General features: G+C 37.8%; 4 protein-coding genes and 1 pseudogene across 33 annotated transcripts; 2 read left to right on the top strand and 3 right to left on the bottom strand.

The window, feature by feature from the left end:
* Nucleotides 1–1911: 1911 nt before the first annotated feature.
* Nucleotides 1912–42755, bottom strand: LOC103890529 (torsin-1A-interacting protein 2). 6 transcript variants are annotated; one of them, XM_063716835.1, is made up of 8 exons: nucleotides 37564–37681; nucleotides 37110–37244; nucleotides 25279–25697; nucleotides 15950–16062; nucleotides 12529–12708; nucleotides 10751–11269; nucleotides 8521–8622; nucleotides 1912–7814 (listed from the first exon to the last, which is right to left on the bottom strand). In XM_063716835.1, the coding sequence occupies exons 5-8, from the start codon at nucleotides 12560–12562 to the stop codon at nucleotides 7057–7059; spliced, it is 1413 nt and encodes a 470-aa protein (XP_063572905.1). In that variant the 5' UTR covers nucleotides 12563–12708; nucleotides 15950–16062; nucleotides 25279–25697; nucleotides 37110–37244; nucleotides 37564–37681; the 3' UTR covers nucleotides 1912–7056. The 6 variants fall into 6 exon arrangements, with proteins under 6 accessions (XP_063572905.1, XP_009238689.1, XP_009238685.1 ...); XM_009240414.4 differs by lacking the exon at nucleotides 37110–37244 and having other exon boundaries at nucleotides 37564–37673; XM_009240410.4 differs by lacking the exons at nucleotides 15950–16062; nucleotides 25279–25697 and having other exon boundaries at nucleotides 37564–37698.
* IFRG15 (interferon responsive gene 15) lies at nucleotides 22305–37648 on the bottom strand. The gene is given in 2 exon segments (NM_001132059.1): nucleotides 22305–25697; nucleotides 37564–37648. A coding segment is annotated over 1 exon segment (396 nt). The 5' UTR covers nucleotides 25023–25697; nucleotides 37564–37648; the 3' UTR covers nucleotides 22305–24626.
* TOR1AIP1 (torsin 1A interacting protein 1) lies at nucleotides 40995–79343 on the top strand. Of its 14 annotated transcripts, XM_054534476.1 has the most exons (13): nucleotides 41862–41989; nucleotides 42152–42828; nucleotides 44543–44620; nucleotides 48601–48660; nucleotides 49128–49172; nucleotides 59454–59495; nucleotides 60626–60709; nucleotides 63294–63350; nucleotides 67144–67185; nucleotides 67920–67988; nucleotides 72839–72883; nucleotides 73245–73301; nucleotides 76709–79343. In XM_054534476.1, the coding sequence occupies exons 2-13, from the start codon at nucleotides 42354–42356 to the stop codon at nucleotides 77494–77496; spliced, it is 1842 nt and encodes a 613-aa protein (XP_054390451.1). In that variant the 5' UTR covers nucleotides 41862–41989; nucleotides 42152–42353; the 3' UTR covers nucleotides 77497–79343.
* A 32658-nt stretch (nucleotides 79344–112001) lies between these two features.
* CEP350 (centrosomal protein 350) lies at nucleotides 112002–273098 on the top strand. Of its 12 annotated transcripts, none has more exons than XM_024251622.3 (38): nucleotides 112002–113990; nucleotides 145142–145227; nucleotides 147373–147419; nucleotides 150658–150772; nucleotides 152286–152445; nucleotides 156800–157422; nucleotides 163743–163856; nucleotides 166959–167072; nucleotides 172443–172589; nucleotides 174357–175015; nucleotides 176138–176259; nucleotides 180273–181333; nucleotides 183022–183172; nucleotides 184746–184909; nucleotides 191643–191817; nucleotides 194180–194400; nucleotides 197234–197397; nucleotides 201487–201597; nucleotides 202008–202148; nucleotides 203378–203514; nucleotides 204351–204473; nucleotides 208423–208592; nucleotides 212861–213057; nucleotides 213641–213825; nucleotides 214297–214384; nucleotides 222113–222259; nucleotides 225003–225160; nucleotides 234827–235026; nucleotides 238296–238507; nucleotides 240361–240505; nucleotides 243861–244021; nucleotides 247393–247532; nucleotides 250202–250284; nucleotides 252235–254237; nucleotides 255150–255557; nucleotides 255660–255806; nucleotides 257225–257347; nucleotides 269212–273098. In XM_024251622.3, exons 2-38 carry the CDS (start codon nucleotides 145155–145157, stop codon nucleotides 269374–269376), a joined length of 9354 nt encoding a protein of 3117 aa, XP_024107390.2. In that variant the 5' UTR covers nucleotides 112002–113990; nucleotides 145142–145154; the 3' UTR covers nucleotides 269377–273098. The 12 variants fall into 12 exon arrangements, with proteins under 12 accessions (XP_024107390.2, XP_063572883.1, XP_054406433.1 ...); XM_063716813.1 differs by lacking the exon at nucleotides 150658–150772 and having other exon boundaries at nucleotides 112002–114272; nucleotides 147376–147419; nucleotides 269212–269410; nucleotides 270652–273098; XM_054550458.2 differs by lacking the exon at nucleotides 269212–273098 and adding an exon at nucleotides 267849–268058 and having other exon boundaries at nucleotides 147376–147419.
* Nucleotides 160635–161065, bottom strand: LOC112135735 (small ribosomal subunit protein eS24-like; annotated as a pseudogene).
* Nucleotides 273099–276395: the final 3297 nt, after the last annotated feature.

Raw genomic sequence — 276395 nt, 5'->3', positions numbered from 1 at the left:
GGTAAGGGATACTCACACTTAAAAAACACATTCGGCCGGGCGCGGTGGCTCACGCCTGTAATCCCAGCACTTTGGGAGGCCGAGGCGGGTGGATCACGAGGTCGGGAGATGGAGACCATCCTGGCTAACACGGTGAAACCCCGTCTCTACTAAAAATACAAAAAAATTAGCCGGGCATGGTGGTGGGCACCTGTAGTCCCAGCTGCTCGGGAGGCTGAGGCAGGAGAATGGCATGAACCCGGGAGGTGGAGGTTGCAGTGAGCCGAGATCGCGCCACTGCACTCCAGCCTGGGCGACAGAGCAAGACTCCGTCTCGAAAAAAAAAAAAAAAAAACACATTCACAGGCTGGGCGTGGTGGTTCACGCCTGTAATCCCAGCACTTTGGGAGGCCGAGGCAGGCAGATCACCTGAGCTCAGGGGTTTGAGACCAGCCTGGACAACATGGTGAAACCCCTTCTCTACTAAAAATACAAAAATTTAGCCCAGCACAGTGGCGTGCGCCTGTAGTCCCAGCTACTTAGGAGGCTGAGACAGGAGAATTGCTTGAGCCTGGGAGGCGGAGGTTGCAGTCAGGGTGATTGCACCACTGCACTCCAGCCTGGGCAACAGAGCAAGACTTTGTCTCAACACACACACACACACACACACACACTCACAACAGCACACCCTGGGGTAGCAGCAATTCCCAGGGATCTACTTACAACCCCAATGTTTCTCCCATACTCAGGAAAGCCTCGTTAAGTAGGAATAGCACTCGAAGAACGCTACCCAAGAGCTGCAACAGATTCTCGGCAGGGTCTGCCCTGTACCATTTCACTGATGGCCACAAAATGCCACCTGACAACCCTCACAGGATTCTCCAGCTCCTCAGCTTACTGCCATATGTGGGCAGTTTCCTTTCCCACCATTAATCACCACATGCCCATTTCTATAAACCTGCTATTTTGGAAAATTTAATCAAGAATCACTCCGCTGAAAAAAACTCAGATTTATTCTTTATTCTGGTAATGGCCATCTAATCTGAATAAGGCACATTCATCAGCATCCCTAAGAAACAAATACAAAAGCCATCCCTGTTATACAGAAAGGGAGTGCCGAGAAGTGGGACGTTAATATTGGCAAAGCCCACGTTATTTTTTGTTAAGCACAAATAAGCAAAATGCAATTGGTTTTGAAAGTGAATGTGCTCTTTTATGACAGGAAAGGCAAATAGGTTTAAATGTCCTGTGCTCTCTGATGAACCAGGAGCAACTGCCTGGAGCTTTGTGTTGATGTGTCCTCAGGCCTAGAAGGAACACAGAGAGTAGGGCTGTGACTGCCAGGGGCCTGGCCAACTCTGCCCCATGCAATGTGACTCAGCCTGTTGCTTCCCAAGTCTAAAATGTTCTTTTTGGTTCATGTAACTGCTCTTAGCCAAAGGCAAATTTAGTTTATAAGCCTCAATGAGGAAAAGCAGGAGACCATTTGCCAAAATAAGAACCAATTTATGGGCTTTTCAAGACATCAAAGCAAGCCGGCACAGATAATGCAGATAATACTGGAAGGAAAGGTACTGAAGACTAAGGTATTTACCTCTTTGCAGATTAGGGGATACTGATTATGTTCTCAGGCCATTTGGATTGGCCTATAGAGATACAGAAGTTATAGCACAGTTTACCAAATATCGCATGTTCTCACTCGTAGGTGGGAATTGAACAAAGAAAACACTTGGACACAGGGCAGGGAACATCACACACTGGGGCCTATCAGGGAGTAGGGGGCTGGGGGAGGGATAGCATTAGGAGAAATACCTAATGTAGATGACGGGTTGATGGGTGCAGCAAACCACCATGGCATGTGTATACCTATGTAACAAACCTGCATGTTCTCCACATGTATCCCAGAACTTAAACTATAATAATAATAATAAAGAAGTTATAGCACAGTTTATTAGCTAGAAATGAATTTTAACAGCCCCGTCTCAGTCTGAATGAGGCAAATTTAGGCCCAAATCATTAGGTATTTCACAAGTTAACACCTAAAATTTAACATAAATTTACAAAAATAAGGCTTATTTTAAAGTCATCTGGAGAAACTGTTTTACATGTATCTTAACTTTATTTAGCTCTCTCTAGAATTAACATCTTTGCAAATGTATTATTCAACCAAGCATTTGCCATAAAGATAAGCATCAACTTTCCCATTGGACAAGTGATAGTGTTCAAGATACTTGACTTGTGAAAAACAAAAAACCACCATGACTTCTCAACAAATACATTTTAAAATGAAATATGCTCAGACTGATAAACAAGATATTAAAATGGAGATTGACATTGAACTACATAGTCAACTTGAAAAACACAAGAAGACAATGCTCCTATAAAATGATATATTATTGGCTTTACAAAGACATACTGGTTTATGTTTACAACTATGTTTTACTTTCAAACGATAAAGGAAAGGCTTCATGTTGCTATTTGAAAGTACTTCTCAACTAGCCGGGCATGGTGGCGTAAACCCTGAAGCAGGAGGATCATCCCCTTAAGGCCAGGAGGTCCAGGCTGCAGTGAGCTGTGATTGTGCCACTGCACCATAGCTTGGGTGACAGAGTGAGACCCTGTCTTTAAAACAAAAAGAAAGTACTTCTCTGCAAGTAAATTTTATGGATATAATCTTTATTCCGATTAAATAAATGATTACCCTAATCAGCTATTATTTATTGTTTTCTATTTAACATTCATTTTTGAAGTGCCAGAGACCTGCCTATGTCGCATAAAGTTTGGTCAGATATATGCAAATGCAGTGCTGGTGAAGATCATCTGAATAATGATCACTTTCACATGCTATATTTGTTATATTTTAATATCACTGCTCATTGTGCTTCCTGTCTTTAATAAAGTATAAATCAAGCAATTAAAAGCTGTTTAGGCCAGTCACGGTGGATCACGCCTGTAATCCCAGCACTTTGGGAGGCCGAGGCGGGTGGATCACTTGAGGTCAGGAGTTCGAGACCAGCCTGGTCAACGTGGGGAAACCCCGTCTCTACCAAAAATACAAAAATTAGCTGGGTGTGATGGCACGTGCCTGTAATCCAGCTACTTGGCAGGCTGAGGCAGGAGAATCGCTTGAACATGGGAGGCAGTGGTTGCAGTGAGCCGAGATATCGCACCATTGCACTCCAGCCTGGATAACAAGAGCGAAACTCTGTCTCAAAAAAAAAAAAAAAGGCTGTTAAAGGGTCAAAACCATCTCAGCGGCTAGCACTATTTAGTGGAGTCATTAGCTGAGAGAATGGTGGGTTACCAGCATGCTGAGCCTCACTAACCACCATAAACTTGGGGGCTTCCAAATGAAATGTATTGAAATTTCTTTATTGATTGCTTTTTAAAATAGAAATATGAAACAAATTAGCATTACTATTTTAGTGATATGAACACCTTTAGTGATATGAACTTCTCTGCCAACTCCTGGAAACTAACCAGAAAACCTAAAATTTACCCTAAGGGAAGAAAAACCTCAAGTCCAAAGACAGTTTCTGATTCCACCAATTGGTTCTACAATTCTGGGATTACTCAAGAAGTAATGTATATTAATATACAGCGTAATGAAAGTTGTTCTGTAAGAGTAACTAAATGGCAATGTTTAGGTATCATGTACAATATCGTATGCTCACAAATCATTTTTCTAAGTCAAATAAGCAAATTATCTTTGACAATAAAAGATGAATTACTAGACACACAAAAGAAAATCTGAAACCTTAAAAAACGTAAATAGGCCGGGCGCGGTGGCTCACACCTGTAATCCCAGCACTCTGGGAGGCCGAAGCAGGCGGATCATGAGGTCAGGAGATCAAGACCATCCTGACTAACACGGTGAAACCCTGTCTCTACTAAAAATATTTTTTAAAAAATTAGCCAGTCGTCGTGGCAGGCACCTGTAGTCCCAGCTACTTGGAAGGCCGAGGCAGGAGAATGGCATGAACCCAGGAGGCGGAGCTTGCAGTGAGCCGAGATTGCACCACTGCACTCCAGCCTGGGTGGCAGAGCAAGAATCCATCTCAAAAAAAAAAAAAAAAGTATAGAACAAATAGAAATTAACCTAATACATTAGATAATAGATTTGAATTATCTGTACATTTATAAAATATAGTCTTATGTTTAAAATAGTCATTTTAGTCATGAGAAGACCCAGAGCTAATATATCGCTTCTTTTAAAAATGATTTTTGAGGCCAGGTGCGGTGGCTCATGCCTATAATCCTAGCACTTTGAAAGACCAAGGCGGGCAGATCAATTGAGGCCAGGAGTTCAAGACCAACCTGGACAACATAGCAAAACCTCGTCTCTCTTAAAAATACAAAAATTAGCTGGGCATTGTGGTGCATGCCTGTAATCCCAGCTACTTGGGAGGCTGAGGCACAAGAATCACTTGAACCCAGGAGGTGTGGGTTACAGTGAGGTGAGATTGCGCCACTGCACTGTATTCCAGCCTGGGTGACAGAGCAAGACCTTCTCTCAAAAAAAAAAAAAAAAAAAAGTTTGGTTGGGTGCATTGGGTCACATCTGTAATCCAAACACTTTGGGAGGCTGAGGTGGGAGGATCACTTGAGACCAGGAGTTCAAGACCAGCCTGGGCAACACAGTAAGACCCTGTCACTATACAAAATAGTGTGGTAGAGTGGTGTGGTAGTCTGCACTTGTAGTCCCAGCTACTCAGGAGGCTAAGGTCAGAGGATTGCCTGAGCCCAGGAGTTTAAAGCTACAGTGAGCTATGATCAAGCCACTGCACTCCAGCCTGGGAGTCAGAATGAGACTCCATCTCAAAAAAAAAAAAAAAAAAAAAAAAAAGACTTTTGAAATAGTGGACAGAAAACTGACAACACTCTCAATTGATTGCACTATACATGGAAGGAAAAATGTTTTTAAAAAGGCTAAATTAAAAAATTATGACTTTAGAAATTTATTTTTCTAAATTATTTTGAAGGGAAATGATGAAAACTATATTCAACTGAATGAAGAAACAAGAATATGCGTCATACTGGTTCCTTTACAGATCTGAGGTAGCACAGGTCAGCAGGCCAATATAATAGTTATACAAGGCAACACTGGTTTTGTGGATGTAACGCTAGCATCTGAGCTCTAAAAAGACAGAAAAAATGTGCATATGGTATACAAATTTTCCTTCAATTTCCTCTGCTTTTATACTGGATTGATAGTGATATTACATTCACCATGCTTTAACTTTTTGTTCAGGTCTTTTCCCAAATCTCTTGGAAGATTCCTTCGAAGTTCCAAATTGCAAATTCTTCCTTCAGGTATGCCCCTACACTCAATTGAGCAATTACTCAATTGTCATCTTTTTAGGTATCAATAAAGATCCCTGTATCTTCTTAGTGTTTCCTAAAATCTTTCCATACTTTAATCAGACTTCTTAGATATATACATATGATCTCATATAACGGAGAGGCCAAAACCCAGTTGAAACAATCCAGGATTATGGTAATAGTCTATATAATGGAACAGACCCTTTGTTAGGTCAAGATCATTTTACTAGAGTTCTGCTTTCAGAGCTCAAATGCTAATCAACTACTATCTCCATACAAACTGTTTTCAATCTTTCTTACAATCACAGAACATGGTCCAACAGTCAGTACTGAACATCAAAACCTCTGAGAATCTACCCACCATTTCTGCTTCCTCTCACTAAGTATAACATCTCTTAGATTTCTCTAATTTTTAACCTAATGGTACTTCTATAACTAGTTGGTCACGAAATGAGCTGCATTACATAATGTTCCATCACTGCATAGAAATAAACTGTTTGGTAAAGTTATGCCAAATGTTCATATAAAATTTACTATTAAATGGGTTATTCAAAAATAAATTTTTAAAATAAAACAAATAAATTGGTTATTCAAATCTGTTCTGCTGAAAGAGTCTACAAACTCTTACCCTAGACAAGTATAAAATCCCATGCAGAGGGGACAGAAATGACGATTAACAGAAATGAACAAAAGCATCAGAGACATGCTAGTAAATGCTAGCTTATACATTCTGCTGTTCATGTATAGATCTTTATCCTTCATAAATAATGTATCTATACAATAAACCTGTATTTCATCTTCCTACTCATAAGATTTAATATTCATTTTTTAAACATATTTCCTATCTTCTAAGATGTTTTTTCACTTAATTAATGGTTTTCAAACTCGAATATCAGTGAAACTCTTTGTTCCAATGAAATCTCATAGAGAACCCCAACATATAAAACAGTTAAAAGCAGAACTGCTCCGATACAAAGGGGAAGGGTGCCAGTAGACACAGTTTGAAAACCACTGCTGTAAATCGTTCAAGAAAAGCTGAAGATACAGCCAATTGGAATTTCTTCATTTCCAATGATTATAAACAATTTCCCCATTGGTTCTCATTTTTAAGAACGTTTGAGTACAGCTGCTTATACCTCAGCTGAATGGAATAAAAGCACAGTGCCTTACATGTAGTATTTAGGTAGGTAGTTAATGGTTTGAATTCTTATTTCTTTTATCATACTACTCAAAACTGCAAAATTAATATAAGATATAATCCCATAACTTTAGATTATTAAAGTGAGGTTTGAAAATATTCAACATGTGATAGAAAAATTTTCTAAAGGTTATCATTGCTTCATAATTCTAATTGCTTTAGTCCAAGTCCAAACACTATAGAAAAGGCTCTGCAGAGTCTCACTCAAGAAAAAAAAAAAATCACTCTGTAGTTACTCTAAGAAGTAAGAGTATCTTCCTGTGCAATGTTGCTATATTTTAGAATTTAAAAAAAATTCTCATATATATCATCCATATTTCAAACCTGATTTGGTCCAAAGAAAAAAAGTCAGGTTAATTTTTAGCTTTGTCAAGGCTTAGATTAGAAAGATTTTACAAGGAATAAAAAATAAAAACTTGTTTCTAAAATAAGCTCATCTTTGTTTTTCAGGCTATTTCCTCAACCTATTTTATCAATCTCCTTCCATATAAATGGAAGACCTTTAAACAAACTTTTTCATAAACATATATCTTCTGTAACCAACTCTGTGCTTAGCTTTAGAAAAGGCACCCCTGTTCTTCTATGCTCCTCACTGGCTGGACTGGCAGTACCAGATGTGAAATTCGGCTCCACAGCCCACTCAATTTGTCTGAGTCCATGTGGTTGAAGGAGCTGGGAGTGTGAGAGTTGGTAAACTTGGCCCAGAGTAAGTCTCTCACTTTTTCTTCAGTTTCCCTCGGGCCTACACTTGCTTCTAATGTTTCCTCCTCTAGCAGAACAGTCAGGACCAGGGCCACATCTTTAAAGGCAGCATTCTCATGATCACAATACTTGTAGAAGATCAAAGTGGAGCCGGCAGGGAAGGATTCGAAGTGGTGTACCACAGCAGCCTTCTGGCCATTCTCAAACCCATAGCTCAGCTCCAGGTCAACCAACAGCTTGACCGTGTCACTGTCCTGCCAGGTCCTTCCAGCCCCATCAATCTGAATGGGAGGGACTTTCTGGGAAGAGGTGTAGGCATCTGCAACATGGTGGCTCAGGCACTTCAGGGTCTCTCTCCCCTCCCGAGCTGCTGTAAATATGATGGTGGCTGGCTCAGTGGGGTTGGAAGCATTGAGGTGCTTCTGGAGAAACTTCCGTCCTCTCTGCCATAGGAAGGAACTCTGGCCTGGAAATTTATCTTCCAATTGGCTAAACTGGGCCAAAAAGGCCTCCAAAGCTGGATTTTTGGGCACTTGCTGGGCTGGAGAGGAATAGTAGCTATTCACAGAACTTGCCACAACAGCCACAACCAGGATAGCAAGAAACATACGGCCTGTCAAAAGAATGAAAAAGGAATAGAAAATTACAGAGAACAAGAGCCAGAAACAAAGCCTGTGGTAAACTGAAATGAGGCAGAGATACTGGCAGGTTTTACTAGGAGCAGTAAGTTTCTTTTGCATAAATTGTTTAAACTTTCAATCCACCAGAAGTACCTTTTCTCTAATCTCTTCTCAGATTTAATTATTTGAAGATATATCTGTTAAAAGATAAAAGCTACGTGGAAGAGTTAAGTACTCAGTAAAAAATTTTTAAAAATAAAAGGTAAAAGCTGAGTCTATGTATTTGTTATTATAACTAATGATGCAATTTAGACATGAGTGATCAAGATTTTTTTTCATCTTCTCAATGCACCTACTACCTATAGCCGACCATTTTTTTAGGAGTCATAACTTTAAAGTGCACTTGAAAAATTAATATTCTCTAATTAGAAAGGCAGTTTTTGTTTCTTGTTTAGGAAAAGCCTTTCCTATTGTGAGAAATTCCATTCTGCTAAGCACAGCAAAATATCAGCCAGCACCCGTAAGGGAAAAATCCCTGAAACTCTACTGTACTATTTTACTATGTCTCACTACCAATCATTAAATAAGTATATATAAACACAATGTTAAAACTGTTTAAATCTGCTAGTTTTCTAGGCATTTTCACTGAGGATTTCTGAATGTGAATCAACACTGCAATAAAACCAGGTTTGTTCTCACCATAGCTCCAAAAACCCTTTTTATTAATCTGTCTCATGGTGTCCTGTGCATTCTCTTTAATTTCTTCCAATTTTTGTGTTTGTTGTGGATAACTTCCAGCCTCTGGAGAGGAAAAGAATCAATATTATTTTTAGGCAGTACACTAATGACAGTATGTATACCTTTATATCTCTCACCAAACCAAAGAATGATTCGACTAAAAGGCTTTCTATACCTTGGCCAGGTACGGTGGCTCACGCCTGTAATCCCAGCACTTTAGGAGGCTGAAACAGGTGACTCACTTGGGGTCAGGAGTTTGAGACCAGCATGGCCAACAAGGTGAAACCCTGACTCTACTAAAAATACAAAAATTATCTGGGCATGATGGCGGGCGCCTGGAATCCCAGCTACGTGGGAGGCTGAGGCAGGAGAATGGCGTGAACCCGGGAGGCGGAGCTCGCAGTGAGCCAAGACAGCGCCACTGCAGTCCGGCCTGGGCGAAAGAGCGAGACTCCGTCTCAAAAAAACAAAAAAAACAAAAACAAAACAACAAAAAAAGAGATGTAGCTAAGTTGAGATGAAAACAAGGTTTCTTATCTCTTAGAGTATAGATAACCTCATTCAACTATATTAAATTGCTTTCCATACATAAACTGCTTTTTTTTTTTTTTTTAAGACAGGGTCTCACTCTGTCAACAAGGCTGGAGTGCAGTGGTGAAATTTCGGCTCACCACAGCTTCGACCTCCCGGACTCAAGCAATCCTCCCACCTCAGCCTCCTGAGGACTACAGGTGCATGCAGCTGTTTTTGTGTTTTCTGTAGAGGTGGGTTTTTGCCATGTTGCCCAGGCTGGTCTTCCTGGCCTCAAGTGATCCACCAGCCTTGGCCTCCCAAAGTGCTAGGATCACAGGAGTCAGCCACCACCCTTGGCCTAAACTAGATTTTTTTAAACAATATTTTTTCTACTCACAGTGAACCTGCCTAACAGTGAATTTTTTTTAAGAGATGGGGTCTCACTACATTGCCCAGGCTAGCTAGAATGCAGTGGCTATTCACAGGGGTGATCATAGCACACTGCAGGCTTGAACTCCTGGGCTCAAGCAATCCTCCCAACTCAGCTTCCCAAGTAACTGGGACTAGAGGTGTAAGTAATTGCACCTAGCTCATAACAGTGAAATTCTGATGCAGGTCATGGTCCTTACAGATCACATTCATTCATTTGACAAAATTCATAAAGGTGTTTCTATTTGCCAGGTGCCAGAGATACACAATGAATGAGAGGACATAGTCCTTGCCTTCACTGAAGTTACAGATTATTCTAATGATTAATAAATAAAACATATATTTGAGATTAGTCATTGATTTGCAGTGAAACATGAATTACTAGCCCTTGCTGAAGTCCCCGATGAACAGAACATCTTATATTTTATATTCTTTTGCACTGGCAAATGGGCTCTTCAGACTGAGCTCTTCAGAGTGCTTATAAAATACAAACCCACACAGACAATCACAGAAGGTGAAAGCTAGAAGAATCTTTGGATATCATCTTGTCCAACTTCTTCATTTTACAAATAGGAAATGGAAGCACCAGGAAGGGAAGATTTTCCCAAGGTCACCCAAGTCAGCAAGTGGTAGGGCCACAACTAGAATTCACACCTCCAGTTCCAGTTAAGGATTTAGCACACTGCAACGCTTACCTTCACAAGGGAAGACATGCTTGTTCCTCTTAACACATAGGCAGAAAAAACCAGGTATAGAGAAACTAACTGACTTACTCAAAGTCCTATAAAACTGAAACGTGACTGAGTTAAGGATACTGTCCCATTAATGCTCATTTTTAAATATACCCATCTCTTGATTTATGTAACATTTAGTTTCCCAAAAAGTAAAAGATTTTAAAAATTATAAGTCAAAATATTCTCATAAGAAATAAAAAACCAGAAGCAAATTTTTTAAAAGTCATGCCCCTTTTTGTCATATCACATTAATATAAAGTTAATAAAAACATGCTTAGAAATGTAGTTTATGTGTAGGAAGCAACTTAATATAGTGGAATGAGCTAGCTTAGATGAGAAACCTCATTCTAAAATCAACTCAGTCATGGCTTGGTGTGAGCTTGGGCAAGGCCCAAAGGCCTTAATCCTACGAAAGATAGACAAAAGTTCTCTGGAAAGAAGGCCTCTGACTTCTGCTGTGTTCTCAGTTAACAGAGCAATACAAAACAGGAGAGTAGTTCAGGGGGTTCTCTTACCTGGGGCCAGCAGTCGCCTCCTCAGTGTATCCTCACCCTCTTGCCCTGCACTGGAATGACCAGGACCCTGGGCCTCCTGGTAGTCTGTAGTAGGTGGTTCCTGAGATGCTCCAGTTCCGTCACTCGCTTCCTTAGGGAGGGCCACAGAGCTGCTCCCTAAGTGTGCATCTGCTCTTCCTACCTTGTCACTCGGAGAATGGCTGGGATCGGGATCCAAGGGTTCTTCACCCAGATTTTCTGAAGGGAGGTGATGCCCTTTTCCGCCATCCAGAAAACTCTGCTTGTTCTCATCTTCTATTTTATCCTTTGGATGGTTCCCCACATTTGCTTCATCTGGACTTTCTGATTTATCACCTGTATCTGCACTTTCTGGACCTATTGTCTCTACCCCTTGGTGGTCTTTGCTAAGACCACAGGCAGAGTATAGGATCTGAGCTTCTTCGGCATTACTTGCTATGACTGTGGTCTCCTGCGCCTGAGAATTTACTGATGGATCATTTTCCAAATCCTTTTGAGAGTCTATTGAGATAAAAGTTTATAATTTTTATTGGAAAGAATTCCCCATAAATTTATATTTTAACAAGGTCCCTGTTTAATAATAATATTTACATAGATTTTCATGGTTTACAAAACACTTCCTAAACATTATTTCTCTTGGCTCCCACTAAAGGCAATTAAAACAACAACAACAAAAAACCTTATCATGTTAATAAATATAAAATGACACTAATATAAAACAAATTATATGACAGAACCAACTTTTGGCTATATTAAATATATCCTCTTCCCTAATGAAAGGCAATGCTCATCAATGGTAGCAAAACCTTATGCAAAAGGCTGATAGGGACTTTTATAGTGGATGAGCCAGACTGACAACTGCTGAACCTAGTGACCATCTTCACATCATGAAAACAGGGAAACCCAAACAGATATCATTTACCTTCTAATACAATGCAGTAAGAAGTACTCTAGACCACTTGGGAAGTATTTTTGCCAAACAACTAAACTTAAATCTGGTAAGCTTCTAGAGCAACCAGTTTCCAAGAAATATAGGGATAGAGGAATACATTCAATTATGCCTCAAGAATATAATCAGCAAAACCCTGCAAGTGGGAAATTCCAAAAGACTTTGTTTCTTTAATAAAAGTAAGAATGGCCAGACGTGGTGGCTCATGCATGTAATCCCAGCACTTTGGGAGGCCAAGGCAGGTGAATCACCTGAGGTCAGGAGTTCACGACCAGCCTGGCAACATGGTGAAACCCCGTCTCTACTAAAAATACAAAAATTAGCTGGGCGTGGTGGCAGGCGCCTGTAATCCCAGCTACTCTGGAGGCTGAAGCATGAGAATCGCTTGAGCCCGAGAGGCGGAGGTTGCAGTGAGCTGAGATCACGCCACTGCACTCCAGCCTGGGTAAAATAAAAAAAAAAAAAAGAAGAAGAAGAAAGATCCCTTCTAAATACAGCACATCACGGGATATATATAACTCTAAAGATTTGTCTACCATCATTTTTTAAAGAAGCATTGTATTTTTCCATTACTGTAAGTCCTTACTATTGGAGTCTCTAAAACATTTATCTTCCTTATATTATAATTAGGGTTTCGCATTATAGTAAAATTCAGTAAATTTGAAGGAATAAGTGTAATCAAAATAAATGAACCCACTGAATTAGCTTTTTTACTTCAAAACCTCAGATTTTAGTCATCAGAGATTTTCTCTCTCTGCACAGCCCTGGTTTCCTACAGCAGCACCCTCAGTGCTAGACAAATCAGTCTTACCCTCTTGAGGTTCCCTAAGTCCACTGTCAGCCATGTTTGTGTTCTATCTCTTCAGAGTTGGGAGGATACTTTTTTTAGTACTTGGTTTTCCTTGTGAAGATGTCTTGTTTTCTTCTTGTCCCAAGTCCCAACAGACTCATGCTTCCCATGGACCCAGGAAATAAGGCATATATACAGTAACTAAAACAAAATGAAAAAAAATTAAATGACTTTTTATCCATACAAGGGAGAAATGCAAGTATCAGCTTTATTTATTAAATATGTGTAGCTTGAGTAGTATTTCCTCTCTGAAACTTTTTTCGTGAAGAAAATTTCCTTTCATGAGAATCATATTCCAAATCCTAGACTACTGAAAAAAGCTCCAGATTATTAATCTTTCATGAATTTCATAATCTAATACATTCCAGCATAGTTGAAAGAGTACAAAAAGTAAGATCAAGTGACCAGAATCTTCAACAGAATAGCTTGAATTAAAATAAGAAATTAAGAGTGGAAATTTAAGTCATTGCTGAAACAATCACTGCAGATTTCCTGGATGTCTTCAATTTCTGTCCCAGATAATTTTCTCATAGTCTGCCTATCAGGAGCTTTCACTTATATTAAAAAGTAACAATGCACAGGAGGTTCCCATAAACTGAGATGGCTGCTTTGAGGTGTACCACTACACATTTGGACTGACTTTGAAGTGGTTTTCTCGAAGTATTCTTTTGTAAAATATGGAGACAGATATTCCTTTATACAATGCCTTTTTATGCAATGCTCAAAGACAGACAAAGAAAATTATTAAGGTTTACACAAAAGGAATCAAAATCAAAGGCACTTTATAAGCAATAAAAACAATCATATTTTATAGTTAATTCTTATTTTTTTGTCAAAAACAAATTGATCAATAAAGTTACTTAACATTCATTCCCTATAAAAATGAGAATAATTACATCTACGAGGCTTAAATACAAAAATATATAAGAAAAACCTTTGTGAAGTGTTACAGTTTTTTGACAGCCTAGCTGGAAGGCTAGCCAACTGGCCGTCTTTATGTTTTTCTCAGTACTCTTTTGTAAAATTTAATTTTACACATTAAAAACTTTGATCCCCAATGCCTACACGGTGCCTAGTGTATAGTAAGAACTCCATATTTTAACTTAAAAGCTTATGAAAAAATAAATGAATGTGTAAATAAAGAGTGATGCCATAGATAAATTGGAAGGGAAGAGAAGAGTTAGGGACAGACCCTTCTTTCTGCCGCTGTGAACACTTAGCAAAGTGTTCGGAGGGTTCCTTGTCACCTCTTTTATCTTCTTCAAGCTCCTGGGATTGGGCTTTCAAGCCATCATATGTTGGAATGAAGTTTTCTCTCCTATCCTAGCTCATGAGAGAAAATAAAAAGTCCCCAGTCCTTTTTAAGTTTTGTTAAAAAAATTTTTCCTGCCAGCCAAAACCAAGAAAATAGGCTAAAAGTTTCCTATGTACCAATAACAAAAATTTTCAAAAGCAAAGATGCTACTCACAATAACCATAAGGAACCTGGAATAAAAACTAAAAGATACCTAGTAATAAATCCAACAAGAGATATGCAAGATCTTTAGACAGCGGTGAATTTTATGGTATGTAAATTATACCTCAATAAAGCTGTTTCTTTAAAACACAACTTTAGAGAGAAAAACATAGACCTTTATTGAAGTATATAAAAAAGAGATAAGTAAACAGAAAAAATATATCATGCATAGACAATAAGACTCAAAACCATTGATGCCAATTTTCTCCAAATTAATCTACAAATTAAATGCAATTTGAAACAAAATCTCAAGTTTTTTGATTATTGTTGGTTTCTAGTGAAATGGAAAAGTGGGTCCTAAAATTCACAAAGAGCAGCAAAGGATCAAGAAGAGTCAGCATAATTCTGAAGAAGAAGGGGGGCAATCTACCAGATATCAAACCTTCTTTAAACTTAAAAGTAGGCTGGGCACGGTGGCTCATGCCTGTAATCCCTGCACTTTGGGAGGCTGAGGCGGGCAGATCACCCAAGGGTCAGGAGTTTGAGACCAGCCTGACCAACATGGTGAAACCCCATCTCTACTAAAAATACAAAAATTAGCCGGGCATGGTGGCGCATGCCTGTAATCCCAGCTACTCAGGAGGTTGAGGCAAGAGAATCGTTTGAACCCGGGAGGCAGAGGTTGCAGTGAGCCCAGATTGCACCACTGTATTCCAGCCTGGGTGACAGAGCAAGACTCCATCAAAAACAAACAAACAAACAAAAAACTTAAAGTAATAAAAGCAATGGAACACTAGCACACGAATAGACAAACAGTATACAGAATAGAGTCAAGAAATATATGCATACATACATAAGGAAATTGGCCAATTCACAAAAGGGAAATAATAGTGAATAAATAGTTTGGGGACAACTGACTATTCAAATAGGGGGAAAAATTAGATTTCTGTCTCCGACTTCATATAAAAATCAAGTCCAGATTAAAGACCTAAATGTAAAAAGTAAAACTTTTAAACTTTGAGAATATCAAATATCTTTATAACTGCAAGGGTTTCTTAAATAAGATATACAATACACAAACCAGAAAGGAAAATTTGACAAACGTGACCCCATTAAAAAATTTTAATTTCTACACAAGATATCAAAATTAAAAGATAAGTCTCTGACTAGAAAAACATCTGCAACACATAAAACCAGTAAGGAATTAATATTGAGAACACATAAAGAATTCCACAAATCAGTAAAAGACAAATCATGCTATGAAAAGTGGGTAAAGGGATGAATAAGCAGTTCAACAAAGAGGAAATATGAAAACCTAACGAATATGAAAAAAGAGTAGTCAAAGAAATACAAAAAATAAATTAATGGTGAGATAACATTTCACACCAGCAGACTGGTAAAAAGTCAGGCAATATCAAATGTTGATGAGGATTTAGAGATACAGAGAGCTCTTAAACCCCTAATGGTAATGAAGTAAACAGTTACTACAACTTTAGAGAGAAATATGGCAAGGAAAATTAAGGCACACATACTCTACAAATCAGCAACTCCATTTTTAGACGTATAATAGAGAATCTCATTAATATGCCCCAAAATGTCCATTGCTGTATTGTTTAAAATGAGGAAAAAATGAGAAAATCTAAATGTTCATTAATAAGAAAGTGGGTTTAAAAAATTGTCATATTCTTACAATGTAATATTATGCATAGCAATTAAAATAAGTTAGGTTATCTTTAAAAGTTGTAAAATTATAGCAGTGAAGTACTGATGACCAGGCACAGTGGCTCACACCTGTAATACCAGCACTTTCAGAGGCCAAGGCAGACAGGTTGAGCTTAGGAGTTTAAGACCAGCCTGGACAACATGGTGAAACCCCATCTCTACCAAAAAAAAATACAAAAACTAGCCAGTCGTGGTGGTGCATACCTGTAGTCCCAGCTGCTGAGGTGGGAGGATCACTTGAGCCCGGGAGGCAGAGGTTGCAGTGAGGCAAGATCACGCCACTGCACTCCAGCCTGGGCGACAGAGCGAAACTCCGTCTCAAAAAAGAAAAAAAAAATGTTTAATATCTTTACTGAGGTGGTGGTTCCATTGGTTATCAAACTTAAAATCTGTACATTAATTGTATGTGACATAGATTATCCTCAATAAACTTTATTGCAAACAAACAGAACTGAAGCCTTTCAAAAATGTATTACTTGGTTACTAGGTTGCAGTCCAAAAGAATCTGCAAAGGTGCCATCACAGATATTTCTATAATCTTACAAATGCTTGACATACACCTTTCCTGTCACAAAGCACACATAGATCCGACAGCCCGCTTCATTCAGACCTTTTGTAACATGTCATCACTGTTCATAGTTGAAATGGCATTTCCCTTACAGTACAAGAAGTGGGACAAACAAGGAAGTTGTTGACAAATCCTCAGAAAAGGTCACATGGCAGGGTATCTGAGAGATCTGGAGGCCACTGTTACAGAGGCAGGTCACTCTTTTTTTCTCCCCCCCAAGATAGAATCTCATTCTATCGCATAGGCTGGAGTGCAGTGGTGTAATCTTGGCTCACCGCAACCTCCAACTTCCAGGTTCAAGCGATTCTCGTGCCTCAGCTTTTGTAGCTGGGACTACAGCTGTGCACCACCATGCCCAGCTAATTTTTGTATTTTTAGTACACACAGCATCTCACCATGTTGCCCAGGTTGGTCTCAAACTCCTGGCCTCAAGTGATCTGCCCGCCTCAGCCTCACAAAGTGCTGGGGATTACAGGCGTGAGCCACTGTGCCCAGCCAGGTAGGTCAATCTTTTGAACAGTGTCTGATCCCTATCAGGGTATGTGTTCATTAGGAACCCCTAGACTGCATAATGGAAGTGAGGCAGAGCTTCATCCTGAAGGAAAATGCAGTAGCTGGAGACTTTCTACAGCTGTAGGGAAAACCACTCCATAAGCATGCCCCAAAATAGATGCTTTTGGTAGTATCTTCTACAAGGAATCGATGAGACCTGTGTGCTTCACATGGCAAAGAAAGACATTCACTCTGAGTGAATCCCTTGCAAGTTCAATTACGAAATGTTGGTGTTCAGTGCTCTATACATGACGGTTATAATGATTCATATTTCTACTTAAATAAAATGTAGCCTCATTGCTGACAGTCATTTCCACTTCCTTGTGACCCTGAAATCTGCAGCAAAACTTGTATCATTTTGCTTTAGTTGTCTCCATCAAGGCTTGTAACAGGTTAAGGCTGTAAGGTTTTATTCTCCATTTATGGAGAACCTACTAGACGGCCGGCTGAGGGATGCCTTGCTTAATTTCTATTTCCTGGGACTTTTCTAAGAGGGACACAGATTTGCCTCAACTGCTTCCTCTGTAAATGTGGCTGCCTTGTGCTCTGTCTTCTAAGATGTACCCTTTCTACTTCATCTCACTGTAAAATGGTAAATGCATTGACTACCTGGTAGGTGACATTGTGTGGTATATCAAATGACTTTTTACATAACCAAGTTTAGAAGATTCCAACATACAATATTAAGTGCTATAAGGCTAACTACAATTCAATACATATTACGTTCATAAATTTGGGCCAGGTATGATGGCTCATGCATGTAAGCCAGGATGTTACAATTCTGCTATGAAACAGAAAACAAGTAGTAACATATAAAGCATACACAACTATAAAAGTTACTATTTATTGAGTGCTTTCTTTGTGTCAGGCAGCATTCAAATCACTTTATGTATTAACTCATTTAATCTTCACAACACTTCAAGAGGCCAAGGCGGGAGGATTGCTTGAGTCCAGAAGTTCAAGATCAGCCTGGGCAACATAATGAGATGATGTCTCTACAAAAAATATTTAAAAATTAGCCAGGCATGGTGTCACATGCCTGTAATCCCAGCTACTCAGGAGGCTAAGGAGGACGATCCCTTGAGCCCAGGAGTTCAAGGCTGCAGGGAGCTAAGATCACACCACTGCAATCCAGCCTGAGTGACCCTGTCTCGGGGGAAAAAAATAAACAAAATAAATATATGTACATACATATATATGTTTATGTATATATATTTGATACTGAAGGTTTGAAAGTATTCCATTTTTTGTCACTACAGTGATATGTACAGCATTTACATGTACAGAGAATAATGTACAGCATTATTAACATATAAATTTATAACAAAACATGAATACATAAATGGAAAGGATACATATCAACTTCCATTTAGTGCTTGCTTCTGCAAGGAATAAGAGAGGGTGTCAACTGTACACACAAAGTTTCCTTAAAAAATAAAAACATCTGAGGTAAATGTGATAAAATGTTCATATATTTTACATCTGGGCACAGGTCTTACTATATTATTCTCTGCACTTTTCTGTATGTTTGATGTAGTTACTGCCTTTTTAAATGAGTAATAAAATAAATTAGTCTCTGTAAAAAAAATTAAGTATCAAAAGGAAAGACCTGTAATGGAAACTCTTTGAGCCTACATGCAATGACCTTACATTACAGAGTATGCTTCCACCATGGCCTCCTAGACATTTTGTCACAACCAGCTGGGAAGAGACAGGACATGGAAAAGCTGCCTGTGAGAACAAAATCAGAGCTGGGAGAGCAAAAGGACCTTACCCATCCTCCACTCCATCCTGCAAACTGTTAGCATTGCCATGGGGACCAGTGAAAAAGAGGGGAAGGGATGGCGACCTGGGGAAAACCTGGGGAGGGGAGGCAGGGTAGGTATCAGGAAGTACTAAGACCATTTTTTAAATGGAGAAGGAAATTAGAAGTTTAGCAGCCAAAAAGAGCACAAAAGAATCAGCCATTCCAGGATGGTAGTTTAGATATAAATGCCATCATGACAAATGTATGACAGTTGGGGATGAACTAAGTATATATCTGTATTTTTAAACACAATTTTATTTTAGTGAATGATGCCATTTTAGGCTCTAGGGATAAAAAGAAACCGGTATCTTGGCCCTGAAACAAATAGTTACAATCCTGCTATGAAAACGAGTAACACATAAAGCATATACAACAACTATAAGAACTACTATTTATTGAGTGCCTTCTTTGTGCCAGGCATCATTCACAGCACTTTATTAACTCATTTAATCTTCACAACACTCTTATGAGGTGTAGACTATTAATATTCCTACTATTTTAGAGATGAGGAAACCGAGATACAGAAAAGTTAAGAACATTACCCAAGAACATGTGACTGACTACTAAGGGCAGTTAGGATTTGAACTCAGGTAGTCTAGCTGTGGGACCTAACCATGACACTTTAAAAAGCTTGTATTAAGCATACCACAAGCACCCTGACTCTGGAACCCTTAAATCTAGGTTTGAATTGTGACTCTAGCACATATGACCTGAGTGAATTTGTACATATCCTTCAATTTTTCTCTATTTCTTTTCTTTTTCCTTTTCAGGGACCTGCCACTTCAGGAATTTCTTTATTTCAGTGTTATGGAAAGTCTCAGGTGATATAAGTCATACAGCAATTATATCTACCATAATTAAGATTATAAAATGAGCCTAAACATTGTGACAAAAATCTGCCTTGGGTCATCCATCCCTCCAGGCCTTTTAATCTTTACACCTAAGACCATTTGACTTATACTACAGGCTCAACCTCATCCCCAAACCAATCTTGTCCTTCATCAGGAGAGATTTAAGAAGTTTTTTGTTTTTGTTTTTAGATAAAGGGCCTCACTCTGTTGCCCAGGCTGGAGGGCAGTGGTACCATCATAGCTCACTGCAGCCTCAAGCTCATAGTTCACTGAGGCTCAAGTGATCCTCCCACCTCAGCCTCCTGAGTAGCTGGGACTACAGGCACATATCACCACATCCAGCTAATTTTTTTCTTTTTAAAACTTTTTTGTAGAGTTGGGGGTCTCACTATGTTGCTCAGGCTTGTTTTGAACTCCTGGGCTCAAGCCATCCTCCTGCCTCAGCCTCCCAAAGTGCTGGAATTACAGTGAGCTACCAGACAATAAGTTTATAATAATTCAGCCATCAGTTCAAACAATTGGCTTTAATCCCTGTTCTAAAACTAAGACTCGGTGGACACGACGGCTCATGCCTATAATCCCAGCACTTTGGGAGGCCCAGGTGAGCGGATCGCTTGAGGCCAGGAGCTCAAGACCAGCTTGGGCAACATGGTGATACTCCATCTCTACAAAAATAAAAAAATTAGCTGGGCATGGTGGTGCAATCCTGTAGTCGCAGCTACTTAGGGGGCTGAAGTGGGAGGATCACTTGAGCCCAGAAGGTCAAGGCTGCATTGAGCCATGATGGCGCCACTGCACTCCAGCCTAGGTGACAGACCGAGACTCTGTCTCAAAAAAACAAAACAAAACAAGTAAGACTCTACCTTATTCCCCAGTTCTAATTTCTGCTTTTGCTTTCTTGCCCTACATCTTTCCTCATCCTAAAGATTTAGTATGTGCCATATGTTTGGTATATGTTACTGCACTTAAACCTCACAACAGTATGAGGTAGGTATTATTACACAACCTTTTTCACAGATGAAGAAACTAGACACAGAGAGGTTAAAATGCCTAAAGTCATTTAATAGTGTCAGAATTAGAATACAAACCCAGCTGGCTGCAAGGCCATTATTTTGCCTCTATAAAAAGCAATTTTCAAGCTGTGTCCCCAAAATTCCATGGAGACTCAGGGTTGCCAAGGAGACGGGAGAGACGAAAGGGCTGCGGCTCATCTCACTTTTACAGACAGCTATGATATGTGGACTGCCACATATTCTTTGGATGCCATGGACTCATTTCTGCCTTCCTGTTTGCCTGGGCTTCCTTCACCTGTAACTCAGAGATGAATCTTACCTCACTCACTCACATCCCCCAACAGCCACCTCTTTGGTGGATGTATTTTCTTTCCAGTCTGCCCTTGCATGTTTCCATTAATCTTTTCACTGCCTGGTCTGCCATAAAATAACAGGAAGTAGTTATAATGGTCATTTTAGAAATGCTACCACAACATATAAGCAATATTACCAACTCTTCCACACTATAAAAATAGAGACGAGTGTAGCTCACACTATTTAAAACACTGGATAACTCTCCAGATCATTTGTCATTACAATTAATTTTACCAACACAGCATTTGTATTTTAATAAAATTCATTATTCATATCAACTATGGAGTATTCTAGAATAACCTGCAATATTTTAAGCCATATGAAGACATACTAGAAAGACCTAAGGTGAAAAGCTTTGTTCAAAGGCTTCCTCAATTTTCTCCTTTGCTCAATTTTATGAGCTCTACTACATGATGTTGATTTCTGACACCTTATCATATAACAGGTATGTGATGTTTGAAGGCAAAGTAACCCTCTTAATATTAAAATTAATATTTTTGATTCATTTTTCTTGCCCATATATTCACATAGTTTATAATGACACTGAACAAAACTGTTTGTGAAGAAGACTGAAACATTCCTGATTAGTTTAATTGATGAGAAAAATGTGGCTGAGTTATGACCTAAATTATCAACAGTGATCTTCAGTCTGACATGAACTCTCTTTTTACATAGCCAGTATTACCAAATAAATGGTACTATCTTGCAGTATTATGAGTACTCTGCTCCCATCCTTTTAAGCCAGATAAGTAAACACTATGGACATATTACTACAGCATTTCTCAAAGTATAGTCTAGAGAGCACCTGCATCAGAATCTCCAAAGGTACTATTTATATCTTTTTCGTTGTTTTTTTTTTTTTTGAAAGAGACAGTGGTCTCACTATCTTGCCCAGGCTGGTCTTGAACTCCTGGGGCTCAAGTGATCCTGCTGCCTCAACCTCTGAAGTAGCTGTGATAACAGGTACATGCCACGGCACCCGGCATGAGGTGTTATTTATAATATGCAGATTCCTGGGCCCTACAAGCAACCTGAGGAATCAAAATTTCTAAAGCAGACCAAGAAATCTCCATTTTTAAACAACCTCTCACAGGTACTGCTTAGGTATTGATTTGAGAAATCAATAAGTCCTTTTAATCTGATCTTACTATTTAATGGAGATATTTAAAACAAAAACAAAAACCTTTTCTCTATTCTGCTGATATTTAAATTTTCACATTTGTAGAATGTTTCTTAGTATATGTCCTTGTAACATAAGCATTCTCTAATAATTAAAAAATTTAGGGGCAATAATACTGATCATAATACTACTCTCAAAAACACTCAAAGTAAATTTTCACTTTTTAGGAAGAGTTGTAGGATAGTGAAATTCTTCATTAAAGAGTTAGTGATAAACTAACTAGTCTTCAGTCAATTTAGCAGTTCACATAGTTTATTCAGCAATATAACAGGCGAGAACCTCCATTGTAAGAGACATAAGGCAGATACAGGGTGCATCTCTGGGGTACATTATTCATACAGACTAACAAATAACTTCAGGTTTCACAACACGTAGCAAGTATGATTTGTTGCACACCAATAGCCAGTCATTCCTCACGTTTTCCTTGCTAAAAGAGCCCTGGTCGGGCACGGTGGCTACGCCTGTAATCCCAGCACTGTCGGAGGTCAGGGCAGGTGGATCATCTGAGGTCAGGAGTTCAAGACCAGCCTGGCCAACATGGTGAAACCCCGTCTCTACTAAAAACACAAAGATTAGCCAGGCATGGTGGCGGGCACCTGTAATCCCCACTACTCGGGAGGCTGAGGCAGGAGAATTGCTTGAACCTAGGAGGTGGAGGTTACAGTAAGCCGAGATCGTGCCACTGCACTCCATCCTGGGCAAGAGAGCGAGACTCCATTAAAAAAAAAAAAAAAAAAAAGCCGGGCGCGGTGGCTCATGCCTGTAATCCCAGCACTTTGGGAGGCCAAGGCGGGCGGATCACGAGATCAAGAGATCAAGACCATCCTGGCCAACAATGGTGAAACCAAGTCTCTACTAAAAATACAAAAATTAGCCAAGTGTGGTGGCGCACACCTGTAGTCTACAGGGAGCTACTCGGGAGGCTGAGGCAGGAGAATTGCTTGAACCCGGAAGGCAGAGGTTCCAGTGAGCCAAGATTGCCACTGCACTCCAGCCTGGGCGACAGAGTGAGACTCTGTCTCAAAAAAAAAAAAAAAAAAAAAGCCCTGATTTCTTCAATGGAGGCAATGTGCCCTACCCAGGCAATGCTAACCCTATTCCCCTTTGCCAAGCTTTCCCAGGCTCCCTTGTAAACTGGTACTTTCTAATGAGATGTAAGAAGAAATCTGCTAGGGATTTTTGGGAAAGACCTGATTCCCAAATAAAAGACTGACTTGAAAGAAAGCCTTTTGCTCTCTACTTCCAGCCTTTCCTAGGGATTAAAATGTCTGTTACGACAAGAAGTCATATTGTACTCATTGAGAAAAAAAAACCTAACGATAAAAAGCAAACATGGATCCTAGGCCGGGTAGGGTGGCTCACGCCTGTAATCCCAGCACCTTGGGAGACCGAGGTGGGAGGATGGCTTGAGCCTAGGAGTTGGAGACCAGCCTGGGCCATACAGCAAGACTCTTGTCACTATTTTTTAAAAAGCAAAAAAAAAAAAAAAAAAGAGGCTCGCAAGGGGGAAGGATACAAAGAAGCTGGAACCTTGATAATATTGATAATATTGCTAAAAGCACTAGATACCTAGATACCTGGCATGTTAAGTGTAATTTAAAAATTGTTCAGTGGCCTTTGAGATGTTTTCAACAGCTTTTTCTAAGTGGCTTAACCCCAACTCTGGGTCCATGATTTTCATGAAAGTCCAGAATGTGGCCAATGTTCAGCAGACCTCCTTAGTTCTAAGAAAGATGCTTCCCCTAGACTGTTCGTAATATATATGAAGTCAGGCTTGATAATTTCTTTTGTCATACCTCTCCTGATAGGTACTTTTCCATTTCCAGGGGAGGACGTTGTAAATTCAGTCACCACAAAGACAAGACAGTCTTTTGTTTATGTAAAGCCACGTAAGTATGGACAGGTAGCATTTCTGCATGTTTCTGCATAACCTATGTAGGTGTTTCCTAATAGAATGTGATTTATCTGACAGTGACCAGTTAACAATAATCTCACAGCCACACTGAGGATGGGCCAAACAGGGCCAATGATGAATAAATGGCTATATATGGACAAATTTTATCTATCTATCTATCTATCTATCTATATATATATATCTCATTACTGACCAATGCATAAGGTGAGTTTACAAGAGTAATTTCTTATTAAAATTCACTGGACTAATCTAGGATCCAGCTATAACAAGGCTGCTTTCCCACAAAAGTTATCATTAGAAATACCACTATGAAGCACACAGTATAGGACTTCCCCTCTAGGACTACTTTGTCATATGACGCTCATTAGGCTGCAGAAATTTTTTTAGGAGTGGTAAGTTAGTTCCAAAACAGTTTATAGGAAATACGGATTAGCCTCAGTCTAGATGAACAGTCTGGCTGGAATACTAACTAAATTCATGTGAATAAAATATGTATAGGCCACGGAAGCAGATCCAACAATTTAAGCAGTTCCCAAAGTAGTGACAATCTGGATCAGATTTAGAAATGAATTATTTTTCCATCTTCCTTGGGCTACCTACACAAAAGCCTCTAGACTTCACAATTTTGACAATTATAAAAGCTATTTGTTTTGGCCCAGTTTTTTGTTTAAGGTTTTATCTGTTCTGGTCAAGATTAACTGTAATGCAGGGTTAAAACCAGCTACTCGAGAGTCATGTATTCTTTTTCTAACCAGTGGAGGACCCAGAAGAAATGGATGGCAAGCTTTCTCAAAGGTCCACCTGGTGAGATTCTGGGGAGCCCACTCAAGTGGGAAAGACCAAGGAAGAACAAGGCTTCTATTAGCAGGATTATCAGGATAACACTCAGGACAATAATCAGCTCTGTTAATACGGTCTAAGAATACCTGGTAACATTCATTTTCAACAAGTTCAGTTTGGTACAACCAGTGGCCTAGTTCTAAACTAGGGAACCACTGTTGTCCACAATCAGGGCAATGTGAATTATCTGAAAACATCTGGACCTAGAAAGACAACACAGACAGCAATGTGACAGCAAGAGACAATGACAGAGAGAGACACCCAAACACCAGTCCTATTACAGGTTTCGTTTACCAATTTCTTAGTTCAACCAATATTATTTGGAGAGCCAAATAAACTTGGCTTGCACCTCCGTGCAATTCTTCAAGATTTCGTTGTCTATTTTTCACTCAATTGCAACTCAGTCTCTGAATTCAGGGACCGATCCAGTTTATAATGTTATCAGTCACTTACTAGCAGTACAGATCTCAGGATAGCTCCTCCAAATCCCAGCTTCTCAAGAAGAGATAGGGCTCTAGTCTAAATTAGTTATATTTTTCTTATGCGTTATCAGCTGCTGGTGGTGTCACACAGAGGCACTTGGCTTACTCTGCTTTGTTGGTAAGGTTATTGTGTCTGCTTGGTGAAACAGAGGAGCTGACAGGTCCAATGGGTCTTTTGTTGGCGCTGGCACTCTTGCCGTTGTAACACACGTACCCAAGTCTTAAGGCCTTGGCACTTTATAGCAATGTAGAGGGGTCAGAAAAACCTGGCAGAGTCCTCTTGAGCGTGGATCCAATGAAGTCTGTCTTGGGAGGACATTAATCAGGACCCAGTTGCCGTGAAGGAGCTGATGCTCAGTTGGCTGGAGAGTCTGGGAATGCGTCACATACCTGTAAATGATAAAACTTCAGACGACTCATGGGTTTTGCAGTTGTTCACATTATTATTAGAAACATGCATTTGGAAATTATTCAGGTTAGTTAAGGCAGATAAGAAATGTCTCATGGGTTTTCCCATGACTATTTAACATGGGTTCAAACCAATTGATACGTTGGCACTAGGAAGAATTCTGGATCATTTATACTAGGAATAGCTTAATTTTTTAGGACTATATTTCTTCTTTACTCCACGTGTACCTTGGGAATAATAAGGTCTGTATAATCACGTCTAACCTGGTAAAACTGAGCGATCTCTTGTACATCTCTTCTGTGAAATGGGTGCCACATATGGTATCCCCATAATGTATGGGATAACATTAATGATGACAGCCTTTCCATAATAGGTTTCAATCCATCCAAAAAAAAAAAGCTTACATAGTTTTTAGATAATATTCTTAAAAGCTAACCACAGGAAGTTGGATGAAATCCTTTTGAAGGCTAAAAAAAAAAAAAAGTCAAAAATCAAGAGGGGCAAGTCTCATTGCTCACCATCTAGTTGTTTTTTTGTTGTTGTTGTTTGTTTGTTTTTCTTTTTGAGACAGAGTTTCATTCTTGTTGCCCAGGCTGGAGTGCAATGGCACAATCTTGGCTTACCGCAATCTCCGCCTCCCGAGTTCAAGCGATTCTCCTGCTTCAGCCTCCCAAGTAGCTGGGATTACAGGTATATGCCACCATGCCCCGCTAATTTTGTATTTTTAGTAGAGACGGGGTTTCTCCATGTTGGTCAGGCTGGTCTCGAACTCCCAACCTCAGGTGATCCGCCCACCTTGGCTTCCCAAAGTGCTGGGATTACAGGAGTGAGCCACCATGCCCGGGTGCCCGCCACCTAGTTTTATTAGTTTACACACAGTGTCAGTCTGAGAAGGCAAGTAAGGCACAGCCCTGAGCAATAGTCCTGAGCTATTCTTGGAAAATGCATAGTAAATCAGTTGGAATTTGCAGATGTTATCATCATCTTTGCATTCCTTCATGACACTGGATGTAGCATGTAAATAAGGTCGGACAATAGGATGTATGGAGCAACTAGAAGGCCACCTAGAGAGTATCACAGAATCAGAGTACTATATATACCATGCCTTTCTCCAATGTTCTTTTTGTAAATTCTGAGACTTGATCCTGTGAGAGTAATGAGAGACACTGGGGAGGGCATGAGTTAAAATATAAAGATCTGGCCTGAAAAATAGAAGGAATTATAGCCTTAGTTGTGGTCAGCCAAAGCACTTTCCTTACAGAAATAATAGCTGTGATTCTCAGATTTTAAAATGGTAAATTTAAAAGGCGAATGAAGAGCCTCTGATAGTGCTACGACAACATGGGGCCCTTATTTTGATGGAAGTCCCAGAGCGGGTGAAATAGAGTCAATGTAGACATACCGATGTGTATGTGTTTTCTGAGGTTAGGTAACAACGTACGGATGAGGGCTACTAATTCAGTTCCTCAGGCAGAGTGGACAAAAAGTTCAGTTTCCGACTCAATGACTAGATACTTGGTGCTGATAGCACGGGGCATAATAGATTTCCCTGAGGGTCTGCTGACAAGAGCTACCAGTGAAAGCCTCAGCTACTGAATTAAATCTTGGGTCTCTAGTCATGGTACAGAGAGATGACGAATAAAACTCCCACAATGGTGGAGCCCAATAAACACAGAAGATAAAAAATAAAAAGTCTGACATTTAATTGATCAGATTTTAGATTTTTAGAGTGAAATCAAGTAAATGCAACAAGATACTATTGTAGTGTCAGCAAGATGCTATTTCATATTTACCACACTACAAAAACTAACTGACAAAGGGGGTTCCACATACTATAGCAAAAACCACTCCTCCCAGAGGACTCTATTGGTAGGAGTCAAGAGAAAGCCCTAAAGCTCCAAGTGCTCTGAATAATTCCATCCATTCCCCAACCTTCAGTTTTACAACTTCAAGAATCAAACAAGCACCAGAATTCCAAGTATTCCTGCATCAAGAGAACTCCACTGTTCCATATTTTCCAGACAAGTCTTCCCTCCTCTCCTGGTCCTTTAAACCTCTGTAGGCAAGAGCCAACAGGGGGCCCCAGAACTCCAAATGCTCAGAATAATACCACCCATTATCAGCTTCCTCACTCATTCTTTAGCCTTAGAGCTACTGGATGAGTAGGAGTGAAGAGAGGGGCCTGGGAAAATGCTCCTGGCAAGATTCCTAACCCCCATCCCCACCCCAACACTCACAGCTTCAATACCATTATCTGCTTGAAAGCATCAGGACCAATCTCATACCTACATCTCTGTTCATGTCAATCACCACCTGAAACACAGGATGGTTATATCCCATCCCCTTAGCCTCAAATCCCCCCATATGGCTCTATCAGCAATGCAATGACAAGTACTATGCTTGCTTTATTTTTTTCACATAAAACAGGTACCATTTTGCTATATTATTTATTTTGGCTATTTTTCTCCACTAAAATATAAACTCCCTGAGAGCAGGACATTTTACCTTTCTGTTTACGGCTATAGTGTCCAATAAATATTTCTGGAATGAATAAATGACAAAAATAAAATGTAACTTGAATTCTTATACTCTAATGACAAGACTATAAATCTGTACAATCACTTTTGGAATTGGCATTACCTAGTAAAACTGAAGATGTGCATTTCCTATAACTCAGCAGTTGCACTCTCTTAGGCACATACCCTAGAGAAACTGCACCTGTACATTTAAAAACATGAATAAAAATATTCATGGTAGCACTGTGTAATAGCAAAATAACAGCTACAATGGCCACGAACAGGAGAATGAATAAATCAAGATATTGCTGTACAATAGGATACTGTCATTATAAACATAGATGAAACTCAAAAATGTTGAGCTTAAAAAAAAATGCAAGTAGCACAAGGAAAAAAATAAACACATGCACACATTCTTATATAAACTTTCCACTTACATAAAGTTTCAAAAGGATATAAAATTAATGTATTGTTCAGGGATAGTTTTTTTGAGATGGAGTTTCGCTCTTTTTGCTCAGGCTGGAGGGCAATGGCGCAATCTTGGCTCACCGCAACCTCCGCCTCCTGAGTTCAAGTGATTCTCTTGCCTCAACCTCCCAAGTAGCTGGCATTAGAGGTATGTACCACCATGCCCGGCTAATTTTGTATTTGTATTTTTAGTAGAGACGAGGTTTCGCCATGTTGGTCAGGTTGGTCTTGAACTCCCAACCTCAGGTGATCTGCCTGCCTCAGCCTCCCAAAGTATTATAGGCATGAGCCACCACCCCAGCCCAATTGTGTATTTTTAGTAGAAACAGGGTTTCTCCATGTTGGTCAGGCTGGTCTCGAACTCCCAACCTCAGGTGATCCGCCCGCCTCAGCCTCCCAAAGTGCTGGGATTACAGGCATAAGCCACCGTGCCCGGCTGCAATAAAGCTTTAAACAAACAAACAAAAAAGAAGTATTAAGTCCAAACCTGAGGATAATTATTACCTCTGATGGGAGAGGGAAGGGTGGGGGATGGAGGGCATTCAAAGAATTTCAAAGATAATTGTAATTTTGTTTTCTTTAACTGGGTGAAGGTACGAGAATACCCACTGTATCATAAATCCTAATAGCTTACAGCATCTCTATTCAACATTTTATAATGTTTAAAAGAGAAAGAGGTTAATAAGCAAAACCAAACTTTCACACTGTGGACAAGACCAGTAGCGGTTAATCTGCTCAGAGGCAAAGCAGGCAACTTACATTGGGATAAAGAAGAGCAATATAGAAGGATATGGATCTTTGTTTTCCTCACAAAATTTTAAGCAACCATCTCTTCATAGAAATAAGGTAAAAGAAGCCTACCTAATGGTTGTACAAAAGAGGGTTTATCTCAGCATATACTCTCTGAAGGCATGCATTTCTGTGTAGGGAAGTTGCTATTTCACATGACGCCTTTGTACAAATTAGAAAAAGGCACAGTTCCTCCAAGCAATATACAACTCAGAAAACTTTATTTGGCAGGATATTAAACAGTATACAGTAACCCTCTGTCTGTTAGATAATAACACTTAGTAGCTAACACTTATGGAGTGCTATTTTCTGTTCTAAATACTTTATTTCTATTAACTCATTTAATCTGCCCACAAAGCCAAAGGATACTCTTCCACTATGAATAAATATTGGCGGTGGGAGAAATCACCCCTCATAATTTTTCACTTCCACACCAAAAAATACAGGATAAACTTCCTGGAGTCCCGAATCCTCTGAAATTACATGTAAAAATCTTTACGGCTGGGCACGGTGGCTTACGCCTGTAATCCCAGCACTTTGGGAGGCCAAGGCGGGTGGATCACGAGGTCAGGAGATGGAGACCATCCTGGCTAACACATGGTGAAACCCTGTTTCTACTAAAAATACAAAAAAATTAGCCAGCCGTGGTGGCGGGCGCCTGTAGTCCCAGCTACTCAGGAGGCTGAGGCAGGAGAATGGCGTGAACCCAGGAGGTGGAGCTTGCAGTAAGCTGAGATCGCGCCACTGCACTCCAGCCTGGGGGACAGAGTGAGACTCCATTTCAAAAAAAAAAAATTTTTTTTTACATACACATGTGCATTTTTTTCCAAAAAGATGATACATCCTTTTAAACTCCCAGAGGAATCTGAAATGATTCAGGACCATTAGGCACTATGGTTCCTAACCATTTTGCTATCAAAGGTAACTTTTTTCCAATCCCACCCCTCCTCCCCCATTTTGGAAAGATGTCCAAACAATCTGCAGTCTTGTAATAATTTCATTTTCTCATTTTTAATAATCAGATATGTAGATCTGCCAAACAGAAGTTCTAATAAAACAAAAAACTAATGCTACTAGCCTTGGTTTAAAAACTTCCATTATTTTAAATTAGACAAAATACGTTATGTCCCTATAACACAGAGCTGGAAAGATCTGGATATCCTAAAACTGGCTTCCTTTCTCAACTTCATTAGCTTAAGTCCAAAGCAACTGATTTAAGGTAAGTATATGACTATCATTAGGTTTTTAGAAATGCTAAATAAAAATACCTTGAGAACTACCATTACTTTATGATCGTTAAACATAATTTTTCACTTATTTGAGGAGTGCACCATGTGCTAGGCCCAATGCCAAGTACTATGGATACAGAAAAAACAATCATTCAGGACTTCTAGATGTCCAGGGCATCCAGACTGGAAGCAGTGATTTAGGTGAAGGCTAAGGGCTCCTAGAGGGATATAAAAAGATCCCCTGTAGAGATCACAGGAAATTTAGGGAGGCCCACAGCAGAAGCTGGGATGCCTGTATTTTCAAACCTCCTTCACTAAAAACAGTGGGCAAAAAAACAAAATTTGAGGAGCTTCTCTACTACACAAATGCTATACAAAAGAAAATACAAATCAGGGGTTTTGTGTATGTAAACTAAAATAAATTTAAGATCCTTCCTGAAACTTTATTAAAAGAAAATTTAGAAAAGAAAATAGTACTTTCACACTATTAAATAGAAAATGTAGTTCTATTTAATCCACTGAAATTTACATCAACTAACCATGGCAACTTTTTAATTAACTTCTCTCAATAGTCTATCTTGTTCTTTGCTATTTCCTGAATGTATGTTAGTAAGTTCAAATCTGCCTTCAATACATAAAAATTCCCTTATTCTTTTTTGTGGTAGCATAATAATTAAGTTTCAGACTGAGTCTGGACTGGAATGACTTTTCCAGGCAATTTATCCCTTAGACTTCAGCCTCAACCAATTCCTCATATGATACATAAAATCAAGATAGGCACATAGAAAAAGTATAAATGCTTTAAACTCTCTTGAATTCCCATTTTAAATATTTTCTTCTAGGGGGTACTACAGTCAAGGCTGATCAATAATCATAACTTTTTTTGTATGAGATGGTTTCTCCAATAAGTTTTATACACAAAGTGAAATCTTAAGAGTTTCCTATTTCACAACTACCTTAGATAATGAGAGATTAAGGAGTATGAAAAAAGGAATCATTCTTCTTTTTGAATTCATATAATCTAAAATAATTTTTTGTTGAAAATAAAATGCTCCTGAAAAAAAGTCAACTTGTTTTGTGAGAAACTACTTTTAATTTGGCTATCTTGAGATCACTGAGAGAAGGCATATGGATGACAATCTTCAGTACTATTTAGTACACACACTGTTCCCTCTTTAGAACAGAGAAGCCAAATAAAAAATATGATCCAAGGTTAGAAAATAGCTGCAGAATGTTCTCCTCTCTCTTGCCCCAGGAACTGACAAACAAAACAGGTGTGTATGCATTGCTACCATACTTTTTGAGGGGGATGGCCATAAAGGAGAACAACTCGTTTGGAAACTTACTGGTACATTTCTATCTATGCTGCTCTAATGCTCCAAAAGCCCATGGTCCAAATTCTGTCTACAATTTCACTTCAAAACACCAGCAGCCAAACCTTTAAGGCTAATACACAACTTTCAACAGTCAGATCTGGTGCCAAGCTTAGGTATTTCTATAACTTGTGCTAGTTATTTATTGTCTGTCTAAAACTAAATTTCTAAGTCTTGCCCACTCCTCTGTACCATATCCACTGTCATAATATCCCAGCATTGTTATTTTCACAATTTTTCGTTTCTCTTTATTTTCACTAACTGGTGACTTATTCTAGATTTTTGAAAGGAAGTTTGAAAAAGTACTAGCCTAGGAACAAAAAGCACCCTACTTCCTTAGGGAACTGTTTTTTTACACAGGAACTGAATGCCTGGCGCAGATCAAATTCTATAGATATTTTCTGAGTACAGAAAGCCTTCCTTTCCTACTTACCCTTCTTCGTACTCCCTCCCAACTCCTCTGACTTGTATCTCTAGTTTCGGTTGACCACGTAGAGGTACTAAGCTATGCACAAAGGATCTAAGAGTTTGCTAAGATTTCTGATAGTGGGTGGCACAACTGACTGCCAGGTTTAGTTCAACTTCCCTAATCACTTTTAGTATCTACTTCAAGTCAACATATTTTTATTAAACTTTTTATTTTGAACTAATTTTAGACTTACAGAAAAGTTGCAAAAATAGCACACAGTTCCGTTATATCCTTCATCTAGCATCTTATATAATTAAAGCATAGTTATCAAAAACAAGAAATCAACATTGGTACAAGTCAATTAACTAAACCAGAGGCCATATTCAGATTTCACGATTTCTTTTAGTTGTTATTTTTCCTTAGTGTCCAGTCTATGACAGTTCCTCAGTCTTTACCTGTCATTTGTGACCCTTTCTTGTCTTTGTGACCTTGACACTTTTGAAGAATACTGGTCAGTTATTTTGGGTTTGATGGTTTTTGTTTTTAATTTTTAAAAATAGACATGTGGTCTTGCTATGTTGCTAGGCTGGTCTCGAACTCCTGGGCTCAAGAGATCCTCTTGCCTTGGCTTCCCAAAGTGCTGGGATTATAGACATGAGCCTCTGCACCTGGCCTGGCCAGTTATTTTGTAGAATGTTCCTCAGTTTAGATTTTTACAGTATTTTATCATGATTAGAAAGATAAAAAGATTATGCATTTTTGGCAAGAATAACAAATGCCACAGAAATGCCGCTGTGTCCTTCTCACTGCCTCTTTGGGTTCATGGTGTCCTTGTCTCATTACTGGTGATGTTAACCTTGATCACTTTGTTAACATAGTATCTCCACTGTCAGATTACTATTTTTTCTTTGTAGTTAATAATTATCCTGGGAGAGATACTTTGAGACTATGTAAATATTCTGATTGTCCTCTAACTGGATTTTGTCTGCAACAACTACTATGGTACTGTTTCCCTAATGGTGGTTTTGTATTTCCTTCTTTCCTTCTATGTTTATTAAACGGAATTCTTCTGTTAGAAAGAGTTGTCCCTTCTCCTCTACTTATTTATTCACTCAGCAATATCAGTATGAACTCATTTTATTTTATGGGTTAAAGTCCAATACTATCATTATTCATTTTATTGCTCAAATTGTTCCAACCTGGATACCAGGAACTCCTTCAAGTTGGCTCTTGGGTCCTTTTGACAAGGTCCCTAACTTTTTCTAGCATTTCCTTACTTTTAAGCACCACAAGATGTTTCAGGCTCATCTTGTATTTTCTCTGCCCCCGCACTGAAATCAGCCACTTCTCTAAAAAGTCCTAGTTCCTTTAAAAACCAAGATCTGAATGCTCAGTGCTACTGGGGTATAACTATCAAGCCAACGATATGGACAACAAGTGTTTGTTTCCTTACTATATTAAACTCATTAGCTGGGAATCATTAGCATTACCTGGGAGCTTGCTAAAAGTACAAATTCAGGCTCCAACCTAGACCCACTAGACCAGAATCTCTGAAAGCCTCCTGCAGGAATTTATGTTTTAACAGATTTGCCAGATGACTCTGGTGTTCACTATAAAGTAGCTGGGTGTGGCAGTGTGTGCCTGCAGTCTCAGTTATCTGGGAGACTGAGGTGGGAGGATCGCTTGAGCCCAGGAGTTCAAGTTTGCAGTAAGCCATGATAGTGCCACTATACTCCAGCCTGGGCAACACAGCAAGTCCCTGTCTCAAAAAAAAAAAAAAAAAGATAAAAACAAAATAAAAGAAAAAAATAGTTATAAAGTACCTTTATACAGTACTTCAAAATACACTGTAGTCAGGTATGGTGGCTCATGCCTATAATCCCAGCCCTTCAGGAGGTTCAGGCAGGAGAGGACTGCTTGAGCCCAACGGTTCAGAGACCAGCCTAGGCAACATATCGAGACCTTGTTCATACAAAAAATACAAAAATTAGTTAGGTATGGTGATGTGTGCCTATAGTCTCAGCTACTTGGAAGGCTGAGGTGGGAGGATCACTTGAGACTGGGAGGTCAAGGATGCAGTGAGCCGTGATTGTGCCACTGCACTCCAGCCTGGATAAGAGAGAGATCCTATCTCAAAAAACAAACAAACAAAAAACTGTAAATATTGTTACTTTTATACAAAGAAAGTTATAAGTCAGCCTCCAGGATCAACTCCAATCTACAAATACGACCTAACATTCATAAAGCAAATCTACAAATATAGAACCCAATATAGCACTATCCTCTAAGGTCAGACTGCCTAGACCTGAATGACTGCTCCAGCTTCTGACTTGGTGTTTCTCTCTCTCTATGCCCTTGGTTTTCTTTGTTTTTTTGTTTTGTTTCTGAGATGGAGTCTCACTCTGTCGCCCAGGCTGGAGTGCAATGGCGCGAACTCAGCTCACTGTAACCTCCGCCTCCCAGGTTCAAATGATTCTCCTGCCTCAAGCCTCCCGAGAAGCTGGGATTACAGGTGCCCGCCACCACGCCCAGCTAATTTCTTTGTATTTTTTAGTAGAGACGGGGTTTCACCATGTTGGCCAGGTTGGTCTCAAACTCCTGACCTCAAGTGATCCACCCCCCTTGGCCTCCCAAAGTGCTGGGACTATAGGCGTGAGCCACTGCACCCAGCCCCCGGCTAATTTTTTCCTTGGTTTTCTTAATTACAAAATGGAATAATAGTACTTAGATGAAAGAGGCAGTGTGAAGATCAAATGAGATAATGTGCAGTACTGGCAACCACAGGGGCACAAAAGAAGTCCTCAAAAACTGTAAATAATTATTATTTGAACTATTAAAGGCAAAACCAGACAGCTTCATTTATATAATCAAAACCCCGGAAGACACCAATGTTTTAAAATTGGACTTTTTCCAAAAATGTCATTACATTTACATGATAGATACTCATGGTCAAGGGCTGAAGGAAAATCTCTAAAAACCAAACAATTTGATTTGTTGAGGTAGTGGAGTTATAGGTGAATTTTCTTCCCAGAAATTTCGATTACCAAAATTATGTGCACAGTTCATACCAGAGCCATGGCACCAAAAAAAAAAAAAAAATCATGTGCCAGCTCCTTTAAATATTAGTAAAGAGGAAAACAGCCCATACAGTGACAAAATAGGAATTCAAACCCAGCCATGACTCCAAAGTCTATGCTCATTACCAATGTTAGGGACACCCTTCCTTATTCCCAAGTGCTTGATTTCTGTGCAAAATTTATGATAATATATGATCGCCCTATGAATTCCTTCTTGTGGGACACAGTTTAATCCAGTAGTTCATATGATGTAGAAATATTAATGAAATTTTAACACAATCAAAATTCTAAATGGTAAATAAAACAGCCAATTCTTCATTCTTTAAATTTTTTTGGAAGTTGTCGAATCTCCAAGTTTATGGGCCTTTGCAGTTGACTTAGTGAACAACCTCAAAGTGATAAAGCAGACAAGGCTTCTTGAAGCAAACATTCCTTCAGGAAATTCAAGTGGCACTTCAAAGAAGTGTGGACTTTCCTGGAATAGAGTTTTGACTTCTGTGTTCCATGGAAATGAACGGAATACAGAAATTACTTCTTAGGCAAAAATAAGTTATATACAAAATACAATGCATTATTAAAACACCCAATAATCCTCAAATAATTAGCTACATTTTGAAGTTAATTTATTTATGAATTATTGAAGCTCTCAAGCTAGCATTACCTCTACATTAGGAAAGAAACTAGATAAAATAGTTCTTAAATGAGTCACGCAAGGTTGCGTAACAAACCAGCAGAAAAACAGGTAATCAAGTTGTGGACTGCACGTTCAGCATAATAAACATTACTGAAGACAGGCACTCAGTTTTCCTAGCAAATGTTAGTTTTTCAAACTATTCTAATCCACACAAAGTCTTCCAAGAACATCTGTAGTTACTCTACCACGAAGTTCCTTTTTTTATTAAATGTTTCCACCAGCCCTTTATATACTCATCTTGTGCTCAAAATATAAAGCTCAAAAAACATGGATAACTGCCACAGCTTAAAACAAAGAAAGGATCTCTCATACAGATCCAAAATAAAATGTGTTAAAACCTAAAGACAGGTAAAACAAAGCCAGTATGTTTAATCTATGTAACTCATTTCTGGATCTGTGTAACAGTATAAAGTCTGATAATTAAGCATTACTCATAAAGTAGAGAATACTATGAACTTTGTTAAAAGAAGGAAAAGGCACAAACTTTTTCATCAGGTATTAAATACAATTGGGAGAATGGTACATATATAATATGTAAGCAAAATGGTAGGAGGTCTTACTAAAACTTCAACTTTGCCCTTTTTAGCACCATTTTTTTTTTTAAGTATTATCTTTTCAGGATTAAGATTATGAATGTCGAGAACCTAGGCATCTTGGGCATGGAATAATCGCCGCCTACACTAGTAGGCAAATTTCCCACTTACATTTCGAACCCTAAAATAATTCTGCTTCTCACCTTAAAGTCTAAACCCAAAAATTTACTCACATCTTAACCCATTTAATATTTATAAGATTCAGTTTCTTTTTATCCCAAAACAAAAATATACCCCCAACCTACCTCGTCTACTGTTTGAGTGAGGCCAGGCGTGGTGGCTCACGCCTGTAATCCCAGCACTTTGGGAGGCTGAAGTGGGAGGATCGCTTGAAGCCAGGAGTTCGAGACCAACCTGGGCAATACAGTGAGACCCTGTCGCTACAAAAATAAAAAATAAAGTAATTAGTGGGGCATGGTGGTGCGGGCCTGTAGTTCCAGCTACCTGGGAGACTGAGGCGGGAGGATCCCTTGAGCGCAGAAGTATGAGGCTGTGGTGAGCTATGATCACGCCACTGTACTCTCGCCTTGGTGACAGGGCAAGTACCTGTCTCAAAAACAATAAAAATAAAAATACCGTTTGTGCGGTACGAAGGTGGGGGTGGGGAGGGACCGTTTCTGAAAGTCCTTTTGAAAAATTCAAGATATCAGTTTCAATACTAAAACATGGAAAAGTTGCATAGTCATTTTGTTTACTTACAAATTCTGGCGAGGTTTTAAATGGTAAAACTGTTAGTATCAGGAGAGCCCTCCGAGTGTTCTCTCCGCTCCACACCGCTCGGCTGCACCCAGCGGCCGCCGCGGCCCGAACGTCGTTCAGGGTCCCCGCCCATATGACAAACACTTTCCGCCGGAAGGCGCCCGTGGAATCCTGGGACTAGTAGTCTCCGTGCCCTGCCTTCTGCCTTCTCCATCCTTCACCCTCTACTGCCAGGTCGTCTGACCCAGCGACAGGCGCGGTAAATGCGCGACCAAACCGCAGAGGTCCCATGCAATCTCATGCTATCTGACAGGATTACAGGCATCTCTGTTAAGATGTCGACCACCCTGACCTGAAATTGATAGACTGAAGAAACTCATAGGACCAACACAGTGAGCAGCAGTACCAAATGATAATGGCAAGCACCATGTCCTGGAACACATCCTCTGTGCCATTAAGAGGAACATGTAATCCAACGAGTTGCCTAATCTAAACCTCAGTTTGCTCGTGTGTCAAATGGGGACAACGTTACTTACCTCATAAGTTTGTTATTAGTAAATTAGATGACATATGCAGCATGTCTGCTAAATGACAGTAGTGACAAAAAATAGCTATTGTTTTGATCTACTAATTTTATAAATGTGAAAATTAAGAGATGGCGAGCAATTTACCCAAGAACATGCAATTTGTTGGGGGCAAAATCGAGTAAGTCTAAAATTCCTGTTCTTGACCTACACCAGTTCAGGACAAACCTAAACAAATTTCAAGAAGAAATCTACTCATGTAAAACTCCCTTCCCCTTTCCTCTTTTTTTTTTCCGTAACAGTCCTGACCAACACACTATTTTACTTATTTTGATTTTTGTCTGACTCCTCCCATAGAATATAATCTCCAAGAAGGCAGGAAACATTTTTTGTCTTTTAGTCTATTTTGTTCACTGCTGTATCCCCAGCATGGAGAAGAGGGACTGCCTACTACATAGTAGCTCGAGTATTTATTGAATTAATAATTCCTCATTTAATGTGATTTTTGGTGCCTTCACTTCTCAATCCCTCTTTTGGCAGAAGTGACAGGATTTGGTAACACTCTTGGATGGTGTTTAATAATTAACTGCAATTCCTAATTCAACAAAAAGTAGAATACTATATTCCATTCACTTTATTGTGTTTAATTAATTTCAGTATAACATTTGCAGCTATTTTCATTTGTATTGTCATTAAAATATTTTTCTATCATTTGTAAGACTGGGGAATAAATGAAGCCAGCTACTATGTCTTTAATTAACTTCCTGTTTAATATTTTAATCTTTTCCTTATTAAAATTAACAGTGTTTGCCTACTTCATTTCTACTACTAAGTCACAACGGATAAATGATTTATCTCTTTAAATAAATGAATTTCTGCTTACCCTAAAGCAAAAAGTTCCTGTACAAAAAATTTATTGTTCTAAAATGTTTCATTTAAAATAATTATTTTGGCCGGGCATGGTGGCTCACGCCTGTAATCCCAGCACTTTGGGAGGCCAAGGCGGGTGGATCACCTGAGGTCAGGAGTTCAAGACCAGCCTTGCCAACATGGCAAAATCCATCTCTACTAAAAATACAAAAATTAGCTGGGCGCGGTGGCAGGCACCTGTAATCCCAGCTACTCGGGAGGCTGAGGCAGGAGAATCACTTGAACCCGGGGTCAGGGGAGGCTGCAGTAAGCTGAGATTGCACCACTGCACTCCAGCCTAGGCGAAAGAGCGAGACTCTGTCTCTAAATTAATTAATTAATTAATTAAAAATGAAATAAAATAACTGATTTAGGAACCGAGTCTCAAGAGCACAGGATTTCCAGACCTAGCCCTAATGGTTGTGTGAATCAATGCCATTTAATCTGAATTGTAATTTTTCGTGTTTCTGTCGTTCCCAATAAATGGCAAATTCCCTAAAGGTAAAGCAGTCTTCCTCATTGCTGGCACACGTTTGATAAGTAAATGAATTATTAAGTGTATTCTTTGTTTTAATCATTTTTTTCTTACCGGTCTTCTTTTTTGTGTCACTGAATTCCTCCAGATTTCTCAAATTCCCAAAGTAACTTTAATAACGAGAGCTGAGGCCTCCATTTTTAGTGGCCCAGTGCATCCCTTATAATATTGGCTATGAGTCTACTGTCACTGTAATGTCACCTCTTTTCAGCCACTCTTATAGTCTCAATAATAGCTACAGCAGAGTATCTAGTTTCATAACAGTTTAGCTTTGCCTCAGAGCTGGTGATGAAAGTTTCGTATCTGTAAGGTTTCTAGGTGAAGGAGGCAGTCACAGTAGAGGTAGGTTTCCGTATGATTACAAGCTAGACGAGAGGGAAAATCCTATGCACATATATATATATATATATATATGTGTGTGTGTGTTAGCATTAAAGTTACCATACCTCTAATTTTACAGTAAGTGTCTCATTAATTTAGTTGAAAGGCCATTCCTAAGCCTTTACAAGCAGGTTTAATTACAAAATATGCATATTCTGATTATTCAATAATATGTAGAACCTCTCCTCTGATTGTTCAATATGCAGAATCTCTTGTCTCTTTTTTAATTTGTCCCTCAAACCTAAGTTTTACAAGCCTGTACCCAAGTTTTATAAGCTAGTAGCCCAGTTTCTATATAGTCACCTGTCTTGGTAAAATGTTTCAAGGAGGCTTTAATGTTCATAATATGAACTCAATATATTACTATAAAATTTATATTTAATAATTAAATCTATTAAGGAACTTATACTATTGTGTTACTGAGTAATGTAATAGCCACTTTAAAAAGAAAGCCCTACTTAAAACATAAATAAAAGCCACGTATTACCATATCAATACTTTTGAGCATTTTGTTGGAAGAGTAAATCTAGCTAATTTCCGAAATATACCATCTAATCCAGGCTGACAAGGGAGAGTATCCTTTTCATTTTTCCTTAAAAGACAAGAAGAAAGAAGAGAGAACAGAAGGAAGTCTCTCTTTTGTTACTGTTCCTGCAGTTTTTAAAAGCTATATTGTATATAAAGCTACAGTAAACTAAGCTCCTAACAGGCCAAACCTTATCTCACTCTAAAACTGTAATTCGTCCTGCCTGTGGCCAAATTTATGGACAATATTAGTAAAAACATAGTACACAGTCGGGCAGGGTGGCTCACGCCTGTAATCCCAGCACTTTGGGAGGCCGAGGGGCGGATCACGAGGTCAGGAATTCGAGACCATCCTGGCTAACACGGTGAAACCCTGTCTCTACTAAAAATACAAAAAAATTAGCCAGGCGTGGCGGCATGCGCCTGTAGTCCCAGCTGCTGGGGAGGCTGAAGCAGGAGAATGGCGTAAACCCGTGAGGCGGAGGTTGCAGTGAGCCGAGATCGCGCCACTGGACTCCAGCCTGGGTGACAGAGCAAGACTCCGTCTCAAAAAAAATAAAATAAAAATATAGTACACATTACGACTTAAGTAGTTGAAATTTGTGCCAAGTTTGAGCAACAAATGAGTTGCTCAGAAACATTTTAAGGTGATTACTTGGAATAAACAAACACCTTCAAACTTTTCAGAATCGCTCATTGTAACTGGTATCCAAATTACAATTTTTTAAATCTATTCACTCCAATCATATAAAGCCCTACAAGAAGTTGTATATTTGAAGGCAATTTAAGCTTTCTTTCACTAATTATTCAGACTTTACACGAACTTAATCGACCTTCTCTGAGTGTGTCTAAATTTGGTTAGGTATTTGCAGATTAGCCACATCTGTAAACATGGTATACGGAGGTGAAACAAATAGATTTTACCATGCTTTCTTATTCCATAAAGTCCATAAAGCATTCTAAATCAAATGTGGAGTATCACGTCACATCCAGAATAAAAGTAAAAATAATGGATCACAACTTAAAATTACAGTGCTGTCTTTAATCAAAACACTTGTTCATTTCTCACTGTGCACAATGTAGCACTAACATGGTCTTCCGAACAGTGCTGCTTGGTATAAAACCGAGAAATATTAAAGACCAGGAATAAGGTTATGCGTCCTATGGGTACATTTCGGAAAAGAAAATACATCCAACGAGTATGACTCTAGATAGGATTTTGTACACCCTCAACAAGTGACAAAACTTAAAACTAGGTAACCGCCCTCATAAGGTACTCGAAACCAAAATTTTTGCCACTAAAACATGGCATGTGCAAAAGTTCTCTCTCTGCCCATCACTCCTGCTAAGGACACTGGGAAGGACATGGTCAACGTAGCAGTCGATCAAAAAGATTCCAGGGAAACTGCGCAACAGCCTGGGGCCGAGAAGCGAAACTTGGTCTTCTCCACCCTCGTCTCACTCGTTTTCCCCGAGACTTGGTACTGGGAGATAGGACGGGAGTCTCCTACACGCAGGCAACACTTGCCACGAGCGGCTAGACTTGGGACAGGCAAGTTGCCCTGCCACCCTTCTATCGCCCCCACTCCTCCTTTACTTAAGGGCGATGGCAGAGACGTCCTCCTCCCCCTTCTCCTCCTCTTTGGTGCCTCCAGCCAGGAGGCGGGAGCGATCCACAGCAGCTGACCCAGCTCAGGCACTGCCTCTCTCACAGCCCTCAAGACACACCATGGGCCCAGAGGCAGGTTTGCTACACAGCAGCGACGACGCAGGCGGCGGCCCCGGCGACTCGCAACTGCCTCCCTGACCACAGCGACCACCGCCTAACACCCCCGAGAAGCCATCGCCACCACCGGCAGGAGAACCTAGGGTCCATAAAGCCATCTTCGCGATCGACTAAAGCTACGTCAACAACTATGGCGGGCGAGGGACGGCGGGCGGAGGCGGTGCGGGAAGGATGGGGTGTGTACGTCACCCCCAGGGCCCCCATCCGAGAGGGAAGGGGCCGGCTCGCCCCTCAAAATGGCGGCAGCAGCGATGCGCCTGCGTACAGAACTTCTCTGTCGCGCCAGGGCCGGCGGGAAGTGAGGTTCTCGGACGAGCCGCCAGAAGTGTACGGCGACTTCGAGCCCCTGGTGGACAAAGAAAGGTCCCCGGTGGGAAAACGAACCCGGCTAGAAGAGTTCCGGTCCGATTCTGCGAAAGAGGAAGTGAGAGAAAGCGCGTACTACCTTCGGTCTAGGCAGCGGAGGCAGCCGCGACCCCAGGAAGCCGAGGAGATGAAGACGCGAAGGACTACCCGCCTTCAGCAGCAGCACTCACAGCAGCCTCCGCTACAGCCGTCTCCCGTTATGACCAGGAGAGGGCTGCGGGACTCTCATTCCTCTGAAGGTGAGGACCGCGGAGGTAACAGTCCCAGCCGCGAGCCAGGGAACGCGCGGGGGCGGGCGCGCGCCTCGGTGGAGCTCATGCCCGCCTGGGTACTAAGTACTGGGATTGGCTAATGGGTATTCCTCAGCCCCCCTCTGGACTTGCGCCGCCGTGCAAGGGCCACCCTGACCCGCAGCGGGGAAGGAAGCGCCGACCCGAGGAGTGGAAAGATGGTCGTTTGGAGCGACCCGGGCAGGGCTGGGGCGCTCTGCCCAACATCGAGCATCAATTTAGGGGAGTCAGAGCTGCCTTCTTCTGCAGGCCTTCACGAGGGGACAGCGAATTACTCCAGGTTCGGTTTCATTTCGGTTCCCTCTACCCTGCGGATGTTTCTACGGAAACCACTTCCATTTCCTTCTTTAACGCTCGCAGGCCAGAGTCCCCAGCTGAGGATCTAACCTTTCAGTCTTTCTCCCTCCCCACCCAGGTGGGCAGAGACGAAGGAGAAATTTTGTGAGTGGGCATGTCGAGGGATTGCTGAGTTTAGTGAATTGATTTGAGACCTCACCCAATACTTTCACCGAAATGGGGTAACTCATTTTTCCTGAACTGATGTTCCCCAGTGTCTGATAAACTTGAGCTGATTGCTGTTTCTCCAGTGTGGTGGTCCCTGCCAAAAATCTGCCACTTTGGTGGCCGTCACTGTAACCTCAAGTAGTCTGGCAAATCAGACTGACAAAGTAACCTGAAAAACAAGACTATTAATTAGAGTTTTCGTCTAAATGGACAAAAGGGATGCTGACAAACTGAGTGTATAGTGTTAGGTAAGTCATAGGTGAATCAGTTTCCTTAATCTATCGTCTCCCACCCTGCCCCCCCATTTTAGGACCTAACACTGAGTCACAGGTGAAGTTTCATGTTAATCCCATGTAAGGCACCTGTGAGGTAAAAATCAGCAGACCTGAGTCACAATGGGATGACATAGTTTGTGGTAGACTATTGATACGCGGAGGAGTGGGTTTTCAGCTTAGAGCACGGTGATAGGCTGCAAGTTTACCTGCTGACTCGTGAAGGTACTGACAGATTTGAAGACTTGATTTTGGAAACTTTATGTTAAAGTTATGTCAGTTACTTTTGGGTGTAGCAACTCAAGGCAGTTTAGCCCATATATGGGTTAGTTTTATCTCTTTTAAGATTACAAAGTTTTTGCAGACAAGGAGCCTATCATATATATTTGATAGTAATTTAAGTACTTGGTTTAATTCAGTATCTTTCAGTACCTGGAAGAATGCTTTGCACATGGTAGGCAATAAATATGTTACATTGTATTGAGTCCCACAGAGCCTAGTGCAGTTATATAGGCTAACTTTTTTTTAACAAGTAAAGAATTTACCCCTATTTTATTAAATCTTTAAGGATCTAAACATTTTTCACACTTCTGCCTTCTTCCACATCACTTGTGACTCTCTACCCCATCTTTTTGATTTTCTGAAGTAATATATTTTTGTAAAACAACAATGGCAAATATTATTGTATTCTGATGACTTCATTGTATTCTGTCTCAAGAGTTCTGACGAGTATATTTCCTAAGTTTTGGTAAACCTAACCACCTGTTTCTAAAGAAACGATTTTCTTGCATTTTTGCTTATGTATTGTTACAAAAATGCATAATCTGTGCCATGATCTCCCAGGTCATATATTCTGAATTTTAACTCTTGTTACGTCTGTTTTTTAGAGGATGAACCATCTTCCCCAACTGATTTAAGCCAAACGATCTCAAAGAAAACTGTCAGGAGCATACAAGAGGCTCCAGGTAAGAATAGTTAACTTTTTGTTTTTCTCCTTACCTACCAAATTTTTAAACGTTCATTGAATTAAGCAATGTAAGTATGTGTAAAGAAAAGACAAGGGCAGACACGTGAGTACTCAAGAGTACCAGCCACCCATATAACCTTGTAAGATAGATACTATACCAATTTCGTAGAAGAGGAAACTGAAACACAGAGAAGCTAAGACAATTCTGTAAGATCACATATGTGACTGAGCCAAAATTCAAACCCAGGTTTGTCTTCTCCAGAGCCCTTTCATTTTCCCCCAAGTGCCTCACTATCATTCTCTCATGTCATTAACTAGCTACTCAGTAAAGTTTGTTAAATGTCAAATGAATGAATATGTTATACTGCCTTCTGTTTAAAATGGATTAAGTTTTCTTCATGGTAAAATCTTGACACAGTGTGATCAGTCTTTTCAGTTTAATACTGTGGTTTATCAAATCTTAAGATGCTATCGACTATAAGAAACACCATCATTGTTTTATATACCACCTAGCAAGGGAAAATGCTGCCAATTTTTTGGTAATATGTAGTAATATACCATAATTATATGATTCATCCCAATTTCAAAGATGTTAAAGTGTTTAGAAAAATTGTCTTAGGATCAATGTAACGTGGAAGTAGGCTACATTTAGTAGTTCACTTAAGTTTTAAAATCTGATTAAAATATTTTAAAAAGCTGGAGAAAGGATCAAGTCCAGTTATTAATGCTTTGGGTTTTAGTTCCATTTAATTTTCAATTTGCTTTTTTTGATATTAGGAAAGTCTCACAATAATAAACGATCATAGCTATTAAAACTGATAATCCTTGGTTTTTAGTACCCAGATCCTGACTTATGTACCTGTTTCTAATAAGATTATGCTTTATAATGTGAACTATTGTATTCGAAACTTAGAATAAGTATGTCTGGTTCAAGTTCAGTTTCAAATAAAAACACCTTTATGCTAATTTTTTTTTCTTTTTTCTTTTTTGAGACAAAGTCTCGCTCTGTTGCCCAGGCTGGAATGCAGTGGTGCCATCTCCACTCACTGCAACCTCCACCTCCCAGGTTCAAACAATTCTCCTGCCTTAGCCTCCCGAGTAGCTGGGATTACAGGCGCCTGACACCACACTTGGCTAATTTTTGTGTTTTTAGTAGGCATAGGGTTTCACCATGTTGGCCAAGCTGGTCTCGAACTCCTGACCTCAGGTGATCCACCTGCCTTGGCCTCTCAAAGTGCTGGGATTATAGGCATCAGCCACCATGCCTGGCCTATCCTATATTCCTATAAATGGAAATTGAAAATGTTTACCAATATAAATGACAGATTAAATGGAATCTGTACATAGATTACCTGGACTGTATCGATAGCATACTGTGCATTCATTATTACTAGAAATAAGAGTATGTCTGTCTTTGAGAGGTTTGAGATACTCAGGGTTTTCTTCCTCTAAAAGGTGCTTTTATACTACATCTAATACTTGGCATATTCCCATCCCATGCCTCTTAATGAAAGGAGAGTTTAGGGAATTATTAAATGCTTATGAAGTCTAAGATAAATTATTTAAATGGAGTCACTCTTTGATGGAGGACTGCTTTAAGTACAAGTTTAAGGTAAAGATAAGCCCTTCTTCCTCATAGAATGATAGACATTCAGTTTAACTTTGATATTCGAAATAGTGCTATAATTGTATATAAGGCTACCGGTGTGGTCTGAGAGAAAATTATGCAAAGATACACTTAAGAATAAAGACCTAGGCCCGGCGCGGTGGCTCACGCCTGTAATCCCAGCACTTTGGGAGGCCAAGGTGGGCAGATCATGAGGTCAGGAGTTCGAGACCAGCCTGGCCAATATGGTGAAAACCCCATCTCTACTAAAAATACAAAAACTAGCCAGGCGTGGTGGTGGGCACCTGTAATCCTAGCTACTCAGGAGGCTGAGGCAGGAGAATTGCTTGAACCCAGGAGGCGGAGGTTGCATTGAGCCGAGATCATGCCACTGCACTCCAGCCTGGGTGATGGAGCCAGAGTCCGTCTAAAAAAAAAAAAAAAAATACCTAAACCAAAGGACCACCTTATAAAACAACATAGTAAAAATATCTACATCATTTGGTCATCTTGTTATTGGAAGACTTGAAAAATGTTGATTAATTCAGAACAGGAATATAGTTTGAAATCTTCTCATTGTTTGAAATTCCATAATTGAGTTGTTTTCACTTAAAATAGCCGTTAGGTTGTTTAATCAATTCAGGTTATATATACCTACATAACAGTTATTCTCCTATGGCCAGATTCATTCCTTTCTGGAAATTATGACTCTAATTTTATAATCCAAAAATATATTAGGACAAATTCTATTTACTTTTCCAAAAGTTAAATGGGTATTTTTGTTCTACTAGTGTGGTTTCTAGCTAAATAATCAGATAGTTGTTCTTAAATACTTACTATTTTATCATGAACATTTGCTTCTCTAGCTGCTGTAGTTAGAGCATTCATTCTCCAGATACTTACTGAGCACCTACTTTGTGCCAGTCTCCATGCTTTGATTTGAGGGTGCAGTGGTGAACAAAAGCAGACAAGTGAGGGAGCCTCCTACCAAAGAAGGGTACTTGATATTTTATTCTCTCATACCTCTCTCTGGTACCCTGTGTCTTTCAAGTACTTTACTTGGCTATGGGCTATGTATTTAGTAGCACATACAGGAAATGCTTCTTAAGTGAAAAGATGGGAACTGAAGTAGTGATTGATGTCTGTAGAGTAAGTTTGATTAAACATAGCTTAGTAAAAGCAGACAAACCAAAAACAGATTTTAGGTTTTAATTAAACCTGAAAAGGCTAGAAGTATAGAGAAGAAAAAGAGGAAGGTAGTTGTAATATGTGGAGTAACAGGAACTAAAATTTGCCTTTATTATCACGTGTGCAGGGTTTTTGTTTTTGTTTTAAAGAGACAGGGTCTCACTGTCACCCAGGCTGGAGTGCAGTGCAGTTGTACTGCAGCCACAAACTCCTGGACTCAAGCTGTCATCCTCCTGCCTTCGCCTCCCAAATAGCTGGGATTATAGGCACACACCACTATACCCAGTTAATTTTTTAATTTTATGTGGAGACAGGGTCTCAGTATGTTGCCCAGGCTGGCAAGATTTATTTTTAAAGATATCGATATAAGTTCTAAATACTTGATGTGTGAAATACTGAGATAGATATTTCATAGAATTTTAGAGCTGGAATATTTAAGGGGATCGTCAAAGTTCCAGAATGTGGTTTTTGCAACTCAGAGCTAAGACATAATGCTTTTTTATACAGATGAATGAAACAAAACATTAATAGAATCCAAATTTTGATAAATATTTGGTTTTAGAATATGTTATGTGAGGTACTTGGGGAAAACATACTTTTATAGGTGGTTTTCTAGACTAAAATTAACATTTTAATAGGATCGGCTTCTCCGCTATCCCTATGCTATTGAACTATAGACGGTCTAAAATAAACCCTGGCCCACATTAATGTTTTTATTTAAAATTAATTTGCATTTCTTCAACACAAGATTAAATAGAATGAGTGTATTGAATCTCAGGATGTTAACCCTAAAATTAAAATATTCCATAAATAATCCACAATGAGGGGTCAGTCACAAATATAATAGATAATTGAGTTGGTACCATAATACAGATTTTGGTTCTTAATTGAGCAATTTAGAAGAATTTTATTTAGTATTTCTTTCCTTCCTACAGCTACGATTTGCTGAGAAAAAATGCAAATTTCTCCATCAAGGCTATAAATTTTATATATGGCAGGAAACTTGTCTCTAGTTCACTATCATCACTAGTTCACAACAGTTGTCACTTAGAAAACTTCTCTACTTCTCTAGCATAAATAAAATGTCTGTAAACCTTTGTTGAATAAATAAGGGATGATCATGTAATAAAGCTAGTATGTTTCACATTTTATATATTTTTAAATGTTTTCGCTTCCTATATTAGCAGAGAGTGAAGATCTTGTAATCAGCTTACGTCGACCCCCTCTAAGATACCCAAGATCTGGTAAGAGATTGTTTTGTCTGTTGGTTTACCTTTGCTATAAATACAGTTTTATTTTTAAATATGGTTGTACATGTATTCATATGATTCAGAACTTAAAAGTTACTGTAAATATACATTAAAAAGTCTCCCTGTCCCCTCTGTCCTTCAGCCAGCCAGTCTCTCTTCATCAAAAGCAACCAATGTTGTCAGTTTATATTTTTTGGAGATTTACAGAAATTCATGGACAAAATTATCTTGTCCTTTTTATAATACAAATTTTGGCTTTATAAACTCTCATTTCTGTCTTTTTTTTTTTTTAATTTGAGACAAGGTCTCACTCTCTCATCCAGGCTGGAGTGCAGTGGCACAACCAGGGCTGACTGCAGTCTCAATCTCTCCGGCTCAAGCAGTCCTCCTGCCTTAGCCCGCCAAGTAGCTGAGACTATGCATCCACCACCATGCCTGGCTAATTTTTGTATCTTTTGTAGAGATGGGATTTTGCCATGTTACCCAGGCTGATCTCAAACGCTTGGGTAAGTGATCCACTCACCTCAGCCTCCCAAAGTGCTGGGATTACAGGCATGAGCCACGGCACCTGGCTTACTTTTCGGCACTTTCTTGTTTATTTTTACTTAACATATATACAGAGATATTTCTATATTCATATATAAAAAGCTTCCTTTTTTAAGAGATTGTTTCTTATATATTCCTGTGATTCTTTATGATGATTTTAAACTATGGTCAGGGACTTTATTCTTCCAGTATACTGCTAACAAAAAATTCAAGCTGGAGCTCTGTGGTACAGGACGACAAAATGTCCCTCCCTCAGTTATCTTTTTGACTAAAACGATTAAAAGTATTGCCCTGAAATTGATTTCATGACTATGAAGAAAACTAGTAAATCCACTCCAAGCAGTCTACTTTTACTTCATTTTCATTGTTTTTTTGGCTCTTAAAGATGCTTTATCATGGGAACTAAAAAGGAAATGTATTTATCTTTACATTAGGCTTCTGTAGCTTCCCATTCTCTTTATCAAAGAATTATGTTGATTTATTTCGATAGATAGTTGACTATCCTTTTAAGTATTCCAGTGGTAAAGATCTACTAAGGCTTTGTTAATGAACCTATGGTAAAGAACCATATGATGCATTTCCTTTTCAACCCCAATCATTCTCTTGCTATGTCTCTTGCAGATTCGACATACAAAACAAGTAGAAATACTAAAATGAGTGAATTATGTTCGTTTATTTCTATTCTTTTTTTTTTCCAAGCAGGGTCTCACTCTCACCCAGGCTGGAGTGCGGTGGCGTGATCTTGGCTCACTGCAACCTCCTCCCCCTATTGTAGTCCCAGCTACTCTGGAGGCTCAACTGAGCGTCCTACCTCAGCCTCTGGAGTAGCTGGGACTACAGTCATGCATCACCATGCCTGGCTGATTCCTGTGTTTTTTTTAGAGACGGGGTTTCACCATGTTGCCCAGGCTAGTCTTGAATTCCTGGGCTCTAGCAATCCACCCGCTTTGGCCTCCCAAAGTGCTGGGATTATTGGCATGCACCACTGCGCCCAACCCTATCTCTGATTCTTACAGGGTCTCTTTGAGGGTCCAGATTAATAGAATACAAGAGTATATATATCTAGTCATTGGCTTGAGAATACTAATTTATTATGTCAGCTTGTGGGGACATAGTCCCTATGACTAGGACCTCCCATAAATAGCCTTGGTTTTTGTTGTCTGTAATTATGCCTATATTATTGCTTAAATCATATAAAAACATGTAATAAATCAATTTAGTCCTGTTAGTCTTCATTAAATTCACACTATTAGGAAAAAGGAGATATCAACTTAACCAAATAAGGTTTTTCTCTTGATTTATTTTTTGTTTTTGTTTTTCTGAGACAGTCTTGCTCTGTCACCCAGGCTGGAGTACAATGGTGCGATCTCAGCTCACTTTAACCTCTGCCTCCCAGGTTCAAGCAATTCTCCTGCCTCAGCCTCCCAAGTAGCTGGGATTACAGGTGCCCACCACCACGCCCAGCTACTTGTTTTGTATTTTTAGTAGAGACAGGGTTTCACCATGTTGGCCAGGCTGGTTTCAAACTCCCTGACCTTGTGATCACCCCACTGGGCCTCCTAAAGTGCAGGGATTACAGGCATGAGCCACCACGCCCGGCCTTTCCCCTTGATTTTTATTTTTATTTTTTATTTTTATTTATTTATTTATTTTTATTTTCTCGAGACAGGGTCTTGCTCTATCACCCAGGCTGGAATGCAATGGTGTGATCTTGGCCCACTGCAACTTCTGCGTCCCTGGTTCAAGTGATTCTCCTGCCTCAGCCTTTCGAGCAGCTGGGATTACAGATGACCACCATGACACCCAGCTAATTTTTGTATATTTAGTAGAGATGGGGTTTCACCATGTTGGTCAGGCTGGTCTTGAACTCCTGACCTCAAGTGATCCACCTGCCTCGGCCTCCCAAAGTTTTGGGATTATAGGCGTGAGCCACCACACCCGGCCCTTTCTTCATTTAGAAAGTGAATTCGATACGTTGTTCACAGTTAAGTTCAGTGTCCTTTGCTGTAATATGTTCGTAGAACTGGTTTTAATTCATTTCAGTGTCTGCCTGGCTGTAGAACATGACATACCATGATTTGTGGTTTTGAATGAATCTACGTTGAATGTTGTTAGACTTAGTTTTTTTTACATTTTAATTATTTTCTAAATTTGAAGATGAGCCAAAAGGGAAACGCTTCATTTTTCCTTATAAATCATTGCACCTTCCTCTAATTCATCTTTCACTTAAGTTCAGGCCACTTCTTTAGAGACTTAAAAAAGCTTTTTAGGCTGGGTGTGGTGGCTCACGCCTATAGTCCCAGCACTTTGGGAGGCTGAGGTGGGCAGATCACCTGAGGTCAGGAGTTCAAAACCAACCCGGCTGGTATGGCGAAACCCCGTCTCTACTAAAAATACAAAATTAGCCAGGCGTGGTGGTGCTGCGCACCTGTAACCCCAGCTGCTTGAGAGGCTGAGGCAGGAGAATCACTTATACCCAGGAGGCAGAGGTTGCAGTGAGCCGCGATCACGCCATTGCACTCCAGCCTGGGCAAAAAGAGTAAAACTCTGTCTCAAACAAAAAAAAAATTTTTTGGGAGGCCAAGGCGAGTGGATCACAAGGTCAGGAGATCGAGACCATCCTGGCTAACACGGTGAAACCCCGTCTCTACTAAAAAATACAAAAAATTAGCCAGGCATGGTGGCGGGCGCCTGTAGTCCCAGCTACTTGGGAGGCTGAGGCAGGAGAATGGCGTGAACTCGGGAGGCGGAGCTTGCAGTGAGCCAGGATTGCGCCACTGTACTCCAGCCTGGGGGATAGAGTGAGACTCCGTCTCAAAAAAAAAAAAAAAAAAAAAAAAGCTTTTTAGAAAAGAGAACTTGGAACTGAAATAACCTAACACTCTTTGCTAGATCATTTTTATAAGCACCTTGTAATAAAAACTTTGTTTTTTATTGTCTGAAATTATGTCATATTATTTAAATTCTTTTTTTGTGTGTGATTGTACATTTAAAAAAGAGATTTTCATTTTAAAGTAATTTTCTGTGGGTTTAATAGAAAGAAAGAAGCTGGGCGCAGTGGCCCATGCCTATAATCCCAGCACTTTGGGAGGCCGAGGCAGGTGTATCACCTGAGGTCAGGAGTTTGAGACCAGCCTGGCCAACATAGTGAAACCCTGTCTCTACTAAAAATACAAAAAATTAGTCGGGCATGGTGGTGGTCACCTGTAATCCCAGCTACTTGGGAGGCTGAGGCAGGGAGAATTACCTGAACCGGGGAGGTGGAGGTTGCAGTGAGCCGAGATTGCGCCATTGCACTCCAGCCTGGGCGACAGAGCGAGATTTGGTCTCAAAAAAAAAAAAAAAATGACATTTTTCAATTCCTTTATAGTAATGTTAGTACACCTTGGAGTATATGAAATAGCCATTCATGGAGCTTGAATACTAGCGATATCACCAGACTCTTCTTTGCTCTCTCCTCCTGCTGCCCCACTTTTGACTCTGTTCTCAAAAGTGTGATTGGCATCGAATAGTTTTTTTTTTTTTTTTTTTTTTTTGAGACAGAGTCTCAATCTGTCACCCACACTGGACTGTAGTGGCGCAATCTCAGCTCACTGCAACCTCCACCTCCCGGGCTTAAGCGATTCTCCCGCCTCAGCCTCCCATGTAGCTGGGATTACAGGCACATGACACCATGCCTGGCTAATTTTTGTATTTTTAGCAGAGGCAGCATTTCACCATGTTTGCCAGGTTGGTCCTGAACTCCTGACCTCAAATGATCCGCCTTCCTTGGCCTCCCAAAGTGCTGGGATTTACAGGCATGAGCCACCATGCCCAGCAGATAGTCTTAAAACTATCTGTACCAGGGGATCAGCAAGCTACCGCTTCTGGGTGAAACTGGCCTACAGTCTTTTTAATCAGCCCATGAACTAAGAAGGAATTTTTACACTGCTGAAAGAAACAAAGCATGTAACAGAGACCTTATGTGACTCAAAAAGCTTAAAATATCTACTATTTAGTCCTTTATAAAAAAAGTTTGCTGACCCCTGATTTATACTGATGGCAAGAATAAAGACAACAAGGCCGGGCACGGTGGCTCACGCCTGTAATCCCAGCACTTTGGGAGGCAGAGGCAGGCGGATCACGAGGTCAGGAGATCGAGACCACGGTGAAACCCCATCTCTACTAAAAATACAAAAAATTAGCTGGGCGCAGTGGCAGGCGCCTGTAGTCCCAGCTACTCGGGAGGCTGAGGCAGGAGAATGGCGTGAACCCGGAAGGCGGAGCTTGCAGTGAGCCGAGATCCCACCACTGCACTCCAGCCTGGGCGACAGAGCGAGACTCCATCTCAAAAAAAAAAAAAAATAATAAAGACAACAAATCACGCAAATGGTCATTTGTTTGTTGTCAGAGTAAATTCAGGAGTTATATACTTGCTCGAACATATATTTATTACAACACTCCATACTAGGTTGTACCCAGAGCACAAGAAGAAAGGAAACAAGCTGGGCCTGGTGGCTCATGCCTGTAATCCCAGCACTTTGGGAGGCTGAGGTGGACAGATCACCTGAGGTCAGGAGTTCGAGACTAGCCTGGTCAACATGGTGAAACCCCATCTCTACTAAAATTACAAAAATTAGCCAGTTGTGGTGGCGGGCACCTGTAATCCCAGCTACTCGGGAGGCTGAGGCAGGAGAATCACTTGAACCCGGGAGGTGGAGGTTGTAGTGAGCCGAGATCGTGCCATCCCGCTCCACTGTGGGCAACAAGAGCAAGACACCATCTCAAAAAAAAAAAAAGGAAGGAAGGAAACAATGACTCCTGTGTTCTATCCAGTATTCCTTTGAGAAAGCACAGTAGTCTTATTTATATTTTCACGTCTTTGTTCCCAGACAAAACACAAAGTAAGCCAAGTTTATGTTTTCTTGAGTGGCCTTTGCTCCTCACACCAAGTACCTCCCACAAATTTCTAGGAATAGCAAAATCTACAGGAGAAATGTAGATGCTTTGGCACCTGGGCTTTCAAAATAACTAGGGAATTTTATAAGTTGTAAAAGGCCGGGTTATACCTAAGGTTTGAATTCCTTAAAAACTATGGCCAAGTAAAAGAAAGTAAACAGAAAGTGGCACAATTAGTGCTTCGTTTTCACTAGAGGGGATGACTGTTAAGTGACCTATCTTAAACATAAAGACCTCGGACTTCTGAAAGTAGCTTTTCCTAATTGGTTGAGGTTATTGGAAAATATAACACCTTCTTAAACAGCATGGTTTAATTATTAACATTTGTCTATATATTTGCTAAAGCCACAGCCTTTATGATTTCCTCAATAATGTTTTAATATTAAGGATTTTTTGCTCAAAATATGATTTTAATTCTCAAAGCTTCTGTATGAACATTGGGAAGAGTAATACCTTTTTTAAAAAAGTATTTTTTTGAGGCCAGGCATGGTGGCTCATGCTTGTAATCCTAGCTCTTTGGGAGGCCAAGGCAGGTGGATCACTTGAACCCAGGAATTTAGCCTGGGCAACGTGGTGAAACCTCGTCTCTACAAAAAAAATGCAACTGTTAGCTGGGTGTGGTGGCACGTGCCTATAGTCCCAGTTACTTGAGAGGCTGAGTCTGGAGGATTACTTGAACCCAGGACGCAGAGGTTTCAGTGAGCCGAGATTGTGCCACTGCACTCCAGCCTAGGCGACAAAAAGAGACCTTGTCTCAAAAGAAAAAAGAGGCTGGGCGCAGTATCTCATGCCTGTAATCCCAGCACTTTGGGAGGCCGAAGCAGGTGGATCACCTGAGGTCAGGAGTTCAAGACCATCCTGGCCAACATGGCGAAGCCCCGTCTCTACTAAAAATAGAAAAATTCGCCGGGCGTGGTGGCACACGCCTGTAGTCCCAGCTACTCGGAAAACTGAGGCAGGAGAATCACTTGAACCCGGGAGGCGGAGGTTGCAGTGAGCCGACATTGCACCACTGCACTCCAGCCTGGGTGACAGAATGAGACTCTGTCTCAAAAAAAAAAACAAAAACAAAAAACAAAATCTAATGCTTTAACTTTCTACATGTAGCAGCCAAGTTTAAAATAAAGGTAGCTGAAAAACAAAAGAGGGAAATGAAATTAAAGCTTATGTAGTCATGGCTACTGATTCATCATCAGATCGCACTTAAATATTTCCATTCTTTGCAGCTTGGGTAAAAAGGGGAAAACAAGGCTTGGGTAAAAAGGTAGAATGTTTAAAACCTTGCAGGTATCTAATTATTGAGCACTAATTTCAGACTTTTTCTTAAGTTGCTAAGTAACGTTAATCATAGTATGAGAAATATTAGCAAAAGTCTGGACTTAGCAGACTTTATTCTATAATCATAAAATCTATTTTATTCATGGAACAAACTTTTTTTATTTTTATTTTTTTTGAAACAGGGTTTCACTCTGTCACCCAGGCTGGAGTGCAGTAGCGTGATCTCGGTTCACTGCAACCTCCGCCTCAAAGTGCTGGGATTACAAGGCATGAGCCACCATGCCCAGCCAAACATTTTTAAACACCGTCTTTATGTCAGTGACCGACCTAAATGCTAGGATCATAAATAGCCATTCAGTTATTTTTTTTTTCCTACCTCTTAGATGTACATGATATAATGGAAAAGAAAAACAAGTTTACAAATCATTTTTTTTTTTAAGTGCTGAAATAGTGATATATGTCTATGGGAGCCTAGACGAGAAGCACCCTACTCAGTGGAAGAGGTTGAGGCGGTTTTATGAGTTGGAAATGACATTTGGATTGAATTTTGAGGGATGAATAGCAGGCAGAATGAGGACGGAGACTTGCAAATACTACAGTTTGCTTTATAATAGACATTATTTTACCTTTAGAGAGCATGCAATATGAGAAATTAGTCTTTTATATTACAGACAATACTCTCACACTAGCCATGGGTCTTTATCTGAGACATTAAATAATGTTTAGAATGACATTCTAAATCATAGCAGGCTTGGGTTTCTTGAGCTTTGTTTACCAGAATGAAAACCTTGTTTTAAAACGTATCTGTAGCCAAGACAGTGGATAACCTGATTCAGTAATGATTGATTGTCAAATCTACAGGGATTATTATTATTTAAGATATCTAATTCATAGATATTATTGGATTATAAAACACAAAATAGTACTTTTTTTGTTTTTAGTGATGGGATCAAGATAGCATTGCATAACTAGTTATTCTTGTTTTGAATACTATTGATAAATATTTATTGTTAGGAACATAGAATTCTAAAAAAGGATCTTTAGTCACTAGATTAAATCCAAACGTCAGAAAAGTGTTGAAAAATGGATAGAATCCATGATTTATTAAATACTTCAAATATAATAACATGTTAGAAGTATTAAAATCAAATGGGGAGCTCCCTTATGTAAGCTGGCTAAAAACTAATTATTAAACCATCTCTTCATGCTAATTAGATAACAGATAAGCAGAAAAAAGGAGATTGAATTTTAGGCAACTTGGTATATGGAGAATTGACTATTAAATGAATTGGCTCTAGACAAATTGACCTGGAACTTCAAATGTGTACAGAAATAAAGCATATCTTCAAATGTATACAGATAAAACATACCTATCAAATGAAAAAAGGAGGGATTACTGTATTAGTCATACTACTGTACTGTGTACTGTACTGTACTATTCTGATAGCTCAACAAATGAATGTAAATCTCCAACATATCCTTTCCATTATTATAGATTCTAAAATCGATTCAGCCCTAGTTAAAGAGGTTTTGTCTACCATATAATTTTTAGAGTAACTATGTAAAACATAACACTAAAATATAAATGGGACCTTAGTAAAGCCTACTGTATTACATGAATTACACTTAGAAGTTTGTTGGAACCTCTCATATTAGGAAAAGTTCAGCCGTCAGCCGTTTCTTTAATCAACTGTTCAAAAAATTGGCCAAGTGCAGTGGCTCATACGTGTAATGCCAGCACTTTGGGAGTCTGAGGCAGGCAGATTACTTGAGCTCAAGAGTTCGAGACCAGCTTGGGCAACATGGCAAACAAAACCCTGTCTCTACAAAAAGTGCAAATATTAGCAGGGTGTGGTGACATGTGCATGTAGTCCCAGCTACTCAGGAGGCTGAGGTGGAAGGATGGCTTGAGCCTGGGAGGGAGGGGTTGCAGTGAGCCAAGATCACACCACTGCACTCCAGCCTGGACGACAGAACCAAACCATGTCTCAAAAAAAAATTATTGAGTGTTAATATGTGCTATTATGGACAAGACTGATGAGGTGGTAGGATTGTAATAGACTGGAAGTCAGAAGAGCCTGCGGTCTTCTGGCTTTTTTTATTATTAAATTAGACCTATACCCTTAGACAAGTCACTTGATATCTATGAACCTTACTTACGAAAATCTTCCCTTATGATGAGATGGGAATCAGATGACATTCACGAAGGGTTTTTTGAAAACCAAATAGCATCATGCAAATATTAAGGACTTAGCATTTTAAGATAATAACAAAAATATGATTATTGATTCTTAAGAAAGCATCTTGTATTTGCATGCTATGTGAATAGTTACATAAATGAATAAAGTAAAACTGCTATACAAAAATATGAAGTACTATAATAATTATGCATTTAGATAATAAAACTTCAAAAAGAGAACAATACCTTTTTGTAGGAATGGAAATATTAATTAAAAATTTTTGGCCAGCTGTGGAGCTCATGCCTGTATTACAATCTCAGCACTGTAAGAGACCAAAGTGCTGGGATTACAGGCTAGGAGATGGGAGGATTGCTTGAGGCCAGGAGTTTGAGACCAGCCTGGTCATGATGTAAAACCCCATTTCTTGTTTTAAATTAAAATCTTAAAAAAAATTTTTTTTGTTTGACTTTCCTTTTTCTCCCTCAAACAAGAGAAAAAGAAAGGACAGTGTTCCTAAGAAACCTAGAGCAAAATAGTACCTAATACGCCAGAGTCTGGCTCTTTAAGAGTAACATGGTGTTATCAGCAGTTTTCTCTGGGTTAGTTTTTTTTTTAAATAAAAAAATGTTGGCAAATATATTTCAGATACTGATTTGCACTTGCCACTGTCAAGAGGAAGTATTTTCAGTGGAACTCAAAGCTTGACTAGTATTATACTAATCTAATTAAGTGGATTTAAAAGAAATATTTTCAAATTCACCATATAATGTGTTAGCAGTTGCTTTCTATAATACTATTGTCCCTTTTAATAAGCAAATTGAGGTTAAAATCAGTAGAGATAAAAGCTGAAATTTTCTCAGCTTTGTTGAAGAAGTCTAAATCATGCTACTTCTGTACATATGATCCTTCAGTGATATTTTAACCCAATTGTGAAATACCTGCATTTGGGTACATCGCAGTATTTTTTTTTTTTTGAGTTTCAGAATAGCCCATGTAAAAATACTATGTTCCAAGTTTATTTGATGTGTTTTGCTTATTTATTTTTGTTCAAATTCTCTTTTGCACTGGAAAACAGTGACATACATGGACCCGCCGGAACTAGAAGTTTCTTTACCTTTCTTCCTCTTTGGATACACCAGTGCCCTAAAGAACTGGGTCATCAGTCCAGTTAGTGTAGTTGGTTTTTAAAGGGAGTATAGGGGATTTGGCAAATAAGAGAATGAGAATATAGCAAACCTATACACACTAGAATTTAATGTAGTAGAATTTAATGTCAATGTAGAATTTAATGTTTTTTTTTTGCATACAAAGGTTACATTTTAGAGTAAAAATAGACCTGTGACTGAAGGAAAATTAAACACTTCATTTCCTTTTTTTGTTTGAGACAGAGTCTTGCTCTGTCGCCCAGGCTGGTGTACAGTGGTGCGATCTCGGCTCACTGCAACCTCTGCTTCCCAGGTTCAAACTATTCTCCTGCCTCAGCCTCCCGAGTAGCTGGGATTACAGGCACGCACCACCACTCCTGGCTGATTTTTGTGTTTTTAGTAGAGACAGGGTTTCACCATGTTGACCAGGCTGGTCTCAAACTCCTGACCTCAAGTGATCCACCCACCTCGGCCTCCCAAAGTGCCGGGATTATAGGCGTGAGCCACTGCACCCAGCCAATTCTTAGTGATTTAACAGAAAAAGAATTTATTTAATGTGTCCTTATGTTCATTTTCCTAAACGAGATGCTCTTTTATTTATTCCTAAGCTTTAACTTTTTTTCCTAAGCTTTTGTTTATTCCTAAGCTTTAACTTTTGATGTTATATGTTTAATATTTGATGTATGCTTTTTTCTTCTAGAAGCCACCAGTGTCCAACAGAAGGTCAATTTCTCTGAAGAAGGTATTTTACTTGTAAATATCATACAATATATACTTTAAGTCTTTTTCTTTACATTAGAATCCATTCTGATAGATATTTAAGAAGTGGGAACAGAGCCGGGGACTGTGGCACATGCCTGTAGTCTCAGCTACTCGGGAGGCTGAGGCAGGAGGATCACTTGAGTCCAGGAGTTCTGGGCTGTCTGTAGTGCACTACGCCGATCAGGCGCCTGCACTAAATTTGGCTTCAATATGGTGACCTCCCGGGAGCGGGGGATCACCATGTTGCCTAAAGAGGGGTGAATCCATTCAGTTCAGAAACGGACCAGGTCAAAACTCCCGTGCTGATCAGTAGTGGGATTGCACCTGTGAATAGCCACTGCACTCCAGCCTGGGCAACCTAGTGAGAGCCCATCTCTTAAAAAAAAACAAAAAGAAGTTAGAACAGAAAATAATGTATTTTTCTTCAAGAAAAAAAATTCATGCTTATCTGAACTGTTAACTGGGCAGAAATGATAGGAGAGATAGAATGAGGGATGACAGCCTTACATTTTAAGCATCTTTTGTCTATTTGGGTTCATTTTAAGCAAAGATAATATTTTCTATTATGGTATTAAAATAATCAGTTTTCCAAATTCTCATAACCAGTTTATGTTTGAAAAGTACAGGAGTAAAATTTAGTTTTTGTTGAAGCTCAGCATAATCTGAGGGTGGTCACCTGCATAATAGAATGTTTGTGTGCAGGTGTGTTTACACTACCCCTCCACCACCAACACACACACACAAACACACATCTGAATTTAACTACACACTAATTATATGTAGTTTTCCTCCCCATAAACTTTTTCCACTGTTTAACGCTCATCTGTTCATTTTTGGCACTACATTAAAGCCTTATAGTTTTTTAGATATTACTCTGAATATTTGTTTAGGAAAGTATTGTGTGCCCCAGAGAACACAAATTGAGCTAAATTTTAGTTCCTTTGGAACTTTGGGATTCAAAATAATAAGCATGATAAACAAACAGCAGATCTATATCTGATAACTTAAAAGCCTTCTTTTAATGTTAAATTATTTGCTTGGTTTTTTTAAATTCAGATCTTTTGAGCATTAAAATAAGACTATATTAGTATATTGTTTACTTCTCTTTAGGAGAAACTGAAGATGATCAAGACAGCTCTCACAGCAGTGTCACTACTGTTAAGTCCAGATCCAGGGATTCTGATGAATCTGGAGGTAATGTTGCTTTATATACATATGACTCTTCTCATAGAACTATCTTTGGTATTCCACGAATTTGCTTTTTAAAAAAAACTTTCAAATTTTTATTAATACTTTATAAAAAGTCGTGAATTTTTCTTTTAATATTTATTAAAATTACTGATTTCGTGTGTACATCCGATTAATACTATGTCATAATATCTAAACACTTTTAGCTTTTTTTGATATTTGTGGAAAATAAGATATTTTTGTGCTCAAAAGAAGAGTTATTTGTTGTTTTTGAATTTTATAGAGAAACTAATCACATTGCCATTGGGACTGACAACACTATCTGGAGTGTTACTTTCAGGAAGTTTTCATTTAATTAGATAACTACCTTTATCTCTGGATTTTCAAATTCAAACCAAGTTATTAATTAACAAGTTCTGATTGTTTATGTGAATTTAAGTTTATTCAACGAAAGAGTTGACTAAAGAGAGAAAAATACCAGTTTGAGGCTTAAGATAATGTTGAACAAGACCCCCCCCCCAAAAAAGATAATGCTAAACAAATTTGTAAACTCTGTAAATAATGAGTAATTTTATACTTTAGTCCTGCACTTTCCGCTCACCACCTCCTTAAAATATCTGTAATTCCGATTCTTTTTTTTTTTTTTTTTTTTTGAGGCGGAGTCTCACTCTGTCACCCATGCTGGAGTGCAGTGCCGCAATGTCGGCTTACTGCAGCCTCTGCCTCCTGGGGTCAGGTGATTCTCCTGCCTCAGCCCCCCAAGCAGGTGGGATTACAGGTGCGCACCACATCTGGCTAATTTTTGTATTTTTAGTAGAGATGAGATTTCACCATGTTGGCCAGGCTGGTCTTAAACTCCTGACCTCAGGTAATCCACCTTCCTCTGCCTCCCAAAGTGCTGGGATTACAGGCCTGAGCCACCAAGCCCGACCTGTAATTCCTATTCTTTACTTCATCATTTCACCTTAAAAATAAGTACATAAGCTGGTTTGGCTTTTGTTTTTATTTTTTTGAGACAGGATCTCACTCTGTCACCCAGGTTTGAGTGCAGTGATGCGATCATGGCTCACTGCAGCCTCGACTTCCAGGCTTAAGCAATTCTCCTGCCTCAGCCTCCCAAAGTGCTGAGATTATAGGTGTGGGCGACCGTGCCTGGCATTATACGCAGGTTGCTGGGCATTTGGTATTCTGTGTATTTCCCACCCTACTCATTTTTCCTATGTATTCTTGATATAGAAATGGAGATTTGTAACATGCTAGTAGTGTCTAGCTAGAATTCCTAGGTTCCATTCCTTCACTTTTTAGCTGTTTGCCCTTAGAGAGTTATTTAACTTCTGTGTTCCTCAGTCTTGTCATCTGGATTGTTGTGAGGGTTAAATTAATTCATATATGCAAAGCACTTACCTGGCACATAGTAAACACTCACTAAGTGCTGTTATTAGTGTTCATACATATTACATGAAGCTCTAAAAATTAGAGATTAATTAAGCCATTTATATAGCCAATAGTTTGCTGCCATTGCTACCAGCATAACTATTTGGAAGTACATAAACCCCAGGTCCTGTGATCGCGCGATCGCAATTCAGCCTGGGCAACAGAGCGAGACTCCGTCTCAAAAAAAAAAATATATGGCCACTTCACCTTTTTGTATCAATGTGTCTGTTTCCAAAACAGCAACCTGATCACTTTTAAACTAATTTAGTTATAAATTCTGCTTTTATATGGGAAAAAATGTTTTTAAGAAGAGTAGACTGAAAGCAAGGCATTGTGATAGGTACCTATAGTCCCAGATACTGAGGAGGCTGAGGCAGGAGGATCCCTTCAGTTCAAGACCAGCCTGGGCAATAACGTGAGACTCCATCTCTTAAAAAAAAAAAAAAAAAAAAGAAGAAGAAAGAAAGAAAGAAAAAGAGCATACAAAAATATTGCCCACTTGGAATAAAAATTTAAAGCAAAAATGGATATTAATGATTTCAATATGATCCACTGTTGTAAACTTTGAAAATTTTCCGTAACTCAAAGGTTTTATTATGTCATTACCTTTGGGCATGTTCTGTATCATAACAATTTTTTAAGTGGTTATTAGCTAATATTTTAGATGTGACATGACTCTTTAGAAACTTTTTTAACCTTTTTTTTTTTTTTTTTTGAGACAGAGTCTCACTCTCTTGTTCAGGCTGGAGTACAGTGGTGCGACCTCGGCTCTCTGCACCTCTGCCTCCCTGGTTCAAGCAGTTCTCCTGCCCTAAGGCCTCCCGAGTAGCTTGGATTACAGGCACGCGCCACCACGCTCAGATAATTTTTGTATTTTTAGTGGAGACGGGGTTTCACCACGTTGGCCAGGATGGTCTCAAACTCCTGACCTCAGGTGATCCGCTTGCCTCATCCTCCCAATGTGCTGGGATTATAGGCAAGAGCCACTGCACCCAGCCTAGAAACTTTTTAAAATAAATTATGCATCCATGTTTTTAACCACCTGGGAGTTATCTGAATATTTTTGCTCTTTTTATTAATTTCTCACTGTTGTCTTATAAAATGTGCAGTTTAAAAGTTGAATATTATTTATAGTGTACTGGTTTTTATTTTTTAGATAAAACCACCAGATCATCTAGTCAATATATAGAATCATTTTGGCAGTCATCACAAAGTAAGTAAAGCTGTGTTTACAGGTCTTCCTGTGAGCTTGGTCAAATGCTGTTCCTGTTTTTGAAGATCCTCTTTTGAAATTTAATGTAAATATTGAACAAGAGGAATAATGAATGCTAAAAAAAAAACTTATCTGATATCTCTCTACCACTTGACCTTGCTTATTGAGTTATTACTCTCTATATCCAAACCTGAATTTGAACTTAGAAAACAAACAAAAAACTACTACTTCCTGTGATTTGTTGAATGTCTTTGCTAGCAGTATAAATGGGTTGATTGCTTTTATTTTAACAGACTAATGTAGTAGTTTGAGCCTATGTATATGCACTTATTCTAATAAGGACATAAAATTTTATATTAGTACAATTTCAACTCTGTTGTAAAAGTTTGGAAGGATGAATAAATAAGTGATAAAGCACATGTAATAAAAAGTTAATGGCAAGCTTGGTAATGGGTATATAAATATTCATTTCAGTCTTACAACTGAAAATTTTTGTGATCAAATATTGAGAAAATATAACAAAAAAAGATTGGAAAGTAATATACCAAAATGCTAATAATGATTTGCTTAAGAATCATTGGTGACATTTTTTTAACTTTATTATTTTCTTTTCTTTTTTCTTTTTTTGAGACAGGTTCTCGCTCTGTTGCTCAGGCAAGTGTAGTGGTGCGATCATGGTTCACTGCAGCCTGGAACTCCTCGGCTCAAGGGATCCTCCTGCCTCAGTTTCCTGAGTAGCTAAGACTAGAGGCACGTGCTACCATGCCCAGCTAATTTTTAAATTTTTTGTAGAGACAGAGTCTCACTATCTTGCTCAGGCTGTTCTCAAACTTTTGGGCGCAAGCATTCCTCCCACATCAGCCTCCTAAAATGCTGGGATTGCAGATGTGAACCATTGCACCCAGCCACCTTTATTATTTTGTTACTACCGTTTTTTTCTTTTGACATTTTTAAATCAAGTCTCCCAAAATCTGAGTTAATTATTAATCAACCAAAAATATCTTTGTATGTAAAAATCTTCAAGAACTTTTTTTTTTCTTCCACATTACTTTCTTTTCTTAAGAAAAAACTTTTGGAAGGCCAGGCATGGTGGCTCACACCTGTAATCCCAGCACTTTGGGAGGCCAAGGTGGGCGGATCACTAGGTCAAGAGACTGAGACCATCCTGGCCAACATGGTGAAACCCCATCTCTACTAAAAATATAAAAATTAGCTGGGCGTGGTGGCGCGTGCCTGTAGTCCCAGCTACTCGGGAGGCTGAGGCAGAAGAATGGCGTGAACCTGGGGGTGCGGTGCAGAGCTTGCCGTGAGCCGAGATCGTGTCACTGCACTCCAGCCTGGGCAACAGAGTGAGACTCCATCTCAAGAAAAAAGAAAAAAAGAAAAAGCCTTTGGAAATCTGTTTTATAATCATTGTATTTATAGAATTCAATTTTATATTTTTTATTTTAATTTTTAGTAGGTTCTGGGTTTGTGACTATAAAATGAGACATAAAATGAATTAGCTGCTGGAAAAAAAATCAGTTGTGGAAAATTACTCTTCGAATTATTTTATGTATTTGCCCTATTTTACTCCAAATCTTTGATCTTTGGAAACTCTTCAATGTATCTACCTGTATAAATGATATTATACCCATGCAGTGAGATACTATTTAGGCCGGGGGCGGTGGCTCACACCTGTAATCCCAGCACTGTGGGAGGCCAAGGCAGGTGGATCACTTGAGGCCAGGAGTTCGAGACCAGTCTGGCCAACATGGTGAAGGCCAGGAGTTTGAGACCAGCCTGGCCAACATGGTGAAACCCCGTCTCTGCTAAAAATGCAAAAATTAACCAGACGTGGTGGTAGGTGCCTGTAATCCCAGCTGCTTGTAAGGCTGAGGCAGGAGAATCACTTGAACCCAATAGGCAATGGCTGCAGTGAACTGGGATTGCACCACTGCACTCCAGCCTGGGTGACAGGGCAAGACTCCATCTCAAAAAAAAAAGAGATACTATTTAGAAATGAAAAATGAGTTAGTTCATTGTATCCTAATGAAAAAGTGATCAAGATATATTTCATTGATTTTAAGATACTATTGATTTTATGTATTAATGAGAAAGAAAAACCATCCAGTTAAACTATGCCATACCATTAATCAAAAGATCAAGGGGCATTTTTTAAAAAGTATGTCTTAGAATTTGATGAAAGTATTAAAATGTATGTGTCCACTTTTTTAAAAGTATATTTTTAGTATAGGCTGAAAACAAAGCTGAGAGAATATCTGTCTTATTTACCATAATATTTCTGCGTTCGATGTTTTGCACACAATAGATACTTAACAGATAGATATTCATGAATTTTTAAATTATGCATTTCTAGAATGGCCCCTTTTTTTAAACAGCTAGCACATGTTTGTATTCAGAAAAAGTTGAAAATAAATAAATGTAAATCGATACTTGTATTTATCATCAAAGAGTAACTCATTTCCTCAGGGCAGATTTGAAAATTTACCTTGTTATAATTGTAATGTCATTTTTTAGTCATCTCATTGTGTCATTTTACAGTTATCCTTAAATACCGCCTCTAAACCTGAAGTAGCATGTTTTACTTCATAGCTACTTTGCAATGTCCATAAATCTGCATAGATAGTACATACCATTTCTCTATAGTATGGTATGTGATATATGATATGGACTGCCTGGATTTGTATCTCGGCCCAACTACTTTTAGATATATAATTTTGGAAAAATTACCAATTTTGGTTTTCCTTTTTTTTTTTTTTTTTTTTGAGATAGAGTCTCGCTCTGTCGCCCAGGCTGGAATGCAGTGGTGTGATCTCAGCTCACTGCAAGCTCTGCCTCCCAGGTTCATGCCCTTCTCCTGCCTCAGCCTCCCGAGTAGCTGGGACTACAGGTGCCCACCACCACGCCTGGCTAATTTTTTATATATTTAGTAGAGACGGGGTTTCACCGTGTTAGTCAGGATGGTCTCAATCTCCTGACCTCATGATCTGCCTGCCTCGGCCTCCCAAAGTGCTAGGATTACAGGCATGAGCCACCGCATCCAGCTGGTTTTCCCTTATTTATAAAATAGGAACAATAATAGCATCTACCACATAAGAATTAAGCAAAATTGGCTGGGCATGGTGGCTCATGCCTGTGATCCCAGCACTTTGGAAGGGCGAGGCAGGCAGAGCATTTGAGGTCAGGAGTTTGAGACCAGCCTGGCCAACACGGTGAAACCCTGGTCAGGAGTTTGAGACCAGCCTGGCCAACATGGTGAAACCCTGCCTCTACTAAAAAGACAAAAAATTTAGTCAGGCATGGTGGTGCACACCTGTAATCCCAAGTACTTGGGAGGCTGAGGCAGGAGAATATCTTGAACCTGGGAAGCAGAGGTTGCAGTGAGCTGAGATTGTGCCACTGCATTCCAGCCTGGGTGACAGTCAGACCCTGTCTCAAAAAAAAGAATTAAACAAAATTATACTTTATATATACAACTATATGTAGTTGTTATTTTGATGGTACTGATCCTAAAACTGACTCCTTGTTGTTGCCCAATTCCTAAACATTTTGAAGTTTAGAAATGAGGGGGAAAGAAATACACACACACTTTTTATATATATATATAGTATATGTATGTTTTTTATATATATATACTTCATATACTTATATGCTTGGAATTGATGAGAGAATGTTTTTTGTTTGTTGTTTGTTTTTAGTATCCACGGTAAACAAGCAAAATGTCTGTGCAACATCTTTTTTGTTGTTATTTTCAAGTATTCTATGACCTTATCCCTGTTTTCTGTTTCAGGTCAAAACTTCACAGCTCATGATAAGCAACCTTCAGTGCTGAGTAAGTAGTTGGTTGTCTGCTCTTTTTTCAGTCAGTCAATTCTTTTCTTTTTTTTTTTTTTTTGAGATGATGTCTCACTCTGTCGTCCAGGTTGGAGTGCCATCTGGGCTCATTGCAAGCTCCGCCTCTTGGGTTCACGCCATTCTTCTGCCTCAGCCTCCCAAGTAGCTGGGACTACAGGCGCCCGCCACCACCCCTGGCTAATTTTTTTGTATTTTTAGTAGAGATGGTGTTTCACCGTGTTAGTCAGGATAGTCTCAATCTCCTGACCTCATGATCCACCTGCCTCGGCCTCCCAAAGTGCTGGAATTACAGGTGTGAGCCACCGTGCCCAGCCTCAATCAATCAATTCTAACCTTGCCTTATTCTCCCAACAAAAGTTGTAATAAGATTTTAAGTCATTTTACCCCTCTTTACCTTTTTAATTCACCACGGATTGGTACTACCTGTAATAATTACTCTGTGATATGGAAATGTGTTCAGGGCTATTTTACCACAAGTAATTTGTATTATGTGATAATATATTTATTTGCTACCTGCTTTGCTGTAGGAAGTAGTTCATCCTCACTGATATGATCCTTTGAAATTATCTTTTACTTATAAAACTATCGCTTTTATTGTTTTCTTCCCCTAGTTTATTTTGTCTTTCTGATAGATTAATTTTATAACACTGGAATATGGTATGAACTTTCAAAGTATGGGAAATTATCTTTTGATATATGTATTTGCTTCAGGCTCAGGATATCAAAAAACTCCCCAGGAATGGGCCCCACAAACTGCAAGAATGAGGACCAGGATGCAAAGTAAGTAGATAAATCTCTGTTATTGAAATAATCTTAAGTGTATTTGCTGTGTTTTTCTTGACAAAAATATTTAGTTCTTCAGATAAACATTTAGGTTGTTTGTGATTTCACTAATAAAGTACAGCTATGATTACTAGTTTAGTAATTTCTTGGACTGGCAGCACATGGGCTGGGTGTAGAATGTAAATAGTGGCGTGAGAAAACCAGAGATTGGCCAGGTGCGGTGGCTCACGCCTGTAATCCCAGCACTTTGGGAGGCCGAGGCGGGTGGATCCCGAGGTCAGGAGATCGAGACCATCCTGGCTAACACGGTGAAACCCCGTCTCTACTAAAAATACAAAAAAAAAAAAAAAATTAGCTGGGCGTGGCGGCGGGAGGCTACTCAGAAGGCTGAGGCAGGAGAATGGCGTGAACCCAGGAGGCGGAGCTTGCAGTGAGCGGAGATTGCGCCACTGCACTCCAGCCTGGGTGACAGAGCGAGACTCCATCTGAAAAAAAAAAACAAAAAAAAACCAGAGATTGATGGATTTTAACAAGCTGTCAGTTCTAGCAGCAATACAGTCTGTATACAATAATGAAATTCTACTCTTTTGACAATACTTATTTTTTGCTTTTAGCAGATTTTGGAACAGCTTTGTATACTCATAATTTTACATAATAAAGGCTGAAATGCACAAGTTATATTTTCATGTTTAGGGTTTTTTTCCTGTTTTTTTGTTTTGTTTTGTTTTGTTTTGTTTTGTTTTGTTTTTGAGATGGAGTCTCGCTGTGTTGCCCAGGCTGGAGTACAGTGGCACAATCTCGGTTCACTGCAACCTCTGCCTCCCGGGTTCAAGCAATTCTCCTGCCTCAGCCTCCCAAGTAGCTAGGACTAAAGGCGTGCACCACCACACCCAGCTAATTTTTGTATTTTTACACGCCTGGCTAATTTTTGTATTTTTAGTAGAGACAGGGTTTCACCATATTGGTCAGGCTGGTCTTGAACTCCTGACCTCATGATCCGCCTGCCTTGGCCTCCCTGAGTGCTGGGATTACAGGCTTGAGCCACCGCGCCCAGCCTTTCTGGGTTTTTGGAGGTGTTTTGTTTTGGGTTTTTTTTGAGATGGAGTCTCCCTCTGTCGCCCAGGTTGGAGTGCGGTGGCACAATCTCAGCTCACTGCAGCCTCCGCCTCCTACATTCAGGTCTTTCTTGTGCCTTAGCCTCCTAAGTAGCTGGGACTTGCATGCATGCGCCACCATGCCCAGCTAATATTTGTACTTTTAGTAGAGACAGGGTTTCGCCATGTTGGCCAGGTTGGTCTTGAACTGCTGACCTCAAGTGATCCGCCTGCTTCAGCCTCCCAAAGTGTTGGGATTACAGGCATGAGCTACCACACCCAGCCTCAGGTTTAGGTTTTGGATGGATTAAATGTCACAGAATTTAAGGAATACTATAAATCGATGTGATAAAACCATCATACTTTGAACTCACTTTCTATAATTTCTATGGAAATGCGTCCACATTAAATCTCAACCATATTTTTTTAAAGTCCATGCATATTCTCTGCCTTAAGTGACCTTTAACCTCCCTACTTTACTCATCTAACCACAATAGGTCTTGAGGTCGTCAGGTATTCTCTTACTTTTATTTAGGTAATGTAAAAATCCACATCTTATATCTCTTGCTCATGGGATGATTAACTCTAATTGGACCAGATGACATGTGTGGCTCTGCTTTTCCATCAGTAAAGTAGGAGTGCTCATAATTCATTTTTTCTCAGCAGTGACGTTTTTAGCCCACATATAAGTGAGTTCTTCAGCAGTCTAGAACCGAAATAACTTTTTGCCGTTGTCTTATTGTTGGTTGTCATTTCTTATTGCTGTGATTATGTGCCTGCTATTAGAAAACCATTTCCTCTTATAATTTGCTCTTCCTGACCTATTATAGTTAGGAAACCAAACGTTAATTATTCAGCTTATTAGAATTATGTTTATAACCAGAATCAAACATTAAAATTAAATTTGAAGACCTAAGAGATACTCTTGGATGTAAAAATGCATGAGTTTTAGTGTATATAATGTGAAAAGCTCAGAGGCATCTTGTGTCATTTCTTAGTTCTTAACTATACATTCTGAGTAATTAATATCAGATAAATGACTTCCAGATAAGTGAAGTTAGTACATACTTATCAGAAAATCCTTGCATAATTTTTTCCTCTAATAAGACACTGTAATACAGAAGGAAAAATAATTATATTGAACATCTAATAGAAATGCAGAAATAGATCTTTTTAGTTGCTAAATTGATAGCTGATTTTTAGTATTTTATGTGTTTGCATTTCTTTGTCTTGTTACTATATTTATTATGGCTTACAGAATTATACATTGGTTGCTAACCACCTACCATATATAGATACCACATTGAGCTTTCAGAGTTATGTAACAGTAACATACCAGAAGTGTGCATGTAATAGGATCTTTTAGACTTTCAACCACATGAGGACTTTAAGATAGAACGATGAGCAAGAAGAAAATATTTTCAATGGAAGTGGAAGACTACAGTGATTTTTCAAACACTGTTATATAATAGATTCCTCTTCAAGACTATTAAAAAAATGTTTTCCTAGCATTCCACATTTTATCTCATTCTTTAACTATATATTTCTGCCTGCTTTGGTGAGGAAAAAAAGTCATTTTTAGACCTGAGTGTTCAAGAACCTTAGGCTATAGATTCTACCCCATGGAACATTGTCACCCGATGTTAGCAACAGTTTCCTGTAGACAGGTCCCAGTTCAGGCTTCTGCCTGCATCCAAACCTTTTAGGAAAGATGGAACCACTGTCTTTACTTTTTCCTGTTTGCCAGGTGATAAAACAATGATTATAGAGAAGAATATATGTGCATGGAGAGGTCAGAGAATTAATATAAATGTTTTGGAACCTGTCTCAGAAATTTAGATAGAGAAAAGACAATTTGGAGTTAAAGCTCTTGAGCTCCAGTCCTAGCTCTTCCACTTACTAATTGAGTAATCTTGGTAAAATCACTTAACCTTTGTGAACCTCAATTTTCTTGCCTTTAGAGACAATAGTGCCTATAACTAGATTATTGTAATGAGCTTATATGTGCAAACACAATTTTTTAAAGTCTAAAATCTCATAATTATCAGGGCTTATTTATTGTTAATATTTTCTGTAGAATTAATAGCAACTATGGAGGATTTGTGCCCTCTACTCTTGATGGTTATAGAGTGATTGATTATCGCCATACTCTTTAGACTAGAAAAGCTTGAGTTTTTTCTTTTTCTTTTTTTTCTTTCTTTTTTTTTTTTTTGAGACAGGGTCTTGCTCTGTTGCCTAGGCTAGAGTGCAGTGGCGTTATCTCAGCTCACTGCAACCTTTGCCTCCTGGGTTCAAGCGATTCTCGTGCCTCAGCTTCCCAAGTAGCTGGTGGCGCACCAATACACCCAGCTAATTTTTGTATTTTAGTAGAGACAGGGTTTCACCATGTTGGCCAGGCTGGTCTCAAACTCCTGACCTCAGGTGATCCACCCACCTCGACCTCCCAAAGTGTTGGGATTACAGGCTTGAGCCACCGCGCCCAGCTGAGTTTTTTCTTTTAAAAAGATGTTTTTTAGAATTGTTGTTAGCATCTCTAGTAATGTTGATAAAAAGGATAGCAGTTACCCTTTGGACAATGTCCTGCCTTGGCAGTATACACCCTGCTGTGTATGTGTTTGTGTTATATGAATTATATAAATATTATATATAGTACATAATTATTATTTAGCTGTCCTTCATCATTAACATCATAGAATTGCACTTCACAGCATTTTTGTATATATTATCTCATTTGATCTTTGCAGCCATGGAGTGAAGTATTCAAAATAAACATTATCTGATGGATTTGGGTTTCATGTGGTTAGGTATTTTTATTGTTATTTTAGTTGTAACTTTGATAACCTAACTTAGAAGCTTCTAAATAATGAAATATCCTAAGCTAAACTAGTAATTGAAAAACAGTATTCCTCTTAGAGTTGCTGTCATTTTGTCTTACTACATCATTATGGAGTTTTTTGTCATATGATCAAAAATAAGGCTATTTCTGAATCTTAGCAGGGCTAATATTATTCCTCCAGTTATTCCAGTGTTTCTCAAATGAAAGTTGTTGATATAACACTAAGAAGATCCACCAGGAAGTTCATTTATATATACAGAAGTTATAAAAGTCCAGGCAAGTGATAGATGGCAATACTGGTAATGTAGGTCATACAAATGAGATAACTCGGCCTCTCCAACTTCTGAAGCCTGTCCTTCCATTTCCTCTCTTAGATTTTAAAACCTGCTGGTATGCTAAGAAAGATGGAAGGGAAAGGGAAAGGTTAGGATCATTTTTAATTTCTTTTCTTGTTTTTAATTTTTTTTTTTTTCTTTTTAGAGATAGGGTCTCACAGTGTTGCCCAGGCTGGCCTTAAACTCCTGTGCTCAAGCTGTCCTTTCACCTCAGCCTCTTGATTTGTCGGAATTACAGGCATGAACCACTGTACCCGGCTTAATTTATTTTCTAAATAAATTTAGATGGAAGTAGAAATTTGACAGAGTTGTGAGAAAATTATTTTTGAGCTCTATTGTTTAACCACAAGCCTAAAACGGAATTACTTTATTACTTGTCTATTAACAGAAATGATGAGAAGTTTTTAAATGTGATTTTAAGATACTACTAGTATTTGAAATGGTCAGAATCCCCAGAGGAAATATTGAATCAGTTTGAGGTAGAAAATAGTGAGGATTCAGATTTTTATATTAAAACACCTTATCCAGACAGCTCAGTAGTCTATAATCCACATTTTGTCCTTATTTTCCCCCTCTTTACAGCATCTTCACCAGGCAAGAGTTCAATATATGGCAGTTTTTCAGATGGTATGTTTCATTTTATTATGGTGTGCTTATTTTCTTTGTCCTTTTTATCCCGGAAGTTTCACCAATCCCATTAGATACTTACGGGTCAAATACTTCCAAACTTTCTCTCAAAACTAATTATTGTGTGCTTTGTACTAGACCCCACCATATGCTGTGAAAAGCTATGAAAGAAATAGGTCATGTGTTTCAAGGAGCTCTCAGTCTAATCGGCACTCAGATATTCTACTTTTTCTTCTGCTTCTGGCTGATCTCTGTCTTCTTTTTTTCCTGGTGGAATTTGTATCTTCTTTGTCTACTAGAAATAAATACTCAAATTATGAAGCATAAGTTGATAGTCTTATTTTATTACTCTCACCATTAGATGACAGCATTCTGAAATCAGAGCTTGGAAACCAGTCACCATCAACCTCCAGCCAACGTAAGTTTGTGTATTCAGTTTTTATTCAATATTTCTGTAAAATTGGTATTCCATAATTGTTTAAAAATGTTTTTTCACAGCAGTATGACTCGATGCTATTTGAAGAATCACATTTTAAGCACTTGAGAGGAAAAAGTATATATTCTACTAGCAGTGAAATTCTTTATAGACAAACTATATGAGACAACATCTGGTATTGCCCTTCACTTAACTGTCCATAAGACCAAAAATAATAGCGAATAATAAGTAAAGCTATTAATACTGTTAACTGAGAAAACCATGCTGAATTGAAAGAAAGGTAGCCAGAGCATGACTTTATGGGATTACAGTGGCTTTCAGAGTCTGCACACCTGTATTTGAACTAGATTGGACCACTTACCTCCTTTACAGCCTTGTGGCAAGTTTCTTTAGTTCTCCAAGTCTTATTATCCTGAAAGAGTACTAAGAAAATAAATTAATGGTCTGAGCGTGGTGGCTCATGCCTGTAATCTCAGCATTTTGAGAGGCCAAGGCAGGCAGATCACGAGATCAAGAGATCGAAACCATCCTGGCCAACATGGTGAAACCCCATCTCTACTAAAAATACAAAAATTAGCTGGACATGGTGGCACACACCTGTTGTCCCAGCTACTCAGGAGGCTGAAGCAGGAGAATCACTTGAACCCAGGAAGCGGAGGTTGCAGTGAGCCGAGATCGTGCCACTGCACTCCAGCCTGGCAACAGAGCGAGACTCTGTCTCAAAAAAAAAAAAAAGAAAGAAAATAGATTAATGATGATTCTCAAATTTTTTGTTCTTGGTACCGCTTTACACTAGTAAAGTTATTAAGAACCTCAAAGAGCTTTTTGTTGAAAATATGGGTTATATCTATCCATATGTACCAGGAAATTAAAGTTGAAACATTTTTTAAAATATGTATTAATTTATTTTAAAATAATTTAGCAAGAAGAGTGACAGATCAGATTGCTTTGCATTTTTTCTAATCTCTTTAATGCCTAGCTTTAAAAAATGGATTTGGATTATCATATATGCTTCTGTATGCAGTCTGTTACAATATATTATTTTTGTTGAAGTATCTACAAAAAATCCAGCTTTTATACAGATATGAAAAATTTTAATAGCCTCTTCAGATAATTGTGGCTATTCTTTTTTGAACTCTCCAAAACTCAACAAGTGGTAGTTTCTTAAATGTTACTTGAAATAGGATGTCTAAAACCATCTTACTGAGCTTTTAGTACTCTATTACATTAAAAGTCATTGGTCTTTCTTATACTTTGAATGGAGTATCGTGCACTGGTCATTTGGAAAACATTGGTTCACTGAGAAATGCAGATTTTCCAAACATTGACACATTAGGAATGTAATAAAAAATATCACATTTGTTAATATCACTGCCAATCTCAAGACTTTAAAAAAGTGTTAAAGGGTGGGGTGCATGGCCCATGCCTGTAATCCCAACATTTTGGGAGGCCTAGGTGGATGGATCACCTGAGGTCAGGAGTTCAAGACCAGCCTGGCCAACATGGCAAAACCCTGTCTCTACTAGAAATACAAAAACATTAGCTGGGTATGGTGGCACACACCTGTAATCCCAGCTACTTAGGAGGCTGAGGCAGGAGAATCACTTGAACCTGAGAGGCAGAGGTTGCAGTGAGCCAAGATCGCACCACTTCATGCCATCCTGGGCCACACAGCGAGACTCCATCTCAGAAAAAAAAAGAAAGTGTTAAAGTACAATATTGGGAGTTGTCAAGCTCATGGTGGCAGATTTAGGATTCTAAAATCCTAATTTTCACTTGAAAGCAAATATCTGCCAAATACACAAGTCTGACTAGTTTGTTACTTGTTCTTTCAAGTAAAAAATAGTATTCCATGAAAAATGTGCTAATTCGCCTTGTAATTCATTTGCACAAAATTATTTTCCTTGAGACAACCATGGTACTGTATGATGCAGCAGAAGTGCTTTGTGCATACTTTCCATTTCTTCAGAAAGAATATTGACATATGTACTCAAGGATTCAGATTTAATAAGATAAATAATTAACTGCTTCATAAAGGACATTCTTAAGTAAAAGAATGTCCCTTTGTTAAACCTTGAATGCATGGCAGTGAAAAATAACAATGACTATACTCGTACAGTTTAGTGCCACTGCCCTGTAACTCATGCTAAGGCATCAGAAGTTTTTCCCACCATTGCTTTTGTGTCATCAGTGCAAATGTCAACACAAGGTGAAAGTCAAATAACATCTTAGTGTTAGAAGAATAGCTTTAACTTCATGGACCCCCCTCCCCCCAAAATAGGGTCTTGAAGTACCCCACAGACCACACCTTGAGAATTGCTGCTCTAAAAGGTCCCTACTAAAATTAATAGCCTGAAACAGTCAATAAGTAAAAGATGTAAAAGTGTTATTGTTACTATCAACGGAATAAATGAAGTAGAATATGAGAAAGTACTTTATAAACCGAAAAGCACTAGATAAATATAAATTAATACTATTATTATTGCCAATAGTAACTAGGGATGAGTCACAAACTAAATTTTACCAGTGTTAACTTGCATACCACAAAAGGCATCGGTGAAATTAATCTAAAGGGACAGCTAGCTATTATAACACATAGAAGATGTTCATTTATATTGCATCCTTTTCTTTTCTTTTTTTTTTTTTTTTTTGAGATGGAATCTCGCTCTGTCACCCAGGCTGGAGTGCTGGAGTGCAGTGGCGCGATTTCGGCTCACTGCAACCTCCGCCTCCCGTTTTCAAGTGATTCTCCTGCCTCAGCCTCCCAAGTATCTGGGACTACAGGTGTGTGCCACCACACCCAGCTAGTTTTTTGTATTTTCAGTAGAGACGAGGTTTCACAGTCTCAATCTCCTGACCTCGTGATCTTCCCACCTCGGCCTCCCAAAGTGCTGGGATTACAGGCATAAGCCACCACTTCCAGCCTGCATCCTTTTCTTTATCGCTTTATGTACTTCAGAAATATTTCACCTTGAATAATTAGCCATGTGAATGCTGAGTTACTAAATTAAAAAATATTTTATAAATTGTATTTTAATAGTCTATTCTCCCAACTAGTAGCAGTGGAAATAATAGCTTCGCTTTATAAACTGTTATTTTTCTGACTTGTTTATGCCATTTCATATGTTTAAAAACTTTTTTCCTCAAAGACTTATTTTTATATTGAAGAGACATATGCATATTTGTGCACATAATTCAAAGCCTATGCATGTAAGATTTTCTTGAGAATGTGATAAATTATTTTATTAAAAAAATTATCAGCTTTCTTCTTTAAAGTCCTTCCTCTTTTACCTAATGTTTATAAAGATTGATACTGATTTTAAAAGTCACTTGCCCCTGAATCTAAGAAAATGGTATTTATGTCTGTCATTTCTTTTTTTTCTGAGAAGAGGTGACTGGACAACCCCAAAATGCATCTTTTGTCAAGAGGAACTGGTGGTGGCTACTTCCTCTGATAGCTGCTCTTGCCTCTGGGAGTTTTTGGTTCTTTAGTACTCCTGAGGTAGAAACCACTGCTGTTCAAGAGTTCCAGAACCAGATGAATCAACTTAAGAATAAGTACCAAGGTCAAGATGAGAAGCTGTGGAAAAGGAGCCAAACATTCCTGGAAAAACATCTTAATAGCTCCCATCCTCGGTCTCAGCCTGCTATCTTACTGCTCACTGCTGCCCGAGATGCTGAAGAAGCACTTAGGTGTCTGAGTGAACAAATTGCTGATGCCTATTCTTCTTTTCATAGTGTCCGTGCCATCCGGATTGATGGGACAGATAAAGCTACTCAAGACAGTGATACTGTCAAACTAGAGGTAGACCAAGAACTGAGCAATGGATTTAAGAATGGCCAGAATGCAGCTGTGGTACACCGCTTTGAGTCATTTCCCGCAGGCTCTACTTTGATCTTCTACAAATATTGTGACCATGAAAACGCAGCCTTCAAAGATGTAGCCTTAGTCCTGACTGTCTTATTGGAGGAAGAGACACTTGGAACAAGTCTAGGCCTAAAGGAAGTTGAAGAAAAAGTAAGAGATTTTCTTAAAGTCAAGTTCACCAATTCTAACACACCCAACTCCTACAATCATATGGACCCAGACAAACTGAATGGCCTCTGGAGCCGTATTTCTCACTTAGTTCTGCCTGTGCAACCTGAAAATGCCCTGAAAAGGGGCATCTGCTTATAAGAAGTGAGAGAGAAGAAAAATCATGTCCCAAGTTCTGAGAATTGTTCACACTTTCTAACCAGAGACAGAATTCAGAGCTCTTTTTGAAAGAACTAGTTTCTTTTTAAAGGAAGTTAAGTTCTTACATAAACATGGAACATATAAATCATTCATTCAACCTATCTGTGATATGAGAGAATCATTTCAGTTTCCATTGAGAGCTGTGTTAAAGGTATCTTAGGAGTGCAGATTATATGCAGTTCCTTAGAGAATCTGTTTTGATTCTGGGCTGAGTTATTACAGTTATGGTATGACCAGTGAGAGGGATTTGTCTCCTTTCTTATGAACCTTCCTGATTTTTTAACTTAGATTTCTCACTAAGTTTCCTGAGTTATTAGTAAGATTGCTCCCTAAATGTAACCATGGATTTTCCCATTATGTTCCCTTTTATACCATTTAGGTGTGAGTTCCTTAGCTTCTGCCTATAGGAACGTAAGTAATGAAAGGTCATCTAGGTGTGTGTTTGGAATTTTTTTCTTTTGTTTTTTGGAAGATGGAAAGAACAAGGCAAGGAAGGAGAAATTAATGGGGAAGCTGAAGGAAGGAAATGTTACAGTAATCCACTGAGATGTAGTTTAGTCAAACATAGTTATATGAACTGTTAATCTTGGTGGATTCTGTTGGGATTTGTTTTTTACATCTCCTTTTTCCTTCCTTGAAGAAAAATTCTTGGCCCTCCCAAGGATTCTTCATGTATATTGCAAAATTTAATATATTTGTTCACTTGAGTCTTAAGAGTAGGTCAGGCCAAGGCAGGTGGATCACCTGAGGTCAGAAATTCAAGACCAGCCTGGCCAACATGGTGAAACCCCGTCTCTACTAAAAATACAAAAATTAGCCGGGCGTGGTGGCACATGCCTGTAATCCCAGCTACTTGGGAGGCTGAGGCAGGAGAATCGCTTGAACCCAGGAGGTGGAGGTTGCAATAAGCCGAGACCATGCTTATTGCCCTCCAGCCTGGGCAACAAAAATGAAACTCTGTCTCAAAAAAAAAAAAAAAAAAGAGTAGGTCAATTCGTAACAGTTTATTTTGGACACATCCTGAAGCTTTTGTTTTGAATTAAGAAATGAGTTTCAGGAATTGACAAGCCATTTGTTAACCAGCTGTCCTGGGCTATTGAAGAAGATTTCATTTTCCGCACATCCACTTGTTGCAGTCCAAGTCCTCTAGTACAACGCCATAGCAAATATAAAGATTTACTATGCACGTGATACATTTTATGGAGTGCCTCAAGCCAAGATAGTGAACTTACATGAAGGGTGTGAAATGTATTTCTTTACTACTATAGTAGTTTAGTTATAACTTTGCATCTATAATTGAGCTTTCTCATCTGCCAAATGCTATGGTTTTCTTAAAATGTTACAATTCTAGATCTATCCACCTTGTTTTTTTATTGTCTACAAACCATTAAATGTAAATATTATTTTTAGAGAGAGTCAGTCATTGGCTTTGTCATTTACCCTTTGAGAGTTCCACAAGTGGTAGTAGAGTGGTCTAACGTCTTTCCTCTAGTACTACCAGTATTCATAAATGTATACCCCTTACTGTAATTTGTTCCTCTTAGAAGTCAGATCATCTGATTTATAGAGGATTATGAAAACCAGAGTTTTTGAAAAGGCTTATTTTATACATACATATTATATAGAGAAACAAATGTTTTTATTAAATGTTTCATTGACCCAAGTAATTTAAAAGTAATATGTTACCTATGTCTTTCAAGAAAAATAATTATAGCAGCTGATCTGTAAATGACTTTAAAAGCTATTTTAGTAATTTAAATAAATTTACTTTCCTGGTTTGTACTCTCTATGTGTTATAAACTTAATGATTTATCATCTTTAAAAAAAGAAATCCAAGTATTTTCCTTGAACAATTTTAGCAACTCTGGCTAGGGGAAACAAAAAACCAAAGAACTGGAGCCATTTGCAAGTACATTGGTTAGAAGTGGAATAGCCATAACTTTCCATTTTATCTCGGCACTTAGGGTTTTTAAAAATACAGTTAAGTTAGGTATTCCTGACTTGGCAAAAGAATCTCCACAGCAGCTTTTCTTTTTTTTTTTTTAAGTAGACATGGGATCTCGCTATATTGCCCAGGCTGTTTTTGAACTCTTGGCCTCAAGCAGTCCTGCCTAAGCCTCCTAAGTAGTTGGGATTACAGGCATAAGTCACTACACCTGGCTTCTTAACCTTTTCTTTATCACCTCCCTGAAGAACTTTTTTAGATTTTTTCCTAGTCACCCCTTCCCCATGATATTTCAACACCAGATATATACTATGTATCTGTTTATGGACTGTAAATGTTTTTTGCTTTATACAAAATAGAATTTTTTTTTGTCCCCAATGAACCAATTTTCACCCCCATTGAGAATGCATGCTCAAGAGCATCCACGTTTTAGATAATTGCTGCCTAAAACGTTCTATTTGCTATTCATGTTATTGTGATCCTTTTAGAAGGGAAAATTTATTTTTTATTTATTTATTTATTTATTTATTTTTTTTGAGACAATCTCACTCTTGCCCAGGCTGGAGTGCAGTGGCGCAATCTCGGCTCACTGCAACCTCCGCCTCCCATGTTCGAGCAATTCTCTTGCCTCAGCCTCCCGAGTAGCTGGGATTACAGGTTCACGCCACCATGCCCGGCTAATTTTTTGTATTTTTAGTAGAGATGGGGTTTCACCATGTTGGCCAGGCTGGTCTTGAACTCCTGACCTCAGGTGATCCACCTGCCTTGGCCTCCCAAAGTGCTGGGATTACAGGCATGAGCCGCGGAGCCTGGCCTAGAAAGGAAAATTTAAGTAAGATATCAGCTTCAAAATAGGAGCTAGGGTCTAGAGAAATGGAGCACATTGTAACTGGCTGACAACAGTGGCCCAGGAAAACCACAGTAACTTAATTTGAAATTTAATTTGCTTCCCTTCTTTTAATGACTTTTTAATGTTTAAAGATGTTTTCTAAACCTCTAATCCTCAAAACAAAAATTGGAAGCAAACTCGTTCATTCAGTGAACTGCCATTTAGAAGTGATAGGGGTTTACATACTTTGTACCATTAGTTAACGCCTAAGCTAAAAGTATAATATCCAGTTTCCCTATGATCTCAGGTTTATGGAAAGTAGCCTTTCTTTTGGCAGTGTAAACAAGCAGTTCTATTAAATACGTAAAGAAAATGCACTATTCTGTTATTTTGTCCTTATCAAGATCATGGAGTAAAATTTTGTGGTATAAGAGGATAGGGTTTTTCCCTAAGGAAGAGGATTTTATTGGCATTAACCACCAAAGATGTGGTTCCTGAGCCTGGAAAACCAAGCTGAGAAGGCTGCCATTGACTGGAAGAGGAGGAAATTCCTCCCTTGAATGCCCCTTTCTGGCCTGGATTCTGAGAATTCCTTGTGTGTTTAAGGACCCTTGTGGGTGGTAGAGAAACTAGTTCCTGTCACCTGAGCCTAAACAGGAGAACCCCTTTGTACTCTACACCCCAGACATAATTAACTACTTGTAATTTCCTAAACACATCATTCACTTGTCTTTTGCACATTCTTAGACTCTTGGAATACTTCATTTCCTGCCCTCTCGCTTTCTCCAATCTCATGTTCTGCTAATTTTTATTTGTCCTTAAAGTCTTCGTTTTCTTAGGGCAGCACTTCAGTGAAATCTTTCATAATTCCCTTCCCCCAAATACTATTTTTAGGTGCCTCCTGTTTTTTTTCTTTTTTTGGTAGCTTAATAAGACCTTTATTGTTACAAAACCCAGCAGCGTGAGGAGTTCCCGGGTTGGGTGACTTAGAGGCTGGAAAAATTCATCCCAAGCATTACAAGATAACCAATGATACCCCCGATGAAAGAAAACCTCTGCAAGCTGCTAGCTGAAGCCAGCCTCTCTGCTTTTATCCAAAACCGGGTAGTGTCCAGCCAAACAATTTTGGGGGTTGAATGAGTCACTTCAAAGGGCTCAAATGACTGGTGAATCTTCCAGATAAAAGGAGAGAACACAGACTTTCCTGCACATTTTAAAGTGGCTGAGGTGCTCCGCACTCTGATTTATCCTTTATTACCCTGTGGCAGCATTAGCATACCCCTGCTACCACATGCATCTTGCAAGCAGTGACGTGTCGTCAATATATGCACCGTGGCAATCACAGAATGCTCAAATATTTATTGAATAAAAAGAGCAAGCCGTACCTAATTATAGCTAGGTAAGTTGCATCTTAGTGTTTTCTTTGCTTCCCCCACCCCCATCCCCCATTACTCCTAAGCCCTATCTAAAAGTTGCATCTTAGTGTTTTATTTGCTTCCCCCACCCCCGTCCCCCATTACTCCTAAGCCCTATCTAAAAGCTGTATATAACTCATCTGGGTTTAGCAATGCTATGAATAAGGAAAAACAAAGAGGACCAATCTACGCCGTGGAAGGGAAATGCACTTCTCTGATAGAGACAGTGACCATTACATGTCCTCAAGGGAAAGGTGAATATCAAGGGAAAAGACTGGGAAGCTGTGAGGTCTTTCCACAGTGATATTTGGCATTTGCATTTTCTTAAAATAGCAAGTATTCGTCCATCTTTTTCTGTTGCCTAAGAGGGTATTATAATTCAGATAAAAGATGGCTATGGATGTACGAACAAGATGGATAAGAAAAATATTTGAGAAGTAGAACTGACCAGATTTGATTGACTGTAGAAGTGCTGAAAATTTCTCTTTGTTCTGTTTTTTAACTCATATATCTTCTCCCCAGATACTAAGCACAAAGTGATAGACTAAATTCCTATCTCTGCATGTCAATATGTTGACTTTTAGTTTGAAGTAGAGCCACACATATTTGGTCAGAAATTGATTGTAGAGAATAAAAACCCTGTCCAACCAGGAAATGAGCAAAAGAGGGCTGGGGTGAAGATTGCAAGAATATACATCTCAGACTCCAAGAAAAGGAAAATATGGGAACTGTGAAGACTGTTTTCATTTGGAGACCAGCAGCCATTCCCTCTGTCTCTCTATTGCTGCACCCAATTAGCAACTTCCCCTTTGTGACTTAAATGCCAAAAAGATGACATTAATGGCTCAATTCAGTGTATGAAGGATTCCTGAGAAGAATATATGATAAAGCATAGCTTCCTAGGTCACCCTTTTAACAGGGACCAGGAGTTTGGGTTGTGGTAGGGCTGTGTCCTGAGGTCAGGCCAAGAAGTGGGCAGATATGTTAAAGGACAACTGAATACTTCTTCAACTATGTAAAGACCTTTTATATGTAATGCCATGCTATGTGATTAATGCATTTCATTTTAGCTTTTTAAAAAACCCAGCGAAGGGAAATTCAAGGTAATGGAAACATTTTAAGTTTTAAAATCTGAGTCCTGGTCATGGGTCTACTACAAATGTGATTTCTTCCCATTGCTTCTGTTTCTCCAGGTTAAACCAGGAAGATAGTTGTCAAAACTTCAGGTACTATTTTAACATACATCAGCACTTGTTAATTTGTTGTAAGTCCCTCAATAGAACACCAAGCTTTAGTTTTCAGTATGTTTCTTGGGCAAGTGAGGTGGTAGGTGGCCATGTACTAGATTCAAACTTGATTTTCTAGGGATTGTTTTCCCACTTTTAGAGAATACCATTCTTGGGCTAAACTCAGTTACAGAATCTACTGCATGCTATACAGCCCTCTATAGAAATATTCACCCTGAGTAGTTAATTATGTTTCTTAATGGGTAAATGTTTTATCTACTCTCTCTTTTTTTTAAATTTCATAAAATCCAGATCTCTCAGAGCTTAAATACACTTCCTCTTATTTTCCCTACAACAAATATGGAAAAGATCTATAATATATATTTGAATATGTATTAAGTTGTTCCTCACCCTTTTCTATTTTTTATTAGCTATTGAGTGTTTATTAATGCTCCAAACACTTCCAAGTGCTTTATGTATATTAACTGATTTAATTCTTAAGTTACTCTATGAGATGGTATTATTATCCCAACTTAATAGGAAACTGAAACACAGTGAGCTAAAGTAACACTCGAAGTGGTAGAGCAGAGAGATGAACCCAGGCAGTCTGGCTTTAGAATGTCTATGCTTACCACTATGATGTTCTCAAGGACCCCATTCTGAATATTGGAATAAACAAATTCAGTTTCTCCCACTTTTCTCTCACAACACCCTTCTGACTCCAGATGTGTGTGGAGGGGGGTTCCCCACACATTAAGCAAATAAGCAATTTTGCAGCAGACACCAGCTGGGCGTCCTCTAATTCAATTCACTTCTTACACTACCTGGAGATAGCATCAGATACCATAGGTTGAAGGCTCAGTGCCACAAGATGGCCCCCACTTCAGATGCCAATCAGAAACCCCAGATGGTGACCAAGGGTCCTAACCAACTAGCTATAAGTTAGGGTTCCCATAACCCCTTCTTGGGCTCCATTAGTTTGCTAGAGAGGCTCACAGAACTCGGAAACACTATACAGTCATGCCGTACATAATGACATTTCAATGTCAGACCGCAGAGACAACGGTGATCCCATAAGATTATAATACTGTATTTTTACTGTACCTTTTCTATGTTTAGGTATGTTTAGATAGACAAATACAGTCAATCCTTGAACAACATGGGTTTGAACTGTGTGGGTCCACTTATACATGGATTTTTTTTTCAATAAATATATTGGAAAATTTTTTGGAGATTTGCAACAATTTGAAAAACCAAATGAACCTCGTAGACTAGAAATATCAAAAAAAATTAAAGGTATGTGAAGAGTACATAAAATACATGTAGATACTAGTCTATCATTTACTACCATACATAAATCTATTATAAAAGGTTAAAATTTATCAAAACCTATACACACAAACAGACCATACATTGTACCATTTGCAGTCTAGATAAATATTTAAAAATCTAAAAATGCAGTGTTAAACCGTAGCTGATGAAAAATTAGCTAGTGGGTACAATGTGTGCTCTTCAGGTGATGGGTATACTAAAAGTCCAGGGATAAAATTCTTCCATGTAACAAAAAACCCCTTGTACCACTAAAGCTATGGAAAGAACAAAAATTGTCTAATTAACTAATTAAAACAAACAACTGCATAAAATTAACTGTAGTACCTGCTGTTCCACTGAAATAATTTTGTAACCATTCCCTGTTGCTATTACAGCAGGACGCAAGGGTTGAGAGTATCCACATAAAACACCCTGTGAGCTAATCATCTCCACACAAGCAGTTCTTTGCTCTAGTAAATTGTGTATTGCAGTAAAAAGTGATCTCTCACACTTCTCGCGTTTTTCATCGTGTTTAATGCAATACCCTAAACCTTGAATAACACCATGAGCCCCATACAAAGTGCCACCAGTGATGCTAGAAATGCTCCCAAGAAGCAGAGAAAAAAAATGACATTACAAGAAAAAGCTGAATTGCTTGATAGGTACTTTGATTGAGGTCTGTAGCTGCAGTTGCCTGCCATTTCGGACAGCTGACTCATTTTGGAAATGGAGGGGCATTTAACCAACCCTAAACTTACAGTATTGATAATTACAGTACAGTATGGTAAATATGTTTTCTCTTAGGATTTTCTTAATATTTGATTTTCTCTAGCTTTATTATAAGAAGACAGTATATAATACATGTGTTAATCAACTGTTTATGTTACTGGTAAGTCTTCCAGTTAGCAGTAGGCAATTAGTAAAGTTTTGGGGAAGTCAAAAGTTATACATGGATTTTTGACTGTGTGGGTGTCAAACCCCTAATCCCCTAGTTGTTCCATTGTTAACTGCACTTGCCATTGTGTTACAATTCCCTACCGTATTTAGTACAGGAACATGCTGTACAGGTTTGCAGCCTAGACAATAGGATATACCATATAGCCTAGGTGTGTAGTAGGCTATACCCTCTAGCTGTGTGGAAGGACACTCTTAAGATGTTTGCACAATAACAAAATTGCCTAACAATGCAATCGTCTTTTTTATTTTTATTTATTTATTATAGAGATGGAGTCTCACTATTTTGCCTAGGCTGGTCTCAAACTCCTGGGATCAAGCAAGTCTCTCACCACAGCCTGCCAAAGTGTTGAGATTACGGGCATGAGCCACCACGCCTGGTGACAACACAGTTCTCAAAATGTATCTCCTTCATTAAGTGACACATGACTGTACTCACATTTACTAGTTTATTATAAAGGCTATTACAAAGGATACCGATGAACACCAGATGAAGAGATGCATAGGACAGTGCATGTGGGAAGGAGTGTGAAGCCTCCATCTATTCCATTCCAATCTATTCAGGCTCTATAAAGTTTATATTCAACCTATATATTCTTATTTGTGGCTCTCCTTTAAACACTTTTCTTCCCTTGCTCAGCATTGTAGAATCCAATATTGCACAAACCGAGTCTAGAGAATTTTGAGTAGGATGAGTCATCACACAGTCCTACCTGTTGACTCATATTTGCATACATAATCATGATTTTATAACTAAATTTACTGCAATGTTGACTCACAGTTAATCTTTTTCAAAATGCTTACATGTACCCCAGGGGTTGGTTAACTGCCCCTGCTTACCACACAGCCTCTCTTTTTGGCCTCTTTCAGTCTTGATGCAAAACTCAGCAACTCTAAATTCCTAAGAAAAAATCAATTTGCATCCAGAGCATTGACAATTTCCTACAGAGGAAAAATTGTTGATAGTACACAAAAAACACATCCCACAGAAAAGAGAAGCATCCTTATCCTTACTGTAATGAGGGAGAATATGATGAAGAGTACAGGCCCTACAGTCTGGAGTTTGACTGCCTAGGGCCAAATCCCAGCTCCATGCCTTTCTCACTGAATGACACTAGCAACTTATGCTCTTTATGCTTCAGTTTTCTTGTCTAAAAATGGGGAAAATAATGTAACTACTATCTTTTTTTTTTGAGACAGAGTCTTGCTCTGTCGCCCAGGCTGGAGTGCAACAGTGCGATCTCAGCTCACTGCAACCTCCACCGCCCAGGTTCAAGCAAGTCTCCTGCCTCAGCCTCCCAAGTAGCTGGGATTACAGGCCTGGGCCACCACACTGGCTGATTTTTGTATCTCTGGTAGAGACAGGGTTTCACCATTTGGGCCAGGCTGGTCTCAAACTCCTGACCTCAGGTGATCCACCCGCCTCGGCTTCCCAAAGTGCTGGGATTACAGGTGTGAGCCACTGCACCCGGCCTCATTTACCAAAACTCTTAACCACCAACAGTTCTCTCCCCTTTTCCTGTGTGGCATCAACTGTGATGGCTCCTACTTCCAGCCTCTTAGGTGACCCTTGTTATACGAAGAACGTGGGCTTTCTTCCCATGTTATACCTCCATTACAAACCTCAACCCATCACAAAGTTTACTAAACAAAAGGCCTTACAGTTATCAGAATCAACCCTTGCCCCAAATCAGGAGTACTATAAAGAATAAGAAAGATTTCCTGTCTGGGTACAGTGGCTCATGCCTGTAATCCCAGCACATTGGTAGGATGAGGTGGGAGGATCACTTGAGCCCAGGAGTTTAAGACCAGCCTGCGCAACATAGTGGGACCCCATCTCTAGTTATAGAATTTAAAAAGTTTTTTTTAATTTTTTAAGTAAGAATTTTTTTTTCAAGAAAGCTTTTTGATCACATGCAAATAGCTCTTTCTCTCCATGGTTTATTCTTCCCATTCATCTTCACCATCCTACTCTCATCCTTAATCAACCTCACTTTCTTTTCTTGAAGTAACTATAATTTGTTGATATTTTCCAAGTGCTGCACAGACTACCCTGTGTTGAACATGGAGATGTGCAACCTGGATCTCCTTTCAAGGAATAATTTGTTTTGCCGTCTGCTGGGAGTGTGTTCAGTGGACAGCCTTCACTCTCAACCACTTCACAGCTTGCCTCAGCTGCAGAAAACCACCTTGCTCAAGACTACGTCTGGGGAGGGGGAGAGTGGTGCACTCCAATGACAGGGGATACAAAGGCTTGGCCTTCTCAGCCCCACACAGTGCAACTGTGGTGGGCCATTTGCACTCCAGAGCTTCCCTATGGGGTTGGCTGAAGCTATGGGGGCCTGTATTATAGCATGACTTTTTCCTCTCCCCTCTCCTTCCTTTTCCTCCTTTTCATGGGTGTTGATACCAAGACACTCCCTACTAAATACCTTGTACTCTGAGTCTGCTTCTCAGAGAACCCAACCTATGTCACACTGTAAGCTTAGTGTAGTCTGTAAATAATTAAGTCAGTAATGTTTATTGACCATTTAATATGTGCCAGGCACCATGCTAGGCACCATACATATACTATATCATTTAATTTTCATAATATTTGAAGTAGGTACTATTACTATCTTTCTGTTACCAATGAGGAAACACAGACCCAGAACTACTGTTAATAACTGGTGGAGCTAGGATTTGAACTCAGTCTGACTCCAGAATCTGCATTCTTAACCATCATTCTACAATTCTACATTGTATTCCATCATAATGTCCACTTCTTTTTTTTTTTTTTTTTTTTTTTTTTTTTTTTTTTTTTTTTGAGATGGGATCTTGCTCTGTTACTGAGGCTGGAGTGCAGTGGCATGATCTCGGCTCACTGCAACCTCCGCCTCCCGGGCTCAAGCAGTCCTCCCACCTCAACCTTCTGACTAGCTGGGACTACAGGCATACACCACCACACCCAGATAATCTTTGTAGAGATGGGTTCGCTATGTCACCCAGGCTGGTCTAGAACTCCTGGACTCAAGTGATCCACCCTCCTCAGCCTCCCAAAGTGCTAGAATTACAGGCGTGAGCCACCATACTCAGGCAGTATCCACTTCTTAAGGAGCAAAAATGGCATTAAATAATATAAGCATATAATGCTTGGGGAGGGGGGAATGTAGCCATTTTTTTTATGGAAAGACTTTGTGTTAAAAGTGAACATTTTGAAGGTTTTTAACTGGTGAAAGAAACTAGCCTGGAATAATGCCACCAGAGACTGAGTGGAAGTCATCCCTTTTGAAGGTGCCATTCTTATGAGCCAAAAGTTTGTCGTTTAAAAGTTCATTTTGAGGGAATAACATGTAACATAATTTGAAATAAAGGTATAGTAACCTTTAAAAGAACATTATAGCTGAATATTGTGAATGGGGTGAATTTGTTAAATGAGTAACTTTGATAAAGTTTTCATGCACAGGCAAAATGTATTCACTAGATTTCTATGTAGTGATCTGCTTTTACTTTGTAATTTGTAGTCCTCAAAAGACTTTAAAAAAAATAAAGTCCATACTTACACTAACAAAAAAAACACATAATGTTGAGGAAACATACTGCCTGGCCCATAGAATCACTGGATTATCTAGTGAAATGTACACCTCTTTATAGAGATAAAAACCTGACAATAATGTTTGGAACTCTGTTAGGTAGAATGCTCTCTAATAACAAAGGCCTATTATGGTTCTGATGTCCTAATTTGAAAGTAAGTTGGGCAGGACGCGGTGGCTCACGCCTGTAATCCCAGCACTTTGGGAGGCTGAGGCGGGCGGATCACGAGGTCAGGAGTTCGAGACCAGCCTGGCCAACATGGTGAAGCCCCATATCTACTAAAGATAAAAAAATTAGCCAGGCGTGGTGGCACGCACCTGCAGTCCCAGCTACTCAGGAGGCTGAGGCAGGAGAATCACTTGAACCCAGGAGGCGGAGGTTGCAGTGAGCCAAGATCGCGACACTGCACTCCAGCCTGGCAACAGAGCAAGACTCTGTCTCAAAAAAAAAAAAAAAGTAAATTGAACTAGATGATATTTAAAGTCTCTGTCAATGCTGATTCTATAAAATTGGCAAAGTTTGTAATAGCTTAATATAATGTAAAGCCCAGAATATTTTGCTTGATATAGCCTCTGAAAGAGAATCACTTATAGTCCATGATCTGTCCAACATTCAACAGGCATCTCAAACTGTGTTGGAGTGGTGTAATACTTGCTGCTTGAAATATAAGATCTGAGTGAGCAAACTCCAATGAAATCTTTTCCTTTGGAAATAGTTCCAAAGAATTAAGCTTTCTATTGTTAACAGGCAAGTTCCAAAGACCAAAGGTTTGCTCCTCTGAAATATTTTCATTAGCCTTGAATAAGCAGGTTAGCAGACAGAGGGAAGGAAGTACTTTTGTGTTCAGAAAATGCAGCCAACTTCCTATCTCTGGCTTTACCTCTAAGTTTTGTTATTGAATCAGCAGTTCTGTTTTTTTAAGTCATCTGGTTATTCCCAAGGTGGCCCTTTGACCTTTGCAGTTTGCCCAAAGGAGATCGACATGTATTAGCTGGTTGGACTATAGGTTAAGCTTAGATTTAGCTCTAAGCAACGAATCCTTTGCCCTTATATCACCTGTTATCTCGTTCCTGCAGAAAAGGAACACAAACATCCAAATTTATAGCAGTCTCAACATCTGCCTTAAATCATTTGTAAAGTGTACAGGGAGTAATGTAAATATGTGCATGCTAACATTAATGTGAAATAAACTCTAAGTAAACAAGAGGAATGAATGGATAAGGCTAATATAACTCTCATAGCTATAGCCATCTCCCATAATTAGTAAGTTAAGTGCTTTAAAAAATTTGTTTCACATTTTAAACATAAAAATTTAAACAAAAAAATTAAAGTTTTAGTTTCATGGTTTCTTCAAAGTATCAATTCTCCTCAAAACAATAAAAACAGCCAATAAAATTAAAATACATAAAGAGTACCCGGTAAATAGAAATGAATAAAGTAAAAAAGTAAGTTGAACAGGAAAAGTTTGGAAGTAAGGTGCTGGGATAATCAACAAGCCTGGTAAGGTCCATTTCTCAGACAGTATGAGATTATGCTGCAGATAGCAAAATATTTCTGGCGCCTTCCATCCGAGGTTCCTCAAGTGCATAGCTGACGTTATCTTATAGCAAATATTATTACCTCCATTTTATAGGTGCAGAAGCTAAGATACCAGGAGATTAGATAACTTGCTTAAGCATGCACAATGAGTCAGTGATAGAATCAGAAATGTATTTCAGGAATCTAATCTTTTCTGTTTGAATCACTAGGTCAGCTTTCTAGATACCAAAAGACATGTATGAATTTTTATTAAAATTAATAAATTGTAAATTTTGTTAATATATAGAAAATGGATTATCTTCTGTAAACAATTCATTGAAATATTTTTGTTGTAAGCCATTGTTGCTTTTTGGGGGGAAATATTTAAGAGGTGATTTAAAAGTAAATTCTCCCAGGTTTGAAAAGGTATTCATGTGAGGTTTAAATTATTTAGGAAAACCCATTTTAAAGGCTGAGCATGATGGTGAACGCCTGTAATCCCAGCACTTTGGGAGGCCGAGGCAGGCAGATTGATTGAGCTCAGGAGTTTGAGACCAGCCTGGGCAACATAGTGAGACCCTGTCTCTATAAAAGGTTTAAAAGTTAGCCAGGTGTGGTGGTGTGCACCTGTAGTCTCAGTTCCTCAAGAAGCTGAGGCAGGAGGATTGCTGGAGCCCAGTTCAAGGCTGCAGTAAGTTGTGACTATGCCACTGCACTCCAGCCTAGGCGAAAGAGTGAGATTCTGTCTAAAAAAAAAAAAAGAAAGAAAAGAAAATTATTTTGGCAGAAGTACAAGGATTGGCACATGGTGTTGTGGTCCTTGTAGACTTTCAATGACAGATAAAGTAGTTCTATAATTAGGATAAAAATTAGAACAAGGGTAATAAAGAGTGAGTAATATTTTGAAGTCTTATACAGGCAGGCGCCAGACACTTGGGCCAGCTGTCAGCTTCTCACGTTGCCTGCTTCTTATTCCAAGACTGAGCAGCAGAGTGGTTCCTGGTAAATTTTAGTTTCAGATAACCATCAGATTGAGATGTCCGTTCAGTAGACTTAGCCTTAAAAAAAAAATTTTTTTATAACACTTGGACCACTTCCTTACAGTAGGTGAGCACGTGACCTTTGATTAGATTTGATTCATAAAGTTCATGGGTCTTCCAGTAATTATCTCAAATGGGGATAACCTATGTTTTCCAAAAGGGGTAGGTCTAAGATTAAACAGCACCAAGGGCAAAACTTTTGGCCAGTACAGACTGAAAGATTCAACTAATTTTGCCAATTGAGTCTTTTTTTGTTTTTGTTTTTTGAGACGGAGTCTCACTCTGTCACCCAAGCTGGAGTGCAGTGGCTCAATCTTGGCTCACTGAAAGCTCCACCTCCTGGGTTCACGCCATTCTCCTGCCTCAGCCTCCCGAGTAGCTGGGACCACAGGCACCCGCCACCACGCCCAGCTAATTTTTTTATTTTTATTTTTAGTAGAGACAGGGTTTTACTGTGTTAGCCAGGATGGTCTTGATCTCCTGACCTCGTGATCCGCCCACCTCGGCCTCCCAAAGTGCTGGGATTACAGGCATGAGCCACCGCGCCTGGCTCCAATTGAGTCTTAATTGTTCCATCAGTATGTTCCACTAATCAAGAGGACTGTCAGTGGTGGGCATAATGGAAATGCAGAATAGGCAAAATTTTACATATTGATTTTATATTCTGCCCAGCAAAATGAGTGCCTTCATCACTGTACAATTCTGAGAGTACACCCCATGTGGGGATTATTTTTTTCTAATAAGATTTAACTTACTGCTTAGGCTGTTAGTCTGCAATAGGGAAAGGCTTCCACTCAGTGGGAAAACATACAAATCATAACCAAAACAAATTTATATCACTGAGATGGTAGTAGCTAGATAAAATCCATCTGTCATATCTCAAAAGATCCTAAAGCTAAAGGAAAATATCCTATGGAACTGTGAATATGTTTTCTAGGGTTGTGTTTGGGACAGACTTGGGATCTTTGCTAAACTTTGCTAAACTTGAGAAGCAACCTTTGGGGAGGGTTTCCAATAATATTATCATTTTATCCCCAATGGGTTAAGTGATTAATATAATCTAAAATTTGATCTTGGAGGCCCTCTGGCAAGACTGGTCTCTTATGGAGCCCATGCTATAGGCTGGTATATTACTCATCGTTCTCCAGAGGATGTATGAAAGGGAGTTTATTAGGAAGAACTGGCTCACACGATCACAAGTCGAAGTCCCACTACAGGCCGTGTGCAAGCTGGGGAAGAAAGAAGCCAGTAGTGGCTCAGTCTGAGTCCAAAAGCCTCAAAAGCAAAGAAGCTGACAGTGCAGCCTTCAGTCTGTGGCCAAAGGTCCAAGAGCCGCCAGAAACCCACTGGTGTAAGTCCAAGAATCCAAAGGCCAAAGAACCTGGAGTCTGATGTCCAAGGGCAGGGGGAACAGAGGGAGGTAGACATCATGGGAGAAAGATGAAACCCAGAAGACTCGGCAAGCCAGCTTATCCCACCTTCTTCCACCTGCTTTGTTCTAGCCATGCTGACAGCCAACTGGATGGTGCCCACCTACATTGAGAGTGGGTCTTCCTCTCCCAGTCTACCTACTCAAATGTCAGTCTCCTCTGGCAACACCCTCACAAACACACTCAAAAACAATACTTTACCAGCTACCTAAGCATCTTTCAATTCAATCAAGTTGACACCTAATATTAATATTAACCATCACAGCTGGTTTTAGAGTCATGAAAACGTTCTTCAGTTTTCCTATCTTTTCTTCAATTTGGGGGCTGTCATGCATTGTGGATACAGGTCTTGATTGTATTGCATTGGCCATTAGAGGATCTAAAGGGGTATTGAGTTTGGGTGGTTGGTTCATAGACGCTGCAGCTTTTGCAGCTCTGTCAGTCAAGTCATTTCCTTTACCTTCTTTAGAATCAGTTTTTTTGTGTCCTGGAATTTTAATTATTGCTAAAGATTTAGGTTTTTAGATAGCATCAAGTAATTTCAGGACATAGTCACTGTTTTTTTTTAATCTTTTGGCCAGCAGAGTTCAGAAAATCTTTGTTTCCAGAGCATAACAAAATCATGTCTGACCCCAGAAGCACAGTGTCTATCAGTATAGGTATTTGCAGTCTTATTAATTGCCAGGATGCTTAGGAGAGAGCAAAGAGTTCTGTCTGCTGTGTAGAAGTAGTCTTGGGTAGGGAACCACTTTCAATGGTTTCAGACAGTGAGACAACAGCATAGCCAGCTTGGCATTTCCCTGAGGTATTTCAAAGTAGAATCCATCAGTAAACCAGACAAATTCAGCATTTGGAATGGGGACTTCCTATAGGTTTTTTCTGGGGGTTAGTGTTATATAGTCATGTGGTGTCTTGTCAGAAGGAAGAAGAGAGAAGGTGGCAAGATTCAAAGAGTTACAGCAATCAATTGTTACATTAGAGGGATGATAATAATAGGATCTGTAAGAAGTGAGTCTGCTAGCAGTGAGTCATTGGAGGTATAGATTGAAATTAATGGAGGTCCTATCATTAATTATTTGATTGCACTTAATAAATTTGCAGTGGCTATGATAGCTTACATATAGGATAGGAGTCATGTTGCCCCAGGACCTAACTGTTGGCTGTAATATTTGAGGGGACTGATGGTCTCCATGCCTTCAGGTAAAAACCCCTAAGCCATTTTCATTTTGTTCATGAACAAAAACAGAAAGGGGGAGGCTCTAGTCAGAATGCCCTAATGCAGGGGGCCCAAGAAGATTCTCCTCAGTATTTTTGAAAGAGAAGAAGGCTTCTCAGGCCACTGTAGGGGTTCAAAGTGGCCCATTTTTAGGAGGCAATACAGAAGCTGAGCCATGGCAGAGAAATTTGGGATTCATTATATAGTGCTCTGTCAATCTCAAGAACTTAGAGAGTTGTCTTTTGGTCATGGGAACAGGAAAAGCCAAGATTGATTTTTTTTTTTTTTTTTTGGAGATGGAGTCTCGCTCTGTCACCCAGGCTGGAGTGCACTGGCGCGATGTCGGCTCACTGCAACCTCTGCCTCCCAGGCTCAAGCAATTCTCCTGCCTCAGCCTCCTGAGTAGCTGGGACTACAGGCACATGACACCATGCCCAGGTAATTTTTTTTTTTTGTATTTTTGTTAGAGACATGGTTTCACTGTGTTAGCCAAGATGGTCTTGATCACCTGACTTTGTGATCTGCCTACCTCGGCCTCCCAAAGTGCTGGGATTAGAGGCATGAGCGACTACACCCGGCCCAAGATTGATTTTATTCTTTGGGGATCGAGCAAAAGACCCTGTCCTGAAATTAGATGTCCTAAATATTTCACTTGTGAGAGAGAAAGTTGTAGCTTCTCTTTTGAAGCTTTATGGCTTTTAGTGGCTAATTTCTTTAATAGACAGTGGCTGTCCTCTATGGAAGCCTTTAAGGTAAAGGAACAAAGTAATAAGTCATCCACATATTTTATGAGAATAGGATGCAAAGGAAGTGCCAAATCTGCTATGTCTGTTTTTAAGACTTGGGAGAAGTATTTGGGACTATCAGCATACCCCAGAGGCATTACTGTCCAGGTATAGTGTTGTCCTTTCCGTGTTAAGGCAAAAAGATACTGGCTAGCTGGATCAACCAGGATGATTAAAAAAAAAGAAAGAAAAAAGAAAAAAAAGCACTGCAGAGGTCAATCACAGTGAAAACCTGACTACCTGGTGGTATGGCTGATAGTAATGTATGCAGGCTAGGTACAACAAGATAGTGGAGTATTAAAATGTTATTGATGGCTCCTAAGTCCGGGACAGATCTCCATCCCTGGTTATTAGGTTTTTGTACTCATAGAATGGGGGTATTACCTGGGCTAGTGCATGGAATAATTAGTCCTTGCTTGAGGTAGTCCTCAAAAATTGGTTTAATTCCCTGAATGGCTTCCTGGTATAAGGGAATCAAATTGTTTAATGTTTGGAAGTCTTTTTGGTTTTTTTTTTGTTTGTTTATTTGTTTTGTTTTGTTTTGTTTTGTTTTGTTTTGAGACAGAGTCTCACTCTGTCGCCCAGGCTGGAGTGCAGTGGCACGATCTCCGCTCACTGCAAGCTCCACCTCCTGGGTTCCTGCCATTCTCCTGCCTCAGCCTCCCGAGTAGCTGGGACTACAGGCGCCTGCCACCACGCCCGGCTAATTTTTTGTATTTTCAGTAGAGACGGGGTTTCACCGTGTTAGCCAGGATGGTCTCGATCTCCTGACCTCGTGATCCACCCGCCTCACCCTCCCAAAGTGCTGGGATTACAGGCGTGAGCCACTGTGCCCAGCCTGGAAGTCTTTTTGTTTCATCTATTTGTATGTTAATTGGTTGTGCTGAATGAAAACAGTCAATATCTGTGGTGCATTTGGACCATAAGTTTTCAGAGTAGAGAGGTTAGTAGGTCTTGAAATGTTTCACTAGGTGATACTTTCTCCTTGTTTTCAAGAACTGAAAATATAGAGATGGAAAGTACAGTGAGTTCCTTGAGGATTCCCTCTATAGTAGTTTTCTTCCAGTAGTAATTGCATTTCCCCCTTTTGGAAGAAAGAAATGCAAGCTTTGTGGGCTTCCAGAAAAATTTCAGCCAATTAAGTGAATGAGAGCTGAAGGGACTAACAGAAACTGATAAGGGCCCTGGAGTTCCCCAAGTCAAAATGCTATGGGGAACTGGCCTCTTTCACTGCAACTGGGGACTCATCTTGTCTATGCAAAGATCTGCTGGGCCACTGGGACATAGTCTTCTGGATCCAGGTCCCTTGTCAGTGTTCCCACACAGTCCCAGTACCCTCCTTGGATATTCTCCAGGTCCATCTGGAAAGCCCCATCAACCTTGGAGTCCTCATGAGACTAATGGCAAGCTTGGGCTCAGAGTGTCTTCTAGTGCTGGGACACCTGCAGTAATCACAGCCTAAGGGAACATATCAGTCACTCTGCTTAGAATCCCTGGAAGGACCTCTGAAGAGGAACAGGCACAGATAAAGCCAGACCATGAAGACTAAAATAAATACCTAATCCTTCAATGTGCAGACATCATTGCATCTACATAGGCATCAAGAGCATTCAGGGAAATATGATCTCACCAAACAGACAAAATAAGGTGCCAGAGATTGACCCTAAAGTGATGGAGATGTGTAATTCTCTGACAAAAAATTCAAAATAGCTGTTTTAAGGAAGTTCAATGCACTTCAAGAAAACATTGAGAATCCATTCAGAAATGTATCAGTGAAGTTTAACAAAGAGATTGAAACAATAAACACAAAAATTAAAAAGAAATCTTGGAACTACAAATTACAATAGATGAAATGAAAAATGCAATAGAAGGCATCAACAGCAGAATTGATCAAACAGAAGAATCAGTGAGCTTGAAGACAGACTATTTGAAAATATAGTCAGAGGAGAAAAAAGAAAAAAGAAATGAAAAGGAATGAACAAAGTATATGGGATCTATGGGACAACATCAATATTTTCCAGGATGTTGTGGTTGGCAGTGTACAGTTTGGCCCAGTTCAAGGGTTCCAGGCAAGTCCTTGATTTTTGTACATGGAAGTTTATAGGACATGCAGGCAGTCTTTCTTAAAATGGCTTTGCACAGCCACATGGTGTAATGGAATAGTTATACATTCTGGATTCAGAAAAGGGAGGTTCAAATTCTAGCTATACCACTTCTCCAACCATGTGACCATAAGCAAATCATTTCACCTTTCCAATAAATTTCCTTATCTGTGAAAGAGGGCTGATGGTAATATATCATAGAGTTTGATAAGAATTAAACAAGACAAAGTATATGAAAGTATTGAGGTTATTAGAGGTTATACAAGTGTTTGTCATATATGTGTTATATAGAATACATATGTGTTATAACCATTTATATATATAATGAAAATTAGAATATATACACATTTAATACATGATCAGTGTATGTTAGAATGTATTAAATGTTTGCTTTGTACAAGTTTTTCAATTCCTGCTTAATAATACATGTAATCACATATATTTCCAAAACCAGCTACCACTTCATTATTACTCTTATTTCTGCCTGACAGTTTTTCAGCTGCTTTTTCCCCTTTATAATATTTTCTGGGCTTTCTGTTAATGCAGTAGGATTTGTAAGCAAATGCTCACAGATTCTCATTCCTTTTTCAACAGGTGGGTGCACTCAGTCCTGGGATTCCAGGAGTGTTTTTAGTAGTCAGTGAGTCTCACTAAAACCTGAGGGTCTTCTTCCAGGCTGGGCACCCAGCTGCCTTTTTCTATTTTTGGAAGGACCACAGAAAATCTCCTGTCAAAAGTTTAAAACTTTCCACTGCCTATAAATAGGGTGATTCATCCCTTGTAAAATATAACCTGGTTTGATTACATATAACCTCATTCTGACATATCCTTCAGCTTTTTAAAAAATTGCAGCTGTCTTGCTATAAGATGTCCCATTGCATATTTCATTTGTATTATTAGGCTATAAATCAGCATCAAAACAGAGAGATGCTCTTAAGAGAGACACTCTTCTTTTTAAGAGTGTTCTAAGAAAAAGGTATTGCCTTTGTATAGTTAAAGTGATTACCATGCCTGTTAGCTACACTACTTAAGGAAGCCCCCATTGGGAATATATTAAAGAAGATACTCAACATTAAAAGAAACTAATCTTGGAGATTTGTAAAGAGTAAATGTAGGAAAACATAATTTTTAAAGCTTAAAAACATTCCCAAATAACACATTTCAGAAGTACTCTTTTTCTTAACTGGTATAAAACTTAATTTAGAGAAATAGGAAAGACTTAGTAGTTAGATTTAAATATATTGGCTGTCTGATTCACAAATCTTGTTGAGGACATTAACAATATGGAAGCAAATCATAGCAATTAAATGGATCAAAATTCGCATCATCTCCCCACCACCAGAATTTACCATTTTTATATATGTTATAGATTTGTACATATACATAGAATTATTTTGGCTTTTATTTATGTAAATATCAGACTACAAACATCATTTAAGCCACTTCTTTTTTTTTTACTCAACAATGCTTTTTTTAAACAATGCTTTTAAGATGTACCCATTGTTTCTGTCTCACAATTGCTACAGTAAATGAATCTATGATTCTAAGTCTTTGTTTGTTTAAAGCCAGCCTCAGGTTTGCTAAATCCCAGTTTGCTTTTGACCTTACCAGAAATAAAGGAGGAAGAAACTAACTCCATTGCTTGGCTTTACTCCAAGAGCACTTCACTACTAATCTTAAGGAGAGATTAGCCAACAAAAGTGAAACGTGGATCTGAAGCAATATTCCAGATATGTAATTTAATCCCCAAAACTACTTGGTTCTGGATAACCAGATACTTAAGAAGTGGATTTGTTCTGCCTTGGATTTCCAGCTAGTTCCTCCTAGTTTATCTCACTGATGGATGAATTAATTCACCCATCCATTCAATGAGTTTTTATTAACTGTCAGCTAAATGCACAGCACTGCATTAAACAAGTTGTTTTATTTTTGATTGTGAAGAACTAACTTTGTGAAGGGCATCTTTATTCTTTTTTGTCATCTTTACATATTACAGGATGTACTTCCTAAATCGTACTTACCTTTCCCAACCACTATGAACCAATAACTCAAACAAGGTGGTGATTTAGCTGTTTGTCCTATAGTTCCTCCAAATCTTCAAGATGTATCCTATACTTCAAAAAAAGATACATACCTTAAAATTAGAATTCCTGCTAATACTAAGTCCACAGAGGTTAAATTCGTTATTCTAGAGTCACAGGGCAAGTCATTGTGAGTACAAGGTTTGCAATTAGATGTAGGTTAGATCAACAATACCCTGCTACTGAAATATGAAAGTTTTAAGCCCTTATAAACCCTGAGCTATTTTATCACAAGAATTTCATTCTCAGCAACTGGTTTGTGCAAAATCAATGTTAATTATATTTATAGATTATTTGGGGTGTGGATTTTAAGATCTTTTTTAAAGTCATGAAATAAATTCCCAGACCATCCAAAATGAATTTGTGCTTATTTAGGCTTGTTTGTTGCTAAATTCATTTAGGCACAAGGTAGATTGAAGATCTCTCTGATCTTTTTCCTGGAGTGATGCCTTGATTTTCATAGATAGCAATACACTTTTACTTAGCAATAAAGCAGAACCCATCCGTTTTCATATTTACCAACAAGAGATTGTAAGTAAAGTCAATGAGGTAAAGGGCTCTGTTTTAATTTTACTAGACTGTTTAATTAGAGTTTCTTCTGTTCCAAGCTATGGCTTTTCACAATGGTCAGGTTAACTTCACATTTTGAAGAGTGAGATTCTGAGCCACTGATGAGCTCAAATTTCGAGTTTCTCTTTTTCTGTGTGGTAGACAAACGTTGTTTCCTTACTGGTATTTTATCTTTCACTCCAAATGGCTGAATACTCAAAGAACGTTAAGGCACATTCTACATGATTTTTTGTGTGTTTTGTGTTTTAGGTATCTGATCAGCAACAGGTTCCATCATGTGCCCTCCCACAGAGTCTCAAAATCTCAGGGCAATTCCTTTGAGTTGAGTTGCGGTCTCAGGGCTGAGTAGCATCCATCATGAGACAAACACAATGTTGTTGAGATAGACTCATACCTGGAGATCTGCCCAGTGAAAAACAGACTCTGCTTAGGTTGTCCAGTGCATTCTCACCAAAGGCAAAGTCTTGCTGTGTTTTTCTTCTAAGGCTATTAGGATGATCAAACAAATGGGCTAAAGCCCACTGAAAACACTGCAATAAGGTATCATACCTCATGCTTAGCTGATACCTAGCCTGCACTGGTTTTGTTATTTAAATATTAACATAATTCCGCACTGATTGGTAAATAGATGCTGATTTCCAAAATCTAACAACCAACGAGTTTACACCCAGTCCAATAAGGAGGGCCTCTGATTCTGCTCCATTCTGATTGGCTCCCAATTTTAGTGATTATGTTTTAATGTCCTTCCTGCCCAAAACAAATGTGAAAATAAAAGTGAATGAGGCCACATGCGGTGGCTCACGCCTGTAATCCCAGGACTTTGGGAGGCCGAGAGGGGTGGAACACCTGAGGTCAGTAGTTCGAGACAAGCCTGGCCAACATGGTGAAACCCTGTCTCTACTAAAAATACATAAAATTAGCTGGGCCTGGTGGCAGGTGCCTGTAATCCCAGCTACTTGGGAGGCTGAGGCAGGAGAATCACTTGAACCTGGGAGGTGGAGGTTGCAGTGAGCTGAGATGACACCATTGCACTCCAGCCTGGGCAACAAGAATGGAAACTCTGTCACAAAAAAAAAAAAAAAAAAAAAAAATTTAGCTGGGCATGGTGGTGGGTGCCTGTAATCCCAGCTACTTGGGAGGCTGAGGCTGAGGCAGGAGAATCACTTGAACCAGGGAGGCGGAGCTTGCAGTGAGCCAAGATGACGCCACTACACTCCAGCCTGGGTGACAGAGCGAGACTCCATCTCAAAAAAAAGGAATGAAACAACAAATGTATACACAAATAGACTATGGTTTACAAATATAACTTCTAGCTACTAATGCTGAATAACAAATTATCCTGAAAGCTAGTGGATTAAAATAACAATATTTATTTTGCTCACAAGTCTACAATTTGGGCGTACTTGGTGGAGCAGCTTGTTGCTGTTCCAGTTGGTGTTAGCTGGGGTAGCTTAATGGTTGGTGTAATGGTTAATTTTATGTGTCAATTTAGCAAGGTCATAGGACCCAGATACTTGGTTAAACACCAGTCTGGATGTTGCTTTGAAGGTATTTTTTAAATGAGATTAACATTTAAATAAGTAAACTTTGAGTAAAGTAATTACCCTCCATAATGTGGGTGGGGCTCATCCAATAAGTTTCTTAAGTAAAAACACACGGAAGAAACAGAAGAGAGGATTCTGCCAGCAGATTGCCTTTGGACTTGAGCTGCAACATCAACTTCCATGGGTCTCCGACTTGCTGGTCGACCCTGCAGATGTCAGACTTGCCAGCCTCTGTAATCATGTGATAACTTCTCCGGAGAACCCTGACTAAGACAGCTGGGAACTGGAATAATCTGGAGTCCTTAATCCATCACATGTCTGGTGGTTAACACTGGAAAGACTTAAACAATTGGGATTAGGAATACCTGGGGCTTCTTGGGCATCTCCATCTCATAGTCTTCCAGGATGGCAGCTTCAGGTGAACTTTTTTCATGTCAGATCAGGATTCCAAAAGCATTTGTCCCTAGAAAGAGAAAACAGAGCAGAATCTGAATTTTTTTTTATGACTTAACTTCTGAGGTCACATTGTATCATTTATGATGTCTTCTATTGGTTGAGGCCATTACAAATGCCCACCCAGATTCAAGAAGAGGGAACTCAGACCCCATCTCTCAATGCAGAAATGTCAACATCACATTGTAAGAAAAACATGTGGGATGAAATATATTGGTGCAGCCATCTTTGGAAAATACCATCTGCCTCACTAATGTTTTCAAATTCTAAAACATATTTTCTATTTATTTAGAGTTACTAATGCTTGATGCCCTACTTTTAGAGTGGATCTACTAGTTAACCATTCTTTTTTTTTTCCTTTTTTCACTTTAAGTGGTTATTTTATTATTAGAGAGACGTATACTTGAAAAACTTAATTTCCAGTTTTTAATTCCCCTAAATTTTATTTATTTATTTATTTATTTATTTATTTATTTATTTTTGAGACAGTGTCTCACTTTGTCGCCTAGGCTGGAGTGCATGGTGCAATCTCAGCTCACCGCAACCTCTGCCTCCCAGGTTCATGCAATTCTTGTGCCTCAGCTGGGAACCACCAGGCCCGGCTAATTTTTGCATTTTTAGTAGAGACAGGACTTCACCATGTTGCCCAGGCTGCTCTCAAATTCCTGGCCTCAGGTGATCCACCCACCTCAGCCTCCCAAAGTGCTGGGATTCCAGGTGTGAGCCATTGCACCCAGCCGTAATTCCCCTAAATTTTAATATCTTGATTTTTTTCTTGAAGTCACACAAAGTAAGTTCAACGTAAAACTAAGAAGTTTTCATGTGTCCGTTAAGGCTAGAAAACTTTTCTAAAAGAACATGTAATGAGAATGCAATTTACGAAATTGCCATCGAAGACAATTAATTGTTTGGCTTGAGTGAATCCCAATTTGGACAATGTTAGCATTATCTTCGAGTCTCTTTTTACTTAGAACCAGCTGTTCTGCTTTTCCACGCCTCTTTCCCTGGTAGGAATTTAGGTAGAGGAGGGGCTGGATTGAGGCAAGAAGATGACCTCTCTTCCTGGCATGAAAAAGTAGCTTAAAGCCAGGATGGGTAGAGTTGATTCTGCCCTACCGTTCCCTAGGGGTAGTTACTTCTTACTGGAACTGCTGCTAATTTACCTTCAAGGTAGTTGCTGCTGTTTTTTCTTAGATATAAATTTTGACTTAAACTTTGATAAAAATAACAACTGTATTTGTCCACGGTTACAAAGAGGAAAAGTTTCTTAAGCCTCAAATCAGTAGGATATCATTTCAACTGAGTGAAGTTATTTTCTTGTAACCTTTATGCCTCCTTCTTGGCTGTTCTTTCTCCCATTCCCCACAAGTATATTAAAATTCCTATTATTTATTTTTATTTAAAAAATTTATTATTTAATATTTTGAAAATAAAAAAGCTACAAAGATAATAATATAATCATCTGTGTATCCACACCTAGCTTAAGAAATCAAATGTCACCAACATAGTTGAAGCTTCCTATGTTCACCCCTACCACATATTAATCTCTGCTGCTCCCTCAGGAGGTACTCACTTTTCTGAATTTAGTATTTTTTATTCCTCAGCACTTAAAAATCTTTTACTACATTTGTATATGTTCCTAAATAATCTATACCAGTACTGTGCATGCTTTTAAGCTTCATGGAAGTGGCATCATACTGTATATATCCATCTGCAACCTGCTTTTTATTTTTTGAGACGGAATCTCGCTCTGTCACCAGGCTGGAGTGCAGCGGCATGATCTCAGCTCACTGCCACCTCCGCCTCCCGGGTTCAAGCGATTCTCCTGCCTCAGCCTCCCGAGTAGCTGGGACTACAGGCGCCCACCACCACACCCAGCTAATTTTTGTTTTTGTTTTTTTGAGGTGGAGTTTCGCTCTTGTTGCCCAGGCTGGAGTGCAATGGTGCGATCTTGGCTCACCACAACCTCGGCCTCCTGGGTTCAAGTGATTCTCCTGTCTCAGCCTCCCAAGTAGCTGGGATTATAGGCATGATGCACCACAATGCCTGGCCAATTTTTTGTATTTTTAGTAAAGATGGGGTTTCTCCATGTTGGTCAGGCTAGTCTCAAACTCCCGATCTCAGATGATCCACCCACCTCAGCCTCCCAAAGTTTTGGGATTACAGGTGTGAGCCACTGCGTCTGGCCTGCAACCTGCTTTTTAAAAATTATATTTGTGTGATACATCCTTAAACTTATTTTCACTGTTTCTTGGTCTTTCATTGTATGAATATTCCTCAGTTTACTACCCATTCTTTTATTGATGGACATGTTATTTCCTATTTTTGCTATTATAAACGATGCTTCTGTAAAATTCCTTGTACTTGTCTCCTTGTGCACCTGGGTGAGTTTCTTACAGCAGCGAACCATTTAATCCAAGTCTGCAGTGAGATAAGAAGCTTGTGTAAAAATATATGTCATCATACTGTCTCCTTCATTAAGGAAGTCTTATCTAAAAAAAAGTCAGCTTGGCCGGGCGTGGTGGCTCATGCCTGTAATCCCAGCACTTTGGGAGGCCGAGGTGGGCGGATCACGAGGTCAGGAGATCGAGACCATCCTGGCTAACACGATGAAACCCCATCTCTACTAAAAATACAAAAAATTAGCCAGGCGTGGTGACGGGCGCCTGTAGTCCCAGCTACTCAGGAGGCTGAGGCAGGAGAATGACGTGAACCCAGAAGGCGGAGGTTGCAGTGAGCTGAGATCGCGCCACTGCACTCCAGCCTGGGCGACAGAGCGAGACTCCGTCTCAAAAAAAAAAAAAAAAAAAGTCAGCTCATCCCTAAATAGTATATTTAGTGACATAGTTGACTTATATCCTTGCATGAGTTCTTTATCTTATTGGTCTAGTAACAAAGAGTTTGAGAATGTGGACTATTTTGAATGAAATTGTTGGGTCATGGGTATATCTTCATTTTTACTGCATATTTCCAAAATGTTTTATAAAATCATTGTACCAACTTACACAGCCCTCAGAAGTGAATAAAAACTCCCACTGTTTCACATCTTTGCCAACATGTAATATCATCAGACCTTTTAATTTTTGCAAATCTGGATATAAAGTTTGGCTTAAACTCTGACAAAAGTATCAAATGACTTCTCATTATGGTTTTATTTTGTCTTTCCTTGATTGCTAATGATATAAAGCATCTTGCCATTTTTCAGAAACTGGTTTTTAGGCTGGACATGGTGGCTACTCATGCCTATAATTCTAGCACTTTTGAAGGTGGAGGTGGGGGGATGGCTTGGGCCCAGAGTTTAAGGCCAGCCTGGGCAACGTGACCTGGTCTCTACTAAAAATATAAAAATTAGCCAGGTGTGGTGGCATGTACCTGTGGTCCCAGCCACTCAGGAGGCTGAGATGGGAGGATCACTTGAGCCCAAGGAGTTGGAGGTTACAGTGAGCTGTGGTCATACCACTCCAGCGTGGCCCATAGAGTGAAACCCTGTGTCAAAAAAATATAAGGCCAGATGCAATGGCTCATGCCTGTAATCCCAGCACTTTGAGAGGCTGAGGTGGGTGGACCACTTGAGCTCAGGAGTTTGAGACAAGCCTGGTCAATGAAGTGATATCCCATCTCTACAAAAAATACAAAAACTAGGTGGGTGTGGTGGTGCATGCCTGTAGTCCCAGCTACTCAGGAGGCTTAGATGAGAGGATGGCTTGAGCCTGGGAGGTTTCAGTGAGCCAAGATCATGCCTCTGCTCTCCAGCCTGGAGGACAAAGCTAGAATATCTGTCTCAAAAAATATAAAATAAAATAAAGTAAGGTAAGATAAGATAAGATAAAATAAAATGGTTTTTAGGGTTTTTATAAGCATTGCACTTTTCTGGACTGTTGCTGCTAATCTTCAATTTTTATTTATAATTTCTTCCTTTTATTCAATGTTCCAAAGGTAAACCATGTTTGCTTATTGCTTTTTAATTTTCTTTTTCCTATTTCTTTCTCCTTTTATCATTTCATTCTTGCCTATGGAATGTTATTGATGCTTCTGTGACTGGCTTTCTGCTTTTCTATCTCTACCGTTACGTTTTGCTAGCTCAGGTTCTCTCAGAATCCTTCTTTTTGGGCCAGTTGCGGTGGCTCACACCTGTAATCACAACACTTTGGGAGACCAGTGCAGGAGGACCCCTTAAGCCCAGGAGTTCAAGACCAGCCTAGGCAACACGGCAACACCCCATCTCTACACGAAATACAAAAATTAGCTGAACGCGCCACTGCACACCAGGTGGGGCAACAGAGCGAGACCCTGTCTCAAAACAAACAAACAAAAAGAATCCTTCCTTTTGGTAAAGGTTATGTCTTTGGTAAAGGTCATTATTCATGCATGCGACTAAACAAGACTCAGGGGTGTAATAATAGAAGCAACTTTATTTTGTTCTCTCACTGTCCTAAGTGGGGAAATTCCTTTTACTCCTGCATAAAAACTCAGGCAAGCCCCATGACTTTTCTCATCCATTGTAGTTAATAAAAGTCTTATATCACATTAGCTTGCAAACACAGTATTAATTCAGTAATAAAATATTCAGCCCAGTATATGAATCAACATTTTAATCTTTACTCAAAGGTACAACTTCTATCCTTTTTGATCTAGGACTTCCTGCAGTAGTGCTGCCTCCTTCCATGAAGTGAGGCATGGTCCTTCTTTTCTCTTTTCCTGTCTGGAGTATATCCCTTTCCTCAGGTTTGCTAATTATTATTCCTACCCTGCCCAGGGTGGAACGCAGGGAACTGAGGAGTCAGGGAAGAGCCGTAAGGGATACAAGAACATTATTACATGACTGGTACTGTTGTAAGGTGGCTTTACCCCAGGCTTGGTAGATGGGTAAAGCCCATTGTTTGTCTTAGAGGTCCTGGGTTCTTTAAAGATTCTCCTGCTCAGCCTCTGCAGCTACAACTCTCTGGATGTGTATATTGCCTCCCCTTTGGGTGGCCACTCCCAGTGTCCTGTAGCCAAATATTCCTCTTTCTCCGGGGTCCACTCAAGCTGGTAGGCTACCTCCTTAGGGGGATCCCTTCAATTTTATTTTATTTTATTTTTTTGAGACAGAGTCTGGCCCTGTCGCCCAGGCTAGAGTGCAGTGGCGCGATCTCGGCTCACTGCAAACTCCACCTTCTAGGTTTAAGCAATTCTCCTGCCTCAGCCTCCTGAGTAGCTGATTATAGGCACCCACCACCATGCCCAGCTAATTTTTGTATTTTTAGTAGAGACAGGGTTTTGCCATGTTGGCTAGGCTGGTCTTGAACTCCTGACCTTAGGTGATCCATCCACCTTGGACTTCAAAGTGCTGGGATTTTAATTTCTTCCTCCTCTTCCTCCTTCTTCTTCCTTTCTTTAGGAAAATGCCTATTCTTTTTTTTTTTTTTTTTTTTTGAGACAGGGTCTCACTCTGTCACCCAGGCTGGAGTGTGGTGGCACGATCATGACTCACTGCAGCTTCAACCTCCTCGGCTCAAGTGATCTCACCACTTCAGCCTCTTGAGTAGCTGGGACTACAGTCCTGTGCCACCACGCCCAGCTAATTTTTTGTAGAGACAAAGTTTCGTCATGTTGCCCAGGCTGGTCTCGAACTCTGGGCTCAAGTGATCTGCCCACCTCGGCTTCCTAAAGTGTTGGGATTATAGGCATGAACCACTGCGCCTGGCCTAACTCCCATTTTAGAGCAGCAACACTTACCTTCCCTGCCACCATCCTCTACTCTGCTGTCAAGGTTGCTATGCCTTTTTCAGGTCTGAATCCAGCCACAGGTTACTCTGCCTTTCAGATTTTGGCCCACGCATCAAGCTCTCCATATTGTCTTCTCAATGCCCCTAGTATGAACTTGAGGTAAGGAAGAAGCCACCTCTGCACTCCACTGCCTATCCAAAGAAATCTTCCTGTCAAACCCTTTGAATCTACAATTTCTCCATCCTTTTCATATCAGTGACCAGGTTGAAGGGTCTTGCATGAGGGGGTTCAAGAATCACATACTTGGTCTCATATATCTCCTCTTAAAATGTGCATCTTAAGGACCAGGCGCAGTGGTTCATGCCTGTAATCCCAGCACTTTGGGAGGCCAAGGCAGGCAGATCACTTGAGATCAGGAGCTTGAGACCAGCCTGGCCAACATGGTGAAACCCTATCTCTAGTAATAATACAAAAATTTGCCAGGTGTGATGGTGTGCACCTGTAATTCCAGCTACTTGGGAGGCTGAGGCAGGAGAATCGCTTGAACCCGGGAGGCGGAGGTTGCAGTGAACTGAGATCACGCCACTGCACTCCAGCCTGGGCAACAGAGCGAGACTCTGTATCAAAGAAAAAAAAAAAAGGTGCATCCTGACCAGCCTGGGCAACATGGCAAGATCTCGTCTCTGCAAAAATACAAAAATTAGCCAGGCGTTGTGCATGTAGTCCCAGCTACTGGGGAGACTGAGGTAGGAGGCTCACCTGAGCCCCAGAGGTTGAGACTGCAGTGAGCTGTGATCGTGCCGCTGCACTCCAGCCTGGGTGACAGAGTAAGACCTACTCTAAAAAATAAAAATAATTAAAATGTGCATCTTGTGCGCCTGTCTCACAACTTACTCTGGTTGCTGCTATCAGTTTGTTTTAGGACCTCACTCAAAAATTTCAATTTTTAACTTTCAATTGTAGTCAAATATGGTTAAATGCTGCCTTTGTAGATATGCCTATTTTTTTTTTTTTTTTTTGCTTTCTGGATTTGATATCACAGAGGTTTCTATGATCAATATTTCCTTGGCTGTATGCTCATGTACACATACTCACGTATATACACACAAATATTTATATACATGAAGATAGATGGTTATGCCTATTTTCTTATCAAAGATATTTATTTTTGATAAATTTCAGTTTTTTCGTAATTCTGCCCAGCAGAATAACAAATCCCCTAGAAAAGTGCAAGACTAAGCCAAAAGACCAACTCTAGAAAAAATAAAAGTAACCAGAAAACCTACCCCTAAACTTGGTATCTGCATAGTTTGTTAAAATGAAAGGGAGATTTGTTATGGTTGAATTTATTATTGAAAAGATGGTGGACAAGATTACAGATCAGACTTGGCATCTAGGCTTGACATTTCCTTAGGAATGCCTTTAGTTAATCCTGACACATATTTTTATTCAATTAACTACAAATAGTGAATGACATCATTACAGCACCAAAGCTGTATCTGTCCATTTCTTAGTTTGTTGTCTAGAGATTAATATCAAATTTTGCATTCCCAGGAAAGAAAACATCACTATTCACCTAGAATTTAAATTCAACAAATAAATTTAATTCAACAAATATTGAATACCTAACTATATGCAAGGCACTAATTCAGTGTATTAAAAATAGTAAAAATAAGCAACATTTTTGAGCACCTATTATGTGCCAACTATATGTCCTTCACATGTGTTATTTCTTTTTCAACACAGCTTTATGGATATATACTTCACATATCATACAATTCACCCATTTAAAGCATACAATTGAATGGGTCTTAGTATGTTCACAGAGTTGTGCAACCGTTGCCATTATCAATTTTAGAACATTTTCATCACATAAAAAAGAAACTCTGGGGCCGGGCACAGTGGCTCATGCCTGTAATCCCAGCACTTTGGGAGGCTGAGGCAGGCGGATCACCTGAGGCTGGGAGTTCGAGACCAGCGTGACCAACATGGAGAAACCCCATCTCTACTAAAAATACAAAATTAGCCGGGTGTGGTGGTGCATGCCTGTAATCCCAGCTACTTGGGAGGCTGAGGCAGGAGAATAACTTGAACCCAGGAGGCAGAGGTTGCAGTGAGCCGAGATTGCACCATTGCACTCCAGCCTGGGCAACAGGAGTGAAACTCTGTCTAAAAAAAAAAAAAGAAGAAAAGAAAAAGAAAGACCAGGCACAGTGGCTCATGCCTGTAATCCCAGCACTTTGGGAGGCTGAGGTGGGCAGATCACCTGAGGTCAGGAGTTCAAGACCAGCCTGGACAACATGGGGAAACCTCGTCTTTACAAAAATACAAAAATTCGTAGGGCATGATGGCGGATAGTATGTAATCCCAGCTACTCAGGAAGCTGAAGCGGAAGAATCGCTTGAACCTGGGGGGCAGAGGTTGCAGTGAGCTGAGATCGTGCCACTGCACTCCAGACTGGGCGACAGAGCGAGACTCCCTCTCAAAAGGAAACTCCATAACCACTAGTAGTCATTTCCCATTTCTCCTCCCCTCCCCTATGTCTATTCCACTTCTCGGCCCCAGGCAATCACTTATCTACCTTCTGTCTCTATGTATTTGTATATTCTGAACACATTTTATATTCTCCTACATGTGTTATTTCTTTTCTTACACAACCCAGTGAGGTAGGTACCATTGCAATCTCCACTACACAGAAGTGGAAACTGAGTCACGAAGAGGTTAAGTACCCTGACCAAAGTTATATGGCTAGTAAGTAGCTCAGCCAGGCTTTATTTATTTATTTATCTGAGACAGAGTCTCACTCCATCACCCAGGCCGGAGTGCAGTGGTGCAATCTTGGCATCCTCTGCCTCCTGGGTTCAAGCGATTCTCATGCCGCAGCCTGCCAAGTAGCTGGGACTACAGGCGTTCACCACCATGCCCGGCTAATTTTTCGTATTTTTGGTAGAGATAGGGTTTCATTATGTTGGCCAGTCTGGTCTCGAACTCCTGCCTTCAAGTGATCCACCCACCCTGGCCTCCCAAAGTGCTGGGATTATAGGGGTGAGCCACCACACCCGGCCTCAGCCAAGGTTTAAACCCAGAATTTAAATTCTAGGTGAATAGTTATGTTTTCTTTCCTGGGAATGCAAAATTTGATATTGATCTCTAGACAACGAATTAAGAAATAGACAGATATAGCTTTGGCGATGTAATGTCATTCACTATGTGCAGAATTCATGCTTTTAATCCACTATGAAGGAGACAAAGGTCCTTAGAATCTAACATGATCATGATGTATAAGATACACGCAGAACTACTGATAGTAGATACCGCTCTATGCAGGAGACACAGCATCACACAGTTCAGGGGTGGAAGAGCATCTGGAAAGTATAAGCAATCAAGGATTTTTTTCTGTAGTAGTTAGCTTCTCAGTTGGCACTTAGAGAATGTGGCAGAAATTGCGAGCTGGGGTAGTATGTGTTCCAGGTTAGGGAACAAAGGCCTAGAGGTAGGAATGAACAGGTTATTTCTCAGATCCAGTGTGGCTTGAATGTAACATTCTCAGTCAGTGTATTACTTCCCATTTCGTGATATTAGCTACCGTTTATTTCTGTCTTTTAATGTCAAGCTCTTGACAGATATTATTTCTAATCTTTAAGACAACCCTACAGGGTAGATATCATTAGCCTTGATATAGACAAGAAGATTGAGGTTCTTGAGGGGTCATAGGGCAAGTAAGTGATAGAGCCAAGATTTGAATAAGTGTCTTTCTGATGTCACATTCCTGCCCTTTCTACTTTATTGGGCTGTCTTACTTAAGGGAGATGGAAAGTTAGGTTGGTGCCATACTGAGAAAAGCCTTGATGGCTGAGGCGAAAAGTTTTTACTTACCTTGGCAGGTAGAGACAAAACTCAAGCTGAACTGTGGAAATACTACCATAATCATTTGGGCAGTAGAAATGACAGTCTAAATTAGGAGGGCAGTGGTGCAATCAGACAAAAGGGAAGTACATATAAGAAATATGCATCAGTGGTATTTAGAGACTTAATAACTGACTGGGTGGGAGCAAGGCGTACAGAGGAGTATATAATATTTCTGAAACCTTCGTTCTCTTAGTTCTCAGAAGAGTGTTCTGTGACGGCCATGAACAGAAATACAGGGGAAAAGAGGAGAAGTTGGCTTTGTGAGACTGAGGGAGGAAAAATGATAAGCTTAATTTGGGAGCTGAAGGTGCTGGTGACTTCTGTATCTATGTGAAGATGGGTAACAGGTAATTGGAGATTTAGTCTAGGGCCAAGATCCAGTTATCCAAAGAGTGGTGAGAGTCAAGGCCATAGTAATCAACAAAGAATATAAAGAAAAATCCAATCTTAGTGTCTACTAAAAAGTAGGAGAAACAAGGGAGCCATATTAAACACCTATTACCGGCCTAACACTGTGGAGACGTCTGGGAAGGGCGACAAACCTTTTCACAGTAAACCTCCAATCTTGTTCCAGAGATTAATTACTCTCATGAAACTATATGCAACTAGTACAAAACTTGATAGACTCAAGGGCCAATCTGTAGGGTAAACACAAGAGTAACAGGATATTAGAAAAGAAAGACATTGATGTGCTTGGGGAATTTAGGAGGCGAGGAGAAGACAGACCAACACAAGGTATAAGAAGTAGAAATTGTTCATAGGCTGATACCAGGGTAACCCTGCTCTGAGCACAGTGACAGAACTTTGGTGTTTTCTCTGTTGCCAAGGGGATAGCATGGGGCTGAAAAAGTATAAACAGGCTTTGGGGTAAAGCAGATCCCAAATCTTACAGCTCCCTTTTATTGATGGTATAAAATTGGGCAAATTACTTAGCTTTTTGAGTACTTGTTTCTTTTTCTTTCTTTCCTTCTTTTTGAGAGGGAGTCTCACTCTGTTGCCCAGGCTGGAGTGCAGTGGTGCGATCTCGGGTCACTGAAACCTCCGCCCTCCAGGTTCAAGCGATTCTTCTGCCTCGGCCTCCCGAGTAGCTGGGATTACAGGCACCCGCCACCACGCCCGGCTAATTTTTGTATTTTTACTAGAGACGGGGTTTCACCATCTTGGCCAGGCTGGTTTTGTACTCCTGACCTTGTGATCCACCCACCTCGGCCCCGCAAAGTGCTGAGATTACAGGAGTGAGCCACCGTGACCGGCCAGTACGTGTTTCTTCGTTTTAAAAAAGTGAGTATATTTAATAAGGTGGTTGTTTACATTCAGTAAAATAATGCATGAAAAGCATCTAACACAGGGCTTTAAAAAGCAAGACTGGGCAAAACCTAAATAACATTTTTCTTATGTTGTCTTTTTTGCTACCACTTGCACCATACGATTACCCACATTTCCTGTCCCCTCCAGTGCAGCTTCCTGGAGACATTTCACACGTATGCAGGACTTCTGTACATCCTACTCAGGCACAGCTGTAGGCCCTACAAAGAGGGACCATTTACTGCCTCCTGCTGTCATTGATATTCGACAAACATTTATTGAGCACCTACAATGTCCTAGTTACTGTGCTAGGCCATTTTGGGGTATAGAGAGATAAAACAGATCTTAAAGTCTTCACGACACTTAAAGATGAGAAACAGTCTCTGGGTAAATAACTATCGGAGTTCAGAAGGTGGACAGAAGTGGTGGGCGGCGGGTCTGTGTGCAGTGAGCACCTAGCGGAAGGTGGCATTATTTGCAGAAGAGAGGTCCTTTAAGCCAAGTCTTGACAGATGATTTCACCACGCGGAGATTGGGAAACGAGGACAAAGATATGAGAAGATATGTTGGCCACAGAGAGCCTCTCAAAGCACTGTTATAGCAAAGCCAATACTTAATGGGAGGAAACTCCGTTTTACTTGCGTGGAGTCTTAAGTCATTAGATGCATGCTAAACAGAACTGTAACCCTCGCGAATAAAACGGCCACAGTGACAGCAGTGGGTAACGGCAGAGCTGCAACTACTCTGACAGGGGTGACGACTTATTTGGACGAGAATTGGTGAAACATTGTAAACTCTCAGAAGCTGCCGTTTCCAGACTTTGAGTTCATTCTTGTCAAATCCCCAGCTTGTTTTCTCAGCCCGGGGTGAAATGAGCAGCCAAAAGGCCCAATGAGTGTCAAAGCGAAAGGGCAGAGGTGGTCTCTTCTGCGCATATACCTTGGCTCCTCCGGAGTCCTAAGTTTAAACTTCGACACACCAAACATGGCTTCCTCGCGGTTCCGCTCCTTGTTTTATTTCGCTCCCACCTTTCGGCCACACTCAACATGGCCCTAACCGAAGGTTGGCATGCCTGTGGCACTGTCTCGGGACAGTTCTCGCGAGGTTTGCCTGGGCCCGACTGCTCCCGCCCTGCCTCGCGCCGCCGCCACAGCCACTGCCGCTGGCGCCGCTCCTCCTCCGTGTCAGTTGTTGGGCTGTAATGGCGACTGGGCCGCCCCTGCCGAAGTGACTCCCGGGCCGGGGATCGGGGCCAGACCTGCGCCAGAGAGAACTGCAGAGAGCCGCAGCTCGGGGGGTGGCTTGCCCTGGGGGAGGGGAGGCAGCCTTTCCGCCTCGTCTTCCTTCCCAGCGGACCGGCGGATCCCCGGAGCCGGTGCGAGGCGGGCACCCGGTGCGTCCCCGGAGCGGGGAGGCCAGGCCGGGCAGCCCTGGGGCCGGTCGGGGCGGCGTCACTGCACCCTCCGCCAGGCTCCGCGGGATGCACCGTGGGAGCCGAGGGCGGAGGCGACACTCTCAGGTGAGCTCCGGTAGGACCTGGCTGGGACCGCGGAGTCTCGCTCAGCCTCAACTGTCTCTGTCCGCGGTCCCGGGTCCCCGGTGGCGGCGAGAGAGGCGGGGCCGGGCGCGGAGAGTCTTGGCCCTCCCTGCTTGGCGTCCCCCTTGGGGAACCTCCCTGGGTTCTGAGGCTTTTCGGGGACCTAGGTTTCGGGTCCCACCAGTGCCTGCTGAAGACGGAATTTCCTTCCTTACCTGCCAGGGTCCTCCCGCCTCCTCCGCCCCTCCTCTAGCCTGCAAAGAGGTAAGATATCTCTAGCCTTTGCTCCCCGGAGAAGTGTCCCTTTTTCATTTGGCGATCAGGCATATTTGGGGAGATTCCGGGGACTGGCTCCAGTGGCAGGGATGATCAGTTTCTGTTCCTTTTCAGTGGGGATCACATTCTCAAGTATAGGGAAAACTTTGATCTACTCTAGTCTAGCGGCTGCTGAAGGTAGTCTACCGGTTTATTCACAGATAATTTGGGGATTTAAAAAGCATTATGTTTTGGAGGTTGTCAGTATTTTCCTCTGCCTTTTACGTGCAGCTCAACATGCTAAGTAATATTTAGCTAATGTCACAAGATATGAATTGGAATTTGCCTGGATTTTAAATATTCAGAAAGTTGCACATAGGCATAGATTTTAATGTTTTAATGCAGTAGCAAATCCTTCATATGGGAAAAAGCAGGTTGTCAGAAATAGTGATCAATATCCATGTACTCCACCTGATTGTTTTGTTTTGATGGTGATCCTTGTTTTGAATTTGGGGAAGTCGTTATTGTTGCCATGTTAACGATACCTCCTGCCCTGTATTTGAAGAGTTTTAAAAGAAAGACTATCTTTGGCAGAGCTAGTAACAACCTGAAAAGTTCTGTAGAAACAATGATAAAATACTAAAAGTTGCCCTCCATTCAGAAAATTTCTTAGTTTAATAAATTGTTTTTAAACAAGGAAATGCACTGCTAATGACATGGAATTGTGACTTTGAGGGATTGTTAGACCCATGCTGGAAGTTGCTTCAAAGTCATGGGCATATAATAATTAGTTTCGGTGTGCTAAATTGACAAATTTTATTTAATGTAATGAAATAAATCTGAATCATTTGAACTGTCAGTGCATTAAATTTAAGATACTGTAATCTGAAAATAAACTTCAAGCTAGAATACATTGTATGTGTGGATAAATACATGTGTATCTCTGTATCTCTTCATCTTCAGTAGCAGAATTTTGTGTATGTAGAGATGGCAAGTTATATATGTAAAAAATTTCATATGTATGTGAACATATTTCTTTGATTTTCTGAGATAAATTGGTGTGTGTGTCATGTAAGAGCGTTAATACTTAAACAACCAACCTTCTGTGGGGCAATCAATTTATGAATTATAAAGTTTTTGGATTTTTTCCTTCTGCTTCTGATTGTCAGTCTTTTGCCCATTTTATAACACTTCTACCGTATATGAGCAGAAGAAAGGAGATGAAGTACTGCTATAATCAATTTTATTTGTTAAATTGCTATAATTTATAGTGGGAGCAAAAAAGAAGTCTAAAATAACTGACATCAGTTTTTGGTGTGCTTCTATATACATTATTTTATTTAGTTTTCACAGTGATCTTGTGAAGTAGGTATGGCAGATATCCTTATTTTGCAGTCTTGGAAACTGACACACAAGGAAGATCATTTATGTGAATGCCTGTCATTTCTGCAGATAATCTGGAATTAGTTTTATTTTAAACTAAATATTAATATAGGTACTCTGGCATTTGGTGTTATTTTAAAATACTAAAAAATTATTCTGTTTTTGTTCCTTTTTACATGCCACTTGTCCCTTATGCTGATGATCGTCAGTTCTTTAAAAACATTAGTATTTTTATAACGTTTTGTTAATTATTGACAAGTCATGAATTATAATGGATCACTTTACTTCTTTATGTATATACTTTTTGCTTGAACAAGATTATTAAAGTGTAGTTCATTTATTGTCTTTCACTTTGTTTGGATACTCAGTTCTGTCATCTTTATTCTTTCAGTCATTTATACTCTTAGTTATGTAAAACAAACATTCAAGCCACGTGATCAGTAACATAACTGAAAAATAGTAATATCTTGATGATTTTATTGTTGAGACAACTGAAGATTTAAAAAGTTAATTCTCTGTGTATAATTGTGATTGTTATTTTTGCAACGTGAGGCAAATTTTAGTGTTTAAAAAAATCATCAGATTGCATAGTTTTTTTTTCTGTATTGATTTGTTGTTTTTGTTGTTCATTGTTATCATAAGTGTGATTTTACATTTACTTGTGGTTATTTTGAGTTATTCTTTGCCTTTCTCATCTGGTCTGTAAGTTCCATGATGGCAGAGATCCTTTAATCACTATTATGCACCCAGTGCCTAGCATATGGTAATACAGTCAATAAATACTAGTTGAAGAAATTGACTAAAGAACGGTCCCAGAATAATATTTTAAATGCAAAAGAAAACAAAAGACTAGTTCTTAGTTCCTAAGCACACCTCAACTCTTGGGAATATATTCCAGAGATATGCTCAAATTTGCTGGGTAGCAAGGGAATGACAGCCTGGGATTAAAAAGCCACTGGGAATAAGCCACAGTGGAAACTTTATTTACTATTTTAATGATTGGGCTAGGTGCTCTGCCAATAGTTATGGTAATTTAAAGAAAATATAAACTTTAAGACCCTAACCTGTTATACTAGTACTGTCATTATAGCCTTGTAATAACTTTAAGTCACTTCTTAATCTCAGCATTGGGAGTTTAAATTCTTCAAGGCCAGCTAGTCCAATTCCCATATTTTATACATAAGAAAACAGAGGGTTGTATAGGGGCGATATCTCATGCATAGCTGATTCCATAACTGGGAGAAGAATCCATTGCACAGCTGCTAAGTCTACATTCGTTTAATATGTCAGATAATTATAAAATCAGAACATAATTGTGATCAACCAGGCAGTCTATTCAGTAGTAATTAAAAACTCAAAATGGGCTTTTTTTTCATGAATCCGAAGTGTTAACTTAAAAATGAATCTGAACCCTTTCCTCTGTAATTGGGACTATAAATTGATACCATTGGAGCCACCTTCTGGAAGGAAATTTGGCATTTCCTATCAAAGTTAAAAGTATATATATTGTTTGATAGAATCATTTCCTGCTTAAAAGTTTATCTTACATAAATTTTAACAGCATAGGAATTCTATAAGAATGTTTATATTAGCATTATTTCAAGATGTCAATAACATTTATAAATAATTTTCAAATGTCCTAAATGTCTATTGGTAGGCTAATAGTTAAAAGTCTAGTATATTTATGCTGTGAATTACTATGCAGTTGTTAACAGGTTTCAGGGTATCTATATTTACTTCATGAGCAGCAGCTGAGCATATCTTTCAGCTCCTGGGACCATGCGGTGGACCTTCTGGGTTCAAAACCTAACTGCGCTACTTTCTAGCTGTGACTCTTGGTGAATTACTTAAAGTCAACTATAAATTGGATATACTAGTAGTTCTCATGTTACAGGGGTACCACGAGAATTAAATGAGTTAACACTTAGGCCCTAAGTAAGCATTAATAAGCACCACATAAGTGTTTGCTGTTACTATTATGTATTGACTTGGAAGAATGTTCATGATATAAAATTAAGTGAAAAAATAAGTTGCACTATACTATAGAATATGATTTATTTAAAAAACACATAGACAAATAAATGTAGTTTTGTTTTCATTTTGCATGTGAATAGAAAAAGGTCTATAAGGATAGACATTAAACCGTTAAACATGTTATTCCTGAGGGAGTGGATGACTTTTCTTTTTTACTTTAGACATTTTTGTATGGTTTTATTGTAAGAATCACTTTTATAATTTTTGAAACTTTTTTCTAAAAAAATTGAAGTAAATTTTTTCTTCTATTAAATAGTGATATAAATGTATTTTTGAATGTGATTTTTAGAGATCTACACATTTCATCAACAGAGTATCTCATAATTAGATCCTGTGTCAAAACATTTGTTGATGGAAGGGCTGGGACTTGGTGGCTCACGCCTGTAATCCCAGCTCTTAGAGAGGCCAAGGCGAGTGGGTCACTTGAGGTCAGGAGTTCGAGACCGGCCTGGCCAACATGGTGAAACCCGTCTCTACTAAAAATACGAAAACTAGCAAGGCGTGGTGGCAGGCCTGTAATCCCAGCTACTGGGGAGGCCAAGGCAGGAGAATTGCTTGAACCAGGGAGGTGGAGGTTGCAGCGAGCCAAGATTGTGCCACTGCACTGCAGCCTGCGCAACAGAGCAAGACTCCATCTCAAACAAACAAAACTTTTGTTGGCTGGGTGCGGTGTCTCATGCCTACAATCCCAGCACTTTGGGAGGCTGAGGCGGGCAGATCACCTGAGATTAGGAGCTTGAGACCAGCCTGGCCAACATAAGGAAACCCCATCTCACTAAAAATAAAAAACTAGCTGGGCATGGTGGCAGGCTCCTGTAATCCCAGCTACTGGGGAGGCTGAAGCAGAATTGCTTGAACCTGAGAGGCGGAGGTTGCAGTGAGCCAAGATTGCACCACTGCACTCCAGCCTAGGTGACAGAGAAGACTGTCTCGAAACAGACAAAGAAACAAAAAAACTTTTGTTGGCGGAAGGTTGAAATTTAGGAAAATCCCTAATAAATATATTTGTTTTTCTCCTAGCTTTGTAGCCTTAAGTCTTATTTCTTACTTTACAAAGTAAACCCGTAGGCTAGATCAGTGTTTCTTAAATCCAGTATTCCTAAACTGTGCACTGAAGTAAATCCTCACTTAATGTTGTCCATAAGTGCTTGGAAACTGCAACTTCTAAGACCCCAAACACCTCTAATATTAAACATTGAAATAAATGGGACCTATACATACATTTAAGAAATACTAAGAAAAGTCAAGATAATTACCCACTTATTTCAGTTCAGGATGGCAGGTGGCTGGAGCCTGTCCCGGCAAGTAGGGCACAAGTTAGGCTGCCATCCCATTGCAGGTAGCATTTACACACACACACACACACACACTCACACACTCACACACACACACACACACATTCACTCAGACTGGGAGCATTTAGACTTGCCAATTCATGTCAGTTCACCTAATGTGTGCACCTCTCTGATGTGGGAGGAAACTGGAGTATATAGAGAAAAGCCACACAGACATGGAGAGAACATGCAGACTCCACATAGATGGTAGTCCTGGTGGGGAATCAAAATTTTTTTCTCATCAAAATTGTAAAGAAATGATATTGAATGAAACTGTGTTATGGAGGACCTGCTGTACTGTGGAGCACCATAGTAACTCACCTGGACACTGTGCGTTATTTGAGAAATTTTAATGGAAACAGCAACATTGGATAGCTGTGGGATATTTGACATCTATAGGACACTGCTCAAACTACCAGTTTGAGATACCGCACAAGAGATTGTGTTCCATTGTTTTTGATGACACTATGTCTTCCGAACGCTAGGTTTTGGGAGTTTGCTGTGATAAAAAGCAAGTACTATGCGAAAATCAATTTGGAACAGGAAATGAAGGTGGTGGTGTCCAAAATGATTTCAAGATTTGAGAACTTGTGTAATATCTAGTAGGTACACACATCCTATTAAGTAGTTGTGGTAATTTAGTAATAAAAATATTTATTTCAATTTATACATATTTATTTTTCGAACTGCTACTAAGTTGGTAGGCTATAAATACTTTCTAGGTTGTGGACTTAACTACTTAGTAAATGGAACTGTTAGGTATTTTTTTGGCCTAGGGGTTGCATGAAAAAAATAACTGGCGTGCTGAGGGGTCTGTGAACTGAGAAAGTTTAGGAACCTCTTGAACTTTTGACCAGGACACCTATATATATTTTCCATGTTCTGTGCTCCCAAAGGTTGATTTTTTACATTTATCTTTATTTTTTATTTTTTTAAATAAAAAGAGTAGACGTGTGTTATACGTGTATGTGTATATATATAATGAAACAAAAATTTCACTTTTTAAAGTTTTACTTTAAAAAGCCCTCATGGCCAGGCGCGGTGGCTCATGCCTGTAATGCCAGCACTTTGGAAGGCCGAGGTAGGCAGATCACTTGAGGTCAGGAGTTCAAGACCAACCTGGCCAACGTGGTAAAACACCATCTCTACTAAAAATACAAAAAAATTAGCTTGGTGTGGTGGTGCGCACCTGTAATCCCAGTTACTCAGTAGGCTAAGGCAGGAGAATCACTTGAACCTGGGAGGCAGAGGTTGCAGTGAGCCGAGATCGCGCCACTGCACTCCAGCCAGGGCGACAGAGAGACTCTGTCTCAAAAATAAAATAAAATAAAATAAAGCACTCACTACTTTCAATACACCTGATATTTGCAAATCAATCCTATTTAGTTCCGTTAAAAAAATGCTAGCTCCAATCCACCATATTGTTTTGTTTTGTTTTGTTTTAATCTACTAACGGGTCATGACTATACACTTGATAACATGAGGCTGGTTGACTCCTGATGTCCAGCTTTAATACGGTTTGTTTCTCTGATTAGTTATACATGAAGTTAGACTACGCTTTAGCTTTTAATTTAGATTTGGGTTGTGGGGGATACACGTGCAGGTTTGTTACATGGGTATATTGCATCATTCTGAGGTTTGGGCTTCTATTGAACCTATCACTGAAATAGTGAACACAGTACCCAGTAGGTAGTTTTTCAACCTTTACCCCTTACCTGTTACTTCCCACCTTTTTTTTTGAGATGGAGTCTCACTCTGTCACCCAGGCTGGAGTGTAGTGGCTTGATCTAGGCTCATTGCAACTTCCACCTCCCAGGTTTAAGTGATTCTCCTGCCTCAGCCTCCCAAGTAGCTTGGACTACAGGTACGAGCCACCATGCCCGGCTAATTTTTTGTATTTTTAGGAGAGATGGGATTTCACCATGTTGGCCAGGCTGGTCTCGAACTTGTGAGCTCAAGTGATCTGCCCACCTTGGCCTCCCAAGGTATTGGTATTATAGGCATGAGCCACCATGCCTGGCCCTTTCCCACTTTTGGAATCCACAGTATCTTGTTTTCATCTTTATGTCTATATTTACCCATTGTTTAGACCCCACTTACAAGTGAGAAGGTGTGATGTTTGATTCTCTGTTTCTGCATTAATTTGCTTAGGATAATGACCTCCAGCTGCATCCATGTTGCTCCAAAGGACATTATTTCATTCATTTTAATGGCTACGTAGTATTCCACGGTGTATACGTACCACGTTTTCTTTATCTAATCTACTGGGTTTTTTTTGTTTGTTTGTTTTGTTTTGTTTTGTTTTTGAGACAGAGTCTTGCTCTGTTGCTCACGCTGGAGTGCAGTGTTGTGATCTTGGCTCACTGCAACTTCCGCCTCCTGGGTTCAAGCAATTCTCCTGCCTCAGCCTCCTGAGTAGCTGGGATTACAGGCACGCGCCACCATGCCTGGCTGATTTTTTATTTTTAGTAGAGATGGAGTTTCACTATGTTGGTCAGGCTGGTCTCAAACTGCTGACCTCATGATCTGCCCACCTCGGCCTCCCAAAGTGCTGGGATTACAGGCATGAGCCACTGCTCCTGGCCTATCTGATCTACTGTTGATAGGTACTTAGTTTGATTCCATGACTTTGCTGTTGTGAATAGTGCTGTGATAAATAGTGCAGTGTCTTTTTGATAGAATGATTTCTTTTCCTTTGGATAGATACCTAGTAGTGGGAATGCTGGGTCTAATGATAGTTCTAAGTTCTTTGAGAAATTCCCCTACTCTTTTCCACAGGAGTTGAACTAATTTATATTCCCACCAGCAGTGTATAATATTCCCTTTTCTCTGCATCCTTGTCATCTGTTATTTTTTAACTCTTTAATAATAGCCATTCTGACTGGTGTGAGATGGTGTCAGCATGGTTTTAATTTGTGTTTTCTTGATGATTAGTGATTCTGAGCATTTTTTTCATATGTTTGTTGGCCACTTGTGTGTCTTCTTTTGAGAAGTATCCATTTATGTCCATTGCTCACTTTTTAATGGAGTTATTTGTTTTTTTTTTTTCTTGTTCATTTGTTTAAGATTCCTTGTAGATTCTGGATCTTAGTCCTTTGCCAGATGTACAGTTGGCAAATATTTTTTTCCCATTCTTTAGGTTACCTCTTTACTTTGTTGGTTCTTTTGCTATGTAGAAGCTTTTTAGTTTAATTAAATCTTGTTTATCAATTTTTGTTTTGTTGCATTTGCCTTTGAGGTTTTAGTCATAAATTCTTTGCCTAAGCCAATGTGCAGAAGAGTTTTTCCTAGGTTTTTTAAAATAGGATCTTTATAGTTTGAGGTTTTATGTTTAAGTCTTAATATATCTTGAGTTATTTTTTGTATGTGGTGAAAGGTAGGGGGTCCAGTTTCATTCTTCTGCATACACTAGCCAGTTTTTTTGTTTTTGTTTTTTTGGGGTTTTTTTTCTTAGCACTGTTTATTGAATAGGTGTCCTTTCCCCATTTTTGCTTTTGTCAGCTTTGTTCAAGATCAACTGGTTATAGGTGTATGGCTTTATTTCTGGGTTCTCTATTCTGTTACATTGATATAGATGTCTGTTTTTGTATTGGTAACATGCTGTTTTGTTTAGTATAGCCTTGTAGTATAGTTTGAAGTTGGGTAATGTGATGCCTCTGGCTGTGTTCTTTTTGCTTGGCTATTCAGGCTCTTATTTGGTTCCATATGAATTTTAGAATTGTTTTTTCTAATTTGTGAATTAGTATGGTCATTTAAATTTTGATTCTTCCAATCCATGAGCATGGAATGTTTTTCCATTTGTTTGTGTCATCTGTTATTTCTTTCATCAGTGTTTTGTAGTTCCCCTTGTAGAAATCTTTCACCTCCCTGGTTAAATTTATTCCTGGGTATTTTATTTTTCATGTGGCTATTATAGATGGGATTGCATTTTTGATTTGGTTCTCAGCTTGAACATTATTGGCGTATAGAAATGCCACTGACTATTGTAAGTTGATTTTGCATCCTGAAACTTTACTGAAGTATTTTTCTTAGGTCTAGGAGTTTTTTGAAGGACTCTTTAGGGTTGAACAGAGATAATTTGAGTTTCTCTTTTCCTATATGGATGCCTTTTTTTTTAATTTTAATTTTCTGCCTGATTCCTGTGGGTAGGATGGAAAGTATTATGTTGAATGGGAGTGGTAAGAGTGGACATCCTTGTCTTGTTTCAGTTCATAGAGGGGATGCTTCTAACTTTTGTCCATTCAGTGTGATCTTGATTTTTTGGAGTAGTTTCGGTAAGATTGATACCAGATCTTCTTTGTTTGTCTGGTATAATCTGGCTGTGAATGCATCTGATCCAGGCCTTTTTTTGGTTTGTAGATTTGTTTTTATAACTGATTCAATTTTGTAAATTGTTATTGATCTGTTCAGGATTTCAGTTTCTTCCTGGTTCCATCTTGGGAGGTTGTGTGTTTCCAAGAATTTCTCCATTTCCTCTGGTTTTTCTAGTTTGTGCACATAAAGATGTTCATAGTAGTCTCTGAGGCTCTTTTATATTTTTGTGGTATGAGTTCTGTCACCTTTGTCATTTCTGATTATGCTTCTTAGGATCTTCTCACTTTTTTTTTTGTTAATTTACCTAGAGGTTTATCTATCTTGCTTATCCCTTCAAAGAACTAACTTCGTTCTGTTGATCCTTTGTATTTTTTTTTGTTGTTTGTTTGTTTGTTTTGGTCTCAATTAATTTAGTTCTGCTTTGATCTTAGTTACTTCTTTTTTTCTGCTAGCTTTGGGTTTAGTTTGTTCTTGTTTTTCTGGTTCCTTTAAGTTCAACTTTAAGTTGTCAGTTTGATATCTTACTGTCTTTTTGATATAGGCATTTAGTGCTATAAACTTTCCCCTTAACATTGCTTTTGCTGTATCCCAGAGGTTTTGGTATGTTTGTTTCTCTATTTTCATTTGTTTCAAAGAATTTTTTTATTTCTGCCTTAATTTGTTGTTTAACCAAAAGTTAGTTAGGAGCAAGTTGTTTAGTTTCCATGTATTTGTGGTTTTGAGAGTTCCTTTTGGTATTGATTTCTAATTTTATTCTACTGTAGTCTGATAATATGCTTGACATGATTTCATTTTTTAAGAATGTATTGAGACTTGCTTTATGACTGAGCTTGTGGTCATAAAGACCATGTTAGAGAATGTTCCATGTGCAGATGAGAGTGTATATTCTGTGATTTTTGGGTACAGTATTCTGTAGAAGTCTGTTAGGTCCGTTTGGTCAAGTGTCTAAGTCCAGAGTTTCTTTGTTAGTTTTCTACTTTGACGTTCTGTTTCTAATGTATATAGGCACATACATTTACAAATGGAAATCTCCTTTATAGATGTGAATTTCTTTTACAGAAGGATTTCAGAATAGCCAGCTAAATGCCAGAAAGGTGTATTTTAATTGGACAAGTGATCTTTTTTCTTTTTCTTTTCTTTTCTTTTTTTTTTTTTTTTTGAGGTAGAGTCTTACTCTTGTCGCCCAGGCTGGAGTGCAGTGGTGCAATCTCGGCTTACTGCAACCTCCGCCTCCTGGGTTCAAGCGATACTCCTGTCTCAGCCTCTTGAATAGCTGGGATTACAGGCGCCCGCCACCACACCTGGCTAATTTTTTTTTGTACTTTTAGTAGAGACGGGGTTTCACCATGTTGGCCAGGCTGGTCTTGAACTCCTGACCTCAGGTGATCCACTCTCCTTGGCCTCCCAAAGTGCTGGGATTACAGGCATGAGCCACTGTGCTCGGCCTACAGGTGATCTTTTTAACCTAGCTACTATTTCTTAGCTGAAATTACTAAGTTCAGGATGGAGCCCATTAAGGAATAGGGCAAAGAAAGCCTTCTCTGTACCTGGACTCAGCAAAAATAGATCTGAAAAAGGAGGAAGCTTACTTTACCTGGCTACCTACCTTTTATAAACACTATGTAGGATAACTTTCTTTTCACCTTCAGGGAAGAGTAGTAACAGAGCTGAAAGATTAGCAGATTTAATTTTTCTTATCAATTAGTTGCTTAAGCTTTTTATTTGCCTTCTATAAAAAGTCTTTTTTTAAAAAGCAATAAAAATATTGAAATCTTTTTAGAAGCTTCTGCACACCAACAGGCATCCCTAGATGAGACTGATTTGGGAGCCCTCATTTTCAAATGCACTTCTTAAAGTGCAGTGTTCATTTGGAATGTACCGTTGTGATTTTAAATTACCTTTAGTAAGATTTCATCATTTTTGTAAGCATTTGCTGCTTCTGAGGCCTAATAATAATGCATGTATAAGCTGGAAGTTGTAGTACTCAGGTCTTCAGAAATTAAGGATCCCATTTTTACCTTGAATAGCAGCTTTGGCCCTCAGATCCCTTTGATCAACTTAGCCAATGATTTTTCCCTCCCTAAGCATGCAACAACAATAAACAAAGGGGGCTAGAACACAAAAATCTATGCAAATTTCTGAAAGCTGAAATTGGTACCCCCTTCAGTATTATCATTTATACTAATTTCTATCTAAACCAGCCAGACATATGAGGCCTCTAACTAGATCCAAGATGGTTAGATACAGTTGGATCCTGGACCCAGTCTGATTTCTGTTGTAACTTCCAAACCTAGTTTGGATCAGAAATTTGCTCAAACTCTGATAGCTCAAATGCACACCGATGGAGCTTCAGAATCTGAGAGAGAACTTACCCACAATCTCCAGTTGCTTCGAGAGAGCAGTGGACAAAATGAGTCCAGTGGGTACCTTGCTTTGTCATTTGGTGTTCCTGGGAGTTGCTAGAAGCTTTAGTTTGGATCCCACTTCCGACACCATCTATTAAAATTAAAAACCTTAGATAAATTAAATTTAACAGAATTTGATTGAGCAAAGAAGAGTTCATAAATCAGCCAGCTTCCAAACCAGAATAGGTTCAGAGAGGCTCCTTAGACTACACTTTATACAATAGATCATCTCTGAAAATGTGTACAGTTGCTACATTTTTGTATGATAAGTTATTAAATGTTATAGAGCAATAATGATGTAAAGAAGACCTTTGTACAAATAGAAGGATATTTTTCCAAAGAGAAAATCTGATTTATCTTTGATTAGTTTGGGTTTTGGTGATTTTTTAAAAAAGCCATTTATAGTTTTTGTTGTTGTTAGTGGGCTTGTAGAAGTTGTTTCTGGAATTGTGGCACCCTCCTTTTTAAAAACTATATCTAAAAATCAGTGATGAGTAATAGTAGTAGCATTGGCTATAACTTAATAGGTTTCATTTCTTTCCTTTTTTTTTTTTTTTTTTTTTGAGACTGAGTCTCACTCTGTCGCCCAGGAAGGAGTACAGTAGCGTGATCTCAGCTCACTGCAACCTCCGCCTTCCAGGTTCAAGCAATTCTCCTGTCTCAGCCTCCCAAGTAGCTGGGATTACAGACATGCACCACCACGTCCAGCCAATTTTTGTATTTTTAATAGAGATGGGGTTTCACCATGTTGGCCAGGCTGGTCTCAATCTCCTGACCCCAGGTGATTGCCCACCTCGGCCTCTCAAAGTGCTGGTATTACAGGTGTAAGCTACCGAGCCCAGCTGGCTTCATTTCATTCATTATTTCATGTCTACATTTTAAAAGTGAAAATATTTTATGAAAGAATTTATTTTTAATTTTGAAATTGTTTTAAAATATAAAATACATATGCACACATATACTTATTTTTTTACGTGTTACCATGTAAGATATTTTCTGCCTAGGAATGTCTAACCTTTTCATGTTATATGAAATACCTGGCGTCATATGTGTATTTGTGCCTGTTTGCATTTAAGAATTGGATTCTGAGACTTATCAGTGGTACTGTCATTTGGCAAACAGGTCTGGAGCACTCAGTGTGGCTATATACTGTGCATGAACTAGGGATATAAAGAGGAATAAGACCAGGTGCCGTGGCTCACGCCTATAGTCCCAGCACTCTGGGAGGCCAAGGTGGGTGCATCACCTGAGGTCAGGAGGTTGAGACCAGCCTGGCCAACATGGCGAAACCCCATCTCTACTAAAAATACAAAAATTAGCTGGGCATGATAGTACGTGCCTGTAATCCCAGCTACTAGGGAGGCTGAGGCAAGAGAATTGCTTGATCCCGGGAGGTAGAGGTTGCAGTGAGCCGAGATTGCGCCACTGCACTCCAGCCTGGATGACAAGAGCAAGACTCTGTCTCCAAAAAAAAAAAAAAAAAAAGAGTAATAAAATATCTCTGCAGTTTTATGTAAGAGACAGATATGTAAATAATAGTACAGAGGGGTAAAGAGAATTGATAACATTCTGTGGATGGATTCATAAAGAGGAAGCAAGTATATTGCATTAAGGAGTCATTAAAGGCTTCCAATGAAAGAAAAATTGTTTCCATTTCCTTAAACAGCCTCTCAGTTGACTAAGTTATTGAATGTGGAAGGAGACTTTTGAAAATTATCTTGCTTTCCACGCTACCCAGAGAGGGGTGCATACAGTGTTGTTCTGGATTCCCATTGTAACTTAAAGGGAAAGTTTTACAATATCCAGAGGCCTTGATGTCCTTAAGTTCCTTGCAGGAGGAGCCCACTTAGATGGCACCAGCCTTGACTTCCAAATGGAACAGTACATCTATAAAAGGAAAAGTAATGGCATCTGCATCATAATAAATCTGAAGAGGACCTGAAAGAAGCTTCTGCTGGCAGCTCGTGCCATTGTTACCTTTGAAAACCCCGCTGATGTCAGTGTCGTATTCTCCAGAAATACTGGCCAGAAGGCTGTGTTGAAGTTTGCTGCTGCCACTGGAGCCACTCCAATTGCTGACCGCTTTACTCATGGAACCTTCACTAACCAGATCCAGGCAGCCTTCCGGGAGCCATGGCTTGTGGTGGTTTGACCACCAGCCTCTCACTGAAGCATCTTAAGTTAACCTACCTACCATTGCTGTGTGTAACACAGATTCTCCTTTGCGCTGTGTGGACATTGCCATCCCGTGCAACAATAAGGGAGCTCACTCAGTGGGTTTGATATGGTGGGTGCTGGCCCGGGAAGTTCTGTGTGTGTGTGCCACCATTTCCTGTGAACACCCGTGGGAAGTCATGCCTGATCTCTGCTTCTACAGAGATCCTGAAGAGACTGAAAAAGCAGAGCAGGCTGCTGCTGAAAATGCTGTGACCAAGGAAGAATTTTAGGGTGAATGGACTGTGTCAGCTCCGGAGTTTAACACTACTCAGCCTGAGGTTGCAGACTGGTCTGAGGGTGTGCAGGTGCCCTCTGTGCCTATTCAGCAGTTTCCTACTAAAGACTGGAGTGCTCAGAAGAGTGGTCTACAGCTCCCACTGTTCAGGCCACTGAATGGGTAGGAATAACCACTGAATGGTCTTAAGCTGTTCTTGCATGGACTCTTAAGCAACATGGAAACAGGGTTGATGGAAAATAAGCAGCAGTTTCTAAAAAAGACAAAAACAAATTATTTCTTTTTTCCTTGAAGTTTTCCTCAAAAAGTGATCAGTGTGTCTGCTTTAAAAAAAGAATTCAGAAACAGAAGCTGGGTGTGGTGGTGTGTGCCATAATCCCAGCTACTTGGGAGGCTGAAGTGGGAGGGTTGCTTGAGCCCAGGAATTCAACAAGACTAGCCTGGGCAACAATGAGACCCTGTCTTCTAAAAAATAAAAAAATATATACACTGAAAAATCTACTTCCTATCCTGGACCCTCACTTCCTCTCCTTGGAGTTAACTAATAGTAACACCTTCTTATGTATAAGGGAAAATTTTGTAGTGAAACTTTTATACTTTTAGGCAAAAAATAGTCCTGACTTGCAAACTATAAGACACCTTTTTGTAGACATATTCCTTGAAATTAATTTGGAAAAGTACTCAGGATAACTAGATAGTGACTAAGCAAAAGTGTAGGCCTATTTTTAGGGCTCCCCCCTTCTTTTGGTTATTCCTGGTCCTGTTTGCTGCCCTCAGCTCTCCTAAAATAAAAAACTATGGGTGTCTTGTTTACAAAGTTTAGCTCTTTGTTTCATCCGTGTGGGGCATTGTGTTCTCTTTTATCCTTACTCCGCTTCCTATGCTGCAAAGGCCAAAGTAGTACTAATGTTACATAGTATCTTCTGGATTTCCTGGATTACAGTAAGTCACTCAGTTTTTGTAAAAGTAGTTGTTGAGGTTTATATTTTATAAGTAGAAACAAGTCAGACTAAATTCTCAAGTTAGTGGTATATTAGACTATGTTATAGGAGTGTTGGTTATTCTGGAATTTACTTGGAACAGTGTAATAAATCTGCGTTATAACTGAGTATTTTCCCCTTTTTTCTATGCTGGTCCTTACTAAATTTACTATTTGTCCATTTTATGTTGAGGATAGATAGTAGGAATATTGCAGAGTTGTCTTTTCTTAATCTTTCAGTTAACCTTTTCTTAACCTATCATAGATCTGATATAGCTCAGAGAACTGAAATGTAGCAAAGGTGTGGGAAATATTCTAAGAGCCAGAATGAAGTCATTTTTTTCATCTTTTGTCCCTTAATGCCTGGCACTTAGTAGGAGGCCAATAAATATTGAGCAAAATGAAACTATGTGATTGAATGAAAACACTGTCAATACATGTGAAAGAAAAATTTGCTGTTAGAAGATAACTGAGAATTGGCTATTTCACAATGTCATCTTACATCTTACTTGTGTATACACACCACAGGTATAGAACACTGTTTCACAGATGTTTTGGTATAAGACTGCCTTATGCACTTGAGTTATGGAAGACTCAAAAAGATTTTGTTCATGTGGGATTTATCTGTTGATGTTTACTGTATATGAAATTTTCAGTGTACTTGTTAGTTTATTTAAAATAATGATAAACATATTACATGTTAAAATAATAACTTTTTGTTGTTGTTGTTTGTTTTTTTTTTGAAACAGAGTCTTGTTCTGTCGCCCAGGCCGGAGTGCAGCAGCGCAATCTCGGCTCATTGCAACCTCTGCCTCCCGGGTTTAAGCAATTCTGCTTCAGCCTCCCAAGTAGCTGGGACTACAGGCGCATGCCACCACACCCAGCTAATTTTTGTATTTTTAGTAGAGACTGGGTTTCACCATGTTGGCCTGGCTGGTCTCGAACTCCTGACTGCAGGTGATTCGCCTGCCTCAGCCTCCCAAAGTGCTGAGATTATAGGCGTGAGCCACTGCGCCCTGCCTTGTTTTGTTTTTAAGACAGGGTCTCATCCCATTGCCCAGGCTGGAGTGCAGTAGTGCAATCATAGCTCACTGCAGTTTTGACCTTTAAGGCTCAAGTGATCCTCCAACCTCAATCTCCTGAGTAGTGGGGACTACAGGTGCATGCCACCACACGTGGCTAATTAAAATTTTTTTTTTTTGTGGAGACTGGGTCTCACTGTGTTGTCCAGGCTGGTCTTGAACTCTTGGACTCAAGCAATCTTCCTATCTTGGCCTCCCAAAACGCTGGGATTACAGGCGTGACCCACTGCACCTGGGCTTAACATTTTTAAATGAAAAATAACTAACTGTATCTCAACAATAAAAAGCAGTGAGTGGCATTGTTTAACATTTTTCAACTCTTTTTAATGTCTGGTTTAATAGAAGACATCTGGATTCTCATATCTGCTTCTGTCTGCATTCAGTCTGCTGTGATATCATATGTCATGTGGCCTTTGGAAAACTCCATTGTACATTCATAAGAGAATGAGAATAAAAAAAGACAAAGTCTTAATATTATTATGGAAATAGTTTTGATTTCAAAGATGCTTCCTGAAAGAATGTGAGAGACTCTCAAAGATCCCTGAACCACACTTTGAGAACTGGTAGTATAGATTATAAATTCAGAGTAGAAAAGAACCTTACAGGTCATATGGTCATCTCTTATTGAGGTTACCTTTTCTTGTAGTTGTTTCTGGTTTATGCAGCTGGATGACTGAGATAAGGAATACCTCGTTTATTTTTTGTGGGATAATCGAGCTGGCTCTTGGAGATGGTGAGTTTGATGTGCCTTTCAGATTTCTAAATAAGCAGTTTGATATGTGGGTTAGGATATTAGAGGTAAAATCTGGTGTTTTGGTAGTCATTGGCATGTAGGTGGTTTTGAAAGCCTTTTGCAAGAGTGAGGTCGCCCAGCGAGAGTATAGTGTTAGAAGCAAAAAAGCTGAAGGTCAAATCCTCCTGAACTTCAAGGTTTAAAAGGCGTATGGAGAAAGACTAGCTAGTAAAGGAGACTGAGAAAGAGAACTAGAGAAGTGGGAAAATGTATGTATTGTATGTATGGAGTGTTGTGTATAGAAGTCAAGGGAAAAGAGTATGTATGGAAAATGTATGTATGGAGTGTAGTATATAGAAGTCAAGGGAAAAGAGTGCTGATTATTTTAGTTTATTTTTTTTTGAGAGGGAGTCTTGCTCTGTCACCCAGGCTGGAGTGCAGTGGTGCGATCTCAGCTCACTGCAACCTCTGACTCCCTGGTTCAAGCAATTCTCCTGCCTCAGCCTCCTGAGTAGCTGGGATTACAGGCATGCGCCACTGCACCCTGCCGAAGAGTGTTTTTAGAGAGTGGTCAATTGTAATGAAGCTGCCAGGAGGTCAAATAGGTTGAGGATTGAAAATAGCCATTAGATTTGGAGATGAAGAGATTTTTGGTGATTTTAATGAGAGTTGTGGAGAAATGGGAATGGCAACCACATTGGAGTTGCTTGAAGAGTCAGAGTCTAAATGGACACTGAGTGTATTTAACTTTTTTTTTTTTTTTTTTTTTTTTGAGACTGAGTCTCACTCTGTCGCCAGGCTGGAGTGCAGTGGCGTGATCTTGGCTCACTGCAAGCTCTGCCTCCGGGGTTCACGCCATTCTCCTGCCTCAGCCTCCCGAGTAGCTGGGACTACAGGCGCCTGCCACCACACCCGTTTAATTTTTTGTATTTTTAGTAGAGACGGGGTTTCACTGTGTTAGCCAGGATGAGCTTGATCTCCTGACCTCGTGATCCATCTGCCTCAGCCTCCCAAAGTGCTGGGATTACAGGCGTGAGCCACCTCTCCCGGCCCCAATAGGTACAACATTTTTAACAAGGCAAATATGTTTGCTAAGTTGTAGCCTAATAATTAGCAATGGTACCCTTCTAGTAATTCCTGCAAATAATCTATGTACATCATTCCCTTTTAAGAAACACTAACATTTTTTGTGAGGTTGAAGCCATAGACCTAGTAGTCAATCTTTGCTTTGCGTGGGTAGCTGAGAGAAATGTCTTTCCTTCTGAGTAGTTTCTGCTGTTCAGTGAATCTAGATGGCAATGTTTCATTGTTCCAGTTTAACTGTTAAATCACCTGTTCCTGTCAGTGAGTGTACAAATGAGTATCCAGTAACATTTATATGTATTTCTTATACTTTTTTTAGTGTAATCATAATTAGGCTTTTACTTGGTGATACAGCAGTAGCATTATCTTTTACTCCAGTTTTCTGATTTATTACACATTAATGATGACATGCTTTTATCAAACGGCCCCCTTATTTCCATGACATCATATATTTAGCTTATTATGTGACTACCTGTAGCGCTTTTCTTTGCCCTGTTATCAGCGGGTCAAATTTTGTGTGTGTGTTCCTTGTAGTTTATTTTACTATGTATTCTTACAGGCTACTTGCAAAATAGTATGTGAATTTCATTTCCTTATTTTTCATTTCTTTTCATTTTCTATTTTTTCAATTTCTTTTTCTCCCTCTCGTTTACTGCCATAGTGATAAATATGTTAATTGTTCCTCTTTCTTTCTTATGAGTGGTTTTGCAGCCTGGCTCTTTAACTACCTCTTCTGCTTCTGAGATCATATTTCTTAACGCTCCTGTTGACCCATCATACCTCCTTCTTCACCATTCATCCTTCCACTGGCAGCTCTGCCTTTGATTCTCCTTTATTTTTTTCTGTTTTTTTTTTGTTGCTGGTTTTTGTTTTTTTGTTTGTTTGTTTGTTTTGTTTTGTTTTGAGATGGAGTCTCGTTCTGTTGCCCAGGCTGGAGTGCAGTGGCGCGATCTCGGCTCACTGCAAGCTCTGCCTCTCGGGTTCACGCCATTCTCCTGCCTCAGCCTCCCACGTAGCTGGGACCACAGGCACCTGCCACCATGTCCGGCTAATTTTTTTGTATTTTTAGTAGAGATGGGGTTTCCCCATGTTAGCCAGGATGGTCTCGATCTCCTGACCTTGTGATCCGCCTGCCTCGGCCTCCCAAAGTGCTGGGATTACAGGCGTGAGCTACTGTGCCTGGCCTATTTTTTTCTGTTTAAATGGAGCTCATAACAGCTTCTAATGCGGCTCTTTGTTCATCTGTTCATTGAAGGTTCTGTTGATCTCTAGATGGGTAAGAAGATACAGTCCTTAAGGACCACACAACCTTGTGGGGAGACTGATACATATATGCTATTTGTAACTCTATTGTAGCACTCATTATATATTGTATGCTATTTGTTTATGTGTGTCTCTCCTCTACTTGATTGTGAGCCATAAGTGCTCAGTGAAAGTTCATTGAATGAATGAATTATGTATGATATATGTATGTGTGTATGTATATATAATGACAAGAACTATGAAAAATGAACAGAGGCCAGCCATGGTAGCTCATGCCTGTATTCCCAGTGCATTGGGAGGCCAACGCAGGAGGATTGCTTGAGGCCAGGATTTGAAGAACAGCCTGGGCAACAAGAGAGATCTGTCTCTTAAAAAAATAAGATAAATTAGTTGGACATGGTGGCGCATGCCTGTAGTCCTAGCAACACAGGAGGCTGAGGCAGGTGGATCGCTTGAGCCCACGAGTTTCAGGCTATAGTGAGCCGTGATTGCACCACTGTACTCCAGCCTGGGTGACAGAGCAAGACCATGTCTCTAAAAAAGAAAAAAAAGGAAAAGGAAAAAATGAAGAGAATACTATAGGAAACAGAGAAGTACTAATTGAAGTACTAATTTTATTAAGAGCCAGTTTGGGAAAGATTTATAGGAGATGACATTAGAGTTTGGCTTTGAAGGGCATTCTTGCCAGATAAAATTTAGGAAAAGACAATGTGGAGATAATGAAATTTTCTGGATATTCAGAGAGTGTACTCTAGATATACCTATTTGACAGGAAAGTAGTTATACAGTTTTACTTAAAAAAAAAATAAAAAGGTGAGACTGTAAATTAATGTTGTGAAGGTCTCCAAGTGTCCATCATGCTAAGGAGTTTGGAGCTCTGTCCCATAAATGATAGTCATTGAAGAATTATAAAATCAGAATTGCTAGGTTCTGTTTTAGAACGATAACTTTGATTGCAGTATGGAGAATGGATTTAGGAGCAGGATAATTTAGGAAGCTTTTACCATAATTTAAGCTAAAGATGATGCTTTGAACAGAGGCAAGGGGAAGAAAGAAAGAAATTAGAGAAACATCTTAATTTTTTTTTTAAACAGCTTTATGTATGAGGCATATTTTACATATAATAGAGAAACAAAGGTATAAATGATATGGTAACTAAGTATATGATGGAATGTGGGAGAGATAGGAATGTCAAAGATGAATTGGATGCATGTTAATCCAATTTATTAAGAGTACAAGAAGAAAATTTTGAAGATAGATAATTAATTTATTTGGTTTTGAACATGAAAAATTTGAGGTGCCAGTCGTACTTTGTGATAGACATCTAATAGACTGAAGACTTGCATCTAGAGCTCAGAAATAGATCTAAGGAAGAAATATAACATTTAGGAAATAGTTAAAGCCATGAAAGTATGTGAGGTTGCCTGGGGAGAAGGAGCTAGAGAACAAGAGGCCAAGGAAAAAGCCTTGGAAATGTTACCATTGATGAATTAGACAGAAGTAGAGAACCCATCAGGAGTTAAGAGAGGTAAGAGAAAAAAACAATCAAGAGGCAAGGGAAACAGGAGAAATATGTTTTACGAATCCCAAGAGTAGTGAGAGTTTTAAGGTGAAAGTTTAAGATCCCAAATATTAATAACTTAGTGTTGTATGCCTGTTGACTGGAAAGTTGTATTACTAGAATGTAGGCATATTTCCTAGGTTTTCTAGACAGATGCAATTCTTTTTTAATGTTTAGATTGTTCTAAGACTTTCATAAGAATAAGCCTGTAAATCAGAAAAAAAAATAGCTTTTTAGACTATACTCCAATTTTTGGTTTAAAAAACATAGACTTTTTAGTTGAAGAACTGTTCATAACAAAGTGAAAGATAAAGGCAACATTTTATCAGTGGGCTTAAAAAAAACATTTTCTGATGACCAGAGAAAACCCTGCACATATCTCTGAGAGGAACTGTCATTCATTTTGTGGTATTTTCTGTATTCTCTCTCTTAAAAACAGTACATTTCTTAACACTTTTTTTGTAGTATATTTGAGATTCATTTCCAGTATGCTACAAAAAATGTGTTAAGAAATATATGTCCCAGCTACTTGGGAGGCTGAGGCAGGAGAATGGCATGAACCCGGGAGGTGGAGCTTGCAGTGAGCCGAGATCGTGCCACTGCACTACAGCCTGGGCAACAGAGTGAGACTGTCTCAAAAAAAAAAAAAAAAAAGAAAGAAATATATGAATGTAAGAAATACAAGAAATGAAATACAGGAAATGAATTTCAAATATATTTTTCATTAATAGCTTTTTTTCTCTAAGTACATGATTTAGAGGTTTGAAATGAATGATACTATTTTGTTGGATCCTCTTTTTCTGTGGGTTTTTATCTTTTATTTTTCCCCCATAAGGAAACTCAAATAAAGGGAAATTTGTTCTAAGACTTCAGAGAGGCCTCAAAGAATGCAAGAGCAGAAAATGAGGTACTAGCATTACGGGAACTGGAAAATTGTCAAGAACAAGACCACTTTTTCCTTTTCTTTGGGGCCACTTTTTTTTATTTGTTTTTCTTTGATCTTCCTCTTTGTTTTTCATTGTATTTTTCAGCTTGGCTCCTTATAGCTCATGTTCCGTTGCTTATCCTTTCAATTCCAAACTCTGCAGTCTGTTTTTCCAGAGACTGGATAGGATGCTTTTGAGTCGCTTCCTTAGTCCTTATCCAGTCAGCTAGAGCTGGGGTGAGGGGCAGGTCTTTGTGGATCACAGTAGTGGGTAGGGATAATTCCCTAGAGAAAAGGACTGTGGGACTATGGGTGATTGATATCTTTAGTATTTACACAGCTTCATTTAACAAAGCTTTTTGGGAGCATTTTGAAGGCATAATTTGTGATCAGTTGTTTTGTGCTTAGTGGGAAGGTGGCCTTTTTGACTTTTGAAAAATGTTAGAGTTGAAAGAAGATAAACATGATAAATGCTGAGTTCAGGCTAGAGGGTATTCTTTCTGGATGAGGGGAGAGAGATGAGTATGAGCAGAGTATACACAGAGGACTCCAGCCAAATTCGTAATAGTTTATTCCTTAAACCGAGAGGTAGCTACATGGGTGTTTATTATATTATTTCTTATACCACTTGATGTGAGGAAGAAAGCTATTTGCAGATAATTGAAGATCATTTAAATTTAGACCTTGGCAGACAGTAAGCCTCAGAAAATAAAGCAGTCCAAAAGGCTGTTGAAGGCTTAGGACATTACTGTACACTACTGTAGACTTTATAAACACTGTGCACTTAGGCTACACTAAGTTGATTAAAAAATCTTTCTTCAGTTATAACCTTAGTTTACTGTAACTTTTTTTACTTTATAAACTTTAATTTTTTAAAATTTTTTGACTCTTTTGTAATAATTCTTAGCTTAAAACAAATATACAGCTGTACAGCAATAGTTTATATCCTTATTCTGTAAGCTTTTGTTCAATTTAAATTTTTACGTTTTTACTTTTTATACTTTAAAAATATTTTTATCTATAAAAAATATATATTTTATAAAATAAAATATGTATAAAATATGTATTTTTATTTTTAGTAAATAGCAGGAGCACACTCTATAATAACAATAAAAAGTATGGTATAGTAAATCCTAGGCGATAGAAATTTTTCAGCTCCAATATAGTTTTAAGGGACCACTGTCATATATGTGGTTTGTGTTGACCAAAACATCATTGCGTGGCACATGACTGTACAGCGAACTTTGGCTATCTTCCATTATGGAAGTAGAATGTTGTGACAAGCTTATTACTATATAACAGAATGCTTAACTTTATCTTTTAAAATAAAAAAATTTAAATTGACACAATTGTTGTACATATTCATGGGGCAATAGTGATGTTTTGATACAATGTGTGGTGATCAGATCAGGGTGATTAGCACATCCATCATCTCAAATATTTATCACTTGTTTTTGTTGGGGACATTCAGTATCTTGTCTTCTGTCTACTTGAAAATATACAATATGTTCTCTTTAACTATGGCCATTCTACAGTGCTATAGAACACTAGAACTTATTCCTTATATCTAGCTGTAATTTTGTATCCTTTAACAAATCTCTCCTAAGCCCCCTTAACCCCCCTCCCAGCCCCTACTAACCTCTGTTCTACTTTTCTATGAGAAGAACTCTTCTATGAGCTTCTGCATAGGAGTGAGAACATGCTGTGTTTAACTTTCTGTTCCTGGCTTATTGACTTAACATAACGTCCTCCAGGTTCATCCATGTTGTTGTAAATGACATAATTTTTTTCTTTTTAAGGCTGAATGGTATTCCATTGTGCATATAGATTTTTTCTTTTCTTTTTTATGGAAATGTGAATGGTTTTGACTTAAAATGTGTTTTGCCTAATATAATTGTGACCTCCCATGTTCTCATTTGGTTACGTTTACATGCAGTTTCTTTTTTCAGCCTGCTAACTTCAGTCTATTTTTGTCATTAGATCTAAAGTGAGTCTCTTATAGACAGGATATAGTTCCATGTTTTCTTCATCTATTCATCTGTTGTCGGACACTTGGGTTGATTCCTTTTCTTGGTTATTGTGAATAATGCTGCTATAAACATGGAAGTGCAGATATCTCTTCAGTATACCGATTTTCTTTCCCTTGGATAAATATGCAGTAGTGAGATTGCTGGATCATATGACAGTTCTATTTGTAATTTTATGAGGAATCTCCATACTGTTTTCCACAGTGGATATACTAGTTTACATTCCCACCAATAGTATGTAAGAGTTCCTTTTTCTGTATATCCTCGCTAGCATTTGTTGTTGTCTTTTGGTAATAGCCATTCTAACTGGAGTGAGATGATATCTTATTGTGGTATTGATTTGCATTTCCCCAATGATTAGTGATGTTGAGCTTTTTAAAAACATATTTCTTGACCATTTGTGTTTGCCCATTTTTAATTAGATTATTTGGGGTGTTTTTTTTTTTTTTGCTCTTAAGTTGTTTGAGTTCTGTAAGTTCTAGATATCAATTCCCTGTCAGATGAGTAGTTTGCAAATATTTTCTCCAATTTTTTAGGTTGTTTTTTCATTCTGTTGATTGTTTCCTTTGCTGTGCAGAAGCTTTTTAGGTTGATAAAATGCCATTTGTTAATTTTTGCTTTTGTTGCTTGTGCTTTTGGGGGTCTTGTTCATAAAATCTTTTACCAGACCAGTGCCCTGAACTGTTTCCCTTATGTTTTCTTCTAATTATTTTATAGTTTTGGGTTCTTATATTTAAATCTTTAATCTCTTTCAAGTTGATTTTTGTGTAACGTGAGAGACGGGGGTCTGTTTTCATTCTTCTGCATATGGATATTCAGTTTTCCCAGCACTGTTTATTGAAGAGACTATCCCCAATGAATGTTCTTGGCACCATTGTAAAAAATCAGTTGGCTACAAATACATGGATGTTCTCTATTCTGTTCCATTGGTCTATATGTCTGATTTTATGGCAGTACTATGCTGTTTTGGTTACTGTAGCTTTGTAGTATATTTTGAAATCTGATAGTGTGATGCCACCAGGTTTGTTTTTTTTGCTCAGGATTGCTTTGGCAATTTGGTGCCACCAGGTTTGTTTTTTTTGCTCAGGATTGCTTTGGCAATTTGGTGTCTTCTGTGGTTCCATATGGATTTCAGGATTTTTTTTTTCTATTTCTGTGAAGAATACCATTGGTATTTTGATAGGGATTGTATTGAACCTGTAGATCTCTGGGTTGTATGGTCATTTTAACAATATTAATTTTTCCAGTTCATGAACACAGAATGTTTTTCTTTTTTGTGTGTTTTCTTTAACTTTTTTTCATCAGTGTTTTACAGTTTCCTTTGTAGAGATTTTTTACCTCTTTGGTTAAACTTATTCCTAGGCAGTTTTTTTGTTTGTTTGTTTGTTTGTTTGTTTGTTTTGGAGTTACTGTGGATGGGATTGCTTTCTTGATTTCTTTTTAAGGTAGTTCATTATTTATGTATAGAATCACTACTTTTTTTTGTATGTTGATTTTGTATCCTACAAATTTACTGAATTCATTTATTAGTTCTAATTGTTTTTTTGGTGGAGTCTTTGGGATTTCCTATATGTATGATTATATTGCCTGAAAACAGGGACTATTTGACTTCCTCCTTTGCAATTTGGATGCCGTTTATTTCCTTCTCTTGCCTAATTACTATGGCTAAGGTTTCCAGAACTATGTTGAACAAAAGTGGTGGAAGCAGGCGTCCTTGTCTTGTTTCAGATCTTAGAGGAAAAGCTCATTAATGGATTACTAGGTTAAGAATACTTGTACTAGATTGTGAGATTGTAGAGGTCAGAACCATTTCTCTCTCTCTCTTTCTGTCTCTCTCTCTCTCTCTCAGTTTTTTCATCTGTAAGGACCATTTCTTCTTTTTAATTTTTTTTAATAACACGCAATGCTTTGCACAAAGTATGTACTCAAAAAACATTGTTAGCACAAGCTGTTGATATGCAAGATTACTTTCCTCATTCTTAGTCTTAAAAGACAAATATTATTACATTGGGTTAAAAAATTCTATTTTCTATATACAATATGTGTTTAAAAGAAAGTGATCCAGAAAGCTTAGAATTAAAAGGATAGGGCAGATTCAATAAAGCAATGTTTGCTTTTTATTAATAGCGTGCAAAGTAGAATTAAAATACTAAAACACATTTCTCTAGGGATAAACATAGTCATTTTTTAGTGATGAAATATAAAATCCATTGACAGCATAACCATGAACTTTTATATACTAAATAATAATATCAAGTTATTTAGAAGTTGAATATTTTAGAAATATGAAATGGACAAAAATTCAGTAGTTCCAGTGAATTTTCGTCCATCTCTTAATTCTTGGCAAGTTAAATAGACAAAAGATAGTACACAAATGTCCAACAAATAAATAAATCCAAATTTCCCATGTGACTGTAGAATAAAGTTATTGTCATGATATCTCTAAAACATTTAACTGGGAAGGTGCTTTCATTATTCCCCAAGAAGTGATCTTGAATAATCTGTTTGACTTGGTAAACACTTAAAAGTGGTTGGGAAAAAGGCCTTATGCAAATTGAGATTTATACTTTAAAGATAGTAAACCTTTTGATAGATTATTTTATTATTATAAGTAAGTTTTTTATTGCACTTTTTTCACTAATGCAATTTTCAGTTTCTACAAAAATGGTGATTTAAAAAATGTATTCTTACATAAAGAACAGACCAACTTAAATACATTATGTTTAAAATATTCACTTACAGGGCATGGGATAACCAAAGATTTTGAAAGATAGATTAGCAAATTCAGGTGCTTCATGAGAATAGATATCATAAAACTGATTTAAAACTATAATTATAGGCTGCATGTGGTGGCTGGACACCCATGATCCCAGCACTTCGGGAGGCTGAGGTGGGAGGATCACTTGAACCCAGGAGTTTGAGGCCAGCCTGGGCAACATGGTGAGACCTCATCTCTATAAAAATTTTAAAAAAAATTAACTGGGCATAGTGGTGTGCACCTGTAGTCTCAGCTACTTGGGAGGCTGAGGTGGGAGGAACACCTGAGCCCAGGAGGTTGAGGCTGCAGTGAGCCCTTATTGCACTACTACACTCCAGTCTGGGTGACAGAGTGACACCTTGTCTCTTAAAAAAGCCTCAAAAACTAGAATTATAAACCTAAAACAGGGCATAATTCATGTTATCTGAAAATCCTTTGAGGTATAATATACATTGAAAAAGCACATAAATGTGCAAGTTGATAAAGTCTCTTAAACTGAACATACCCTTGAAATCAGCACCCAAATCCATGAATATTAGCAGTACCTCAGAAGCACTTCCTTGCTCCAATTTCAGCCACCTCTCTAGTCACTTCAAGGGTGATGACTATCCTCACTTCTAGCACTATAGATTCCTTTTGCCTATTTTATACTTTATTTAATGGAACTATATGGTATATACTCTTGTTTCTGGCATTCTTCACAACACGTTTGTGATATTCAACTATCTTTTTGCATGTAGTTGTAATTCATTCTCATTATTAGTGGGGGATACTCTATAGTATGAAGTTTTACATAAATGTCATACTTCTAATATTTAGTAATTTATATTAAAGATGATTGCCCATTAATAGGGTATTTATTTTGAAGCAGATAAATTTTCTCTTGTTTACTCATTTATACTGTCTCAGCCTTAGTGTTAGCTAAGAAGACATAGAGATTGTGGACACATATGTAGTTTTTGATTATTTAATCTATCCTTTCCATTGGAAAATTGATAATCACTATATATTTCAGCACTTATTTTAGTTTTAAAGCAAAAAGATATCTGCCCAAAGAAATTTTTTGTCTAATCATTGACAGATATTCTAGTAATATAACTGATGTTTGCTTAATTTTTCAGTTGGCTAGATTAAAAATATTTTCATCAAAAGGAAAATGAGTTTTTTGTTGTTGTTGAGATGGAGTCTTGCTCTGTTGCAAGGCTGGAGTGCTGTGGTGCGATCTTGGCTCACTGCAACCTCCGACTCCCTGGTTCAAGCAATTCTCCTGCCTCAGCCTCCTGAGTAGCTGGGATTACAGGCACCCGCCACCATGCCTGGCTAATTTTTGTATTTTTAGTAGAGACAGAGTTTCACTGTGTTGGCCAGGATGGTCGTGATCTCTTGACCTCATGATCCACCTGCTGTGGCCTCACAAAGTGCTGGGATTACAGGCGTGAGCCAAGAGCCACCGCACCCAGCCAAAATGAGTTAATTTCTTAAACTGTGTTGGCAGATTAAAGTTTTATGGTTGATAAAATGTTGTTTTTCTACCATGCTCCTCTATTTTCAGAAAACTTGTTTACTTTTCTTAGAGCCATATTCTATAATCTATGAAAAAATTCTAGCTTTGGAACTTTTTTTTTTTTGAGATGGGGTCTCGCTTGCTTGCCCAGGCTGGAGTGCAGTGGTGCGATCTTGGCTCACTGTAACATCTGCCTCCTGGGTTCAAGCAATTCTCCTGCCTCAGCCTCCTGAGTAGCTGGGCTTACAGATGTGCGCCACCATGCCTGGCTAATTTTTGTATTTTTAGTAGAGACAGGGTTTCGCCATGTTGGCCAGGCTGGTCTTGAACTCCTGACCTCAGGTGATGCACCTGCCTCAGCCTCCCAAGGTGCTGGGATTACAGGTGTGAGCCACTGTGCCCGGCCCTATTTTTAGAACATTTTTGAGGTGTTTTCTAGGAAATTTATAAATCAGGATTATTTACCCTGATAAATCAGATTAAATTAACTTCCTTAAAAATTAACCATACCTTTTAGTTTTACATATTTGGACTTAATAGGTGAGCCCTTCTTTTTCTTAAATTTAATTTGGTGTTTTTAATATTCAACATACTATACTGCCTCTGCGTACAACTAAGTGGAGAAAATAATGTTTATCAAATATGACAGGTTTAATATATTTGTAAGGCAAATAACTCATTAACTTGATAAGAAAAACATTAAGATCCTGGTAGGTACGTGGGCAAAGGATAGAAAAGATAATTCACCAATGAAGCACTAAGGTTAAGATATAGAGCAGAACATTTAATCCTGCTAGCATCTACCAAATTCAAATTAAAGCATACATTTTTTTCCTGTTAAATCAGCAAAAGTAGAAAGAATAGATAATATTAAGATATTTATGAAATGGGTAGGCCCTTCTTGGAAGACAATTTGACATTGTATTTCAAGAGCAGCATGTTCTTCACATTCTTTCGTTCAGTTTTAGCACACTTTGCAGATGCTGTTCTGGGTAACCAAATAAGCAGAAATTCATAAAAACAAATATGTTCATTTCAGTATTATTTGTAATAGAGAAAATGGGACATACTATTGTATTGGTTATCTCTTGTTGTCTAACTCATAACCTCCCACCCCAATTTAAGCAGTTTAAAACACCAAACATTTGGGATCTCACACTTTCTGTATGTAAGGAATTTGGAAGCAGCTCATCTGGGTGATTTTGGCTCAATGTCTCTCATGAGATTGCAGTCAGGATGTCAGGTAGAGCTGTAGTCCTGTGAAGATTTGACTTGGTCTGGAGGATCTGCTTGCAAGGGGATAGCTCACCCACATAGGTGTAGGCAGGCAGCTTTAGTTTTTTGCCAGATGGACATCTATCTATAGGATTGCTTGACTGTTCTTAGGACATCGCACCTGGATCCAAAGAGAGAGGAGAATGCGTTTTATAGCCTAGTCTCAGAAGTCACATATTGTCACTTTCACCACATGTGATATTAGTTTAAAATAAGTCTCTAAGTCCCACCATACTCAGTGGGAGAATAATTAATTTCCACATTTTGAAGAAAGGAGTATCAAAGAAATTTTGGATATATTTTAAAACCACCACAAGTGTCCAGCAGTTAAGTAGGGCACAAAATTGAAGTTACAGTGATGATAGTAATAAAATTACTTATTAATGATTGTATTAGGATTTAGGGAGTAATGAGTTTTTATTCTTATATTTTTCAAACTTTCTGTGTTGTTAACATGATTTTTATACGAGACTAGTTCCTCTATTTTCATAGGAAAATATAGTATTACTTATCACTGAGCTAACCATAGGCAGATCATGATCTTTTCCCTTTGAGTTGTGATATAATTTTTTTTGTTTCATTTTTTTATTGTGGTAAAATATACATAACATAAAATTTACCATTACAACCATTTCTTAAGTGTACAGTTCAGTGGTGTTAAGTACATTCATATTGTTGTACAACCATCACCACCATCCATTTCCAGACTTCTTTTCATTTTGCAAAACTGAAGCCCATTAAACAGTAACTCCCCATTCTTCTCTTTTCCCAGCCCCTGACAACCACCATTCTACTTTCTGTCTCTATGTTTTTGACTATTCTGACTGTCTCATGTAAGTGGAATCATACAGTATTTGTCTTTTTGTGATTAGCTCATTTCACTTAGTATAATGTCCTCAAGATTCTTTCATGTTATAGCACATATCAGATTTCCTTCCTGTTAAGGCTGAATAATATTCTATTTTATATATAAATGTCATTTTGCTTATTCATTCGTCTGTTAATAGACACTTGGGCTACTTCCACGTTAGCTACTATGAATAATGCTGCTTTGAATATGGTTGTACAAATAGTTCCTTGAGCCTCCAAAAGTATTTTGGTTGTATACTGTATTAGTCCATTCTCACACTGCTATAAATTATCCAAGACTGGGTAATTTATAAAGAAAAGATGTTTAATTGATTTACAGCTCTGCATGGCTGAGGCCTCAGGAAACTTAACAATCATGGCAGAAGGCACCTACCTCTTCACAGGGTGGCAGGAGAGAGAATGAGTGCAAGCAGGGGAAATGCCAGACGCTTATAAAACCGTTAGATCTCACGAGACTCATTTATTATCATGAGAACAGCATAGGGGAAACTGCCCCCTGATCCAATTACTTCTACCTGGTCCCGCCCATGACACTTGGGGATTATGGAGATTACAATTCAAGGTGAGATTTGGGTGGGGACACAGAAACAAACCATATCTTATATCTAGAAGTGGAATTGCTGGATCTTACAGTAATTCTAATTTTACTTTTTTTAGGAACTGCCACACTGTTTTCCATAGTGATTGTACCATACATTCCCACGAACAGCACACACGGGTTCTAGTTTTGCAAATCTTTGCCAGCTGTTATTCTTTTGTGTGTTTTTGATAGTAGCCTGTCCTATTTACATCCTAATGGGTGTGAAGTAGTCGTAATATAATTTTTAATGATTTATTTTTCTAAGGAAAAGTAATATTATAAGATTGATGTTCGGTGAATACTGATGTGATTGCAGGTAAATTGGCAGGATGAGGAGCAGCAAATCAAAAGAGGTGCCTTTACCAAATCCAAGGAACTCTCAAAGCAAGGATACTGTTCAAGGTATGATTTTGTTTTTTTAAATAGAACTTAATACCTCATTTAGGTCATGTGTATTAAATTTTGGTCTAATAAATGAAAATTATACCTATGCTTTGATTTATAGAAAGTGGATAAATCATTTTAAAATTCTCTTATATTTTAAATATACATGGTGCTGCATGTTAAAAGGCATCCTATGGTAAACTGTTTTGTAAAGCAGGAATCCTTTTTTAAAATGAACCAGTATATGTAAAATTCTTCAGAAATTCTGGCCTAATTTCAATAAATGATATAGCCCCAATATAGTTACAGACTTATAGGGGTACAGATAATAATAATAACAGTCTCATTGAATTCTTTTTAAAATAATGCATTAGAGGTAATTTTAAGGCATTGATTTTTTTGAGGGAGATTGACAAACTAGAGTACATCTGGAGGAAGATTATTAGGTTTGTGAGAGATCTGGAAATCAAGTCATATGAAGAGTAGTTGGAGGAAGTGGAAATACTTATCCTGGAGAAGGATGACTTATGGAAAATACACGACCTTAAACTATTTGAAGGGTTGTTATCTGAAAGACTGAATGGATTTTACCTGTGTTTTTACTTGTAGATCAAAATCTGGAATAGCTTCTAATCTTTTTCACATTGTATTATAAAATACAGTACAATATAAAATTTTATATTTGTTCAGCTCATTGGGGTAAACTGAGGATGCTGCTTTTTTTTGGAGCTGTCTGATACAGGTGTGAGTGGAAATGCCAGTCCAATGGTAGCAGTGTCTGTCTACATTTAAACCATATGTTGGGAATGTTGGCTTAATAATCTTATAGATTTGACAAATGGGATCTAATTAAACTAAAGAGCTTCTGCACAGCAAAAGAAACTGCCATCAGAGTGAACAGGCAACCTACAAAATGGGAGAAAATTTTCGCAACCTACTCATCTGACAAAGGGCTAACATCCAGAATCTACAATGAACTCAAACAGATTTACAAGAAAAAAACAAACAACCCATCAAAAAGTGGGCAAAGGACATGAACAGACACTTCTCAAAAGAAGACATTTATGCAGCCAAAAAACACATGAAAAAATGCTCACCATCACTGGTCATCAGAGACATGCAAATCAAAACCACAATGAGATACCATCTCACACCAGTTAGAATGGCAGTCATTAAAAAGTCAGGAAACAACAGGTGTTGGAGAGGATGTGGAGAAATAGGAACACTTTTACACTGTTGGTGGGACTGTAAACTAGTTCAACCATTGTGGAAGTCAGTGTGGTGATTCCTCAGGGATCTGGAACTAGAAATACCATTTGACCCAGCCATCCCATTACTGGGTATATACCCAAAGGAGTATAAATCATGCTGCTATAAAGACACATGCACACGTATGTTTATTGCAGCACTATTCACAATAGCAAAGACTTGGAACCAACCCAAATGTCCAACAATGATAGACTGGATTAAGGATATGTGGTGCATATACACCATGGAATACTATGCAGCCATAAAAAATGATGAGTTCATGTCCTTTGTAGGGACATGGATGAAATTGGAAATCATCACTCTCAGTAAACTATCACAAGGACAAAAAGCCAAACACCGCATGTTCTCACTCATAGGTGGGAATTGAACAATGAGAACACATGGACACAGGAAGGGGAACATCACACTCTGGGGACTGTTGTGGGGTGGGGGGAGGTGGGAGGGATAGCATTAGGAGATATACCTAATGCTAAATGACGAGTTAATGGGTGCAGCACACCAGCATGGCACGTGTATACATATGTAACAAACCTGCACATTGTACACATGTACCCTAAAACTTAAAGTATAATAAAAAAAAAGAAAAAGAAAGAAATGGATGGGAACAATTAAACATGTAAATAGTAAAAGAAGGGTGGCAAGATTATAGATAATTTGTTTTGTACATTTTTTAAAAAAATTAATAAACCATTCTTTTAACAAAAAAAAAATAATCTTATAGATAAAAACCCATTTTGATTCAATATAATAAAGCATTTACTGAGGAATTGTTCTGCCTAATAAGGTAGTTTTCAGACTTTTGAGTGCATTTGGGAGCTTATTAAAATTCAGATTCTGAGGTCTAATTCAGAGATTCTGGTCGATTGATATAGTAAATATCATTTTTTTTCCCAGCAGATATAACCACATCGTGGGATGCACTTTCTCAAACCAAGGCTGCTGTAAGTAGTTTTAGCTTCCATTTATTTATTTCTGGATTAAAATCAATTTCCTGTTATGATTGAATAGATTAAAATTTTTTCTATACTGTTCTTTAAATACTATATATTACTATAGAATAATACTATATATTATTATATATATACTACATATACACTATAATATATATACTATATATAATATATATACTATATATAGTATATACTTATATACATAGTATATAGTAATACTATAGTATTATTATATATATATTTTATATATATAATATATTATAAAATGAACATAAATTACAACTATTAAATGGTGAAGTAATAAACAAGATACTACTTTAGGAATTAGGAGCACAAGCACCATGCCATATAAACTATTAAAATTGGCTGGTTGCGGTGGCTTACACCTGTAATCCTAGCACTTTGGGAGGTCAAGGTCGGTAGATAGCTTGAGCCCAGGAGTTTGAGATTAGCCTGGGCAACATGGCAAAGCCCTGTCTCTACAAAAAAAACAAAATTTAGCCAGGCCTGGTGGTGTGCACCTGTAGTCCTTGCTACTCAGGAGGCTGAGGCAGGAAGATTGCCTGAGCCCAGGGAGGTCGAGGCTTCGAGGTTGCAGTGACCCTTGATCGTACCACTGCACTTTAGCCTGAATGACAGAGCAAGACCCTGTCTCAATAATAATAATAATTTGTACTGTTTATTCACCTTTAATAAATTTGTTCATTTGATATGTGGAAAAGATAATTTAGGCTGGATGCAGTGGCGCACCCTGTAATCCCAGCACTTTGGGAGGCTGAGGTGGGAGGATCGTTTTGAGCCCAGGCATTCAAGACCAGCCTGTAAAACATGGCAAAACCCTGTCTCTACAAAAGTACAAAAATTAGCTGGGTGTGGTGGCATGTGCCTGTGGTCCCAGCCACTCGGGAGGCTGAGGTGGGATGATTACCTGAGCCCGGGAGCTCAAGACTGCAGTGAGCTATGATCACACCACTGCATTCTAGCCTGGGCGACAGAGAGATCCTGTCTCAAAAAAAAAAAAAAAAGAAAAAAAAAGAAAATTTAAAACAGAGGATGAAGGTAGGGCTTTGTTTATGTAGAAGGCTCATTGTTAGGGAGGAAATGAAGGAAACCAACTTCTTGAATAGACTGTGAGTTATTCTTCCTTTCCAATTTGGATGCTCTTTATTTCTTTCTGTGGTCTGATTTCTCTAGCTGGGACTTCCAGTGCTATGTTGAATAACAGTGTTGAAAGAGTTACTTCTTTTTTGTATCAATAACAGGTTGTTTTTTTCTGTTACTACTGAAGAGGAATGACTATGGGCAACCTGTTCCCATTTGTGTTCTGGCCAATCTTGTCTAAAGTTTAGGAATCCAAATTTGGCAGGTGATGCATAGTTCATTCAAAGGGAAACCCTTTTCTTTTTAATTTGCTCTCTGGGCAAATTACTTTCCTAATATACGCTTTTTTGTTTTCTATGCCACCTGATTTTGAATCACCTATTTCTTTACCAAGTATTTCAGTGATATTTTCTGTCCTCTAATCTTTAGAACTAGTTTGAAAATAAATCTGGAAAAGGTATTATAAACTAGATTTGGTCCCAATGCAGAGTCATATTTTGGCCCTATGAATATAGCAATATATATTCTCTCTCTTCTACCTGAGCATTATGTTTTCTATAGTGTAGAAATAGTTTTTATCCCCCAACTTAACTTAGTGCTAAACTAATTTAAAGTTTAGCTGTAAGTTAATAACTGTTAGTAGTTGTTTTTCAAAACTATTGGGTGTTTTTGAAGAACATTTAAGGATGATAAAGGCATATAAGTAGGGGAGACAATCTGATGTAGAACTATTAATATATCAAAAATTATTCAAATTTTTAAAATACATTGGGATGCAAAAATCTGAAGGAAGGCTGGGTGCAGTGTCTCACACCTGTAATCGCAGCACTTTGGGAGGCTGAGGCACGTGGATCACTTGAGTTCAGGAGTTCGAGATCAGCCTGGACATTTGGGAGCTTATTAAAATTCAGATTGTGAATTTTAAACTCCATCTCTACAAAAAAAAAATACAAAAATTAGCTGGGCATGGTGGTGTACATCTGTAGTCCCAGCTACTTGGGAGGCTGAGGTGGGAGGATCACTTGAGCCCAGGAGGCAGAGGTTGCAGTTAGCTGAGATATGTCACTGCACTCAGCCTGGGTGACAGAGTAAGACCCTGTCTCAAAAAAAAAAAAAAAATCTGAAGGAAGATATATCAAAATTTTATATAAAGTGTCTATATGTGATGGAATTTTGATGATTTTAATTTCATTTTTTATATTGTTTCTGTTTTCCTAGTTTTTTGTTGTAAGCATGTAATACTTTACCATTTAGGAGAAAATGCTTTTCAGTCATTGAGAACATTGGTGGTTATAACCAAAAGTTGACTTATATTGCAGAGTGTGTGTGAAACCTGAATTCTATCTTGTGAATTTTGTCTTTATTGCAAAACTTATTTTATAGACATAAAACTGTAAAACACTGTGGCTGTTTGAGTACCTATAGTCCTAAATTTTGGTCCAGGTAAATAATTCTTTCCTCATTTTTGCATGTAAAATGCACAGGATATATTGCATAATGGTATGTCACATATAAAATCAGATAATTGGCTGGGCATAGTGGCTCACGCCTGTAATCCCAGCACTTTGGGAGGCCGAGGCGTGTGGATCACTTGGGGTCAGGAGTTTGAGACCAGCCTGGCCAACATGGAGAAACCCTGTCTCTACTAAAACTACAAAAATTAGCCCGGCGTGGTGGCGCACGCCTGTAATCCCAGCCACTAGGGAGGCTGTGGGAGAATCTTTTGAACCCGTGAGGTGGAGGTTGCAGTGACCTGAGATCACGCCACTGCACTCCAGCCTGCGCGATGGACCGAGACTGTCTCAAAAAAAAAAAAGGTCAGATAATTTACTACTTTGAAAATACTCAACAATTTAAAAAATAGATCAACATGTCAAATGGAAACTCTTTGATATTCTTCAGAATCTTACTGATTTTCTTGTCTAAATTTGGGGAGCATTGTGCCAGATGTTATTATAGCTAAAGTAAAAAATGATGAAAAACAAATATTATAAGAAAGGATTCCTGAGTTTTTTTCTACTTTGGAAAAAGGTATTCGGCAATATACTTTTAAATAACCATGTAAATTGATGGTAGCTGGATTATTTACAGAATTAACTTATGTCTTATGATGGTGTTTAAACTTTAGCTGAGACACATTGAAAATAAATTAGAAGTAGCCCCTACAAGTACAGCTGTGTGTGATTCTGTCATGGATACCAAGAAGTCTTCTACAAGTGCTACCCGAAAAATAAGTAGAAAAGGTACGTATGAAGTTACTTCCAAATATATACATATATTAAATATAAATTTTGACAAAACAGACAGCTAGATCTACAGGGGTGTGCCACCACACCTGGCTAATCTTTTTTTATCTTTTGTAGAGACGAAGTCTCTCTGTGCTGCCCCAGCTTGTCTTGAACTCCTGGCCTTAAGTAATCCTCCCATCTTGGACTCCTTTTAAAGTGCTGGGATTATAGGTGTAGCTACCACACTCTGCCTTAAATATAGTTTGTTGATGTAATAGTTTTGTTTCAGTTTAATTTCTTCTTACAGTCTCGTGTTGCTTGCTTTTTTGTCAGAGACACTGGCATTTAATTTTTTTCTTTTGATATTTGGTAGCTATGAAGCGGCCTCATGTTCAGTAACTGTAGATGGTGTTTTCACCATCTTTTGATCAGGGACTTTAGCACTATTGCGTCACCCTTGACAATGAGTTTTCATTTGTTTTTAGTGATGAGAGTTTCATTTTGAGGTTATATATGTCTGATTTTTTTTTTTAATTCACAGATATATAGCACTTTGGAAATGAAATTTAGTTGACTTAATGTATATTTTTCTTGGGATTTAAAATCATAAATGGAATCTCTTTCATATGGTGACTGTCATAAATTGATACAATGCAAATATTTTCTTGGGTTACCTTTTGTATTTTGATTCTGTGGTTTCTTTGTTTTCTTTTCTTTTCTTTTTTTTTTTTGAGACAGAGTCTCACTCTGTTGCCCAGGCTGAAGTGCAGTGGCATGATCTCTACTCACTGCAACCTCTGCGTCCTGGGTTCAAGCGATTCTCCTGAGTAGCCGTGCCACCAGGCCTGGCTAATTTTTGTATTTTTAGAAGAGATGGGGTTTCACCATGTTGGTCAGGCTGGTCTCAAACTCCTGACCTCGTGATCTGCCCGCCTTGGCCTCCCAAAGTGCAGGGATTACAGGCATGAGCCACCATGCCGGGCCATTCTGTGGTTTCTTAATTGGTGGGTGAAAACCTCTAGGTCAGTACTCTCTACCTAAACTGTGGGAGAGTGTGTGTGTGTGTGTGTGTGTGTGTGTGTGTGTGTGTGTGTGTGTGTGTGTGTGTGTATATTTTTGGGGGTGTGTGTGTGTGTGTGTGTGTGTATATATTTTTGTGTGTGTGTGTGTGTGTGTGTGTGTGTGTGTGTATATATTTTTTAACCTGGGAGTTTGTTAGGTTGTATCTGATACTTCTCTTTTAAGTGAGTGAGAGCCATGACAAAAATAAATTTTATATGTAGAATTTTATTTTGCATTGTTTGCTCAGAATACAATTTCTCTATCAATGGAGTTACTTTAACAATTTAACCTGAATGTTTTTCATGTACTTATATAATATCCAACTAGAGATACTAGAGATAACTTATATAATATCCAACTATTAGAAATAATAGATACCTAATTTTTTTTTTTTTAAGATACCAGCCTAATTCAGAGGCAGTTGTATTTTATATTATATGTTCTCACAGATTTCCTTTTCCTTCAGATGGTAGATACCTGGATGATTCTTGGGTTAATGCTCCAATTTCCAAATCCTCTAAATCACGAAAAGAGAAATCTCGTAGTCCTCTCAGAGCCACCACCCTGGAGAGTAATGTGAAGAAAAATAATCGTGTGGAATTTCGTGAACCTTTGGTTTCTTATAGGTTAGTATTGAGGGAAAAAAAAGGTATCAAATAGGTTTAGCCTGTAATATTTACAGTAAGAGTATACTTTGTTTTCTGAGTTTTTTATAGCACTCTGGTTGTGAAATAGTATAATACTCTAGTATTACTACCCTTTTCATTCTCCACAAAAGATGGCTACAAAAGATAGTGCAAACATGAAATACTGACTGCAGTAGCCTCTTCTACAGATAAATATTCGAGGGGGAAGAAATAGTAATAGTTGCCTCAAGCCACCTTTATTGTAATAAATATGTTTCCTAGAAACAAATTATTCCATCTCTGGAAGTGTGGCTTTTTTGTTTCTTCTTAATATCTCAGATCGTTTATTTTATATAGTGAACTTTATATTGCTTACTTTTTTTCTTTTTTTTGGGGTAGCATTAATTAGTCACATAAAATTCCTATCTTATTGCGAATGTGAGTTGATTTATTGTTTTATTTTGTTGCCAGTGGCTTTCAGCAACTTAGATGTTCAAGATTGATGATGAATTTTGATAGCATATATGATATAAAATGCTTTGCATTTTTGTTAACATAGCTTAAGATATTCAACTGATAAACTTACAGAATTTTGTATTTGAGGGATACTTTACTAATGATTTCAGTGCATTCATGCTCTTAGTATGGCAAATATTAATAAGTAATAAACACTGGGCCTGTTTTTTTGTTTCATTTGTAAGCATTTTTTGTTTTAAACACAAATCAAGAAGTTTATGATGGTACTTGGTAGTTCTAGGTATATGTTTGTACTCTTAAATTTTACATACCTTGAGAGATGGAGATGGATTGTCAGTTCAATGTTTAATATGTTGCATTTGATGCAATTTTGAATTATCTAGGTGGAAATATTAAGTAGGCATTTAAAAATTTGGGTAAGAATGTATGTGGGATGGTCAGGGCTGAGAATATAAATCTGAGAGTTATCACTAGTATTGAAGCACTAGAAGTGCTGGAAAAAATATAGAAAGAAGGTCAGGGGTATAATCTGGGTAAAGTTGAGAGTTAAAAAAAAGGAGAAGGGAAAAGTTTGAAGAAGAGTAATCAAAGTTCAGAATCTCTAAACACACAGATATTAAGCAACTTGCCTAGAGACATAATCATTACTAGAATTGAGACTGAGTTGCTCACTTTATATTTATGTTCAATGTTCTTCCTGCAAATAATACTACTTTACATTTAAAAGTATATAAATTATGTTTTTTTGTTTTTGAGACAAGGTCTTGCTCTGTTGCCCAGGCTGGAGTACAGTGGCATAATCATGGCTCACTGCAACCTCCACCTTCTGGACTCAGGCGATTCTCCCACCTCAGCTTCCTAGCTGAGGCTTACAGGTGCTAGCTACCATGACTGACTAATTTTTTTTTTTTTATTTTTGATAGAGGCAGAGTTTCACCATATTGCCCAGGGTGGTCTTGAACTCATGGGCTCAAGTGATTTGCCTGCCTCGGCCTCCCGTAGTGCTTGGATTACAGTTGTGAGCCACTGCGGCTGGCCTGTAAATTATGTATCTTTTAAGAAAAGAAAAAAATACCCAGAAGATAGCTGTGAATGGAATACCCTGCACCTGGTGGATTCCATTCCTCACTTGAAACTCTTATTACTTTCTGTGGGAAAAATGGCCAGATCTGTTTCTACCCCACTCCCATTTTCCCAACCTAGTTCATCATCCCTCTCTGCTCCCAAAGTACTGTGTAACTTCCTCTATTAAAACATTTTCAGGTTACATTATGTTTTGGTTCCATATCTGCCCATTAGTTTATCTAAGGATGTAAATCTTACTCTCAAGGCATTGCTTAATGCCTAGCATGTACTAAATATTAAATAAATATTTTTTCCTAAAATATTACCAGGAAAAATTTCAAATTTACAGAAAAGTTGAAAGAATTGTATAGTGAACATCCTTATATGTATTCAGTAAATAATTAATGAGTGAGTAAATGAAAGACTGTATGAAATTACTTTTTGTTGGGGGGTGTTAATTTTCTCTCCTCTTTTGAGAGTGGGACATGGTATATAACCTAACATTTTATGTTTTATTTTATTTTCTGCATGTGCTAATTTTAGAACTAAATTATTTTAACTGTGAATTGTTGCAGTCTTGTTAATATAGTGAAAATAATCACATTTAGCCTCGGTCTCTGATGGTAGCTACAGGACTCATTTCACAGCCCCATCTCTTTCTTTTTTCTTTTCCTTTTTCTTTCCTTTTTTTTTTTTTTTTTTTTTTTTTTTTTTTTGAGACACTGTCTCACTCTGTTGCCCAGGCTGGAGTCCGGTGGCCCAATCACAGCTCACTACAGCCTTGATCTCCTGGGCTCAAGCCATCCTCCCACCTCAGCCTCCCGAGTAGCTAGGACTACAGACAGGCGCCACCACTCCCAGCTAATTTTTGTATTTTTTGTAGAGACAGGTTTTTGCCGTGTTGCCCAGGCTGGTCTCATACTCCTGGGCTCAAGCAGTCTGCCCACCTTGGTCTCTCCAAGTGCTGAGATTACAGGTGTGAGCCACCACACCTGGCAATCCCCATCTTTTTCAATAATCAACCACTCAGAACAGGGTCTAAAGTTTTTTGGGTTATGGACCCTAATGAGAATCTGACAAAAGCTGTAGACTATTTTCTTAGAAAAATGCACACGCTCATATGATCTCAGTAGAAACAGTTACTATGTTATGTTGTCGTGGCCTTGAGAATCTTTGTAGTACTTAGGGTTTTGTGCTTTTACCTGAAATGCCCTAGATCAGATCAGTGCTATACAATAGAACCATTAATGTGAGCCACACATGTAATTTCAACATTTTTAGTAGTCACACACAAAAAAGATATTTTACATTCCTAAATGTTTAGAACCCAGTATGTAGCTTACATTACAGCAGCTCTTAATTTCGATTAGCCACATATCATGTGCTCAATAGCCATATGTGGCTAGTGGCTGCTGTTTCAGACGTTCAGGTCCAGCCTGTTGTTAGGTCTGGTTTTATAATTTTCTTGTCTATTTTTTTCATGATTCATGTGCTCTTCTCACTGCTGAAACATTTGTCTTCATTAGCCTCCCTTTTCATAAAGTGCTTTCCTAAAATAAGGCTCAGCCAGGCACAGTGGCTCACACCTGTAATCCCAGCACTTTGGAAGGCTGAGGCAGGCAGATCACCTGAGGTCAGGAGTTCAAGACCAGCCTGGCCAACCAACATGGTGAAACCCTGTCTGTACTAAAAATAGAAAAGTTAGCCAGGCGTCATGGCACACACCTGTAATCCCAGCTACTTGGGAGGCTGAGGCAGGAGAATCGCTTGAACCCGGGAGGCAGAGGTTGCAGTGAGTGAGATCGCACCACTGCACTCCAGCCTGGGTGACAGAATGAGAATCCTTCTCAAAAATCAATCAATCAATAAATCAATCAATCTAAAATAAGCCTTATTAGAATGACATGTAAAATAAAAATAGTCTCTGGAGGAAGATTTTTGCTAGTGTTTCTATGAGCAGAGAATATGAACTTGTGAGAGGTACTTTGGCTTTGCCCAGCCTTCTATGCTTACTCCTGATTTTCTAGATATGCTTTATAAAGTTTGAAGCTGCCAAAAAGTACTTTGTGGTTAACAGATTTAACATTACTGACCCCATTTATTTGGAGGAAGATATTTATTGTACTTCCACTTTATTTCTACCCCTAGTCTATTTATTAATTTGGTTCCTTATTTAGAAGTGACATATATGAAATGCCAGTATTTGAGAACTTTTTTCCCTGGTACTTAAGATTTTATAGAGTAGCAAATAACACATTTTATTGACAAATGTCAAGTGAATACCCAAAGTCAGATTATCATCCTGTTTTCTGGAGTTCTTAGGAAATCTCTTTACGTATCTTTTGCATATTTCTTATTTTATAATATGCAGATTGTTATTTAGATTATTTGCCATTTTACTTGATAGAGGGGGTATTGAGCATTGAGTCATAATATTATTAATGGTTATTTTGCAATCTTTAACTTACAGGAATTTCTAGGTTTTTTATTTTTTGGTTTCTAATGCTAGCTTAGAGTTCTCATTCAGTTTGTATGACTGGTTTCAATTTGACTAGTTTTTGTACTTTTATGAAAAGCTTTTAAAAAGATTTAGCTTTAAAATTGACAAGTAGAAACTACGTATGTATAGTGTACAGCATAATGTTTTGATATTTGTATACCTTGTGGAATGGCTAAATCAAGTTATTTAACATTTATTACCTCATATTCTTATTTTTTTGTGGTGAGAACACTTAAAATCTACTCTTAGCAATTTTCAAGTATACAGTATATTATTAATCATAGTCACAGAGCTTATTATTTTTTATTGTAGGGAAATCCATGGTGCACCTTCCAATTTCAGTTCCAGCCATCTGGAGTCAAAGCATGTATACTGTGTAGATGTTAATGAAGAAAAGACTGAGAGCGGTAACTGGATGATAGGCAATCGAGAAGAACGGAATATACGGAGCTGTGATTTTGAGAGCTCCCAATCATCTGTCATCAATGATACAGTTGTTAGGTTTTTAAATGATCGACCAGCAATTGATGCATTGCAAAATTCTGAATGTTTCATTAGGATGGGAGCTTCTATGAGAACTGAGGAAGAAATGCCTAACAAAACAAAAGGAAATGAGAACAATTTGAAGCTTTCTGTGAATAACATGGCCCATGATACTGATCCAAAAGCGTTACGACTGACTGACTCTTCTCCATCCTCTACTAGTACTTCTAATTCCCAAAGATTAGATATTCTAAAGCGGCGACAACATGATGTCAAACTGGAAAAACTTAAGGAACGGATTAGAAAACAGTGGGAACATTCAGAAGAAACAAATCGCCGGGGCCAGAAGCTGGGTCATATTGACCATCCAGTAATGGTTGTTAATGTTGATAACTCAGTAACAGCAAAAGTCAGAAAAGTGGCGACAGCACCACCTGCTCCAGCATATAAAGGTTTGTAATCAGTCTTTATATCTTCCTCTCCCTGCATCTTTGTTGTTCTTTCTCCCTAGGGTGTATTTGAATAGAGAGGATCATCTTTAGAACAGGATGTTATTCTTGACTGCATAAGCACTTCGGGAGGCCAAGGTGGGCAGATCATGAGGTCAGGAGATCAAGACCATCCTGGCTAACACGGTGAAACCCCGTCTCTACTAAAAATACAAAAAAAATTAGCCAGGCGTGGTGGTGGGCCCCCGTAGTCCCAACTACTCGGGAGGCTGAGGCAGGAGAATGGTGTGAACCCGGGAGGCGGAGGTTACAGTGAGCTGAGATCTCACCACTGCACTTCAGCATGGGGCCACAGAGTGAGACTCCGTCTCAAAAAAAAAAAAAAAAGAAATTATTTCAACATACATGTTAAAAATACAGATTCCTAGATCCAACACTAGTCCTAAGTCATATTTTCTGGGGCTGGGGTCCAGAATTGGGATTTTTAATTAGTCCTTCAGGGGATTCTTGTGGTTTGAGAACCACTATATGAACGTTTACTAAGTTATACAAATAATAATTGATACTATTTTCAGAGAACTGAAAGAATAATGCCTTTATGCTGCCATTGTATTTGGATTGTTATTAGGAATTATTTCAAAAGTAATATTTAAAAGATAACTCCATTTCCAGTAAATATTTGAGTACAGAATATTTTGGCGCTGGCACTGATCCTGTTGATATTTTAACCTTCAAATTTTAACATGAATGATTTACCATCCTCATATTTAAGAAAACAATATTTAAATCACATTTATGCCACCATTGGTAGATTTTCATTAGAAAGTGCTCTTTAGAGCTTTTTTTTTTTTAAAGCCAACTCAAGTTTTTATATATGGTGGTTTTAAGGGTTTTCTATTTTTCTATTTTTATTTTTATGTTCCTGAAATTATTTTCACAGGGTCATCCATGTAAAGTTTTTAATGAAGGGCTGATTTCTTGATTAGTTTAATTCATGTTAGATTTTTGTTATTTAAACTTCTGCCAGAGTAGCCTCTTTAATGTTTTTGTGGGTATTTTTTCCAATTTTAGTTTTTGTATATATGCTTAGACAGATCAAAATATTATATCATAATTTGTTTCTTCTATTTTTTTTTTTTTTTTTGAGACAGAGTCTCACTCTGTCGCCCAGGCTGGAGTGCAGTGGCATGATCTCGGTCCACTGCAACCTCTGCCTCCCGGGTTCAAGCAGTTCTGCCTCAGCCTCCCAAGTAGCTGGGATTACAGGCACTCACCACCATGCCCAGCTAATTTTTGTATTTTTAGTAGAGACAGGGTTTCAACATGTTGGCCAGGCTGGTCTTGAACTCTTGATCTCAGATGATCTGCTTGCCTCAGCCTCCCAAAGTGCTGGGATTACAGGCGTGAATCACCACATCCAGCCTGTTTCTTCTATTAATTTTAAGTAACTAACAATCTAGGGCACTTTTTTTTATTGTAATCAGTTTTGTTTTGTGTTTCTGTATCGACTCTAATTTTTCTCTAACAAGTTTTGCAGTTTTTTATAGTCCTAAGGCATCTTTAGTCATTTTTCTCTAAAACACATCTACTGCATACAGTTTTCGCCAATTATTAGTTTTATTTTGTATTGTTTACTATGTTTTTGCTAGTGATCTTCATTGTGAATTAGATAAAAATGGATAATTTGCATTTCATTCTAGCTAATTTGTGAGAAAATTGTGATCAATTCACTTAAGAATACTGAAGAATTGCTGTTGTCCAATATTATAATTAGTAATATTTTTTATTAATAACAACACAATTCTTTAATATTTTTCTAGTCATTTGTGTATCACATCCATACTATTGGCACAGCACATAGCAAATGGCGAGGTCAAAATATTCTTTGTTGGTTCCAAGATAGTGATTACCTGAAATCTTTGCTGTAATTAAGTACAGACCCATTAAGTATAGATTACACATTTAAGTTTTGTTCTTTATACAAGTCAAAGTTCTGAAATACCAACGATTATTCCACTAAGAAAAAGGTAAAATGTTCAATTTGAATTCGTATTTTGTAATAATTTGTAAAAACCTAAAAGTTAAAAACAATTTTACAGAATGAGAGTGAAAATCTTAGATATAACTTTCTTTGAATTGATGACTGGATTTCCCATAATCCTTTTACTATTTTTTTAATGTGCTAGTTTTTATATTAAAATATTTTATAAATATAACTTTTGGAGGGATTACTTTGAAAAAGGTAGCAAACATTTGAGAACTCATTATAGAATATGGCTTCCGATGTCCTAAGCAGTGGATTTTTTTTTCCAACAATGAAAAACTGTTTTTCTGCCAACTTTTTGGTAGTATAAATTCAAAGCATCTTAAAATACTGTATTCTGAAGTGACATTTTAAATTCGTTTGTTTAAAGACATAGTAAATTCATTTTGATCGCAGTCCAAAAGATGAGTGTACCTTGAAAAGTTCTGTCACTCTTGTGCTTGGCCCCCTTTCTGGAGGTTACTTGTGTTAACAATTTGTATATCCTTCCAGAAATAACTTTTGCAAACATAAGCAAATAGGAGTATGTGTGTATTGTGTGTCTGTGTATTTATTTATTTTCTTCCTCTTTTTATACAGTTATTAGCATACTAAACTCATTTTGCACCTTGATTTTTTATTTATTTATTTTTTTAAAGAAACCTAAGAAGCGCTCTGTGATTCTGCTTTAAAAATTTGAAATGGTGAACACGAATGGTGTTTATATGATTCTTTCTTGTACTATATTTGGTTGTTTGCATATTTTTTTCTTCCTGTTATAAATGCTCATGAAGATAAAGAGCCTATCTTGGTCACCCTTATTTTATCTCAGAACCTAGTACAGTGTCATGGACATAAGTAAGTGTACAGTAAGTTTTTTATTCTGTTCAATAAATTTAACCAGTAAGAAAAAAAGTGGACAAAGAAATGGAAATAAAGACTTGGGGACAGAAAGAGAATCTGATGTAGATAGTGAAATCTTCTTAAAGTTAACATATAAGATGCAAATGCAAAGAAAGACTCTCATAGAGATAAATGTTTCCTAAAGAGGAGAGGAGAAAAAGAGGGTTAAATGTTGAGCAGTGGGATTAGGTGATGGTGAAAAGTTGAGAAAGACAGAAATATGTTCGCATAGAACTGCCACACTTTCTTTTTTTTTTTTTTTTTGAAAGTTTTTACGGTTTATTAATCCTCATGAAAAATCTGCAGTTATCACAGATAAAGTCATTGCAGAATCTTTACTCCTATTTTTAGCTTTTGCAGTCCCCCTGACTTTCTTCATTCTGTTCTTGTGTTCCTTTTGCTGTTTCCTTGGGGTCTTTTTTTTCCCCTCATACAGGCCATGTCTTGAAAGTCTGTGTTTGGTCTCCTTTTTCATTGCATAATCCAAGGAATCAGAAATCATGCTGAAGCCATTTGTCTTGTCACCAGCAAAGTGGGTTCTGAATCCAAATACAAAGATGACATTGGTGTGGCTTTGTACATTTGGGCTAGTTTTCCCCAAGTTTCTGTCTTTGGTACTGTTCCCTTTCCAGGGTGAAGGACATCTACGACTGTTTGTGCTCCCTGAGGTAGTTGATTAGTCATGAACTTCCTAGTACAAATAGGTATTGTGTCATTCATGATGGCGGTCAGTCCTCAGGCAGCCAGGCAGAATCGCCACACTTTTTTAATGGCAAACTATATTTTGCAAAACTGAATACTATGTTTATAAATTTTTTCCCTTATGTAGATATAGATGTAATGGTGTGTTCCTTGCCACAAATGTCGGGTGAAATTAAACTTACGCTATTGTGCCTAATAGCTGAATAGATTATTTACTATTAGACATGTAATTAATTTACCAGTATATTTTCTCTTATACTTACAAAGTACTACTACCAGTTTTTTACTCCAGCCTATTCTTTACATTGATTTAATTGTAGTTATGTATTGGTTGCTAATTCTTCGATAAGTTGAGCCCATCTTTTTTTTTTTTTTTTTTTTGAGACGGAGTCTCGCTCTGTCACCCGGGCTGGAGTGCAGTGGCACGATCTCGGCTCACTGCAACCTCCACCTCCTGGATTCACGCCATTCTCCTGCCTCAGCTTCCCGAGTAGCTGGGACTACAGGCGCCCGCCACCACGCCCAGCTAATTTTTTTTTGTATTTTTACTAGAGACGGGGTTTCACCGTGTTAGCCAGGATGGTCTCGATCTCCTGACCTTGTGATCCGCCTGCCTCGGCCTTCCAAAGTGCTAGGATTACAGGCGTGAGCCACCGCGCCCGGCCGAGCCCATCTTAAGATACAAATCTTTATACTACTTTGGTTATCATCTTTATTCATTATTTTGTTGCTTTTGACAAAACAAAGTTCAGTGTATTTCTTAAAGAATAGTGATAATTTATTTTATTTTATTTTTTGAGACAGAGTCTCAGTCTGTCACCCAGGCTGGAGTGCAGTGGCACAATCTCAACTCACTGCAACCTCCACCTCCTGGGTTCAAGTGATTCTCGTGCCTCAGCCTAAAGAGTAGCTGGGATTACAGGCGTGCACCACCATGCCTGGCAAATTTTTGTATTTTTGGTAGAGATAGGGTTTCGCCATGTTGGCCAGGCTGGTCTCAAACTCCTGGCCTCAAGGGATCCACCCGCCTCAGCCTCCCAAAGTGCTGGGATTCCAGGTGTGAGCCACCGTGCCTGGCCAAAGAGTAGGGATAAATTTGAAGCGGAAAATCATATGGTAATTCCTAGGAAATCTCATATGTGTAAGGTTTCTTGAGAAATTGAAAAAGTATGTTTGAAAGACCTGTTTTCCACACTTTGGACACAATTTGTCCGTATAAACGGCAGCTTGCCCATTTGTTCAGTCATAAGCAAAAACAGATAGATGGTAGCAATTACAATGCCTGTCTTCAAAGACAAGAAGAATAAATAATATTGTCTCTCCCTAAATCTGGAGAAGGGTAGTTCATCTCTTTGAAATTCATGATTTATGATCGGTATTCTTTTATCATTTAATTTAGTACTTCTCCACTTCTAGTCTTTTTGAATGAATGTATATTGCTTTATCTCAACTGATGCTTACTTTTCCTAAACAGTATGTTAACATACTATGTGGTAGCTAATTATGCATTCCTCTTTTAAAAGCTTATAAAAGCTGCTCAACATCATTAGTTATTAGGGGAATATGAATCAAAACCACAATGAGATACTACTTTATACCGACTAGGGTGGCTATACAGTAAGTATTGGCAAGGATGTGGAGAAATTAGAACCCTAATACATTGCTGGTGAGAATGCAAAATGGTACAGCTGCTTTAGAAAACAGTTTGGTAGACTGGGCGCGGTGGCTCATGCCTGTAATCCCAGCATTTTGGGAGACCAAGGCGGGTGGATCACTTGAGGTCAGGAGTTTGAGACCAGCCTGGCCAACATCGTGAAACTCCGTCTCTAATAAAAATACAAAAATTATCCGGGAATGGTGGTGTGTGCCTGTAGCACCAGCTGCTTGGGAGGCTGAGGCAGGAAAATCGCTTGAACCCAGGAGGCGGAGGTTTGAGATCATGCCATTGCACTCCAGCCTGGGTGACACATTGAGACTGTATCTCAAAAAATAAAATAAAATGAAATAAAATGAAATAGATAAGATAGATAAGGTAAAATAAATAAAATAAAATTTGGTAGTTCCTCAATAAGTTAAACATAGAGTTACTGTATAACCCAGGAATTCTACTTCTAGATATAATACCCAAGGGAATTTAAAACATGTCTACACAAAAACTTACACAAGAATGTTCATAGCAGCATTGTTAATAATAGCCAAAAAGTAGAAAAAACCCAAATGTCTATCAGCTGATGAATGGATAAAGTATTGGTATAGTCATACAACGGACTATCACTTGGCAATAAAAAGGAATAAAACCCTGATACATGTTACATGATGGTTGAACCTTGAAAACATTATGCAAAGTGAAATAAAAATAAGACACAAAAGACACATGTTGTATGATTTGGTTTGTATGAAAGGTCCAGAATAGGAAAATCCATAAAGATAGAATTAGTAGTTGCCAGGGGATGGAGGGGGTCATACGAGGAGTGACTGCTAATAGGTACAGGGTTTCTTTCAGGGTGATTAAATGCTCTGGAATTAGATAATGACAATAGTTGTGCAGTTTTGTGAATATACTATAAACCACTTAATTGTACACTAAAAGAGTGAATTTTATGTATGTCGATTATATATCACTTTAAAAAGTATAACAAACAAAACTTATAAAGCAACTTTGATAAGAATATTCTGTATTACTGGTATGTATTAGGTTTCAACCCTTCAGAGACCAAGATTCGAACACCTGATGGGAAAGTGTGGCAGGAGGCTGAGTTTCAAAACATGAGTAGAGAACTGTATCAAGATTTAGCACTTCACTTTGCAGGTGAGAATAGAGCTTTCTTATGTTTTGAGTATTTTGTCATACATGCTATCTAATTTATAATATTTACACATAAAATTGTCACCAAACTAACAATATTTTCCTTCTCTAACTGCATGGCATACTGAAGTTGTGGTGGTTTGAGGCATAAGGCTCTCTTAGCCTCTAGACTCAGCTCCAGGGTTAAAATTAGCTTACATGATTAATGAGACAGAAACTAGGCTATTTTTAAACGGAGGGACTTTCAGAGTTGGGACTGCCTGATTTGAAGGAAACACAGCAGAATTTAGTTGAAGTTTACTTCTGCTTAGGCCTCTGAGATCTTTGAAGTACTGAGTAATTTGTCAGGCAGCAGGTAAGATACTTACATGAGAGCAAGATACCAAAAGGAAAATAAGTATTATAGGAAGGGAATAAGTTAGGAATTAGAAACAAGAGGAAGCCATGGAAGACTGGGAGAGGGTAATAGGAAGGTCATACTAATAATGGTAATACCTACCGAATAGTATGAGCTTGGGCAAGATGCTGAGTGGTCTTTTGTATTTTTTACAGTTGAGGAAATGGAGGCTCAAAGAGTCATTTTCCTAGGGTTGGATAGAGTAATTAAGAATTGAAGCCAAGATTCAAAACCAACTCTGATTCTAAAGTGTGAGGTCTTTGTTGTAAGCCCTCACAAAGCATCTACTAATACATTTCTGTGGCATTAAGTGTCCGATCCAGTTTTCTTGCTATTACTATACAACACTCTATTCAGAAATTTTTTTCTCATGTGCAAAGGAAGAATAATGTAATAGTTAAGAGCCAAGATTTTGGAATCAGCTTTCAAGGCTTCCAGTTCTGTCTCTGTCAGTTATTAGTTGAGTATACTAGCTATGTTACATAACTTCTCTTTATTGGTTTTCTCGTCTGTAAAATAGGAATAATAACAATATACCTCATAGGATAGTATCATTATAGACTAGTAGAATATGTCAAAAGACTTTTATATTCTGCCTTCTCTCTTGTTATGGTAGATGAACTATGATGTTCCTAGCTAAGACTAACCCATCTACTTGTGTTTTAGATTCCATTTGCTCTTATGTATTTAAGGATGTTACTTCAGCCCTGTTGCCTTTCTTTTGCATCATCAAGTTTTCCCTCTCTACCAGGTCATGCTCATCAACATACTATGTGATAACATGCTGTTATATCAGTCATTGTAAAAGATGCCCTCTTTTGGCCCTACTTTTCTCCAGCTGCTGCCCTGTTTGTTTCTTGTTTTCAGCAAAACTGCAAAAATTTGCCTTATGCTCATTGTCTTCAATTTGTCTCCTCTCTTTCTCTTAAATCCTTTCTATAGGTGTTTGTCCCTATTTATCAAGATCATCAGTGACTTCCATATTGCTAAATGCAATATTTAATACTAATTTGTTATGATCTGTCAGCAGCATGATTGATCACTTCTTCTTTGAAACTGTTCACTTGACATCTAGAATACTATAAGTATCTGGTTTTCCTCCTAAATCTAATTATTCTTTTTCAGTTGTTTTTTTCCTAATCATCGGGATGCCTTGACCTCAGTCCTCAGAGCTTGGGCAGGCAGGCTGGCTGGCTTTCTTTCTTTCTTTACCCTCTCTCTCTGCTTTTAAATTTCTTTTTTTTTCTTACCTTCCCCCCCTTCCTTTTCTTCCCTTTCTTTCATTTTCTCTCTCTCCAATCCCCATCCCTCTACTCACTCTATTTTTCTTTCTTTTTTTTTACAGCTTATCTATCTGCACACAGGACAAATTTATCTAGTCTCAGGGCTTTAAATGTTCCCTGTTGCTAGTGATTCCCAAAGTAATGTCTTTAGCCCACACTTCCCCTCTGAACTCACTTGTATCCAGCTGCTACTTCCATGTCTCCCTTTGGATGTATAATAGATTTCTCAACCTTAATATATCCAAAATGGAACTAACTAAATAAATGTGGTCATGATATACCCCTTAAACCTGCTACTCTGGTAGTGTCTCCATGTCATTTAATTCTATCCCTCTAATTGTTCAGGCCCCCAAATCTTGTCATTCTTGAGTATCACACCCCTGCCTCATATTTTGTATGTAATATTATCTGAAATATACTTAGAATATAATCACTTTCACCACTTCCATTACCACCACCTAGATCGAGGCCACCATCAGTTTTCTATCTGGATTATTCTGGTAGTCTTCTCACTGGTCTCCCTCTGTCTGCTCTTCTTCTAATGAGTCTATTGTCATAACTTGCTAAAAATTAATTTAGATTAATTTTGCTCCTTTGTTCATAATCTCTCAAAACCTTCCATCTCACTCTTGAGTAAAACCTGAAATTCTTACAATGGCCTAGATGGCCCTGCATGATCTGGCCCTTAGTTATATGTCTCTGACCCTAGTTCCTACTGTTCTTCTCTTTGTTCAGTCCACTCACACTGACCTGCTTGCTGGGTTTTTTTTTTAGATACTAGGTGTGGTCCTGCTTTAAGGTCTTTACTTATACTTATTTCCACTCTACCCAGAATGCAGAACTCTACACATATTTTAAAGTACATTCATTCAGATCCGTAATTGAGGTTAATTTTTTAAGCTTAACATGTGTAATCAGTTTATTTCTGCAAGTTGGGTTTTTAAAAAATTAGTAATAATGTATGTATAAATACCTTGACATGTTTCACTAGCATCATCATAAAGAGGCCTTAATTTAAGAATATTATATTGAGTATTTTGTAAAGTTTTTATATAGAAATTTCTAAATGAAATAGGAATCTGTGAGAGTGCTCACCTCTGAGATTCTGTAAAATGCAATGATCCTGACTTGGAAAGCATTTGTGAAACTAAGTGAATTTCTCAAGAGTTTCTTAGAAGAATAAATAAATAACAAAGGATTGGAACCCAATAGTGGAGTGGTGGTAATCTTTATATATTTTCCAACTCCTTTTTTCCTTAAAAGGAGTTGATGTTGGTATTATGTGGGCCATAGAAATAGCCTCAATGTAGGTTTCTTTCTCCCTACCTGCAGCATATACTTTATACCGATTTTTCCTATGGGGGGAGGATAAGTGAGGGAGTGAAAATCATTGTTATATTTGCTGTAAATGTTTCTGCTTTTCAGATGATATTTCTATAAAGGAGAAACCTGCTGAAAAAAGTAAAGAGAAGAAAGTAGTCAAGCCAGTACGAAAGGTCCAAAAAGTAGCACAGTTATCAAGTACAGAATGCAGAACAGGTTAGTTTTCTCAACATGTCCATCCTTTTTTTTTTTTTTTTAATTAATTTTTTCATTATACTTTAAGTTCTGGGATACATGTGCAGAACGTGCAGGTTTGTTACACAGGGTATACATGTGCCATGGTGGTTTACTGTACCCATCAACCCATCATCTACATTAGGTATTTTTCCTAATGCTATCCCTCTCCTGCCCCCCAGCTCCCAACAGGCCCTGGTGTGTGATGTTCCCCTCCCTGTGTCCATGTGTTCTCATTGTTCAACTCCCACTTATGAGTGAGAACATGCAGTGTTTGGTTTTCTGTTCCTGTGTTAGTTTGCTGAGAATGATGGTTTCCAGCTTCATCCATGTCCCTGCAAAGGACATGAACTCATCCTTTTTTATGGCTGCATAGTATTCCTTGGTATATGTGTGTCACATTTTCTTAATCCAGTCAGTCATTGATGGGCATTTGGGTTGGTTCCAAGTCTTTGCTATTGTGAATGGTGCTTCAATAAACATATGTGTGCATGTGTCTTTATAGTAGAATGATTTATAATCCTTTGGGTATATACCCAATAATGGAATTCCTGAGTCAAATGGTATTTCTGGTTCTAGATTCTTGAGGAATTGCCACACTGTCTTCCACAATGGTTGAACTAATTTACACTCCCACTAACAGTGTAAAGATGTTCCTGTTTCTCCACATCCTCTCCAGCATCTGTTGTTTCCTGACTTTTTAATGATCACCATTCTAACTGGCATGAGATGGTATCTCTTTGTGGTTTTGATTTGCATTTCTGTAATGACCAGTGATGATGAGTTTTTTTTCATGTTTGTTGGCCGCATAAATGTGTTCTTTTGAGAAGTGTCTGTTCATATACTTTGCCCACTTTTTGATGAGGTTGTTTGTTTCTTGTAAATTTAAGTTCCTTGTAGATTCTGGATGTTAGCCCTTTGTCAGATGGATAGATTGCAAAATTGTTCTCCCATTCTGTAGGTTGCCTGTTCACTCTGATGATAGTTTCTTTTGCTGTACAGAAGCTCTTTAGTTTAATTAGATCCTATTTGTCAAATTTGGCTTTTGTTGCCAATGCTTTTGGTGTTTTAGTCATGAAGTCTTTGCCCATGCCTATGTCCTGAATGGTATTGCCTAGGTTTTCTTCTAGGGTTTTTATGGTTTTAGGTCTTACATTTAAGTCTTTAATCCGTCTTGAAGTTAAATATTACTGTTACCAAAAGTTCTCATTGTTTGGCACATATAAAAAATTAATACATTTTGTGTATCATTGTGTGTGTGTGTGTGTGTGTTAAGGGGTAACTGACAAACTGTACATATTTAGAATGTATAGTTTGATACATTTTCATAATTTTATACATCCACGAAACCATTTGTTCACCATATATGTTCATCAACATACTGAACACATCTGTCTTCTCTCCAATTTTTTTCTATGATGGTTTTTAATATAAGTTAACCAGATTAAAAGTAATTTTTATGTTGTGAACTTTTCTATACAAGGGGATTGTTTCTGATTGTCACTGAATCCTTTCACTTATTCTCAAAAGAGAATAAATGTTGCACATCAGAACTATGGCGTTCCAACCAGTATTGGTCAGGTGGAACTCCGAATAGATCAAGAATGGAAAAAAGATAATTCTCTAGTTCCATAACATTTTGGCCCTCATCCAGATTGCCCAGATTTATAACTAGCTTTGTTCCTTTGGTAAATGAGCTAATTTTAGTGTGCCTTGGTTTTCTCATATGTAAAATGGGAAAGCAGTAGTATTTATCCCACAGGGTTGTTGTGAGAACTAGGAGTTAATACCCCAAAGCACTTGTTATAATGCCTGGCACATGATAAGGACTCAACTGTTAGCTATGACTCCACTGATAATAGTAATTATTATTTCTGGCTATATTGAAAATGGCTATTTAGAATGTCATATTCGTCTCAGTAAGTAATTTGGGCCAAGAGAATGGAGAAAGTTGGGAACCTGTCACTTTCAATTTGGGGACATTCTAAATTCATTCATTCATTATACAAATATTAATATTTTGAACATTTGCTGTATGTGAGGTACTGTGCTGTACTAAACTTAGACAATACATTGGTAAGCAAGATGCATCTAGCCCCTGCCTTTATGGAGCTTATAGTCTTGTCAGGAAATAGTAGATATGTAGTTACAAGAAAGTATGATTAGTGCTGTGGTAAGAGGTCACAAGATCTTATGAGACCACCAGGGCAAAACTGATGGGGTGCTGGTTTTTGATCAGGTATCTGTTTTTCTAGTCGTACACTAATCAGTAGAATGGTAGATAACACGTTTTGTGACACCCATTGTTAACTTTAGATGTCATAATAGAGTGACACTTGCTATATACAGATAAAAAAATAAAATGTTACAAAAACGTGAGTTATCTGAGCATTAACAACTACATTTTATTTTACTTTATTTTTTGAGACAGAGTCTTGCTCTGTCACTCAAGCTGGTGTACAGTGGCACAATCTTGGCTCACTGTAATCTCCGCCTCCTGGATTCAAGTGATTCTCATGCCTCAGCCTCCCGAGTAGCTGGGATTACAGGCATATGCCACCACGCCCGGCTAATTTTTGTATTTTTAGTAGCAATGGGGTTTTGCCATGTTGGCCAGGCTGGTCTTGAACTCCTGGCCTCAAGCGATCCGCCTGCCTTAGCCTCCCAAAGTTTTGGGATTATAGGCGTGAGCCACTGCACCCAGGCAATAATTACATTTTTAAAAAGTATTGTGTTTCATGTGGCATTATGTAATACTTTTGTCAGAAGCATAGTTTGAAATGAAGCACAGGGACTACTAAAACTTATGAACACTGATCTTGGATTGTATTCATCTAGTTTTGTGGTAGGCTAATTCTCATGTATGCACTGTGGCAGTGAGCTAGATAGAGAGTCATTAAATGTGCTAAAGCTGTATTAATAGTTCATGTAGTGAAATTCCTTTTTTTTTTTTTAAACCAATGACTGTGTGTAACTGTTCCAGAAAGTTAGAATTTAGAAATAACCACTCAGCATATTCAGATGCCAACATGTATAAATAACTACCCAGTGTATTCATGGTTGCTTGTTTTTGATTCAGAAAATCAGGCTGAAATTGAAGAGAAGCCTGTTCTCTCGTTTTACATAAGAACATCAAGTTTCTTATAAATAGATTGAGCAGTATACATAAAACCCTTTAAATATTTTAGGTCAACTGTATAAGGTTAATAACAAGGTGCAAAAACATTTCTAAAGTAAACAGCACACATTAAGACTCACCTTTTTATAATTGATGTTTTTATTAAAATGATATTTCCGTTTAAACTTATAAATTAAAGCCCTTTTTAAAGAAACTCTAAATGGAAAGTCTTTTATTATAAATACAATAAAATAGCATCACAGAAAGCTGGGAAAATAGAAAACAGATAAAACCACTCTCCAGACTTAAATAAAGAACTAGTATTATTTTGTATGTTTCCTTACATTCATTTTAAAATTGTAATAGTATGTTATGGTAATCACTGTTTATTTAAATTTTTTTGTATATGTAAGATTTCATTGGTTTTTGCATCTTTTCACAGGAACATTTCTGTTGTTTCTTATGAAAATTGTCATTTGTAATGGCCACACAATATTCTAGTAGAAATAGTAACTATTCACCATTCTTCAGTATTTATTTACTTCCGATACTATAAAAATGATACAGTCAACATTTTCATTTATTTTTTTCTTTCTTTTAGATTATTTATGTTGTATAAATTTCTGTTAGTTGGATCATTCATCAAGGGGCATGAATACTGTTGGGGTCCCTGACACATAATCCCATGTTTGCTTTTTTTTTTTTTTTAAAGAAACTATACCCACTTATATTTCAGCAAGTAATGTATAGGCAGAATGATTTTATTATAATTTTACCAGCATTGACTATTAATGTAAAAATGTTACAATAATTTAATTAGGCTTGAAGTGCTATTACATTATTTTCATTGTCATTCTGTTTCTTCCCTCCTTTCTTTTCTTTCTTTCTTTTTTTTTTTTTTTTTTTTTTTTTCCTGAGACAGGATCTCACTCAGTGTCCCAGGCTGGAGCACAGTGGCATGATCATAGCTGACTGCATCCTTGAACTCCTGGGTTCAAGTGATCCTCCCACCTCAGCCTCCTGGGTAGCTGGGACTACAGGCATGCATCACTGTACCCAGCTAATTTTTTTTCATCTTAATTCTTTGTAGAGACAGGGTCTTGCTATGTTTCCCAAGCTGGATTCGAACTCCTCACCCCAAGCATTCCTCCTGCCTCAGCCTCTCAAAGTGCTGGGATTACAGGCAGGAGCCACCATGCCCGACCTCTATTTCTTATATTACTTTGCATGTAAACACTTTTATTCTATGTTTATTTTTTGTAGTTTCTATTTTGTAAACAGTCTTTTATTTCATTTCTTTTTAAGTCACTGTCTATTTTGAGATGATTGCTTAATTTTTAATTTCTTACATTCTGAAGCTAGTGGGTGAAAATCTTTTTTTTTCCTAGTAAACAGCTGTATTTATTGAAACACTTATTTTTTTGAATTTTTATGATGAGGGCCATTTAAAATGATTATACTTTTTAAATGTTACTGTTTTGCACATAGAAAAGTAGTGTGTACTTTTGGTACATATCTGTAAAATATAATGTGAAAGTCCCTGTAATACCATCCCCTTCAAAAGTAATCATTGTTACTCTTTGTTATATGTTTCCTCCAAATTTTTTACATGTTTTTTGATGAAGTCATTTTTTTTTTTTTTTTAGCAAATGTATTATTTTATCATGTGCCATGTACTGTGCTAGATATTGGTAAACCAAACACTTGTTGTATGTTAAGACATATTTTTGTTTTGTCAAATTTGCTACCTTAGTTCTTTTTTTGAGATGGAGTCTTGCTCTTTCACCAGGCTGGAGTGCAGTGGGGTGCAATCTCAGCTTGCTGGAACCTCTGCTTCCTGGGTTCAAGCGATTCTCATGTCTCAGCCTCCCTAGTAGCTGGGATTATAGGCGCCCTCCACACACCTGGCTAATTTTTTGTATTTTTAGTACAGACAGGGTTTTGCCATGTTGGCCAGGCTGGTTTGTGCCTTAGTTCTTGAGATTTAGGAATCATTATTTGGTACTTAATTTTCAAAGCATTTTACATTTATTTCAGATGTGTGGGTAAATCAAGATATAAACAAACAGTTAACTGAGTTGGGGAGGTTAGGGTTTAAAAATATCATTATATTGTAAATCTTTTGACCTGGACAGATGAGCAAAAGATTAATAATAAAACCTGTATGGTTGAGTAGATAACACTGCTTACAATTAAAATTTAAGTTTTAATTTCAGTGCAATGTATTTTTTTAGGTAGTAGTCATCTTATAAGTACATCTTCTTGGCGAGATGGACAAAAATTAGTAAAGAAGATTCTGGGACCTGCTCCCAGAATGGAGCCAAAAGAGCGAAGAACAGCATCAAGTGACAGAGGTGGAAGAGAAAGAACTGCTAAATCTGGTAAGTAGCTATAATTAAAATTATTGAGAAAACAATTAAAAATTGCTATTAAGTACTTAGAGAAGGAAAAAGCACTCTTAAGAATGTGTTAGGACTTTGCTTTATAATTTTGAATGTAGCTCAAAAAAAATGTTCCATTGGGTTTGTTTATGGATAATATCTGCATATAGGTGTTATGTTCATCTTTATGAAACATTTTGTTTATGTTGTATTAATTACAATTAGCTGTCATTGTGAATATGAAAGCATTATTGTAATGAAATCGAATTAGACTTTTAGGTACCTTAGAGAGAACCAAGTCCAACCTGGTTCATCCCAACATATTCAAGCAAACACGGACAAACATTCACAAGATTGGATTTTTTTATTTGACAGATTAGGAAACAGGCTCTGAAAGAGAAGTGATTTTTCCCAAGGGTTATGTAGTCAGTGGGTGTCAGATTTGGTGGCAGAACTGTTTAGTTTGACCCTCAAGCCCACTGTTTTTCTCCTATCAAAGTTTCTTGAGTGAGTGCTATTTCAAATAACTACTTTTTTCATGAACAGTAATTTTGGGAAGTGAAATATGAATATTCATATGCCAGTTTTTCTTTTCAGCAGCCAAATTTGTTTCAATTTAATTTGAACTTCTGGAATGGATTCAGTAAGATGCAGTTGCAACTATAATTTGGCATATAGAAGTCAATGTACATATACAATACTTTGAATTTGGGCCTCTTCACTTTTATCTAGCTTGTAAATACACTCGTGTGTATTCTCAGTCTAAAGCCATGTTACCAGACATTTTGATGATAAAATGATTTTTTTTCTGTATATTTAAGTTTTTCCATCCTTCACTGAAGAGTTGTAGAGGCTTAACATTTATTCAACAAATATTTACTGAGTGCCCACTACATAGCAGGCACTGCTGTAATCTCTAGGGCTTCAGAATAAGCAAAATAGACCCAAATCCCTGGCTCTGTAGAAGAAGCATTCTAGTAAAAGGAATCATTATATTCTTCATATGTTTCTTGCTAAACTTTCCCATTTTCTCTGGAAATAGAGTAAAATACACAAAATTTTAAAAATATTTGAGCATTTGTTATACAGATGTTTAAAAATGTAAATGTGATCAGATGAGAGACTAATTCTAATCTTTTCCTTATATCAACAGGAAATATAAAGTTTCAGAAATCCTTTGATAAACTTACCTGAACATAGTGCCATTTCATGTAATTATGAAATGGGTCAGTGTTGTAGAATTTTCAGAAAAACTAATATTTTCAGTGCCATTATTATTTGGCATATGCAGTCTGGTCTTTGCAAAGCTTTAAAAATATATTTTTTATGATTATTAAGGCATTTCCATTTCCTTGCTTCTCATTGAGATGCCTTCCACTAAAAAGATTGTTGACTTTTTTTTAACAGCCTTTTGAGGGGTTGAGGAGAGAGAGAAATAGTAACACTAAATATGTATATAAGAGAGAAATCGAAATGCTAAATATTCATAACAACCATAAGAGCTATCTTTTTTGTCCAGAAATATTTCAAACTGTATTTAAAAACAAACCAAGGAAATATAATTTTTCAGAAGATTGAGATTCTTCTTTTACTGCTAAAAAGGGAGGCTTTTCTTTCCTTTTATAATTTTCTTCAGAAGACTGTGAGATATTTGAATTTGAGTTTAAGTAAGATAAAATGAAATTCTCTAATTTTCTTGTTAATGCAGTTAAATCTTAGGAATGAGTATAGAATTTCAGTGTATCACTAACAGTTCATACTTTGCAGGGGGTCACATTGGAAGAGCAGAATCTGATCCCAGGTTGGACGTTTTACATAGACATCTCCAACGAAACTCAGAACGTTCGAGAAGTAAATCTCGGTCTGAAAATAATATAAAGAAACTAGCTTCATCTCTTCCAGATAATAAGCAGGAGGAAAATACTGCCTTAAATAAGGACTTTTTACCTGTTGAAATTCGTGGCATTCTTGATGACCTACAGCTGGATTCTACAGCTCACACTGCAAAGCAAGATACTGGAGAGTTACAGAACCAGAAGTCATCAGCACCAGTACATGCTCCTAGGAGTCACAGCCCAGTAAAAAGAAAACCTGACAAAATAACAGCTAATGAAGATCCCCCTGTTATTTCCAAAAGGCGCCACTATGACACAGATGAGGTACGACAGTACATTGTTAGGCAGCAGGAGGAAAGGAAGAGAAAGCAAAATGAAGAGAAGAAGGCTCAAAAGGAGGCTACAGAACAAAAAAACAAACGATTACAAGAGCTCTACCGGAAGCAGAAGGAAGCCTTTACTAAAGTAAAAAATGTGCCTCCTTCTGAGCCATCAGCAACTAGGCGACTACAGGAAACTTACTCCAAATTGCTACTAGAAAAGACCTTGCTTGAAGAGCCATCTCATCAACACGTTACACAGGAAACACAGGTAATAGTAGTGACATATACAAAGGAGAGTCATTCATGGTTAGGAAATGCTTATTTGCTATACTATTTAAAAATTACCCATCATTCCTAGTATGCTCAGATAATACTTATAATAATCATGGCCTTCATGAAAGGTATTAAATATGAGGAGTAATGTGATAAATGTGATGGAAAATAAAAGCTGAATTAAGAATTTCCTACAGTGATTGTTACTGATTTATTTTCCTCTCATCATTGCTATTAGTTACATCCCTGCATAGTTTTCATTGTAGTACTGAACAAATACAGTTGACCCTTGAACAATGTGGGGGTTGGGGTGCCAACCCCTTTGCAGTTGAAAATCCACATATAACTTGATTCTCCAAAAACTAAACTACTAATAGCCAACTGTTGACTGGAAGCCTTATAACATAATGTTGATTAACACATATTTTATATGTTGTTTATATTATACACTGTATTCTTGCAATGAAATACGCCAAAGAAAATATTATTAAGAAAATCATAAGGAAGAGAAAATATATTGACTCTTCATTAAGTGGAAGTGGATCATCAAGGTCTTTATCCTCGTCATCTTCATGTTGAGTAGGCTGAGAGGAGGAGGAAGAGAAAGAGTTGGTCTTGCTGTCTCAAGGGTGGCAGAGGCAAAAAGGTAGAGGTGGAAGGGGAGGTCTTTATCCTCGTCATCTTCATGTTGAGTAGGCTGAGAGGAGGAGGAAGAGAAAGAGTTGGTCTTGCTGTCTCAAGGGTGGCAGAGGCAAAAAGGTAGAGGTGGAAGGGGAGGCAGGAGGTGTGCACCACCATGCCTAAGAAATTGTTTATTTTTTGTAGAGACAGGGTCGCACTGTGTTGCCCACACTGGTCTTGAACACCTGGACTCAAGTGATCCTCCCACTTCGGCCTCTCAAAGTGCCTGGCTCCCCGTTGGATTTTAGATGGTGTTTTGCTATTAGTAATGTTTGTTTTTAAGACAAAATAAATTTTAATTGGTTTTATTTGACCAAAAAAACCACTACATTTTATGAGCTTTGTAGAGCTGAGGTGACTTAATGTTTAACTTAGGTGCTACCTGAATACATCTTTGTGACAGAACTCATATAAATTTGATGTCCTTTTCTCCTAGGCCAAACCAGGGTATCAGCCATCTGGAGAATCTGACAAAGAAAACAAAGTACAGGAACGTCCCCCAAGTGCATCTTCCAGTAGTGACATGTCTCTCTCAGAACCTCCACAGCCTCTTGCAAGGTAAAAAAGGAAGAATGAAACATGATTAAGATTCTTTCTTTTCATGAAATTTAGTGGAGTGGTCTGTGTTCAGTGAATTTTGTTGACATTTGTGAGCAAGAGGGCAGAGAGGTTTAGTTAGAAATTGGTTCATATCTTCTGAAACTTAAGCATAGTGCACATCTGTACTTACTGTATACCCTAGGCTAATTGTTCACATTTGACCTTTTAGTGTAAATGTCAGTTTCTTTTACAGTTGGAAGCACTCTTGCCTTCTGTGAACTAAACACACAATAAAGGTGTGTGTTGGATGAATGAATGATGGTGAAATTTTAAAGTGTTTGTGATTAATAATTTTCAAACGGGATTTTTGTGTCCACTGCTATTTAAAATTTCTTATGTGTAAGAACAATTTAGCCATTGTACGTTCAAGAGCTACCTTTGGATATGCTTGTGGACACATTAATAAGGACTAGGAAGGGATCTGATTTGATTTCAGATAGTCAACAGACTATTTTACCTTAAATTTTCTTAAATTTTTTTTGCTGTAATATATTGTTTGCAATAAAGTAAACAAAAAAACTATGTGAGTTTGGAAGTAAAGGTGATGTTTAGGTTACGTGGTTATAAATTATACTTTGTAATAATAACCATTTTGGAAAGGGAAAGATTTTGAAACTCTTTGAGAACGTGTAAATAGAAAATCAAAATCACTATCCAATTTTGGGTTGTGGTGTTTTTTTTTTTTTTTTTTTTTTTTTTTGGAGACAGGGTTTCACTCTCTTGCCCAGATTGGAGTGCAGTGGCACAATCTTGGTTCACTGCAACCTCCGCCTCCCAGGCTCAAGCTATTCTCTTGCCTCATCTTCCCATGTAGCTGGGATTACAGGCGTGTGCCACTACCACCTGGCTAATTTTTGTATTTTTAGCAGAGACGGTGTTTCACCATCTTGGCCAGGCTGGTCTTAAACTCCTGACCTCAAGTGATCCACCCACCTCAGCCTCCCAAAGTGCTGGGATTACAGGCAAGAGCCACCACGCCTGGCGCATATGGTCCTTTTTTTACCCCATTGTCCCTAGAATAATACTGTCAATAAAAATAGCTTACATTTATTAGTGTTTCTTAGGTTCCAGGCAATAATCTAAGTACTTTGCATATATTATTTTACTTAATCCTTGTAATTCCTTGAGTTAGGTACTGTTCTTATTCCTGTTTCACAGAAGAGGTAATTGAGGCCTAGAGAGCTTTCTCAAAGGTCAAAACATTAATGATAGAGATAGGTTTTAATTTAGCCAGTGTGACTCTAGAAGCCTGTGCTTTAACTACTCTACATACTACTCCCCAAAAGTGAAATGTTTCATATGATTTGCTTAAGGTTCTAAATACATTTCAAACTTTAAGTATAAATAAACTTAACATTTTTGTTTTGAATTTGAATGCTTTTATTTATTTACTTATTTTTCTAAGTGTCGTCTCTGGAGAGGATTGAATGCTTTTAGATGGGTGATACTCTCTAGTTCATCTCAGCCCTATTGTTGTCAGACATACCCTGCTATATTAATGTCTTCAATTTTTATCTTTCTCTGAATTTCCTTCTAATTCTAAACAAGTTATCCAATATTAAAAGCAAACCAAACACAAACAAATCTAGTGTTAGACCATACTACCTTGTACCAGTTCCTCACTTTTCTTTTAATATCCAACTTCGTTGACTCCTGATGTCTAACTTACTGCATCCACTTTCTTGCTACCCAGTTTCTGAGCTCCCCCATTCCCGTTAATAGTTTTAGCATAACTTTATGTTTAAAAGCATGTTACTTTTTGCTTAAAATTTGGCATTTCTTTTCCTTACTCTTCATAGCCTATTGTGTTAACTACCTGGAAAACTCCAGATTTCCTGTCTCACCTTGAAAACTGAAGATCCAGCTTAACAAACACTTTCCTTGGCTAGCAGAGTTAATTGCTGCTTCATCTATACCCTACTGAACTTTAAAAATCTTTGTTTTAGTATTTGTGATGTCTTATTTTAGCTGTTTGTTTGTCATTCCTGCTAGATCTTGAGATCTTAAAGTGTAAGGATTAAGCCTTTTTTATTTGTTTTTAATTTGGAGACAGGGTCTTGCTTTTTCACACAGGCTGGAGTGCAGTGGCACAATCATAGCTCACTGCAGCCTCAACCTCTTGGACTCAAGTGATCCTCCCACCTCAGCCTCCCAAGTAGCTGCGACTATAGGCATGCACCACCACGCCTGGCTAATTTTTATTTTATTTTTTATTTTTTTGGAGATGAGGAGCTTGCTATGTTGCCCAGGCTGGTCTTGAACTTCTGGCCTCAAGTGATTGATTCTTCTGCCTCAGCCTCCCAAGTAGCTAGGATTACAGGTGTGAGCTACCATGCCCAGCTCAGGATTAACTGGATTAAGTATATTCATTTTTGTCTCCTGTTTCTCTACCATCAACATAGCACCTGCTATAAAATTGGCATTCTAAATACTTGAATTTAAAGCTCTTGGATTTTTATTCATCAGTATCTTTTATATTATAACTTCCTTTGTATTCCTATTACTACCAGCTTAGTTTAGGCCCCAATAACCTCACACTTTGCATTTGTAATAGCCTATATTCTAAGGCATAGAATCTGTGCTCTAGTCTTTCTTCCTTCATTCTAATGATATGCTTTTCAACTTTTCATTACCCTGGTTACCCCCCTTCAGATGACTTATTTTAACCCAATTACAGAAGTTTACATTTATCCATATTAGTTTAGTTTAAGATTGCAGCCTATAAAAATAAATTCGTCTCATAATTTGGTCATTTGTTGGGTCAGCCATGCCTCCCAGCTTTCTATCATCTGCAAGTTTGATAAGCATATCTTTATGTCATCATCCTAAAATAATGGACAAGACCAAGGACAAAGCCTCATGTTCTTCTTCTCTCTCTTTTTTTTTTTTTCTGAGACAGTCTTACTGTGTCTCCCAGCTGGAGTGCAGTGGCGCAATCTCAGCCCACTGCATCCTCCACCTCTCGGGTTCAAGTGATACTTGTGCCTTAACCTCCCAAGTAGCTGGGACTACAGGCACATGCCACCATGCCCACCTAATTTTTTGGTATTTGTAGTAGAGGTGGGGTTTCGCCATTTTGTCCAGGCTGGTCTCAAACTCTTGGCCTCAAGTCATCCGCCTGCTTTGGCCTCCCAAAGTGCTGGGATTACAGGCATCAGCCACTGTTCCTGGCCTGTTCCTCTAAGGGTCTTCTTAATAGTTGACATCATCCTGTAATCTCTCTGTACTATCCCTTAATATAGAGGATGTCTATGGTCTGGAAATGTAGGTAAATACACATAATGTTGTTTAGGACATCTTTATTCTGTTTCTAGACTTCATGGATACCCTACCCTGTATATTTATATTTATAGTTGCATATTTATAGTTGGCACTGATAGTTTTGCATTTGATTATTTCACATTCATTAATTTTTTTTACAAGTATTAATAGGTTATAATAACCTCCCTATTTAGCATGTACATTGTTAAACATAAGAGTTCAGCATATAGTAAATATTTGTTGATTAGAATAATCTATATCATGTCTACATTAATATTTAGCAATTTTAAGCATTTCTCTTTTATGTAATGTTATTTTAAAAATTCTTTATAATCAGTATTGTAAGAAATTCTGTTTATAGAATTTTAAAGATCTTATTGCCTTTTTAATAGTTTTTTTAAAATATGGCATCTTAGTTGAAAAAAGCAGCTTGCAAAACAGTATATATGCTAAAATCCCATTTTTGTACAAACAATACCACCAAAACATAATGTACAAATAGAAAAATGTTTGGAAGGATATAATTCTAAATGAAATATTAACAGTGGCTCTTTTTTATTGTTTTGCTGAGTGATCTTTATCTTTTTTATACTTTTTATCTGTCCTTTTTTTGTTGCAGTGCATACCCATTACTCTTATAATCAGATAAAAACAAAACTTTTTTAAAATGGTGGTTTAGTTAACTAACATATTGTGACTTTCATTTCCAGAAAAGATTTGATGGAATCTACATGGATGCAGCCTGAAAGATTGAGCCCACAAGTTCACCATTCTCAACCACAGGCTTTTGCTGGAACTGCTGGAAGTTTACTTTCCCATCTCTTGAGTCTAGAGCATGTAGGAATTTTGCATAAGGATTTTGAATCTGTTTTACCAACCAGGAAGAATCATAATATGGCTTCAAGGCCATTAACTTTTACACCTCAACCGTATGTGACCTCACCAGCTGCTTATACAGATGCCTTGTTAAAACCTAGTGCCAGCCAATATAAGAGTAAACTGGATCGTATTGAAGCCTTGAAAGCAACAGCTGCTTCTTTGTCCAGCAGAATTGAAAGTGAAGCCAAGAAATTAGCTGGGGCCAACATTAACTATGGGTCAGCATGGAACACTGAGTATGATGTGCAGCAGGCACCTCAAGAAGATGGACCTTGGACCAAGGCTGTAACTCCACCTGTGAAAGATGATAATGAAGATGTTTTCTCTGCCAGAATTCAGAAGATGCTGGGAAGCTGTGTATCTCATGCAACTTTTGATGATGATCTTCCTGGTATAGGCAATCTTAGTGAATTTAAAAAGCTTCCTGAGATGATAAGACCACAGAGTGCCATATCAAGCTTTAGAGTGAGATCCCCTGGTCCCAAACCGGAAGGGCTACTGGCACAGTTATGTAAAAGGCAGACTGACTCTTCTAGCTCTGATATGCAAGCCTGTTCTCAAGACAAAGCCAAAATATCTCTTGGTTCCAGCATAGATTCAGTCAGTGAAGGGCCTCTTCTTAGTGAGGGGAGTCTCTCTGAAGAAGAGGGAGACCAGGATGGACAGCCCCTTTTGAAAGTAGCAGAAATTTTAAAAGAAAAGGAATTTTGTCCTGGAGAAAGAAATAGTTATGAACCCATCAAAGAGTTTCAGAAAGAAGCTGAAAAATTCTTGCCACTTTTTGGGCACATAGGTGGTACTCAAAGCAAAGGACCATGGGAAGAATTGGCAAAGGGAAGTCCACATAGCGTCATTAATATTTTTACAAAGTCCTATCAGTTATATGGAAAAGGTGAGAGAAATAAATATAGCTTGTACTATTTGTATATTAAGATGAATTATTTTATAATTTCTGTACGAGATATGTACTTTAGTACACATTTTTCATTGAGTGGATAATGGAGACTTAATATTATCCATATTAGTCATCTTCTAAATTTCCTGCAAGCCTTAAATAAATTAGTAATTTAATCTTTAAAATTTCATTTTAAAATTGTTATTGTCATAAAATAATAGTTGAGACTGATAGCTGTAGAAATTTTTATCTAGTTCAGAGAAATTCATAGATGATGTTCAGGATTGGATATATATCACATATATACTACATTTTCTGTGACCATAGTTATGTACTTCAGTAGAAACTAAGTATAAGCCAGGCGTGGTGGCTCACGCCTATAATCCCAGGACTTTCAGAGTCCCAGGTGGGCGGATCACTTGAGGTTAGGAGTTCAAGACCAGCCTGGCCAACATGGTGAAACCCTACCTTTACTAAAAATACAAAAAATATTTAGCTGTGTGTAGTGGCATGCACCTGTAATCCCAGCTACTCGGGAGGCTGACGCACGAGAATCGCTTGAACCTGGTAGGCGGAGGTTGCAGTGAGCTGAGATCATGCCACTGCACTCCAGCTTGGGCGACAGAGTGAGACTCCATCTCAAAAAAATAGAAAAGAAACTAAGTATGTTTCTTAACACAGTGATGATCTGTGAATTCTTGGGAATATAGCAATCAAGAATTGAGAGGGATAACTGTAGTAACATTTCTAATATGAAAACAACTCTATTACTGTTTGTTAAAACTAATTTGAATAGCAATCAGACTTTAAACAATAATGTAGCTATATATTTGATTCCTAAAACAGTAACTTCTAAAGTTCCCTTCTTATCCCTGAAATCCTGCAACACAGTTTTCTTTTCTATGATAGAGTCAATTCCTTCAAGTCCCTTTCTCTGTCCTTCCTGCTATATATGGAATCTGCCCATTTTATACTAACATTATCTTAGAATTTTCGGACTGGAAATTTCCCCTCTTTATGGTGAATGGATTTCATCTGTTCCTCTTATGCTCAACTGGGTATCACATTGCTTTTTCCTAGAATTCATATTTAGTTATTTCTTAATGGTCTCGTATAGACCTTCATATGCTGTTGCTTTCTTTTGTTTAGCCACATTTCTATTAGTGGTAATTTTAAATTTGTTTTGATTTGAAAGTTATTTTGATTTCTTTTGATGAAAGTAAAATGCTTAAATCAACATCATTTTTTAATAAGAAAATTGTTTCTTCTTAAATTCTATTAAATTTTCATTAAGATTTTATAGTTAAACTGAAATATTTAGAGATGAAATGAGAATAAAATGTTATCTGGAATTTTCTTTAAAATAGTCTGGGGGGTGGTAGATGAAGGTAGTAGGAGGTTTAATTGAAACTAGATTGGTGATGTATTGGTCATTGTTGAAGCTGGATGATGAATACTTTGGTTTCATTATACTAGTCTCCCTGTTTTCATGTATGTTTTAAAATTTTCCTAATAAAAAGCTTAAAAAAAGTATCGTTGGATATAAAGGTAAATAGAAAAGAGGCACTATTAAAGGAAACTAAAATGTCCCTAAGCCCATATTGCTAATCTCCATGTATGGGATGCTTTTCTTACAGTTTCTTGATTTTCGTTTTTAACCAGGTTTCAATTATTACTTTTGTCAGGGTTTGAAGACAAGTTGGACAGAGGAACATCAACATCACGGCCTTTGAATGCCACCGCAACTCCTCTAAGCGGTGTTTCTTATGAAGATGATTTTGTCTCCTCTCCAGGGACTGGGACTTTGACAGAAAAAAAATCAACTCTTGAACCTCAGTAAGAATATATTGGCAATATGGAATAAACTCTGAAGAGTGAGAAAAATGTACAAATGAGAACTCTGGTCTGAATATTAGCCAAGTTTTGCTTATTTAAAAATACATATAGAGGCTGCATATCATAGTGGAGATCCAGAGCATGGGCTCTGGATCCAGACTGCCTTTGTTTAAATCCAGGCTCTCCTGGTTATTGGTTGTTTGTATTTATACATATTACTTAGCCTTCCTATGCTTCTGCTTGCTTCTCTGTAAAATGGGGACATTAATAGTACCTGTCTGCCTCATAGAGTTGTTACGAGTGTTAAATGAAATATAGGGAGGCTGAGGCACGAAAATCGCTTGAATCTGGGAGGTGGAAGTTGCAGTGAGCCAAGATTGCACCACTGCACTCCAGCCTGGGTGACAAAGCTAGACCCTATCTCCAAAAAAGAAAGAAAGAAAAAAAAAATCACTACTTAGAACAGGGCCTGGCACATAGTAAGCAGAGTATAGGTTATGAAATCAGTCCATGAATTCCTAGTAGAGTATTGGAGTATTGGGAAATTATTCCATGGTATACTAACATAAAAAGCTTAAGAAATGGTTTTCTGTGATAGAATTGAGGAAGATCAGATAGATACATGACTCCATGGTTCCAAGTAATAAGTAATTTTCTTTATAATCAAGAAAACATTGAAAAATTTGCAAAGCTTTGAAAAACAATAATTATAATGATTATAACATCTGATAATTATGGGCACTTAGTGTGCAAGACACTGAAAGGATTGAGGGACTTTACTTATATTAACTCATTTTTATAATAGCCTGATGTGGAAAGTATTACTGTTATCATTTCTGTTTTAGACAGCAAACTGAAGCAGAGGTTAAATTACTTGTACATAGTCACATAGTGAATCAGACTTTGTTGGAGAGAATTTTCTCCCTATATTTAGCTGCCATATAAATTTATCTGTAATTATTCATATTTAATATCTTTTTCAAATATTACAAATAGTAATCCATGTAAAATTATTAGGTAATCTTACACAAATTAGTTAAATCTAAATAGATTAATAGGAATAAGTATAAAAATTATATGAGAAAAAGCATAGTTTGAAGTTTTGAGCTCTAAGGAAAATATGAAATTTTTAAATAAAAACTTTCAAAGATTTAATTACGGTGACATTTAATATCACCAATCAATATGATTTGATGCATTTTATTTCCAGGTAGAGGTAGAACATATTAAGTTATTGTTCTCCATAAGATTATAAGAGGAGAAATAGTTATAATATATAAATTATAAATTTGAATAGAAATTGAGGCCGTATTTTCCAATAGTCAACATTATATATTTTTCTCTAAATATTAGTTTTTATTGGTTTCACTTAACCTTTGATTTTTCTTAGTAATAAATTGAACCATAGGGAACAATCCAGGCTTACGGTGGTTAAAAAAGTAATAATAAAGTGGAAGCCATCTTTGATTGTAGTTATAGTCTGCTAGTGATTAAATAGATTTTTAAATATCTTTAATTTAGCTGTGTTGTAAGTAGTTTCTTTCTGGAACTACTATTATTTATTCTTTGACAGTAGCACTTTAGGCCCTCAGGAGGACCATTCTAACAGAAAGTCTGCCTATGATCCTTCCTCTGTGGATGTTACCTCTCAGCATTCATCAGGAGCCCAGTCTGCTGCATCGTCTCGTTCATCTACTTCTTCTAAAGGAAAGAAAGGAAAAAAGGAAAAGACAGAATGTAAGTGGAATTCCACATGGTAACTTTTTCTCTTACCAATGATTTTGTTGTAGTAATCTAAAGTTATGATTTGATCCTATAAGAAGTTAGAAGAATTTCTTATGGTAATGTAATTAGCTTTCATATTTATTTATCATTATAATAATACCTTTTGATATATATCATTATGAATCTTTTCCTTAATACAAAAGGAGTACATTTGCAATGATAAAAAATTAAAAATTAGAGATAAACACTCTTCAAAGAAAGACAAATTTCCTTTGAGACTTCTGTTCAGAGATTAACTACTATTAACATTTTTGATGTATACATAAAATTATACACACACATGACTTTATTTATTTACTTTTTTTTTTTTTTGAGACGGAGTCTCACTCTGTCGCCCAGGCTGGAGTGCAGTGGTGCGATCTCGGCTCACTGCAAGCTCCGCCTCCTGGGTTCACGCCATTCTCCTGCCTCAGCCTCCCAAGTAGCTGGGACTACAGGTGCCCGCCACCACGCCTGGCTAATTTTTTTTATTTTTAGTAGAGACGGTGTTTCATCATGTTAGCCAGGATGGTCTCGATCTTCTGACCCCGTGATCCACCTGCCTTGGCTTCCCAAAGTGCTGGGACACATGACTTTATTTTAAAAACAAATGTAAATAATTGCTTTGCAGTTGGTTTTTTAAAAAAACTTTATAGTGTATACATCTCTGAGTATCATTAAATATAATACCCAAATTTCCTTATCTATAAAATAGAGATAATAATAGATATGGTAATTTTTAAGCTCATATGAAATTAAGGGAGATAATGTGTACATTCCGGTGCCTAGCACTGTAGCTGACTCATTGGCATTCAGTAAATATTTTTGAGTGATTGAGATACCCTTCAATGTCCTCATTTCTACTCTTGGCTTAAATTTGCTCCATAAGCCTACGGAGATGGATAATCACTGTACAAAGTGGTTAGGCAAAGGCTTTGTAAACTCACAGGATGGTGTCTAGCTAGGGGAATGATTTTGCTTCCAAAAATGTTTTTTCTGGAAGCTGGAAGCTGTCATTCTCAGCAGACTAACACAGGAACAGAAAACCAAACACCGCGTGTTCTCACTCATAAGTGGGAGTTGAACAATGCGAACACATGGACATGGGGAGTGGATCATCACACACTGGGACCTGTCGGGGGGTTAGGGGTAAGGGAAGGGAGAGCATTAGAACAAATACCTAATGCATGTGGGGCTTAAAACCTAGATGATGGGTTGATAGGTGTAGCAAACCACCATGGCGCATATATACCTCTGTAACAAACCTGCACATTCTGCACATGTATCCCAGAACTTAAAGTAAAATAAAAAATAAATACATAAAATAAATCCTGCTCATTGAGCTAAAAATCTTCAGGGGGTGGAAGGAACAGGAATAGGAGGAAGACATCAATGAATATAGAAACTTTTAAATATATTTAAAAGTAAATCACCTCTAGTTCTTTCTCTTAGAGATAACGGATGTTAACATTTAAACCAGCCTGGCCAATATGGTGAAACGCCGTCTCTAAAAATACAAAAATTAGCCAGGCGTGTTGGTGGGTGCCTATAATCCCAGCTACTCGGGAGGCTGAGGCAGGAGAATTGCTTGAACCCAGGAGGCGGAGGTTGCAGTGAGCTGAGACTGCACCATTGCACTCCAGCCTGGGCAACAGAGCGAGACTCTGTCTCAAAAAAAAAAAAAGTATTTATTTTATTTATTTCATTTTATCTTATTTATTTTGCAGAGACGAGGGCCTCACTTTGTTTCCCAGGCTGGTCTCGAACTCCTGGGCTCAAGCAATCCTTTTGCCTCCGCCTCCCAAAATGTTGGGATTGTAGGCATAAGCCACAGCCCTCTGCCTATTTTAATTGTGGTAAAATATACATGACATAAAATTTATAATTTTAACCATTTTCAAATATACAGTTCAGTGACATTAAGTACATTCACATTATTGGTGCAAGCATCACCACTGTCCTTCTCCAGAAATTTTTCATATTCCCCTACTGAACTCTGTACCCATTAAATAATAACTCCATTCTTCTGTCCACCAGCCGCTGGTAACCACTGTTGTGTTTTCTGTGCCTGTAAATTTGACTACTCTACATACTTCATATAAGTGGAATAATAGAGTATTTGTCTTTTTTATCTTGCTTATTTCACTTAGCATAATATCTGACTCACCGTTCATCTATGTTGCAGCATGTATCAGAATTTCCTTTCTGTTGCTGAATAATATTCCATGCTGTGTATATGCCATATTTTGTTTATCCGTTCATCTGTTGATGGACATTTTGGTATTTTCCACCTTTTAGCTATTGTGAATGATGTTGCCATGAACATTGGTGTACAAATACCCTATTTGAATCCCTGCTTTACCCAGATACAGAATTGGTAGATCAAATGGTAATGCCATGTTTAATTTTTTGAGGAACTGCCATGATGTTTTCTATAGCAGCTGTACCATTTTACATTCCCACCAGCAATGCACAGGGTTCTATTTTGTCTACATTTATGCCAACACTTCATATTTTCTGCTTTTTTGATAATAGGACATCCTAATGGGTGTGAAATGTTAACATTTTTAGTAAGAGTCCTTCCAGACAATTTGTAGGCACACACAAATAGGCAATTTTATGTGTATGGGATCACATTTTACATGCAATTTTATTCTGTCTGTAGGGTATGGGTATCTTTTTCTGTCAGTAAATATGGATTACCATTTGTAAGGATTACCCACTAAAGAAACTCTAGACCCGTTAAGTAACAGAATACTATTCTGTTTTTGCTTTTTTTGTTTTGCTTTTTGAGATAGGGTCTCACTCTATCACCCAGGCTGGAGTACAGTGGTGTGATCACGGCTTATGGCTTGCCGTAGCCTCAACATCCTGGGCTCCATCAGTCCTTCCACTCAGCCTCCCAAGTAGCTGGGACTACAGGCACACAACACCCCACCTGGCTAATTTTTCTATTTTTTTGTAGGGACGGCTTCTGCCATATTATCTGGGCTGGTCTCAAACTCCTGGGCTCAGGCAATCCACCTGTTTTAGCTTCCCAGAGTGCTGGGATTATAGGCGTGAACCACCACACCTGGCTTGTTATTTGAATATATTATAATTTATTTAACTCTTTCCCCATTGCTGGATATTTAGGTTATTTTCTTTTTTCTTTATTCCATTATAAATACTACTGCATTGAATATCCTTGTAAATACATCTTTTATGCATTAGTCTGTTTTTTTCCTATAGGGGAAAATCCTAGAGGTAAGATAATGGGGCAAATAATATGCCATGTTTAAAATGTTGTACATTTTGCCAAATAGCCTTTCAGAAAGTTAGTGCCAGTTTGTACATCCAATGAGAGTGCTAGGAGAAATTATTTTTAAATCATTAACCTAATATAAGCAGTTTGGAAGTGTTCTGAAGGTCTTTGTAGGACATTTAGACATCATTTTACCAGCACTTCCCAAACTCTGTATTTTCTTATGAAATACAAGTTTAGTGGTATAGACTGTTTCATAAGTGTTCTGAGAATAAAAGAGCTCCATGGTTCCATACATTTGGGAAATTCTTTTAGAGTGAAACAAGATTCTTTCCTGTAAGACTCAACAACACTGTAATATGCTAGTGCATTACTTATTTTAGGATAAGGATGAGGCTGTAGTATGAAGCATTTTCCAAGTGTATTTTGACTACAGAATCATCAATCATCATTTTATGGCATTAGAATTCAGCTGAACACAGTTTGGGAAATGCTGATCTTGCTCAATTCTTATTTTGCAATTGTTAGCATTTGCTAAGTTAGTGTCTCACCTAAGGTCACTAACTTGTTATTGGCAAAGCTCAGATTCTGACTTCTGACTCCTAAATTCAGTCTATCTTCTGGTATGATATACTGCACAATTTTGAAATATCATGATATAGGCTGGGCATGGTAGCTCACTCCTATAATCTCAGCATTTTGTGAGGCTGAGGTGGGTGGATCGTTTGATGCAGGAGTTCAAACTCCTGGAGTTCGAGACCAGCTTGGGCAACATGGTGAAGCCCTGTCTTTAGAAAAAATAGAAAAATTATCCAGGCGTGGTGGCACACACCTGTAGCTCCAGCTACTGGAGAGGCTCAGGTCGGAGGATCAGTTGAGCCCCCAAAGTTGAGGCTGCAGTGAGCCATGATCATGCTACTGTACTCCAGCCTGGGCAACAGAGCTAGACCTGTCTCAAAAAAAAAAAAAGAAAAAATCATGATTTATTGAGTGTATGTGTATTAATAATATGATTTAATGTAGGTTTAAAACATTATCATCTAAAACAGATCAGATGAAGTATAGGTAGCATTTTGTGGCTTTCAGTTTCCCTAATCCTCACCCGCAATACCAGAAAAACCCTGATATATTTCACTTTCCACAGCATCTTCTTAAACTTAGTTTCTCCTTCATCCCCAAGTTCTAAAATCAGTGTGATTTTAATTGTATATGCTCCATCTGGTGGTGAAAAGGAGTGTCTGCATGCTCTGTACAAAAATTTACCTGGTGTAGTTGAAAGTAGTTGGTAGATTAAAGTGGTAATCCTAGGGAAAAAAAATTTTGCTCTAAGATATGGAATATGGCTTTACTTGGCAATCTTTTAATGTCGGGGCATTTTCTTTTCATATGGGTCCCTGGACTGGAGTGTAGGCCTTTCTTGCACAGAACATTATCTTGTCTATAATTTCTAGTTGTTTAAAGTCAAGAAAAAATTTTAAATTGTGTATTTATTGTCAACAAACAATATTAAGTGAATAAAGCGTTCTTACTATGAAAGCAGTGCAGCTTTATTGTAGAAAAATTAGCAATAATCAGTATTAACAGCTTGCTTCTAGCCTCGGGATCCTAAATAGACTTTATAGAGTCCTTTCTAATTGATTAATAATATTCTATTTTAAGTGTACAGTTCAGTGGCATTAAGCACGTTTATACTGTTGTACAACCATCCCCACCACTCAGCTTCAGAACTTTCTCAGTTTCCCGTACTGAAGCTCTGTATTCATTCAACAATAACTGTCCATTCCTCCCTCCCTTCAGTTCTGGCAACCACCATTCTAACTTTCTGTCTCTATGAATTTCACTAGGGAATTTAGCCATTTTCAAGTGTACAGTTCATTAGCATTAAGTACATTCACATTGTTTTGCCATCATGATCACTATCTATCTCCAGAATATTTTCATCATCCCAAACTAAAATCTATACCCATTCAATAATAACTCTCATTCTCCTCTTTTCCCAGCGCCTAGTAACAACTGTTCTACTTTCTCTCTATGAATTTGCCTATTCTAGCTATGTCATGTAAGTGGAATCATATTTGTCCTTTTGTGACTGGCTTATTTCACATAGCATAACGTCTTCAAGGTTCATCTATATTGTAGCATGTGTCAGAATGTTCTTCCTTTTAAGGCTGAATAATATTCCCGTGTATGTATAAACCACATTTTGTTTATCCATTCATCAGTTGATGGACATTTGGGTTGCTTTTATCTTCTGACTATTTTGAATAATACTGCTATGAATACAAGTATAAAGAGTATTTTTTTCACTTTTGTATTTTCTTTTGCTCTTTAACCATATATATCTTTAAAGTTTAACTTTAAATTTTTTTGTATATATATATTTTAAAGTATATAGTAATTTTACAATAAATTTTTACAAAAAATTTTAATGTATATATACACTATATATTTATGTGTATATATACATATCTGTATATATATAAACATATGATGTATATATAATATGTAAAATATATATTTTATATTTAAAATTTGGGCCACTATTAAAATTTATATGCAGTTTTGTAATCTGCTTTTTTTAAAAGGTAATAATAAATATTTTCCCATGCTGCTGTTTAAACATACAATCAAGATGAATAGTGTACTAGACTAGAGTCAGGAGGCCTGGGTGTATGTCCTATTTCTGCTGTTGATCAGAGCAGAATACCTTGTTAAGCAAGTTATTAAGCCCCATAGATCTCTAGTTACCTCATCAGTAAATTGGGGATATAGTACTTATTTCATAACATGTTTAAGAGCAATAAGGTACTATATATGAAGTGCATTTGAATTACAATGTCCTATATAAATGTTCGGGTTACTCTTATCTATGTGATTTAGACAGGTATTCTCTTATTAGAAATGTAGATTAAATTTCTTTGAGTTACAGAGTTACACATTGAATAACATGCATAATTTCTGTTTCAGTCATCTTCTTAAGATATATTCCTATGAGTAAAATTATTGAGAGTCAGAGAATGTGAATATTTTTATAAATCAGGCTACATAGTTCTTACCATAGACTTTTTCAAAAGAATTATGTAGTTCAGTTAGCAGTTGGTACTATTTTTCTGCCAGCTCTGGATTTTGTCCTTTAAAAAATTCTTTTTGGTTACTTTTTCATAGGGATAGATTAGTATTTTATTGTTATTTAATATATTTATCTTTTATTACTATTGAGCTAAGAATGATTTATTAATAGCAAGTGGAATTAATGGAAGAAACTTCACTTTCCTTAACCGGAGACAGAAGGATGAATTGCTTTATTTTAGATATGGAAAACAGATTTTGAATATAGTATAGGTCAAATTTTAAATATTCTGATTTATACTTTTTGTTATTTTATTGAAATCTATATATCAATTATCTCTCTCAATAACTTCTAATATTGAGAATCAGCTTTATAAGAAATTTACTTAACAGGGTTGGATTCATTCACTGGAAATGTTCAGAACTCACTTCTTGATGAGGAAAAAACAGAACATGGCTCCCATCAAGGAAAGAAATCTGGGACCAGCAGCAAACTTTCTGTTAAAGATTTTGAGCAGACTCTTGATACAGATAGCACTTTGGAGGATCTTTCTGGACATTCTGTGAGGTAATGTATATTTTATACTGTAATTTATATGTAATTAAAGTTATATAGTTGATATTCAAAAAATCCATATAATGAATTTTAGCTCAGCAGTCTCCTTAGCTGTGCATGTCTGAGCTACTACAAAATTCTATATTTTACAAATAGACTTCATAGCTTTGTTCACAGCTCTAATCTTTATCTATATATTAGAATATGGTCATGTATCATCTAAACTGTTATAACCTCTTTCTCAGGAATTCTCTCCCTCTAGCACAATCCAGTTTTCTATGCTAAATGCTGTTGTTACAATTCTTTTCTTGGCTCAATCTTTTGACTAAGCAGCTACCCTGCTTAGGGTGCTTTGTGAGGTCATAGATCAATTCTAAGTGCATAACTCTACTTGAAGTGTTTTCACTGGGCTACCATGAACTATCTCATTTCTTTTGTCTATAAATGTCAATTCTCATCTATTCATCCATTCTTTCAACACAGCTACTTAGCATCCTTATTGTCTTATTGTTTATTTCTTCCTCTCAACTTTTCTGCTGAACTTCCTAGACCACTCAGGCAGATTTTGAAATCTGACTCTTTCTGATTATGGAGCTTGCGTACTGTTTTTTCTCTTCTTTCTAATATCGTTACGATGCACTTAGTCTGTTGCTTACAAATAACCTTCAGTTGTTGCTAGCTATACAGTTCCTACTCATTTGTCCATATGACTTTTCATGTGTGCACTGGTTTTGTCTTGGAAATTGAGGCTCTGAGAAGACACGGATTTATTTTTTCCTTTTAAAGTAACTTTGTGCTTTCACTAGTACTGTGACACATAAAGATTACCATTTTTAGTGCTTTCATGTTACAAATAATATTGCATCATTAATACCATTATTTCTGTGTTTAAAATTAAATTTTTTTTCTTTGTCAGTGATTTTGGAATTTAGAAAACTTTACCTTTCCTTAAGAATTACTCTGATGATTTAACTTGATGAAATTTACAAAGTTAAACATTTCTTAATGAGATCCATAGCCAAATAAGTTTCATCAATGCCCCGTACTGCAATCTAGATTTCCCCTTCCCCACCCATGGAGATTCACAGGGATAAAATAATTTGAGGCTTTGATAAGGAGAAGTCCAGATTTTTCAAAAATTGTTTAACCTCTTTTTTTTGTTTCTTATTTGGCTGTAGTCACTCTTTGTCCCCAAGCTCTTTTGCTTTCTTTTTGGGAAAGCTTATTAACATTATTGGAAATATACTTTTAGAAATGCTAGTCTGGCTAAATTTTATCTGCATAGCAAATATAAATTCATCTTATAAAACCCTAAGGTGAGGTGCAGAGTACTTTGTTTTGTTTGATGTTGTGTTTTAATTATTTAACAGAAATCTGTTAAAATGGTCATTCTTTTTGTGTTTCATACATGAAATAGACTGTTAGAAATAGTATTTATCCAAAGTATCAATAGAAAATTAAGGGTCAAATAAACACATGAGTGCCTCTCAGGCCTACTTCTATTCAAGTATTTTTATGCTGGGTATAAGAGAAATTTTTACCTTTGAAAGCTATTTCATCATTTTATTAGAAGCTAAAAGCAAACTTGTTTCAGTATATTGGCAATATAACTGTGCTAAAATGCTTTATAGAGTATCTTTGAATAATTTATTCAGTAAATAAATATTCGGTGGAAGGCAACATGCTTGATGTTATAAGAAATAATACCTTTAATGAGCTTACTTTTTCAAAGAAAGGCTAGAAACATGCCTTGTATTGAATTAAATGCCTTAAGAGTTGTTACAAACTGTTATGTTACTTATTAGAAAGTTCAAGAAAGAGATGTAGTATTAAAAAGTAGATATAAAGAAATGAAGTATATTAAGTATTTAGAGATGGATAGTGTGAAAATTTTTTCTGTGATTCTTGGATCAACAAGAGGGTATAACAAAAGAATAGTTTTTGTCTTTTCTTACCTTTTAACATAAAATATTTTATTCTCTTTCAGAGATGTATTTTAAGCCTCATATATGGCTCCACTTCTATTGCTGTAGAGTGTCTATTTTAGAAGACTTTGCTTCATGCTATAATGAGTGAATCATAGTATATGTACACTGTAGAGGGAAGAGTTCAGTGCTAGTTTAATCAAGCTACTCCCTTTCCATTGTATTTAGGGCAGGGTTTGTGCCTTGCTTGTTCACCACTGTAATTCTAGCAATTAGAGGAATATTCATATTCATTCAGCATAGTGACTATATTAATGAATAAATGCCTAAATCACAACTTTTTAAAGCTAATGTTGATAGTTTTTTTATATGTTGTTCTTTTGAATTATTTAGCTGGTTTACAAAGTACTTTTCCTTCCTCTAATGTTTTTGTGGATCAAAACTTCTAGTGTCTCATCAGATAAGGGAAGATCTCAGAAAACTCCAACTTCTCCCCTGTCACCAAGTTCCCAGAAATCATTGCAGTTTGACCTTCCAGGAACTTCTTCAGAAAGATCTAAGTCGTCAGTAATGCCTCCAATTATAACAGGATTTAAGCCTAATGCTCCTCTCACTGATTTGAACCTGGCTGCCAGCAGAACAACGACAGAGAACGCGGCTCCAATACCAGGTAAGTATATCCATGCAATTGTAATTTTTAGAATGCAATATGAAATTTTTTCTCTCAAAATTCCTTTTCTTTGAATTGAGTCCTAGAGAAATATTATTTCAGGTGAATATGATTACTTTTCAAGTATTAAAAACTGCAAGAAATTAAATATTGAAAAGCACGAGAGACTCAGTAATGTTGATTTTTTTCCCTTGTCAGCCAGCATTAGTCAAAACATATCTGAAAAATATGTCCCATATGTGCACTCCTGTTTATATGTATACGTATGTATGTATACACACATGTACGTGTGCACACACATAGAAGTAAAGTACATTGTATAGGCATACCTTGTTTATTGTGCTTGGCTTTATTGCATTTCACAGATACTGCGGGGTTTTTTTTGTTTTTTTTGTTTTTTTTGTTTTACAAATTAAAGGCTCGTGGCATTGAACAAATTCATCAGTGCCATTTTTCCAGCAGCATGTGCTCACTTCGTGTCCCTGTGTCCACAATTTTGATAAATCTCTCAATATTTCAAGCTTTTCATTATTACTATATCTGTTACGGTGATCTGTGATTAGCGATCTTTGATGTTCCTGTTGTGTTACTAATTGTTTTGGGTGCCACCAACCATGTCCATTTAAGAGGGCAGGCTTAGTGGATTGATGTTGTGTGTGTTCTGACTGCTCCACCAACTCACCCCGTTCCCCTCTTCAACCCTCCCTCTGGCCTCCTTATCCCTGAGACACAATAATATTAAAATTAGGCCAATTACTAACCCTACAGTGGTCTCTAAGTGTTCACTTGAAAGGAAGAGTCACATCTCTCACTTTAAATCAGAAGCTACAAATGATTAAGCTTAGTAACGAAGGGATGTCAAAAGCCAAGATATGCCAAAAGCTAGGCCTCTTGTGCCAGTTAGCCAAGTTGTGAATGCAAAGGAAAAGTTTTTGAAGGAAATGAAAGGTATCACATGAATGATAGATAAGAAAACAAAATAGCCTTATTGCTGATATGGAGAAAGTTTTAGGGACCGAGATAGAAGATCAAGCCAGTGGCATCTTTAAGCCAAAGCTTAATCCAAAGCAAGACCCTAATACTCTTCAATTTTGTGAAGCCTGAGAGAGGTGAGGAAGCTGCAAAAGAAAAATTGGAAGCTAGCAGAGGTTAAAGAAAGAAGCCATCTCTATAAAATAAAAGTTCAAGGTGAAGCAACAAGTGCTGATGTGGAAGTTGCAGCAAGTTATCCAGAAGATAATTGAAAGTGGCTACACTAAACAGATTTTCAACGTAGATGAAATAACCTTATGTTAGAAGAAAATGTCCTTTAGGACTTTCATAGCTAGAGAGTAGTTAGTGCCTGGCTTCAAAGCACTGAGCTGACTCTCTATTTAGGGGTTAATACAGCTGATGACTTAAAGTTGAAGCCAATGCTCATTTACCATTCTGAAAATCCTAGAGTCCTAAAGAATTAAGCTAAATCTATTCTGCCTGTGCTGTATTAATGGAACAACAAAGCCTGAATGACAGCACATCTGTTTACAGCGCTCAAGTTTACTGAGTATTCAAAGCCCACTGTTGAGACCTACTGCCCAGAAAAATAAAAGATTTTTTTCAAAGTGTTTTTTTCAAAATTTGAAAAAATATTTATTCCTGCTTATTGACAATGCACCTGGTCATCCAGGAGCTCTGATGGACATAAAAAGGAGATTAATGTTTTTATGTCCCCTAACACAAAGTCCATTCTGTACCCATGGATCAAGTAGTAATTTCAACTTTTAAGTCCTACTATTTAAGAAATGCATTGTGTAAGGCTATAGCTGCCATAGATAGAGATTCCTCTGCTGATTTGGGCAAAGTAAATTGATCACCTTCTGGAAAGGATTCACTGTTCTAGATGCCATTAAGAACATTTGTGATTCGTGGAAGGAGATCAAAATATAAGCATTAACAGGAGCTTGGAAGAAGTTGATTCCAGCCCTCATGGATGACTTTGAGGGATTCAGAACTTCAGTGGAGGAAATAACTGCAGATACGGTGGAAATAGCAAGAGAACTAGAATTATAACTGGATCCTGAAGATGTTACTGAATTGCTGCAGTCTCATGACAAAAGTTGAATGGATGAGTAGTTGCTTCTTATGCATGAGCAAAGAAAGTGGTTTCTTGAGATGGAATCTACTCCTAGTGAAATGACAGTAATTATGTAAATATTACATAAACTTTAATTGATAAAACAGTGGCAGGGTTTGAGAGGATTATCTCCAGTTTTGAAAGAGGTTCTACAGAAAGTGGGTCAAATGCTACCAAACAGCATTACATGCTCCAGAGAAATCTTTTGTGAAAGCAAGAGTCAATCGAGGCAGTAAACTTCGTTACTGTCTTATTTTAAGAGTTGCCAGAATCACTCCAACCTTCAGCAACCACTGTGATCAGTCAGTAACTATCAACATTGAGGTATGACCTTCCACCAGCAAAAAGATTAGGACTTGCTGAAGGCTAAGATGATCATTAGCATTACTGTAAAAATACAGTATTTTTAAATTAAAGTATGTACTTTTTTTTAGACATAATGCTATTGCACACTTACAAGACTACAGTATAGTGCAAATATAACTCTTATATGCACTGGTAAACCAAAAAATTTGTGTGACTTGCTTTATTCTGTTATTTACTTTATTCCTTTGGTCTGGAACTGAACCTGCAGTATCTCCAAGGTATTCCTGTACTGAGTCCCAGTTTTTTCTACAAAGGAAAGCAAAGTTGATTTTGGCTCTTAAAATGACAGATTTTAGAAATCTGAGGTGTAATTTCATGTTAACTTTCCCATTTGACTATTGTCATGCCTTCCAGGTTCTAAGCGCTTTTCTCCTGCTGGCCTCCATCATCGTATGGCAGCAGAACTCAGTTATCTGAACGCCATTGAGGAGTCGGTGTGCCAACTGTCAGATGTAGAAAGAGTTAGAGGCATTTCACTTGCTCAGCAGGAGAGTGTGTCTCTAGCTCAGATAATAAAGGTATTTTTGTAGTTTTTTAGCTTTCTGTGGTTTTTCTTTTTTCTTTGCTATTTAAAATAGTCTTAATGATGACTTAAACTACTGTGCCAAATAGAAAAAAATAGTGTGCCATATAGCACCTATAAATAAATAGTCCTGGGAAAAATCTCTCAGGACACTAAAAAGATACAGTGTTTGGCAGCAGAACAATAATAAAATCATTCTCTCTCAAATACTTTGTTTTCCATGTTTTCTGCTTTGTTTAGTTGACAGTATAAAAATCATCTAGTCAAACATTCTTAATATTTTCTCTTTTCATTGATAGGTGAGAGAATACTGAGGGGTTTTTTTTTTTTTTTTTTAAAGCTTTATTTGTACCAAAAAGAGAAGTTTCTGAGATCCGGGTGTTTGATAAAGTCAGGATAATGTGGATTTTTCCTTAGCAAACAAAAATCCAGAGACGATCTAAGCACTCTTCCCTTAGTGGAGATGCTTTAAACAACAACAGCAACAAAAAAAAAACCCTGAGTTATTATACTTACATACTATAAAATACACAGATTTTAAGTGTACAATTTTGACAAGGTTTTTTTTTCTTTTTTTGAGACAGAGTCTCACCGTTGCCCAGGCTGGAGTGCAGTGGCACAATCTCGGCTCACTGCAAGCTCCGCTTCCCAGGTTCACGCCATTCTCCTGGCTCAGCCTCCCAAGTAGCTGGGACTACAGGCACCTGCCACAATGCCCGGCTAATTTTTTCTATTTTTAGTAGAGACAGGGTTTCACCATGTTAGCCAGGATGGTCTCAATCTCCTGACCTCGTGAACCACCTGCCTCGGTCTCCCAAAGTGCTGGGATTACAGGTGTGAGCCACTGCGCCTGGCCCAGTTTTGGTGAGTTTTGACCAGTGTATATACCTATGTAAGAACTACCCTAATCAAGATATAGAACTCTTACATTGTTACCCCAGAAAGTTGACTCATGCCCATTTTCAATTACTCCCCCTTCCCAAAGGCAATTACTGTTCTGATTTCTGACACCATAGTTTATTTTTGCCTGTTCTAGAACTTTGTATAAAAGGAAGTGTACTTTGAACTTTGTGTTTAGCTTATTTTATTCAATACCAATTTAAGATTTATCCATGTTGTTTTATCAGTAGTTTTTTGTTTTGTTTTGTTTTTTGCTGAGTAATATTCCATTAATATCACAATTTGTTTATCAGTTTTCCTGTTGATGTACATTTAGATTATTTCCAGTTTTTGGTTATTGTGAATATTCCTGCTATGAACATTTTTAAACAACTCTATGCATACTACATATGTTTTCATTTTTCTTGTATGAATACCTAGGAGTGGAATTGCTTGGGTCAAGTATATGAAACTTTATAAGAAACTGCCATACAGTTTTCCAAAATGGTTGTAACATTTTACACTCTTGTAATATATAGGAGAATGCCAGTTGTCTGTATCCCTGCTATCACTTGGTATTATCAATCTTTTATTTCAGTCATTCTATTGAGTATGAAGTAGTATCTCATTGTGGTTGTAATTTGTGTTTCTCTTATTACTGATGAGACTGATTGTCTTTTTGTGTATTTATTGAGCATTCTTTTGTGAATATCTGTTCAAATCTTTTACCCCCTTCATTATGGGGTTGTCTTTTTAATTATTGATTTATAGAAGTTCTTCATATATTCTGGAAACAAGTCCTTTTCAGATGTATTGGAAATATTGTATTCCAGGTCTTGGCTTATCTTTTCACTTTTTAAACTGTGTCTTTTGAGGAATAGAAGTTTTAAATTTTGATGAAATCCAATTTTAATTTCTTTCTTTTGGGTAGAACCTTTAATTTTCTAAGAAATCTTTGGGCCAACTGTGGTGGCTCACACCTGTTATCCCGGGACTTTCTGGGAGGCCAAGGCAGACAGCTCACTTAAGCTTAGGAGTTCCAAGACCAGCTGGGGCAACATGACGAAATCCTGTCTCTACTATGAATACAAAAATTAACCATCCACGGTGGCGTATGCCTGTAGTCCCAGCTACTTGCAGTGGGTTGGGCGTGGTGGGGGGGTGGGGGGGTGGGGGGGGTGGGTGGTGGCGGTTGGCTAAGGCAGGAGAATCGCTTGAGTCTGGGAGGCAGAGGTTGCAGTAAGCCAAGATTGTGCCATTGGACTCCAGAGTGAAACCCTGTCTCAAAAAAAAAAAAGGAAGAAAAGAAGGAAGGAAGGGAGGGAGGGAGAGAGAGAGAGGGGAGGGGAGGGGAGGAGGGGAGGGAGGGGAGGGAGGAGAGGGATAGGAGGGAAGGGAAAGAAAGAAATCCTACCCTAAGATACTAAGATATCTTAACATTCTCTTACGTTTTTTTCCAAAAGCTTTATAATTTTAGCTTTCATATTTAAGTGTGTAATCCTTCTTAAGTTAATTTTTGGATCTGATGTGAGGAAGAGTGTCAAAGTTTATTTTTCCCTAATATGGATATTCAATTGTTCCAGCACCATTTTATTAAAAAGACTTAAATTACCTTGGTGCCTTTATCAATGATTAAGTAATCAATTATGTGTAGATCTATTTCTAGACTCATTTTCCATTCATCTATTCATCTATCTGTAATGTCAGTACCATATTGTCTTTATTACTATGGCCTTTTAGTGAGTTTTGAAATCAAGACATAATTCCTCCAACTTTGTTTCTTTTTTTCAAAGATGATTTTGGCTATTCTAGGTTTTTTGCATTTCCGTGTAACTTTTAGAATCAGTTTGTTAGTTTCAACAACAACAACAACAAAAAAGCCTGGTAGGATTTTCATTAGAGTGGTATTGAATCTATAGGTTAGTCAGTCTGGGGAGAATTCACATCTTAACAGTGTTGCCTTTTCTAATTCATGAACATGATATATTTTTCTATTTATTTAAATCTTTGAATATTTCTCTCATTAGTATTTCATTGTAGAGGTCTTACACATTTTAAAATTTATTCCCAAATGTTTTATGGTTTTTGATGCTAAAATTTTTTTTTTCAGTTCCCTTTTCCATTTTTTCTTCCCAAAAGACCCATCAGACAGTTCTTGGTGTGGGACTGTTCCCATACTTTGCAGAGATCCCATCATTCCTGCCCCCGCCCCCCCCTCAGTAAATAACAGTAGTGTTGTCCAGTCATTGTGACAGCAGAAACGCTGGACATTTCCAGATGTTGCCTGGTAGAGGGTGGGAAGGGACTAATGCCAACTTTGTTGAGAGTCATTGTATTGAGGAAATGACCCTATTGTAGTGGAGGGCCTTCCTGACCTTGAAATCTGAGTCAGCACTGAGGTTTTCTGCCACTTTCGAAATACATTATAATTCTGGGTTCCCAGATTTGGGCAGAGCATTACCAACAGCCTTACATACAGCCTTACCATCATTTTTTGTTTTATTTTGTTTTGTTCTAATTAAAAAAAAAAATAGAGATGGGGGGGGTCTCACTATGTTGACCAGGCTGGTCTTGAACTCCTGGCCTCAAGTGATCCCTCCCATCTTGGCCTCCCAAAGTGCTGGGATTGCAGACATGAGCCATTGTGCCCAGCCCTTACCACCTTTGAAAACCTCTATTATTTAGCACTATTTCAAAGGAGATGAAAAAAAATATATATATATATATATTTATAGATAACATTATGTGGAATAGTGGTAAGAAAGGGTCCTGGTGACAAGGAAACCTTATATGGGGACATCATTTTTTAATGAAACTACTACTTCAAAGTCAAAATGAAATAATCATAAAATTGTGAGATGTGAGGCATTATTTTTATTTTTACACGTAGGACATTTTTTTATCTCTTCCAAAAAGTTGGGTGCTATAGCCTTTGCTTTCTAAACGGCTTTTTGGTATTAATTCTTAGTCCTGTATGCCCTGGAAATTTTTTATATTACTACATTATTTGGCATATGGGAGGTGATCGTTAAATATTTTGATAAATGGTAAGTGGCTGTTGACTATTATTTTTACTATCTTTCCTTTTGGTTCTAATTAGTTGCTTCAAATGATTTGTATTAGTAAGATAGCATTGTGTGTGTTATAGTCACTGTGTTAAAATAGTTTAGTATCTGAGAATTAACATTTGACCATTACTTTGAAGGCACAACAGCAACGCCATGAAAGAGACTTGGCCCTCTTGAAACTGAAGGCCGAACAAGAGGCTCTGGAGAGTCAGAGACAATTAGAAGAAACCCGAAACAAAGCAGCTCAGGTAACTTATTTTGCAGCAGGTTTTTGTTTTTTAAACCTAAATTTGAATCTAGAAATTACTTTAGCGTTCTTTTAATTATATAGGAGAAAATATATATATATATAAATAATAAAGTTTTAGTACTTTTTATGGGATAATTCCATGTAATTCAATTTTTGTTACAACCTTGTGAAATAGTCAAGACTCATTTCCAGTTTAGGGAAGTGGCAACTGAGGTACATTGTATTTATTTATCCACAGATAACAGTAACTTGTGAACAGTGGAGTTAAGACTTAAACCATGAAATCCAGATTGTAGTAAAGTGTTTTTTACTACGAATAAGACATGAAATAAATTTATAAATTAAAATTAATTCAGGAGGAGGGGAGATTAAAACATAACTTCTCTTTTAAACCTCTTTTATTTAAAGGTCCATGCAGAATCATTACAGCAGGTGGTTCAATCACAACGGGAAGTAACTGAAGTCCTGCAGGAAGCAACGTGTAAAATAGCAGCTCAGCAGTCAGAGACCACTCGCCTTACCACAGATGCAGCACGTCAAATCTGTGAGGTAGGTGCCACTGAGAACCCTTCTCTTTTTAGTTCTTTTTAGTCAATCTGAGTAACTTTGATCTTCAGTAATGGGTTTCTAATATCTTAGTAAATGCATACTTTGAATTAGTGACTTTTAGTGGAGACCATACCCTATTGAAATAAGAGGCACCATTGATTGGAGTGTGTTGTACATGTGAATGTTATAGAGGCAGAAAAAAGATGAAGAGCTCTAAATTTCTGCCCTCTGGTAAGCTTTTTAGAAAAGTATCAACTTTATTGATGTATAATTTATAAACAATAAAATGTACCCATTTTAAGTATGCAGTTTGGTGAGTTTTCTCACACACACACACACATCTCCCTATAACCATCACCACAATCCAAAAATAGCATATTTCCTCATGTCTCTTTGCAACCAGTCCCTAATCTCAGTCCTGGGGAACCACTGATCTGCTTTGGGTGAAGATGTTTCATTTTTACCCAGAATGATATTAGTTATTGTCTTGTCTTTTCTATAACAGGGGTATAGCCCAAAGTAGTTTTATTGCTGTCTCTACGTAGGATATCACAATTCATAATTGATACAGTTTCACTTTATTTTAGCAGTTGTAATTTTTTTAAACCAAAAGTTAGTGCTATTTGTAAAATGACTTAGTTATTGGAAATCCATGAATGTACTATATGTTGGGTACTGTGGAGTTGTACATTTTAGTATAAAATTGAGTCTCCTTTCTCAAGAAAATTTTAATGTAGACAACATTAACAAAGATTTCAAAACACTCTAAGTCATTAGTAAAAGGAATAGCTCAAAGTAGTGCTTGAACAAGTACTGAATGAATAGTACATGCAGCACTTGCAGTAGTGGTTAAGAATAGGGAAAATGTACTTGACCTGTTGGTCAGCAAAGAGTTAGAAAAGAAGTAGTAATTAAATTGATTCTTGAAGGAAGATTTAATTTTTGGCTTATTACTGCTTATGTTATGCTTTAAGGTTTTCTGTCTAATTCATAGATTGTTATAGCTAGGTGAAACCGTAGAAATCATGTAGTCTAACTCTGTTTTTATGAGATGAAGCTGTTGAGACTTAAACAGGCTAAATGACTTGTCCACAGTATTTCATCTATTAGTGGCAGAATTTGCTTGTTCTCAAGTCAGTGATCTTTCTTTCCAAGACACTATGCTCCTTCTCAGTTCTCTGACCTTACCTTTTAATACATTTGCCTTTCTTGTGTGTGTTCATGTTTAGATGGCAGAGTTGACTAGAACTCATATCTCAGATGCTGTCATGGCTTCAGGAGCTCCCCTTGCAATACTGTATGACCACCAACGGCAACACCTTCCAGACTTCGTGAAACAGCTGAGGACCAGAACTGAAACAGATAGGTTAATATTCATTCATTCAGCAAATATATAATGACTGTCTGTTAGGGTAATATTCATTCAGCAAATATGTAATGAGTATTTGTTGTTATAGGCATTATTCTTGGTTGAGAATACAGTTATGGGCATAGTCTAGTAGGGAAGATAAACATTACTCACATATTCAGTTAAGTGAATGAATACTTATACACTGATTTAAGTGTTACGAAAGAAGGCAACACATGTCTCAGAGATATGTAACACAGGAATTTGAATAGCCTGGGGGTGCCAGCAGGTCAGAGAAGGCTTTCCTGAGGAAATAAAGCTTGTGGTGCAATCTAATGGATGAGGAGTTAGTAATGTAAAGGAGGTAAAGAATAGCTAGATCAAAGGCCCTGAAGGAAGAAGGAACATGGCATATTTAAGAAAAGAAATAAAGACCATTGTGGCTGGAGGCAGAGAGCAAAGAAAATGATATGAGGTGATGCAGGGATCAGATTAAGGTATAGGACCTTGCAGACTTAGGATTTTGCAATTTATTCTAGGAGCAATGAAGTCATTAAAGAGATTATTTTTGGCGGGACTGGGTGACATTACCATATTTGTGTGTGTGTGTTTTTCTTAATCATATTTTGACTGTCTCTAATTCATAGATTTTAAGTCTCTGTTTACATTCATTGATACTAGGAGTGATTTGTGTTTACTTCCTTAGTAAAACAAGATATTCTTTAATGTGTTGTAAGTTATTTTATAGTATCTATTTGTTCAAGATTTTATCTCATATTACTATTAAGCAATACTTAAAATCTTTCTGTTATTAGAGACTTTGAATGTTTAATCAGTTTTTATTTTATTTGTAGGAAAAGTCCATCTGTTTCACTCTCTCGGAGTAAAGAAGGGACCCTTGACTCAAAGCATCAGAAGTATTCCGCTTCATATGATAGTTATTCTGAGTCTTCAGGATACAAGAATCATGATAGAAGGTGAAGACAATTTGATTTCTTTGTCAGTACAGTTTAGTAGACTCTGATAAATGGCTTAAACATTGCTTTCTTTGATTTCTTAATCTTGTTTATTTAAATAGAACAGTGTGTGCCCTTCAAAGTGCTGGCTTCCCTAATTAGCCAATTTACAAAATAGTTGGTCCATGTAATAATGTAACTACTGTTCCTTGAGAACCTACATTGTACAAGCATTGTATAAATTGTTCTTCCTGCATTTAATATTCACAGCAGCCTTCCAAGGCGGATGGTATTATCCTTATACGTTAGAAAACTGAGGCTCATGGAGATGTTAAGAAACCCATTCAAGGTCACATAAATAATGATACATCAAGGAATTGCACCTTAATTTATCTGCCTTCAAAGGCTGTGTTTATTGCACATTTCCTTGCTGACATTCATATTTCTTGATGTTACAAATTTTTATTGTTATAAAAAATATTGAATAGGCCGGGCACAGTGGCTCACGCCTGTGATTCCAGCACTTTGGGAGGCCGAGGTGGGAAGATCCCCTGAGGTCAGGAGTTCAAGACCAGCCTGGCCAACATGGCAAAGCCCCATCTCTACTAAAAAAACAAAAATTAGCCATGCGTGGTGGCGTGTGCCTGTAATCCCAGCTACTCAGGAGGCTGAGGCATGAGAATCTCTTGAACTAGGGAGGCAGAGGTTGCAGTGAGCCAAGATCGCACCACTGCACTCCAGCCTGGGTGACAGAGTACGACTCCATCTCAAAAGAAAAAAAAAATTGAATAGCTTGTCATTGGTAGTTGGTGTGATATGAATGGCTATAGCTTTCAATTATGGTTCCATCTTGGGATTAGAAGATTTTAGAGGCTACTTTCCAGCATTTTTACAGGTAACATACTGACATTGTCAAGTATAGTAAAACCCCAATTTAAAAAATTAAATCATGAAACTAAAAGACATGAAAATGTGGGAAAAGTACCAAAAGTTATTGAGTAGCTATTATGTCTCTGAAACTATCTGACTTTCACTTAACCTTTACTGACACCTTCACTGAAACTTCATGTAAACCATCGTCTCGATTACTGTGGTGAACTCCTAATACTTGTCCTCATCCTCTAATCTTTCTCCACTCTATTCATTAGCCACATGGTAACCAGAGTGATTTTTCTAAAATTTCTAGCCAATTTGGTTATTCACCTATTTGAAATCTTCAGTATCCCTCAGAATATTCAAATTAAGGTCTAAATTATTTAGCCTGGCATGAAAACTTTCTTTATAATTGAGCCTTTGGTTCATCTCTAGCCCCATCTCTTGGCATTTCCTCTCTTACTATACCCTACTCATTCTAACTATTTCCAGTTCTCTAGAAGAACCATGCTCTCTGTCTTCTGTGCCATTGCATGATATACCTTCTTTCTAGACCATCCCCCATCTCATTTCATTTAGTTTACTTTTACTTACCTTTCAAGAATCAGTGCTATCCGCTGTCTGCTTTAGCTCTCACCTAAGTGTTTTCCTACAGCACTATGAGTATAGCTGTGATAGTCTTGACCACCCTATGTGTACATGTTTCTTTGTTAGTCAGTTACATTCTAGACTAGAAGCTCTTTGAGGGCTTCGTTTTCATCACCCCAGAAAGAAACTCAGTAACCATTAGCAGTTACTCCCTATACCCTCCTCTGGCAACCACTAATCTGTTTCCTATCTCCGTTCTCTATGGATTTGCCTATTCTGGATTTTTTATATAAATGGCATCATTACAGTATGTGGCCCTTTGTAACTGACTTCTTTCACTTAGCATGATGTTTTCAAGTTTCATGCATGTTGTAGCATGCATCACTACTTTGTTTATATGGCCAAATTATATTCTATTGCCTGGATATCCCACATTTTATTTATCCATTCATCAGTTGGTGGGCATTTGGGTTGTTTCCACTTTTTAACTATTATAAGTAATGCTGTGAACATTCACGTATAACCTTTTGTGTGGATATGTTTTCATTTCTCTTGAGTATATATTTAGGAATGGAATTGCTGGGTCACGTATGGTAGCTCTATGTTTAAATTTTTGAAGAACTGCAAAACTATTTTCCAAAGTAACTGCAGCATTTTATACTATTTTCCCACCACTTAAAATTTTTCTACAGTCCTCACCAATGCTTGTTGTCTTTTTTATTATAGCCATCTTAGGGGGAACCATGCATACTTGTATCACCAGAACTTAGCAAAGTACCTAGCACACAGTAGGCAATCTACTACAAGTTTATTGAGTGAATGATTAGCATATAACTACTAATTGGTAGAATTGAGATTCAACCCCATGTCCTTCTGACTAGAAAGTCCCTACTATGTGCGGCATTACATCATTTACCTTATTGCTTCATTAGAAGATTTATGTTTTCAAAAACTTATTAAACCAAACAATTGTATTATATTCTGATAAGTACTGTCATAGAAATATACACAAAAAAAACAGTATGAACACAGGGACAGAAGTGACCAAAGCTTCCCTGAGAGTTGGGGTGGGGTCCATGCAGTTTCTCAGAAATAACACTTGAACCGATTCTTGAATTCCATAGGTCGTTAGGCAGACACAGCAGCAAGGGCATTTTGGAAGAGGAAATAAGCATGTGCTGAGGATCCTAAGTATATTAACCTGGCTTGTGTAATGAATGAATAAACCAAGAAATGTAAGGAGGAGAAAGCTTGGGGGAATATATGTTTCATTTGTTGGCTAGGAATAGCCAAAATCAGAAGTTCACATGGCATTTCAATACTTGAAGCTTAAAATCAAGGGAAGGCAAAGATACTGATACAAATTTGAGACTCACTCTAAATGATAGTAGTTGAAGTTATGATTAAGACTGCCCAAGGAGAATATGTAATATAAAAGAGAAAGAGGGCCAGCATGGTGACTTATATCTGTAATCCCAGCACTTTGGGAGACCGAGGTGGGTGGATCATCTGAGGTTAGGAGTTCAAGACCAGCCTGGCCAACATGGTGAAGCCCTGTCTCTACTAAAAATACAAAAAAAAAAAATTAGCCAGGTGTTGTGGCACATGCCTGTAATCCTAGCTACTCGGGAGGCTGAGGCAGGAGAATCTCTTGAATCCAGGAAGTGGAGGTTGCAGTGAACCAAATTGTGCCACTGCACTCCAGCCTGGGCGACAGAATGAAACTCCTCAAAAAAAAAAAAAAAAAAAAAAAAGATAGAAAAGGACCAAAACAAAACCATCAATTTAAGGAAAGACAGAAAAATTTAAAGCAAATGAAAGAAACAAGGAAAGCTTGTTAGAGAGGTGGGAAAAGGAGGTGAGAGTAAAATAATAGGTTATAAGAAGGGAGAGCTCTTTTATTTAACATTTAATTTTGACATGATTTCAAGCTTATAGAAAAGTTGCAAGAATAATAGAAAGTCCTCAAATATCTTTCATCCAGATTATCCTAACATTTTACTACATTTTATTTAGCAAGTAGAGCTTTTAAAGAAGGAGATATGGTCAACATCTAATATTGCAAAGCAATAAGTTATCTACTGGATTTGACAATTCAAAGTATAGATTAAGCTTATTTAGAACAGTTTTAGTAGAGCAGTTGGGATGGAAGCAGATTGTGATAAATCGTGATGTTAATGAAAAGTAAAGAAGTGGAAACAGTGAGTAGTAGCTCCCTTTCCCAGAAGTTTGATTTTGAAATGAAAGGAAAAAAGGGAGTGATAACCTAACAACACTGCCTATTATGATTATTTAAAAGTGAAACCTTCCTCTCTCCTACTCATCTTTCTCATCTTTTACAATATCTTCTCAGACTTATGTTACTTAGATTTTTCTGTTTTATATTACATCTTTCTTCATTTTTATCTTGACTATAAAGTACAGTCATTTGGCCAAATAAGTTTACTTTGAAGCTATAATCCTTATTTTGTTAATTTTGTTGTTGTTGTTTCCATGTATCCATAAAAAGAAGTAGTAGTGGTAGCAGCCGCCAAGAAAGTCCTTCAGTTCCATCTTGTAAGGAAAATGAGAAGAAACTTAATGGTGAAAAGATAGAGAGTTCCATTGATGAACAGGTTCAGACTGCTGCAGATGATTCTCTACGAAGTGATAGCGTTCCATCTCTTCCTGATGAAAAAGGTAACTTTCTTTGCAAATAAATGTGTAATCATTTGTTCAGAAACCAGAGGAAAGGTGATCCTTGTTATAAAGTGGCAAATAAGCTGGATGTGGTGGCTCATGCCAGTAATTCCAGCACTTTGGGAGGCTGAGCTAGGAGAATTGCTTGAGCCTAGGAGTTTGAAACCAGCCAGGGAAACATAGGGAGACCTCTGTCTTTACAAAAAAATTAAAAATTAGCCAGCCTTGGTGGCACAGCCTATGGTCCTAGTACGTGGGAGGCTGAGATGGGAGGATCACTTTAGCCTAGGATATCAAGTCTACAGTGAGCTATGATTTAGCCATAGCACTGCAGCTTCAGTGACAGAGCAAGACCCTGTCTCAAAAAAAAAAATAAGTAAATAAAGTGGCAAACTACTGAAACTATGTTCTAGTGTTTTGGAATGTAGACATTAAAAGTGATGTATTTGGATATTTAGCAGAGGAGATTTCTAACTTTATCTCATTAATATTTACTAAACTTTATCTCATTAATAATATAGTGTTTCTAATTAAAGCATATTTAATTATAGATAATATTTGTAAGCCTTAGAAGGAAGCACAGTAACCATATGTGATTTGTTTGTGCCATATCTCAAGTCTTTACCGTGATGCCTGGCTTCCAATAACAGTGACTAAATAATTGTCAAGTGACTATTTTAAAATATCATGAACAGTGACTTTATTTAACTTCTTTAAACAATATTGAATTACTTGCCCAGTGCTTTACTTGACTAGCAGAAATACAAAAACAAAAAAAGTTTTACTTGGACTGCTGCTGCTTCTGGCCATATGGAACAACAGGGATCAGATTTACTTACACTTTTTTTTTTTTTTTTTTTTGAGACAGAGTCTTGCTCTGTCACCAGGCTGGGGTGCAGTGGCGTGATCTCGGCTCACTGCAACCTCCACCTCCTGGGTTCAAGCAATTCTCCTGCCTCAGCCTCCTGAGTAGCTGGGATTACAGGCACGCACCACAACACCTGGCTAATTTTTGTATTTTTAGTAGAGACAGGGTTTCACTGTGTTGGTCAGGCTGATCTCGAACTCCTGACCTCGTGATCCGCCTGCCTTGGCCTCCCAAAGTGCTGGGATTACAGGTGTGAGCAACTGCGCCTGGCCTACTTACCCTCTTAAAGCAAGTAAAATATCAGGCAAAACATGAAATAACTATTTTTAAGACAATGGGCCTCAGGCAGTGAATTGTGTTGATTCATGAGAGACTGGAAACGAATGCTACAGTTCTACCAGTTTACTGCCTAGAGAGTTTCCAGACTGCAGAGCATGGAGCCCAGTGGTCTTCTTGAGTTGAGGAAATGGAGTTAGGAATCTAAAGAAGCCAAGACAGCTAGAATTCATAGGGCAGCCACTATCCAAAGAAACCAAACCCTTAAAAACCTCGTACGTAGAAGAAAACATAAATCTAGGTGACGTTTGGTTTCATGATGACTTCCTAGGTACGTAACACCTCAAGGTATGATCTGTGAAAGAAAAAATTGATGAATTGTGTTTTATCAGAATTTTAAAACTTCTATTCTGTGAAAGACATTGTGAAGAGAATGAAAAGACAAGCCACAGATTGGGAGAAAATATTTGCAACTCACATATTTGATAAAGGATTTATATCTAGAATATATAAAGAACTCTTAAAACTCAGTAATAGAAGGCTGGGTGCAGTGGCTTATACCTGAAATCCCAGCACTTTGGGAGGCTGAGGCAGGCAGATCACCTGAGGTCAGGAGTTCAAGACCAGCCTGGCCAACATGGTGAAACCCCATCTCTACAAAAAATACAAAAGTTATCTGGGCGTGGTGGTATGTGCCTGTAGTCCCAGCTACTCAGGAGGCTGAAGCAGGAGAATTGCTCGAACCCGGGAGGTGGAGGTTGCAGTGAGCCGAAATTGTGCCACTGCACTCCAACCTGGGCAACGAGAGTGAGATTCTGTCTCCAAAAAAAACCAAAAAAACAAAAAAACCTCAATAATAGGAAAAACAACTCAATTTTACAAATGTACGGAAGATCTGAACAAATACTTCATTGAAGAAAATATGCAGATGGCACATAGACACAGGAAAAAGTCTTCAACATCATATATCATTAGAGAAATTAAAATTAAAATTACAAGATACCATAACACGCTTATTAGAATGGCTGTCAGAAAAACAGACAATAACAAATTGGTAACAAGGATGCAGAGCAACAGGAACTTGCATACATTGCTGGTGAGAATGGAAAATTATATGGTCACTGTGGAAGATAGTTTCATAGTGTCTTGTAAGACTTAACCATACAATCCAGCAATCACATGCCTGGATATTTACCAAGTGATTTGAAAACTTACGTCTACATAAAAACCTATATACTGTTGTTCATAGCAGCATATTCATAATTGCTAAGAACTAGAAGCAACCAAGATGTCCTTTACTAGGGGAATGGATAAACAAACTGGTACATCCATACAACGAAATACTATTCAGCTATTAAAAGGAATAATCTTTTGATTCATGCAACAACATGAACGAATTTTACAGTTCTCCGCTCTACCAGACCTCTGCTGTACCAGATGAGCTGTTGAAGGGAGCACACATGGACGAATTTTAAATGAATTTTACTAAGTGAAAAAGCAGGCCCCAAAAGTCTGTGTATTATAATATGATTCAATTTATAAGACAGTCTGTAAAAGGCACAACTAAAGAGTTGGAAAACAATTGGTTTCTAGGCATTAGGGGGAAGAGGAAGTAGTTGACTGCAAAGAGGATGCACGGAGGGACGTTTAGGATGAAGGAACTGTTACATAGAGTAGTTGTTCTGTGTGTATGTATGTTCTGTATGATGCTATGTATTTGTCAAAACCTTGGAACTGTGTATCACAATGAGTAAATTTTAATATCTGTGAACTAATCATGCATACACACACATTAATCAGGATATTGGGAGTTCCCAAAATGGAACGCAGCCTGCAATAAATGGATCTGTGTTACAAATACATGGCATAACAACATTGAAGGGGTTAGGGGAAAAGAGCTGATCTAAATGAGTAACTTTGGAAAATGGTGTCTGGAGTGGAAACTATTAATATAAGCCTAATACAATAGGAACGGTACATAAACCTATACTCTAATTGGATAATAGTTTTTCACAGGGGTACAGGTTAACAGTTCTTTACATATGTATTGGGTTTGAACAAATAAGTAAATGAGTGTTGGATGGTAGGAGCCAGGTTTCTCAGTGTTGGAAGGGAAGATACACAAGAAAGGAAGACTAGAATGAACTCTGGTACTGGATCATAGACATAAGTACGAATTCATGTTTAGCTGGCTGACTGGATGGGTACAAAAGCAGTTGTAATTGTATGCATAACTATGTGCACACACATGTATACATGGATTAATATACATCCATATATTACCTAGCTCTGTCCACTGAGCAAGTGCAGAAGCAGTGATACACCCGTAGTAACAAGGGCAACTAGTGCCTACAAATTCTTTCTTTCTTTTTTTAAGAGACGGGGTCTTGCTCTGTCACCCAGGCTGGTCTCGAACTCCTGGCCTCAAGGGATCCTCCTACCTTGGCATCCCAAAATGCTGGAATTACAGGTGTGAGCCCCTGTGCCTGGCCCCTAGATTGTGGTTTCTAAATATCATTCTTTAATAAAGTAAATAAGAGCTCTTTGTAGAAATGGCTGATTCTAGGGCTGTAGGGAAAATACAATTTGAGCCTGGAGTATCTTATAGTACCAGAAAGGGAAGAAGTATTCAATAAAAAAAAAGATGCAGGACCATGTCAAAGGCACACAGGAACCAAACAGAAAGAGCTGTCATATTCTAATTAAGCTTAGAATTAATGAGTTTTTTAAAAAGATATTTTTACTTGCATTTCTTTGATTGATAGTAATGTTAAACATTTTTTTCACTTTTACTATTTATATTTCCCTTGTAAAGCATCTGATCTGACCTTTTTTCATTTTTCTATAGGTGCATTAGTGGTTTTCTAATTGATTTGTAAGAGCTCTCTAAATTTTTTGCAACATTAATCTTTATATGTCTTTACCTAATATTTCTAGGTATTTTTAGAGGTTTTTTCTTGCTTGTAAGGCAAATGAATTTTGTTTATTATTTCATGTCTATTTATTAGTGATCAGTTTTATGAATTTATGTTGGATTGTCCCATAAAGAGGCAGAGGGCTACTAATTGAATGCCTACTGAGAAAAATTATAATGATAAAATCTACTTTCTCCATATTCGTTTAGACTCAACGTCTATTGCAACAGAATATTCTCTGAAATTTGATGAATCCATGACAGAAGATGAAATAGAAGAACAATCATTTCGATCATTACTACCTTCAGAGAGTCACCGCAGATTTAACATGGAAAAGAGAAGAGGTCATCATGATGACTCTGATGAAGAAGCTTCTCCAGAAAAAACTACACTGTCTACTGCCAAGGTGTGTTTCACTTTATCTGTGGAGGTAAATGGTTGTGGATATGTTCTCTCAAAGATATGAGAAAACATTTTGTACTTGTCTTATTTGTCAGCTACTAGAATGATTTTTCTAAGATATCAGTTTTATTTTATAGTTTTCCTATGAAATCTGGTTTCACTTTCCTTACAAAGTACAATACAAACTTATTTTTTGGAATGATATATAAGGCCTTTGAGGATCTGAGCCAATATTATCTCTCTAGCTTTTGTACTTACTTCACTCTTCTAATATTTTATTCCATTTAGAAATTTACATTTGTTCTTACCAAATTGTAATCCTCTTGGTTAACAGGAACAAATTCTTACCCACTTTGTATCCTTGGGACAGTAATTGGCTTGCAGTAGTTTATTAAAATTTTATTGGCTGAATAAATTAGCAGATGAATGTTAATCTGCCTCATGTGCCTTTTTAAAGAATATTCTCTTACATTGTTGGTGGCCTTGTTAAATACATAGTTTGTTTTTGTAAATGCATACCTCTTTTAGTGGAATTAAGTACCAAAAGGTTAGATGATGATAAACAAGAAAGAAACCATCTACTTTAGGAACTGAACATGCCATTCTCGGGAGGACAAGATAGCTTTTCTAAATTTACTATGGAGATGGTTCGACAGTACATGAAAGAAGAAGAAATGAGGGCAGCTCACCAGTCTTCACTCCTGCGTCTCCGTGAAAAGGCCTTGAAGGAGAAGACTAAGGCTGAGTTGGCCTGGTTAGAGCATCAAAAAAAGTAAGTTCTTTTGAGCAGTTTTCACTAATTTCTTCATTCATAAAATGGAATGCTTAAGATGTTTTTGTTTCCTCATTTCATTTGATGAGAGCAACCCAGTTTCTCAAGCTAGAAATATGGCAGTCATACTTGATTTGTATTTCTTTGAAGACCTCCTCCTACCCACATAACATTTTCTTTGCATTCCTCTTTTATCACTTAACTGACTGTAATCTTATGTTGTCATATGATGCAATATTATAAATTTCCCCAAGTCCTTCTGTCTTCAGAGGACACATTCTAGGGCTTGCATATACCTCCGTAAAATACTTATTCGGATATTAATGGTTACGGCTACATGTAGCAACTGCTTTTCACATTTGAAAATGTTAAATTGGTTTGTAGACTTTTTAGTAGTCAAGAATTCTTGACATTATTCAGGTAAGAGAAATTTAATCAAATCTTTGTCTCAATGAAAAATATTATTTGCAGACATCTACGAGACAAAGGAGAGGATGATAAAATGCCCCCACTCCGGAAGAAACAGCGTGGTTTGCTTTTAAGGTTGCAGCAAGAAAAGGTATGTTAGGGAAGGCACCCCTTTAGGACAGCTTATAAGGCAAGTTAGTTTGTGGAATCTATTATTTTGCCTGATTTCTTTTCCTTATTATTGCCTTAAATGAGATTTAGTTGATACTTCCACTGTTTATGTTCATACTACTATAATTATAGGGGTTGCTTGGTAATCTACTGTATTTCTCCTAAATGAGGATTGTGTGTCACTGCTAAATTAATAAAATACACAGGCAAACTTTCTACCTTCATGTAGTAAGTAGAAGAAAATACTCTTTTGAAATACAAATTTTAAAAATTAAGATATGTGTAAAAGAATCTATTTGGATTAAATTTTAAATTATTGTTTCCCTATACTTTCATGACATACTAATTACATATTGATAAATATTTCGGCTTAATGGACTTAGAAAGACCTCAGTTTTGAATTCTGGAGAGGCAGCATGGTGGTGTAGTGGTAAAGAATTCAGGCTCTGGAGTTAGATTTCCTAGGTTAAAATCCCAACTTTACCAGTTGCTGGTTTCATAACCTTGAACAAGTTACTTAACTTCTCTGTGTCTCAGTTTTCCTCATCTGTAAACTGAAGATAATAATAGTAACATACTTTATAGGGTTGTTTTGAGGAATAAGTGAGTTAATACATAAAATAAACTTAGAGCAGACCGTGGCACAATGGTAAGTGCTCAATAAATATTAGTTGCTATTATTCGAAATCCAGCGTTGTCACTTGCAACTGTGTAATCATGGTCAAAGTTTAAGTAACTCTCTGAGACTTAATTTCCTCATCTGTAGGAGTGGGATTATACTTCATATGGTGGTTGTGAGGATTAAATGAGGTAACATATGTAAAGTGGGTTTCACTGTGCCTGGTAAGTATTCAATAGATTCAAGTTTTTTTCCCCATATTAACCTGTTGTCAGGTGCTAGCTACTATGTTAGATGATTTAGGAAGCTAATTATCTGAATTATATATTGGCTTATTACTTAGTTATATGTTTATCCCAGGAAACATTACAGATGATAGGAATTTGAATAAATTCTGAATTCCATTTTTTTTTTTTTTTTTTGAGACGGGGTCTCGCTCTTTCACCCACGCCGGACTGCAGTGGCGCTATCTCAGCTCACTGCAAGCTCCGCCTCCCAGGTTCACACCATTCTCCTGCCTCAGCCTCCTGGGTAGCTGGGACTACAGCCCCCACCACTGCGCCTGGCTAATTTTTTTGTATTTTTAGTAGAGACGGGATTTCACCATGTTAGCCAGGATGGTCTTGATCTCCTGACCTCATGATCCGACCACCTCGGCCTCCCAAAGTGCTGGGATTACAGGCTTGAGCCACCGTGCCCGGCCTGAATTCTATTTTTTAAAAAATAAGTTGTGTCTTTTTAATCCAAAAAATTGGTTTTAAAATAAATTAAAATTTTTTCTTAATTAAAATAAGTAAATAACTTTCTATAATGTTACAATAGCTTTCTGTTATAAGATAGAATAAAAATAAGATTTATAAATTTATCCATCATTCTGTGGGGTTTCTTTTCACTTTCTTGATAGTATCCTTTGAAGTATAAAATTTTTCATTTTGATATGTCTGGTATTTTATTGCATGCCTGCTAATAACACATTTTTTGTTTTGATTAGTTTGAAAATGTATTTGTTTCACCTTTATTTTTGAAGGATATTTTTAATAGGCATAAAATTATTTTCTTTCAGCACTTCTAAAGATATTTTTCCATTATTTACTGCTTTCCATTGTTTATGTGGAGAGGTCAGTTATCTTAGTCTTGTTCTTTTGAAGGTTCCTCTTAAGATTATTTAAAAATTATCCAATTTTTCAGTAGTTTTACTATGATGCATGTAGCCGTGGTTTCCGTTGTATTCATCCTATTTAGGATTTGCTGAGCTTCTTGTATCAGTTGTTTTATTTAATCAGTTTTTTCAGAAACTATCTCTTCATGTATTGCTTCTGCCCCCCACCCCTTTTTTTTTTTTTTTTTTTTTTTTTTTGAGACAGGGTCCCACTCTGTTGCCCAGGCTGGAGTACAGTGGCACAATCTCAGCTCACTGCAACCTCTGCCTCCAGGGCTCAAGCAGTCCTCTCACCTAAGCCTCCCCTGTAACTGGGACCACAGGTTTGCGCCACCAGTGCCAGGTAATTTTTTGTAGAGATGGGGTTTCGCCATGTTGCCCAGGCTGATCTTGAACTCCTGGACTCAAGTGATCCCCCCACATTGGCGTCCCAGAATACTAGGATTACAGGTGTGAGCCACTGTGCCTGGCCACTTCTACCTCATTCTTTTTCTCCTTTCCTTCAGGGATTTCAATTAGACATAGGTTAGACCTTTTGACCATTTGCCACATCCCTCTCCTCTGTCTTGTTTGTATTTCATTCCTTAAAACAAACAAATTAAAAACTAAAAAGACTGTGCTTCACTTTGGAAAGTTTTTATTGACCTGTCTTTGAGTTCATTAGTATGTCCTCTACTTTGCCCAGTGTACTGCTAAGTCTATCCAGTGAGTTCTTAATTTGATTTGTTTTAGTTCTATAATACCCAATTTTATTCTTTTTAAAATAGATTATGAGTCTGTTGAAATTCTCTATCCTTTAATCTACTTTTCTTTCTTTTTTTATTTTTTATTTTTTTTTGGAGATGGAGTTTCGCTCTTCCTGCCCAGGCTAGAGTGCAATGGTGTGATCTTGGCTCACTGCAACCCCTGCCTCTCGGGTACAAGTGATTCTCCTGCCTCAGCCTCCTGAGTAGCTGGGATTACAGGCGTCTGCCACCACACCCAGCTAATTTTTTTGTATTTTTAGTAGAGACGGGGTTTCACCATGTTGGCCAGGCTGGTCTCGAGCCCCTGACCTCAGGTGATCCACCCACCTTGGCTTCCCAAAGTGCTGGGATTACAGGCATGAGCCACTGTGCCTGGCCTACTTTTCTTTTTCTACTTATTATCCATAGTTATTTTAATGTTCTTGACTGCTATTTCTTCCCTGTCTGCTTGTATGTGGCCATCTGTGCCTCTATTATTACTATTGTCTGTTTTCTCTTTTTTTTTTTTTAAACTATCGTGTGGCCCCTTTTCTTTGCATGCCTAGTAATTTTTTTGTTGAATACTAGTCACAGTTATATAAATAACTGCAAAGGCTCCAGCTGATGGTCTCTTCCCCCAGAAAGGATTTATCCTTTCTTTTGCTATCTTATTAGAGTTTTCTTTTGCTATTTTATTAGAGTTATCAACTGTTCATCTTAATTCATTCAAAGATTGTGCTGGGTTAGGGTTGGGTTGTAGAGTTGGTAAGCCTCAGTCTACTTCTGGTTTGCATTGTCCCTAGGTTGGGGCTCTCCAGGGATTCACTGGAAACCCAGATAAAACTTTTTACTCAGCACAAGAGACTGGGGATTTCTGCCCTGCTTTTGAGACTTTTCTGGGTTAACTCCTTAGCCCTCTATGTGCTACTTCAGAACTTGACAACTGCTTTGAGGAGAATGTGAGTTTGAGATCTCCTGAGTCTCCAGTTTTGTCACTGTGGCTCTGTGTAGATGGTTAGAGTGTTGACTGGTGTAACCACTTTGAGTTGAGAGCAATTGCCACTACCTGGTTCAGTTGAGGACATATATAATATATGACTCAGCAGTTCTGTCTTGGTATATATCCTAAAAAAGCTTTCACATATGTGCAAGGGAAAATGGAAACAACTTAATTTCTTCAATAAAAGAATAGATGAAATAAAACATATTCTTGCAAGAAAGTATAATACTGCAGGAAACTGAATGTGTTAGATATCAGCACTGTCTATGGAGATTTCTGAAATGATAGTAATTTTCTTTATCTGTGTTGTCCAATACTATAGCTACTAGCCACATGTAGCTAGAAGCTGTCATATTGGACAGTGTAGCATGAGATCTTCATTTATCAAAAACCATAATGTTCTTTTTTATAGAAAAGCAAGATGCAAAGAATATATACAGTATTATACCCGTCATATAAGTTTTTTTAAAGTAACCAATTAGTAGTATATGTTCTGTGGAACCACTCATGCATCAAAAGCAAAAAACTACATATAGGAATGATACACTTCTGGGGAAGAGAGGAAGGAGGAAGAGATTGGCATGGAGTTTGGTTTCATCTGTATTTATCTATTTATAGATAATAACATATTTGAAACAAATGTGCAAACTGTTAAATATGTTTAATGCCAGTCGTAGGGATATGAGTGACTACTTTTTCTTTTTGTAATACTTAAGAATTTTTTAAGTAAATATGCAAAATATACTCTTTGATCCAATTGGTTACCCCTGAAAAGTTGCCTTATAGGTTGAAAGAACCAAAGTGTAAGAATGTATGTGCTAAGATATTTCTTGCAACTGTAGCAGTAAGAATTCTTTTGACTGATAGTGAAATGGCTGGCTCTAAGCAATTTGGTAGAACCGTATCCAAAAAAGAAAGGCCATATTTTCCTATGTCTTATTCGTTTTACCCTCCCTGAAGTGACATTCGTAACACATAAAAATAACCATTTTAATAAAGTGAATAATTCACTTATACCATTCACCATTTTAAAGTGAACAATTCATTTGTACAACTTCGTGAGTTACTCTTACAAGAGGTGCAAACCTGTTTCCCAAGTATTCCTTAGAAGTTGTCTCTTTTTTCTTCTAGGCTTGAATTGGGTGAATTTATACATTATTTGGTTCAGAAACTCAGGCCTAAGTTAGTGGAAGTTTTAAAACATACTCTGTGAAACTCTGGCCTCTAAGACCTTTTCACAGGTCTGGAAGGTCAAAACTATTTTCATAATGATACTCTGTTATGAATTTGCCCTTTTCACTGTGTTGACATTTGTACTAAATAGTAGAAAACAATGCTGAGTAAAACTGCTGGTGCTTTATCACAAGTCAATGGCACCAAACTGTATTGGTAATTGTCTTCATGCCACTTACTTGCAGTTAAAAAAAGCAAATTTCATTTAGAATGTTCTGATTGAGTAGTAAGAATTATTAATTTTATTGTCTTGAACTCTTGAGTACATGTCTTTTTTGTATTCTGCGTGACAGAAACGGGAAATCTATAATCAGACACCTTTGCTCAATACCAGAATATAGTGATTAATTCAAGAAGTATTTGTGCGCTTGTTTGAATTGTGAGCCTTTTTTTTTTTTCATGGAATAGCATTTTTACTTGAAAGAATGATTCAAGGCAACCTGTGCTAATTCAGATTTAAGTGTTTGACAAATGTTTTTCTCAAAAACAAAGAAAGTATCCCTGTCACTTCAAATAAATAACTGACAATATATGTTGCCAATGATAAAATTCAAGCTTTCACACAAAAGTCAGGATTTTGAAAAATTTCTGTTGCCCACCCAAAATAATTTTTCTTTTGAGATTAATGGTGATATTCATGAGTATAACTGTTTGATATTGCATAATGAAGTGTGTCAACATTTAGAAAACCCGCATAACTTAGTGAACCAACATTTTCCCAGTGACCAATGCACAGTGTTAAAAAAAAATCAAGCTAGATGATAAAGAGATTTGCAAAACTCTAAAATATTCTTTTCAGTAAATTATTTTTTGTTTTGGAAAATATAGTTACTTTCTTTAAAATGTACACAATCATTGTATACTCATTAGGGAATGAGAATAAAGAGCAAGTAATACATTTGCTAACAGTGTATTTAGTGTTATAAAAAATGGTTTGATGCTCAGAGTCCCCTGACAGGGTCTCAAGACTTCCAGGGATTCCATAGAGCACACTTTGAGAACTGCTACTCCAGAAAAATTTATAAATGTGCCCAAGAAGACAAAATGTATAAGGCTTTTCACTTACAGCATTGTTTGTACAGTAGTAAAAAATAGACAACAACCTTAAAATCTCACCATATGGGGTGGGCACAGTGGCTCATGCCTATAATCCCAGTGCTTTGGGAGGCCAAAGTAGACAGAGCACTTAAGGCCAGGAGTTTGAGACCACCTTGGGCAACATAGCAAGACCCTGTGTCTACAAAAAAATAAAATAAAAATTAGCTATGCATGGTGGCGCATGCTTGTAGTCCTAGCTACTTGGGAGGCTAAGGTGGGAAGATCACTTGAGCCCACGAGTTTGAGGCTGCATTGAGCCACTGTACTACTCCAGCCTGGGCAACAGAGCAAGACCTTGTCTCTAAAAAATTTTAAAAATAAAAATAATCCCACCATATATGGGTAAGAGATAAATATATGGTTCTCCACTGTAATTTTATGCAGCATTAAAAGGCGTAAATTAGCATAGTGAAATATCAAAAGTGATATCTAGTAAAGCAAGATTTAAAATATACACATATGATATTTATAAAATATTTTTAAACATACAAACCAAATAGTATATCTTTTTTTTTTTGCAGATAAGCACAAATATTTTTAGAATAATTTAAAAAGAATGTGCTGGAAAGATAGATACCAAACCCATGATAGTTGTTACCTCTGAGAGTTGGGGCACAAGATTGCAGACTAGTTTTATCTGTAATGTTTTCTTTCTTTACAGGATTAAAGACTAGGAGAAAGTATAACTGAATATTAACAATTGTTAACTTGGTGTTTTGGAAATGTAGATGTTTATAAAGCACTTTTTTGCATTTTAAGGTAGTTTCAGAAAAATCTCGATTAAAATAATTATAACTAACAAATTTTAATGTCTTTATTATGCTTTATTGATAAGAAAACATTGATTGATTGATTGATTGATTGATTGGTTGAGACAGGGTCTCACTCTGTTTCCCGGGCTGGAGTGCAGTGGCATGATTTTGGCTCACTGCAACCTTGACCTCCTGGGCTCAGGTTGATCCTCCCACCTCAGCCTCCCAAGTAGCTGGGACCACAGGTGAGTGCCACCACGCCTGGCTAATTTTTGTGTCTTTTGTAGAGGTGGGGTTTCACCGTGTTGCCCAGGCTAGTCAACTCCTGGGCTCAAGTGATCTGCCTGCCTTGGCCTCCCAAAGTGCTAGGATTACAGGTGTGAGCCACCATGCCCAGCCAAGAAAACAGATTTAAAACAAATTTATTTTTTAAAAAAAGATTATCTGTTAAATTTTGACAATTATTAGCAGTGAAGTGTATTATCTTCTGCCGACATAGCAACTGAAAACAGTATTCTGTGTGGAGAGATATTGGTACAATGTAGTCTTAAATGTTTCTGGTAGCATTGTAGACAGGGGCAGTCCTTTTTTGAAAGCAATTTTGAAAACTTTTTAAGAACCATAAAATGATTCATTGTCTTTGACTTGTTTATTTTACTTTTAGAAATCTCTCCTAAAGAATTAATCCATGGTATGAAACAGCTATGGGCATTAAAGCATTATTTGAGATAGTAAAACATTATAGGGGCCTAAAAGTTTAGCAGTAGAATAATAGTTACATTAATTAGTTTACTTGATAAGCAGCTATTAAACTAGTAAGTGTAAACGTTGAGTAGCATTATGGAAAAATACAAAATATATGTTATGTTTTAAAATGGGATATGAAATTATCAATCTAATTATAATTTAAAATTAAGAGATCATATTAAATTATTTTAGAATGGTGGGATTGTATGTGATTTATTTCCTCCCTCACTATTTTTTAAACTTTTCAGTATTACTACTTTTATTATAAAATACTATATTTATTTTTAATATATATGCTGATTTTTTTTTTTTAAATATTACTTCGGCCTTGTCTTCTCCCAATCTTAATCCCTCTCTTAACTCTTTAAACCTTAGGCAGAAATAAAACGTCTTCAAGAAGCCAATAAGGCAGCTCGGAAGGAAAGACAGCTGATTCTTAAACAGCAGGAGGAGATAGAAAAGATCCGACAGACCACCATAAAACTACAGGAGAAGTTGAAGTCTGCAGGGGAGAGTAAATTGGTAAACTACATGAAGTTATTATTTGTTTCCTGTCTTATGTTGATTGCCGGTATCTAACCCTGTCTCATGTTCTAAGATGATATTCATTCAAGCAGTATGATACGATAATGAACTAGGATAAAGTTCTATGGATGGGCCAGTCTTAGTCCATTTTCTGTTGCTATAACTGAATACCTAAGACTGGGTAATTTATAAAGGAGCAAAATTTTTTCTTACAGTTCTGGAAGGTGAGAAGTTCAAGGTCAAGGTGCCACATCTGGTGAGGGCCTTCTTGCTGGTAGGGACTCTCCGCAGAATCCCAAGGGGTGGTGCAGGGCATCACATGACAAGGGGGCTGAGTGTGCTAGCTCAATCCCCTCTTTCTTCTCTTATTAAGCCACTAAAGTCCAACCCTCATGACATCATCTATTTCTAATTACCTTTCAAAAGTTCTACCTCTCAAATACCATAGTCTGATTTCCCACTGTCTTAATGTTACAATGAGAATTAAGATTCAACATGAGTTACAGAGGGGAGAAACATTCAAACCATAGCAATGCCCTAATATATAGTGAGAATTTTATTTTTTTTCCTATGGAATATTCAAATTTTGAAAGGGCCACATAGTTCTTATACAATATTAGTTTAATTTAGAATATTTTTCACTTACAAACTAAATTGGAACAGAGGGCTTTGCTCTTATTTATCAATCCAAACATATTCTTCAGAATTAATGGGGGAGACTGTTTTACTATTTACATGATACTCATTTTAGCTATCCCACTTTAATACAACGATACATGATTCAAAGAAGATATTAGACAAAAACAAAATTTGAAACTTTTTTTTTTGGAGGGGGTGGACACGGTCTCACTCTGTCACCTGGACTGGAATAAAATGGTGCAATCACAGCTCACAGCAGCCTTGACCTCCCAGGGGTCAGGTAATCCTCACCTCAGCGTCCCGAGTAGCTGGGACTATAGGCTTGCACCTCCACCCCCAGCTAATTTTTTGTATTTTTTATAGAGATGGGGTTTTGCCATGTTGCTCAGGCTGGTCTCCAACTCCTGGGCTCAAGCAATCCATCTGCCTCAGCCTCCCACAGTGTTAGGATTATAGGTGTGAGCCACCATGTCCAGTGGACCTATTCTAAGGTACTATAAAATGTCAATGTAGGGCTGGGTGCCATGACTCACACCTGTAATCCCAACACTTTGGGAGGCCTAGGTGGGCAGATTGCTTGAGCTCAGGAGTTTGAGACCAGCCTGGGCAACAGGGCGAAACCCCTAGCTCTACAAAAAATATAAAAATTAGCTGGGCATGGTGGCATACACCTAATAGTCCCAGCTACTTGCGAGGCTGAGGTGGGAGGATTGCTTCAGCCTAGTAGGCCAAAGCTGCAGTAAGCTGTGACCACACCACTGCACTCCAGCCTAGGTGATAAAGCAAGACCCTGTCTCAAAAAAAAATCGTTATAGTGTGAGAAAACCCAGGCTGTATAGCAGTATAATTTTTAAAATTCCTAATATGCTCTGCTTTGATTTTTAAAGTAATCTTTAAATTTTGAAAAAATCTCAAACTTACAGAAAAATGTCAAACAGTACAAAAAATTCTATTATCCAGTTATCTGAGAGTAAGTTGCCAACAAATTAACATTGGTACATTACTACCACTTAATCTGCAGACTACCTGAAAGTGGGTGCCCTTCTCATTCCACCTGGGCTCTGACTCCCCAAGTTGGGCTATTCCCATCTCCTCACACCCTCTCTTCCTTGCCCTCTTTGGACTCTGGCTCTTGTGCTAGGAAGTTCTCTGTGGTAAGGCCATCCTCACTGTGCTTGGGCTTGCAGTTGTGTGTGGGGGTCACCTCCATGTGACATTCTTGTTGGCCTTCTTGAGCTCTGATTCCCCTTACTGGCCACCCTCCTGCATTGGATGCCCTCTTCATCCTACTCAGGTTCTGAGACCCCACTCTTGCCCTCCTGTGTCCCTCAGCCCCTACATAGATGCCTGCCTTGCTCTGTCCCATCCAATGACTTTAAGACTGAACTGTTCAGGAGGAAGAAAGGGAAGCTCAAGGGCTCTACTTTTTTTTTTAAACAAAATAAAAACAGTCATGACTGTTGCTACCCATCTTCCTGAAAAGTTAGGAGAATAAATGACTGTTTGTGGGGAAAACATACTAAGCAATTAAAGTTTTACTTTTTGCTCATCAGAAATAATGTATTGATTAATAGTTTCCAAATGTTTTCTTTACAAACTTTTTTAATTTTTGAAAACATTGTTTTGCATAAGGAATATTCAAAGGAAAAAACCCATGCCCTAGTATGATTAAAATAAATGTTACATCTTCCAGTCATTCTTTGTGTCTGTACACACATGTTTTCTATAGTTATAGTGTCTAATTTTTTTATTCCTTTTGAGTGGTCCAACTTTGAAATCTCAGAGAGGATGTATAGATACTAGATTACTAATAGCAGAAGCTTTTTTGGATTTCTTACATTTCTTCTTTTTTAAAATTATTACATGTTGTGATATTCTCTTTTTCTCTCTATATATAAATGGTGGTAAAAATATACATAATATGAAATGTACTAGTTTAACCATTTTTAAGTGTGTGATATATTTTGTCCTTTATTATCTTATTTTCAATTATTGTTATAAACATTGTATTGTGGATAAACTTAATTTTGAATTGACAGTATTATGATGGCTTCAAGGTCCTATTAAAGTCCAATACAATTTTGCCTCTTTTTGTTTGCAGGACTCTCATAGTGATGATGATACAAAGGATAATAAGGCAACCAGTCCTGGTCCAACTGACTTGGAGACCCGCAGTCCTTCTCCCATTTCAATCTCCAGCAGTGAAACTAGCAGCATTATGCAGAAACTGAAGAAAATGAGAAGCCGCATGGATGAAAAGTAATTTGTTTTTTATAAATATCTCTTGTTTAGTTACATTGAAAGTAGTACAACAAATAACATTTGTAATATACTTCACTAGATTGGATTGAGACAAAATATTTTATGGATTCAGTAGCATTTTAGCAGAATTGTTAGATTAACCTAGAAGCCAATTAACTGTAGATCTTATTTATAAAACAATTTTAATACGAACAGGTTTCTTATTTTAAAAAAACAAAAAACAAGACTAGGAGTGGTGGCTCACACCTATAATCCCAGAACTTTGAGAAGCTGAGGCAGGAGGATCATCTGAGCCCAGGAATTCAAGACCAGCCTGGGCAACATAGTGAGACCCCGTCTTTAAAAAAAAAAAAAAAAAAATTAGCTGGGCATGGTGCCATGTGGGAAGCTGAGGTGGGAGGATCCTTTGAGCCTAGGAGGTCAAGGCTGCCATGAGCTATGATTGTGCCACTGCACTCCAGCCAGGGTGACAGAGCTAGACCCTGTCTCCAAAAAAAAAAAAAAAAAAAAAAAAAAAAAGTATCTGCCCTTTCTTTTATTGAAAGAAAGGCATGTCTACTAATTTGAGGAAGCAACTAATGGTATATCCTGACATTTCATCCTGTGACTCTCTGGCACCTCTCAGGCTTATTCAAATAGATGAAATTTTAACCTGGTGAGTAGGTATGAGTTCCTTAGCTGAAAGCAGAAAGGCTGAAATTTTCCAGGAATGTTGATTTGGCAGTCTTAACATTCTTCTAAAATAGTTCTAAGAATTATTTTGTAAAGACTCTTAAAGAAAGCTACTCCAACTTAGATATAGCTCAGTTGTACATCAGTGTTGACCATATAAAATGAAATTTATGTGAGAGTTTACTCTTTGGGGTGTATATTTAATTAAATCCGGTTATAAATTAGCTGCTTGTGGACTCTGTTCTTGCCTCTGTGACCTCCACCCCATATCTAGCTTCCTCGAAACCCATTAAATATGGAAGAGACTCATTAGAAATTTTTGCTGACTACCATTTTAAATTCGCAATTTGAACTACTGCAGATTGAATTTAAGTTTTAACTTGATAACCTTTGACAGTATACCACACATCACCAAATTTAATAATGCTCTATGTTTATATGTTAAATCAATCTATGATTTAGTTTGTTTTGCAACAGTCAGGAGTTTTAAGTGAAATCCTTACTTTCTGTGGGTGCAGTTCTATATTGGCACTTCATTGCAAGAAAGGCATTTCATAACTTAAAAATACCTAAATTGATTATGAAAATAAGTCTTAAAAATAAATACAGTTTTTAAAAATTAAAAATATAAGAGGTGAAACCAAATATTGACAAATATATGAATGAATGTTCCTTTTGGATGATTTCCATGGGATAGACTGATTAAGCCTTCTTCAAGTAGGAATTTATTAAAATTTAGATTAAAGATGCTTTCTTCCTTTCCTGATAGAATTTTCCAGTAGCCTATATGGGCATACTGTATTGTTCCAGCAATCTTTGAATTCAAAATTAGAATAATCTCTCATAGATTTTTATCACTAATTTGACATTGTATATCTGCCACAAATATCTTTGAATTGTAAATGTTGGGGGAACACAGTGTCAGAGTGATTTCTTCATTGATTCCTTGCTCTTCTATTTCAGTAAAATCTTCATTGCCAGTCTCTAAGAATGATATCCTAATTTAACCACCTTTGTAGAAAAAACTGTTAATTCTAGTCTGACCTTGAGGTCGGTCAGTTTCTGGGATGCTTATTTCAGATTTGGTTAAAGCTTTAAAAATCCTAAATAACAAGTTTAAGTTTGGATTTATTGACTTTGTTCCAAATTTTGTTAATTATTTTCATAGACTCCAAAATATTAATCACCTAGAATTTTTGTATTATTCCTCTACCTTTCCTTGACAACTATGGCAATTGATTTTTGAGAGATTTGTCAAGGAGAATAGGCATTGAAGCATTCAGTGACTTTTTGATCTGTTTGAGGCAATGAAATTGTGTTTGTGATAGGAATAGAGTAAAGGCAGTAGTGGCAAAGAAATGTTTGAATGATGGTGCTGAAATCTGAGGATAAGGCCGGGTCTGGTGTCTCACGCCTGTAATCCCAGCACTTTGGGATGCCGAGGCGGGCAGATCACCTGTGGTCAGGGGTTTGAGACCAACCATGGCCAACATGGTGAAACCTTATCTCTACTAAAAATACAACATTAGCCAGGCGTGATGACACATGCCTGTAATCACAGCTACTCTGGAGGCTGAGGCAGGAGAATCACTTGAACCTGGGAGGGGGAGGTTGCAGTGAATTGAGCTCATGCCGCCATACTCCAGCCTGGGCAACAAGAACAAAACTTAGTCTCAAAAAAAAGAAATCTGAGGATGAACTAAAGTATTTTCCGAAATTGGTGGTGCATAGGAAAGGAAGAGTATTGTTATGTACTATTTTTTGGTCTCTGAAACAAAGTAATGTGAAAACTAGCTTTTAAATACCATTTATATTACCGGAGCACCATAGTTTGATCTCCTTCAATGATGTTGGAGTGTCAGCTCAATAAATAGGGAGTCAGTTAATTTCATAGTCATTTGCTATGGTAGACACCTAACAATAAAATCATTTGAACCTCTGCTACTTTGTGAACAACAAAATCATTTGAACCTCTGCTACTTCATGACTAGGAACTTAGTTGTTCCATAGATTTGCAAAGGCAGTCATTCCTATTTTATTGTTATAAATCACCAAAGAGTAGTCGTCCTTCTCATAAGTTTAGCTAGTTTTTAGGGGGAACCTTTTCATTTTATGTCATTGCTTATTGGTAACTTTCTGAACTCTGATTATATGACAGATATTTTTCTGAAGTGATCATATCATTTTTGGCTATAGTGAAAGATTTCCTTTTTTAATATTTTACTGAGACAGTAATGCCTTTGTTGAGTATTAAAAACCATATGTTATATTCCTAACATATGGCTTTTCTTGACCTCTTTGTTGAGTAGACATTTTATAAATGTCATATAATTTCCATTTATCTGTATAGTAAAAAGCAAAAAATAATATTCAAAATGTGAAAGACATTAATAATGAAAACATGTTTGCAAAAGACATACAGTGGATCTAAGCCATGGACTGAATAGCTCTCAATGTTTTTGGTTTTATTGGTAAGTGAAATCTGAGTTTTATTACTGTGAGGGATATTATTTACAATTTAAGTGGATTGCCTATAAACATGAAACAGATATTCATGAAAAAACACCATGCATTAACTGTTCCTGTTTATGGAGCAAGTGAAACACTGAAAGAATGGTGTTTTCTTCATCTTTAAGTGTTTCATTACTTAAAATAGGACACTGCATTTTTTCTTTCATTTGTTAACAGTAGCTTCTTCTTCCATATTATTTATTAATTATACACTTACCATCTCAGCAATTGTTTATTGATTAATGTGTGAGTATGCTAAGTGCTGAGGGATACCAAGATAAATCAGACTTAAGCCCTGTTCTCAAGCTTACAGTGTAGACGGAAAAAAGAATGAGGGGCGGGTTCACATAGAGAAGTATATCTAGATCAATTGCTAAGGAAGTTCAGAAAAGAGAAATTCTTACTGACAGTATGATATATGTCAAGGACATTTTCATGGATGAGTGTACTTTTTTAAGAGTCTCACTATGTTGCCTGGGATAGGGTTGGATTCAAACTCCTCAGTACAAGTGATCCTCCCCACTCAGCCTCCTGAGGGAGTTAAATATACTGTTGAATTAGTAAGTACTTTCAAACATAAAAAGAAGGGGCAGAAAGCATATAGCTATTTTTTGGTTTGATCATTCATTTCAGACCAAGGTAGCATAGAAAAATGAAGCCTTTAGTCACAAAACATTTTAAATACTCCTTTTATACTTCCCAGTTGGCTTACAAAACTGTTAAAGGAGAAAAATTAATGTATTTGGTTTTAAATGATTGATCAAAAAGTTAAGCAGATAAATATTTTATGACATTTCTCTGTCCAAAAGTATTTATTTTAGTGTCTGATCATGTCAAAATCTTCACCATTAATCTAAATTTTAAAAATGAAGGATTTTCAAGAGAAGGCTTTTGATATTCCATTAAAGGAGATATTTTAATTAGATTGTCTTAAATAATAATGTTAAATAGCATTGCCTTAAATTGAATAGAATTTTCTTAGACAACATTCTAGTCTATGTGTAGTAGCTGAATAAATCCTGATAGTCTGATACTTTGTTTTTATTCTCTGCAGGAATTCCTAGGTCAGGAATAATGTGCTGTATTATTTTGTTTACTTAGGTGTATGTAAATTATTAGATAATTTTAAGTAATAGAATAGATTTTGCTATAGAAAATCAGACCTAAGCTACATTTTCTTTTCGGTCAGAACTATCTGTATCCTCATTTATCCTCCTGTTTTTATATTATTAAAGATGCTAAAGTACTCAAAAGAATCCATTTTAAAATGTAAAGCACTATGTTCCATTTTTAATTATAACAGTAATAGAATTAAAAACCCAGAAGGAATAAAATGATTTAAGGTACTAAGTTTTTTATAAGTTTTGTTTTGGGAATAGTAAAAAGTAGTGTTTTAGTTTAGCTAGGTAGTCTCACTAGTTTGGAGATACATAGCATTGCATAAGGATTCACTAATAAAGCAGCAATAATTTTCTTCAAGATCAGTACAAATAGAGCAGTGATTCTTAACTTTTTGGGGATCTTGAGTTCGCTTGTAAATCAGATGAATGTTTTGGAACCTTGCCTCAGAAAAATGCATGTACACACATATATACAATTTTACATGCAATTCCAGGGTATCCATGGACTCCTTGGTATTCTAGTGGAGAAACTAATGATAATGGAAGCACAGTAACATCCTAAACAAATATAGAACTGTAAATGTTTCTTCTGTGAAGGTATTAAGATTTTGTTTGTTTTCAATATCTTTTATAATGAAAGGATTTTTAGACCTAGGAGTTCCATTTAAAATTTAGATTATAATTTTATTCAAATTATAGAATGATTTTATAATCTGTTAGAATGCAGGCCACAATTATATCAGCTCGATGGGCAACAAAAGTTCTCACTTAACGTCACATGGTCTAGCAGTCACTTGGTCTGGCAGTCTTTTGAGGTACAAAATAAGTGGAAATATTCCAACGGAGAAAGAGTCATAAAATGTTAAAATTGGAAGGACTCTTAGGGAAGCCGTAAAATATAGTCCCTTTGTTTTACATGAAGAAATTGAGGCCCACAGAGTTTATGTAACTTGCCTCAGGTCACACACACGCAGCAGAATGGCAGAGCTGAAACTAGAACCCTGTTCTCCAGAGTTCAGCTAGCTAAAGTCAAAGTTAAGTTAGCATATCTGCTTTCAACCTCATAGATTTTTTTAAAACCTAAATTGATGACTTAAAGTTATCTTCATTAGAAACTGATCCTTCTAAATAGTATTTTGTTGAAATTAGCAAAGTGCTAGATGGCTAATTGCTGGAGTTGAATAGCTGTACAAAGCAAGTTCAGAGTGTGAAAGTGTGACTTTAAAAGTGAATTAAGGCCAGGTGCCGTGGCTCACGCCTGTAATCCCAGCACTTTGGGAGGCCGAGTTGGGGAGAACACAAGGTCAGGAGATCGAGACCATCCTGGCCAACATGGTGAAACCCCGTCTCTACTAAAAATAAAAAAATTAGCTAGGCATGGTGGCGCGTGCCTGTAATCCCAGCTACTTGGGGGGCTGAGGCAGGAGAATCACTTGAACCAGGGAGTCAGAGGTTACAGTGAGCCAAGATCATGCCATTACACTCTAGCCTGGCAACAGACCACGACTCCATCTCAAAAAAAAAAAAAAAAAAAAAAAAAGTGAATAAAGCCGGGCACGGTGGCTCATGCCTGTAATCCCACTACTTTGGGAGGCCGAGGAGGGTGGATCACCTGAGGTCAGGAGTTGAAGACCAGCCTGGCCCACATGGTAAAACCCCATCTCTACTAAAAATCCAAAAAATTAGCCAGGCGTGGTGGTGCGTGCCTGTAATCCCAGCTACTCAAGAGGCTGAGGCAGGAGAATCTCTTGAACCCGGGAGACAGAGATTGCAGTGAGCTGAGGTCGCACCATTGCACTCTAGTCTGGGCAACACGAGTGAAACTCCATCTCAAAAAAAAAAAAAAAAAAATTTAAAAAGTGAATTAAGCTGGGTGCAGTGGCTCAGGCCTGTAATGCCAGCACTTTGGGAGGCCAAGGCAGGTGGATCACCTGAGGTCAGGAGTTCAAGACCAGCCTGGCCAAGATGGTGAAACCCTGTCTCTACTAAAAAAAATAAATACAAAAATTAGCCAGGCATGGTGGCAGGTGCCTTTAACCCCAGTTACTTCAGAGACTGAGGCAGGAGAGTCGCTGAACCTGGGAGGTGGAGGTTGCAGTGAACCGAGATGGTGCCACTGCACTCCAGCCTGGGCAACAGAGCAAGACTCTGTCTCAAAAAAAAAAAAGAGCGAATTAAGTACTCATTAATTCCTTAACTTCAAACATTTTAGAAACATAATGATTTCCATACTAGACTAAATCTGTTGTATATCTTATTCTTGTCCAGTGTTCCGTTGCCATCAGAGGACTTGTTGGGGAAATGCCTTGACATCAATCAAAAGCATTTTGTATTAGTCGGCATTTATGTCTCCATCATTCACAATTTTTATTTCTTTCCTGTGTAGCATCTTGAAGGATTATTAGTTCTATTGTGAAGTAATGCTCTTTCATCTCAACTTCATTCAGCATTTAAAGGGCATTCCTTATAGGATGTATTTATATTTAATAAGGAACATGTTTATGGAAAGAAGTTCTAACTTTTAAACTTTTCTTATTCTGTTTTTTAAACTATTTTATTTCCATTTTCTATTAGTTAGTTATTTCGTTCCTCATTCCTAACCTGGAGCTTTTGAATATGCTTAATCTTTAATAGAGGAAAATTATTGGTCTCTGTGTTGGGCTAGAGAAAAAATTTAAATTGTATATTTTTAAAGTTTATTTCACATGTTCCAATATTATTTTACTTTTTGTACTAGGTCATGCTTGCATTTAGCAGTTCTACACTTAAGAGGGTGGGTGATATTTGAATGTTATGAATAGATTTTTTGAGCCTTTTGCCAAGTGCCTTTGTTTTGCATAATATTTTGATAATTGGCATCAAAATAAGTTTATTGTACATTCATAAAGAATGGCAAGGAAGATTGTAATGTCTTAACTTGAAATTTAGCAAAACTGTTTTTCTTGAATTTCAGTGCAGAAAATCAAGGCAATCCAGATATGAATGTGTGTGTTTTTGCGTGCGTGTGTGTAAGTGAAGGAGAAATGAAATACTAAGTTATATGTGAGGAAACAGACATTAAAATAGTCTGTTATCTAAAAATACACATAGGCAAGATTATACATAATTTTAAGAATCCAAGTGAATGGCTGGATTTATACCTAGATTTTCTCACTTCTATGACATACTGATATTACTCCTTGCCCTTCCAAGGCAATAAATGTTGCCTTGATCTACAGGTTATTGTCGTGTGCATGTGAACAGGAGCGTGCTCTGTCAAAGAGAATTAACCTTTCCAAAGGTACTACTAGACTTTTTAATCCATACACACACGTACGGATCTATTTATTATTACAAAAGAAGAAAATTTGTTTTTTTTTCCTGCTTTTCTAACTGTAAAATGGAATGTTCTTCTTACCTTTAACCTTATGATTGAGCTGTCCATGTCAGTTTTTTTTTCTACTGACTATTTATTGGGACTAGCTCACTTTATTAATTATGCATCCTGATATCTTACAGAATGGGTAGTGTATTTCAATATTATTAATTAAGTGGGCCTTTGTTAGATATAAAGCAAGATACCTCCAGTAGGTCCTGTTAGCAGTAAGTTTTATATTGTAGAGGTGAACAAGGTATTTTTGTGTTAATCAGTTTACTAAATTGTATTATTTTCAAGCTAGATTGTGATGGGAAGGTTAAGTAAGGCAAATGTAGTGTTTTAAAATACATGACGAGGTACAGATTAAAAATCACTTGCTCAGGATTATATATGTGTGTAGAGTTGCTGATATACTAGGTTCATGGCCATAATTGTTGTACTGTCTGTTAAAGCTTAATTGAAAACTAATTTAGTCCCACAATGTGCTTCTTATTACTTTACTTACAAATAAGTAAATTTAACTGAAAATATAGATGGTGGTTAAGCAACATATGAGAAGGCATGTTTATTCAGGAATCATTGGTAAGATCTATAAAAATACACTTTTAAAAATGTCACACAGAGTGTAATGCCTGCTTTAACTGAGTCACTTATAATGTTCTTCAGGAAGCATATTAAAAGTTCTTCATTCAGCTCTTACGCTTTCCCTTTCTCATTCTTCCTGCCTCTTGATCTCTTGGTTTTAAAATCTTCCTCCTTATTTTGTAGACACTGCTCTCCTGTTCACTACTTCTTCTCTGTCTTTACGTCTCATCACTGGGCCTCTCTCAGTGTCTGTTTTCCCAACCTTCATCCCAAATTCCAGCTGTATATCTACAACCAGTTGGTCAGGTAACTTTGCACCTTTTTCAGTGCACTCTTTGATAGAGCATGCTCTGTTCTTTTTGTTTGTTTTGTTTGCTTTTCTCTCTCTCTTTTTTTTTAATAGCCTGGAGGCCTCTTGTCAAATGTCCCATAAATTTTACCTTTTGTTTCCACATTAATTTGACATGATGATTGCTCAAGAAGTAGAGTGACAGCTCTTCTTGTGCTTTTTAATAAGTGTTTGTGCGATACATGTACGCATTTTTCTTGGTTAGCTACCACTATAGATGTAACACTAGTAATGTGAGCAGCCCACATTTTATTTAGTTGTGGCATCTACATTCGAAGATGGTTTATTAGTAGCCTCTAAACTAAGTAATTTTTCCTAACTCAGTAATTTCTCCTAACCCTTTGGGCCTAAGATATCATTGACTATTTAAGTTCAGAAATCAGGTTAAATTGAGAATTTGATGTATCCCTTTACTCAAGTAAATAAATAGTTACATTTATATGCATAAAACATGGACTGTGGTACTCAGTGTTCTCTCCGTGAAAAAAAAGATTTACCACTTGACATTGTATCTCTTAGGTAATGAAACAAACAAAACTCATTAGACCTGAAACAAAGCCAGGCAGAAATTTAAAATAAAAGTAAAAAAGGGACATGAACATGTTTTTTGTTTGCTTGCTTGTTTGGGGGCTTTGAGGTTTGTTTTTTATTGTTGTTTTTGGTATTTGTTGTTTCGGGTTTTGTGTGTTTTCTGGTCTGAGCCTTCAGAATAAATTCCTTACATCTTCTGTTATGGAAAAGAATAACCTACAAAAAATGAATATCTAAATATGAACATTATCAATTATGGTTGTCTAGATATTCTGAAGGTTTTTTTCCTGAATATACTGCTATTTTTCCTTTGCTAACTTTACAAATCATTATGAGTGAAACATAAATTCCCTCATTTTCTGAACAAGTTGACTCATGAAAGCTTCTATTATCTCAAGCTTTTTTCAGAGAGAAGAGTAGTATGAATGTTCTGCTTTTGCACAGCTTGTTGATAAGGTGGTGAGTGATAGAGCTCTCAAAGTGATCTCTGCATATAGGTTTGTTCTCTCAAACTGTTCTTCATGGTGTGACCATAGGTTTCTGACAAAGCGGGAGCAAAAATTAATGCAACGGCGACAACATGCAGAGGAGCTCCTAGAGTGGAAGCGACGTTTAGATGCAGAAGAAGCAGAAATTCGTCAAATGGAAAAACAAGCTTTGGCTGCCTGGGACAAAGAATTAATAAAACCCAAAACTCCTAAGAAAGAACTGGAGGACCAGAGAACAGAACAGAAAGGTAATAAATACTAACTCTGTTCACACTACAAACTAAAGCCTAACATAATTGAAAGATATATTTCATTACTTTTAAAAATGCGAGGCTGGGCGCAGTGGCTCACGCCTGTAATCCCAACACTTTGGAAGGCCAAGGCCAGAGGATCGCCTGAGGCCAGGAGTTCAAGACCAGCCTGGATGACATAGCAGACCCCGATTCTACAAAAAATTAAAAAATTAGCTGGGTGTGGTGGTACATGCTACTGAGTAGTCCTAGCTACTGAGGCAAGAGGCTTGCTTGAGGTCAAGGTTACAGAGAGCTATGATCACCCCCACTGTGCTCCAGCCTGGGTGACAGAGTGAGACTCTGTCTCTAAAAATAAAATAAAATTATAATTAAAATGCAAATGATTGAGGTGATGCAAATAATGAGAAAGATGATATAACCACAAATGCTGGAGAAATTAGAAAGATAAAAAAAATTGTGGCCAGGCACAGTGGCTCATGCCTGTAATCCTAGCACTTTGGGAGGCCGAGGCAGGTGGATTGCCTGAGCTCAGGAGTTTGAGACCAGCCTGAACAACACAGTGAAACCCCGCCTCTACTAAAATACAAAGGAAATTAGCTGGACGTGGTGGAACGCACCTGTAATCCCAGCTACTCAGGAGACTGAGGCAGGAGAATTACTTGAACCCAGGAGGTGGAGGTCGCAGTGAGCTGACATCGCACCACTGCACTCCAGCCTGGCAACAGCGAGACTCCATATCTCAAGGAAAAAAAAAAAAAACTTGTAATAACTTTATTCCAATACAAACTTGAAAACTTAGAAAAAATGGCTAAATTCTTCTAAAAAATAAAACTTACCAAAGCTTACTCAGTAAGATAAGAGAACCCTCCTGATTCTTTCACCAGTAAAGGAATTGTACCCCAGTAACTAAGCATCTTTTTACAGAGACTTCATCCATCTTTATCAGTATACTAGATTAAAGCGGGGGGTCGGGGCGGGGAACCTGGTATTATAATTCTTTACTTTTCCATAGAATAGAGAAAGAGACATTTCTCAACTCATTTTATGAGGCTAGTATATAAGTTTGATGTTATGTCCATAAAAGGACAGTATCAGAAAAGGAAAGGCCAATCTTACCTATCCTGAATTATGTATTAGCACACCAAGTTCAACTATATATGCAAATCCTAATACTTAATGACAGAGTGGGATTAGCACACATTAAAAAGTTGATAATGTGGCGAATTACCTTACCCAGATTAAAGGAGAAAAATTGATCATCTCAATGGATTCAGAAAGGCATTTGATAAAATTTAAAAAGCATTTGTGGGCCAGACACACCTGTAATCCCAACACTTTGGGAAGCTGAGGTGGGTGGATCACTTGAACCCAGGAGTTCAAGACCAGCCTGGACAACATGGTAAAACCCTCTTTCTACCAAAAATAAAAAAATTAGTTGAGCATGGTGGCATACACCTGTGGTCCCAGCTACTCAGGAGGCTGAGACATGAAAGTCACCTGAGCCCAGGAGGCAGAGGTTACAGTGAGCTAAGATCATACCACTGCACTCCAACCTGGGTGACAAGAGTGAGACTCTGTCTCAAAAAAAATGAATAAATAAAAATAAAAAGCATTTGTGATAAAATAAATAAACCTCAGATCATAGTAGCCATAGAAAGGAACTTTCTTTACCTGATAAAGGGTATTAACAAAAACAAAAAACCAAACCTATAATAGATACCATACTTAATGATAAAATATAGAAAGTTCCTTTGGATTTGGAGATAAGACAAGGAGGCTTATTTTTAGCTCTGTTCAGCATTGTGTAGAGGTCCTACACAGTACATTTAAGGCTAGAAAAAGAATTAAAAGCTATAAGGAGTGAGGAGAAGCAAAATTCTCGTTACTTACAGTTAGTGAAGCTACACACATAGGTAATCCAGAATTTACATGTTAATTATTACAGTTAATAAGTGAGCTTAGCAAGGTTTCTGGTTATAAAATTCATATACAAAATTCAATTGCATGTCTATACATCAGCAAAAATTGATTAGAAAAATATATTTTTAAAAAAAGATACAAATAGAAACAATATATATGAGAAACAAAAAATATGAAGTACTTAGGAATAAATTTAACAAAAAGTGTACAAGATCTTTATATAGAAAAATTTAGAATTTTATTAGGAGACATTAAAGAAAACCAAAACAGCCTGGGCACAGTGGCTCACGCCTGTAATCCCAACACTTTGGAAGGCCAAGGCACACACATCACTTGAGCTCAAGAGTTCGTGACAAGCCTGGGCAACATGACCAAACACTGCCTCTACAGAAATATTAGTCGGGCATGGTGGCGCAGGCCTGTAGTCCCAGCTACTTAGGGGGCAGAGGCAGGAGGATTGCTTGTTCCTGGGAGGTCGAGGCTGCAGTGACCTGTTCGTGCAACTGCACTCCAGCCTGGGTGACAAAGCAAGACCCTGTCTCAAAAAGTAAAAAAAAAAAGCCAAAATAAATGGAACATTATTCCATATTCACAGATTCAGTGTCATAAGATATTAATTCTCCTTAAACTGATCTGTAGATTCAAGACTATTTACATCAGAAACCCAGCAAGGTTTCTTCGTAGGAAACCTTTGACAAGCTCATTAAAAAATTTATATGAGGCCGGGCATGGTGGCTGACGCCTGTAATCCCAGCACTCTGGGAGGCTGAGGCGGGTGGATCACCTGAGGTCAAAGTTGGAGACCAGCCTGGCCGCCATGGTGAAACCCCATCTCTACTAAAAAGACAAAAATTAGCTGGGTGTGGTGGCATGTGTCTGTAATCCCAGCTACTCGGGAGGCTGAGGCAAGAGAATCACTTGAACCCGGGAAGCGAAGGTTACAGTGAGCTGAGATCATGCCACTGCACTCCACCCTGGGCAACAAGAACGGAACGCCATCTAAAAAAAAAAAAAAAAAAAAAAAAAAATTACATGAAAGAACAAGGATCAAAAAGCAAAGACACTACTAAAGAACCACAAAATGCAGAAACTTACTTTACCATATATCAAGACTTCTAAGGTGTAGTGATTTAAATAATAACATTTGCACAGAGAGAGACAAATAGACTGTGAAATAGATAACCCAGAAATAGATCTGTGCATCTGTGGAAGCTATGACTCTCCTGTTTGTGGGAGGCAAAAATGCAGTGAGTAATAATATGCTAAAAACAATGTTTATCAGTGCAATTTTCCCATTGACCAAGATTGTATTTTTTTTTCTTGTTTTCACCTTCTCTGTCTAGAAATAGCAAGTGAAGAGGAATCTCCAGTACCTCTGTACTCTCATCTAAACAGTGAAAGCTCCATTCCAGAAGAATTAGGCAGCCCTGCTGTTGAATATGTACCATCCGAGTCTATAGGACAGGAGCAGCCAGGGAGTCCAGATCACAGTATACTTACTGAAGAAATGGTTTGTTCACAGGAACTAGAATCTTCTACCTCTCCTAGTAAACATGTAAGTTAATGTATATTTATATGTTAAAGATTCTCTAGAAAAAAACTGTCTGAAAGGTATATTAGCACTTATATTATTGGTATTAATGACAGTGTTAACTGTCACCATACTTGTAACATATAGGATATAACATTTGAATAGAGATAAAGCTTTTCATTTACAAATATATGAATTTTGGCATTAGTGGAGGTTATAAAATCATTTACTGTCAAGTCTGTTAATATTGAGGGAATAGGAACTTCTAAAGTCTTTATGAAAAACAGTTTGTAGGAACAACACAAGTTCTTTCTGAAATTTGTTTTTTCACGTAACAAAAACAGTAAGATCTTAAACCACACCAGAGTACCTTTACTGTAACTGAATTAATAACTTCTGTATAACTCATAGAATAAAAGTAATGGTTTAGCTTCTTAAAGGCAGGTCTGAAACAGTTATTGATTTTAAATTAAGATAATGGCCATTATTAGACTAAGATTTTCTACATTGTCCTTAATTGTGTACTTTATAGAAAAAAAAAACTAGCTGGTAAAAACTCAAGATAGGAACTTAACTCTTTTTTTTTTAAATATAGCAAATAATTAGCATAACAATATTAAATATTTAGTATACTGTGGTATACTAAAGTATACATAGACATTGTTAAAGCCTCTTTATGTTTAAAAAAAGATCTGCCCAAATTCAGAATGGAATATTCTTTGTTGGAGTCTTCCATTTTTATTGTGATAGAAAGAATTAATTATATTTCCCCATTGAAAAGTCAGTCAGGTTCATTTGTGTTACAGCACCTAGAAGATCTAGAAGAAAAACATTTTTTATTCATTGAAGAGCCTATTCAATACTGTTAAAAAATATTTCAATGTCCTTGTGCACATACTTGAAATCAGCATTTTTAGGTTATTAAAGGCTTTTAATAATTATGTTAGTGGTTTCTTATTTATTATATGATAATATTAGACTTATATAGATAATTTACTTGTAGCATTATCTATTATTCTGTAAATTTCTACCTTCCAGGAATTTACAACCAAACTGCCTTTATACAATCTTAAAAGTTTATTAGCTCTTATAAATCAATTAGATTCTACCTAGCATCATTATTGATGAGGCTTGGAATAGCCACAAACTGATTGGCTGTTAAAAATTAGAGCTTTTTTCACAAGAAAATATATCAAGGAAATCAAAACTGGTATGTCTTAAAGTGGTTTTTATAATAAAAGCTAATATTTATTAAGTGTTTATTTACAAAGTACTTACCAAGTACCTTACGTGGATTATCTCATTTAACCCTCGCAAGAATCCTATAAAATAGATACTGTTCTAATCCCCAAGCTAGGACATTTGCCCAAAGTCACAGGGATAGGAAGTGATAGTAGCTAGGAATCAAATCAGGCATCTCACTTCCACCTGATGTCAGGATAGAAATTTTGTCTTTTGTTCTCTTGTGGGCAAACTTCTTATGCTCTGTTTTCTTCTTCCCTTCCTCTCTCCTTTCCGTAAAAGTAGTACATACTGAGTATTTTTAAAATTAAAAGAATGGGAGGAGGGGAGTAAATATCACTGACACAATAATCACTTCTAATTTATTGTAAAACTTTTTAAAAGCATGCTCTTTTATAATTTTTTTCTATGCCTTCAAAAAAAAATGAGGTCTTATCCTTTATATAATTTGCAACCTTTTTTTAAAAATCAGCTTTCCCAGGTTGAATAATTTGTAAACTTTTTTCACTTATGTCTTAACAGTTATCTTAAATTCTTTGTAACTATTATCTTTATATGGCTAGTATGTCAAATTTTAAATAGAGTTTTACAATTATATCACAAAATAGTTTCCATTTGGTTTTCTGTTTGAACAGTCACTTCCCAAAAGCTGCACATCTGTGTCAAAGCAGGAGTCTAGCAAAGGAAGTCATAGGACTGGAGGACAATGTCACCTGCCTATCAAGTCCCATCAGCACTGTTATAGTTGGTCAGATGAGTCATTATCTATGACACAGTCAGGTAAGACTAATCATGAGGAGTTTTTATTTGTGTTGTATTTGAACAGCCTTTACTCTAAAAGGCTTCAAGGAGTTTGTTGACCTTAGGAAGCATATGTAGTCAGACAGTGGTGAGTTTATGTAGGATTGTGAAGAAGATTAATACCATATTGAATATTGCCATGTTGAATATATCGAGTTAGGCATATTCAGTGTATTGCTTTTTTTGTTGTTTTTTAAGACGGAGTCTCACTGTGTCACTCAGGCTGGAGTGCAGTGGTGCGATCTTGGCTCATTGCGACCTCCGCCTCCCAGGGTCAAGCGATTCTCCTGCCTCAGCCTCCCGAGAAGCTGGGATTACAGGCACCCACCACCACGCCCGGCTAATTTTTGTATTTTTTTTTTTTTAGTAGAGATGAGGTTTCACCACGTTGGCCAGGCTGGTCTCAAACTTCTGACCTCAGGTGATCCGCCCGTCTCGGCCTCCTAAAGTGCTGGGATTACAGGCGTGAGCCACTGCACCTGGCCCACTGTACTGCTTTTTGAATTCAGTTTTAGTTTTGAGAGTAAACATTTAGTCAAGGAAACATGAAAAATGTTATTCTTTGTTTTTTTCTGGTAATTGATTGTGTGTTGTACCCTTTTGTTTTCCATGTGTCAGACAATTATAAATCATGGAATTTTCCTACACCCATTTTTACAGCTCTTCTTTCTTCTTTGAGTAACTACATAATATTTCAAAGAGTAGATGTACCATAATTTATTTAACTGTTTCCCTAGTGATGGCTATTTAGATTTTCTTAAATATTTCACAATTGCAAATAATGCTATAATAAACATCTTTATGTAAATATTTACACACACATATATATATGCAGTCATGCATCACTTAACATCCAGGATATGCTCTGAGAAATGTGTCATTAAGCAATTTCATCATTATATGAACTTCATAGAATGAACTTAGGCAAACCTAGATTGTGTAGCCTTACTGTACTCTCAGGCCATATGGTATAGCCTCTTGCTCCTAGGCTGTAATACCTGTACAGTATATTACTATACTGAATGCTATATGCAATTGTAACACAATGTTAAGTATTTGTATATCTAAACGTAGAAAAAGTGTAGTAAAAATATTATGACTCGTGTGTGTGTGTGATATCATATATCATTTATATGTGTGTTTATCATATATGATAAAAATTCTTTTTGTATATTTCAGTGTGGAATAGATTCTTAGGAATAGAATCATTGAGTCAGGCCAGTTGAAGAAAGTTGTCTCATATTTCTCTGTGGAAATTTACTAATGTTTTTATATATTTGCTTTTATGTACGTTGGTGAAAAATTACTTCCAAGAGAATAACATGTCAGTAGACATAAACTTCAATACTTGGAAACATGGGTTCTTATCCTGGATCTCTTACTTACCAGTGACTTTCTTCAAGTTTCTTTGCCAATACTGGATTATCTTTTTCATTTGTTAGCAATGGAATAATGTTTCAACCATCCTTGCATGAGTTATGCACCAAGGATTAATAATAACATTTGTAAGATACTGTTTTATTGGTGACACTTATTTAAGTAAGAATAAATGGTTTTAGAAAAGTAGCTCTGAGGTTTCTAAACTACAGATTCACTACCTATTCAAGATGACATTATTTATATTCAGTATTTGTAGAAGTGGTAGATATTAATGTAGTAGAGTTATAATACCTTTACTTAAATGATGGGAGAGTTTATCAACCAAGCTAATATAATCAGTGTGTGTCAAATAATCAGAAACTCCCGCCTCAGCCTCCTGAGTAGCTGGGACTACAGGCGCATGCTGCCACACCTGGCTAATTTTTGTATTTTTGGTAGAGATGGGGTTTTGCCATGCTGCCCAGGGTAGTCTCGAACTCCTGACCTCAAGCATTCTGCCCACCTTGGCCTACCAAAGTGCTGGGATTACAGGCATGAGCCAGTGCGCCCGGCCTGCATTTGATTTCTTTAGTATTTAAAAACATAAACATTTTCCAAGGCCTTTCATCTAAAAACCCCAGGTTTTTCATCACCTGCTATTAAATCTCCAACCATAGATGGTAAATATATTTTTTATTGAAAATCACTGCTGGCATATACAATTTTTTAAAATATTAATTTAAAATAGTTATTTCGGGGGCAAAATTGAAACTAAACCTGTAAGAGTGTAGTGGTCTACAAAATCTTATCAAAATAATAATAATTTTGGAAGCATATAAGTAAATATTGAGCCTTGCATATGCTAAGGACTCAGTATGATGCCACCACTAATATAAAACAAGCCTAACTTTTCCTAGTATGTCTTAATTCAGTGTCATAGAAGTGACAGGAACTCAGATTTTATTATTTTTTATTCAGACATTTAGACCACACTATTAAAAAGACTGTAATCTTTTTTGCATTTAAGTAACTTCCATAACTAGCTCTTACACAGTTTAACCTGAAGTAACTGATAAAATCCTGGTTTTTGATGTGATGTTAAGTCTTAAGATTTGTGTATGACATTATTTCTGTTGTAAGACTATTAAATGTCTCACTCAACATTAGTGTATGGAAATGACACCATTGTGTGATTGAGGGAGGTGTGAGGAACAGTAATTTCTATCCTATGTAATTTCCATGTGTAGTGAAATAAGCAGTGTCTTTAAATGATACCTGTTTGTTTTCATAGCATGTGTATGACACATTATAATGAAATATCTTTTTCATGATGTTGCTATGAGTAGACGTCTTGTGTATATGAACTTTTGGAGAGAAAAGATTTAACTAGCTTCATTTCAGTTATTTTAAATATTTTGAGAGCTTTCAAAGAAAGATTACAGCAGAGTCTATTTCTTTATAATTTCTCTCTTTTTAATGTGGTATTAAGCCATCAGGTAATGAATCACAAGCAATTTGAAGTGGTAAAACTCTAGTTTGATTTTAATATGACTTAAAAACTATTAAATTATGTATTAATAACTAAGGCAAAAGACAGTTAAATATGATTATCTTGTCACCAGAAGTAATTTCTTGCAGAATATCCAAATTTCATCAATCTAAAAATTTCTCAACTTCCAGCTGCATGTCTTACCAAGACAGTGTATCTCAAGATTTATTTATAATTTCAAGTAGTACAATTAGAAAGTGAAAATAAATAGGAGGAACCAAGCCAAAAATAAAGTGTGTGTGGTGGGCTGGGGGGGAATTATAGGGATTCATTTTAGTAATAAATCTTTTTCAGAAGCTCATATTTTAATTATTAGATTGGCTTTATTTAAATGGAATATTACATTACAGCTTTTTATTAGTAGTTACTGAGTTAACATTATGCTTAAGTCAAAATTATAAATAAAAGATTTTGTATCTCTTTCAGAAACTACATCTGATCAGAGTGATATTGAAGGTAGGATCAGAGCTCTGAAGGATGAGTTGCGGAAAAGAAAATCAGTCGTGAACCAGTTGAAGAAGGAACAGAAAAAAAGGCAAAAGGAAAGACTGAAAGCCCAAGAAGCCAGTCTGATCAAGCAGTTAGAGGTTAGACATAGGAAGAAGGGGGTTTAATATCAAGGCTAATGTGTATGTGACGTCTAAAATGTTTTTAATGTTGTTAATAAAGTAATGGATTAGGATTCTTCATTATTAGTGTGGTGCCACATTTTATTCTCTTAAAAAAATCTGAGGGTATCTAAGGACATTCTTGCTTAAAACATTAAATTTTATTTTATTTATTTTATTTTTTTTTTGAGATGGAATCTCACTCTGTCGCCCAGGCTGGAGTGCAGTGGCGCGATCTCTGCTCACTGCAAGATCTGCCCCCTGGGTTCACGCCGTTCTCCTGCCTCAGCCCCCTGAGTAGCTGGGACTACAGGCACCCGCCACTACGCCCGGCTAATTTTTTGTATATTTAGTAGAGACGGTGTTTCACCGTGTTAGCGAGGATGGTCTTGATCTCCTGACCTCATGATCCCCCCGCCTCGGCCTCCCAAAGTGCTAGGATTACAGGCGTGAGCCACTGCACCCAGCCAAAACATTAAATTTTAAATTTAAATATTAAAATAACAAGTATTAAAATAAATATTAAAATTGGCTACATATAGTGGGGTGTTCCTGAAGTCCCAGATACTCAGGAGGTTGAAGCAGGAGAATTGATTGAAGCCAGGAGTTTGAGGCTGTAGTGCACCATGATTGCACCTGTGAATAGCCACTGCACTCCAGCCTGGGCAACATAGCAAGACCTCCACCTCTAAAAAATAAATATTAAAATAAAGTATTAGATTTTTTTTCTAAATAAGAAAGATTAGGCCTTTGAAAGAAAGATTGGTGTCTATACCCTCGTAAGCAGAGAAGTATTAGATAATTTTAGCTTTTGGAATTGTTGCTGCTTCCCTTCCCCCTTTCCTCTTTCCTCTTCCTTCCCTCTTCCCTGTCCCCTTTTTTTCCCCTTTTCTTTCCTCCTTCCCCTTCCCCTTTCCCCTTCCCTTCCCTTATTTCACAGAATGGTGTTTCATGCCACACAACCTATTAAATAGTACACTTCTTTGTACTATTTGAATAGCTTCTAAATGATAACTCTTAACTTGAATTTTCCCCCAAGCTGTAGCAGCCTTTCTGATTCTGTCCCAGGCTGGGAACCTGGTTTTGATGTCTTCCTTATTCTGTTCTTTCCTGTCCATTCAGTCACTAGTTCTCATGGATTCTTCTATAAAGTTTCTTGTTTGTCCTTTTCCATTCCCACTGCTTCCAGGCTAGCTGGGGCCCTTATGACCTCTTGCCTCTACTGTCTGCGTAGTCTCTTAGATGTTCTGCCTCACACTGCTTTTCTATTACACACATTCTGATTCTCTATTACACACATTCTGTTTCTCTATTACACACATTCTGCCAGCCCGGTGTTCCTGGAACATGCCATTCATTGTAGAATCAGACTGAATCTCCTACTCATTGCAAGAATCCCTTCTCATCTCATCACCAGAGAACATCATTCAACTTCTACCTGAACACTTCCAGTAACAGGAATTTTCAAAATTTTAAGCTAATTGGTTTCCTTGTTAGACTCTAAGTGCTCTAAGTATTAGAAGAACTCTTTGTTGTATTTAGCCAAAATTTCTGTCCTTTTAATTTCCACCCATTGGTCCTTGTTGTGTAACAGCAAACACATGCTTCTCCTACCATTATTAATTTAATCATCAAATATTCAAATGCCTATTTATGTGCCAGGAGCTCAGCTAATTACAGATATTTTTCATTTAATCCTCACAACAAGATGTGAGTATTATTATCCCTGTTTTACAGATAAGGAAACTGAGTTTCAGTGAGATTAATGATTTATCCAAGGATACACAGCTCATAAATGGTGAAACTAGGTTTTTAATCTAGCTCTAATTTTAAATTCTGAGCCTTTACCATTGTATTGTCTTCCACACAGAAAATAGGCCTGTTAATAGATCTGGAGAAAATAAACATTTAAACAGGTACACAATACAGAGATGGAATAGGGATTGTAACTTGCACAGTGGTTAGAGTAGGAAAAGTGATTAAGATACAATGACCATACTGGGGAGTTCATGCTGGAAAGAAGTGGAAACAAAATTTAAAAATACAGATTATATTCAGGACCTTAGAAGTCAAACTGATGAGTTTGGATTTCATCTTATCCGTCAACTAATGAGGAGTCATTGAAATAACTGTTGGAGATAAAGTACTGTTAGAATGAATAGTATTGCTCAAAAATGTTCCTTAATAGCTATGTCAGTCAGAAAAGAGCCCTCTAGAGAGTGCCATACGATCCGTCTCTTTCAGCATTCTACTTAGTGGCATAAACAAAGACAAAAGAAAATTCTGTATTTAACTTTTAAAATTACAGTATATGAGATATACATATATATATAAAATACATACCAGTTCATATAAAAATCTATTGGATTTTATTTGATCACAGATTTAATAAATGGACTGCACTCATATATGTATAGCTTTCAGATCTTAGTAGTCATAGTCCTCGTATATACCTACTGAGCTAGAACACCTAGCTGTGGTGTAGGTTTAATACCAGGAGTTACTTTAACAAAATGTTGACAATTCAGACGAAGGTAACATGGATGATGAGGGCTGTAAAATAGTGATTTCAGCCCAGATTTTAGGGATCTAAAATCTTGTAGCAGTTAACAAGCATCCATCCATCCATTAGTTCATTTTATAAATATTTATTGATAGGCTACTTTGGACCAGACATTGTGAATAGGACATTGTGTACCAGACATACAGTGTTGAACAAAACACTAGTCTGAAATAGAGCTGTAAAAGTAAGAACTTCAGCCCAGAAAACTAAGGAATGATATATTAAATGGAGGAATCCCCTTATATTTCATACAAATTATAAATTAGTAAAGTTTTGTTTACAGAATGGGTAATAACCAGGAAACTTTTTTTTGTAATTCTCAACTATCATACTGTCAACTCTACCTTTCTCTTTTCATAATTTGTATCCCTAAGTACTTAGCCCATAAGAAACTTACTGCTATTGAAACTCAGAACAGAATGGCTAACTTCTTAAAAATACCATGAAAGTAATAGTACACTCTTTAGAGAATACAAAGAAGTTTTTTAATGTGGCAAGGTATGAATTATTGCTTCATAGTATTAAACTTCTGTAGATTTGCAATATCATTTCTTAATTGATACTGGAATTACAATTATATATCTTGCTTATATATAGATTATTTTGAGAAGGATGTACAAATAACTATAGAGTTCTGGAGAATGATGCTGAGGGGAGCAGGGAGGGAGATTTTTATATTACATCTTCTTTACTGTTTGAGCATTTTACCTTAAAATATACTATTTTATAATTTAAAATAAGTTTTAAAAATTCTGCCTAGTGACTCCTCTGGTTTTTCTAAACTTAGTCATATGATGAATTTATTAAGAAAACTGAAGCCGAGCTTAGCCAAGATTTGGAAACATCACCAACAGCCAAGCCTCAGATTAAAACGCTCTCCTCAGCTTCTGAAAAACCCAAGATCAAACCCCTCACACCACTACACAGGTAGAAATTTTTGATAACTTGTCTGTATTCTTCCTTGTTTGAAAAAGGAATAAGGGAATATTTTCAGTAGAAGTTACCTTTTAAGTAACTGAAATTATAGAAGTAAAAATATTATTTTCTATTTTTAGTGTCAGTAAATTAAAATTGTTACGTATTACAATTAAAAATTATATGTATAAGGTATTGATTTTAAAATACATTTTTAATCCTGCAGTCTGATGGGTACAATGAAAATGGTACTTTCCAACATTGCTAGTAGTAGCATAAGTTGATGTGGACCTTTGAAAAAAACAGTTTGGCTATGTTTCAGAAGTCAAAAATAAGTCTGTAACCTTTGACCCAGTAGTCCTATTTTTGGAAGTCTAAATTGAGAAAATGTGGGGTACTGAAAATCTCTATTTGCATGAATATATTTATAATAACATTCTTTATATTCTTTATATTCATAAAACATTGAAAACAATTTTTATGTCCAAAAATGGATGAATAGCTCAGTAAATGACGGTTCTCTGCAAGCGATGTAATAGTAATGCAGTCAGTAAGCAAATACAGAAGATACTAATTTGCAACATTAGGATATATAATATTGTGTATTAGGAAGTCAGGTTATCATATTTAAATTTTGAACAAAAAGTAAAGGTTAGATCAGTTCAATTGAGAAATAGGGGTCATTTCAGAAAGAACGTTATTCATGAATGACTAAAAGCAAAAAAAAAAACATTGGCATATCATAGAAGCTGAACATAATAGGATATTGCTGGAGTTAGCAGAAGGAAAAATAAACAAAAGCCAAATAGTGAAAACCTTGTACTCATTTATTCTTAGCAGTTTGTGTTTTACCTTTTAGAAAATGTGGAGCCTTTGAAGGTTTCTTTAAACAGTATTTTGGGACATTTTTGCTAGAGAGGTATGGCAGGCTCATTACAATTAATTTAGCATTACCTAAATTTGAATCCTGGCTCCAGTTCTAGCTGGTTCTGTAACTGTGGGCAAGTTATTTAACCCCTCTGTGCTTCAGTTTTTTAATAGAGATTTATAAAGGTAAGAATAATACCTGATTAATACACTTGTTATGAGGTTTAAAAGACTTAACAGGGCTTAGGACACAGTAAGCATTGTGTATTAGCTGCTGCTATTATTATTATTATTGTTACTATTTCTAGGGAAGCAGTAAAAAGAAAAAAGTTTAAATCATATCATACCCAACTATCCCACAATAGCAAATGTCAACAATTAGATATGTTTCCTTCCGGGATTTTTTATGCTCAGATTTTGTGTGTGTGTTTTTGTTACATATGTATTTTTCCATTATATTATGAAGTGTACATTTTAATTTCTACATGATATGGTATTGAATGGCTTTGTAATTTTCTTAAGCCACTGAAGGATTTTAACCAGAGAGTGACACAGTCATGTTTGTGTTTACAGAGATCTTTCTGACCACAGTATAGAGGAAAGATAGAAAAGAGTAAGCTTAGAAGCAGGAAGAAAAATAGTCTAAGCCAGACCTCAAGTAAGCAGTAGTAAGAAGAATAGAAAACAGGAGACATATTTTAGGATAGTGAAGGATTAAAAAGTAGACTTGAGCCAGGCATGGTGGCTCACGCCTGTAATCCCAGCACTTTGGGAGACTGAGGCGGGTGGATCACAAGTCAGGAGTTCAAGACTAGCCTGACCAACATGGTGAAACCCCATCTCTACTAAAAATACAAAAATTAGCTGGGCATGGTGGTGCGCGACTGTAATCCCAGCTACTCAGGAGGCTGAGGCAGGAGACTCGCTTGAACCCGGGAGGTGGAGGTTGCAGTGAGCCGAGATCACGCCATTGCACCCCAGCCTGGGCAACAGAGCAAGACTCCATCTCAAAAAAAAAAAGTAAACTTGACTAGTTAAAGTGCTAGATGGGGTAGCAAGTCTAAGATGACTCCCGGGTTTCTCTTAGGTAGTTGATTGGGTCAAGGTTTCATTAATTTAAATGGAAAAGCTGGTTTTCTGTGGGAGGCTTATGATTTTGGTTTTAAGTGTTAATTTTAAGTGCCTGTTGTTTAAGTGAAACTGTGAGGAAAGTTATCAGGGTTAGAAATATGAGGAGGATAAGCACATATATAGAGGTTGAAGCCATAAATCACCCAGAGGAGATAGCATTCAGAGAGAATAAATGGGAGCTAGGTACTCAAGATGATAAAATAGCAACATTTTAGGGCATTGTAAAAAGGTAGGAAGTGAAAGCCAAGTATTACAGTTTAGCAAATGAAGTCAAGAAAATAAAGAGAGCGAATGTAGCCTCTTCTGTTATCTATAAAGAATAAGAGAGGACAGTAATATGGGGTGGTTTGAGCAAATAGCTTTGAACAAATAAGAGAGAGACAACTTTTCTTCCTGCAGGCAGGAGGAAAGGCAGTTAGGATGGCTGTGAATATGGATGAACTTGTAGGTAAAAGTTTGAAGGTAAAGTTCATGCCTGTTGGCCTGTTTTTGTCATCTAGTGACAAAGGCAAGGTCATCTAGTGAGAGTGATGAGAGTTAGAAATAGGCTTGATGAAAGTGACATAGATTGACATACCTACTGTAGAGAAGAGGAAAGAAGCAGTTGTCTAAGAATGTCTGCTTTTTGTTACCAGTTATTATAATAATATATTTATTTCTGCTCATTAATTTTTACACGTCAGATCTGAAACGGCAAAGAATTGGAAATCACTAACAGAGTCAGAACGTTCCAGAGGATCCCTGGAGTCTATTGCTGAACATGTTGGTATGTAACTAGAAAAAATAATTAACTTGTAGCTACATAGTCTAAGGATTTATGCAAAGGCCTACAAAATTCTACCTCTATAGCTTTTTTATTAAAAAGTGAATTTCTTAAGTAGATTATTTAACATTTTAAAGTTACTTTTATATTTTAAAGTGATTTATTGGCTATGTGTAACTTATATGAATCCTTTTTGTTTGTTTTGGTGTTTTGAGTTTTTTTTTTATTCGAGACAGGGTCTCTATCACTCAAGCTGGAGTGCAGTGGATCATAGCTTACTGCTGCAGCCTTGACCCCCTGGGCTCAAGCAATCCTCCCATCCTCGTCTCCCAAGTAGCCAGGACCAGGATCACAGGCGCATGCCACCACACCCAGCTCATCTTTTTTTTTTTTTTTTTTTTTTTTAAGAGATGGGTGTCTCACTGTTGTTGCCCAGGCTGGTCTCAAACTCTTGGACTCAAACAGTCCTCCCACCTCAGCCTGGTTAAACATTAGCACTTCAGCCAAAGTGCTGAGATTATAGGCATGAGCCACCACACTCAGCTGAATCAGTCTTTATTGTCCAAAATTTATGAGAAAAACCAAAGCATAAAGATTAAATAGCTGAGTATATCATCAGCATCTCTGAATTTCCCCAACCAGATTTTTAATCTGGTTATATATATTTTCAGCCTAACTATTTCTTAGGTAAATAGCTGTATACATTTTTCAGTTTAACCAAAAGAAAGTTAATTATTGAAAATAAAATGTAGGCTAGGCGCAGCAGCTCACGCCTATAATCCCCACAGTTTGAAAGGCCGAAGTAGGCAGATCACTTGAGCTCAGGAGTTTGAGACCAGCCTGGGCAATATGGTGAAACTCCATCTCTACAAAAAATACAAAGTTAGCTGGGCATGGTGGTGCACACCTATAGTCCCAGCTATTTGCGGGGCTGAGGCAGGAAGATCGCTTACACCAAAGAAGTTGAGTCTACAGTGAGTTGTGATCAGCCACTGCACTCCAGCTTGGGTGACAAAGTGAGGCACTATCTCAAAAAAATAAAATAAAATCTAATTCAGTGAGAAAATAAAACTGAGGCGCAAAGAAACATCAGTGACAAAATAGAGATTTGGCCAGGCACAGTGGCTCGTGTCTATAATCCCAGGTACTTAGGAGGCTGAGGCTAAGGATCGCTTGAGCCCAGGTTCAAGGCAACAGGGAGCTGTGACCACTGCACTCCAGCTTAGGTGACAGAGCAGATTCTTGCTCTTACAAAAAAAAAAAAAAAACCAGAGATTTGAATTTAAAACTTTTAACTCTTGGTTTGTTAGCTCATAACAGAGCTAAGCCACAGCCAATGAGGAGCTCTACAAGTGGAGCCACTAGCTTTGGTAGTAATGAGGAAATCAGTGAGTACCTAAGTGAGAAAAGCCTTTCTATACATAGCAATGTTCATATTTTGCAAGTTACTTTGATCATATTTTGCAAGTTTAGCTCTTAAAGTGCTATATTTGCAGAAATAGTTGATCTATTTTCTTTTTAACTCAAGAGCTTAGTTGAAGCTCCTAGGAAAATGTATTCTTTTAGAAGTATATATGGAAGTCTGTTTCTCCTTCACTAGTTTCCTGTTTGAAAAATGTTTGTAATAACCAACATACAATTCTATTTTTGCATGATTTGAGGATGAATGTGCAAAGCAATGGCTCCATCAACTTAGATACATTTTTCTTCACTTTATAAGTTAAGACAGTGCTTGAGAAATTATTCCAAACTTTAGAATTTTCAGTAATTTTAAACGTTGATACAGATGATATTCTCTTAAAAGAAAAACTTATAAAGTAGCCAAAACAGGTCATATTTATTGACTAGAGGGGTTTTTTTCACTAAAATTTGGCTTTTCTCTAAACTTTGGTTCACAAAATTGAAAGATTGTGATTAAATAATTTTGATGTGGTGATTTGTTTTTTCTTTAAGATGCTTCACTGTCAGGTTCTGAGAGATCAGTATCAGAAAGGTCTTTATCTGCATGTGCAAAGAGAGTAAATGAATGGGACAGTCGAACAGAAGATTTTCAGACCCCATCTCCAGTTCTCAGATCATCAAGGAAAATCAGGGAAGAATCTGGAGATTCTCTAGAAAATGTACCTGCATTACATCTTCTCAAAGAATTAAATGCCACTAGTAGAATTCTTGATGTTTCAGATGGCAAGGTTGAAGAACCTAGTAAAAAATCAGAAATACAAGAAATAGAGTATACAAAATTGAAGAAGAGTAAGATTGAAAATGTCTTTTCTAAAGAAGGTAAATCTGATGTCTTACTGAAATTAGTCCTAGAACAGGGAGATTCATCTGAGATTCTTTCAAAGAAAGATCTTCCTTTAGATTCTGAAAATGTTCAGAAAGACCTAGTTGGATTAGCTACTGAAAATCTCCATAAAAGTGAGGAAATGTTGAAAGAGAGACAGTCAGATCAAGATATGAATCATAGTCCAAACATCCAATCAGGAAAAGACATTCATGAACAAAAGAACACAAAGGAAAAAGATTTGTCTTGGTCAGAACATCTTTTTGCTCCTAAAGAGATACCATACTCTGAAGATTTTGAAGTGTCTTCTTTCAAGAAAGAAATTTCAGCTGAATTGTACAAAGATGATTTTGAGGTGTCATCTTTGCTGTCACTCAGGAAAGACTCTCAGTCTTGCAGAGATAAGCCACAGCCAATGAGGAGCTCTACAAGTGGAGCCACTAGCTTTGGTAGTAATGAGGAAATCAGTGAGTGCCTAAGTGAGAAAAGCCTTTCTATCCATAGCAATGTTCATTCTGACAGGCTGTTGGAACTCAAGTCCCCTACTGAGCTGATGAAAAGTAAGGAGCGCAGCGATGTGGAGCATGAACAGCAAGTTACTGAATCCCCTTCCTTGGCTTCAGTTCCTACTGCAGATGAGTTATTTGATTTCCACATTGGTGATAGGGTGTTGATTGGAAATGTTCAGCCAGGAATTCTTCGATTCAAAGGTGAGACTAGTTTTGCTAAAGGATTTTGGGCCGGAGTGGAGTTAGATAAACCTGAAGGAAATAACAATGGAACATATGATGGCATTGCATATTTTGAGTGCAAAGAAAGGCATGGTATTTTTGCTCCTCCTCAAAAAATATCTCACATTCCAGAAAACTTTGATGACTATGTAGACATTAATGAAGATGAAGACTCTTACTCAGATGAACAATATCAGTACTATAATCAAGAGCAAAATGATACAGAGGGTCCGAAAGACAGAGAAAAGGATGTCAGTGAATATTTTTATGAGAAATCCCTACCTAGTGTGAATGATATAGAAGCCTCAGTTAATGGAAATAGAAGCCTTAAAATAGAAACAGACAATGTACAGGACATTTCTGGGGTACTTGAAGCCCATGTTCACCAGCAATCTTCAGTGGATTCACAGATTTCTTCAAAGGAAAACAAAGACCTCATTTCTGATGCCACAGAAAAGGTTTCCATTGCTGCAGAAGACGATACTTTAGACAATACCTTTTCTGAAGAATTGCAGAAGCAACAGCAGTTTACAGAAGAGGAAGACAACCTATATGCTGAAGCTTCAGAAAAGCTTTCTACACCACTTCTGGATCTTTTAACAAGAGAAAAAAACCAACTGGAAGCCCAACTAAAGTCATCACTAAATGAGGAAAAAAAGTCAAAACAACAACTGGAAACAATCAGCTTACTGACAGACAGTTTACTAAAAGTCTTTGTAAAGGACACAGTCAATCAACTACAACAAATCAAAAAAACCAGGGATGAGAAAATCCAGCTTAGCAATCAGGAGCTTCTTGGTGATGACCAAAAGAAAGTAACACCCCAAGACCTATCCCAAAATGTTGAGGAACAGTCACCAAATATTTCAGGTTGCTTCTTAAGGTCTGAATTGGAAGATGAAAAAGAAGAGATTTCCTCTCCAGATATGTGTCCCAGACCGGTGAGTATTTCGTCTAGAAAAAGTATCAGTATACCTTTTGACACTTTTAACAAGGCAACTTACCTTGCCTATATAAGTACATTTTAATTCTGTGACTCCTGATAGGTTTTTTTTCCCTTGACATGTTGTTTATTAGAGAAGGATCACTGTACTGGTTTTTAAAGGCCTTGTAGCTGTTTTTCCTGGCTGAAGTGTAATTGTCCTCTATTATGTCATAAGTAGTCAATATAGGGTTGTCACAAGCACTGGCAGGTTTTGGGGAACTAAAACATCCATTTAAACTGCTGAGTTGACAACCCCTGTACTGTCCACAGATTACATCTCCTTCCAGATTCACTGAACAAATTCGTTCCATGGAGCTTTCCAGTGGCTCACCACCCAATTCTTTTTTGCCTGTGAAATTGTTTACATATCTACTCAGTCATGGTTGGCCTGCAGAGGTTAGCAGTTGTGATGTTGATTCTGGTAAAATGAAATAGATCCACTATGACATGCACTCAGACCATCAGCTTGTTTATGTTGCCCATGGACAGTTGAGCAAAAGTAATGACTTTGAGTAACTTGAGCCAGATGGTCACCAGAGGTGAGAAATTTTATATCCCATTTCCATATCCCATAGACAGACAGTTCTTTAGAAACAGAATAATGATAATACAAAAAGCGGGGAGAGCCCTAATCAATAAACATTTTATAAAAATTCAATTATATGCGAGGTTTATGTAAGTAGAATTGAGGGAACAGGATAACTTTTTCTTAGATTGTTTATTAGTAGCCACCATATTGTTTTTTATTCTGCTTACTTATAGAGAAATATTAGATATATAAATAATACGTTTACTCTGTCTTTATTAAAAAAACAAATGATATGAGGCCCCTAAATGGTGCTCTGTTTGAATGGTTCCATTTCTATAGGAGAGCCCAGTATTTGGTGCCAGTGGGCAGGAAGAACTTGCTAAGAGACTTGCTGAACTTGAGCTCAGCCGGGAGTTCCTGAGCGCATTAGGAGATGATCAAGACTGGTTTGATGAAGACTTTGGTTTGAGCTCTTCTCACAAGATCCAAAAAAATAAGGCAGAAGAAACCATTGTACCTCTAATGGCAGAACCTAAAAGAGTAACCCAACAACCATGTGAAACATTATTGGCAGTCCCCCATACTGCAGAAGAAGTAGAAATTCTTGTACATAATGCAGCAGAAGAACTTTGGAAATGGAAAGAATTGGGCCACGATCTTCATAGCATCAGTATTCCTACAAAACTGCTTGGCTGTGCCAGTAAAGGTCTAGATATAGAAAGCACTAGTAAAAGGGTCTACAAACAGGTAGGTAAAATAAAAGGATAATTTTAGTTTTTAAACTTTTCTCCCATTTTCTGAAATTTGGATTCTTAGCCATTTTGTTTTGTTTTGTTTTTCTCTATCAAGGCGGTTTTTGATTTAACAAAAGAGATTTTTGAGGAAATATTTGCTGAGGATCCCAACTTAAATCAACCTGTCTGGATGAAGCCATGTAGAATCAACTCTAGTTATTTCCGACGAGTGAAAAATCCAAATAACCTTGATGAAATCAAGGTAAACTGCAAACTATAAAGTGTCTTCTTTTTTGACTTGCTGTTCGTTTACATATATCTGTAAATGTTGTAAAAGCAGGTGCTTTTCTGTGTGATTAACCTTTGTGTCTTCAGGACCTGTTCCATAGTGGGTTCCATAGTGGGTTCAATAAAGATTTGTTGACTTACTGAATCCATGAACAGTGGAGGGATTGGAATGAGTGAAAGGGCTGAATCCTCAAGTTTGTGCAAAAAAAAAAAAAAAAAAAAAAAATTACTTTTACCAGTCATTTTCTCTATATACATAATTATAATATTTCAGAAAAATTAGGAAATACTTAGGGAGATAAATTATTGCAACTAATAGGAGTTTTAGGTAAGTTTTGGGGGCTTTAGAGATAGTTATAATGTTCTAACAGTACATATGAATACGTGTCATATATATGTCTTTTCAGTATGCCGGCCCTGGACACATAGGTGTTACTTCTTTATCTTTGACTTTGGAGGTTTCAAATTGGTAATGTGGTTTTGAACTATGTAGGATAGTAATGTGATACATAAAAATATTTATTTTGTTATCTAAGAAACCTTTGTAAACCTTTGTCCAGAAGCTACAAGGACTGTGAATTTTAAAGTCACATTGGTGGCAATCTGCTCTGCCTAGTCACATGTTTCTTTATGGCAAAGGTTATATTTCCAGAGCAGTGATTCTCAGCTTTTAATGTGCACGTGAATGATCTGAGGATCTTGTTGAAATGGAGATTCTGATTTAGTAGGTCTGGAGTAGGACCTGAAATTCTGCATTTCCAACAAGCTCTCAAGTCATGCTGGTCCTGCTGGTCCCAGGACCACGCTGAGTAGCAAAGCTTTAAACTTGTATTTCCCAAACTTATTTGATCACAGAAAGCCTTTAAAAAATATTTTATACTGATAGAACACCAACAGATATTTATGAGATGGTACGTATGCTTACCTCAGGGGTTGGCAAACTATGGCCCATGAGCCAAATCCAGGCCCCTGTATGTTTTTATAAATAAAGTTTTGTTGGACCACAGCCATACCTAGTTGTTTATATGTTACAACTACATGTAACTACAACAGTGGAATTGAATAGTTGTGACAAAGACCACATGGCCTACAAAGCCTAAAATATTTACAGTGATTCTCCTGCCTTGGCTTCACAGAGTGCTGGGATTACAGACGTGAGTCACCGTGCCCAGCTAGGTTTTACTTTTATTTGTTGTGTAAGTGAATAAAGTCTCAGCATTTGGAAGGCTTTTCCCTTCAAATTGCTATGTGGAACTGTAAGTGGAAGAAATTTGTATGATAATTTTATTGTAAATATTATATTCTTAGCATGAATCTGTTTACTGCATTGTAAACACATGAAACTCAGGAATTCTGTTGTTTGTGTTTCATGTATTTGTCTTATTTCCACAGAGCTTCATAGCAAGTGAAGTACTCAAGTTGTTCAGTCTTAAAAAGGAGCCAAACCACAAAACAGATTGGCAGAAAATGATGAAATTTGGAAGAAAGAAAAGAGACCGAGTGGATCATATCCTGGTCAGTGTATACAACCAAACTGTTTTTATTTTGACCATATCTTTTAAACTCAGAATGTGGTTAGATTTTAAAAGGAAAAGGGATAGAATTATTCTTAAGTCTATGGTATTAAAATCTTAAAGCCTTTACTTGCTGCATTTCTACCCCTCAGTTTTGTTAACTATTTTCTTTTGTACTCAGTAGATGAACATTTAACTTGATCAATAGTATTTTATGTAGAACTTGAGAAATTAACTCGAATGGAAGCAAAGTTTAAGGTAGTGAATTGAAAAGAGACCAGTGTGGACTCTGGAGCCTGACTGCCCATGTTTAAATCTCTTGATGTGTAATCTTGGACAAACTTATCTAACATTTTTGTGCAAAGTGAAGGTAACAATAATAGTACTTACCTGATAAAGTTATTAAGAAAATTAAATGAGTATATGTGTAAAGCACTTAGAATAGTTCCTCATATACAACTCAGTAAATAATAGCTGTTACGTCATCATCACTATTATCATTTTCCAGAACATTCCCTGGATAGGATTTATTTGGTTTTGCAATATATTTCTGTAACATTAGGAAAGTGTTTATCAAAAAAGAAAAAAAGAAAAATTCAGGTTTCACTCTAAACATTTTAATTCTGGATGTTTTATCTATATTGACATTTATATAATGAAAAAAAGTGTAATACTTAAATTTATCACCGTTCTCATGTATGTACCTCTCTAGTGTTTCATTTACTCAGTAATAACTGTACTAGATAACATTTGCTTAGTATTTTATAGTTTATCATTCTTCTGCCTTATTTGTTTTTTTTGTTTTTTTTTTGAGACACAGTCTTGCTCTGTCACCCTGGCTGGAGCGCAGTGGCACAATCTCTGCTCACTGCAGCCTCTGCCTCCCAGGTTCAAGTGATTCTCATGCCTCAACCTCCCGAGTAGCTGGGATTACAGGCACCTGCAACCACGTCCAGCTAATTTTTGTATTTTTAGTAGAGATGGGGTTTCGCCACGTTGTCCAGGCTGGTCTCGAACTCCTGACCACAAGTGATCCGCCTGCCTTGGCCTCCCAAAGTGCTGGGATTACAGGCATGAGCCACCGTGCCCAGTGTCTTATGCCTTATTTGATCCTCACAATAATTACATGAGGTAGGAAGGACTAATGTTATCCTTTGTTTTACAAATGAGGTGTCTTATGCCTTATTTGATCCTCACAATAATTACATGAGGTAGGAAGGACTAATGTTATTCTTTGTTTTACAAATGAGGAAATTTAGATTCAAAGATGTTAAGTGACTTGCCCAGTAAAATAAGAGACAAGATTTTAATCAACTAATTCTTCATAGATCTTCACATCTCAAGAAAGTGAATTTGTTCTATTTCTATTATGTTTTAAAGTCTGAATTGTTATTAATTTCCAAGTTGTTACTTCCTTTACTTCTTAGGAATTAAAGAAAAAACATATTAAGAGGCATTCATCTAACCTATCAGCTAAATTGATGATATCCCCTATAAATCACCTCTGTATATACATTGAGTCAAAAATTGTGCTAATTAAGGACTGATGTTACAATAGTAAGCAAAACAGACACAGACCCCACCTTCATAGATTTCCAGTTTGAAGGCAGAAACCAGCCATTAATATATCATTTACACACAAGTGTGTAAGTTAAACATAAAAATGGAAGAATAGGGACCTGTTAAAACCACAGGAAGCTGATATAATGAGGATGGTCAAGGCGGGCTTCTCTGAGGAAGTGACATTTGAGCTCAGATCTTAAAGATGAATACATGGCAGCAGTAAGAGAAAATGAGGAGGAAGCAAAAGTGGAAATCCCTGATAAACCCATCAGATCTCGTGAGACTTAATTGCTATCACGAGAATAGCATGGGAAAAACTCCCATGATGCAATTACCTCCCCCTGGGTCCCTCTCACACACGTGGGAATTCTGGGAGATACAATTCAAGTTGAGATTTAGGTGGGGACACAGCCAAACCATATCAGTACCCTGACAGCAGAGGCTTCCAATAGGTGCCAAATAGGGTCAGTTAAGCAGACATCTCTCTTAACAGTTTTCAGAAATTCTCAAATACTAAACAAAATATTTCTTTTGCAGGGGTAAGGTTATTATAGCTTGGGTGAGGGGAGTACTGTGCATAAGAATTGAAGCAATTTAGCAACAGGTAAACAATAATAATAAAGTATATATTATGTGACTCTCCCCTTTGCCGGTTGTAAAATATTTTTTAGCTTCCTACAGAGAGACCTGACCTATATAACTTTTTGCATGAGCTCATTCTTCTTAATTTTTTTTTTAACAAAATGATACTGTCAGCTTCTTGAGCTAATTATTAACAAGAAATGCTAAATGAACTAGTCTCCTCTCCCATAATTAGATTTGGTCAACCTTGTATTTACAGATTCTAATGTTTTTACATTTTAGGGGGATTGAGATTGAAAACAATTTTTTTAATAACATGTAAAATTTTTCTCAAACCACATTTTTCCTCTACTCTAACATTATAACAATCATCACCACACAAGAAGACTTCTGTGACCATACGTGTGTGGACTTTTCCCCCACATACCAAGCAGTGGACACCAGCTGGGTGTCCTCTGAATCAGTTCTGATACTCTCTACCCAGAGAGAGTGTCACATCCCACAGAGTGAGTGCTCAGTCCCCAAGACTGCCCCTGCCCCCTCCACACACACATACCAGTTGCAAGTCCAGGCCTCCAGAACTTCTGATGGACTAGCTTCAAGTTGGGGCTCCGAAGATCCACCTTTGGGTTTAATTAATTTGATGGAGTAGCTCACAGAACTCAGTAAACACTCACTTAGGTTTACTGGTTTATTAGGAAGGATATTGCAAAGGATACAGAGATGCATGGGGTGGAGTATGGGAAAGGGGCACAGAACTTCCATGCCTTCCCTGGGCTGCCACCCTCCAGGAACCTCCAGGTTTAGCTATCCAGAAGCTCCCTGAACTCTTTGCTCTTGGGTTTTTCTGGAAGCTTCATGACATCAGCATTCCTTCCCCCAAGGTATTGGGTAGGACCCTCTCATGGGAGGGCCTTAAGACCCACAGTCAGAAAGGTAGGGGAACATTACAGTGAAAGGAGGGCAGGCCTGCCACTGAGGCCTAACACCCTTGACATTTTTTTTTTTTTTTTTTTTTTGAGACAGAGTCTCGCTCTGTTACCCAGGCTGGAGTGCAGTGGCACCACCTCGGCTCACTACAACCTCCGCCTCCCGGGTTCAAGCGATTCTCCTGTCTCAGTATCCAGAGTAGCTGGGATTACAGGCGCATGCCACCATGCCTGGCTAATTTTTGTATTTTTAGTAGAGACGGGGTTTCACCATGTTGGCCAGGCTGGTCTCAAGCTCCTGACCTCAGGCGATCCACCTGTCTCGGCCTCCCAAAGGGCTGGGATTACAGGCGGGAGCCACCGCACCTGGCCAACCCCCCACGTTTTAACAAGACTATAACAAGGGCTATGGGAATTATTAGCCATGTTTTAAGTTTTTACTAAAAGAATGAGCTTATTTTGCTCTATGATTTTGTTACACTTTTCACCCATTATTGGTTATTTTTCTAAGTCTTTTACATGTTTAATTATGAAATATTTTTAAAGTATAAAAAAGAATAGAAAATAATATAGGTGCATTGTTTCTGCAGCCTTTTCCTTCATTCTGAGCTCGGTTGCATCTACCTAAAGTACACACTTAGTATTCATTAACTTCAGGCCTTTAATGTAAACTCTCAGTCTTTGTTTAAAAATGTCTTTATTTCAGCTCTTACTTTTGAGTTATATTTTAGCTGTATATAGAATTTTAAGTTGATAGCTCTTTTTACTTAAGCACTTTGAAGATATTTCATTGTAATTTTGAAGCAGCATCACTGTCTGCGGTGAATACCCAGGGTTTGTCGTCTCGAGCTGAGAAAGTTAACGACACAGACACACATACATGAAGGGGGTTAAGGAGTGGAAAGTTTAATAGGCAGAAGAAATGAGAGAGGAGAGCAGCTCTCTCTTTTCTGAAAGAGAGGTGTTCCAAAAAAGGAAAAGTGGTGGACTGCAGCAGATCTTATAGGCAGGCTTTAAGAGGTGGTATCTGATTTACATAGGGCCCACAGATTGGTTCCACCAGGTGTGATGTTTACTGGTGTGTGGGGAAGGCTGGTCACCCCACCCTAATCTTATTATGCAAATGGATTTTCTACTTGGCCAGTGCCATCTTGCCTGCTCCTTACTGTGCATGTGGCAAAGAGAAGAGAAGATAGAGCTGCCATTTTGAACATGCCTATTCCACAGGTAGTTTTTTCTATTGGCACAATTGCCGGCATTCGCTTGTGCAAGCTTCCACCTTGTCTATGTCTGCAGCTTGATTTTACAGGCTGCTCTTCGTTAGAAAAGAAAATGATTTGGGGGCTGCTTTTCATTAAAAGGAATACCTTACCAAGGACTTCCTTACCCTATCTGCTTAAGTAATTTCTTTTCTAACTTTTATATCATTCTGACCTCTCGTTGCTTTTGAGAAGTCTACTGACAGTTCTTTATGGGGAATTGGTCTTTTCTGTTTTCCATTTAAGACTGTGTGTGTGCGTGTGTGTATTCTGTAATTTTTCTGGATACGTCTAAATGTGGATTTGTTTTTATTCTGCTTTAGACTTTTTGTGCTTATTGAATCTATAGATTCATATCTTTACTCAGTTCTGGAAAATTCTCAGCTATTGTCTTTTAAAAGATTGCTTCTTCCAGCTTTCCCAGTTCTCTGGAACTTCTTTAAACATCTTTGGCCTTATCCTCTTTCCATGGCCCGTAACTCCTCCCCTAGGCAGTCATAGCACTTGCCCCTCTTTTAAATCATTATTTGTCACTTAGGATTTTCCCTCCTTTCTCAGAATTTCTGTATACATTACAAATATTTTTGTTATATTTTATCTAATACGTCTACATATTTATATGAGGACTTTTTTGGCATTATCTTTACCGTTTCTGCTGGAACTGATTCTTGACATCTGTAGTTTTCTTGTAGAGTTGTTTTTTGTTGTTTTTTGATATATTCCAAGAGTTTTTCAAATTTTATCTATAATTAATATTTGGAAATTGTAGTTCAAAAGAGCAGGAGAAGACAGTGGTTAATATTTTGGACAGCCCAATACTATAGATAAAATGAAGTCATCTTTTCCTATAAAATTGATTTTTTTAATTGTTTTTCTAGAGTTTTGACTATTGGGAATTTTGCTTAGGATCTCTAGTTTTAAAAGTTTCTGAACCTTCCTGAGCCTTCTTCAGTATTTTTGCATGTAATAAACCCCAAAGTTCTCTCATGGGGATTCTTTTATAAATGGAGAGAATGGCATAAGCAGTTAAGAGCAAGATCTCTGGAATCAGACAGCTTGTAAGTGTCCAGTCTTGTCTTTACCACTTATTAACAATGTGATTTTTGGGTGAGTTCTCTCACCTCTCTTTCTCAGTCTCCCCCTCTTTAAAGTAGCAACCTCGTAGAGTTGGGATGATTAACCAAGATCTAATATGTATTAAGTGGCATCTAAGGAGCTCTCAAAAATATTACATATTATTAATATAATTATTTTCATTGATTCACAGTAATTTTTTCCTTGCACTTAAAGCTATTTCAGGTGTAGCATTTTTAATCCGCCACCTGATACAGCATTCTTGAAGGCAAAAGCACTTGGACTAATAATAAGCATAGGCTGTCACCTCCCCTGCATTATACATTTTCTCTACTGAATCTTTTCCATTAGCATACAAACTGCATATTTCTTTAAAGCTAAAATAACTCTTTTGTCATCACTTCCCCCTCCAATTTTCCCTTTACAATAAAACTCCTTTAATATGTCCATTTTTACTCTCCCTAATCTGTCTTTCTCTTATGAAACCAACTCCAGTCAAGCTTTTACCTCATCCATGCCACCAAAACTGCTTGGATTAATAAACCTAGTGGTAAATCTCAGTTCCTGTGTTACTTGACCCATCAGCAGCATTCAACACAGTTGATCCCTCCCTTTTCCTTGAAACCTGGCTTTCTGCTCCCTCACTGGCTGCTGCTCCTCGGTCTCCTTTGTTGGTTCATCCTCACCTTGAAACGTTGGAGTGCTCCTGGAATCCGCCCACGGACCTCTTCTTTATTTGTCTACACTCCTTCTCAGTCTCATGGCTTTGACTACGATCTGTATGTTCACCACTCCCAAATTCATATCTCCAGCCTAGGACTCTTGCTTGACTCCAGATGCATATAGCCATTTGCCTACTCAGTATCTCCATTTGGATGTCTGTTAGCCATCTCAAATTTCACATGTTCAAAACAACTTCTGAGAATTATGTTAGCTCTGGGTTTGTCATATATGGCCTTTCTACTGAGGTATTATTTCCTCTATACCAATCTGTTGAGAGTTTTTATCATGAAAGGGTATCAAAGGCTTTTTCTGCATTTATTTAAATGATCCTCTGATTTTTATCCTTCATTTTGTTAATGTGATGTATCATATTTATTGATTGTGTATGCAATAAATCCCACTTGATTGTGGTGATTCTTTTATCAAAATCTTAATTACCCCCTTTTAAAACATTTGTAGTATGATAAACTATCTTACTAAACATTTCATAATAAACAGTTGCTTCTTCCAGTTTAAGAAAATGTGTATTTTAGCTGTTGCTTGGGCTGAGGATGTCCCTAATCAATCTAACTATATTTGTGTCTTCAGGCATTATTTGAGGTGAATAAAATGCAAATAATTTTTTAGACATAAAGGCCTCTGTTAGCCAAACGAGAAGAGAAATCTTTCTTTCACCTCTAGTTCTCATTCACTCCCCCTTTTTTCTTTCACAAAGGCATTGATTAATTTATATCTTAGGTTAGCTAAGAATTTGAGCTATTTTTAGCAGTACATTCTCAAAGTATAGATGCTGTGGAATGAGTAGCAAGTAATTAGAGCACCATTTGTATAACCTTTATGTACAGTAGCCTTGAAAAATCTCCATACTGTAGGTAGAATTGCACCTAAGATGACAAATCTTGTAGTAAGACCACCTAGCTAATGATTGAGTCTCCTTTATAGCCTGGGAGCTGATGAGAAGGACACTCAGCACTCCTGAGTTCCTCCTGTCTCTATGTCTTTCTCATATTAAGCCTAAGTTGGCTTCACACAATTAATTACAATTTGCTTCTACAGCTTTGGGGCTTTACGTAACAACTTTAATTTTTTCTACACCCTTTTGAAACAGCTATCATGTTTGACCCGAGTCTTTTCTCCTTATAAAACATTAGTATTGTCTCCTGTTGTCTGATATAGTTTTGAGTCCCGTCAACATCAACTGTAGCTCTGTCAGTGTCCCTCTTTAAATACAGTGCTCAGAGTTAGCCTTATAATGTTTCGTGGTTTTGTTTTTGTTTTTAGATACAAGGTCTTGTTCTGTCACCCAGGCTGGAGTGCAGTGGCATGATGGTAGCTCACTGCAGCCTTGGACTCCTGGGCTCAAGGGATCCTCCTGCCTCGGTCTTCCAAAGCACTAGGATTATAGGGATGCATCACCACACCCAGCCTCATGTATTATTTAATTAGTAGTCATTCAACCTATTTTTTTCTAGATAGTATATTTTGATTAGTGCAATTTATGATCACATTTCTTTTTTTTCTTTTTTTTTTTCTTTTTTTTTAACCTATGTCATACTTATAGTACTTATAGGAGCTGAGGAAAACCCCAAGACCAACCTGTGCTCAACCTGTGCTTTTGTAGTGATTTTTTTTGGACCCTATTACAGAACCTTATTTATTCCTTCATCTTGTTATATGTGGCCCATTGTTCCAGGCTACCACCACATTTCTTGATTCTTTCTTTGAACATAATTATTATATTTCCCAGCTTCATGTAATTTCTAAAATTCATGTACCTGCCTTCATCTAGGTCATTGCTAAAAACAATGAAGTAGAGCTAAAGACAGCCTTTCAGCATTCACAAAACTTATCTATTCTATATGCCATATATTTATATAGCACCTTCTATTTGCACTGTCCTAGTCATGAGGGAATCATAAATAAAAAGAAACGGCCCTTTAAGAGCTCACAGCCTAGTGGGAAAACAGATACACAGTATATAATTTAGCATGATAATTGCTGTAATGGAATATGAAGAAGATAGAATGGGAGCACAGAGGAAAAACTCCCTGAGTCTTTGAGGCAGAAACTTCCTTCCAGGTTGAGAGCTGTCCTTTAATCAAAAAAGTGTAAATTAGCCAGGCGCAGTGGCTCACCTAATCCTAGCACTTTGGGAGGCCGGGGCAGATGGATCACCTGAGGTCAGGAGTTTGAGACCAGCCTGGCCAACATGGTGAAACCCCATCTCTCTGAAAATACAAAAATTAGCTGGGCATAGTGGCGCATGCCTGTAATCCCAGCTACTCGGGAGACTGAGGCAGGAGGATCACTTGAACCTGGGAGGTGGAGGTTGCAGTGAGCCGAGATGGCACCACTGTACTCCAGCCTGGGTGACAGAGCGAGACTCCCATCTCAAACAAGTGTAAATCCACCTAACCTGTCTCTTTTTTCCCAACTTGTTCACAAGGATACAGTGAAAGACCCTGGCATCTGCTTGCTGAAATTGGGCCACATTCTATTTACTACATTTCTCTATTCCACCAGCCTAATACCCTGTCCCCTCCTCCGCTCCCAAAAAAAAAAAAAAAAAAAAAAAAAACTGTTAGTCTTTTAGATGTAATTAATTAAGCTGTTTATATTTTAAATGTATTAATTTTTACATATACATACATATATCTTCAGGAGCAGGATCGGGGAGATGAGTCATAGAATATAATAGACTCTGAAGATCAGAAGGAAAAAAAATAGAGGCAAATTTGCAGGCTATGAGATCCCCCAGTTGTTATAGTTGAAGATCCAAATTGGGCTCTGAGCTTTCTAAAGGCCAAAGAAAAATGGAAAAGTTCATGTTCTTACTGACTGACAGAGAAATAGTTCCTGTTCTTAAGTGGGAACAAAGCTTTTGCCAACACTGAAATCTTACATTTCAGTGGGGGCTGCATTGAGGTTACACCGAGAGAGAGAATAAAAAATGTCGTGAGCATATATTTCTACTGCAAGTGCACAAAAGATTTCCTTAGTGTTTCCTAAATTTTGTTATTGTGGAGGAAATTGCTCAAAGAACAGATTTAATATTACAGGCCAAGAGAGGCTGGGCAGCGTGGCTCATGCCTGTAATCCCAGCACTGTGGAAGGCCAAGGCAGGCTAGATAGCTTGAGCCCGGGAGGTGGAGGTTACAGTGAGCTGAGATCGCGCCACTGCACTCCAGCCTGGGTGACAGAGTGAGACCCTGTCTCAAAAAAAAGTAGGGCGGGGTGGGGGACTAAAAGAACTGTTATAGAAAGGAAAGCTGCGCAACTTTGAATAACAAATTCATTGGGGATGTGAAATTTTTTGTGCACATACCTAGACCATCCCTCAGCACAAGTTCAAGAAGTCTTATATTAGGCTGTTTATTATAGCATCCTTCATAAGGGAGGAACACCAATTCCATGGTAGGTTGACAAGTATTTCGTAGATACCCATGATTCTGTGGTCAAATAAATATAGGAAATGCTGAGTTAAACAAGTTTCTTTACTGGTGGGCTTCTGTCTCATAGGCTCAAGTACAATGTAACTCTCCCAGAGGGAGTTCTCCAAAACTTTATTTGGCCATAGAACCCTTTTTGGTGGTACATTAGGGAACAGAGGAATAAATGTTTACATAGCCTCCAAACAACCTTTCTAAAAGAGAAAGAATGTGGCATCCACCCTGTTACATATTTGTCAACTCCAGCCAAGGATATATGTTGGACAATACTGTTCTTCCCCTCTCTTACTCTCTCAAGCTTCAGGATGATGTAGTCTCTTTTTTGCTAGGGTCTTCTCGTTTCCTCATAAGGCAAACCAGAGTACAAGTTCCCCTCTTCACTTTCTCTTTTTTTTTTTTTTTTTTTTGAGATGGAGTCACTCTGTCGCCTAGGCTGGAGTGCAGTGGCGCAATCTTGGCTCACTGCAACCTCCGCCTCCCGGGTTCAAGCGATTCTCCTGCCTCAGCCTCTTTGAGTAGCTGCGCTTACAGGTGCACACAACCACACCCGGCTAATTTTTGTATTTTTAGTAGAGATGGGGTTTCACCACATTAGTCAGGCTGGTCTTGAACTCCTGACCTCATGATCCGCCCGCCTCCGCCTCCCAAAGGGCTAGGATTACAGGCTTGAGCCACCGCGCTCGGCCCACTTTCTCTGCTTTTTTAAAGATGAAACTATGATCAGGGCAAGCCAGGAGCATGTTGTCACTTGGCTTTTTTGCCAAGTAAGACTTCTAGTTAGAGACCCCTGTCACTGCAATTAACTTTGCTGAATTTGTGACTTGAGATCAGGGTTCACTTCCTTATCTAGCCTCCATCCCATTCACAATGTCATTTTGTATAGCAAATCTAATGTGGTTTTTTTGTTTGTTTTTTTTTTTTAGACGGAGTTTCACTCTGTCGCCCAGGCTACAGTGAAGTGGCGTAATCTTGGCTCACTGCAACCTCCGCCCCCTGGGTTCAAGCGATTCTCCTGCCTCAGCCTCCCTAGTAGCTGGGACTACAGGCGCGTGCCACCATGCCTGGAAGATTTTTGTATTTTTAGTAGAGATGGGGTTTCGCCATGTTGGCCAGGCTGATCTCCAACTTCTGACCTCAGGTGATCCACCCGCCTAGGCCACCTAAAGTGCTAGGATTACAGGCATGAGCCACCGCACCCAGCCAATCTAATGTGTTTCTTTTAGAATAAAGTAGGTTTTTTTCCATGTATTATAAACAAGCAATAAATCTGGGTAGGTTATTTCTACTTGATTAGTTTTTATTTACCTAATAAGAATCCTAAAATGCAAAAATAGCAAGTATTGTATTAATATAACAGTGACTTGAAAAATAAACTTCAGCAATATTACATTTGAAAAATACCCTAAGGATAAATTTATTTATAACAAGTGTTATTCATTTATTATAATACCCCAGAGTCACATTCAGTATTGTCTTTTGATATATGCATTTTATAATTGTAAATCCATATACAGATGTCCCGTACTTAATGAAGGTTCGACTTACTGTTTTTCAACATCACGATGGTATGAAAGCAACACACATTCAGTAGAAACAGTACTTCGATTTTTGAATCTTGATCTTTTCCTGGGCTAGTGATAAGTGGTATGGGGGCAGCAGCAGTGAGCCACAGCTTGCAGTCAGCCACACCATCATGAGGGTGAACACCGATACTCTCCTGTGGACTGTGATGCAGATGATTCTGCCCGACTGTAGACCAATGTACATGTTCTGAGCATGTTTCAGATGGACTAGGCTAAGCTATGTGTTCAGTAAGTTAGGTGTATTCACTGCATTTTTGACTTAATGATATTTTCAATTTACTGCGAATTTACTGGACATAACTCCATTGTAAGTAGAGGAACATTTCTGTCTAATATTTTGTGTTTTCCTCCCATTAAATTCCTTATTCCCTTATGTTATGGAATTCCTTATGGAATACATATTCCCTTACGTTGACATTGACAACATACTGGTAATCTTTAATATCTATGAAATACTCGAATATTGTCAAATGTATTTTTGAAGTCATTTTGACATTTGGCAATTGAGGTTTTTTAAACTTTTTGCAATTTTAAAAGGGGTATTGATATCATATGAATTATCTCTTTTCTCTGGTTTATTTCCTTGGGCTCTGGTTTATTTCTCTGGTTTATTTCCTATGGATAGGACTACAAAGTCAGCAATTATATCTTCTAGCTTTTGTGTGACAGGAATTTTCTAACCTTGTTGTCTTCTAAATCCTAGGTTCAGGAGCTCCATGAGGAGGAGGCACAGTGGGTGAACTATGATGAGGATGAGTTGTGTGTGAAAATGCAGCTAGCCGACGGGATCTTTGAGACCCTGATCAAAGATACTATTGATGTTCTGAATCAGATCAGTGAAAAGCAGGGGAGAATGCTACTTGTGTGACATCTTGCAAATAAATCGAACACTGAGTGCTAATGTGAGTCCTGGGCCTTTCTGCCTCCTGATGTACACCCATCGCCATCATAGCAAGAGTGCTTCCGGACCTTGTACTTATTCTTAAAGACTACCAGTATGGAGTTCATAGGACAATGTGGTATACCTGGTATCACAGCCTTTGCCTTTCGAGACTATCCACTGGATTAATTGGTTATTTTCAGTGGGCAGGGTTGCACAGTGTAATCCTACACCTTTTGTTAGCACCCCCACTAGGTCTCAGAGGGCCAAAAACACCAGACTTACCTCTGAGTTTAGACTAGGGTATCACTTCTTTGAGTCTGAAGTCAAGTGAGAGAGGTATAGATAAATGCATCACATCACTTTTGAAATGTAATTCTGGTCTATACCATGGAAGTCATAAATGGACATTATAGTCTCTAAACAGTATTAAACCCTTAACCACTTCTAAAATAGGCAAGCTTAATAATGTCTGCCAACTTGACATTCTGGAGTTTATTTCATTTCTTTTTGAAGAGCATTTTCTTCCATTATTGTAGTTGAGCAGCACCAAGTGGACTGTCAGGCTAACAGGAATAAGTGGTAGCCTTGCTTTCTGAGCACCATCTAAAGAATTTTAAACCTCTGCATTATGTTTAGTGTTCTCTGTGTGGGCATGAAAACAAAGAAATGCCCCTACTGAAGACTGGGCTCAAAGGACCAATGCAGGGCTGGTTCTTCTACCCCTTGGTTTACTCCTGCACTTTTCTTACTCGTTCTGAATCTCTACCAGCTGCTCCCAGAATCACAGATACTCAGGACCATCTCAGGCATCCAGGCATGGCAAAGTGGAAATAATTCATTTTGGCCTTCAAACCTTCAACTCCCATCTTTCCCCAAGAAGTCAGAGATGCTGTTACTTGAATGATTTAGGAAATGAGTGAGTGCACCAAAGACAAAAAGATATTGTCTATTGTTTGTGTGCTTGTTTTGCGCTATGGAACATTTTTTAATTTATTTTAAGATAAATTATTAAGTTGAAAATGTGTGTCCCTATTCAGAAGTGAAAGATTCATCTTGTAATAGTTAAACCTCCATCTTGAAGCTTCTATGGTTCATAGTCTTTGCACAGGAACCTATGGTTTTAACAAACCAATACACGTATTGAAAAAGTCGTTTTAATTCAGTGAAACGAAGATGGGCTTTTCCAGATCACCTGCAGTAGCATGAGTGGGATAAAATGATTTAAAGACACTGTACAATTTAACTCTGCCTCTCTTGCAGCATTGCTTCTCACAACTATTACCTGCATCTGAAAAAAAATCTATAGACTCCAGCTGCTACATTAGAGCATAAGAGATGCTCTCCTGGGACCTCAGTACCCTGCCTTCTTGACTGGTTTCTGTTCATCAGTCCTGTCCCTCTTCAAGTAATCTAGAAGAATGTGGATACTCTTAGGCGTGAATGTAAATGCCTTAATATTGAAGGTCCTGGTTAGAAGCATGATACAAGACATCTACTGGATTCATATTTACAAATATCCTGGAATGTTATAGCTTCAAAGTATATTAGAAAAACCCCAAAGATTGTATAATCTTTAAGTGTGCACGTTCGTTTATTTCTGCATCTTCCCTCCAAACTTGCCTTTGCATCTTAAATATTTCACTATGCACACTCCCATTCCTCTTGGGTTTCATCTTGTTGTTTAAGAAATGTACTGAAATAATCATTGGAATATTTGCATTTTGCACAATGACTGGTATGATAGCTCTTGACGAATAAGGAAAGCACTGAAATGTTGTGATTGGGTCTCGGGAAATGCTCAGATTGATGTCTTACCAGCATTTCTTCTGGGCTTGTGATGTTGAGCTGTAGTCTTGTAGCCATAATGAGCAAATTGACTAAGAGAAGCAAAGGTTTCTTGGGGTTATTAACCAGTAGTGTGGAAATATTATTTTTATGTGGCCAAGGGAAAGCAAAGGCTTTTCTTTTCAGTTTGTGTTATTTGGAAGACAGAAAAACATCTTGTCTACATCCTTTGGCTGTTTGTAGGATCACGTTGTCCTTATGATACTGAAACTTTACAGCTGCTGTAAATTTTTTATAAATGAATTTCAAAATGTTATAATGGGACTGTAGGTTGTTTTTCTACATCTTCATTATTTGGACCTAAAACCAGTTTTTAATAAGAAAGTTTATCTTTACTCTTTATGACATTATGACTCCAGAAAAAGAAAAAAATAATAATAATAATACAAGTCATGGAATCAGCAATCTGGTAAGAAATGCTGCCAAGAATGTGGCAGTAGCTGTCCTGACAGACTCCAACTGTCTTTACTATCTGAAGAATCCTAGGCTCCACATGAGAGGCAGAAATGGATCAGTCTCATTCTTTGCTAGATATGGTTATCTGTAGTTTGGTAGCAAAAAAAAAAAAAAAGAATCCATAATTAGCAGATTTCTTATTAACTATTTGGATCTAATTGAAATGGCTTTATTCTTAGGATTAAGAAAGATAGATGTGGATACTCAGCCACTCGTTCCATATTGGTATCTTTTAAATCAGCTCTGCCTCTTAATCAAGAACCTAAATATTCCCTCTTTCTAATCTTTGTTCCTTCTCCCTACACCCTCATCCTCTTTCACTCTTCCTTCATAATTCCTCTAAGAAAAATATCTTTGCATCAGCAGTAATATCTTTTAGAATAGCACTATCAGAATTTAGCAGTAAACCAACATACAGGCTTCAGATTTACTTCTGAGTCCAAAACAATTTGTGCTATCCAGGGTAGTTAACTCTGGGTTAAACAAGTACAGGGTATAGATTCCCTCTTCAGGTCTACACAGGAATTTTTACCATAGGGAAAAGTGGGGAGAGCTCAAACGTAGTTAATAAGGAAGGTAATTTGTTTTTCTTTTACCTAAAAGAAAAGAAAATTCCTTCTGTGACTACAGGTCTCTGAGAAATTATCTTTCAAAAGAGATTTCATTGCTCATAAGAGTGTTGTGGCCTATTGATAAAAACAATTTTGTTCACTTTCTTGTCTTGAAAAAAAAGTGGCCTTAGCTTTTTGCAATACTTGAATAAAGTGTGTACTCGCAAAAGAATTTCTGTAGCACAGCATTAGAGACTCATAACTTTTCTGCAAGAAATACAAACTTACATCTTCCTTTTACTACCTTAAGAATACTAGTGAATAAAACATTAATTCAAAGAGCAAATTATAGAAACTACAATGACATTTAATGCAAATTGTAGGAATTTACATGTTTACAAATCATCTTCAACTGGTTGTGCAGCAATTCAATAAAATATCTTTGTATTATAAAAATGTGAAGAAAAAATGTAAACTGATGTAAAGGAGGTACTGTCATTTTAATTAACCTATGTTTAATAGCTTTTCCTTCTGGACTTTGCAAAGCCTTCTTGGCAAACACATTGCAAAGCATTCTCTGGGAGGTTCAGCCTCCTTGTGTGTACTGTACTGTGCAGACATGAAAAAATAAACCCGTTTACTGTGTGCGTGTAAATAGCCTGGTCATCAGGCCATTTTCAGCCAATAGTCACATCCAGTGCAATTTTGCACCGAACACTCAAGGGTGTGGTTTGTAAGTACGATCTGTAAAATAACTGGGAGGAATTCCCATGTATACCTGTGTAAATAGATTTGTTAACTGAAATGTACTTTAAGAAAAGATAAAATCTGTAAATAAACTGATTTATAAATTAATTTCATGTCAGGTCTCCATTTTTTCCCTCCTGAGCCAACTTCAGAAAATTAGTCCCCATAAAATATATCTGATTTCTTATTTAGTCACAGGGTGCTGATGCTTGGACAGTAGAATAAGGTAAGCTATGGATAAGAGCTATTTACCTGCACATAAATGCCATCAGCACATACATTTGAGCAGCCTGGGCTTTGCTCCCACACTCATTGATTCAGCAGATAGCCACTGAGCAGCTTCGTGTTCTGAGTACTGTGCTGAGTGCTGGGAACATAGCAAAAAAGACAGACATGGTCCCTGACCTCAAGAAACTTAATGTCTAATGAAAGCCACCCAAAGATATTTTGAAAACCTGTGTGACAAGTTCTAACAAGTGCTGCACAGGAAGCATACATAAGATTTGAGAATATCTTAATAAAAGGACCCAACAAGGGTAGGAGTGAGTCAGGGAAGAGTTCTCTGATAAATTATAACTGTTTTATGAGCTTCTTCCTTCTAATGCATGGCCAATGCCATTTCTCCCAAATGACCTAAATTTTGATAACCCTTGCAAAATAACACATGGAAAAGTCACACTCAAGTGGACCACAAAGAAGTGCAACCAGCTGATGCCCAGGTGTGGAGGCTGTAACTTATTTCTGGAAATATGAGCTCGGAGGAGAATGGAGCTGAAGTGATAGAAGAATAAAAACAATCCAAGGATGGAAATGTACAGCACTCAAGATAATGAATTGTCTCTGGTCCAACAAATTAGAAGTGATAACCACCATCATCTTACCTGAATTCCTCTAGTTTCCCCCAGATGGCCATCCCTGCTATATCTTTAATCCCTACCACAACCATGAACGTTGCGGAAATTCTCAGAAAAAGACTGGCCCCAAATTACAGTAGGTCCTAAGAAATTATTCCTCTCATAAGACAGATAGTTGAGACTGGGCATGGTGGCTCACACCTGTAATCCCAGCACTTTGGGAGGCCAAGGCAGGAAGATTCCTTGAGTCCAGAAGTTCGAGACCAGCCTGGGCAACGTGGTGAGGCCCCGTCTCTCCAAAAAACTTCTTTTTTAAATTAGCGGGGCACAGTGGCACACACCTGTGGTCCCAACTACTTGGGAGGCTGAGGTGAGAGAATCCCTTGAACCCAGGAGGTCAAGGCTGCAGTGAGCCGTGTTCATGCCACTGTACTCCAGCCTGGGCAACAGAGTGAAACTTGTCTCAGAAAAAAGAAACCAGCTATTTGAGTGCCTACTATGTGCCAGATACTGTGGTTGGTGCTGAGGACGCAATAGTACAATAGTAACAACAAATAGAATCTTGGAAAAAAGACCAAATACCTGTAACCTTGAATCAAAATATATGAAAGTGGCAGTCAAGAGGATGGCAATTGACATGGCAGAGCCAAGAACAATGAGACCTACACTGGGGAGAAGTACAGTGGTGAGTGTCTACAAAAGGGAAGCCAGTCACGCCCCACATAACGGTCAACAATGGGCCGTATGTACAGCGTGGTCCCGGAAGATTCTATATAATGGAGCTGAAAGTGTTCTATTACCTAAGGAGGTCATAGCCATTGTAACATTGTAGTGTGACACATTAGTCACGAGATTATGTTGATGCTGGCTGGTGTAGACGAACCTACTGTGCTGCCAGTTGTATAAAAGTATACAGTAATGTCCTAGCCATTCACGTTCACTCCCCACTAACCCACAGCAGCCTCCAGTCCTGCAAGCTCCATTCATGGTAAGTGCCCTATATACACATTCCATTTTCTATCTTTTATACTGTGATTTTACTGTTTTCTATATTTAAGTTTGTTTAGATACCACAAATTCTTACCATTTGTGTTACAACTGCCTACAATGTTGAGTACAGTAACATGCTGTACAGCTTTGTAGTCTAGGAGCAATAGACTACACCATATAGCGTAGGTGTGTAGCAAGCTATACCATTTAGGTTTGTGTAAGTGCATTCATCTACGATGTTCCAGAAAATGAAGTCACCTAACGATGCATTTCTCAGAACATATCCCAGTGGTTAAGCATGCATGACTCTACTGAGGAGAAACAGCTAATGCCCTACAAAATCCCAGCAAAGCTCAGGAATTGGAGGCACTGGCTGCCACAGTAAAAGGTACAAAACACGGAGATTGTTTCACCATTCGCTGGGTATCCAGGCTGTGCAGCCAAGGTCAAAAGGCAGATACGTGCCTCCCAGGGAAGAGACCAGTGCATGACTCAAGGTCACTGGGACAGACAACACACACACCAGGCTCAGGTGGCACAGTGTTTACTTACACCAAGAGGAGACAATGCAGGAGGTTCAGCCCCTTGCAATGCATCAGCCCTACAAGGGCAGTAGATCCGCTCCACAGTGAACACAGGCGATGTGACTGCAAGTGTCCCACTTTGTGCTGCAGTGGAAGGACCCTCCCCCTCCGCCATGGGGTCTGAAAGGCAGAAAGCTGGGTGTGTATGAGGGCCATTGACACATGAGCTTAAGCAGAACAAAGGAGTACACATTGAGTCTGCAGTAGGACAAGATATTCCCGCTCATGGAGATAAGCCCGCACAGGCTGTAGCGCTCTTATCTCTCAGTAAGGAAGTGTTCCAGGCCCATTCTCACGTGATTGTGCCAGGGCAGGAAGCTGCACATGATTGCCTTTCCCAACAGGGAAGAAAATAGAGAAGTTGATGGCAAGTCTGATCGGAACAGTTAGACCACCCAGGTACCCACCCCTCCCAGCGGATCCAGGTCACTGCCTGTGCTCTCTTCAATGCTCTCAGGAGGTGAGTAATTATCTGGAGAAGTTGAACCAGAGAGGTCCTGAACTTGAGGACTCTAGAAACAACGAAGCATGGAAGTCAGGCAACAGACTGAAAATAAGGATGGACGGAGTGAGGGACCCAGCCAGGCTTAGCCACAACCCTCTCCCACAGGAAGGAGACTAGAGGACCCTCCTCTGGAAAAACTGGCCACAGAGGAAAGGCCTATAGTTACTGTCATTTGGAGAGGCCTCCAAAGAAAAAGCTGGCTTGCCCCCAATCCCCTTCCCATGAAATCCACCAGCCAAAAAGCCCCACCCATGCGCACTGAGTTGCTCATCACATTTTTAGCACATCACCCGTATGTGAACAAATAGCTACCCATCTCCAGACTTCGGAGGGAAGCCATCAATATGAAATAGACCAAATCAAAAAGAAAAAAGAGGGATTCTGGTGAAACAACTGCATGGCACAGAAGAAAACCTCATAAGAGATTTTAAAACTATAATTAAAATCCTCAACTGAAATCATACTGCATCCT

This window comes from Pongo abelii, chromosome 1 (genome assembly GCF_028885655.2).
Source record: "Pongo abelii isolate AG06213 chromosome 1, NHGRI_mPonAbe1-v2.0_pri, whole genome shotgun sequence".
Classification (NCBI taxonomy): Eukaryota; Metazoa; Chordata; class Mammalia; order Primates; family Hominidae; genus Pongo; species Pongo abelii.
The sequence above is the reverse complement of the archived record's forward strand: the minus strand, read 5'-3'. Positions and strand labels throughout refer to the sequence as shown.

Bases quoted from the DNA above. Each gene is read 5' to 3' on its own strand.
- LOC103890529 (XM_063716848.1), bottom strand. From the start codon at position 12,562: ATGGCTGACAGTGGACTTAGGGAACCTCAAGAGG. The intron at 11,270-12,528 runs GTAAGACTGATT...TTATCTCAATAG, and splicing joins ACTTAGGGAACCTCAAGAGG to ACTCTCAAAAGGATTTGGAA. The intron at 7,815-8,520 runs GTGAGAACAAAC...TTCTTTTGACAG, and splicing joins AAAGGGTTTTTGGAGCTATG to GCCGTATGTTTCTTGCTATC.
- TOR1AIP1 (XM_054534476.1), top strand. From the start codon at position 42,354: ATGGCGGGCGAGGGACGGCGGGCGGAGGCGGTGCGGGAAGGATGGGGT. The intron at 42,829-44,542 runs GTGAGGACCGCG...TCTGTTTTTTAG, and splicing joins GGACTCTCATTCCTCTGAAG to AGGATGAACCATCTTCCCCA. The intron at 49,173-59,453 runs GTAAGTGATCCA...TTTTTCTTCTAG, and splicing joins GGCTGATCTCAAACGCTTGG to AAGCCACCAGTGTCCAACAG.
- CEP350 (XM_063716809.1), top strand. From the start codon at position 113,952: ATGCACCGTGGGAGCCGAGGGCGGAGGCGACACTCTCAGGTGAGCTCC. The intron at 145,228-147,375 runs GTATGATTTTGT...TTTTCCCAGCAG, and splicing joins AAGCAAGGATACTGTTCAAG to ATATAACCACATCGTGGGAT. The intron at 191,818-194,179 runs GTAATGTATATT...CAAAACTTCTAG, and splicing joins CTTTCTGGACATTCTGTGAG to TGTCTCATCAGATAAGGGAA.